At 44.9% G+C, this 205,560-nt stretch overlaps 5 protein-coding genes and 1 long non-coding RNA gene across 21 annotated transcripts; 2 read left to right on the top strand and 4 right to left on the bottom strand.

Annotated features, from left to right (window-relative positions):
* Positions 1 to 3,295: 3,295 nt before the first annotated feature.
* Positions 3,296 to 8,226, top strand: MRPL35 (mitochondrial ribosomal protein L35). Its single transcript, XM_083583651.1, has 4 exons — positions 3,296 to 3,428; positions 5,716 to 5,899; positions 7,520 to 7,664; positions 7,886 to 8,226. The coding sequence occupies exons 1-4, from the start codon at positions 3,395 to 3,397 to the stop codon at positions 8,072 to 8,074; spliced, it is 552 nt and encodes a 183-aa protein (XP_083439777.1). The 5' UTR covers positions 3,296 to 3,394; the 3' UTR covers positions 8,075 to 8,226.
* Positions 8,227 to 9,949: 1,723 nt separating this feature from the next.
* Positions 9,950 to 78,290, bottom strand: REEP1 (receptor accessory protein 1). Of its 7 annotated transcripts, XR_014541057.1 has the most exons (11): positions 78,052 to 78,270; positions 45,513 to 45,585; positions 43,185 to 43,261; positions 38,414 to 38,534; positions 36,215 to 36,328; positions 33,126 to 33,176; positions 30,771 to 30,963; positions 26,970 to 27,005; positions 20,759 to 20,910; positions 10,942 to 13,686; positions 9,950 to 10,904 (listed from the first exon to the last, which is right to left on the bottom strand). XR_014541057.1 is itself a non-coding variant. In XM_083583493.1 (10 exons), the coding sequence occupies exons 1-10, from the start codon at positions 78,081 to 78,083 to the stop codon at positions 13,615 to 13,617; spliced, it is 921 nt and encodes a 306-aa protein (XP_083439619.1). In that variant the 5' UTR covers positions 78,084 to 78,290; the 3' UTR covers positions 9,950 to 13,614. The 7 variants fall into 7 exon arrangements, 6 of the variants coding, with proteins under 6 accessions (XP_083439619.1, XP_083439620.1, XP_083439621.1 ...); XM_083583493.1 differs by having other exon boundaries at positions 9,950 to 13,686; positions 78,052 to 78,290; XM_083583494.1 differs by lacking the exon at positions 26,970 to 27,005 and having other exon boundaries at positions 9,950 to 13,686.
* A 7,105-nt stretch (positions 78,291 to 85,395) lies between these two features.
* Positions 85,396 to 124,487, bottom strand: LOC310747779 (charged multivesicular body protein 3). 5 transcript variants are annotated; one of them, XM_083582894.1, is made up of 8 exons: positions 119,756 to 119,921; positions 118,751 to 119,029; positions 113,356 to 113,495; positions 94,815 to 94,875; positions 92,459 to 92,638; positions 89,440 to 89,561; positions 88,596 to 88,710; positions 85,396 to 85,793 (listed from the first exon to the last, which is right to left on the bottom strand). In XM_083582894.1, the coding sequence occupies exons 2-8, from the start codon at positions 118,974 to 118,976 to the stop codon at positions 85,651 to 85,653; spliced, it is 987 nt and encodes a 328-aa protein (XP_083439020.1). In that variant the 5' UTR covers positions 118,977 to 119,029; positions 119,756 to 119,921; the 3' UTR covers positions 85,396 to 85,650. The 5 variants fall into 5 exon arrangements, with proteins under 5 accessions (XP_083439020.1, XP_083439019.1, XP_083439018.1 ...); XM_083582893.1 differs by lacking the exons at positions 113,356 to 113,495; positions 118,751 to 119,029; positions 119,756 to 119,921 and adding an exon at positions 98,205 to 98,362; XM_083582892.1 differs by lacking the exons at positions 85,396 to 85,793; positions 88,596 to 88,710; positions 89,440 to 89,561; ... (1 more) ...; positions 94,815 to 94,875; positions 119,756 to 119,921 and adding exons at positions 101,279 to 103,310; positions 104,116 to 104,231; positions 124,297 to 124,487.
* A 66-nt stretch (positions 124,488 to 124,553) lies between these two features.
* On the top strand, positions 124,554 to 160,662 carry RMND5A (required for meiotic nuclear division 5 homolog A). The gene is made up of 9 exons (XM_083583376.1): positions 124,554 to 124,940; positions 136,019 to 136,161; positions 142,938 to 143,072; positions 143,258 to 143,358; positions 147,481 to 147,647; positions 149,046 to 149,211; positions 153,081 to 153,183; positions 154,752 to 154,906; positions 156,725 to 160,662. Exons 1-9 carry the CDS (start codon positions 124,799 to 124,801, stop codon positions 156,786 to 156,788), a joined length of 1,176 nt encoding a protein of 391 aa, XP_083439502.1. The 5' UTR covers positions 124,554 to 124,798; the 3' UTR covers positions 156,789 to 160,662.
* On the bottom strand, positions 124,989 to 142,927 carry LOC310748233. The gene is made up of 3 exons (XR_014541230.1): positions 141,992 to 142,927; positions 138,608 to 138,646; positions 124,989 to 125,045 (listed from the first exon to the last, which is right to left on the bottom strand). It is a non-coding gene; the product is annotated as an uncharacterized lncRNA (long non-coding RNA).
* A 1,557-nt stretch (positions 160,663 to 162,219) lies between the features above and the next one.
* Positions 162,220 to 179,251, bottom strand: CD8A (CD8 subunit alpha). 6 transcript variants are annotated; one of them, XR_014541075.1, is made up of 7 exons: positions 179,067 to 179,227; positions 178,704 to 178,866; positions 176,350 to 176,697; positions 173,512 to 173,595; positions 166,915 to 167,025; positions 164,082 to 164,505; positions 162,220 to 163,853 (listed from the first exon to the last, which is right to left on the bottom strand). XR_014541075.1 is itself a non-coding variant. In XM_083583595.1 (7 exons), the coding sequence occupies exons 2-7, from the start codon at positions 178,747 to 178,749 to the stop codon at positions 163,574 to 163,576; spliced, it is 678 nt and encodes a 225-aa protein (XP_083439721.1). In that variant the 5' UTR covers positions 178,750 to 178,811; positions 179,067 to 179,251; the 3' UTR covers positions 162,220 to 163,573. The 6 variants fall into 6 exon arrangements, 4 of the variants coding, with proteins under 4 accessions (XP_083439721.1, XP_083439722.1, XP_083439720.1 ...); XM_083583595.1 differs by having other exon boundaries at positions 162,220 to 163,625; positions 164,469 to 164,505; positions 178,704 to 178,811; positions 179,067 to 179,251; XM_083583596.1 differs by having other exon boundaries at positions 162,220 to 163,625; positions 164,469 to 164,505; positions 178,704 to 178,808; positions 179,067 to 179,226.
* Between the last annotated feature and the right edge of the window lie 26,309 nt (positions 179,252 to 205,560).

The raw sequence follows: 205,560 nt of genomic DNA, 5'->3' as shown, positions 1-205,560 counted from the left end.
AGCAAATGTTTTCTCTGCATGGTCAAAGTGGAAAAGCCTCCCCATTGTCTTTTCCTTCACAAATCCTGTCTTAAGGGTATGTCTGTGTTTGAATAAGGTGTGAGCCTGTGACCTGGCCCAGGAACTAAGTATTTATCACTACAAAAGAATGGCCAGGCTCCCCAGGCAATCCAATCAAGTAACCTGCCAGACAGGAGATAAACAACAAACAACATTCAAATGTTATGTTTTAGACCGCCTTTTCTGTGATGTAGGTGTGATGTATCTGAGGGGTGGTCTTAGGTTACACCCCTTCTGTGATATATGTATGATGTTTCTGGGGGTGGTCTTGATCTACAGGGTGGCAGTTTCAAAAGTCTTTATAAGGCCTTGCGCGCCATTTTTCTGGGGTCCTCCTCCTTTGCTGCGTGTGAGGGGAGCACCCTGTTGCAACAGATAAATAAAGATCAAGCTTACTAGCTGCTTTGCTTCTCAATATTCTCTGGTTGGCCTCTGTTATTTTCTCCTACCAATAGGGAACCTATGTAAGGACTCTATATGGGCTCTTGGATACCCCATAAGGGAAAAGGGCAATTTTTGTTTACAACAATACATAAACTGTTTTAACATCAAATCGCCAGCCCAGACACAGTGTGGGGAAAACTTGCCCATCTCACAACAAATTTGTATTTCTTGTATTTCATAAAATGTATACATAATTGTAAAAAGCCAACAATAGCAGCAACCTCAAAGCGGTTTACAAAAAGATAAAGCTACGAAATCGGGGGGGGGGGGGAATCCAGTACTTTAAAACATTCAAAGTGTTAAAATACGTAAAACAGATTCAAATTCAGACCAGCACTTCTTTTTGAGTGTGTGTGAAGAATAATATCTAGGTACAGAATAGCAGTCAGGAGTGACACCTCAACACCTTCCACATGTTAGGAAGGCTTTGGGCATTCCAACATGACATAACAGAGTCTCAAATAAAGATATGCTCTCCCAAGGCCACATTACCAGCATGTTCACACTATATCAGGGGTATCTATGCTGGCTTGGTCATGTTCACAAAACAGAAGATGGCAGGATCCCCAAGGATGTGCTCTATAGGGTACCGGGCCCGTTGGCAGACAAACTCTGCGTTACAAATATTTCTGCAAATTCTGGCAACACCAACCCTGCCAGGTGGGAATAGCTTACTGACGACCACAGCACCTGGAGACAGGCAGTCAGGTTGAGTATCCACAGTACAGTGGTACCTCGGGTTAAGTACTTAATTCATTCCGGAAGTCCGTTCTTAACCTGAAACTGTTCTTAACCTGAAGCACAACTTTAGCTAATGGGACCTCCCGCTGCTGCCATGCCGCCGGAGCACGATTTCTGTTCTCATCCTGAAGCAAAGTTCTTAACCTGAGGTAATATTTCTGTGTTAGCGGAGTCTGTAACCTGAAGCGTATGTAACCTGAGGTACCACTGTAGTGAGGAGGTGACAAATGTCCGCTGGGAGAAATGCAGAGAGAAGAACTGCCATGGTACACCTGTATCAGTACAACCGGACGCCTTCCTCTGCCACAAAAGATAAAGGTAAACGTACCCCTGACCGTTAGGTCCAGTCGTGGACAACTCTGAGGTTGCATCGCTCATCTCGCTCTATAGGTCGAGGGAGCCAGTGTTTGTCTGCAGACAGCTTCCGGGTCATGTGGCCAGCATGACTAAGCCGCTTCTGGCGAACCAGAGCAGCACACGGAAACGCCGTTTACCTTCCCGCCAGAGCAGTACCTATGTATCTACTTGCACTTGACATGCTTTAGAACTGCTAGGTGGGCAGGAGCAGGGACCGAGGAACGGGAGCTCACCCCATCACGGGGATTCGAACTGCCGCCCTTCCGATCAGCAACCCCTAGGCTCTGTGGTTTAGACCACTGCGCCACCCACATCTCTGCAACAAAACATATATCTCCCCTATCGGTTGCTACAGCCACAACAGGCACTGTAACTCTCCAAAGGATTGATTTCCCACCCCCACCCCCACCAGGTGCACTTTTCCTTGACTCCCAAGACAGATGACAACCTTCAGCTGTACAGATACCGTGGTACCTCGGGTTACATACGCTTCAGGTTACAGACTCTGCTAACCCAGAAATAGTGCTTCAGGTTAAGAACTTTGCTTCAGGATAAGAACAGAAATCATGCTCCGGTGGCATGGCGGCAGCAGGAGGCCCCATTAGCTAAAGTGGTGCTTCAGGTTAAGAACAGTTTCAGGTTAAGAATGGGCCTCTGGAACGAATTAAGTACTTAACCTGAGGTACCACTGTATTTGTCACTTTTGAGTCTAGCAGGTATCGGAAATATTGATGGACACAACACATCATGTAACAATAGAGCAAATAATTATTTATCACTACCACCCCGACCCCTGCCCCCATTAAAAAAAAAAATTGTTAGCAATCCACACACATCGCATATTCCAGAATAAAAATTCAACAAAACTCTATTACAGGCGGGAGATAAAGAAGATAAATAAGGCCAGGAAAACTGTTCACGTGACAACCTATAAAAGGATGAGGTCCTCGCCCATAAATGCAATGAACAACGTGGGAAGAACGCAGTGCTGAAACATCAGCACAGATTTAGTTAAGGGTGCCAGATTCATGAGGGGAGGCTGCTGTGAGAATGGCCTATTATTATTATTATTATTATTGCATTTTCAAGAACAGGAACAGAGAGCATATTTAGGGAAGGGGTGGTGGTTAAATAATTTCCTAAATCTTAACGAAAAATAGCTCCGAGCTGAAGCAAATTTGCCATGTTAAGTTAAATTAATTGAAAACAGCTTGCAGATACTTAATTAGCTAAGGGTTTTATTTATGTTAAGGGATGGATTAATATGTTTAATTTCATAATGTGAAGATCTAAGGATGTTAATGTTTAAGTTATATTTTATAAGAACTGTGATTTGGAAAACCGGTAAAGGGATATGCAATGAAATTCAACCAAGGGGAAGCGAGGATGTCACCTAACAATGTTAATAAGTGTAATTTTCAATAAGGCTATGATTTATGTTTGTTTGTCTTACGTGTTTGTTTGTTTGTTTATAATGTTGTGAAAACCAATTGGAAAAAATTGGAAAAAAAGAAGCAAATTTGCCACGCGCAAAACTCGATTTGTTTCCCAAACTAAAACCGCAAAAAGTCAGCATTTCTGAGCTAAGCCGGGAACGCTTTCCTTTGGCGGGCGACGACCAGGCACGCCGCTGCGCGCTTGCGCGGAGGCGTCGCTGCAGATCCAGCTGATCCTCCCTCGATAAGGCAGCGAAGGGGGCGGGGCCAGGGGCGGGGCGCTCCGCGCGCGCTTTTGCTTTCTGCTTCGCATTGACCCTCCGTGGATGCCGTAGCGGGCGGGCGGAGGAGACAACATGGCGGCGCTCGCTGCGGCGCGGAGGCTGCCAGGTCAGTGATGGGGGTCGGGGGAAGCAACGTTGACTGAGGGTCGCACGGGGGGCGGGTGTCGTCGTGTGAGTGACAGGCGGGGAGAGAGTCAACGCTTCTGGCCTTTGGCTTAGAATCAGTTTGATTCCCTACCCCTCTTTTTCCTTTCTCCTGCTATGAAGAGATTGCCCCCTAATGTTTTAATGTTGTATCTTAATCTTTTAAATTGTATTTTAATCAACTTGGTTTTATTATTGGCTGTTAGCCGCCCTGAGCGCGGTCTTGGCTGGGGAGGGCGGGGTATAAATATATTATTATTATTATTATTATTATTATTATTATTATTATTATTATTATTATTATTTCTGTAGCCCCGCTTGGCCTGCACCGCAGGCACCGCTTTAACGGTTGCCTCGCTTTAGCACCGAGCGAGGAACACGCAGGAAGAGAGAGCGAGCCTATAATAAATCGTTGGCCCTATTTGATTATTCGGATTATTTTGTTGCAGATGATGCTTGGCAGTGGGACTTGGAGCTCCTGGTTAGGAAATAATAATAATAATAATAATAATAATAATAATAATAATTTATTTATACCCCGCCCATCTGGCTGGGTTTCCCCAGCCACTCTGGGCGGCTTCCAACAGAATATTAAAATACAATAGTCTATTAAACATCAAAAGCTTCGCTAAACAGGGCTGCCTTCAGATGTCTTCTAAAAGTCAGATACAGTGGTACCTCGGGTTACATACGCTTCAGGTTACATACGCTTCAGGTTACAGACTCCGCTAACCCAGAAATAGTACCTCAGGTTAAGTACTTTGCTTCAGGATGTGAACAGAAATCGTGCTCCAGCGGCACGGCAGCAGCAGGAGGCCCCATTAGCTAAACTGGTGCTTCAGGTTAAGAACGACCTCCGGAACGAATTAAGTACTTAACCTGAGGTACCACTGTAGTTGTTTTTCTCTTTGACATCTGGTGGGAGGGCGTTCCACAGGGTGGGTGCCACCACCGAGAAGGCCCTCTGCCTGGTTCCCTGTAACTTGGCTTCTCACAGTGAGGGAACCGCCAGAAGGCCCTCGGAGCTGGACCTCGGTGTCCAGGCAGAATGATGCGGGTGGAGACGCTCCTTCAGGTATACTGGACCGAGGCCATTTAGGGCTTTAAAGGGTGGTAAGGGGGACTTGCTGGTTTGACCCTGCTCGGACCACACAGTTGCCAACCGATTTTGGAGCTACCTCCACGGGTCCAAATTTGGAAGAAAGGCTGGCTGTCACTAGATCCACCCTAAACTAGCTATTGCAAAAAGAAAGAAAGAAAAAGAAATGGAGGCCATAGGTATAATAGCATTGGCTCCCAGTAGAGGCTGAAGCAGGTTAAAATGATGAGCAGCAATAAAAGTAGGACCTGAAGACTTTCATCTTAAGGTTGCTGCTGTTTCAAGCAGGAATGAGGGTTGTGATGAAATCTTGCAGGATAATTGCGATACAATGCTGCTTTTGGAAATTTCCTTGTGTCTGAGTGATAGTCCTTTGACTAATCATAGCAGTTCGCTTAATGTGAAATGCTGTAAGCAAGAAATCTCATCAACTTTAAGTCATATTATTAACGATTACAAAAGAAAACGGGCATTGATCTGATGAAGTCTTGTAGTGGGTTTATTATTTAAATAATAAAGTCCTATTAGCACACACTCATTTGGTTGATTGCCCTTCCACATTGACTCTTCACCCCCAGTATATTTTTTATTATTATTTTCATCAATTTATTTATAGTCTGCCTTCCATGATTCTAATCCTTCCAAGGCAATTTATAAGAAACATTAAACGACATTAAAGAAAAACCCCACAATGAGCAATTAAAAGCCATTGGGATCCTTTCCACAGGACAGTTGACAGCCCCAGACCATCCTTTCTCAATCTTGGGTCCCCAGATGTTATTGAACTCCCCAGATGTTATTGAACTGCCACTTCCATCATCCCTGACCATGCTGTCTAGGAATGATGGGAGTTGTAGCCCAACATCTGGGGACCCAAGATTGCCCTAGACAATCTTCTAGGGCGGCAGGGTAGGAGAAGCAGGCTGTGAGGTCTGACTTCTGAGGTAATCTTTGCCTGCCTCCTGCTCTCTCTCTTGGTGAGAGGAAAATTAAGCTGGTAAGCTCTGACATGGCTCCATCAGTCTCATAATAATCAACACTCACTGTGAGAAGTCCAGAACAGGGAGAAGCCAGATGAAGGCAGTTCCTGGTTCCATTTCTTGATACATCGTCTGCTTGCTTTTCATAATGTTTTCTCTTATTTCTCTAGGGGTTTTAAGATCGTTCTGCCCTTTGGTCCCTTTGGCCAGTAATAGTTCTTACAGCATCCGCCCAATTTCTTGGTTGTCTTCACTTCACATCAGCCACAGGACGATATCAACAATCTCCACCAGAAAACCTCTTCTCTCCATTGGAAGTGGGTCTTATGGGCATTCAGTCTCAATTTTGAACAGGTAGACACAATTTAATAAAATTTAATCCTTCATACAGATTTTGTTTTAAACCCTTCTACCTGGTCCCCAACCATAAAAAAGTCGAAGTATGTGTAACTCTATCCTGCATGTTCTCCCCTCTTCACTGTTGAAATTTAGATTTTTACAGATTTTGAGCTGGAGCTAATATTTGCTTGATTGTTCATAAAAGCACCATGTGTTCCATTATATAGGCATGATAATAGTGTAAAATGTTGGGAAAGGTCCCTATTGCCCCAGTTTCCTTACTAATACATTGGTACCTCGGGTTACATACACTTCAGGTTACAGACTCCACTAACCCAGAAAAAGTACCTCGGGTTAAGAACTTTGCTTCAGGATGAGAACAGAAATCGCGCGGCGGCAGCGCAGCAGCCGCGGGAGCCCCCATTAGCTAAAGTGGTGCTTCAGGTTAAGAACAGCCTCAGGTTAAGAACGGACCTCCGGAACGAATTAAGTATGTAACCAGAGGTACCACTGTAGTAGTAAGAGGATTCCTAGTGTATTGCTGGTGTGTTTAACAACGTATTAGGTTATATGTGTACTTTGGCTAAGATGTCAAAACATCAGCAGCAGTTAGAGGTGATTCCTCTGGGCTTGCTTGATTCAGTTTGGGACTAGTAATTTGCGGGAAACTACAACACACTGAAGAAAAAATATTTTTCCCTTACAAGTTATAAGTGTACTTCTACTTGCCAGTCTTCAAACCTCCTACCTAAGAGGCCCTGGAGGTTGCTAAGCTGTGACTGCAGTTCATCAGTCGTTTGGGGTAGGGCTAATGCTGTTTCCCCAGGATGCCTCTCTCCCCCCTCCCCCCACCTTCATCTCTGCTTTCTGGAGCTTGGGAAAAGTACATTTTCCAATATTGTTTATACTGCAGCTGCCAAAGCCACATAAACAAGGAAGGACGCATTAGTCCATTTTCTTTCTTCTTTTCCCTCCTATTTGCTCATTGGATTGTTATTTGTGCCAGAAGCCAATTATGGGGGTAGCACTGGCCCGTTGGTAGACATGTATTAGTGCACCAAATTTGCATTCTGAAGCAGGTATCGATGAGGCTTAGTGTTAGTATTAACAAAGTAAGATCCCAGTTCCTTCTCCCCTATGTGCATGCTAGAGCCGTTATGGGGGTGCATGCTCCCACCTCCCGTATCTCATGCAGTGTCCCCCATTTCTACTGTTCAAGGAACTGAGAGAAACAACATGGGATAGAATTGGGTTTGATCACAGAGAAGTGGGCAAATTTTGGCTTTGCACAGGGTACCAAAGTCTGCCACTTTGGTAAGGTAAGGGTGGGAATTAATGGGAGCAACAATATTGTGGTGTGATCATACAAACATACTTCGGAGGTGAGCGTGTGTTACATCCTCTTCATCCATGGTGCACTAGTTTGAATTCTTATATAACAGAAATAATTTTAAGGAGATATTTGAACATTTTTGTGACTTCTGCTATTCATGTAACATTGCTGAGATGTTTTTAGTTTTTGTCTTTTCAAGGATCTTGGGATAAGGTTTCTGTGCTATTGAGACACTGCTAAATTAAACAGGTCACAGCTATTAGATCTAACTTCATATTTTCTTGATTTCCTACAAATTTCAGTGTAACACCACTGCTCCCAAGTATCCTTCACCAGCAAGTAAGGACCCTCATCAAATTCGGCTTGCGAAAAGGAAAAAGGAAAACTGTAAAACCTGTGATTCACAGATTTCTCAGATTGCACTGTGGCCTTTGGCTAAGGAGAAGGGTAATGTTTTCTTCGTTGAATGTTATTGTCTTGACAGCATGATATGCCGGCGTGTGGGAGAAATGCTGCTTTTGTAATTGTAGCATGGAAATTTGCAAGAATTAAAAAATGAAGGACAGAGCAGGCTATATGAAAATCTACTTGCGTGATGATTATATATTTATTTTGTGGATAGCCGTTCATACGTTTGAAGAATTAAATCTTTTACTCTTTGATGACAGGCTGGTTACAAGAAACGGCTGTGGAAAAAAAATTATAGGCGGAGGAAGCGCTTGAGGGAACATGTGTTCTGCAATAAAACACAGTCTAAGCTCCTTGATAAAATGACATCTTCCTTCTGGAAAAGAAGAAACTGGTACATTGATGACCCCTACCAGAAATACCATGATCGTACAAACTTGAAGTTATAAATTGTCAAATGCACACCTGCAGATCTTTGTATGCCAGTCCAAATGTTAATGGTTCAGGTTGATTGCTTTTCCATACATCTGTCTAACAAGCAAATGAACAGTTTATGTTAAATTACTGGTGCAAAATAAACCATTGATCTGATTACTCTAAAGATTGATTGCATAATTCTTTTGTTTTATTAGCAAAAGGTGATAGCTGCAGAATGTATAAATATAATTTCCTTGATTATGAAATATAAATTATATGCCTCAAAACTGTTTTAAATAGTTATAGATACGGTTTTAAATCTTGGGACTGTATAAAATAAGCATTTAGCCTTGCTCAGCCATGGTACATTTATTCTTTCTGCTGAATAGAAGTGCAAAATTTAAGCACATGGATTGTCTTAAAGAAGGCAAGCTGATAAAATTCTTTGATGAGTAATTAATGGCTGGCTTATAAAAAAATTCAGCTTTGCAGTAATTATTACTTTTAAATGACAAGATGCTGTAAGTCCTTGGGCAGTCGTGGAAATAATGAAACTTCCACTACTGATGGTTGTCTCGTATTATAATTTTCTGTTTACCGTATTTTTCGCTCTATAAGACGCACCAGACCACAAGACGCACCTAGTTTTTGGAGGAGGAAAACAAGAAAAAAATTACTCTGAATCTCAGAAGCCAGAACAGCAAGAGGGATCGCTGCGCAGTGAAAGCAGCAATCCCTCTTGCTGTTCTGGCTTCTGGGATAGCTGTGCAGCCTGCATTCGCTCCATAAGACCCACACACATTTCCCCTTACTTTTTAGCAGGGAAAAAGTGAGTCTTATAGAGCAAAAAATACGGTAATTGTTGATTTATTTATATGTGAGAACACAAATAGACACACACACAAAAATGTGTGAATGTATGTACTTGTTACCAGTTTAAAATGATATATCAGAACCATTCAAGATACAGTCATACCTCGGGTTGAAGTTGCTTCGGGTTGTGCTCCATGGCGACCCAGAAGTAACGGAACTCGTTACTTCTGGGTTTTGCCGCTCGCACATGCGCAGACGGTCAAAATGATGTCACGCGCATGCTCAGAAGCGGCGAATTGCGACACGCGGACGCGCAGACGGATCCCGTTCGTATCCAGAGGTACCACTGTTCTAGGTTTATCTACCACAGTAGAAATCTTCAGTCATCTTACCAACTTGAGGCTCTTACTGATAAATGAAGTCTTCCCTCTTTCCATCAAGACAAACAAATCCCAGCCATTTCCTCAAGTAGCCTTGCAATTATTCACAAGGCACAAGGAGTTCCATTTAACATACATGATTTTCCTCTCCCCACAACAACAAATGGAATAGGCTAGGTGGAGAGAGAATGACTGGTGCAGAATCACTCAGTGAACCTGGTTGGCTTGAGGTGGGGGTTATCGGAACCAAAATCTCACCACTGTAGAACACTGTTGCAGTAGTAAACCATCAGTTTGCTAATCTATTAAGATTCCCCTTACAACAGGGTTCAGCAAACTTTTTCAGCAGGGGGCCGTTCCACTGTCCCTCAGACCTTGGGGGCGGCAGACTATATTGGGGTGGGGGGGTGAACGAATTCCTATGCCCCACAAATAACCCAGAGATGCATTTTAAATAAAAGGACACATTCTGCTCATGTAAAAACACGCTGATTCCCAGACCGTCCACAGGCCGGATTTAGAAGGCGATTGGGCCGGCCCCAGCCCCTGGGCCTTAGTTTGCCTACCCATGCATATAGTGGAGATAAACTACAAGAATTAGGACACTACAAACAGCTACTGAAATTAGAACACTACAATAATATTATTATAATATTACAATATTAGAAGTGTGATTATAACCGTTTCGCCTCCTTTGAACAGAAGACCCATTCCTTTTTTTAAAAGAAAAATTTAAGACTTTATTTTCAAGATGTATATCAAGCATTATAACAAAACATTGACCTTTGGAATACTGTTGTAGTATGTGATCTTACAATGCATTTTTCAACGTTCTAGCCTAGCATGTCTTTGCTATGGATCAGTGGAAACAAACAAATATTAAGTGCCCCGTTACCAGCCTCAGATATTGGCCACTTGCATTACTTTCTAAAATACAGTGCTCTTGACAATTTCAAATAGTGTGCCAAGTGCAAAGCAGGTACTCGCAAAAAAAACTGCAAAAGAGACTAATTAACAAGCATTTAGGCACAAGTACATGTATCAGCTACTTAAAGAGTACAATTAGCTTGCAGAGTACAGCTTGAAGGTAGCAGGTTGTTTACAACTGGCTAGAGAGCATCCCAACTTTATGTTCAGTGTTTTAGTTTTAAAACTGACTGGTGAAGTTCTTTGATTTACATTGAAATAAAATATTTTTCCTGCTGCCACCAGCCATTGGCTAGATAGGCCAATGGTCAGACTTCACAAAACTGTAGAGTTGAAAGGGACCCTGAGCATCATCTAGTCAGATCCTGTAACTCATACCAGGGTAGACTCAGTACTGTCTACACTGGCAGGCAGAGTCTGTGGCAGAGGTATGTCACATGAACATAAACTGGAGGGGCCAGGGATTGAAACGGGAACCTCCTGCAGGTAGAAGGTGGAACCGAAGCATGTGCTCAACCGTTGAGCTATGGTCTATCCCCATGAATAGTGAAGGGTGAGAAACTTTGGTAATTAGATCAGTACTGATACGTGGGCATACGCAACTAAGCCTGTTCTCTTGTGATGTTGGCTATTTTCCTACAATAAAGAACATTTTACAGATACATGTTTGGGAACCCTACCCATAGTTTTACAATACTATAATGGTAGCAACAGAAACAGTATTCTGGTGGAGAAGCACAGTCTTACATTGCTCCCTTGTGTGGCTCACTGTTCTTGACCCACCTGATCACTACAGTTCTCTCCCTGGGGTCCCTTCTAACTCTCTGTTTCTATGTAGCACTGGATTTGGGGTGATGCAGGCAGTTCCCCAACACAGGGCAATGAGCTGAGTGGGTACAAAATTGAGAAGAACCACTTGGGGGCACCAAATCTGGGGCTCTCGCAGGACGCCCTGTTACCAAAGAGTACCAAAGTCCGCCTCTGTTCCGTGGTTCTACATCTGTAACGCAAAAACAAAAATCGGCAGAAACTGAGCATTGTGGAAGCTAAAGTTGGCTATGCAAAGCTGACCCCCAGTACTGGTCCAAGGAGGTAAGACTAGAGAACCAAAGCAAGACTGTAGAGCATATTAATCCCCAATGTGTACATGAAATTAAATTATATAGGAGCCTTCTACTGAAAATAAAATGGATAGCCCTAGTAAATTGGTAGAGAGTACAAGTCTTGAGTGTTCAAAATGCTAGAAGCTGATATGTTTTGATGTACATGTATCGGCCAAGGCTGTGAACAACCTGCTTCCATTGTATTGCAGATTAAAAAAATGTATGGAACATAAGTGCTACACTTATTTAGCCATTGATGTTTCTCACTGATCTATACACAGATAACACAGTTCAACTGATTGATTAGCACAACTACCAGTGATTTTTTTTTTCTTACAGTGAATTTAATTTGAGAGGTAAGGCAATTCAGAGAGTTTCACCTTAGCACTAAACAACAGGAACTCCAGAACAGTCATACTTGTCAGTAAAACAGCAGGTCAGATAGACATCGGTTCGCTTTAGGTAGAATGAGCATACGAGGAGAAATTTACAAATGTGTCTTTTTGGCATAATTAAATACAAAATTGCCACTTTCTCATTTTATTCTGTCACACATATATATTGGCAAAAGTTACCTGCTTGCAAGATCATGTCATTTTGCTGATGTCACAGATAACTTTGAATTCTGTGCGTGAATGTATACAGACTTCAAAAAACTGCTCAACAAATATGCTAGCTGAACTCCCCCAAAATTGAGCTTTTGTGCTACAACTGAATATTTTCTAGCTGCCATCTAAATTATTCATTTGTTGACTGAAATGGCAACGGATCCAAATATGGTAACTGTTGGAGGCATCTGTTTTTTGTTTTCTTGCACAGCAGTAACCATGCTGATACATGCTTATGCAATGGTTGGATTTTTTAAGGCTTTTCAAAAAAATTAAGAAGTTCCAAATTAACATTTAAGAAGCATGAAGGGAGGCTAGGATATGGATTCTTAAACCCCAAACAAAAATATTTAACAGACATTTCATAGTGCTAATCTTGGAACCTGAAACACAGCCACCTAAATCCCTGCTACACATTTAGGAGGTCAGTAGTATCATTTGCAATCTACCCATCTGATCTCAGTGGCAAGATCTTTTATATTCTACAATATTAAATATTCTAATTAACACATACAATTGTCTACAGAATTAGATTTTACATGCTCAACACTTACAAGAGACACCAATCTGAAGCACAAATACACAAATCCTAGTACGGTTTCCTCATTTTGTACCTCTCTAAAATTACAAACGCACCGTGGGATCTACAGACTATTGTGAACTCTACCAGAAGCTAACTACAGCCAAAATCTTTGCATTACGTGAGGGAGTTTGCTTACAGTCTTCCACTATCTTTCTCTGAAAGAAATGCCTACATACCTGGTGGGAAAATGTTAGGATTAAAATCCCATGTGCAGACATGGCTGACTTTCACATAGGCCAACCCACACTTTGCTAATGTGATTCTGGTTTACCTCCTAGCATTTATTATGACTGCATGCTGCAGGCATGTTCATTAAGTTGGCCAAGGGTTATAACGTTAGTTTCTTTTATGCATAATATACTTAACAATGCAATCCTAATTCTGTTTACAAAGTCTGACTGATTTCAGCATGACTTTCACCCGGGTAAATATGATTAGGATGTCAGCCTCAGCCAATCACTGTCGGCAAAACCAAAGTGCCTATGCTCCCATATCTTGTGATAATACGTACATGTGTGTATGTGTGCGCACGCATCTGTGAGTTCCTCCTTCTCTAAAATCCTCTGCTCTATTTTTTCAGGAGTACACACAGTATCTGAGTTACAATAAATAAAATTTACAGGGGGCGGGGAGGGCGGCAATTAAGCTCATGTCTAACACCTGTACAGTGAAAAGAATTCATGATTTGTCATATCATTCACAGTCTTGTAATAAAGATATGATGGGGAACGCTTGGGTAGAAAAATCTGTGGCCCCTGCCACTCTATACATTATGAAGCCCAAAATAAATAGGATGGATCAAAGTATTTAGAACAGGTGAATAATTATTTTCCTGGTTGCACTCTCAGAGCTAAAAACTAAGCTGATGTAAGGAGTTATTACAAATGTACAGCCTCACTAGCATAGCTGAAAGAACTGCTATTCTGCAAAGAAATCCAGGGGGGTTGCTTTTGCCTTCTGGGTTTGAAATGCCACAGAAACAGTCAGGGAACCCACAGCAAATGGAAAGGGAAGCGAGAAAGGCCATGTTTATAACGTTGCAATATCAAAAGCACATCCATCTCACCACTGTTTTCCCCATAACATTATTAACGGAGTAGATCTTTTAAGGCAGAAGAGAGACATTCCGTGGATTTCGGTGCTAATGGCTCATCACGCTCACATGGTTTCAGTGGTCGAAGATGAGGTACTTTTTTTCCTGAAACGAGGTCTAAGGCTCCTAGGCGGTGCCTGTCGAAAACAAAATGCAGTGTTGGTTAGTCTTTCCGTTCATTTAGCCACCAGAGATGCGAGTCAATTTGTGCAGGAATTTAGCAAGTGAGGATCCAGAATAGAGGCAAGGCTGCCTCCACCTCCCAGAACGGTCGTGGTCCCTTCCAATACTACAGCTCTATGATTCTAATGTTTAGCACCAAAATAATGTCCTCTGCGCTGGTATAAATCCAAGGCATCCCAAAAGATGGAGGTGGAGTACTTTATTGAATCTTGTCAGGCTGATAAACATAGAGCTACATTATTAATTATTATTATTATTATTATTATTATTATTATTATTATTATTATTATTTTATTTATACCCCGCCCATCTGGCTGGGTTTCCCCAGCCACTCTGGGCAGCTTACAGCACATTAAAAATGGTAAAACATTAGACATTAAAAATTTCCTGATACAGGGTTGCCTTCAGATGTCTTCTAAAAGTCAGATAGTTGTTTATTTCCTTGACATCTGATGGGAGGGCACCACTACTGAGAAGGCCCTCTGCTGGGTTCCCTGTCACCTCACCTCTCGCAGTGAGAGAACCACCAGAAGGCCCTGAGCTGGATCTCAGTGTCCGGGTTGAACGATGGGGGTGGAGATGCTCCTTCAGGTATACTGGGCCGAGGCTGTTTAGGGCTTTGCACCAACACTTTGAATTGTGCTCATAAACATACTGGGAGCCAATGTAGGTCTTTCAGGACCTGTGTTATATGGTCCCGGTGGCTGCTCCCAGTCACCAGTCTGGCTGTCGCATTATGGATTAGTTGTAGTTTCCGGGTCACCTTCAAAGGTAGCCCCACGTAGAGCACATTGCAGTAGTCCAAGCAGGAGATAACCAGAGCATGCACTACTTTGGCGAGACAGTCTGTGGACAGTTAGGGTCTCAGCCTGCATACCAGATGGAGCTCGTAGACAGCTGCCCTGGACACAGAATTTACCTGCACCTCCATGGACAGCTATGAGTCCAAAATGACTCCCAGACTGCACACCTGGTCCTTCAGGGGCACAGTTACCCCATTCAGGACCAGAGAGTCCCCCCCACCTGCCCGTCCACCAAAAACAGTACTTCTGTCTTGTCAGGATTCAACCTCAATCCGTTAGCCACCATCCATCCTCCAATTGCCTCCAGACACTAACACAGAACATTCACCGCCTTTACTAGTTCTGATTTAAAAGAGAGGTAGAGCTGGGTATCATCCATGTACCGATGAACACCCATTTCAACCCCCCTGATGATCTCTCCCAGCGGCAGAAGGAAGAAAGGATGAGAGTGGACTTAACAGCTTGTTGATTATCTAACAAATTTGCTCCTTTCAGCACCATATTGGCAGAGAATCCAACACAGTGAGCCTCAGCCTCATCACACAACATGACACAGAACTTTTCCCCTATTGCTATTTTGCTTTATTCTCTCCGGTACCTCAGTCCACGTATACAGAACATCTCCATGTACTTGATAAATAAGCAGGTGCCTTTGAAAGTGAAAGCCATAATAAACTAGTTGGGGTTATTGATTTCTCAGGCCAAAGAAATGAAGTCCCTGCCACTGACTGCCTTTGCTTCCTTCCAGAACTGCAATATGTATTGGTGGTGGTGAATCTTGTTCAGTTACTTGTTTTGAGAAAGGTAAGCAACTGGGAAGACAGCTCACACACACATTTTTTAAAGTGGTGTAGCGCGGGTGGTGCTGTGGGTTAAACCACAGAGCCTAGGACTTGCCGATCAGAAGGTCAGCGGTTCGAATCCCAGTGACAGGGTGAGCTCCCGTTGCTCGGTCCCTGCTCCTGCCAACCTAGCAGTTCAAAAGCACGTCAAAGTGCAAGTAGATCAATAGGTACCACTCCGGCGGGAAGGTAAACGGTGTTTCTGTGCGCAGCTCTGGTTCGCCAGAAGCGGCTTAGTCATGCTGGCCACATGACCCGGAAGCTGTACGCCAGCTCCCTCGGCCAATAAAGCGAGATGAGCGTCACAATCCCAGAGTCGGCCACGACTGGACCTAATGGTCAAGGGTCCCTTTACCTTGACCACTGTAAATGGTACAAATGTACAAAAAGAAGTACAGTTTCCTACAACCCCCCTGCTCCCATTTGCTTGCTTACTTCTTGTCTCTCCGCTCCAGTATACTTTCACATGGATATTTTCTCATATCTGATGAGGCCACGTCATAATACACTAATTCCATTTCAGGTTCCTGACTTTTTCATGAAACAATGCTAACATAGCAATGGTTCAGGAACTGCTTTCAGTGACAGCTACTCCCTCCTTAAGTGTAATTACAACAGAATACACATTACTGAAACTTAACCTTGCATTTGCTGACATCTCTGACTGTATACATATTCACTAACAGAAAACAGACTAATATCTGAGTAGCTGAAAAAAATATATTTATTTTGTTCCTTAGGCCTCAAAATACGACATTTGTTTGAACGCTGTCTTCAGCTACTTAATTAGAATTGGATGCAGACTGAATGGTTAGGTTAGGTGCTTCATTTATCAGAATTTTTTATTCTGATAAATATTCTATTATATTAATTCAGAAAGGCTCATCAGACTAACCTATTTGCCACACTAAGAGCAGAACCTGTCCATCAACATATTACCATTTTTAAACTCATATAACAAATTTTCTCCCATGCTATGAGCTTTTGGGAGGTATTTTAAATACTGGTGCCTGTGGGTTTTGTCCATGCTATGGATATTACATGGTTTTCTGGCAAGTTGTAAATTGCACAGCGAAGGCCTGTTATTAAACTAAAGATGCATTGAAAGCAAGCATTCAAACCAAGAATTAGACAGGGGTCAGCAAACTTTTTCAGCAGGGGGCCGGTCCACTGTTCCTCAGACCTTGTGGGGGTCCAGACTATATTTTGGAGAGGAAAGAAAGAGAGAACTAATTCCTATGCCCCACAAATAACCCAGAGATGCATTTTAAATAAAAGCACACATTCTACTCATGTAAAAACACGCTGATTCCCGGACCACCCGCAAGCCGGATTTAGAAGGTGATTGGGCCGGATCTGGCCCCCGGGCTTTAGTCTGCCTACCCATGAATGAGATGGCAGGAAAATTCTATGATCTAACCTCAACTAGCTGCTGCTGTGCTGGGGCTTATACCCGCATGATTAGAATTGTAGGCTTTCCCACAGGTACAATGCCAAAGCATAATAATAATAATACTAGAATGGAGAGCTAACACAGCCACTCCTACAAAGTCCATAGCAACAGTCTCACCATAATCACAATCACTTCTAATGCCCCCACAAATGGAAGGAACCAAGCAGCTATGCAGGTACACTTTTATGGTATCACACAACACATTCCGTTCCCTTTCCCACATGAGGCACAAATGCTGTGGCTCACAGATATTAGGTAGGAGATCAGATGAGACTAGCGAAGCACTGCACCATCATGGGTGCTTGCAAGGAGGGGCAGCTGTGTTCCCTGGATAAGCCGCAACCCCTTGATTCTCCGCTTTCTTTCATTTAAAATAAAGTTGCTAGCACTTGGGGGACCCAAGATGTGAGGCAAAATGTACGGGCAGTGTTCTCATTTATTTCATGAGAAACCAGGACGCTGCTCACACCTTTTCACTGTCTTTAACCAATGCTGATGTCTTAGATTGGTTGAGAAAAGCAGGCCTAGCCAATTAGACAAAAGAGAAGGCTACAGTGAAACACCTATTGCCCTAGTAGACTAGAGAATGAACATCTGGTTCATTTGATGACGACATTCAGAATTCAAGAATATTGTAGAGGCCATCCTATCAATGGTCTGCTGAAAATCTTATATACAGTCATACCTTGGGTTGCAGACGCTTCAGGTTGCGTGTTTTCGGGTTGCGCACCGCGCCGAACCCAGAAGTACCAGAACGGGTTACTTCCGGGTTTCGGCACTTTGAGCATGTGCAGAAGCACCGAATTGCGACCCACGCATGTGCAGATGCGGTGCTGTGGGCTGCGAATGTGCCTCCCGCACGGATTACATTCGCAACCCAAGCGTCTACTGTACAGTGGTACCTCGGGTTACATATGCTTCAGGTTACATACGCTTCAGGTTACAAACTCTGCTAACCCAAAAATAGTACCTTGCTTCAGGATGAGAACAGAAATCGTGCAGAGGCGGCGCAGCGGCAGCAGGAGGCCCCATTAGCTAAGGTGGTGCTTCAGGTTAAGAACAGTTTCAGGTTAAGAACAGACCTCCGGAACGAATTAAGTACTTAACCCGAGGTACCACTGTATTACAAAAAACATATGAGGAGCAGAGACCAAGATGGCTGCCGAGTGCTTGGAGCAGGGTTTAGAGCTCTAGGGTCAACTCTAAGGCAAATCTCTGCTATATAACCAATTCTTAGCACCTGTTTTTATTCCCTCTTCCGTTTTACTTTTTAATTCCTTTCAGTGCTCTTTTTTGTTGTTTTAATTTATTGTTTTATTGTTCTAACTCCCCTTAAACTGCGAGACTACATGAAGCTGGGCTGGGCTGAGTACTTTGCGTATGAGGTTTCTTCTTCTTCTTCTTCTATTATTATTATTATTATTATTATTATTATTATTATTATTATTTGCAAACTGATCCACTGTACGAGCAAGTAATGCAGCAGGTGTGATTGCCAAACGGAAGCTGCGTGGAGCCTGCTTCCTAAAATAAAACTATTTGTCCTGAAGAAACTGCAGCAGCGGAAGCCGGTAGGCCGGGACGGGGGCAGCATCCCGTATGAGCTGTAAGACAAAGGGAAGGAGGGGAGCTGCCAGGCCTGGCATCAGCTCCTGACACTCTTGGGCAGCTGCCAAGGCCACAAGCTCTCAGGCAGGGCCCGCCAACACCTGACACTTGCCCTGATGTCTGAGTCTGTGAGTCACCGTTTTAATTTATCGCAATGCCCTGCATATATAGTGTCACTCCAGAGGAATTTGAGGGAACTCAATGGCCACCTGCTGCTCTCACCCTCGCTGCCAGGTAAGCCCACCCATGTAGGGAGGGACGACTGCTGAGCACTTTGCTGGGGGCCTCCACAAACATAGAGCTGGGTATAAAGGAGAGTTGAGAGAATTCATACTGATCAATTCATCTCTGTGTTTATTCCCCACCTTTAAAATGTATATATCAGGGGTAGGCAACCTAAGGCCCGGGGGCCAGATACAGCCCAATCGCCTTCTCAATCTGGCCTGCAGACAGTCCAGGAATCAGCGTGTTTTTACACGAGTAGAATGTATCCTTTTATTTAAAATGCATCTCTGGGTTATTTGTGGGGCATAGGAATTCGTTCATCTTTTTCTCTCCAAAATATAGTCCGGCCCACCACATGGTCTAAGGGACGCTGGACCGGCCCACGGCTGAAAAAGGTTGCTGACCCCTGGTATATATGTTTCCTAAAGGTAAAGGTAAAGGGACCCCTGACCATTAGGTCCAGTCGTGGCCGACTCTGGGATTGCAACGCTCATCTCGCTTTATTGGCCCAAGGGAGCCAGCGTACAGCTTCTGGGTCATGTGGCCAGCATGACTAAGCCGCTTCTGGCGAACCAGAGCAGCGCACGGAAACGCCGTTTACCTTTCCGCTGCATTTATCTACTTGCACTTTGATGTCCTTTCGAACTGCTAGGTTGGCAGGAGCAGGGACCGAGCAACGGGAGCTCACCCTGTCGCAGGGATTCGAACCGCCAATCTTTTGATCGGCAAGCCCTAGACTCTGTGGTTTAACCCACAGCACCACCCGCGTCCCTATATGTTTCCTACAGCGTAGTTATTTGACTTTTATAATCCATAATGTGACTTCAGTGGCAGTCCATGGTTTGGTTCATTTCCTCAAAGGGCGGCGAACACATTCTGTTCTGAGATCCATCAGTAAGTTATGATAGGCTGCAAACCAAGAGAAGAACGGGTATTATGGGGAAAACAGTGGTCTACATTGTATGCACAGCACACCTCTTGAACGTTTTAGACAAACTTAATGTAATAATAAAAACATGGATGATGATGATGATGATGATGATGAAGAAGAAGAAGAAGAAGAAGACAGCCTAACCAACAGGGTTGATAGAATGTTTATTGTGATAATGTATGTGAACTTCTTTTAACACCTTCAGGATAAATGTGAAGAATTACAGAGCCAGAGTGAAGTTCACATTTGCTGTCACCTACCTCTCCTGCAGGTGGCGTTGTGGGTTAAACCACAGAGCCTAGGACTTGCCGATCAGAAGGTCGGCAGTTCAAATCTCCACGACAGGGTGAGCTCCCATTGCTCTGTCCCAGCTCCTGCCAACCTAGCAGTTCGAAAGCACGTCAAAGTGCAAGTAGATAAATAGGTACCTCTCCAGCGGGAAGGTAAACGGCGTTTCCGTGCGCTGCTCTGGTTCTCCAGAAGTGGCTTAGTCATGCTGGCCACATGACCCAGAAGCTGTACGCTGGCTCCCTCGGCCAATAAAGCGAGATGAGCGCCGCAACCCCAGAGTCAGTCACGACTGGACCTAATGGTCAGGGGTCCCTTTACCTTTATAATATGTGACACTGAACAGTTTCTTTGCTGCTTACATGGCACAGACGATAAGAAAAGGCAAGAGCCTTAACCGTTTTCCACACCTTTCAGGGCTGGGGAGAGTGGATTTGAAATAGGGTTCTCCCTTAAAATGAAGGTGTTCCAATCCTAGAACATTGGTAGATTGAGAAATAAATATGCACCTTTTAAAAATGTCTCTATACTATTTAAATGTGAGGACATTCCACTACCATAATTCAAAGGACACATTCCAGTTCTGGATAGATGTGTCTAGGACAGGGGTGGGGAATCTGTGGTCCTCCATATGTTACTGGACTCCAACTCGCATCAGCCTCAGTCAGCATGCTTGCTGGGGGTGATGGGAGTTGTAGTTCTTCATCATTCGGAGGGCCACAGGTTCCTCACTCTTGACCTAAGATGACCTACATGCAGTTTTATAATTCTATTGAATTCAGGGCCAGCCTCAACAACCGTTCCATCGCAAAAGAAAATAGCATTTGTGGAAGTCAGGCGCTTGCGTTCTTAATCCCATTTCCAATGTGAAAATACCTCAATGACAGGATCCTTCTTTTTAGGTGTTTTAGCCTTGGATGTGCCATCCAATGAGTCGTTCTCTTCATCATCTGAGAACACAACTCCTGTTGGTTCACAGTTTGCCTCAGGTGGCTTTTCACTCTCTGCCTCAACCTCTAGTTCAACCACTTAGAACAGCCATTTAAGATCTAAATGGTGAAGAGAAAGAGGAGATGGAAAGGTCAGAGATGGTTGTCAGCTAATGGACTAACGCCAACTGTTGCCCCACCCATGCATTTGCCGGGGTTAATTATATAAGCGGGGTTAAAAGGCACACACCAGGAACAATTTTTAGTTGTCAGCTTGAGTTGCTTAAGAAGATTTCAATGCAACACCCATGATTATTATGAATTTAGGCTGTCACCCTGTGCTAATTTGGGAGTAAGTTCCATTGGACTCAATGGGCTTACTTCTGAGCAGGTATGTTTAGGATTTAACTGTTAGATGCCTTCATTTATTTGTGGATTTAAAAGGGGGTCATAGGGATGGCTAGATCTGAATAATTTTAGTTCCTGTATAGCAAAACCAAATGGAGCATAGTTTACTGAACTGAGAAAGTTAATCAGGAATAATTGCCTAATATAGTGTAGTGGAACAAAAAGTGCCGCTGGGCATATTTACGCCATCACTACCTGCCAGATGAATTATCAGTGCTCAATTATAGTCCAGGCAAACACTGTTGACAAACACAGAGTGCTATAAAATGTTCCTGATGGCATGAACAAATTCGGAATAGTGTGTTCTGCGTACAGTGTAAAGATTAACCTCTCATAGCAATGGGTATTGAGATTAATGCTGTGAGTTTTGCTGTCTTGAAGACAGCCATAGGGTGGTCAGAGTCTTCAATAAAGAAACATTGATGTTCCTTGATTGGCTTTTCACTCCTAACTTTTCTGCTGATAGGAACCAAAGAAACACTTCATTGAAATTTGAGTCAGGGAATGCAGAGAAAGCTGAGCATTATTACATACTTAGGGTGGAGTTACGTTCACCAGGAACCTGGTATGAGTTTAGATACAAGCTGTTTTCCTATTTAGAAATCTGCTTGCTTCCGGTTGTGAAGACACCATAAATTTATGAAATCACCATAAATTTATGAAGACGCTTCCTCTTATACAAAAGAAACTAAACACTGAAGCACCATCCCTAGACTGATCAGGGAGGTGGGAAGCACTCAGGGTGGCCCTGAGCCATACTTTTCAGTCCTCTGTTTGAAGAGCTATCCAATCTACGTCCAGTTTAATTAGAAAGAGCTGTAACGAGAGCAGGGGCTTTGAATGTGCCCATCAACCAACAGCTGAACAGCAGACTGAGTGAACACACAGACCACCTAGCCACAAGTTGATCCAGTTATGGTGGAATGCATTGCATTCCTACTGAAATCAGAGTAATAATTGCTTAAATTTGCATATAAGCACACACATGCAAATGTCCTTTTTTGTGATGCTGTTCCTGTTTTTTGGCAATATGCAAGTAACCTTCTTGGCATCAGCCCATCCTTGTTATGTCTAGACCCACTGAACTGGCACGAACTTGGCCTATATAGCAACATAGACAACTAAATAATCCAATGAAAAACACAAACATTACAAAGATAAAATCTGATTTGCATATTATTTCTAAAAGGTGAGCAATATTAATGTCCACTCTCTTCCTATCCTTCAACACAGCAATGTTCTGTATGTTCTGCATTAATTTCAGTTTCCAGCAAGTCAAATTTCACAACCACAGCTGTACAAAACTGGTTTAGGACGACTTATAATAAACAAGTAAACCACAATGTACATGAACCGCAGTGTCTGTTTACAAAGCAGAATCCAAAATGTTGCTTGTGGACGTGAATCCACAAACTGCCTGAATGGGCATTTGCATTATCCTAAGTCTGATAAGCAGAATTTGGTTGCCAATATTCTCTGCCATGTAAAAGCTGTGAAAACAGAAGGAGCATAGCCCTGGGAGAACATTTGCCAGGAAACACCAAGACTGGAGCTGTGTATGTTGTATCAATTCAGGGGGAAACGTCATTTTATTCCACTTCAAACTTCAATAAATTGCAAATGAGATTCAGTGCAAGTATAAGAAACGCACATTGGGTGAATAAGGGCAACCAAAATTATACTGTTATTGGAAGAAAGGCTAAAGTGTTTGGGGCTTTTGCTTTAGAAAGCCAAAGGCAGTTAAAGTGGGGTCTTGATAGAGGTTTTTTAAATTATGCACTGGGTGGAGAAAGCAGACAGGTATATTTTTTTCCTCCTTTAAAACTAGATCTCAGAATCACCCATGAAACTGATATAAAGTTATTTTACCACACAAAGCAGAAACTAAGTTATGGAGATTGCCAGTGACTTTAAAAAGGGATCGGGCAAATTAACGGAGGACAGGTGTATGACCAGTTATTATCTATGATTTTTAATGAAAATAAACCCCATGTAAACAATATGCCTAGCCACTATTGAGAATAAGCTGCTGGAGCAACTTTGATTTGACAGCAAAGCTCTTCTTAGGGATTTACTGTAATATAAGATTGTCACTTGTGTGTGGCTGAAGGACTTACTTTGCTTCATATGTCATCAGTTTCTAATCTCTAATGAATGTAGGTAAATTCATATCAAGGAGCTAAAGGGCTGTATAAAAAACCAGGGATCAGGTACTAGAAACAGGTGTTACATTTGGATTTCTATGCGGCAATGTCACATTTGAAAGCCTCATGCTTTCTGTTCCTCAAGTCGCCAAGAAAAACAAAATCTAGGCAGATTTTCACACTTCAGTTAGGCTACAACAAGCATCAATTGCTACACAAACATTGCTGGTTCACATAGCGTAATATATACTTTGATCAGAAGAAAACTACATAAGCCATTTGCCTACAACCACTTTGCTGGTAAGCCAAAAAGCCAGCACAGAGCAGTCAGATGAAATGAGGCCCATCTATTAGAACAAAATAAAATCTACAAAGTCAGTGATTAGAGAAGGATTTCCGGGCACACTGCACACAGTTAGGAACAACCTATATACTACTAAAAAAATTTAAGGGTGAGAAAGAAGCAATTCTTAGTTGAGCAGTGCAAACTCTATGACGATTTACTTGGAAGTCTGTCCAAGCCATGCAAACCAGTAACACTTACATCCATATCCCAAAATATTTACATAAGGAAAGAAAGAAAAAACAGTAAATAGAAAGTACTTAGCAGGGGAAATAGCATCATCAACTGAACTCAATAGTCGTCTTTTTTTTTTTTTTTTTTTGGAGATGGCCACAAATAGCATTCATTTTTAAACTATTCAAGTCAACTCAATTTTACTATTTTAGCCACTGCCTTATCAATAAGATTTCTCATCAGCTCATTCTACAGTATAATAGCAAATATAGAGTTTACAGTATAATAGAAAATATAGAGGATTAATTAAACAGCTAAAACATTTAAGTTAGGAGTCACCAGTACAGTCAATAGCATTACTTTAAACAAAATAGCGTCTGTATTTTGTGTAAAGAAAGCAAATGGAACCACTCTTCATGCTTTGTAGAGATCAGCATCTTCTAACAAGTGGTGTTTACTTAACAAACAGAGATGGTACTGTTTTTGTTTTAAAAAGAATATGTTACCCTTTCCCGTAATTATCAACAATATCTTTTCTCTTTACTAGACAAAACAAACTAAGCAAACACTAAAGTATTTTAAGGCTAGAGAAGTTTGGAAATGATGTCATCACATTTCTATTTGCTTCCCCATAAATGAATCTTGTCTAAGTTTTGTCTCAAATATAAAGGCTTTTAACAACAATGGATGGGATCCAGATTTATAGCATATAGCTGCTCATTCTTATATTGTAATCTGGTGGTGTCAGTTTGGACATTGCTGGGCCATTTTCTTAATATCTGCCACAAGTGAACTCTGAAAAATGGATTCCTAAACTGAATATTCATTCAGATTATACCCAGAAGTAATCATCAGCTATAATGCACAATGGTTTCCAATACTTTCCCACTGGAACAGCTCTTCCTAAAATCACTACTGATGTAGGCTAAATCCCAGATTCATTTTCCAGCCCTTATTTAATCTAATCATTCCTCTTGAAGCCTTTGCAACGCTTCTCATTTATAATAATGGCCTTGCTGAATTAGACGAAGGTCCATCGCATTTGACATCCTGTTTCAAACAGCAAGAGCTAGGATGGCAAAATTCTAGTATCCAGGTGAGCTTCAGGGGCAAAGCCTAGGTATGTCAAAGTGTGCAGCTCAGCAGTAAACTCTTCAAATTACACATGTGGTTGCACAAGTCCCTTGATACCATTTTACAGGTGGGTCACACTGAGACCAAGAGCTTCTATTCCAAAGAACAGGTAGTGAATTCATGGCAAAGAACTCAAACTCATGCAAAGCAAGTCATGAAAGGCAGTGAACCAAGTCGCAGACCAAGAGGATACATGGAAGGGAACTCAACATCAATGCAAAGTAGAACACCAAGGGAAATTATGCATATTATGACAACTAATTTAGCTCATTTCAAGGAATAAAGTGCCTAGAATATTTACCACCTACCGTATTTTTTGCTCTATAAGACTCACTTTTTCCCTCCTAAAAAGTAAGGGGAAATGTGTGTGCGTCTTATGGAGTGAATGCAGGCTGCGCAGCTATCCCAGAAGCCAGAACAGCAAGAGGGATCGCTGCTTTCGCTGCGCAGCGATCCCTCTTGTTGTTCTGGCTTCTGAGATTCAGGATATTTTTTTCTTGCTTTCCTCCTCCAAAAACTAGGTGCGTCTTATGGTCTGGTCTTATAGAGCGAAAAATACGGTACTTGCAGACACAAAAACAAACACACACAAAAAACCCCACACTTTTATATCAGCACCAAGAAACACACGCTTACCCATTCCATTCAAACACACAGAGCTCTCACATAGCTTAGCCAAATGCCTTCAGTGAGGAGTCGCCCAATGTGCCCACCCAAATGGTAGTCAGACGAAAATAGGAATTCCAACAACAACAAAAAAGGAAGCAGAAATTTCTGTGGTCTGTGTATTCATCTGTGGTCAGGAACAGAAATCAGTCAGGCAAATGCAACTGGCATTCATTCACATCGTTGTTCTTTTTAAGTCTGCAAACAGTACATTACTAGAGACTGGGGTGGTTTTTTGTTTTGTTTTTAAACGGTTTCAGTGCTTCCTTTACATTGAAATGAACGTATGTTAAGCAAGCTACGTAAATAGTTACACAACATATCATGCAAGTCACACAACTTATATCAGTGGACAGCGAGATGAATAACACAGTGTTTGGCAGAAACTGAACTGAAGCGGAACAGAAGCAGTGCTGATTGCGATGGTTACTTTGGAACAGGAATCATCACTGCCTTCTTTCATCCTTACTTAGAAGCTACTGGCGCCGGTATCACTGCCAACAGTAGCCAGCAGAAACCCCTCAAACTGGAGATTGATTCCAATCCTTGATGCCAACAGGCCTAATCCAGGCCCCTTCACTGTGCCAGTAAACTATGGTGCCCAGAATTCTTTGAGCGGAAGACTGTGCTTTAAAAGGTATTGTGTGTACGCAGCTGCAGATGTATGACTTTAACAGCAAGACAGCCTCCCTCCTTACATACACCATTTGTTTAACATCCTGCCCGAGGAAGAGTTCTGGAGAAGATGAGAGCTTCCTCACTATTTTGTGACATCTTGTTTCATCCCAATAAAGGTTGTGCCCTACTGTGGATTTTGAACCACTGGAAACCTTTGCAAACAAGGGCCTTAATGCACATGTTGCACCATGCTATCAGGGGCCGTTTTTGTGCATGGATCAATTTGAAAGAGGCTGCAAAATCTAAAGCTAATATTGAACCGTCCAAATTCAAGCCAGCCATGACTTTGTGATGGCACCTGTTAATCTGAGTAATCCTTCCTTCAGCGGGAATTAAAGCAAAACACATACTAAACATCAGTGTTAAAATACCTTATGAAACAATCCCATTTTTCTGTACAATGCTCACACAAAAACAACACTCCAAAGTCTCGCCAAGGCACACAGCTCATTGCGAAGGGCACCTATTAAAACCACATGCATTAAGGTGCATACATTTGATATTTGCTTGTCAGTAATAAAACCCCCAGTTAGGGCACAGCAAATGCAAGGAATGGGAACTAAGGTTTCACAAAGGGCGCATGGATTTCAGAAGAGGAATCCAGTACTCACCTTGGACAATGCGGCAAACCGAACAACATGCACACGCTGGAAAAGGAGCCATATATTAAGAGTTTATCATGCCGAGATGGGAGGGGTGGTAAAGCACTTAAGTTCATTTTCCCCCAAGCCATTTTGGAGGCCGAATAACAGATAAGGTTAAGCTATGCTCCATTTATATACTCAACTACCTAAGAGACGGATACATAGCATTTGCCCCTTGTAATTAACAGTGGAAATAGTTAAGTGCACACACATAGGACGCTATTTGTCAGAAGGCAACGCAGTACTCATACAATTATTATCTCATTAATTATCAAAGTGGGGCAGGCCAATGGGTATTATTGCTACCAAATCACAAATAAAACAAACTGGAGAAGGAGCGACTTGCAGAAGGCTGATTGAAGAGTCCCTGGCAAATTCTATCATCCATTCGGCCACAAAAATAAAACACACCCAGAAATTCATTCTGCAAGCCTCTATAAAGCTCATTGACCCCCCCTGAGTAACGCACTGCACACCTAATTGATAAAACTATAATTGTGTTTTCACAAACTGCAAGGCTTGCTTGAGTATCTATTTTACCCAACATTATAACCATTTGATAATGCTGAAGGCATTTGTGTATGGTATCTCACACACAGGTATTATTTTTTTACATCACCGGATACTTCAGAGAAGTCTGCTCAGGATACCAGAAAAAATGCAGTTGGGTGTTAAAACCATCTTCTTTTTTTACATCAAATAACAAAACTGAGGCATTAAAGAATTAGATTTTGGGGGCCGGGGCGAGGGCGAAAAGAAACTGAAAGTCCCACTGTGCAAGCAAACTGACACCACCCATTCATATTCTTCAGTCAGCCAACTCTTTTGATACGGGCTTCTGGTTATTATCTATTTACTCTTATGGAGAATGTGAGATAATATGGAGAGATAACCGGTTTTGTATGTATGTGATGGGAACAATGCATGTGCCTCTAATATGAACTGCTTATAGTGCAATGTGCTGCGCACAGGCTGTGTGTGCTCATCTTTGCCTGCCCATACGGACAATAAAACGTGGCATGCGTTGATATGTGAAGATTGATATCATCGCGCAATATTTCACAGCCCACTGCATCTATTCCTTCTGAACGTTAACCTGGGCTCCATATAAAGAGTGCATTAGCTGAGCAGTCAGGCTGCTGTAGAACAGGCACAGGCAAACTCGGCCCTCCAGATGTTTTGGGACTACAACTCCCATCATCCCTAGCTAAGAGGACCAGTGGTCAGGGGTGATGGGAGTTGTAGTCCCAAAACACCTGGAGGGCCAAGTTTGCCTAGGCCTGCTGTAGAATAATATCCACCACAGGACCCAGAAGGACAAACCATTTCATCAGTAGGGATGAGCTGACTGGCTGGCCCCAGCAATGTCACAAACCCTCCACCTCTGCTCATTCCACATGTTGTTTGGGAATTCTTTTAAAAACGGATTTCCCCTTTCTATCTTTTCTTTAAGAAAACAAAACTGACAGCCGAACATTCAAATAAATAAATGTTCAGGGGATGCAGAGAGCATGGCAGGAGCAAAAAAGCAAAACAGAATGACTGAATCAGCATTCAAAGCCCTGATAAGTACACATGGCCAATGCACTGTTAAGGTGGGGTTCACTCCACAGAGTTCGGAAACACAGTATTCAACCAAGTATAGGGGAAGTTCTTTTATTGTTTAACATTTTCTCATGTTTTTATATATGCTGGAAGCCCCCCGAGTGGCTGAGGCAAGCCAGTCAGATGGGCAGGGTATAAATAATAAAATTCTTATTAATATTATAAGTTTACTCGGAGTAAATCCAATGCAATTAATGGACCTAACAGTCATGTCCATTAATTGCAGTGGGTTTGCTCTGAGTGAAACTTAGCAGTGTGTCTTGTTTACAGATGTACTTGAATGCACCCTGTATGCAGTTGCTTTGTACATTTAACACTCCCTTTAAAGGCAGAAAGACAGCTGCAATGAGCCTGGTCAGCAAATTATTGTGGCTTCAGATAGATTACTATACAGGGAAGGGAAGGGGAGTGACAGTGACTTTTTAAATATGGATTTCAGGGAGCTTGTCACTACTGCACAGTATTGAGTATATTCTACTTGTCTGTGTTTTGTCAGCATGTTTGTCACATTCTGAGTGCCTAAAATTACTAGGTGCTTCACCGTAAATTTGGTTTTGCAACTCAGGTCACCTTTAGACCTGCAGCTATACTGGATTTAGCAAATCAAGCGCCATTTACATGTAGTTTTGCCCAATGCAACTTGCATTACAAACACAAAACCATCTGCTCCTTTTCTTCCAAGGACAGAGAAAGCAACCCTTATCCCCAAGTTCTTCAGTCCACAGCAACTGGAGTTCTTCAACTGAGATGTCTCTGGGCAAAAAGTAACTTCTGAACCACACTAAGCACAATGTGGGCACTATATGAATCTTTATATTATTATTCTTTTTAAAATTTGTATACCGCCCTTCACCTGTAGATCTCAGGGCAGCAGAAGCCCTAACCGACCCAGAACAACAGCGATAACATTTTAGAAAGAGCAGGTAAGCATGTTGTTTATTGGACCAGATTAAATTTAGTACTTTGGTAGGTCTCCTGAATGTGATAAATATAGAAGAGGAGGCAGAAGCCCGACACAGCATCCTCCTAGCCCTTACAGACCTGCTAAATGCATATTGAGATAGATGGCTGCAAGCCCATAGAGTGAAATTTTGTGATAAGACAGGGTTAAGTCAATGTGCAACAGCAAACATGTAAATATCAAAGTCTAAAGTTACTTTTTATTAATTTTAATTGAATTAGATTTTAAGTGGCAGGTGCTCAAATGGTCGCCTCAGTCCTATAACCATGCCCTAGATTCTAGGGTGACGACTGACAGATTCCATTTGAAACACAGAGTTTCCTTATGTCTCTCCAATACAATATTATCCAACTAAACAATTTTTGCATTTTGCAAGCATAAAAATCCCAACATCGTTTGTGGCAGCAATAATACTGTACCCAACTACGCAGTAGGTAACATCGAGGCCCCCCTCCCACCCAAAAAAAAAGATTGCACTTTCTAGGTCCACTTTATTCCAGTCTGTAAAATTCTGCCAAAAACATCACAATTCCGCTAAAACATCCCAAGGCAGTATACAACCTAAAAACCAGGGGAAACCATTGAAAAATGGCAGGTGTATCGATGGAAAGCTGTTTGGCAAAGAATCTCAGGTATGAAGGGCCTGTCTGAAAAACAGAGGGTGTGTGTGTATAGGTATAGGTGTGTTGTGTATATGTGTGTGTGTGTGTGCGTGCGTGCGTGCGTATGGGGCATCTACCGTATTTTTCGCTCTATAAGACACACCAGACCACAAGACGCACCTAGTTTTTGGAGGAGGAAAACAAGAAAAAAAATATTCTGAATCTCAGAAGCCAGAACAGCAAGAAGGATCGCTGCGCAGTGAAAGCAGCAATCCCTCTTGCTGTTCTGGCTTCTGGGATAGCTGCGCAGCCTGCATTCGCTCCATAAGACGCACACACATTTCCCCTTCCTTTTTAGGAAGGAAAAAGTGAGTCTTATAGAGCAAAAAATACGGTAAATACGAACAGGGGTGACTCTTGTGGAACCTCTATTGGCAAGCAACTCCACGGGGAAGGGGCTGCCACGCAAAAATTCAACCCTTGGGAAAGACCAGAGGTATGTGTGGACTACCCCATAAGTCTTCTACAGTTCTCGTACTTAATTCTTGCTCCTTTTAGGTAACCGATGCAGAGAGGGGGGAAATTAACTCTTGCACTGACCTGAGCGTCCAATACTTTCTGATGCACTTTTGGACGTTTTGGGGTGACTCAGCTTGCTACTTGTTCGCGCTGAAACTGAGGGGGCAGAAGGAGGCGGACTCACAGTGCTGCTGCTGCTGCTGCTCTCTCCCCTAATTGTGGTGAGATCTTGCATGCTGAAGCTGCGGAGCCTCTCCGACAGAGCGCCCTGGCCCTATGAAAACGGACAAAGAGACACGGGGTACCTTAAGCGATTAATTTATTGCATTTCTGCACAACTTCAGAACATGAAGAGGACAATAAATCTAGTAGCAACATACAGACTTACACTGAGACAGACCATTTTTTCCTGGATTACCGTATTTTTCGCTCTATAAGACACACAAGACGCACCTAGTTTTTGGAGGAGGAAAACAAGAAAAAAAATATTCTGAATCTCAGAAGCCAGAACAGCAAGAGGGATCGCTGCGCAGTGAAAGCAGCAATCCCTCTTCCTGTTCTGGCTTCTGGGATATGCGCAGCCTGCACTCGCTCCATAAGACGCACACACATTTCCCCTTACTTTTTAGGAGGGAAAAAGTGAGTCTTCTAGAGCAAAAAAAAAACAAAACGGTAAAATTGAAAAGGTAACATAAAACATGTTCAATGAATTCCTCTTTATTATTCCAACAGGCAGAGACGCCTTCTGAATATTTTTCTTATCTTATCAGGCCGTTCCTGAAAAACAGCATGTTTTCAAGGTGTGCAAAACTCTTCGTCATCTGAAATAGGTGTCTGAAATTTCTTTAGTTTCAGTTCTGAGATGGTTGCTGTACAAAGCAACATCATCTTCCTCAGGACTTATTTTTCCTTATGCCTGGGATAGTACTTAACTCTTTGCCATATTAGTGCTGGGTTAAAGCATCCAGCCCAAATTTTGTGCAGCATTTGGAGGTGTGATTTTTTTTTGGGGGGGGTATCTCTCAAGATGGTTGTGTTCCAAGATATGATTACAACGGCGAGATCTTAATATGCACAAAGATTGAAAGGCTAATTGTCAACTATGGAGGAATGGCTATTAAAACTATTAGACTTAGCCGATATAGTGAAATTGGCATGTTTACTCAGAGAAAAGCCATTGTTAATATTTACTAAAGGTTGGAAACCTCTCATAGAATTTTGCGTGTAAAAGAAAATGAATTAATGACATTTGCGTTTGAAGGCTGAAAATAATGTTGGCTTACAGAAAGTAGTCTTGCTGGGTGTTATATTGGAGTGAATGAGTTGAATAATGTTTATATAGAGCTGCCAGATGAAGAATCGGAAGTTCTTTAGTTTCTTAAATTTATTTATTTTTTAAATCTCTTTCAATTCTTTTTCTATCTCTCTCTACCTCCCTCTTTCTCCTTCTTTTCTATCTCTCCTTTTCCTCTGGATCTGTGTTTTTATCTAGATTAACATTTTAGTTTGGATTAAAAAAGATATTTGATGTTAAACAAAGATCATTGAGGGTACCGTGATTAAAACCAGATACAAAACACAAAAGGCACAATATAGCATATATATATATTTCTATGCAAGCTCCTATAAAACAGGCACTGCACTGAACGGGGCTTCTGCAAAAGAACTTACTGGTGGATTGTGCTCAGAGGCTCCAACCAAAAATACAATGTGTAGCACAAGGTGAAGTAAGGGCTTCCTTTCTTGCTGAGTTTAATCCATGCTTGAATCTCCCAGTACTGAAGTCACTTCAGTAGGGAAACCTTCATGTAACTTGAATTTCTTCTTAAGCCACATGTGCTCCTGGGAAATCTAATACTGTGGCACCTTGGTTTAAGAACAGCTTAGTTTATGAACAACTTGGATTAAGAACGCTGCAAACCAGGAAGTAGGTGTTTTGGTTTGTGAACTTTGCCTTGGAAGCAGAACATGTTGAGTGTGTTCCATTTGTAAATTGAGTCCCCTGCTGCTACGGGAAAGCGCACCTTGGTTTAAGAACGCTTTGGTTTAAGAACAGACTTCCGGAACGGATTAAGTTTGTAAACCAAGGTACCACTGTATGTGGAATGCACCCTTGGCTGGGTTGAAGAACAATTAAATGTAAGCTAATATTTCTAATGGATCTTCTTGCCATACATTGAAAGCTGTCCCCAGCTCTGTATTTTGGATCAGAATAGAAGTAATGGTTTGCTTTTGCTAGTAAAACCTGAGTTAGACTTTAAAGCTGAATACACAAAAGCCACAGAAGGGAAACTAAGTCAAAATCAGTACTCTGTTAGTCCCAATAGTGACCACAACACTTTTTGTCGTTGTTGTTGTTATTTTGTAATAAATGCTACAACATTTTCCAATCATGGTGGTTAGTTTAGCAGTTAACAGAAACACTGACAGGGTTACCTGCCCTTCTTTCAGGTCCAAATACAAGAGAAACTGAAGGAGCTGGGAGATCTGGCAGGTGAAAAAGAGACCCCATTGTGGCAACACATGACGACACAGACAAATTTTGAGAATACTCCACAGCAAAGGTGAACGAAGTCACAGATGGACTTTGGTGCTAAGAGACACTGGGTGATCTTGCTGCTATCATTCCAGGTTCTGTTGCTCGTGTGGCAGTGGTGTAGCTCTGCACTCAGATTTTCTTGGCCTAATATTATCTGTAGTCCACTAGAATGTTTAGAGCAGCCATAGGCAAACTCGGCCCTCCAGATGTTTTGGGACTACAATTCGCATCATCCCTAATCACTGGTCCTGTTAGCTAGGGATGATGGGAGTTGTAGTCGCAAAACATCTGGAGAGCCAAGTTTGCCCACGCCTGGTTTAGAGTAATGCTGAACGTAATACAATGGAGACTCCAACTCTTTATATATACAAAGTACAGTCATACCTCGAGTTGAATGCGCTTCGGGTTGAGCGCGTTCGAGTTGCGCTCTGTGGCAACCCGGAAGTAACGGAGAACGTTACTTCCGGGTTTCACTTCTCGCGCATGTGCAGACGCTCAAAATGACGTCACGCGCAGACGCGCCGTCACGTCTTGCGTTCCGTTCAGGATGCGAACGGGGCTCCGGAACGGATCCCGTTCGCATCCCAAGGTACCACTATACTTAAGGACCTTCAGGCATTTTGCAAACACTAACCGACTCAGGTCACTTCCAGGTGACCTGTTTATTGAGATGCCACTCTGGTTTATTTACAGGCAAGGCCGGCACAGCCATTAGGTTGGGTGAAGCCACCGCCTCCAGTGGAGGAAGCCCTCAAGGCACTGCCCCCGTGGACATCCTGCCGCCTCCACATCTGGCAGAGAAGCGGCGCTGGCACCCCCCCCCCCAATTTCAGGCGAGATCTCACTGAAATCACCAGATTTCATGAGACCTCACCCAAAATCGGTGCCAATGTCTGCGCAGCTTCTCTGGCAGCGGCAGTGAGGTGGGTGACACAGGCAGCAAGGGAGGGAAGCACCTTGTTCGCAGCGATGTTGTAAGATGTCACATCAAACAAGTATCACCACAGAATTTTTGGTGCATTTTCCTCTCCCATTCTTTACTACAAGAAGTCACATTTTGAGGGAGGGAGAGGGCCAAATCCACTTCGACTATGCAACCTGAATTTGCCAGTATGTCACTGAATCCCACCTGCAAAATAGTGGCAACCTGGAAGTGGCCAGAATTTCAAACTGTTTCCCTGTGGGAAAGCATAATTCCGCTTTGTAACAATTCACAAAAAGCTTAAACACAGTGTCAAGGGGGGAATCTATTAACAGGGATGGGGGGGATCTCAAGCTCAGGTGCCAAAAGCAGCCCTCAAGACCTACTATATGTGACTCTCAAGACTCTCCCTATGCCACACTCTTCATTGGCTAGCCTACTAGTCAAAGTTTACATTCGTTGATCCTCTCACTGTCAACTATGGCTCCACCCACCACTGCCCATGTGGCCTCCAGAAGGTTGCCCAGAACGCAATGTGGGCCTCTGCCTGAAAAAATGCTCTCCACCCCAATATATATCAAACCCTTATGCCCTCTACCTCATATCCTAAATTCTTCAGTGTCTGCAAATAAAATGACAAAAGCAACCTTTCCTAGAATGCTTGTTCGGTGTGACAATGTCTCTCTGTTTTACATTGACAATACAATGGTACCTCAGGTTACATACGCTTCAGGTTACAGACTCCGCTAACCCAGAAATAGTATCTCGGGTTAAGAACTTTGCTTCAGGATGAGAACAGAAATCGTGCTGCGGCAGCGCGGCAGCAGCGGGAGGCCCCATTAGCTAAAGTGGTGCTTCAGGTTAAGAACAGTTTCAGGTTAAGAATGGACCTCCAGAACGAATTAAGTACTTAACCCGAGGTACCACTGTATTGACTAGTAATAGCACCACATCTCAGGCTAAAACTAATGTTTCCTGAGGTTTCTTAACTTGAAGCGTGAACACCCTTTGCCAAAGTTGTGCTTCAGGTTAAGAACAGTTTCAGGTTAAGCACGGACCTCCGGAACGAATTAAGTACTTAACCCGAGGTACCACTGTATTGACTAGTAATAGCACCACATCTCAGGCTAAAACCAATGTTTCCTGAGGTTTCTTAACTTGAAGCGTGAACACCCTTTGCCAAAGGGACAAAGTGGCCATATTAAGAGGAGACTCCCCTTTATGCCAGCAGGTGACCATTTTAATGGACCACAGTTGTATCATATTTAATTGCAATTATTGTAAGAAGTCCTTACTAACAAATACATGCAATAAGTGCAGTTTAATAAAATAATTCAGTTGTATCAATTAACTAATACTCCAGTATTGTTAGACAAGAGTTCATATGATCGATTCCAGTTTCTGAAAGAAACAAGTGTTTCTTGGCTGGATTTGTGTACCATTTGGGCTACATTCTGTAAAATATCTCTTTATAATTTCTGAGCCCAGTAAACTCATTGTACGTGTTTTTAACCCTAAATCCATTTTTTTTCTGCCAGTTATCCAAAAGGACAAGTCAGTAGAAGTCTGAATGAGACTCTGGGATGTTTGTAACTAGCCATGGCTTCCCTCAAAGAATCTTGTGAAGTATAGTTTCTGAAGGGTACTGATAATTGTTAGAGGACTTCTGTTCACCTCACAGAGCTACAATTCCCAGTGTGGTTGAACAATAAAACCCTCTTCCCAGGTAATTTTTGGAGTTGTAGCACTGTGAGGGGAAAGGGGGTCTCCTCTCAACTCCCTTAACAAACTGAATTTCCCAGGATTCCTTTGGGGGAAGCCATGACTGATTATAAAGTGGTTAATCCTGCTTGAAATAGTGCAGGTGGTGCCAAGATTGTGCAATGCCAGATTTCTAGAGTCTTGCTCTGATTATAAATCACAAGAGGTCTGTACATAAAAAGTTAAAGAATTAAGAGCATTCTGCCCTGAGCGTTATGTCTCAGGCACTGATTGCCACTGGCTAGGAACATAGACTTGTGATGTTAACACAACCACTGTATCCTTCGTTATCCCACTGGTTACCTTGGAAGCTGCCATCACAGCAGCTGTGGCTGCAACATTTAGCCCCCGCTTCCCAAAATGCACCAGGGCATCATAGCTTCGATCTTTTGCTTGGACTAGGCAGTCATCTATTTCCTATCATGGAAGACAAAAAAATAGATAAATAAAATAAAAACACAGTCGAAAGGGATTTCGCCACCAGGCTCCTCCAAAGTACTTTTGCATTCATTCTCTGTCCTCAGACACCTTCAGAGACAATTCTAGGTCGAACCACTTGCAAGAAGGGCAGCCATGCTTGTTTATTCATGTGTCTCCCCAGTTACTATGTAAAGTGTTGAGGGATTTTTATATTCAAAAGGGTGTGCAGGTGAGGGGAGCCGAATCTGCCTTCTTTTCTCCCTCTCTGCTGTTGAAGCAACAGAGTGTGGGAAAGGGAAGATGAGAAGAATTCAGCTCTCCTCGTTCATGTTTTCCATATATTGTAAGCATTAGAACCAACACGCTTTAAATGCGGCTTTAAAAAAATAAGAATCAAAAGTTTGCCAATAATCTGACCATGAGGGAGAGCCTGGGGCCTGTATAGGTAAAGGTAAAGGGACCCCTGACCATTAGGTCCAGTCGTGGCCGACTCTGGGGTTGCGGCGCTCATCTCGCTTTATTGGCCGAGGGAGCCGGCGTACAGCTTCCAGGTCATGTGGCCAGCATGACTAAGCCTCTTCTGGCCAACCAGGGCAGCGCACGGAAACGGCATCTACCTGCCCGCCAGAGCAGTACTTATTTATCTACTTGCACTGGCGTGCTTTCGAACTGCTAGGTTGGCAGGAGCAGGGACCGAGCAACGGGAGCTCACCCCATCGTGGGGATTCGAACCGCCGACCTTCTGATCGGCAAGTCCTAGGCTCGGTGGTTTAACCCACAGCACCACCCGTGTCCCTAGGGCCTGTATAGATACAGGTAAATCAGAAGGCTACCTCTGGGGCTTTGCATTCTCCCAAGCCTGGCTGAGGCCCAGTCTGAGAAGGGGCAATCTTATAGCCTATCTTGAGGAAGAGGTTTTGGCACCTGCCCTGGAGGCGAAGCTGATACTCACATCTACCAAGCTGTTTGCTTATTTATAAATAAATAAAAAATTAAGGGCCCAGAGCGGTTTACATAAAAGAATAAAGCCAAACCAAACACCTTCAGGTGACAAAAGCTATGACTAAACCATCAAAATAAACAAAAGCAGAATTGAAAATCTCCAATCATATTGAAAGCCACAAGGAATAATGATGTTTTTACCGCCTGCCTTGCATGTCACAAAAGATGGAGCTAGCTGCATCTCCTTTGGGAGGGAAGTCCATAGCCAAGACAAAGCCAGTCAGATTCCCACCAAATGAACCTCTTTTGGTGGTGGAACATATAACAAGACTTTGGTTTGGTTCATAGGAAATGAGCTGGTCTTTGAGCTATCCTAGCCTTAAGCTCTTTACAGCTTTACCGGTTGGCTGTGATATATCGAAACTAATTAATGATATACAAGGATCTGAAATATGTTATTACTGTTATTATGATTATAATTATGTTATTTTATGTGGTTTTTAATTCTATTAAATGGCTGCCATGGAGAAATTCTGAATGGTGGCCTGTACATTTATTAAACTAATAAAACGATCTGTGGATACTTTATTTTTATTAGAAACCAAGCTACCAGACCACCCGAAAGTGTTTAAGTCCAATAGCTCCAGGTACATTTGACCATCATTTCCTCATCTCAGTAGGGACAATTTGTTCAGTAATGATGTTTATAGTAATTTGTGAGAAATGAGTAGATTTGGATTCAGCAGCTCTGAGCTTCGCAAAGCAACACAAAACAGATAAAAAAAACTGGCTGAGGTGAAAGAACCACCTTATCAAGAGAGAATAGCAGAAAATTGAAATATTACATGAAAATGACATATGCCCTAGACCAGTGTTTCCGAACCTTGTGCCTCCAGCTGTTTTTGAACTACAACTCCCATCATCCCTGACTAGCAAGACTAGTGGCAAGGGATGATGGGAATTGTAGTCCAAAAACAGCTGGAGGCACAAGGTTGGGAAACACTGCCCTAGACATATCTACTCAGAAACAAGCCCAACTGAGCTTACTCCAAGATTAGTATGGATGGAATTGCAGCCTAAATTGTTCTTCTGCAATAATCACTACCCCCAACTACAGTAGTGAGAAACAGTTGCAATTACCTTTTCTTTCGAGGACAGTGTAGGGTGCACAAATTTCCTATACAGGAGGCTGGAGCCCTTTGTGTAAGGAGACAACAGCCAAGCTACAAAAGCTATTTTGAGTTCGTAATAAAATGGAAACCTGCAGGAAAAGAAAAGAGCAGAAATTTGTACATTTAGGCCTCCTCCAACATTTAAGAATCAACATTCTTGACAATCAGAGTATAATCCAGGATGAAAATCTAGCACATCAGATATAGAGATATAGATATACAAAATAAGAATAATAAATTTTATTTATACCCCACCCGCCCCAGCCAAGACCGGGCTCAGGGCAGCTAACAACCAATAATAAAACAAGTTGATTGAAATACAACTTAAAAACAAGATTAAAATACAACATGAAGATGTTAAAATGCAGCCTCATCACAGGAGGAGAAAGGAAAAAAGAGTGGGAGGGAGTCAAATTGGCTCCAAGCCAAAGGCCAGGTGGAACAACTCTGTCTTATAGGCCCTGCGAAAAGAAATCAGATCCTGCAGGGCCCTGGTCTCATGAGGCAGAGCGTTCCACCAGGCCGGAGCCAGTGTTGAAAAGGCCCTGGCTCTGGTTGAGGCTAATCTAACTTCCTTAGGGCCCGGGACCTCTAGGGTGTTGCTATTTATGGACCTTAAGGTCCTCTGTGGGGCATACCGGGAGAGGCGGTCCCGTAGGTACGAGGGTCCTAGGCCGTGAAGGTCTCTAAAGGTCAAAAATAGGAGTATATTACATTGGTTTTGAAATATGGTAGCGTTACTTTAAAAACAATAATCTTGGAGTGCCAAGTTACATTTTGGTGCAACCATCCTTCCACTTAAGAGAGAGAGAGAGAGAGAGCCAGGAACTAGAGGAGGATATACTGCCAGTGAGTTTCTTGGATAGCTGCATTGACACTTGTTGAAAAAGTGCTGACCTGTTCCTTTTCAAAGGCAGCTTTATGGTTGTTGTTTTATGTGGCCAATTGCTGATGGGACCAAATGCATTTATAGCAGGGGTGGGACTAACCCACAAACTGTGCTCCACCAAGGCACCCCCCCCATCTGTCTTTTTAAATCTGAATTTAGTGACGGATACCCAAAAAGGATTTAAAATAGTGTAAAACAGCTTATAAGAAAGCCTTTCAGAAGGCAGCTTTGAGAACTATGGTTTCCACGTTGCCTATTATTATGTTTCGGCTGCTCCCATTTTCACACTTCAGCCATGCCCATGTGGTTGATGGAGGGTTGTCCATTGGTCAATGTGGCCTCTGCCTGAAGAAAGGTTGATCATCCCTGTTTTAGAAGTTTATCGCCTTCCCCCTCCCCTTTGCTGTTATATTTAACTCTGATTTTAACAAATCAAGAATCCCTTAAAGGTAAAGGGTAAAGGGACCCCTGACCATTAGGTCCAGTCGTGGCCGACTCTGGGGTTGCGGCCAGAGTTGCTTTATTGGCCGAGGGAGCTGGCGTACAGCTTCCGGGCCATGTGGCCAGCATGACTAAGCCGCTTCTGGCGAACCAGAGCAGCGCACAGAAACACTGTTTACCTTCCCGCTGGAGCGGTACCTATTTATCTACTTGCACTTTGACGTGCTTTCGAACTGCTAGGTTGGCAGGAGCAGGGACCGAGCAACGGGAGCTCACCCCATCATGGGGATTCGAACCGCCGACCTTCTGATCAGCAAGTCCTAGGCTCTGTGGTTTAACCTACAGCGCCACCCACTTCCCGACAAGAATCCCTTAATTGATCTCAAAAGTTCAGTCATCTCTTCATATTGTTCTCCATCCCCACTCAAATAACAACGAAACGAGGTTCCTCACAGCACCATTTCTCTCTTTCTTCTTCTAAGCAATTCAGGCCTTCTTGGCTGATGATGCAACTGCAGAGTCTCATAACACATCTAAATTATAGCTCTCTCCTCTGCGAGTGCAAGACTGACTTTGCAGACCTGCCATACATTTTTTATTTTATTTCTAAAAGGTCTAGGAAGCCAACAAGCCAACAAATCATTTCCATACATCCTAATGTAGAGCCAAAGCACCTCAGCACAAAAACAAATATACCAGATTCTGCAGGGCGGTTATACTCTTCCTCTAGGCCAGGGGTGGGTAACATGTGGCCCTGCAGTTGATGTTGGACTCCCACCAACCCCAGCCAGCATGGCCAATGGTTACAGTCGGGTTGATGGATATTATAATCCAGCAGCATCTGGGAGGCCTTCAGCTCATGCTTGAAAGAGCAGGCAAACAGGAAGCTCCAGTTTGTTCAGCTGGCAGTGGTTTGATGGACTGTTTCCACCACCACACCAATAAACTCAAACGTCTATCGCAACAGGGAAAGGGGTGGGAGAACAAACTAACTCAATAGGTACAGGCAAACAAGGAATGGAAAACAGGGCATGCAGACAAAAAGCACAATATATTTATCCTTGTTTGTGCCTTTTCTCCCTCCTCTCTGCTTCCTTCCTTCAAGAGCCCTATCCTAATAATAATAATAATAATAATAATTTATTACAGTGGTACCTCAGGTTACATATGCTTCAGGTTACATACGCTTCATGTTACAGACTCCGCTAACCCAGAAATAGTGCTTCAGGTTAAGAACTTTGCTTCAGGATAAGAACAGAAATCGGGCTCTGGTGGCACGGCAGCAGCAGGAGGCCCCATTAGCTAAAGTGGTGCTTCAGGTTAAGAACAGTTTCAGGTTAAGAACGGACCTCCGGAACGAATTAAGTACTTAACCTGAGGTACCAATGTATTTGTACCCCACCCATCTGGCTGGGTTTCCCCAGCTACTCTGGGCGGCTTCCAACAAAGATTAAAAATACATTAAAATGTCACACATTAAAAACTTCCCTGAATCTTTCCTTCTACCAGCTCAACCTGGGAAGGTAGCCCATCTAGGAGAAGGAAAGCTCTGGCCCTAAACCTCGGCTGCCTTGCAGGATATCTTTGGCAGAAGAAAAGTCTAGGGAGTAAACCCTTCAGAAATCCAGAGTGGAGTCCCTAAGATGGCGCCTTGTATTCCTCCCTCCGCCAATATCTGCAGCCAAACTAGTGCCAGCAACCTGCTTGCTCTCCACTTCAGATTCTTCATGTTCTCTTCCCACTTTCCTCCCCACAAGCACCTCCTCTTCCATCACACCCTGCCATGACTTTCCCAAGGCCAATTAATACTATAAGCTTGGGGCAGGAAAAGTCAAGGGTCGCTCTCCATGGCCTGTTTCCTTGACACTTTTAGCACGTACAGTGGTACCTCTGGTTAAGTACTTAATTCGTTCCAGAGGTCCGTTCTTAACCTGAAACTGTTCTTAACCTGAAGCACCACTTTAGCTAATGGGGCCTCCCGCTGCTGCACAATTTCTGTTCTCATCCTGAAGCAAAGTTCTTAACCCAGGGTACTATTTCTGGGTTAGCGGAGTCTGTAACCTGAAGTGTATGTAACCTGAAGCGTATGTAACCCGAGGTACCACTATATTCATGCAAGCAAGCACACACAAGTTAAGTGTACTGCAGCTATGTCAGACGGGGAACTCTGATCACCACATCGGCCTGGTTTGAATAGTTTCTAAGGCCCAGCCGACTTCTTCCTCCTTCTGGCTCTGTTCCAGCTTCCCTTGTCACTGCCAGCCCACCCACCTGGGACGTCAACGGATTGAAAAGAACAAAGGGTGGCTGTGAAGAGAGCACCCTGTCTGGTTACTGATTCTGGCCACAAGTGGGATGCGATAAGGTGGTGGGCATCTCCTTCCCAGTAGCTGGGCTTGGGCTGGTTCGGCTATTTCTCCCCACAATTTGATTTGAGTTCTTTGTTCTACTACAATCATCACTGAAGGATGGTAAGATGCAACAGTGGACCATTCTTGGGCGGTAGTGAGTTTGCAGATGGCAGAGAGGAGGTTCTATCTTCTGTGTGTACTCTGCATCCTCTCTGTTCCATTCTCATTTATTCTTATCATAGATCTTATCTCCTTGAAACTAGATTCAGCCTCAGACAAATGTTATGCTCTCCCACATATGACTACACTCAGAGTGGGGCATTTTTACTTTGCCTGCTATGCCCTTTTTAAAAACTAATCCTCCACAATCCACTTTGCTGGGTGCTCTCCAGTACCAGTAAAGGTAAAGGTAAAGAGACCCCTGACCATTAGGTCCAGTTGTGACCGACTCCGGGGTTGCAGCACTCATCTCGCTTTATTGGCCGAGGGAGCCGGAGTACAGCTTCCGGGTCATGTGGCCAGCATGACTAAGCCGCTTCTGGCAAACCAGAGCAGCGCACAGAAACGCCCTTTACCTTCCCGCCACAGTGGTATCTATTTATCTACTTGCACTGGCGTGCTTTCGAACTGCTAGGTTGGCTGGAGCAGGGACCGAGCAACAGGAGCTCACCCCGTTGTGGGGATTCGAACCGCCAACCTTCTGATCGGCAAGTCCTAGGCTCTGTGGTTTAACCCACTCAGAGCCAAATGTGGCAGCAGGATTCACAGCTTCCCATTCACTGCAGCAGACCCATCACATTAAACTCTTTGCAACCATTTCCCTGCACAGCATTTCCCATCCAATTTATTACACACACCCAAAACCCCTCATGTACCACACTAATATGGCGTTTCTTACAGGAAGTGTCCAGCTTCTAAGATAAGCACCTGATGCGCCTGGTGCTATTGAGCAACTTCTAGTATTATCTTGCACTTTTGCTCCTTTCAAAAACATTTGTTTTTCCCTGCTTTTGTTTTTTTGGGAGGGAGGGAAGGAAGCATCTCAGCGGGATACTAACCAGCAAAGAAAAATGTCCGTGAATGTCTCTGCTGTTGTGAAGAGTGCAAATATGATCCAATACATCATCCATTTTACCTAGGAATAAAGCACAAGAGTGGTTATAAGCAAATGTTCATTTGGCACGATTGTGGGTATTGCTTCTTTCCCCCAGGCCTCATTCCCTCAGGGCCAGGGCCAGTCCTACCATTGGGCCAAGTCATGTTGGTTTACCTCATGCGGCAGAATTTGAGGCACCCGTATTATTGCTTTTATTACTATATACTCTGTAAGCACAAGGCACAGGTTCCTTCAGATTTATTTTTTGCCCTGGCCACCAAAATGTCTAATCTTTGGAATAAATGAAAAAGAGTGATTTGAACAAGGGTCATTTGGCACAAGAAACTATGGTCACATCCACAGCACACGTTTAGAGCATTCTCATACCCCTAACAGACATGAAGAATCTTGAGAATCCAGCTAAGTATTACGTAAGGACGACCCACTGAAATTTATGGAACTTGGTCATGTTCATTAATTTCAGTGCGTCTATTTGTGAGCAACACTTAGGTGAATACCACACTGTAGTTTAAGGGTGTTGGGAATTGTACCTCCACGAGGGCCCTTAACTTTAGCTCCCAGAATACTTTGGGGGAAGAAGCTATGACTGTTACAGTGGTATAACAGCGCTTTAATTATATGATATGAATTTGTCCTAAGACCCAAGAAAGTGACAGGAAATGAAATAGATGAAATGGAGACTCTGAACTTTTTTTTCAAATTGCACTGAATTACATTTAGATTTATAAATCATATTTCAACGTTCTTGTGGAGGAGAGGTCAAGCTCACACCATTCACCAAATTTCAATCTAGGTTACTTATACAAACCAATGCTTCATTTTGTAATGCATTATTAAGCTTAATAGTTAGTTCACACTGTTTAAAAATTAAGAACTTGAGTTTTCATTATTAGCCTAGAACTGTTTTTAGAAAGTATCTAAAAACTGTACGCAGTGCCTATATAACAAATACATCAGTTCAAGTGAGTCACTAAGTCCAGGCATTCCTGGCCATTCTTGTAATTCAAGAGTTGTACAAGAGTCTTGAATTATCTTTAGATTTATTCCTAAGTGACGGAATGGGAAGAGGGCACTAGGAGCTATCTCCAGTTACAAATGTGGGCCTAACAGAACACAGTTTATGCCTCCAAGAAGGAGTAAACTATAGGCAACTCATCTCCAAAAGAAGTGTTCACAGAGTAAGCCTCCTGGCCACAGCATTTGTTGGTGCCACAAGCGATCACGTCTGCGATTCTGAATATTCTCTGTGCACTCTTATGCTGAAATGGATATGATAATCCTAATTAACCCCAAACCTCTCCAATGACAGCTATGCAAAAGTTACAAGGATAAGTCCTTATATTACATAACACCTGCTATTTATATACCTCCATATTGCACGATATTTCTATGATCCCCTCTCTTGTAAACTACTGAGAATATTTAGCTGTTCATTCATTTCAGCTTAGCTACTTAGCCTCAGTCTAGCCTTGCCTTGTAAATACGACGATCACAATTTCAATGAATTCCCATATCTGTTTTGTATCACTGCACCCAGTATTCACAAACCTTTTTTACTGTACCCCAGAACCTGGTTACTACAAAATTAGCTACTGAATGCCTAATTTCTGCTATCTGAAGGTTAGAGTTGGGTATACCAGCCTAAATGTATGCTAAGAGGTGCAGTTAAGTTCACTGTAGTTGGGAAGGGCCATGGTAATAATATTTTATTAACATTAACAGGCAATAACTGTTCATGAACTCCGTATCAACGGTTCTTGTTTTTTAACTAATGACAAAATGGCTGCCCATATTGTGTTCAGCACTGGTGTTAACATCCAATGCACCTCTATAAATTACCTAAACCACCATGATGACCCTATTTAAATTGAATTTGGGAATACAGAATTTAACCATTTAAGTAGGGAGTTGAAGGCATACAAGAAAGATGTAATCCCACTACTTTTTTTTTTAATGGGATTTTATGCAAGAGCTACACAAAAGCATCATTCAATGGGACTTTATACCTAGCATATGTGTTTTTAAATAGTCTCCAGGTTAGCTAATATAGAATTTGCTTTTACAAAAAATTCTTCTTTTCTCAGGTGAGGCAAAATGGTGGAAGATGTGCGCTGATTATTTAGTACCAAATAAATAGGGAAATAAAATCTGAAACTCTGAAGCATGTTAAGTTCTTCATTCTGCCTAAAGAGCCAGGTAAAATCCACTGGGAGGCATTTTGTGAACAGAAACCTAGGTTTACCTTGATAATCCCAGAAGTGATACTTACATATTCTTTAATATCCTTTGATTTTACAGCTTTGTATGAGTAATATGCAGGATAAAGAGTGCCAAACACAAGCCTGGAAGAGGGGGAAAAGAGCAAAGATCATTTTCTGCCACCGGGAAATGTATCTTTTTGAGAAGTAATGACCACTTCAGGGACATTTTCTCTGAAATATTTTACTCTTAATTCCTGCCTCAGTTTAACTCCTTTCAGTGAGAACAAAACTACATACATGTAGAATCCAGATTAAATTAAATTAAATTAAATTAAATTCTCTCCTCAGAGTACTGCAGAAGAACAATGTCAATCAACATTTGATGATCTTCTACTGGTCAACAATAGAAAGTGTCCTTTCATACTGCATCACGGTGTGGTACGCTGGTTTGACATCAACTGATAGGAAGTGCCTACAGAGGGTGGTGAATACAGCACAAGATATTATGGGCTGTCCCGTGAATCTGCTGGATGAAATAGCGAAAGAACGTTGCCTGAGGAGAGTGAGGAAAATTCCCAGGGATGATTCATACCCTGGCCGGCACTTTCTTGATCTCCTGCCCTCAGGCAGAAGATATAGAAGCATGATTAGTCGCACCAACAGGGTAAAGAACAGCTTCTATCCATGGGCTGTTAGGCTGCTGAATGAAAAGATAACAACAGGGCAACTGACTTTTGGGTTTGGTGGGTGTGCATCAGTAAACGAAGGGAATTAAGACTAAGAGAGCTGGGGGTGTGTGTGCTCGTGTAATCTCACTGTATACAAGTTGTACAAGTGACAATAAAGTATTTCCTTTCCTTTCATTTCATTCATCTTTTAAAAGTACACCCCACTCTTCCTCCCAAGTGTCCAGTGCAGCAAATGAGTGTGAAAAGGATAAAATCATCTTAAAAACAATTCAAATGCAGATGCAAACTGGGAAAGATCTTGGCTGAAATGGCTTGTTGAAAGATCCAGCAGGTGCCAACCCCCCCCCCCCCAGAGATGGCTCCTGTCCAATTTTTCAAGGACAGGGAATTCCAAAGACCAGGTGCTACTATACTAAAAGCTTGGTTCCTACATTGTGCAGAATGGACCTCCAGATAAAGATGGCGTCTGCAGGAGGCCCTCACGATATATATGGGGTGAGATGATCTATTTGGGTATCTTGGTCCCAAATTGTACAGGGCATCATACACCAAAATCAACACAAAATCAACTTAGCATGGTAGCTAATTGATAGCCAGTTCAATTATTTCAACTGTGGGGTAATGTGTTGGCAATATCCTGCCGCAGGGAGCAGTCACACCACTGCATTTCACACCAGCTACAGCTTTCAGACCCTCCACAAGGGCAGCCCCTTATAGAGTACATTGCAGTAATCCAGACTTTAGGCTTCCAGTGAATGGACAACAGTGGTAAGGCTACCCTGGTCCAGAAAATGCTGCAGTCGTCTTACTAGCTGAAGTGGATAGAAGATATTCCTGGCCACTGAGGTCACCTGGGCCTTCAGGAGCATCCTCAGATTATGAACCTGCTCTTTCTGGAGCAGTACAACCCCATGCAAATAAGTAATTGGCTCAGTAACCAACCAACCACAGTGCTTCTGTCTTGCTGGGATACCGGTCCTCATCCAGTTCTCTGTTGAGTCCAAGCACTGGCTCAGGCTTTGCATAGCCTCACCTGATTCAGATGTTGGAGAGAAGTAGAGCTGGGGATCATCAGCATACTGGTGACACCTTGCTTGACATCTCTCCCAATGACCACTCCCAATGGCTTCATATACAGTAGATGTTAAATAGCACTAGAGAGAAAACTACCGTACAGCACAAGTACCAGGAGGCTGAAAGACCATCACCCAATGCTATTCTCTGAAGCTGGATATAGCATCAGAACCACTGTAGAACAGTGTGTCTAATACCCATCCAACTATGTTGGCTCAGAAGGATACCATGGTATCAAAAGCCACTGAGAGATCAAGTAAGGATAACACACAAAGCTGCACTTATCAGGGGAAGAACACTACTATACCAAGCTGTCCTGGCAAGCTGCCAACACTCCTTTTCTACAGATATATATTAGATGTACAGATGTTCTGCTTGACCCTCTTCATCTTGGTTTTTGAAGGCTTACCAAGGCAATCAGTCAAATTCTAACTTGACTTTCACTAATGCATTGCACCAGGAAGACCAGCTGTTCTTCAAGGAGGAGTCATAATCCCATTAAAGAAGGCATTCTCACATCCCCATGGTATTAGGGAATTATAGGCCAGCTTTTAAGTAATCATTCCCGGCCAAGTTGCTGAAGCCTGACGTGGCAAATCAGCTCCAAGTGCTTTCAGCTGAAAGTGATTGTCTAGATTCATTTCCGTCTGGCTTCCGGCCAGGATTCACAACTGAATCTGCCTTGATCAATCTGGTAGACTACCTGTAATGGCAGGGATGGTGTGACTCGGTTGAGTCTCCTGGATCTCTATCTAGGTGGCTTTCAGTATTGGGTCAGCATACTGATGACACACAGTTATATTTCTTCTTTCTCTTTGTGTCAGGTAAGGCAGCGTCACTCTGAATGACTGCTTGAGGTCACCAACAGACTGTGTAAATTTAAGCTTAGTCCAGGAAAATGGAGACACTAATAGTGGCTGAGTAGACACAGCTCTGGCTATAATGGACATGCCTTTTCTTAATGGGGTCAAACTCCACACCAAGACACTGGCTCCGTGCCAACTAATGAGTGCTCTAGAGCAGTGTTTCCCAACCTTGTGCCTCCAGCTGTTTTTGAACTACAACTCCCATCATCCCTGACTAGCAAGACCAGTGGCAAGGGATGATGGGAATTGTAGTCCAAAAACAGCTGGAGGCACAAGGTTGGGAAACACTGCTCTAGAATCTGACTGCTTTCAGCAATCCAGCTGATGGCCATAATCAAGAGTATTTGTTTTTCTGTATCTGCTGTTCTACTGATAGAAGAACACTTAAGAACAGAACATATAACAAAGTAAGTGAACTAAAACTGGACAGTAAGTGCAATAAAGCAGCATCCCAATGCCCAAATATGACCAAACTCCGGTAAATAAAGCAGAAAGCCATATATTATCCTGGAACTTACCATTCCAGGATGTTTAAAATGTTCTTGTTGATGCATCCCTCAGAGGTTTATATTAATGAAGTTCTTTTCAACGTGAGGCAAGCAAAAAAAAACCTGCAGAAATTTAATTCATGAAATCTATGAAAAAATCTAAAATTTTGACTTTAGAAAAATTATGGCCATGGGTTGCCCAATCCTACAGTTCAGTAATGCTGGCTCAAGTCCTTTAGGATTTGATGTAAGTACCCTTACTAGTGTCTTAGCAGAAGCATATCATCAGGGATACATTAATGCAATGCTATCCCAGATTATTCCCATTTCCAGTCCACACTGTGATCAGTTCCCGCCCGGGAACCAATGTCCCCACTGTGGAAGGATGTGTGGGTCCAGAATTGGCCTCCACAGTCACTTACGGGCTCATTGTTAAAACTGTGTTTGCGTGGCAAGTTCCCCTCCCCCCCCTTGGTAAATAAAGACACAGGACACGGTATTTAAGGTTAATGGGCAGAAAAGGCCACAACTTTATTGATTGCAGAAATTGAGTGGTATTGGCTTAGGCATTGGTCCTATCAACTAACTGGCTTCAGCCTGATTGCATGAAGGCCAGTAAGGGTTAACCACCAGTGGGGGGAGTCCTGTTGATGTACATCAGGGGTGTCAAACTCAAATTCATCGGGGGCCGCATCAGCAGTTTGGTCACCCTCAAAGGGCCGGTTGTATCTGTAGGACTTACAGTACAGGAGAGAAGGGTTCAGGCAGCCGTTGGATCTGTCACATCACAGGATGGCATGCGCTCAATATAAAAACAAGTGGAGGTTTCCTGTGTAGAATGGCCGGCGCCGCTAGAGGGCAGACGTCCTCTGGCTTGTAGGCTGCCGCGCATGCGCTGAAGAGGCGGCTTTCTTGTGTCAAAAAAAAAAAGCGAGAATAAAAGGTGAAGGCTGGCGGCCGGCGGCGGCTACATGGGCCACATGACGAGGTCTGGCGGGCCGGATTCGGCCCGCGGGCCTTGTGTTTGACACCCGTGATGTACATCAACTAGGAGCTCCCCCGGGGTCACGCCTTAGGCCCACACCTCCATAGGCTTCGGACAGGGCAACACCCGCCGGAATCCTTTACCGGACTACCCTTTGCTTTGGGGGAAGGTGATGGCGCTTCCTTCCCCCCTCATTTGCATAACAATACCCCTACCAGTGCCTAACCGCCAATGCCGAGAAGTTGTGACGATTGGCTACGAGGTAGGCGAAAAACCACATGGCTGGTGCCAATTTGCCAAGTGGAAGAAATTCCTACCAGGCCCCTTGACGGCGACCAACCAGAGCCCACAGCAAGGTCAGAGCAGTGACTAAGGGTGGGCGGGCTGGCAAGCCGGGTCAGCTGGAACGGCAAAGAGAGGGCGGTCCTCAGGCGCGCTAGCCCTAAATAGCCCGGGCCACGCCTCCCTGGCCAGCCGATTGGCTGGACAAGGAGATGACGCGCCCGAGGATTCCCTCATTCTCGCGGGGGCTGTGAGTCTGCCCCCGCGTGCGTGGCCCCGCAACCCCACCTCCTCTCCAGTTCAGAAGTGGCTTTATGGAAGACAATCTTACCCGGCTACGAGTGATCGCCAAAGGAGAAGAAGAAGAAGCTACCGAAGAGCCATGCTGGATGTGTTACAGGGGAGGAGCAAGCTTATGCTATATTCTAAACTCCTTCAGATCTTGCTCTTGACACCATGTCAGTGTAATGTTCATCAGTATAAGGGCTAAATATGTGAAAATGAAAATGATCCCACTGAATTTGACCGCAAGCTAAAAACAACAAGGTAAAAGGTAAAGGACCCTGGGCGGTTAAGTCCAGTCAAAGGCGACTATGGGGTTGCGGCGCTCATCTCGCTTTCAGGCCAAGGGAGCCGGCATTTGTCCACAGACAGCTTTCTGGGTCATGTGGCCAGCAGGACTAAACCGCTTCTGGCGCAACGGAACACCATGACAGAAACCAGAGCGCACGGAAACACTGTTTACCTTCCTGCTACAGCAGCACCTATTTATCTACTTGCACTGGTGTGCTTTCGAATGGCTAGTTTGGCAGGAGCTGGGACAGAGCAACGGGAGCTCACTCCGTTGCGGGGATTCGAACCGCCGACCTTCTGATCAGCAAGCCCAAGAGGCTCAGTAGTTTAGACCACAGCGCTGAATTCAACAGCAAGCTAAAAACAACAACACCCACTGCTCTGCCCCTTCATGCCATCATGATGGAACACAGGATTCAGACTAACTCTGCAGCCAATCACAACACAGCTATAGCATTGTGAAAACTCTTTCCAGGGAGCCCATTACGCAGATGACAAGATGGAGAGTGTGGGGCTATTTCTCTGTGGCCTCATAGTGCACACGCAAGGGGGGATTTTTATAATAGGAACCAGGAAGAAAAAGGAATTTTGCACAAATAACCCGTCCAAACACATATGTATAATGACAGCAGGTTGCTAATACTTGGAATGCGCCCTAAGCATTGTGGAGCAAGATGTAAATCACAGTACAGTGGTGCCTCGCAAGACGAAATTAATCCGTTCCGCAAGTCTCTTCGTCTTGCGGTTTTTTCGTCTTGCGAAGCAAGCCCATAGGGAAAATCGTCTAGCGAAGCGACGCAAAAACCGAAAAACCCTTTCGTCTTGCGCGTTTTTCGTTTTGCGAGGCATTCGTCTTGCGGGGCACCACTGTACAGACTTTACCAGAAGCAGTCACTCAATTAAAGTGCTCTGTGAGCCTTGTTTAGATGTTACAGCAAGTACAATGAATGTGCACTGGGGGTGGGAAGAAGGTAGAAAGGGGTGGAAGCGAAGCACTCTGTCAGCTGCTGCCGCCATCACTCCGCAGCGACAGAATAGGTAAAACCCACAGTCCCCGGCAGGACAGAGCCAGTCGGAAGAGTGGAAACATAGGATTTGCGTTACCAGGTCCTCCTTTCCTTAAAGAGCAGGCAGAAACTGATTATTATTATTATTATTTATTGAATTTATATACCATCCTATTCCCGGAGGTCTCAGGGTGGTTCACAGAAAATCAAAATATAAAACCACAAAATATATAATCAAAATAAAAACAACAACCCAATAACTGCTCCCCCATTAAAAACCCACATTTTAAAAGGGCATAGGATGTCAATCAGATCAGTCAAAGGCCTAGTTAAAAAAAGAATGTTTTTGCCTGGCGCCTAAAGGTGCATAATGAAGGCGTCAGGCGAATTTCCCTGGGGAGATCATTCCACAGATGGGGAGCCACTGCAGAGAAGGCCCTGTTCTCATGTTGCCACCCTCTGGACCTCTCGAGAAGGCACATGTAGAAGGGCCTCAGAGGATGATTTCAGGCTCCAGGAAGGTTCATATGGCAAGAGGAGGTCCTTGAGGTATTGCGGTCCTGCACTGTTAAGGCATTATAGGTCAAAACCAGCACTTTGAATTGGACCCGGAAACTACCGTAATCAGTAGCCAGTGCAGTCGGACCAGGATCGGTGTAATATACTCAAACCGTCTTGTTCCAGTGAGCAACCTGGCCGCTGAATTCTGCATTAGCTGAAGTTTCCAAACCGTCTTCAGAGGCAGCCCTACACATAACACATTGCAGTAATCTATCCTTGGGGTTCGTAAGAAATATCAACAACCTCAGATATGCAGATGACACAACCTGGATGGCAGAAAGTGAGGAGGAATTAAAGAACCTTTTAATGAGGGTGAAAGAGGAGAGCACAAAATATGGTCTGAAGCTCAACATCAAAAAACGAAGATCATGGCCACTGGTCCCATCACCTCCTGGCAAATAGAAGGGGAAGAAATGGAGGCAGTGAGGGATTTTACCTTCTTGGGCTCCATGGTCACTGCAGATGGTGACAGCAGGCACGAAATTAAAAGACGCCTGCTTCTTGGGAGAAAAGCAATGACAAACCTAGACAGCATCTTAAAAAGTAGAGACATCACCTTGCCAACAAAGGTCCGTATAGTAAAAGCTATGGTTTTCCCAGTAGTGATGTATGGAAGTGAAAGCTGGACCATAAAGAAGGCTGATCGCCGAAGAATGGATGCTTTTGAATTATGGTGCTGGAGGAGACTCTTGAGAGTCCCATGGACTGCAAGAAGATCAAACCTCTCCATTCTGAAGGAAATCAGCCCTGAGTGCATCCTGGAAGGGCAGATCCTGAAGCTGAGGCTCCAAGACTTTGGCCACCTCATGAGAAGAGAAGACTCCCTGGAAAAGACCCTGATGTTGGGAAAGATGGAGGGCACAAGGAGAAGGGGATGACAGAGGACGAGATGGTTGGATAGTGCTCTCAAAGCTACCAGCATGAGTTTGACCAAACTGCGGGAGGCAGTGGAAGACAGAAGTGCCTGGCGTGCTCTGGTCCACGGGGTCACGAAGAGTCGGACACGACTAAATGACTAAACAACAACAATCCTTGGGGTTACCATATTCCCACAATTGGTGTGGCTGATGTTGCAATTTGGCAGCCACACCAATTGTAGGCACTAGGTGTGGGCACTCTGGCCCACACCAAGAAAGCTGGGATTATATTCATTTGCTCCCTTACTTTCTCTTCTCCATTCCCCCCCCCCATTACCTTTATTTTTATATATGGGTTAGCACTGACAAGACTGTGAAGGTATTGACTTGACCTCCCCACACTCCATCATTTCAGGCACTTTCCCGCCAGCCTGGCTCCAATACCGAAATTGATCCGGGAAGGGAGGCAGGAGAAAAGTTATTAAACAGAATGCACCGAGGTAAAGGGATCAGCCCCTCCTTACTTCCTGAACACTCCTCTCCTCACTTGGTATGTGAAGAAGCACATCTGACCAAACAAATGTGGCAGTTCTGTCACATCCAGTTTGCCCTAAGGGTGCATGTTCAAAACGGCTTAACACGGATTAGCTATCCTTGCTGTACGATCAATCTGGTACAAGTTCAGCAAAAAGATATCTTTCTCTCCCACCCTGGTTGTCAGTAAAGTTCAGAATTCAATCAGAGTCAGTTACTGTCAGTAGACGCATGGCGGTGATAAAATATTTATACTGCATTAATTTATATAAAATAAAAGAATGTTTTATCAAAGTTATTTTCTTATTCAAAGTTACACAAGAGGTTTTGTGGCATAGCAGAGATATTGCTCAGAACGGTTAGCCTCACTGTGGTCTAAACCACTAAGCCTAGGGCTTGCCGATCGGAAGGTCGGTGGTTCAAATCCCTGTGACGGGGTGAGCTCCTGTTGCTCGGTCACAGCTCCTGCCAACCTAGCAGTTTGAAAGCATGCCAGTGCAAGTACATAAATAGGTACTGCTTCAGCGGGAAGGTAAACGGGGTTTCCGTGTGTTGCTCTGGTTTTACCAGAAGCGGCTTAGTCATGCTGGCCACATGACCCGGAAAAACTGTCTGTGGACAAACATCGGCTCCCTCGGCCAATAAACGAGATGAGCCCAACTTAACTGTCAGGGGTCCTTTACCTTTTTTTTTAATAGTGAAATATCTATCCCAAACATTTGTTTAAATAAAATCTTACACCCCAAAGAAGCATAAAGGGCCTCTAAAAAGCCTGACCAGATTTCTCTCTCTCTCTCCCTCTCTCTCCTTATTTATAACTGTACCACACTTTTTTCCAGTTCATTTTTCTCCTTCATGAGCTTGGCTTGTTGCTATCTCATGTTCATGTTTCCTGCAAAATAAGACTCCAGCGTTTGACAACTAACATTTGCTTCTATCGTTTATCCTAACAACAGAAACTAACTTGGCCTTACAGAGACAGCTGATTTATAGGCCCTGTGGAAAATGGTTATATATGGCAAAGCCCTGGACTGTTTCCCATTGAAGAAGTGTGAGGAGTGCTCCCTGCTGTGTTTACATATGTCTCTAAGAGTCAGACTACATGTTACATTGGAATTCTGTGACTGGAACTCCGATGCGATTTTCTTTTGCTTTCCCAACAGTAACAATGGCTCAAAAGCGACTTCTCTCACATACAGCACCCTCAGGAGGGAGTTATTTGTACTGGTCTTTCAGAGGAAAAATGTTCCCCACTCCTCTATCAGTGTATGCGGTTTGTGCATACTGTTTGTGACCGGGAGAAAATATAGCATGAGAGGGAAAGTGCAAAGGAGTGTAGCTGGTAAAAGGGGACAGCACCCAAGCAAGGGGGACTTGAGGTAAGTCGCCATGCAAAGGAGTTAAATCAGGGGACATTTTGCTTTGTGGGCATTTCCATACACCCCCGGCAATCTGTTTCAGGGTACCGTGAAAGGAGGTGAAAGGATTTGGCTACTTAATTGTTGTAAGTTTTGTGGGGTTAAAAAATACAGTGGAACCTCGGTTGTCGAACGCCTCAGAAGCCGAACAGTTCGGAACCCAAACGCCGACAACCTGGAAGTGAATGCTTCCGTTTTTGAACGCGCCTCAGAAGTCAAACAGCTTCCAAGATGCGTTTCTCCATTTTTTTAAAAGGAATTGCGCTATTGTTGTCAAACGGTCTTCCGGAACAGATTGCGTTTGACAACCGAGGTTCCACTGTATGTGGCATGCAAGTGTTTTAAGTAAACAAAGGGTACACTTTTTGCACTAGGCCATGCCCAATGCCGGTGTGGCTGAGCACATGGAAAGATTTGGAGAAAGCAGCACCAAAAAGCGGTTGAGGCATTGATGCCAAAGGCTGTTAATAATGCACAGGCTAGGTCAGGAAACATGAACTAGAGTCAGGAGTCAGCAAACGTTTTCAGCAGGGGGCCGGTCCACTGTCCCTCACTCCTTGTGGGGGGCCAGACTATATTTCTTTTGGGGGAAATGAATGAATTCCTATACCCCACAAATATTCTACTCATGTAAAAACACCAGGCAGGCCCCACAAATAATCCAGAGATGCATTTTAAATAAAAGCACACATTCCACTCATGTAAAAACATGCTGATTCCCGGACCGTCCGTGGGCCGGCTTTAGAAGGCGATTGGGCCGCATCCGGCCCCCGGGCCTTAGTTTGCCTACCCATGAACTACAGTCATACCTCGGGTTAAATATGCTTCAGGTTGAGCGTTTTCGGGTTGCGCTCCACGGCGAACCGGAAGTAACGGGACGTGTTACTTCTGGGTTTCACCACTCGCACATGCGCAGACGCTCAAAATGACGTCACACGCATGCGCAGAAGCGTCAAATCACGACCCGCAGACACAGGTTGCGTTCGCTTCAGGATGCGAACGGGGCTCCGGAACGGATCCCGTTCGCATCCAGAGGTACCACTGTACTAGGCAAACAATGTCAACCAGAGACAGGTTCTTCAGTACCGTGGACAGTTCACAGCAAGCAGACAACTTGTTCCATGGAGACCCACTCAACTGAGAGCTTATATTATCCCTCCTATGTTCCTCTCCTTCCTGAGGATGGAAAGGGGTAGTCTTGTCACCTGGAGCCTACCACTCCATCTCCTATTTCCCGCAAAGGGCATTGCCTGCTTTGGTGAGCAGGGCCTGGGGTGAACTCTTTGGCGGTGAAGGTGTTGGCCTCTCAGGGGAATCTGACTGGAAGGTTCAAGCCTGGCATCGGGGCCTGGGTGCAGCACCTCTGCAATCCGCATCAATGGCTTTCACAACCTAGCTTGGCCCACTCGCTATGTGTCAGTGTCCAAGTCACTTTTGGCGGGGTCACAACAGACTGTGTGATCTGGGAGAGGATGAACATGGCCCCACTGTTAAAGCAACTAGGCCAATGCTCCCTCTTGTTCTGTTGGATGCTAAACCGCAAATACAGTACGGCAAGACCCAAAAGTGTCACAGCAACTGGCATTCATTCCCTCTTCCATTCTGAGGGATGGCAAGGTGAAGGTTTTGTACTCTGTGATGTTGTCTCATAGACGTATCTGAATGGTTATGCGGCCCCATTATGTCAACACATTTACACTATCCCCGATTGCCTGGGATCACATTGTAAGGGAAACAATTAAAAATAGGCCAAAGGAGAATAAAGAGAAGCTGTAAACATAATTTTTCAGTTTTGTGCCTCCTCAAAGAGCTTTATCAAATGTGAAAGAGCTACACCACAGCTCTAGCTGCAAGCTTAATGCTGAGATTGTCTCCTTCTTGAACAGGGATGTCGATTACTACTATGGCTCACAACACCAATGTAGAGTGCCTGCTAATATGCATTGGTCATCTAATTAAACATTCTTCAATTATTAAATTATTCCCTATTTAATTACATTTTGCTTTAAACAAATTACTGGAACATTTCTGAAACACACTGAATAGGCATTCATACAAGTCCACTCCCTGTTTGTGGAAGAATCTGCGATGCTGTGCTAAGAGGAACACCAGTCCCTTTTCCCTTAGCACTTTCACGCAGAAAGTATCCAAAGGGGTCTTAACCAAAATACAGAAGCACAATGTATGCAAAAGGATTTGTTGAGGAGAAACCCAATAATCTGAAACGATAAGCTTTAGCAGAACAATTCCTGTTGCAGATGGCACCAAACTGGGAGGGGTGGCTAACACCCCAGAGGACAGGATCACACTTCAAAACGACCTTGACAGATTAGAGAACTGGGCCAAAACAAACAAGATGAATTTTAACAGGGAGAAATGTAAAGTATTGCACTTGGGCAAAAAAAATGAGAGGCACAAATACAAGACGGGTGACACCTGGCTTGAGAGCAGTACATGTGAAAAGGATCTAGGAGTCTTGGTTGACCACAAACTTGACATGAGCCAACAGTGTGACGCGGCAGCTAAAAAAGCCAATGCAATTCTGGGCTGCATCAATAGGAGTATAGCATCTAGATCAAGGGAAGTAATAGTGCCACTGTATTCTGCTCTGGTCAGACCTCACCTGGAGTACTGTGTCCAGTTCTGGGCACCACAGTTCAAGAAGGACACTGACAAACTGGAACGTGTCCAGAGGAGGGCAACCAAAATGGTCAAAGGCCTGGAAACGATGCCTTATGAGCAACGGCTAAGGGAGCTGGGCATGTTTAGCCTGGAGAAGAGGAGGTTAAGGGGTGATATGATAGCCATGTTCAAATATATAAAAGGATGTCACATAGAGGAGGGAGAAAGGTTGTTTTCTGCTGCTCCAGAGAAGCGGACACGGAGCAATGGATCCAAACTACAAGAAAGAAGATTCCACCTAAACATTAGGAAGAACTTCCTGACAGTAAGAGCTGTTCGACAGTGGAATTTGCTGCCAAGGAGTGTTGTGGAGTCTCCTTCTTTGGAGGTCTTTAAGCAGAGGCTTGACAACCATATGTCAGGAGTGCTCTGATGGTGTTTCCTGCTTGGCAGGGGGTTGGACTCGATGGCCCTTGTGGACTCTTCCAACTCTATGATTCTATGATTCTATGTTCTTAAAAACCACCATTCTCACAAACTCTCCAGCAATAATACACAATGTTATTTTACCTGTGCCAACCTAAGAACAAGCAAGGCTACTGCCCTGCAATCTCATGAGGAAAGTTCAACCAAAATATAGTTAGCAAAAATATAGTTAACAAAAAGAAAAGAAAAAAGCCATGGTCAATGCCAGCACTCTTTCCACATTGAGAAATTCTAAATAATTGTGTCATAACATGGTTTTGAATGTGACTGGGACTCTACACTTTAGCTTAATTCGCTTATACAGTGGTACCTCGGGTTAAGTACTTAATTCGTTCCGGAGGTCCGTTCTTAACCTGAAACTGTTCTTAACCTGAAGCACCACTTTAGCTAATGGGGCCTCCTGCTGCTACTGCGCCGCCAAAGCACTTTTTCTGTTCTCATCCTGAAGCAAAGTTCTTAACCTGAGGTAAAATTTCTGGGTTAGCGGAGTCTGTAACCTGAAGTGTATGTAACCTGAAGCATGTGTAACCCGAGGTACCACTGTAGTTAATTCTGGACTGCATAGCCATTGTGGTGGAAACCGGCCTACTAAACCGAGTAAATTCTATAAAAGAAATGTTTCATGGCTTTCCTAATGACACCGCAACACATCTGAGCTTTGCTTCCCTGGTTGCCATGATGGTAGAACCTCCTGGTAGTTGAGCTTCTGAGAGCCTCCTAAGTTTACAGCACTGCTGGGATAACAAATTCTTCATAGGTTCCTGGCAAAACAAAATTGTGCTTCCCCAAAACCAGTACAGAGAAGCTGTAAACTTCTCATCTAAACAAATGCTGCTGCAATATTTCAGTTTGTGTTCTGGGGGGCATGTGCTAGCTGCAGCCAAGCTATGAGTCCCTGTTTCCTATTACCAGTACCATTTAAATTTGTTTGTTTGTATCTCACCTCTCCCCTAAAACTGGGATTCAATACGGCACACAAAAATTGAAACAAATACAGATAAGACGCACACAGCTAACCATGTATACAAGATTATTGTTAAGAAGTAATTAATCCATCTATGGTATCAAAACAGTGTAGAAAGCCGTATCTGCTAAAATGCAGATAATAATAATAATTTTAGAAATGGTACGGTGAAATCTTGGCTCCTGAACGCCTTGGGAGCCAAACGTTCCGGCTCCCGAACGAACGAAAACCGGAAGTAATTGTTCCAGTATTGACTGCAAGAAGCTGCTGCTCTTGGTTCTCGGACTGTTTCGGGAATTGAACAGACTCCGGAATGGACTCCCGGAATGGATTCAGTTCGGGAACCAAGTTTCCACTGTACCGCACACTGTTAAAGAGTTATTTTCTTAAAAGCAGTCAGTTCCCAGAATCCTGCCGGAACGAAAGGACAACAAGAAGGGAGTTAGTCTAGCTCGGAGTTCAGCAACCTAAGGCCCATGAGCTTCCTGGAACGGGCCCACAGCCGTTCCGTGGATCGGCGTGGTAATTCTGTGATTTTCTTTTCGGGGCGCCATTTTTTTTCTTGCTGAGGGGACCGACTACCGGGTTGGAAGAGTGCTGGAAATAGCATGTGTGCATGCGCACGGGCACTCCTGCATCGCAGAAGTGCGCCTGAAATAGCGTGTGCGCACGCACCTGTACATATGTGTATATGCTATTTCCGGTGCACTTCTGGGATGGAGGATCACCCGTGCGCATGCGCACACGCTATTTCCAGCGCTCTTCCGACCCAGAAAAGTGCTGGAAATAGCTTGAGCGCATGCATGGGCGCGCATGGGCACGCATGCTCCTGCCCACTGAGATGTCTGCCGGGGAGTGAATTGGCCCGGCCTCAAAAAACGTTGCCGAGCCTTGGTCTAGCTCCTCTAGGAAAGGAGTTTCAAAATATACTCGGAGTCCTGTAGTGATTTCATGCTCTTTATTGCAGATTGTAAAACAATGATTTAATTGCTCCCCCAAACTCAGGCTTTTATATACATTATTTACACAATGAGTCCCGTCTGATTGGCTGATTCTGCTTCCCTCCTGGAGCCTGATTGGTCTTTTCCTGCAAGCCAATCAGTTGTTGCATTCTAGGATCCTACTTGCCTATTGTTCTAGGATCCAAGCTTAGTACATAACAAGTTTCAAAGCCAGGGAGCAGCCACTGAGAAGGCCCTCTCCCACATTTTCACCAGACGTGCCTGTGAAGGCGACAGAACTGAGAGAAGGTCTCCCCTGGATATCTCAGAACTTGGGCGAGTTTGTATAGGGCAGGGGAAGATATGGTTTCTTTGATACCATTCTTAAGTTCGTAGCAGAAGTAGTTGCTTTTGGAATGTATGTGCAGTGGAGACTCCTCCAATAAACATACAGCACACTAAATGAGAATGTCAAAAATAAAATAAAATAAAATAATCTCCTCCCCACAAATCTCAAAGCCACACACTCTTTCCTGTCCCACTCACATTTTAAATGAAATCAAAACAAGATCAGAATAAAATCAGCAACAGAGAACAGTAGTGTTCAAAAAGCACTGAAACAGGATGCTAACCTTACAAAAACCGAGTTTTTGTCCTTTGATCTTTTGCTTTAGCTTTGGAATGTGAATATTCAGATTAAGTTTTTGCTTTAAAATATGAGTGTGTGTATATGTCTGTGTGAGTGAACGATGTTCCAAGATATGCACATGTGAGCTATTTAAAGAGGGGAGAGATTACCTGTTTAGTGAATGTGTGAATATTTGCAAATATAAATAGATCAATCATTTGACTAACATTATGGTGACTAATATTTCATAAATCAGCTTGCAACCCTAACAGAATGTAAAAGAAAACTAACATGAAATGGTTTGTAAAGCAATGTGGACATGGGAGAAAGCTGTGTCACGTAATTAATTACAGCATTAAAAAAAATGCAATAAGTCCTCATGGCAGTCACAATAAAAATCTCTGGAAGAAGTTCAGAGAAGATGTGATGATAAATAAGGGGTGGGATGTATATTTATTGCAAATAAAACCAATACTCTAAAGCAGTTGTTCTACATGAAAAGTTACCCCTATTGAATTTTATTTCTTTTTTCTAAAAATAATTAAGAAATCTGCCTTTACTTTTCACAATCTTTAGCTGCTTTAGACACCTAGCCCCTAGAAGCTCAGACATCTAGAGCTGAAAGGGAAACCTGTTTCTAATTTAAGTAGCCACGGCTGTCTTGAAGCAAGACCTGTCTTTTAGAAGGAGTCTCTGCATCATTCTGACTTGAGTGACTGGACATCAGTTGCTGGACACTGGCGAACAGGTGAGATTGTCCATTCAGAGGTTATAGACACTGAAATGACCTTAGCCCACCCCGTTCTTCCCAGTCCAGCTGAGAGCTAAGCTTCTCGTCTTAGCTTCCACCCATCCCAACGCCTTTTATGAGGCGCAGAGAATTGAATTACCCTTCCCCAGAATTCACATATGGTTAAAAGTAAGCTGATGAAGAGCCTCTTTGCTGGAAAGGGCTGCCTCTAGCAAATCTGAAACAAGACTCATCTTCTTCGTCACCCAAGCTTTTTTAAATGTCCCAGGGAAGCAATAGTCACACATAAATTAACGATGTTTAGCTTTCTCTGAAGGAAACAGCAACTCTCTTTCACTACTACTATTATTATGATCAATTAATTAAAATTGTATGCCACCTTTCATCCAAAGATCACAGGGTGGTTCACAACATAAAAATACAAAATGAGAACGTGTCGTAAAAATTATAATAGGAATATAAATCCAAATATAAGATCAAAAAAGGTAGGAGAGAATCCTGACAACAAGATTTGCATTTCAGTCATTCAGAAAACCTGAAAGTTCCTTCCTAGGAGATAGGAGATGAAATAAGAAAAGCAGATCAGAGACTATTTATGTATGCTACGACTGCCGCCAGAATCTTAGTAACCCCAAAATGGACAACTCAGGAAATACCAACACTAATGGAGTGGCAGACAAAAATGGTTGAATATGTAGAATTAGCAAAACTGACCCACAGGATCCGTAACCAAGAGGAAACAAAGTTCAAAAATGGAGTAAATTTGTTGAGTATATAGGTAATAACCATAGAAGCTTAAAGACTGTAGTAGGATTAAAATTATTGTTTTTTATGTGTATAGGATGCTACTAAAAACCTGCGAAAAAAGAGGAAATTCAATATGAAAGCCTGTTGAAGGGAGGGAGGGAAGTCTGTGCACAACAGAGTGTTTAGAAAATAAGTAGACATATGATTGTTGAATTTTAGAGTATTTGTTTTGTTTGTGTATGTTAAAGAAAACTCAATAAAAAGCATTAAAAAAAAAAAAGAAAACCTGAAAGTTAAATAAGATGAAGGGTTAAAAAAAAAAGCATTTTGTGAACAGAATTTCCAAAGGATGTTGAGTTTGTATCTTCAGTCTTCAGGAGACTAGTAAACATTCTTTGTTTTTAACCAGGCAACTCCTTTCCTTTTTTGGCCATGCCCCACCTAAGCATCTCTAAATCCTGATCCCACCCCCCCATGAAATACAATTCTTATTACAGTGGTACCTCAGGTTACATATGCTTCAGGTTACAGACTCCGCTAACCCAGAAATAGTGCTTCAGGTTAAGAACTTTGCTTCAGGATAAGAACAGAAATCGTGCTCCGGTGGCGCGGCGGCAGCAGGAGGCCCCATTAGCTAAAGTGGTACCTCAGGTTAAGAACAGTTTCAGGTTAAGAACGGACCTTCGGAACGAATTAAGTACTTATCCTGAGGTACCGCTGTATTCAAAAAGTGAACTCCTATTCATGTGGAGGAAGCCTAAAAGGCCATTAACTGTTAATAACTCATTCTCGAATTGCCCCCCTTAAAAATCAAATTGCCCCACACTGGAAACCACGGGGTTCGAGGGTCCTCGTCAGTTTCTGCTTTTTGTTCCAAGGACCCTAGGCATAACTTTCAAGAGAGTCAACATTTAAGCAAAATGAATCTCACTTATAATCAAAATGTCTCAGGGTGCATTATCATTGCTACTATATTTATCACTGTTGTTGTGTTCACATTAGCAACAGAGACCACAACTGGAAGCAAACTGGGAAATACATTCAAAGTCGCCTTATTCGGGTCAGACAATTCCACTGATCCACTTAACCCGACAGTCCAGCAGCTCTCCCTTCTGGCGGTACCCTCACTGCGAGAAGTGAGGTTACAGGGAACCAGGCAGAGGGCCTTCTCGGTGGTGGCGCCCGCCCTGTGGAACACCCTCCCATCAGATACTAAGGCATGGGTTGGCAACCTAAGGCCCAGGGGCCGAATCCAGCCCAATCGCCTTCTAAATCCGGCCCACAGACGGTCTGGGAATCAGCGTGTTTTTACAAGAGTAGAATGTGTCATTTTACTTAAAATGCATCTCTGGGTTATTTGTGGGGCCTGCTTGGTGTTTTTACATGAGTAGAATATGTGCTTTTATTTAAAACGCATCTCTGGGTTATTTGTGGGGCATAGGAATTCGTTCATTCCCCCCCCCCCAAAATAGTCTGGCCCCCCACAAGGTCTGAGGAACAGTGGACCGGCCCCCTGCTTAAAAAGGTTGCTGACCCCTGTGATAAGGAAATAAACAACTACCTGACTTTTAGAAGACATCTGAAGGCAGCCCTGTTTAGGGAAGTTTTTAATATTTGATGTTTTATTCTGTTTTTAATCTGTTGGGAGCCGCCCAGAGTGGCTGGGCAGGGTTTAAATAATAATAATAATAATTATTATTATTAAACCAGCATTTTCCACACTTCCAGCAGCAAATATTACTATTTCCATAGAGCTTAGCTTGTGCTAAAGAAGCCATATGCCACCGCATTCATTTTTGTGTGTGGCATCCTTCAGAGTACGTTTAATCAATAGCAGGCCTGCACAACTTGTTATTCAGTCAATGCAGCCCTACAGCAGCAATGTGTCCTACCAGGTGCATAACAACTGCTGTCTTTTCCTTATCCAAGGTTGGCAGCAAAATCAAGAGGTTTTAACAGCTCAGTAGGTCAAAACAGTGCAGGCGTGATATACACAGACAGCTTTGGCTTGGCTGCCTGTCTGCTCTCTTCTTTTTCTTTTTTTATATTTCTTTTTATTTATTCAATCAAAACCATACAGTTCAACAACATACCGAAACAAAAAACAAAGAGAAGGCAATACAATTGCATGAAAATTGAAATGAAACACACACAAGATACAAAATTAAGTTGTTGCATTCACAACCCCTGGGAATATTAAGAATACTGTTGACATTGGAGGGTGGTAACATGTCCTTAAAAAAAAAAAAGAATTTGCTTTGTTTACCCCTGCATCCATAATGCATTTCTGAGTGTCTGGGTGTTATCCACTAACGATAACTGTGAAAAACTGAAGTCTAGAAACTATGTACTCAGGACTGACAATGCACTTTTGAAAAGCCTTTTTGCACTGATAATTTGTGATTTGTATCAGATATATCTTTACTCCCCATATATTCTATTGCAAAACTTCTTTTAAAATTGCTTCCATATTTCCTCAACAGATTTATTTACATCACTTGTAGCTTTCATAACATAGCTATCCTGTTCGTGTGCAGAGCTTCCCAAGACTTACTGAACAAACGGTTAATTGTGAAAACATCAACTGGTTTCTGCATCCTTTCGATATTAAATTTCACAGTTGTTATTAAATTTGCTACCAATTCTGTATAAAATGCTTTCAGCAGAGTCATAAGATGTGGAAAGAAGAGTCTACACAGAACACACAAGTTCTCTTCGAGAACACTAGTAATCTGCAATACTTAAAGTATCTAGTTTAAATTACTCCATGTAGGAGTAACCTCAGGATTCCAGTCTTAGATCTTCTTCATAGATGGGAACCTGGCCTTACGGTTTGACTTTGAACTTACAGTGGTACTTTGGGTCTCAAACGTAATCCATTCTAGAAGTCTGTTCCAAAACCAAAGCATTCCAAAACCAAGGTGCACTTTCCCATAGAAAGTAATGCAAAATGGATTAATCCGTTCCAGACTTTTAAAAACAACCCCTAAAACAGCCATTTAACATGAATTTTACTATCTAATAAGACCATTGATCCATAAAATGAGAGCAATAAACAATGTACTGTAGTCACACAATCAATCAATCAGTAGCTGAACTGGGTTCCACAAAGTCACAAAAACAAAACAAAAAAGCCGCAAAAACAAAAATGCAAAATAAATAGCAAAAACAGACAGACCTCAGCGTAACACTCAAATCGGAAGTGTAACACTCAAAACGGAGCATGTTCAGCTTCTGAAAAAAGTTTGCAAACCGGAACACTTGCTTTCGGGTTTGCAGTGTTTGGGTTCCAAGTTGTTTGAGTACCAAGCCGTTTGAGAACCAAGGTACCACTGTATCTCCTTGTACTGTATTGGACCATTGGACTGTTCGACTCCTCTCTAGTGTTGCCCTTGGGACTGTGTGCAATATTGGAATTTATCTTAGAGTAGTCCGGGAAACAGGACAGACATACACCCTGGGCCCACGTTCCCCTACTCACAACAGAGCTATGGGGAACACGCCAGTGGTGGGTGGGCCCCCAAGGAAAAAGTGGGGACAGCAAGGACCGCCAGCTTTACTGCTTCATCCAGACAACCAAGAGTCATTGTCAGAGTTCAGGGACATATTCCAGTCAGGCCAACTTTCTCAGGGAGGGTGTGGTGTGGAGTGAGTCCCCAGAGAGGCTTGGAGGGCCAAATTTGGCCCTGAGGTTCCCCAGTCCTGACCCGGGGCAAGAGGGCTCACTTCCTTAGCTCTTACGTGAAGAACATTCACACACACCCATTCTTAGGAAAACACTGGTCACAGTTACCTACTGATTTAGTGTTCCTGACCCTCTCTGCTGGTCCCAAAACACCCTCTTCCCTGCCGTGCTCATACCATTTTGAGAACTTTCTACAAAGGCTATAATTTATCATTTCATTTCGTGATATGAACGCTCCCCACTATACCTTTCCAGTAAGGGAAGTCATCACGCATTACTAGTTTGAAGGAAAAACAATGGCGAACACCAGAAAAGCTACCCCCAGGACAAATGTTTGTGAACTTACACAAAAAGACACCATTGTAGATCTCCCCCGCTGGTGCTAAAATGTACATCTACCTGGTGTTTCTACGGCTTTTCTGGGTAGCAGAAAATTACAGACAATTTCTTCCTTCCTTGCAGTTTCCAGTAACGCTTTTAACAAAAGCAGCATCACTAAGATGAGATCATAAGCAATCAATTAAGCTCCTTCCCCTTTACATAAATATTCACTCTCTTTCCTAAGCTATCTCTGCAGCACTGAAATTAGAGTAATGTAATCACTCTGGAGGGGAAGAGAGGTTAAAGCTGCAATCCTGTGCGCATTTACTTTGGAGTAAGCCTTAATTAGCATAGGACTTCGGAGCAAGGTTGCATGGGCCTTGCACAGCGAAAAGGTAAAGTAACAGACAGTTCTTCTGCTTCACTGGCAAAAGGGAATGTTTTAGTGAATAAAATCTAGCATGCACGATCTTGCACATGGACTAGGATCTGCTTCTTAGGGAGATGGGTGCAGAGCCCCAAAGCAACCCCGAGGCAACAGATATTGTTTTGTGCATGGCACAGAGAGACATCTGCCACCTGGGAAGAAGACCGCTCATACAAACATTGGAAGGCAGTATTGTTTGTTATGTTATGATCCCCAATTGTTATGATGATCCCTCTAATGCTCCACTAAAAAAAACTTGTGGAGCTGCCAAGAATACATTTCTCAGTCATTCTGGTTACCGTATTTTACGCTCTATAAGACGCACCAGACCACAAGACACACCTAGTTTTTGGAGGAGGAAAACAAGAAAAAAAATATTCTGAATCCCAGAAGCCAGAACAGCAAGAGGGAGCGCTGCGCAGTGAAAGCAGCAATCCCTCTTGCTGTTCTGGCTTCTGGGATAGCTGCGCAGCCTGCATTCGCTCCATAAGACGCACGCACATTTCCCCTTACTTTTTAGGAGGGCAAAAGTGAGTCTTATAGAGCAAAAAATACGGTATTTCACTTGCAGCAGTTAGCGACTCAAGCCTGCTGGCTTATTCTGATGGAAAGCAACCTCTCCCCTCCCCACATTCCTTATTTTTCTGAATGAAAACTTTTTTTTAATTTTAGATGCTTTATTATTCATTTCCCATATATAATTATACAACACATAATCATCTTCATTTCAGTCAGTCCAATAAAGATATCACAAAAAATATATACAGCTTCAACTATGTGCTTTCTACACAAACCTATGACTTCCCATCCTCTCCGTATTTTCCTTTATATTAAACATCTTGCTTTAATTTATCATGACTATTTTGTAAAAATGTTCTTTTCTATTTCGATATCATATTCCATCATATGTATTATTGACAGAAATCATTCAAAGGCAACTACCGTATTTAGATTACAACTGCTTTTCAAATAATTTTTGAACATCTAGAATGAACTCCTGTCTGGGCTTGTCTCCGATTCTTTCCGAAAGAGAGGCTAATTCCTAATATTCTGTCAATTTGGATAACCATTCAACTCTGGTAGGGAGTTTGTCATTTTTCCAATTTGTCGCAATAAGCACGTTCAGTGGCCACTGTTGTGTACAAAAAAATTTTCCTTGGGGATGAATGAAAACTTAGGAAACGTAGCTGTGTTTTTAAAACAACCCTGCTTCTTCCTCGCCTACACAATAGCCACTTATATATATATATATATAAAATCTAACCCATGGCTCTCTCAGAACACAGAGATCATTGCTGAGCATGATGTTCTCCCTACAGATGGTACTTTGGGTGAGATTTCTTAGGGTGACACACACACACAAAATAAAGCTTCTCAGTCAGCATATAAATGTCAATTGCACAGCTGAAATTCTATTCAAAGGTAAAGAGAAGACAAAAACGGATGCTCTTATTATCCACAGCATGGAAGGGTAATATTTCTTTCTGTCAGGTGAGATGCAGCATTGTAACTACAGCTGGGAGGGTCACAATAATATCAAAATCACCACAGAGCGGAGCAACCCTATCCTTAAAATGGTGGACCAGGCAATGACAGCAGGCCTCAACTCACCTCCTATCAGCCGGTGAGACCAATTTCTGGACAAACTACAAAAGTTATGTTGGACCAATACTTGGCCTCAGTGGTTGGCAAAGGAGGACTTATTCACTGCCCTTATTACCATATGTTAGGCACAATTATGGCCTCTAACCAGCCTTGGAGTGAGATCTATACCACCGACACTCTTGGCAGTCACACAACCTGATTCAACACCCACAGTTCCCATGGACACAATTTGGATTGCAGGCCCCCTTGGCATCAGAGAGGGCACTCAGGAGTGATCAAGAACCCTCTGCATCTCACCATTTTGTAACGAGACAAGATCCTCAACATCATTTGCTCTTCCCAAGGGGAGATGCCCCACAACATTCAGGAATCCGTCAAGATCTGTAAGTCCCAACAGAAGGCGCAAAAAAAAAAAAAAAATTTAAAGGCTTGCAACAAGAGGTCAGAAGAACCCCTTTTGGGAACTGACTTCCTCAGGCGTGGGGCTACCACTGAAAAGGTACCCAAACCGTATTTTTCGCTCTATAAGACGCACCTTTCCCCCTTCAAAAATTAAGGGGAAATGTGTGTGCGTCTTATGGAGCGAATGCAGGCTCCTTGGCTTCAGCGATAGCAACGCGAAGCCTCCAAAACGCAGAGGGAGAGCTCCCCCCATGCTCCGGAGGCTTCGCGTTGCTTTCGCTGAAGCCGCCTGAAGCCTGGAGAGCGAGAGGGGTCGGTGCACACCGATCCCTCTTGCTCTCCAGGCTTCGCTTCGCTGGAAAGGTGCTGCACAGTTTTCCCTCTCTGCGCAGCGCCCCTTCAGCAAAGCGGGAGGAGAAATGCAAGGGGCTCCGTTTCTCCTGCTGCTTCACTGAAGGGGCGCTGAGCAGAGAGGGGGAGAATTCCCCCCCCCTGTTCTCCCCCTCCTATGATCTGGTGCGTCCTATAGAGCGGAAAATACAGTAATTAGGTCTCATGGGCAAGTACAGGCGCAGGTTTTCTGAAAATAATCTCCAAGTGAGGAAAAGTTGATAATGGGTGAAGGTATTCCACCTTTCCAGGGAACAGTGACACGAAAAGAAAAGGTTGGCCCAAAATAAATTTTAAGAAATCTACATTAGGGAGCTGCCATCACTTGGCCAACCAAAACACTTTGCCCTGACGTGGATTTGCAGGACATTTGGTGTTCCAAAGGGGGGGGGGGAGAGACCTTCTTTTCCTTCCTCCCCTCCTGAACCAACACCACCCACTCCAGTTGTGCTACATAACACTGAAGGATTCTTGCTTGCAGCTGACGGTCGGATCCAAATGTGAGGACTTTATTACCAGGGGGAAGGGAAGGGGAGCAAAAGGATTTCAGGAGGGCATGAAGAGGCACACTCTCCTGAAACCTTCCTCAGAAAGCTATATTAGTGCTACAGAGCTCAGGCTATGCAATATTTATAAAGCTAATTCCCAGCATTCCCTTGCCCCAGCCACAGCGATGACTTCAGTGATGGATGGCAGCAAGGACAGGAGCGATGGCAGGGGATACAGATTGTCCGTGCAGAGCAGATGGGTACGGAGCTGCATAAATGATGGGCGGTCCCATCCCTTCTTCCCCTCTCCCCTGTCCCTCAGATTAACTAGATTATAAATAAATAATACATAGACACACAAACCACCCCCATCAACATTTTTGCTCTGTCACCCTCGGGGCTTTTGAAGTCAGTGCAAGAAACCGAAACCTACAAAGAGATGGAAAGCAGGCTTATACCATCGGCCTACCTGGCTCAGTACTGTCAACTGACTGGCAGTGGCCATCCCATAGTTTCAGGCAGGGAATATTCCTTTTCCTAGCTGGAGAAGCCAGGGGTTTAACCTAGGAGCTTCTGCATGCAAGTCATGGGCTCTACCACGAAGCTACGGCCTGTTCCCAATTTAATATACTTTCGTTCCATGATCTTCGTTGGCAAGGAAGACATTTATGTGAGACGCATTAGTCCCGACCCACGGGATGCGGGTGGCGCTGTGGGTTAAACCACAGAGCCTAGGACTTGCCGATCAGAAGGTTGGCGGTTTGAATCCCCGTGACGGGGTGAGCTCCCGTTGCTCAGTCCCTGCTCCTGCCAACCTAGCAGTTCGAAAGCACGTCAAAGTGCAAGTAGATAAATAGGTACCGCTCCGGCGGGAAGGTAAACGGCGTTTCCGTGCACTGTTCTGGTTCACCAGAAGTGGCTTAGTCACGCTGGCCACATGACCCGGAAGCTGTACGCCGGCTCCCTCGGCCAATAAAGCGAGATGAGCGCCGCAACCCCAGAGTCGGCCACGACTGGACCTAATGGTCAGGGGTCCCTTTACCTTTAGTCCCAACCCTATCCTGGGTTTGGGAGAATAAGGAACCACAGCATTTCCAATAGTTCAACTGGAAGGTCAGACAGTCAGTCCTTCCTGAACGCAATGCCAACGTTGTGAGGGCAAATGTTTCAGGTATTTCACTTCGCCCAAACAAGGAGATGTCTTTGCCCCAACCCATTCCCATCATTGATGCAGCTGTTGAGTTGGGGAGGGAAGCAGACAGGAGAAGTTTGTTGAGCGTGCGGCAAAGCTGAGAATACAGAACAAAGCGCCACCCCTTTCTCCTTCCACCTTCTGGTCCTCCCATCCATCACTGAGCAATTAAATTGACAAAAGACTAGGATTTTGACAAGCGTGTATGAAGAATGAGGAAATTCCCAAAAGGGACAAAAGATGATACCCCTACCCTTCCCAGTTCCTATCATCTGGTTCTCGAATGATATGGAAACTCAGATCCAAGATCAATCAAAGCCTTTGGTTGAAATGGAAGAAATTTGTATCCTTTTAACATCTATATTAGGGTAGTAATGTAATGAACATAATCTGTTAGAATTAAAAGCAATGCCACTGCTGCGAGTGAAATTATCTACAGCAGCTTGACATAAGAGGGTAGGTTTGATTAAATTTACTATTACGTGGTGCTGGAATGTGCTGTGTCAACATAATATGGCATGATGGGGACTGCCTTGTCTTATCAACTTCCAATCTAAAAATGCTTCAGGGAAACCTAACGTAATCCATCGCTCAGTGAAAAGGATAGCAATTGCCATAAGCTCCACAAGCAATCTGCAGTCCTCAGAAAGCTAGAACAAAGACTTCTAACAAAGCAAACACAAATTTTTAGCCATAGTTCCGAAATCAGTTTCCCGTTCATCAGTCAGCTGATCTGTTTTATTAAGGGTGCAGCTACAGGATGGAAGAGACCAGAAATCCGTGTAGGTTAAGACCAGACCTCAGAGCACATGGAACACATTAAAAATTAAATCACACAAAGAAAGACAGAGGCAGTTTAACTGAACGGGGCTCAGATTGCCCTACATTTCCTTACGGCGTCTCCACAATATTTGAATAGACCAACGATGCAGCGGAACCCAGACAAGGATAGAGATTTGAAAAGCTAGCTTTCATTTGCAGAAAGCAGATATAGAGGAACGTGATTAAGTGCAAAAATGATTGTGCTGGAACTAATGGAAAATCGGAGTGGGGAGGGGCTCACTGTGGTGCACATTACACAGTCTATGTGATTGCCTTTCATCGCCTTAAAGGAGGCTCCTGTTAGGAGACCATCATTCTTCCCAGTGAACACAGAGCAGAGGTTGCCAGTATGGTGTCTGAGGGCCCCAGTACGCTCACCAGTACCTCCTATGTACCTCCACGAAATTAAAAGACGCCTGCTTCTTGGGAGAAAAGCAATGACAAACCTAGACAGCATCTTAAAAAGCAGAGACATCACCTTGCCAACAAAGGTCCATATAGTTAAAGCTATGGTTTTCCCAGTAGTGATGTATGGAAGTGAGAGCTGGACCATAAAGAAGGCTGATCGCCAAAGAATTGATGCTTTTGAATTATGGTGCTGGAGGAGACTCTTGAGAGTCCCATGGACTGCAAGAAGATCAAACCTATCCATTCTTAAGGAAATCAGGCCTGAGTGCTCACTGGAAGGACAGATCCTGAAGCTGAGACTCCAAGACTTTGGCCACCTCATGAGAAGAGAAGACTCCTTGGAAAAGTACTTGATGTTGGGAAAGATGGATGGCACAAGGAGAAGGGGATGACAGAGGACGAGATGGTTGGATAGTGTTCTCAAAGCTACCAGCATGAGTTTGACCAAATTGCGGGAGGCAGTGGAAGACAGGAGTGCCTGGAGTGCTCTGGTCCATGGGGTCACGAAGAGTCGGACACGACTAAACAACAACAACCTCCTATGACACCTGCAAGTAGTCTCAATGAACTTCCCCTCAAAAAGCCACCATGTGCAATGGTTGACACTGCCTCGCATTGACACATTCCCTTAAACAGGTTCACATGACATTGGATTCCAGGACTGGACCCCCCCTCCCTTTCTGAAAAAAGAGTATATCTCTCCGAGTAAGGGCACCAATAGGTGCCTTTTTGCTCCTTTTCTGAGAATATGCCTACACTGTCTTGCGGCTCTCTCTTGTCCGCTTTTAGATGAGGCAGCCATTTTGTGTGATGCCACACTTCCATAGCAGCCATTTTGTGACCGGCGCCCACGCCACTTAATAAAATAATAATAATAAAATTTTATTTATATCCCACCCTCCCCAGCCAAAGCCGGGCTCAGAGTGGCTAACAACAGTAAAATAATACAGCATTCTAAAATCAATTCATTATAAAATCAGTTCAAATCAAATTAATGGCAACCATAATGAAAATTCCAAGTGTGTCCACTAACTCGGAAAGGTTGGCTACGTATAGCCTCACTCCTAAAACCTGTAAAGCTCCCCCCCCCCCAAGGGTCTGGATAGTTTTAGGTAGGTTGAATGGGGCTACATCAGCCTTCCCTCGCCGGCTGCCCTTTTGGACTACAACTCCGACCAAACCATCTGGAGGCCGCCAGGTTGGGGGAGGCTGGAACAGACGCTCCCAAAATCAACTGGTGGGTGGCATACATGGTCTTTCCTCCCTTCAGAACTTCCTACTTTGGCCCAGGGCTGCTGATAGATATTTAAAGGATCTATATGGCCCACGATTCAAATTTGTACAAAATTTGCTTATTCTATTCATTGATACAGAATGAGGCCTCTTCACAAATTCAGATGATGACTGGAGGGCTCCCTGGCAATACACGTTGCAGCAAGTCCAGCTGTTTTGTTAGGTTTAAAAAAAAAAGAAAAAAGAAAAAGGAGCGAAGACAGGAAATATGGTAAAGGGACCTGACCATTAGGTCCAGTCGTGACCGACTCTGGGGTTGTGCACTCATCTCGCTCTAGAGGCCGAGGGAGCCGGCATTTGTCCGCAAACAGTTTCCGGGTCATGTGGCCAGCATGACTAAGCCACTTCTGGCGAACCAGAGCAACACACGGAAACGCCGTTTACCTACCCGCCGGAGCGGTACCTATTTATCTACTTGCACTTTGATGTGCTTTCGAACTGCTAGGTTGGCAGGAGCAGGGACTGAACAACGGGAGCTCACCCCGTCACGGGGATTCGAACCGCCGACCTTCTGATCGGCAAGCCCTAGGCTCTGTGGTTTAACCCACAGCGCCACCCGCGTCCCTTATGGTGCCCATAGCCAAAGATCAGGACTCATAACAACACTCCTACCGTGGGTGGGGATGTAATATTGTTTTTGTTTGTTACTATGCTATGCATTTTTGTGTTTTTATATTGTAAACTGCCCTGTGATCCTCAAATGAAGGGTGGCCGGGGAGGGCAGAATATAAATATTATTATTATGATGATTATTATTATTACATAAATAATAACAACACTTCCAATTTATCTGATTTTGGCCATTGTTGCTCCTAGCTCCCAATGTAGTTGTTCAGCTTTGTGTCCATCCTGCGTTGCCAAATTCCTGTTCCTTCCAGTTACAGTACCTTGCTTGTCTCCTAATTTTCTGTACAGAGCAAGGATGGGGATTCTGTGGTCATTGTGAATGTCCATGGGGGGGTGGGGGGGACACAGTTGCTCTGCTCCATCAGATGAACTGTGATTCCCCAGATTCCCATTTTTTTATTTAAAAAAATAGTTAAGCTTTTAGCATTTGCATAACCTGAGATCTGAGGCAAAATGTCCAGGTACTTTCCCCCCTTGTTCGTTTTGCAAGAAACCAGCCTGCGTCCACCTTTCCGTGTTTTTAGCCAATGAATGAAGCCATAGCAATGACTAAGATTTAGGAAAGCAGATCTAGCCAATTAGGGAAGGCTGAAGAGGAAAGCCCGATATAGACCCTTGCTTTGCTTTTAAGCATACATTGGTACCTCAGTTTAAGAACAGTCCTGTTTACGAACGATTTGGTTTACAAACTCCGCAAAACCGGAAATAGTGTCTTGGTTTGAGAACTTTACCTCGGTCTAAGAACGGAATCCGAACGGTTGAAGGGCACCCGCAGCGGGAGGCCTCATTAGGGAAACCACACCTCAGTTTAAGAACGGTTTTGGTTTAAGAACTGACATCCAGAATGGATTAAGTTTGTAAACCAAGGTACCACTGTATTCTGCTGGTCTTCCCTACTAGAGAAGTGATAGCTGCTCCGTAGAAAACAAGTCAATGTTTTATTGTAGCTATGACAGGGAGCAGTGTGTCGACTCCAAACAAAAAAGTAGCAGCAAAGTCAAGAACTCGTGTTCTTTCCAGCTAAGGCCTTATTTCCTACCCCCCAAAAATGTGATTTCCTTTTGACTTGATAAATATTTTATAAATTGCTCTGTTAATGCCAATGCAGATAAAAGTCCACTGCTACTATACCCATGTCGCAGAGAGCAAGACTGTGGCTGAGAGAAGGAGTGTTACGCCAGCCCAGAAAAGTAACCCAGTGTTGTTTTTGCTGAAGATGGGTAGGAGACAGTGTATGCCAATCCTGAAGCGTAGTCTGGCATTGTTAACCTGGCACTTTGGGGTTTCGTTTTTATGGGAACTGCAGTGGAGACAGAGCTGTGAAGCTGACTATAGCAGCAGTGCAATGAATTAAGGGATGGAGAAGGCGAAGGGAGCCTGGGAAATAGCTGAAGGTTTCAGCAGTGAGTGGGAAGATGTTGTCCTGATGCCAGGTCTGCCAACATATGGACCACAGGTTTAGCCATTGAGAAGCAGCAGAGGGATAGACCTGAAATACAAGTTTCTCAAAGGCCAGGACTACCCAGGTCCCACCATGGCTACGTCACCAGGTCAATCAGTGTCAGGAATGAGCCAGCTCCTAGCAAAGGTTTGCAGCCAACTGCAGAAGGCAGCCAAGAACAGAGAGGCTTAGGTGTTAGACAGGCAGGGGAGAGCCGGCAGCTGCAGACTTCGGCTCTTCCTGACCTTGAAGGGCAGGCTAATAAGGCAGTAGCTGAGAGCAGAGTAGAATACGGTCAAAGCTTGCCGGAAGCTCAAACAGGCGCAAACAAACACACAGATAGCATGTTCAGAACAGGAAGAGGTTGGAGCTAAACCAATAAGTCCAAAGAGTTGGCAAATGGGAGGGCTACTAGACAGGAAGCAAAACAAGAGACGTAAGAGTCATAAGTTCAGTATCTTCTGTCAACACCAGAAGAAATCTTCAGAAGGGTCATCTTGAGTGATGATGCCGGAGGCTTTGTTAGAGCTGTCCGGAGCTATCTGTTTGTTTTTGCAATAAATCCTCCTTTTTAATTACCTACACTTACTGTGTTATCAAGCTGGGAACCTGGACTCCTGACAACCAGAAATGGTAGATGCCTGTTCTCTGATGCTAGTTATGCTGATTGTCTGTTTAAGAGTTTGGTTTTTTCTTGTGGGGCAACTCAGATATGCTTTAGCTGAGATTCCTGCATTACAGGGGGATTGGACGAGATGACCCTCAGGTCTACAATTCTATAATTCTACAGTTTCCTTTGATTTTTGCATTTCTTCCAACTGACGCTTTAAGAATATTCCCAACTTCAGAGCCAACAGACCCTGGCTGGGACTCAACCAGCACTTTAAACTTTTAGCATTCTTGTGCATTCCTCCCTTGCAACTTTCCACATTTGCTTCAAATGGCCATGCTCTGAATTAGCCATATGTTCATTGCAATGGGGTAATGGGGAGCAGGCTTTGGAGGCTACTTCGAGCAAATGCTTATATTTTGGAACAATTCCATTTAAACCCTAACCCAAATTTGTATGACCTGAAGACTGCCTTCACACCCCATTAACATACAACCTAGCCCATTCAGAAAGGGAATCTAGGGGTGGTCTGTACTGTAAGAAATCGTTTCCTCAGTCTTTGTAGTATTTAATGAGGGCTATTATGCACCATCAAGCAACTTTGTGTTTTATTCCTCCAAATCCTGATGTCGCATCATACTTTTGCTGCTTGGGACCATGTGCAACAAAGAACTGTAGGTGCACTTATGCTGTTCTCTTCCTCACCCCACCCCACGCCTTTCAAACTGTGTGATGTATGACCTCACTCATAATACGACCGTTCCTTGGGCTGCCTTTGTTTCCCAGAACTACACACCAATCGGCACTATTTCAACAAAGCTTCACAAAATGGGAGGAGGCAAATACTGTAAACAGATTAATACTAGACGTTTAAAAATGAGCCTGAGTTTAAAAGTCAAATGGGAGACTATATTCGAAATTATGCCAAAAACACAGAAGAGTGGAACAGCATCTTTAAACATGAGTTTAGAAATACTATGCCAATCACACACTTGGAAATACTATGTAAATTATGTGGAGAAAACACAGCTTTTCAGAACAAAACCTTAAAGTGCCATCTTATTTTTAAAAAAGATCAGCAAAAGACTTATCTTGTTTGCAAAATACCCATCTGATATTTAACATGGTTCACCCTAGCAAAGTGCAAGCTCAACCACAGAAAATGACAGCTGCAGATTGATCAGGGTCATATAACTTGCCGGCTTCTGCTCTTACAACCCTTGCCATTATCCGCCATCAAAAGGCTCTTGACAGAGAGGAAACTCAAAAATCAATCCCACCCTCTTCCCATCTTTCAGACTGGTGGGCAGAGACAGAAGCCAGGTGGATGAACCGGGCGTTATCCTAGCACATCTCTCCAGACAAAGGTGGCACTGGGTCTCCAACAACAAACTGCGTTCAGCATCCTAGAAGAGGAAGCCCAAGGAAAATCCACATTCGGGTTCATTCTGTTGCTCTCCTAACTTTGGCAAGCTTTCACAAAAGCAGCATCTATGAGAATAACCAGCTTCATGTTGCGGGCACATGTTGTAGGCTGATTCCCTTCCCTTTCTGGATGCAAATGGTCATGGAAACAGACTCCATTGTTTGCTTCCTGGGGAGAATTTCTAAGGGATTCCTGTACGGCATGCCTGGACACCCCATGACATGTGAAGATCACCATTGACGCCTATGTTGAAGCAGGAGAATCCTCCACTTTTCCAGAAAGGCTTTTCCAGAAAGGCTATGGGTTTTTCTTTTGTTTTGGTTTCAAAGAGAGGGGAACCCCACAGATGCTTCCCCCCACCCATTTTAATCATGTAAGGTAAACAGCGCTTAACCAAAAAATAAATTAGGACCCCTCTCTCTCTCTGCTCCCACCTCCCATGGGATGGCTCCAGACAGCGCCCTCTAGCGAGCCCCCACCCCACAGAAATAGGCATTGCCAGCAACAAAGCGTCAATTTCCCTGCCGCCCTTCCCAATATTCGATTTTTGTCCCTATTTGCAGAGGGGAAACGCTGCAAAAAGCAACCCCGCTTTCGCGTGCATCCGTCCTGGCTTTACCCCCACCGGGCAGCGCCAATCCAATATAGGATTTTGTGGGGTGTGTTTTTTTTAAATAACCCAAAAAGCACATCTTCCCTTTGCTGTATTAAAAAAAACAACAACCCCAAACCCACGCCGATCTCCTGCTGCTGAGCGCAAGAAAGAAAAGGGAAAAAAAACCCAGGCACCGGCGGCAGCCTGTGAAGGAAAGGCTATAATTAGATGGGCAGATATTCTTAGCCCGGGGCGCGTTGGGTGGAAAGCTGCGTTGCGCACGAGAGACGGAGACCCACAACCCCATGCAATCCTATGGCCCACCACGCTTGCAAAAAGGCTGGGGGGTTCCCCAAAAGCGCAGGGCGCGCGGCGGGAGACACCCCCGCGCGGGCTACTCACACCACTAGCCTGGAGATGATCCAGGAGACCATGGCGCTGAGTGGCTCCGGGGACAGCAGCGGCGGCAGCAGCAGGGAGTGGGTCCGCTTTCCCCCGCCCGGCTCGGAGCTGCCCGTCTGCCGTCGCGGGAAGGAGCAGCAGCAGCAGCAGCAGCAGCGCCAGGCGCCTCAGCCATTCGGCATGCCAGCGCCAGCGCGCAGCCTCACTGGGGAGCGGCCGGAAGCGGCCGAGGGCCGCACGAGCGCGGCTGGGAGGGCCGGGCGCGCGAGGGACCTCGCACCTGCCCTAATGCTGTGCGGAGCCTCTTTCATCATCAACCAGGCCTTTGGTTGACCTGATCAACATCCCATACACTTTTAAAATGCGGCTCTTTTGTAGGGGATATTACTGAGCTTTTGCTTTTAATTTTTTTTATAATATATTTATTAAGGTTTTAGGAATTTATATAAAATAGAAAAAACAGAACAAAAAAACAAGAACAATAAAAATACATACAAACCAAACAGAACACATACAAAACAAGTATAATTTCAATCCCTTATATTCATAAAACTTACTTTCCCGACCTCCTCATACCTCCCCTTTCTGTATTCCATTCTCTAATTAAGTCAATTCAGCAAATCCTTCCCCTAATTTCTATATAATTTTTAACCTTTCTTTTCTTAATCACATAATCATTACAGCTTTTAACCACTTAATTTCTGAATCAACATCGTTCTAGCCTTCAATAATTTTACAGTATTTCTTAAGATAGTCCTTAAATTTCTTCCAATCTTCTTCCGCCGTCTCTTTTCCCTGGTCTCGGATTCTGCCGGTCATTTCTGCCAGTCCCATATAGTCTATAACTTTCATCTGCCATTCTTCCACGGTGGGTAGATCTTGTGTCTTCCAATACTTTGCGATGAGTATTCTTGCTGCTGTTGTATGCTTTTATTTTTATTTTAGATACTGTGATCTTTTTATGTGAACCGTTCCGAGACCTCCGGGTATAGGGCGGTATATAAATTCAATAAATAATAATTAATAATAATATGCATCATAAGCCATATAGAGTAATTAACAAATCCTCAGTGAAACAATTACAACCTTTAAGCAAAAAATAAGCTAAACATCACAATTATATAATCTATTCAACGATATTAACGGCATTAAAACATCAGCCAGAAAAATAAGCTAAGCACTTTTTTGTTTGCAAACTCTCTATCCATCCCATGACCAGTGTTTTTTCTTTCTCTCTGGGGTACTCAATGGTACACAGTACCGACATATTTTTTTTCCCCTAAAAGAAAAGCACTGGTTAAAAATGTGGCACTTACTGTAACAACTTAATGGTGAGAACCGGCATCTCTTTTTTTCTAGAATAAAAACACTGCCCATGACTCATAACCTTTCACACTACAGTGGTACCTCGGTTTACAGATGCTTCAGGTTACGGACTCCACTAACCCAGAAATAGTACCTCAGGTTAAGAATTTTGCTTCAGGATGAGGACAGAAATCGTGCTCCGGCGGCGCGGCAGCAGCGGGAGGCCCCATTAGCTAAAGTGGTGCTTCAGGTTAAGAACAGTTTCAGGTTAAGAACAGACCTCCGGAACAAATTAAGTACTTAACCTGAGGTACCACTGTATTCATCTCATTAAAATATGTGTATGAATGATACCCCCAGGCAGCAACTTCCTCTGGCTGGAGGTGGGGCAGCACAGGTAAACCAACCGTCCCTTGATGGCAAACAGTCTCTCTGCCCTCACAGTGCTTCCTCTGAAAACAGTCCCTTGAAGAAGGATGTTGACAAGCTGGGACATGTGCAGAGGAGGACCACCAAAGATGATCAAGGGTCTGGAAACCAAACCTTATGAGGAACGGTTGAAGGAGCTGGGTATGTTTAGCTGGGGGAGGGGAGGAGACCGAGAGGAGATATTATTGTTGTTGTTGTTGTTGTTTAGTTGTTTAGTCGTGTCCGACTCTTCGTGACCCCATGGACCAGAGCACGCCAGGCACTCCTGTCTTCCACTGCCTCCCGCAGTTTCGTCAAACTCATGCTGGTAGCTTCGAGAACAGTGTCCAACCATCTTGTCCTCTGTCGTCCTCTTCTCCTTGTGCCCTCCATCTTTCCCAACATCAGGGTCTTTTCCAGGGCTGATTTCCTTCAGAATGGATAGGTTTGATCTTCTTGCACTCCATGGGACTGTCAAGAGTCTCCTCCATGGAGGAGCAGGAGATATGATAGCTAAATATTGTGATATACCAATATATCACGATGTTTGAAATAATGATGAAACTACATAAAGGGGAACAGTAGGGCTGGGTGATGGCTGGTTTTCAACTTCACAATATAAGGTAAAGGTAAAGGGACCCCTGACCATTAGGTCCAGTCGTGACCGACTCTGGGGTTGCAGTGCTCATCTTGCTTTATTGGCCGACGGAGCCGGCGTACAGCTTCCAGGTCATGTGGCCAGCATGACTAAGCCGCTTCTGGCGAACCAGAGCAGCGCACAGAAACGCCGTTTACCTTCCCGCCAGAGCGGTACCTGTTTATCTACTTGCACTCTGACGTGCTTTCAAACTGCTAGGTTGGCAGGAGCAGGGACCGAGCAATGGGAGCTCACCCCATCATTGGGATTTGAACCACTGACCTTCTGATCGGCAAGCCCTAGGTTCTGTGGTTTAACCCACAGCGCCACCTGCGCCCCTATCGTCAGCTAAATATTGTGATATACCGCTATATCACGATGTTTGAAATAACGATGGAACTACATCAGTACAGTGGTACCTCAGGTTACATACACTTCAGGTTACAGACTCCGCTAACCCAGAAATAGTACCTCGGGTTAAGAACTTTGCTTCAGGATGAGAACAGAAATCGTGCGGCGGCAGCGGGAGGCCCCATTAGCTAAAGTGGTACCTCAGGTTAAGAACAGTTTCAGGTTAAGAACAGACCTCTGGAACGAATTAAGTACTTAACCTGAGGTACCACTGTAGAGCCATAAGCTGACTTCACGGTTTCCCCCACATCGTGATTTTTGCCGGTGCCTGCTCTTGTGATGATGAGGCAGGGGAGAGCTGCGCTGGCAGAGTTAACAGGGGCTTGCAGGAATCGAGAGAGGTGTTGGCTGGCTTCACGATTTCCCCCACATTGTGATTTTTGCACAGCACCTCCCCCATCACGATTCGCGATATATTGCCACGTCAAAAACCACGATACTGAAAAACCGTGAAGCCAGCCAATGACGCTACATAGCTCCATCCTTATGTCAGACATTGCGATTACATCGGTATATTTCAGGCAGCTAGAGGACTCAGCTCCCACGGCAGGCTGCCAGAAGCAGAAACAAGGGGACAGTCCTTACCGTTGTCTTTTATTCAATATTCAAAGGCATGGAAGAAAGAGGGAACAACCTTGTTTTCTCCTGCTCTGGAGGGTAGCACCCAAACCAATGGCTTCAAGTTACAAGGAAGGATATTCTGACTAAAATTCAGGAAGAACTTTGTGACAGTCAGAGCTGTTCCACAGTGGGGCGGTCTCCCTTGGGAGGTTGTGGACTCTCCTTCCTTGGAGGTTTTTCACCAGAGGTTGGATAGCCACCTGTCATGGATGCTTTAGCTGAGATTCCTGGGGTCCCTTCCATCTCTACTACTCTGTGATTCTATAAAGCTTTGATGGCAGAACTAGGAGCAAAGATCTAGAGGCAAGTAGAGTAGACTGTGCTTTCTTCCCTGGCAGCAGACTGACACACACAAAAACGATGTTTCTTAGGATGCAATTCATGAAGCAGAGTCCCTTTTATGTTTGTATGAATGAATGTTTGCATAACAGACCGGGGATATTTGTGGAAACAGAAAATAAGTGACATTCACACAATGACGACGTTCTTTGTTCCCCAGGACTCAGATCTGATGTATTTTGTATCTGACTTGCGTTGTCCGAGCAGATATGAGCCCAAATATGGAAATGCCCACATTCTACCTATATATATATATATGCTGAAATTAACGAATGCATTGCTTGATTATAGCAGTCAGCTGACCTCTTTATCAACCAGGAGCACATTTGAGAGATAAGCTTGTAGCACTTTCAGCAGAAAGTGCAAGGCTTTGCAGAAGACCAAAGTTGATCTCGTTTTTTCCACTAGGGGGAAACTTTGTCACATACCTTTTGTATGGGAACAAATAGCACTAGACAGGAAAGCGGGGGAATCTCCCAACTACAGTACTTAGATGACATGGACAGCAAAAAATGCATTTGATGATACGTATTATTAGCATGGTGAATGCTGGTAATACCATACCAATACTGTACAACCCTGCAGCCGAATAAAATTACAACTCACTGCAGAAACTGGATTATGTTGGCTGCCCGCAGGTTTTTCTCCCTGCATTCATAAGATGTTTTTGTCTTTGCAACAGAAACAAACGTAAAGGCATGCATAAAAATATCCTTTATTAATGTACACATAATAGTGCATACATTGGTATGCACACATTAAAACAAGCTACTGATTTACAAAGAGGATAAACTTGAGAAACTTAACTCATTTTTGTTAGGTTGATATATAATAATAATAATAATAATAATAATAATAATTTATTATTTATACCCCGCCCATCTGCCTGGGTTTCCCCAGCCACTCTGGGTGGCTTCCAACTGAATATTAAAAACAATAAAGCATTAGACATTAAAAACTTCCCTAGAGAGGGCTGCCTTCAGTTGTCTTTTAAAAGTAAAATAGTTGCTTATTGCCTTGACATCTGCTGGGAGGGCGTTCCACAGGGCAGGTGCCACTACCGAGAAGGCCCTCTGCCTGGTTCCCTGTAACCTTACTTCTCGCAATGAGGGAACCGCCAGAAGGCCCTCGGCACTGGATCTCAGATATAGAGGGAGGAGAGCAGTATCGTGGCAGTCATTACAACGGGGTGAATGTCCTGCAGGCCTGTGGGAATCTACCGTATTTTTCGCTCTATTAGATGCACCAGACCATAAGACGCACCTAGTTTTTAGGGGAGGAAAACAAGAAATAAAAAAGCAATGCTAAGCGTCCTGAGCTAAGAGGGAGCGCGCCTCCATCTTCGCTCAGGAGGCCTTGCAGGGCTCTCCCTGAAGCCAGGAGAGCAAGCGGGATTGGTGTGCACCGATCCCTCTTGCCCTCCTGGCTTTAGTGAAAGCAAGCCTACTGGCTTTCCCCCCACCTCCCGCAAGAGCCGTGTGCTCTTTAAAGGGAGCGCAGCTCTTGGGGGGCTTTTATGGGAGGTGGGGAAAGGGACAGAGCCGCACACGGCTAAGCCAGAACAGCTAGAGGGAGCGCTAGCTGTTCTGGCTTTTGGATAGCCCCACGAAGCCTCCTCAGGGCACGGGGATGAAGGCTCCACGTGCCTTGCGGAGGATTTGCGCAGCTAGGCCAGAAGCCAGGACGAGCGGGACCGCAACGCAGCGATCCAGCTCACTGCCCTGGCTTCATCCCCTGCCCGCGAGAGGCTGCGTGCGGCTAAGGCTCCCCCAAAAGCCGCGCTCCCTTTAAAGAGTGCGCGGAGTGTATGTACAGCTCTTGGGGGCTTTTCCCCTGGGAGCGCCATAATGCGCACACACATTTCCCTACTTTTTAGGAAGGGAAAGCTGCGTCTTATAGAGCGAAAAATATACCGTATTTTTCGCCCTATAGGACTCACTTTTTCCCCTCCAAAAATGAAGGGGAAATCTGTGTGCGTCCTATGGGGCGAATGCAGGCTTTCGCTGAAGCGTGGAGAGCGAGAGGGGTCGGTGCGCACCGACCCCTCTCGCTCTCCAGGCTTCAGAAAGCTATCAGCAAGCCTGGGGAGCCCGCGGGAGTTCCTGCAGGGCTCCCTAGGCTGCGGATAGCAGCCTGCTGCCCGGAGCGCGGGGCGTGCCAAAGCAGAGCGCCCCGAGCTTCGGGCAGATATCCGCAGCTGGGAGGGGAGAAAAATGTCCCCCCTTATTTCCCCCCCAAAAAACTAGGTGCGTCCAATGGGCCGGTGCATCCTATGGGCTGGTGCGTCCTATAGGGCGAAAAATACGGTACTTTGTTTTTTAATAGATCCCCAAGGCTCACCACCAGAAACCAAGTGCAAAATAGTGATCCGAGGGAGGAACCACTTAAAATCCGGCATATCTGAGCCACATGCTTAAGCCCAGGAGTGATTTCAGTATTAGGAATCACTGCATACCTTTGACACATAAATCCATTTCCGTTTCCCTCAAGCTTCCTTCATGTTGGCAGCCTGGCCTGGGTAGAGACCTTTTCATTATTGCTAATGTTAAAACAATTGTGAGTCGGAAACCATTATGGATCTACTGGAATCTACTGGAAATCATCTGGAAATCTTCCGGGAGATTCAGATCTACCTTCTGTTCACCTGTGGCCTACGCCCCTCAAATTTGTTCCTTTTGTGAATTCCAGTCCTTCTGTTGATTACTTTTCCATGCAATGTAAATCTTGATGTATTTATGACTTTTTGCTGTACCTGCATATTGATTTCCTGTCATCTGCGCTACTCGAGCATGATTTGGAAAACTGGATGGTGGATCATGACAGTGGTACCTCAGGTTACAAACAATTCGGGTTACAAACACTTCAGGTTACAGACTCCGCTAACCCGGAAGTAGTGCCTCAGGTTAAGAACTTTACCTCAGGATGAAAACAGAAATCGCGTGCTGGCAGTGCGGCGGCAACGGGAGGCCCCATTAGCTAAAGTGGTACCTCAGGTTAAAAACAGTTTCAGGTTAAGAAGGGACCTCTGGAACGAATTAAGTTCTTAACCAGAGGTACCACTGTAATTTAATTGCGATATAAAGGCTTTCTGGAAATGCATCCTTTGTTATTTAAAACTGCACTGTGCCTATGGCTTATTGTAATGTGACATCTCCATTTTGATGAGCTTTTGACTGGATTACCCGGCAAGCTTCTTTACAAAATCTTTAAGAATATAAATAAAAAAAAAGGTTTTATGTACCTAAAACTGCTTAGTGACACAGAGTTTTATTTTACTTGTACCATTTTGGATCCCCCCCCCCTGCACTTTGCTGCCAGGCCTTTTTTACTATTTCAGTATAGACTTCTTCTTCTTCTTTTACATATAACTTTTACTTGCAGGAGATCAACTGTATTAAGCTAATCAGAACTGCACTTTGTGGCTGAAGAGTTTACTTGGTTTTTAATAACTGGCAAGAGGTTTGTGTGTTCAGTCCACATACTTGAAAGAAACTACCAGCTCACCAGGGACTGCAGGAAAGTGTTAAAAACTGTTTATTAAAATCTAGTCATACTGTTTCAGAAACGTACATAATGCTGTTGTTGCAGGTACAGCTCGCAGAAGACAGTACGTAAAGCACAAGCTCGTTCAAATAGGTTTTTATTTTATTTTTTGTTTGAGAATACATATGCCATCCCTTCTTCATTCCCCAAGAGCGGTTTAGTGTTGGGCATAGGTTGACAGAAAAGTTAAAAATAATATCTCTGAAGGCAAACCCACAAAAAAATAGATATAGGAATATATACAGGAAAGACTTTTTCATGAAGTTTTGCACTGTTAAAAGGCATGACAGGGCAGCCTGTGGAAAAATGCACCAAACTGCAAAGCCAGTCTACATTTAGCTACGGAGAGTCGCTAACCGCGACTGCATTGCTTCAATATCTTCTTCTTCATCTTCATCAACAACAGCTGCTGTAGCCCCTTCGGGCTCATGTTCTGGCAGGGCGTCGGTGACCTTACTGGGTGCTTTACCCAAGGCTCCTGCAAGAAAAGGCAAAGCACACTTGCAGTTGAAAAAGCAGCGCCAAAATATAAAGGCTCAACCCGGAACAATCCCAGAATTCTAAGCAGGGTGGGATTACCGTATTTTTCGCCCTATAGGACGCACTTTTTCCCCTCCAAAAATGAAGGGGAAATGTGTGTGCGTCCTATGGGGCGAATGCAGGCTTTCGGTGAAGCCTGGAGAGCGAGAGGGGTCGGTGCGCACCCAGACTTCAAGAAGCTCTCCGCAAGCCTTGGGAGCTCCGCGGGAGTTCCCGTCGGGCTCCCAAGGCTTGCGGATAGCAGCCTGCATCCCGAAGCAACCCTGCGCCCCGGGCTTCGTGCAGATATCGGGCAGCCCCACAAGCTCGGGGGACAGCGGGGAGGCGCAGCGCGCCTTCCCCCTGTTCCCCGACCTGGTTTGGAGGCTGTTCCCCGACCTGGTTTGGAGGAACAGCCTTCTCCCCAGCGCCAGCCCCACAAGCTCGCGGGACAGTGGGGAGGCGGAGCGCCGCCATCCCACTGTTCCCCGACCTGGTTTGGATTCCCCGACCTGGTTTTGGGGGGGAGATAAAGGGGGGGGATTTCCTTTATTCCCCCCCCAAAAAACTAGGTGCGTCCTATGGGCCAGTGCGCCCTATGGGACGAAAAATACGGTAGGTGTGAGTGATTGCAATCACAAACTGCAAATAACTCACAGAAACCACTGACAGGGCCTCATCCCCTCCCTGAGGACCAAAATATTAACAGTCTTGCTCCGCTTAGAAGAGCTCTGCTTGCTTGACAGTTCTGAATGACGCAATGACAGGGAGAAAATGAAGTTTCTGTTAGAATTCCTGCTCCATGATTGCAGTCATGGGATTTTTGTCTATCATATGACAGTATATGTTTTGACTCCATGGAGTGGGAGGTGACGGAGACAAGATGTTTGTGTTACTGTGTTCCGTGAAGTGGGACTATTGTCATTGTCATTTGTTCTTTCTCTCTTTGCTGTCTGATGCTAGAGAGAGAGAGAGCCATGTTGCAGTGCTCCGTGTGTGTTTATACGTAAATAAAGTAGATTAGCCAAAATGCTGATTTGCTGAGGTCTGTCACGCTAGCTGCGAAGACTCTGCAGATCCCTAAGTGTACCAATGTCTGTTGGCATCGGCCGCTGTGATGTTTGAGCAGACGAAAGCTTTTGAAGCCCCTGAATGAAAGACCAGGAGGGAGAGAACATGCCAGTTGGGCATGTGTCTCTGCCATGGTCCTACTCGAGTGTAGGATGAGCTCCTGAAAGTTTCTGTGCCGCCATGACGGAGTCCCTAAAATGGGCTCTGCTTTCTCATTGCTCTGAGCTCTCTGGAGAACCAGGGAGAATTCAGGCATGATAGCTATCAACCACTCAGGCCATGCCCTCAGTCTAGAGGCTGAGCAAGGCATCTAATAGAACTGGCCCGACATAGCAGATTTTCTCTCAGCCAACGGATTCCTTCTCAGTAAACCATGTGGATCTGCCAGTCTTCAGAGGTAGGTTGTTTCAATAGGCTCCACCACTGTTAAGGGAAGGACTGAAGAAGACCCAACCCTAGCCGACAAGGATCGGCCATGGCAGCAGAACCCGATTAAGCTTCTTCATCATCCTGTCTACCACAAAACTTTGCCAAGGGTCCAACTTTTCATACCAAAAGGGCCGCAAGAGCACTTCAACCCGGAACCCACAGGCAGCACACTGTCTTGTCGTGTGGGAGGTGGAGGGGAGAGCAAGGCCAACATCTGACACCCATCACTCAGCCCCCCCCAAAGTTGGGTAAGCAAGGCGCTGGGCTTTGGGAAGGAGGTGCAAGGCTCTGGTAGGGTCCTAAAGGTAAAGGGACCCCTGACCATTAGGTCCAGTCGTTACCGACTCTGGGGTTGCGGCGCTCATCTCGCTTTATTGGCCGAGGGAGCCGAAGTACAGCTTCCGGGTCATGTGGCCAGCATGACTACGGCGCTTCTGGCCAACCAGAGCAGCGCACGGAAACACTGTTTACCTTCCCGCAGGAGTGGTACCTATTTATCTACTTGCACTTTGACGTACTTTTGAACTGCTAGGTTGGCAGGAGCAGGGACCCAGCAACGGGAGCTCACCCCGTTGCGGGGATTTGAACTGCCGACCTTCTGATCAGCAAGTCCTAGGCTCTGTGGTTTAACCCACAGCGCCACCCGCGTCCCCTCTGGTAGGGTCCTAGGGCCCTCCCATCTCCTTCCAAAAGCTGGGAAAGTGCTAACTAGGGTTTGGGAAGGAGACAGGAGGACTCTAGGACCCTGTCATAGCGCCCATATCTCCTTCCCGGCTTTGGGAAGGCAGTACAAATACAAGCAAATACAATACATGCTGGCCAAGGAACCATTGGGAGTGCACTTCAAGACTCCCAATTGTTTATTTGCTGCCAGGTCTTTATCTACCCTACATACACATATATGATGTCTGGAAAACAGCCTTGTGAGCTAAATTTGGACAGCTGTCTAGCCCAGTTAGGCCCATGGTTTGGAGGTTCCCCACCACTGGACTAGGTGGGAGAACCAGAAGATGAAACAGCCATTTAACTTCACTTCCTGAAACATAACAAAGACTCAAGAGAATGCTTAAAAGCTGTGGCATATAACCCTTATAGACTCCAGGGTCTCATTTGCTCAGCAACACCTGTTCAGAGTCAAGCTTCCATTTAATATTACGGGAGAGCTGGCGCTGCAAATGAAGATGGCCAGTTTTGCCAACAATAAAAAGTAGGATATGGCACATATGTTTATCTATAGACACTCGTGCACACTTCCACTCACCAGCTGTAAGGTCAAACAAAATTTTGTCAATCTCCATTTCTGCTTCCTCTTCCATCTCTTCTTGGTCTTCCATACCTTCAAAAGTATCCTCCAGCATGTCTTCGATAATACCTGCCTAAAGAAAATGTAGAGGCTGGAAGATTAAGTTATTTGTATATACAGACCAGGATCATACACTTGTAGACCTGGAAATTGGGCCCTAGTTTTCAGCCACAGCTTGGACTGTCCCAACAAACAATTACAAGCAGCTAAAAAAATTAATGGGACGTGGGTAGCGCTGTGGGTTAAAGCCTCAGCGCCTAGGACTTGCCGATCAAAAGGTCGGTGGTTCGAATCCCCGCGGCGGGTGTGCTCCCGTCGCTCAGTCCCAGCGCCTGCCAACCTAGCAGTTCGAAAGCACCCTCGGGTGCAAGTAGATAAATAGGGACCGCTTAATAGCGGGAAGGTAAATGGCGTTCCGTGTGCTGCGCTGGCTCGCCAGATGCAGCTTGTCACGCTGGCCACGGACCCAGAAGTGTCTGTGGACAGCGCTGGCTCCCGGCCTCTAGAGTGAAATGAGTGCACAACCCTAGAGTCTGTCAAGACTGGCCCGTACGGGCAGGGGTACCTTTAAAAAAAAATTAATAAATCCAGAGAGACAAGGAAAGTTTGACAGCTGATCTCCTTTGGACTGATGTTCAAGTGGCCTCATCTGGCAAAGGGAAGGCAGAAGGAGCCAGGATATCAACAAACAAGGCAACAATGATCTGAAGCAGGTACTATCTCTTGCATGCTAGACTGCTTTCCTTGCTACCATTTTACACAGCCAGATCATACAAAAAAAGAATTAAGAGAGTACTCTTACCGTCATCATTTCTTTGGACAACTCCCGCATTGTAGCCTGGATTTCAGGGATCTTTACTAAGTTTTGCATGGCTTTCATTACTTCTGAGCTCTTCTGTAATGATCCAGCCACTCTCAGGACAGCTGCCAAGGGAAGGCATGGAAGACTTTAGATCAAATTCAGACCAGCAGAACATCAGCTTGGGCTGTTCCCTGCCACCAGTTCAAGGTTCCTATTCAATTCAGAGGGGAGTTGAGGGTACCTAAGATTACAAGATGCCCATCTTTTCTCTCAACCTGATAACTTATAAAAACCCAGCAATAAGAGTGTTCATAAAAAACAGGGTATTATTTTCTTTTCCGTTTCTGAAAAAGACCCCCAAAGATTTTCTAGGATAAGGATGTGATCAGAGGCCTGCAATGTTACATCAAGGGTTATCTAGCTCAGGATCTTGCTTGTGACGGTTTCAAGTACAGTGGTACCTCGGGTTAAGTACCGTATTTTTTGCTCTATAAGACTCACCTTTTCCCTCCTAAAAAGGTGTGCGTGCATCTTATGGAGCGAATGCAGGCTGCGCAGCTGTCACAGAAGCCAGAACAGCAAGAGGGTTCCCTCTTGCTGCTCTGGCTTCTGAGATTCAGAATTTCCCCCCCTTGTTTTCCTCCTCCAAAAACTAGGTGCGTCTTGTGCATCTTATAGAGAGAAAAATACGGTACTTAATTCGTTCCGGAGGTCCGTTCTTAACCTGAAACTGTTCTTAACCTGAAGAACCACTTTAGCTAGTGGGGCCTTCTGCTGCTGCCGCGCCGCCGGACCACGATTTCTGTTCTCATCCTGAAGCAAAGTTCTTAACCTGAAGCACTATTTCTGGGTTAGCGGAGTCTGTAACCTGAAGCGTATGTAACCTGAGGTACCACTGTATACAAATCCTTCCAAGGCCGCTTGATTTTTGTTAAAAAAACAAACCAACCTGTGATGATTAAACCACAAGAAGGCAATATCACATGACACTGTATACAATGGTGGCTTTATTTGTACATAACACTGCAAGAATGAGGAAGCAGGTGTGTACCTGGAGCAAAAGATTGCAGCCACGTTGCTCCATCCTGGTCCTGCTGCCGCCAGAGCCAAGCTATGTATGGCCCAGCCTTGCATGTAAACCTGACCTTGTGGTTTGCCTCCCCAGCTCTTCGTTTATTTGGAGTGACATAAGCTACAAGTTGAGGTTCATGGAGAAGGGAAAGTGCTCATCTTCTACAAAACCTTAGTTACCTTCCAAAGCTCCGCAGACCTCAAATGTGTAGCAAGGTGGAAGGAAACCAAGCCTTTTAGAAGAGCACTTTTCTAAAGGGGAAGTCCTGGGCTGCATACTGCTATCATGTGGAAAGAAGAGGTGTACTTTCCTACAACTTGCTTCTTTATTCAAACATTACTGACCTTTGCTACCTTTGTGGGGCTACCTTTGAAGGTGACCCGGAAACTACAACCAATCCAGAATGCGGCAGCTAGACTGGTGACTGGGAATGGCCACCAAGACCACATAACACTGGTCTTGAAAGACCTACATTGGCTCCCAGTACGTTTCCGAGCACAATTCAAAGGGTTGGTGCTGACCTTTAAAGCCCTAAACGGCCTTGGTCCAGTATACCTGAAGGAGCATCTCCATCCCCATCGTTCTGCCTGGACACTGAGGTCCAGCGCCAAGGGCCTTCTGGCAGTTCCCTCACTGTGAGAAGTGAGGTTACAGGGAACCAGGCACTCGCCCTGTGGAACGCCCTCCCACCAGATGTCAAAGAGAACAACAACTACCAGACTTTTAGAAGACATCTGAAGGCAGCCCTCTTTAGGGAAGATTTTAATGTTTGATGCATTACTGTATTTTAATATTTTGTTGAAAGCCGCCCAGATTGGCTGGGGAAGCCCAGCCAGATGGGCAGGGTATAAATAATAATACAGTGGTACCTCGGGTTACATACGCTTCAGGTTACATACAGTTCAGGTTACAGACTCCGCTAACCCAGAAATAGTGCTTCAGGTGAAGAACTTTGCTTCAGGTTGAGAACAGAAATCGTGCTCCGGCGGCGTGGCAGCAGCAGGAGGCCCCATTAGCTAAAGTGGTGCTTCAGGTTAAGAACAGTTTCAGGTTAAATACAGACCTCTGGAACGAATTAAGTACTTAACCCGAGGTACTATTACTATTGCTACAGCCCAGTATAAACATAAATCTATGGTGTGATCTGTTTAGTCCTACAGTCTTCACAACAGTCTTCTATTTCTTTCTGTATTTTTGACCCTTGATCATTTTATGCTCATTTGGTCTAATGAGGTTCAAAGCCTCTATTACCAAGCGTCATTTTATTCTAGAGTTTTCTACGGGAGAGAAAGACTGTTGCAGCATTGCACCCAGCTCAGCTTCAGCACGGATTGCTTGAGGTGGGAGAATTCTGGATAAATGTTTGTCCAAGGCCCCCTTTGCACATGCACCTGGCACTGTGAGAAGAGCTTCTGCAAGGTGTGAGCCTATGCTGCAGGGGAATATAGCTGAATAACACAGCTTGGTGGACAAAGCCTATTGCATGGGTATTTCCTAACCCACCGCTACCCTTTCATGTGGTTAGAGCAGTACTAAAAGAATAAGATGATAGATAGATAGATGATAGATAGATAGATGATAGCTTTCTTTTGTATTCAGTTGCCTGTGTGATTTGGTGGAAGAGAAATTTAAGTACCGTATTTTTTGCTCTATAAGACTCACCTTTTCCCTCCTAAAAAGTAAAGGAAAATGTGTATGCGTCTTATGGAGTGAATGCAGGCTGCACAGCTATCACAGAAGCCAGAACAGCAAGAGGGATTGCTGCTTTCACCGCGCAGCGATCCCTCTTGCTGTTCTGGCTTCTGAGATACAGAATACTTTTTTTCTTGTTTTCCTCCTCCAAAAACTAGGTGCGTCTTGTGGTCTTGTGCGTCTTATAGAGTGAAAAATACGGCAACCATTTTGTTCCATCATGACAGGTGCTGCCATGGAAGCCCAGCTCCTTACCCAGCTGATTCTTCATCCCCATCAGCACTGAATTCATGTGGGCTTTGGAGGCGTAGAGTTTGCTCACAGCTTTCCGTGAACGAATCATCTCCTTTGCCAGGACCACGCAAACGTCTTTCTGACCCTTTTTGGCAGCATCTTTGATGGATCTTTTTACCTTTTCCTCTTCTCGCTGAATATCTACAATGCAAACAACAGTAAATGTGATGGCGGAAGCTCGGGGCTTTAAAAATGAGCCGTGATTTTCCTTGGCGTGTGAATACTACATAGGAGAGAAGGAGTGGGACTCACCTGTCACCTCAGTCTCCCTATACTAGCGGCCACGGACTTAAGAAGACCTCTCTGAATGAAAGACAATGTTTGGGGGGCTCTGAGAACATGCATATATTGGCTGCTGTCATCTGGGGCAGATTATAGAAGCCAACCCAAATTTGGTAGCTGCTAAGGTTCTACCTTACTTCCCAAGAAGTGAGGTCTTGTCCTTGACCTCAAATGACAGCTCCAAACCTCTGAGTGAACTGTGTCTTGGATCAGGCATAGGCAAACTCGGCCCTCCAGGTGTTTTGGGACTACAATTCCCATCGTCCCTGACCACTGGTCCTGTTAGCTAGGGATGATGGGAGTTGTAGTCCCAAAACAACTGGTGGGCCGAGTTTGCCTATGCCTGTCTTGGATTGCAAGTCAATCAGTATTTCCTACTTGCCAGATGTAAGTTCCAATCTTAGTATAATATACTCAGCAACAGTTGCTGACAAATATTCCTGCCAATGAACGGCTTGGGGTAGAAAATGACATTTTTATATTTTATTTTATTAGAAATGTCAAACAATAAATAACCCACATTACACTTGCTTGCACTGTGTGATGGGAGGAATTCAACTGAAGAGGAAGGGCTCTTAGAGAGGTGATTTGTGGGTAGAGCATCATTCAAGTAACTAGTCGTACCTTGGCTCTTGGATGAAATCCATTCTGGAAGTCTGTTCGACTTCCAAAACGTTCTAAAACCAAGGCGCAGCTTCCGATTGGCTGCAGGAGCTTCCCGCACTCAAGCGGAAGCTGCGTCGGACGAAAAACGTTCGGAAACCGGAACACTTACTCCCAGATTTTCGGCGTTCAGGAGCCAAAGCGTACGAGTACCAAGGCGTTCGAGAACCAAGGGACAACTGTACTAGTAAACCATGCTAATGATACGTTTGCAACCATTGGGGGAGAGTTACGACAACTTCGTATACATTTCCTTATTGAAAGGCTTGGATAACTTGTTATACATGTAGCTTTGTGTAAAGGTTCCTTCTGGCAGCTGCTTCCATTTTAAATATTTCAAGCCCAGTTAACTAAAAACCTTCCATACAAAGGGCCACCAGGAAATTCCCCTGCAAAAGTGCCACTCCAATGAATGGGAGCTGAGTGCTGGCACAGCCTGCATTCATTTCAAAGGGGCTTGCAGAGGAGAACTTTCTAGAGGATGGTGCCCCGAGTATTTCTGGCAGGGGGTGCCTGGACTGAAATCTCAAAGCTTGCTTCCTCTGTGCCTTCATTTCCAGTTCCAAGGAAATGTAATGGAATCACCAAGAAAGCAATTAGGGTCCACGTGAGGTCAAAACAACAGCCGCATAAGGCCTATCCCACATGAACTTTAAACTGATATTCAGATCCCGCATACAAACACTGCTTTGACTGATATTTTCTCTTGATATAAGCCCCGCCTCCTTCATATTTCCCAAGCAAAGAACAAGCATCTTCTAATCCCTTGCAGATGAATTTAGTGGTCACTGCAGAAGCCGACATGGGCTGCCTGACAAATTGCCAGCACAGTTTGGGTGCTGATTTTTGCATTATTGGGTCCAGGAGTGCCAACTTGAATAAAATAGGGGGGAGCAGGTAAGCCCCACTCCACATAATCAATCGCATGACGCCACACATGTATACCATTTGAATGGCAATGCCTACCAATTTTGGGGGGCCCAGCCCCTCAAATATTTTGGGGGGGCAAGGGACCTCAATCCCTAGGAGTTGGCTCCTTTAACTGGGTCACAGGTTGCACTGGGAACATTCGAATCAGGGAGCCCTCCGTCAAAGGAAGTGTGCTGGTGTGTGGAATAATAAATAGCTATATAGCATAGTTCCCCACTGATATGTTAACCATTTGCTGTGGGATACAACCATACAAAAGCAGAACCCACACCATGCAAGCAGCTCCCAGATGTCATCAGAGCTGTGTCTGGGCATAAAGCTATACACCATCTAATTGTGTTCTATATGCTGAAGTTTATTAAAAACATTTAAAATCTTACTGGTGTTTATTTGGGGTATCTGAAAGAAGAGCAATTCAGAGAAAACCCAAGAGAATACAGACCTCTAATCTGTCTATCAATCACCCTCATTTCTTTTCGTATCTTCAATGACCACTCATTGACCTGAAAAAGAAAGAAAGGAGATTTGAAACTGTGCCCTGCCCAGAGGTTGCAGATGTGGCTCAGCTAGTTGGGTAGCACCAACCGAATGATCAGTGCTGTTTGGATAGGGGTCATTGAACCCAGGGCAACTGATAGTATTGATCATGCCCATAGATCCTGATATAAAGCTGTGAACATGTAGCTGGGAACAAGTATCTGTGGGTCAGGGCTTTCGATTATTAGTCCATCAGTCAAACTAACTGACACATACACATTACTGACAGACAACCTGAGAGAGGATTTTAATAAAGGCAAATGAGCAACTCTGAATATGGTGAGCCTAATGTAGACAAATGTGAAACATTACTTGAAGAAATTTGGAATTATCAACACATTTGTGGCTGTAATCAACTAATGTTTACTCAGAGTAAGGTAAAGGTAAAGGGACCCCTGACCATTAGGTCCAGTCATGGCCAACTCTGGGGTTGCGGCGCTCATCTCGCTTTACTCGCCGAGGGAGCCGGCGTACAGCTTCCAGGTCATGTGGCCAGCATGACTAAGCCGCTTCTGGCGAACCAGAGCAGCGCACGGAAACGCCGTTTACCTTCCCACCGGAGCGGCACCTATTTATCTACTTGCACTTTGATGTGCTTTCGAACTGCTAGGTTGGCAGGAGCAGGGACCGAGAAACAGGTGCTCACCCCCTCGCGGGGATTCAAACCACCAACCTTCTGATCGGCAAGTCCTAGGCTCTGTGGTTTAACCCACAGCGCCACCCGCGTCCCTTTACTCAGGGTAGACCCACTGTAATTAATGGACCCCTGTTAGTCATGCCCATTAATTTCAATAGTTCACTTATCATGTTAGAAGACAACCAGGGATACGTATGCTTTCCGATCTCTCGAGTTAACCTGGCAATGTGGGGTGGGGTGATTGTGGATCCTTCAAGCTTCTCCAGTGTTGCATGGATTTTGGCATTCATCCTGCACACCTTATTATTATATATTTATTTGCACCCTGCCTTTTTCCTTGACACGGACTCAAGGCGGTTTATAGATAAAAAAGAACAATATAAAACACAGGTGAAGAAACAATTAAACACACACACACACGTTTGTACCGACTGCTGAGAAGCATCAATGGAAGAGAGCTATTGCCTTCAAACAGGATGCTGCACTAAATGGACCTTTGTTCTGTCCCAGCAGGGCTCTTATATTTTAATCTGGGATGCCCAAACTTCCACATTCTATAAGTAGCCAACCTACTGCAGTGCCAAGTGATGAGAAGCTGAATCTGCTGCTTTTAGCATCAGGGAACAGCAGCCAGCCATTCTCAGAGAAGACCCGTTGAAATCAATGGGACTTCAGTTGATAATGACTTAATAGTGTCATCCTAACCACATCTAAAGGTAAAGGAAAAGAGGCCCCTGACCATTAGGTCCAGTCGTGACCGACTCTGGGGTTGCGGCGCTCATCTCGCTTTATTGGCCGAGGGAGCCGGCATACAGCTTCCGGGTCATGCGGCCAGCATGACTAAGCTGCTTCTGGAGAACCAGAGCAGCACACGGAAATGCCGTTTACCTTCCTGCCGGAGCGGTACCTATTTATCTACTTGCACTTTGACGTGCTTTCGAACTGCTAGGTTGGCGGGAGCAGGGACCGAGCAACGGGAGCTCACCCCGTTGCGGGGATTCGAACCGCTGACCTTCTAATCAGCAAGTCCTAGGCTCTGTGGTTTAACCCACAGCACCACCCACGTCCCAACCATATCTACTTAAGACTAAATGAAGCCCCTTTGATTTCAGTGGGGCTCGCCCTGTGTTTTCTGTCATATGGGACTGGAAATTGGCTGAGATTCCTGCACTGCAAGGGGGTTAGGCTGGATGACACTCTTCCCCCCACCAGGATCCCTTCCAATTCTGCAGTTCTGTGAATCATACAAGCCCTTCCTCAACATGGGGCTTGATGCAGAGCCCTGCAGGAGGTGTGTCAGTTACTCAACCGACCCATCAGGCAGGTGCAAACCCCTATGCCCATCCTCATCCCAGCTTCCCCCCAGTGTGGTGTAATGGTTAAGAGCGTCGTCGGGCAAGGACCTGGGAGAGGAGGGTTCAAATCCCCACCCGACCCATGAAGCTCCTTGGAAGCCAGTCACCACCTCTTAGCCCAGGGGTCAGCAAACTTTTTCAGCAGGAGGCTGGTCCACTGTCCCTCAGACCTTGTGGGGAGCTGGACTATATTTTCAAAAAGAAAGAATGAATTCCTATGCCCCACAAATAACCCAGAGATGCATTTTAAATAAAAGGACACATTCTACTCATGTAAAAACACGCTGATTCCCGGACCGTCCGTGGGCTGGATTGAGAAGGCGATTGGGCCGGATCCAGCCCCCGGGCCTTCGTTTGCCTACCCATGTCTTAGCCTGACCTACTTCACAGTGTTGTTGTGGGGGTGAAATGGGGAGGAGAACCACGTACACCACACCTTCAGCTCGTTCGAAGATAAAGGTGGCATGTGAACGTAATAAATGAATACAGTGGTACCTCTGGTTACGTACTTAATTCGTTCTGGAGGTCTGTTCTTAACCTGAACATGTACTTAACCTGAAACACCACTTTAGCTAATGGGGCCTCCTGCTGCTGCCGCGCAATTTCTGTTCTCATCCTGAAGCAAAGTTCTTAACCCGAGGTACTATTTCTGGGTTAGTGGAGTCTGTAACCTGAAGCGTATGTAACCTGAAGCGTCTGTAACCCGAGGGATCACTGTAATGGCTGAGGAAACCCAGCCAGATGGGCAGGGTCTAAATAATAAATTATTATTATAAATTATTATTTAAAAAAATTAAACTCCTGCCTTGGCTCATCCCAGCAGCGCCGGATTTCGGGAGTGTGCGGCGGGTGGCTCCCTCACAAGGCGCTGAGAGGCCAAATAATAATAATAATAGTAATAGTAATAATGCCCATACAGTGGTATCTCGGTTAAGTACTTAATTCGTTCCGGAGGTCCGTTCTTAACCTGAAACTGTTCTTAACCTGAAGCACCACTTTAGCTAATGGGGCCTCCTGCTGCTGCTGCACCGCCGGAGCACGATTTCTGTTCTCATCCTGAAGCAAAGTTCTTAACCTGAAGCACTATTTCTGGGTTAGCGGAGTCTGTAACCTGAAGCGTATGTAACCTGAAGCGTATGTAACCCGAGGTACCACTGTATTTATAAACTGTGCCCAAAGGAATTATTGTGGAAATAAGAAATATTTAGTAGGACAGAGGCCAAACTTTGTCCTCGCTCAGGGCGCCCTATTCCCAAAGTCTGCCCCTTCGCCCAGCCTCTCCCTCCCTCCAAGCGGCCTTTACCAGCTCCTTGGGCGGCTTCTCCTGGGTCTTCCCGAACAGCCCCATCTCCGGCCAGCGGCACCTAGTCCTCCCATCCACGCGCTACTTCCTGCTTCCGGCCCTCTCCCAGGGAAACAAGGAAGTGGCGTGCACCATAGAGACGACGTGGGTAGAAGGTGTGATAGCCGCCACTCTGATTAGTCCAAGGCGGCTTTTCCTCAGCCGACGCGGCTGGCCTACAACTCCCATCATCCCTTGCTAGCGGGACTGGCCGTTGGGGGATGATGGGAGTTGTAGGCCAACGACATCCGGGGACCCACAGTCAGGAAAGGCTGGCTCAGGGAGGGAGGAGCTTAGTGACGTGAAAGCCCCGATCTGCTTCCTGGTTGGTTGCCCGCAAGTGACAGACAGGTGATGGAAGCCGCTCCCCGCAGCCGGAGGCAGCCAATGCCATAGAACAGAATCAGACTCGTGGAGTCGGAAGAGACCCCTAAGGGTCATCTAGTCCAACCCCGAGCGATGCAGGACTCTGAGTTCGATCATCTCTGACAGGTGGCCATCCAGCCTCTGCTTAAAAAGCTCCAAAGGAGGAGAGCGCATCACCCGCAGTTCAGACCTCATTAAGCACCTATGTGACACTTACACGTGTACTCAGATAAGCCCCAGTGAGTTCCGTGGGACTTGGTCCCGGATGAATGGAGGCAGTATTGTAGTTTCAGGTTCGCAAGCCGGTGCAAGACACATAAGGAATCAGAGAAAATAAAGTATCACTCGTTATTAAAATAGGGACAGGCAATTGATTATTTCAGAATTTTGCTTTTGAGGATAATATTGGCACTTGGATAATTTTGAATTATATTCACAAGATTCGACTTGGGTTTTTTTGTTGTTGTTTTGTTCTTGGTCAACTGTGATCCCCCCCCATTCAACTATTTAACCAATAGTCTATTTGAAATTTGCATACAATGAACTCCCATTGAAATGAATTGTTGTTGTTTAGTCGTTTAGTAGTGTCCGACTCTTCGTGACCCCATGGACCAGAGCACGCCAGGCACTCCTGTCTTCCACTGCCTCCGCAGTTTGGTCAAACTCATGCTGGTGGCTTTGAGAACACTGTCCAACCATCTCGTCCTCTGTCGTCTCCTTCTCCTTGTGCCCTCCATCTTTCCCAACATCAGGGTCTTTTCCAGGGAGTCTTCTCTTCTCATGAGGTGGCCAAAGTACTGGAGCCTCAGCTTCAGGATCTGTCCTTCCAGTGAGCACTCAGGGCTGATTTATTTCAGAATGGATAGGCTTGATCTTCTTGCAGTCCATGGAACTCTCAAGAGTCTCCTCCAGCACCATAATTCAAAAGCATCAATTCTTCGGCGATCAGCCTTCTTGATGGTCCAGCTCTCCCTTCCATACATCACTACTGGGAAAACCATAGCTTTAACTATACAGACCTTTGTTGGCAAGGTGATGTCTCTGCTTTTTAAGATACTGTCTAGGTTTGTCATTGCTTTCCTCCCAAGAAGCAGACATCTTTTGATTTTGTGACTGCTGTCACCATCTGCAGTGATCATGGAGCCCAAGAAAGTAAAATCTCTCACTGCCTCCATTTCTTCCCCTTCTATTTGCCAGGAGGTGATGGGACCAGTGGCCATGATCTTCGTTTTTTTTATTTTGAGCTTCAGACCATATATTACGCTCTCCTCTTTCACCCTCATTAAAAGGTTCTTTAATTCCTCCTCACTTTCTGCCACCAAGGTTGTGTCATCTGCATATCTGAGGTTGTTGATATTTCTTATTAAAATAGGGACAGGCAATTGATTATTTTAGAATTTGGCTTTTGAGGATAATATTGGCACTTGGATAATTTTGAATTGTATTCACCAGATTTGACTTGGGTTTTTTTTGTTTTGTTCTTGGTCAACTGTGATCCCCCCCCCCCATTCAACTATTTAAGCAATAGTCCATTTGAAATTTGCATACAATGAACACCCATTGAAATGAATAGACATCCATATACATTAGCCTTTGAATTCTTCTAGCCCCGTGCTAGGCAAAGGGCATTCACATGACAGATTGGAGTCTTTCGTAAGGACAGTAACTGAAAAGAGAGGTCTAACCTATTCTGATTTGTTTTACATGGCATAATATGACATGACTCAAACACTGACCACTGATCAATATCCTGTATAAAGAGAAAATGGTGGATTGTTCAGAGACATTTTTGCCTTGAACCTGCACAGTGGAGATAGAACAAGCATGCCTTAAGAAATATAAATAAATTGTGTAGGCAACAACCTTCTTGCCCGGGGTGTAAGTGCCCAGGCTTGCACCCTAGGAAGATCACTTCGGTGCTGCTAATACAGTGGTTTGACTTCACCCATAAAGATGAACTTCATTGTCTCTCAAGACAGATGGATGTCAATAAGAACCAAGAGCCCAATTGACTAATTAGGTAGGACAGAAATGTATAAATAGTGGCTGATGAAGTTTTATACAGTGGTACCTCGGGTTAAGTACTTAATTTGTTCTGGAGGTCTGTTCTTAACCTGAAACAGTTATTAACCTGAAGCACCACTTTAGCTAATGGGGCCTCCTGCTGCCGCCGCGCTGCTGGAGCACGATTTCTGTTCTCATCCTGAAGCAAAGTTCTTAACCTGAGTACTATTTCTGGGTTAGTGGAGTTTGTAACCTGAAACATATGTAACCTGAAGCGTATGTAACCCGAGGTACCACTGTATTTCATATTTGAAATTAATAAAGCACTATTAATGTACATGAAAGTCAAATCGAGAGATAGGACTGGAAGCATTTAGGAAATGGATATATTCTGCCTGAGAAACCTCAATAAGTTAAGGTTCCCAGATTTTTTTCAATGAATCCAGGGACCCTTTTCAGCTTCAATGGATTTTGTATGGGGACTGCTGTGTAAATCCGGGGACTGTCCCCGGAAAACGGGGACGTCTGGTAACCTTACAATAAGTTCCAAATTTCTTATACAAAGGGTAGGATGAAAGCATAAGAAGTAAAATTATATTTTGAGTGGAAGACAAAGTGAAGCACAGCTACAAAAATGCCATTAGAACGACTGATAGGACAAATTATTAACCTTCTTTTAAAATAATTTATTTTCATGGATTTGTTTTTAAATGTATTCTCACAGACCATACATTATTCAACAAAGGTGTGCTGAACAAACTCTAAAAGAAGAAACATTTAAATAAAACAATTATTGTATGTTAAAATTTCCATGTTCACCCATCTCCTATCCTGTCATGTTAAAACATTTCCTGAAATATACTTTTGTTGACAAATATATATGATTTTTGTGCTTACAAAAAAAAAGCAAATGAAAAATGTTAACTTCCAAATGCTGTAAAAGGAAAGGTGTCATTGTACAATACGTATTCATTATTTCAACATACAAGGCAACCAAATGATTCTGTCATCGACATTAGCATCATGTTTATTTTTTACTTCACTGCACTAACATTTAAACTAAAACTTTTAAACCACAAGGTCTGTTTTGTGACTAACATTTAAATGGCAAGCAGTAAATATGTAGGAAGGTTACAGAGGACGTTATCAGCACACACCTAAGACGGGCTATGGTTTGACAACAGCTGCTGACGCGGATATGGCTTCTTTTTCTTGTAAGACGCCCATCGACAAACCGGGCAGCAGTGCTGACCTCCGGCCAGCCACACCACAATGCAATTCTGGTGAAAGACGTGGCCGCACGGTAAACCCATTAACAAGCATCCGTTTCTGAAATTCTCTAGACACACGACGCATTCCGTACAGTGCAACATACCAGCAGGCCAGACGGACCAGTCGGGCTCCGTATCTTCCGTGGAGATTTGTGAGCCATATGACCTGGCTTTGGCACACGAACAGGTCTCGCCGTTGCAAGAGGGCTCCCCCTCGCAAGGGCTCTGTAGGGCGCTTGGCTCGTCCTCGGCTACCGCCCGGCCGCTTCTCGAGGCGTCTTTGCATTCGCTATCCGACTCGCTTTCGCTTTGAGAGAGCTCCATCATCTCCTCTTCGGAATGCCCGCCGGCGCACTTAAATCGCCACATGGGCAAGTTTTTAATGTAATCGGTTGGTATCAGGGGGTGGAGCCACAAATCGGGGAAAGCTAAGCGCTCAAGGAACAGGTCTGGGTCTTCATCCCAATCAGATTCAAAGGGGAAGCGCTGAAACGAAGTGATAGGGTGGAACAGATAGCTAGTGTACCAGTCCCAAAGGCTAGATAACCACTCTAGGTTGTTGGCATTTACTTCGTCGCTGTTGTTATTGTGCCGTCTCTTTTTCTCAAAGTAATCTATTAATAACCCATGGCCTAGGTACGTGCTGAGGAACAAGGCAGGGTGAGATGAGTAAAATATCCAGTCAGCTCTCACCCATGAGGCTAGGGCTGTTGTATTTGAATACCGGAAGAGTTTTAAACTGTATTCATAGAAACTGTCTAAATAAGGTAACTGCAAAAACCCCAGGACTGGTAGCCAAGAAATAATTAGTAGAGAATTATAGGTCCCTAAAGTGCTTATGAGAACCACGAAGCGTTTGATAGTAGCACCCTGAGTGATAAATAGGTCCATCCAAGCCATTAAGTTAACTAATACCAGGCTTAAAACAAATAAATCATTAACTTCTGGCTGTAAGGAACGCAAGAAGGAGTCCATGGCACGGAGGGAAATAAATTCACCAGTATTATTCCCATACCTGTAAATTCCTTCGGGAGTTCTAAGTATGTAGGATGGTGTCTTATAGATGCCCATCTCTGCTATGTGACTCTTGTTGTCCCAGTTTTCTACATTCACAAAAATAAACTCAACTCTGCCAGTAAACTTTACACTTAGTGCAGAGAAGAAAGCTGGAGGCTGGTCTAACTTTGCAAACAGGTATATTTTCACCCTATACTGATAACTTTTGTTCCATTCTTCCTTCAAGTGTTCCGATTTGAAGATTGTTTTGATCCGGGAAGCTGCATGGGCTGTTATCCATTTGAAAATATGCTCCGTCTCGATTTTACGTCCACCGTATTCTTTAAGCATCACTTTCCCTTTGGAGGTACTAGTTTGTGGAACGGACATGATTAATGTGGATCTCACCCAGCCTCTTCTCCTGCAGTATCTACAATGAAAACATTGGGTAAAATCAAGGAATGTTTGAAAAAGAAACAGTTTTCACTCTCATTTGCCGCACTGAACTTAAGCACTCCAGAGTTAAAGAGGTCTTGCAAACATTTGCAGATGTGATGAACATCTACATAGAAGCATTTTGTCTGCAGTATCTGTAGAAGCAGCAAACATCCAGCAACTTGAACAGGGATCACAACCTTCTTTGTGTATTGTGAAATGGAGAAATTCGTATTCCGTAGCAGGCAATTAGGAATTTCAGCACGGTCTTTTAACCACTGCGAGCGAAACTGTCTGAAATTGAATACAGTAGCAGACCTGCTCATGAAATTGCTCGTGAAATTATAATTAGGGCTGCTCTTCTACCAATTCACGACATGAATTTAGACACAGAGAAAACATACAACCCCCATTCCACTGAGGTCTAGAAGCAAGGAAGAGGAGCATGTGAGTCATTCAGGAATTTTCTGGTGCCATTGCTGGCTAATGAGCAAAGCCAGTGAACAGAGAGATTATTTCTGTATTAACAATATTTTAATATTGCCTAATCTATAGGAATTGTCTTTGTAAGTTTACGGAAACTGTGAATATTTTATTTGTGGATATGTACCGATATATCATGACCTACTATGACATACTGTCGTTTCGTCAGTTTTCTTCTCCTTTTTCTGTATTGCTTATGTCAGAAAATAAATGATATTTCTATACTGCTTTTCAACAGGGTGTTCAGGAAGCAGTCAACATTACAGGTGGTACCTTGCTATAGAGGCAAAACCCACTACAACAACTTCAAGACATACCTGGGGTCACTGGAGCAGTTAAAAGTGCCTGTTCGTATACCAAACCGTGAGACTTTCTTCACCATTTTCTCCCAGTGGACTCTTCCCATTAGAGGGCTTCTATCATTTGCTATGACCTGTTTTTCAAATAATAATAATAATAAATTGTATGAGCCGCTACACATTTAAAGAGCACCATGTAGCAAACTGGCTTGTGCATGACTTTTCATTATTTATTTTTATTTTTATACTTCTATTCAAGTTTGATACTTTTAGACGTCACCACAGTGGCTTCTGATAACGCTCCCATTTGTGAAAAACCAAACCCGTATGTTCCCGCCGTAAAAATGCTTATCACCAATGTTACTAGAGTTTATCCAAGAAAGTTCTAAGTTTAACTCTGCTGGGGGTGGGGTGAATAATCAGGGAAATGCAATTACTGTGGAGCAAAAGCCAGAGTCCATGTGTAAGGTTACCAGATTATTTTCAATGAATCCGGGGACACTTTTCAACTTCCTACTAAATACAATGGTACCTCAGGTTACGAACTTAATTCATTCCGGAGGCCCGTTCTTAACCCGAAACTGTTCTTAACCTGAGGTGCGCTTTTGCTAATGGGGGCTCCCGCTGCGCAATTTCCGTTCTCATGCTGGGGCAAAGTTCGCAACCCGAGGTACTACTTCTGGGTTAGCAGAATTTGTAACCCAAAGTGTTTGTAACCCGAAGCGTTTGTAACCCGAGGTACCACTGTGGATGGATTTTGTCAGAGGACTGATTTGTAAATCAGTAAATTTGTAAATCAGGATTGGACATGTAACATCTAATTCCTTTAAAAAATCAGCACTGGCACACCACAGGGATGTGTGCTAAGTCCCTACCTGTATTCATTGTATACATACGATTGTGTATCATCTGACCTGTCTACTGCAATTATTAAGTTTGCAGATGACACCACCATAATGGGTTTAATAACAGGTGGAGACGAATCAGCGTATAGAGGGGAGGTCCAAAAAATATCTACATGGTGCCTAGGGAGCAACTTGCACCTTAATATCAGCAAGACAAAGGAGATGGTGTTGGACTTTCAGAGGAAGAGAGGAGAACTAGCCCTGCTATACATCGGGGAGGGCTGTGTGGAGAGAGTCTCTTCCTTTAAATTCCTAGGAGTTTATCTCAGGGAAGACCTTACTTGGAAAATCAATACAACCCAGGTGGTTAAGAAAGCCCAACAGAGACTCCATCTCCTCAGAGTATTGTGGAAGAACAATGTCAATCAACATTTGATGATCTCCTTCTACCGGTCAACAATAGAAAGTGTCCTTTCATACTGCATCACGGTGTGGTACGCTGGTTTGACATCGTCTGATAGGAAGTGCGTACAGAGGGTGGTGAATACAGCATAAGATATTATGGGCTGTCCTGTGAATTTGCTGGATGAAATAGCGGAAGAACGTTGCCTCAAGAGAGTGAGGGAAATTCTCAGGGATGATTCATACCCTGGCCGGCACTTTCTTGATCTCCTGCCCTCAGGCAGAAGATATAGAAGCATGATTAGTCGCACCAACAGGGTAAAGAACAGCTTCTATCCGTGGGCTGTTAGGCTGCTGAATGAAAAGATAACAACAGGGCAACTGACTTTCGGTTTTGGTGGGTGTGCGTCAGTAAACAAGGGGAATTAAGACTAAGAGAGCTGAGTGGGGGTGCTTGTGTAATCTCACTGTATACAAGTTGTACAAGTGACAATAGAGTATTTCAAATTTCAAATAAATCCGGGGACTGTCCCCGGGAAACAGGGACATCTGGGAACCTTATCTTTGTGCCCAATGGAGACATTGCCACACATGTTTCCAAACAACTGCTTCACATTTCTTGTTTTTTGAAGAAGCCAATCAGTCAGCAAGCACACTTTGTGATCCTAGCAATCAGCAATAAATCTCTATCATGTCAAAAACCCTGGGAAGCACTGAAAAGCAGAGTTCTGCAAATCTTTCACAAGGCACATTCAGAAAATCTTTAATGTTTTGTAGCCACAGAATAATTCCCAGCGCAATTCTTGCACACACACACATGCATTTGAACACGACTTGTACAAACAAGTTATCCATGCAGGTTTCCCTTGAATGGCCATGTGGCCATCTATTAAATCTAGCTACGTCTCACAGAATCCTCCATAAGCCCACTGCAGGAATGCTCCATGCATATGAGGAGTGTGAGAAACTGAGATATGAAAGCTAGGAGCTAAATGGCACCTTAAATCTAGGTTATGGGCGCTACAATGGACTGTCTAGGCATGCTTTTTTAATAACAAGAATACAAAGCTGAAAATGAATGAACTGCAGCTAAAATATGATGTTCATTTTCTACATGGGTCTAGTCCTTCCCCTGACCAGCCCCCTATATTCTTAAGAGGGTCTCTTCTCCAGTCTTCAAAGAGTAGCTGGAAGTGGGGAGGCAGAAAAAGGTCCTCCTTTCCTTCCGCTCTGAAGTTTTAATCTGAAATCTTAGGCGCCGTACTGCGCCCAGAGCTCAGAAACTGCTCGAGCTAATGAAATCACTGTTGCAAAATGTGCCTAGAACAATGGGAGTTTCGAACAGTGCATGTGAGCTGATTTCTAATGTATGCAAATGTGAAGGTCCGGAAAAACTGGGGAAACCTAGAATATCTGTGATAGGCCATGCATTAAACTGCCTGCTATAGCAAGTATAATCTGTTACATAAACTGTTTCAAACTAGGATATTAGAATTTCATTGTTCATTTGTTGGTAGGGTGTTCAAAATTTCAACGGAACTGTGAAATAATAACACCACATAGCCATAGCTGTCAACTTTTCCCTTTTCTTGCGAGGAGTCCTATTCAGAATAAGGGAATTTCCCTTTAAAAAAGGGAAAGGTTGACAGCTATGCACATAGCTAAAACATTGTAAAAAAAAATACTGCTGCAGCAAACAAACAGAAAAGCTGGGGAAATTGTTTTCCTAATTAATTTATAGACTGCTTAACATTACTAAACCACTAAACAGCTTACAAGGTAAATAAGTAAATAGCAGCAATAATATTTAATAACCCTGTGTGACCAATACAGGAATACCATCTAAGATGTCTTGATGGAACAATTTACTGCAGGATAAATAAGGGCCACTTCAGATGTTAATACTAAAACATACAGTGGTGCCCCGCAAGACGAACGCCTCGCAAGACGAAAAACCCGCTAGACGAAAGGGTTTTCCGTTTTGGAGGCGCTTCGCAAAACGAATTTCCCTATGGGCTTCCTTCGCAAGACGAAAGCCCATAGGGAAATCTCCAGGACAGCGGGGAAGCGCAGCGCGTCTTCCCCACTGTCCTCGGACCTCCTCCGAAGGCTGGTGGTGGGGCGGAGAGACCTCCTCCCGCCGCCAGCCTTCGGAAGGCTCCTCCGAAGGCTGGCGGTGGGGCGGAGAGACCTTCTCCCCGCGCCAGCCTTCAGATGGCTGTCCTGAAGACTTGCGGTGGGAGGAGGGTTTTCCTTCCCACCGCCAACATTCAGAATGCTGTTCTGAATGTTGGCGGTGGGGAGGAAAAACCCTCCTCCCATCGCAAGCCCCGGGAACAGAGGAGAAGCGCTGCGCACCTTCCCCTCTGTTCCCGTACCTGTCCTGAAGGCTTGCGGTGGGGAGAAAAGCCCTTCTCCGCACCGCCAGCCTGGCAAGCGGTCTCCATAGGAACGCATTAATTGATTTTCAATGCATTCCTATGGGAAACCGTGCTTCGCAAGACGAAAAACTCGCAAGAAGAAAAAACTTGCGGAACGAATTAATTTCGTCTTGCGAGGCACCACTGTAGCTTAGCATTATGTTCACAAACCAAAGTGAGCCTGAGCCTTGGTCTCACGTGCTCTTGCCATTTACATGTAAGGAGCAGATCAAAAGCTTCCAATGAAAATGACTTGACAAACTCAGGAAGTCTGGTTATTTTACACCAGCTGTCCTTAACCTGCTGCCCACCAGATGTTATGGACACTGACTCCCATTATCCTTGACCTTTGGATATGATCAAGCTGGGGCTGGTGGGAGTTGGAGTCCCTGGGTAGAGAAGTCTGGTTTTGAACTCTCAAACTCTCTTGAGCTCTGGTCTCGGTCCAGTATACCTGAAGGAGCGTTTCCACCCCCATCGTTCTGCCCGGACACTGAGGTCCAGTGCTGAGGGCCTTCTGGCGGTTCCCTCACTGCGAGAAGCAAAGCTACAGGGAACCAGGCAGAGGGCCTTCTCGGTAGTGGCGCCCGCCCTGTGGAACGCCCTCCCGTCAGATGTCTAAGAGATAAACAACTACCTGACATTCAGAAGACATCTTAAGGCAGCCCTGTTGAGGGAAGTTTTTAATGTGTGACATCTTAGTGTATTTTTGGTCTTTGTGGAAGCCGCCCAGAGTGGCTGGGGAAACCCAGCCAGATGGGCGGGGTACAACTATTTATTATTATTATTATTATTATTATTATTATTATTATTATTATTATATTGTTCCAAACAAACCAGGATCAAACACTGATTTATAATTCTGGCCTTCTTTGGTGCTTCGGGCATGAACCATATAAACCTCAATTTCCTGCTTTTCATTTTTTTTAATTAAGCACCTAATATTTTTAGAAATCAATAACGCCTTATCTCTGCAACCAGGGCCAGCAGGACATAGCTGACATCTCTTGGAAAGCCTGAGGTTGTTTGAGATGCGTGGGGAGCAGCGATGACGGTATTTTCTTTAATTTTGTGCAATGCCACACCCCATGGCAGCCGTGTTATGCCATGCTCCCCACGGAAGTCAATTTGCGACTGCTTTCTCAAAACTCAAAATGTGCTCGCCAGTCCGAATAGCCTGACGAGCCCTGGCTAAGGCACCAGCTAACCAACCGTAGCTTCCCAACTTTGGGCGTAATGGGGAATTCAGGCTGCTTTAAAACCAAAAGTGGATATTTCTGGCACGTGCCAGAGGAAACCAGGAGGAGTGTGCAAGCCCAAGGCTTGCTGTAATGGCTTGTTCACACAGTGATAAACTGCAGTTTCTGCCTAAATTGTCCCTTAGTATAATATTAATACATATTATCATTCACTTGGGAATGTGGATTGATAAAAGCAGAAGAGTAGAGAGGATGAAAGGCTGGCGTTTGCTCTGCCTTACAGGCAATTTAAATGACATGACTGATCATGCATGAGTCACTGTGCCCTGCAGTTTCCACATACTTTTTGATTATTTTAGGAATGTGTCACGTGATTGAAAGCTGATTGGCCGAGTAACGATTTTAAGACTTCCTTTTAGATCTCTCATTTGATGCAGAGCGAAATGTGTTCCGACCTCGCAAAGAGTTCTTCTGGATGAATTGCCGCCGCTGCTAAAATGGCCTAGCAGGAATGGAGAACGCAAACCAGAACACAGAGAAACCAACACTACATCCAGAAAGTTCAACATCCCGAAAAGCCATGATTACATCTCTCTCCAGGATAGAAAAAAACAGCAACACATGGCTGTTAAGAGGACAATGTGTTTTAACACATAAAAAGAATCAACAAATGTTTGCCTCTTCTGTCCACCATTCCAAAGGCTACATTAGGTGTCAGTCAACTGTCATTGTGTCAATTGAATACCACTGCAGTTTTATTCTTTGCACTGAATGAAGTTTCCCAACAGAAATGCATCATTTATAAATGGGAGGAAAACAGATCTACTGTTACAGCCAGTTGGTTATTTGCAGAACTTTTTCTTTTCAGCTTGCTACACAGTGTTCCAGTTGCACCCTATTGCGAAGTGAAGTTTTCAGAATGCTTATCGCTTCTCTGGTTTTTAAACCTGGGAAATTTCCATCCCGATCCCTCAGAAGCAAGTCCCACTGCTGTGTGAAGGGAAATGCTTCTAAGGTATTTAGAACTAAAAGCTAGCAGCTGCTGCTATCCCAGTTCTAAGCATCTCAAAAGTTATACTATCCTGATGGCAAAGAGCTGCCACATTAAAATATAGGGAGCATCAATGAGGTTTTGCTGTTCTGTACACAGTAGAAAGGGATGCGGGTTAAACCACAGAGCCTATGACTTGCCGGTCAGAATGTCGGCGGTTCGAATCTCTGCAACGGGATGAGCTCCCGTTGCTCGGTCCCTGCTCCTGCCAACCTAGCAGTTCAAAAGCACAGCAAAGTGCAAGTAGATAAATAGGTACCACTCCGGCAGGAAGGTAAACGGCATTTCTGTGTACTGCTCTGGTTCGCCAGAAGCGGCTTAGTCATGCTGGCCACATGACCCGGAAGCTCCCTCGGCCAGTAAAGCGAGATGAGTGCCGCAACCCCAGAGTCGGCCACTACTGGACCTAATGGTCAGGGGTCCCTTTACCTTTACCTTACACAGTAGAGATGATTTCAGGTATAGGCCCACAAAACACGACTATGCACACAGGTATCATTATTAAAAAAAAAAAAGGTGGGACCTGCAATAAAATGTTGCAGTGTATCCCCATCCCCTAAGAAGAGTGTTCTGGGCTTCAGTCCGCCTTGCTGTCTCCTGAGGGGCTGTTGGCATGCTGACAGCCTGGCAGCAAATGCATGGTGGCACCAATTTTATGAATGGAATGGTGGGGAACTCAATGCTATTTTCATTACTGTTTGAACACTGGGGACTGTGTTAACAGCGTTAAGAACACAAGGCAAACCCTGCTGGATTGGACGAAAGGCTTATCTAGCCCAGAATCTTGTTTCCTACAGTGGCCAACCAGATGGGAAGCGCACAAACAAGACATGCATTTTAGAGTCATGCCACCAGGTCTTTCAACCATCGCGACTCAGAGCCACAGATAACTTATCCTACACAAATTTGCCTAATCTCCTTCTAAAGCTGCCAGTGGTGGCCACTGCCGAATCTTGTGATAGTACATTCCATAATTTAACCATGAGCTTGTGCAAAGGTGTTTGTCCCATCCTGAATCTCCCAGATTTCCAAAACTTCCCAACTTTTTGCTAGCAACCTGCGTCTGAGGGGGCCTTTTGCGAAGGAATGCACTACGGAAGGAAATGGAGCAATAAAAAATGGGTTTATAAGACTATGAACAAAGATGTCCTCAAGTACGTTGCAAATTAAAGTTATCTGCAGAGGAGATACACTGAAAAGAAAAATTGAAATGTGTCTTAACAACACTACAGAGTCTCTCTAAGCATGAAAATTATGAAAGGACCGTAAGAACACGGGAAGCCCTCTTCTAATTTCAGCTGCTTCATCTTCATGAAAGACAAGATAGAAACAAAACTGGGAAAATCATGCCTTGCCAGCATTCCATCTTGAGCGTTTTGGGTGCCCTGCGTCTTCTGCTGCTGCACTTTTCTTACATTGAAAAGCAGGAAAAGGCAATGAGCCACAAACCTTTCCTACACTGTTATAGCCAGAATGACATCATGCAGCAGAATCTTAAAATAACACTGCTCAGGTGTTGGGAAGGCTGTGGTGGTTATTTTATAAGCTTCACCTGAAGTACAGAGAGGAGGCCAATGTCGATGGAAGAAGTCTGGTTTAGGGTTGAGGTACGCAGGTGGCGCTGTGGGTTAAACCACAGAGCCTAGGACTTGCTGATCAGAAGGTCGGTGGTTCGAATCCCCGCGACGGGGTGAGCTCCCCAGAGTCGGCCACGACTGGACCTAATGGTCAGGGGTCCCTTTACCTTTACCTTTAGGAAGCAGTAAAGTGTGCATTATACCCCACAGGGTGCTGGTGTTTGCATTATTACCATTAGAAACGTTTTGTAAAAGTTTGTGACAAAACATCTCTTCGTAGCGTCTTGTGTGAAATATGGCGCTTGGATGCTTTTAGGTAATACTGATTTTGTGTGACCCAGCTGCCACCCTAGAAAAAGGCAACTGGGAGCCAGCAGCTAAAAAAACCTTGCACTAATACACATTTGGGACGTGGGTGGCGCTGCGAATAGGACAGAGCCTAGGACTTGCTGATCAGAAGGTTGGCGGTTCGAATCCCCACGACGGGGTGAGCTCCCGTTGTTCAGTCCCTGCTCCTGCCAACCTAGCAGTTCGAAAGCACGTCAAAGTGCAAGTAGATAAATAGGTACCGCTCCAGTGGGAAGGTAAACGGCATTTCCGTGCACTGCTCTGGTTCGCAAGAAGAAGCTTAGTCATGCTGGCCACATGACACGGAAGCTGTACGCCGGCTCCCTCGGCCAGTAAAGCGAGATGAGCGCCGCAACCCCAGAGTCGGGCACTACTGGACCTAATGGTCAGGGGTCCCTTTACCTTTAATACCCATTTACAGGGACAGAACAGAATTCCAGAACGAGCATCTCTCCAACTCAGTGGATGTGGGACAAGGAGGAAAAGTTCACTGTAATGCGAATTCACACTGGCTCATTTGTGCTATATAAACCCTTGCACCTCATTAAAAAGGGGAAACTGATTGTGAAGAATAATCCAGAGGAGAAGCTGAGACTGAGGCAGGATGCACAGGGAAATGTGAAACAGCACAAGCAAACGGTGATATAAAAATGGAAGGCCTTGAATGATTGACTGGAGTCGACGCACACCATAGCACCGATTTTATGTACGTTTACCTGGGAGCAAAACTCACTGAATTCAGTGGGACTTACTCCCTAGTAAATGCACACAGGATCAAGCAGCTAGCCTCTTTTCATGTGCAACAACTTAGTGGAAAATAAAGAATGGCATCTCTTTGATCCTGGATGAGTAGTACAGATTCTACTTACTCAAAGCAAAGCCATGACATTTGCAGCCCAACTTTAAGTACAGTGGTACCTCAGGTTACACACGCTTCAGGTTACATACGCTTCGGGTTACAGACTCCACTAACCCAGAAATAGTACCTCGGGTTAAGAACTTTGCTTCAGGATGAGAACAGAAATCGCATGGCAGCAGTGGGATCGCATTAGCTAAAGTGGTGCTTCAGGTTAAGAACAGTTTCAGGTTAAGAACGGACCTCTGGAACGAATTAAGTTCTTAACCCAAGGTACCACTGTATGTGCATTTCGAAGCAAGTCTTGCTTCAAGGGGCCAGGCTTTCCAGAAAATGTGTTTTGGATTGCAGCTTTAGTTGTGTAATAATAATAATAATAATAATAATAATAATAATAATAATAATAATAATAATATTAATTTTACTGCCCATCTGACTGGGCAGCAATGTAGCATCATCTTCATGTATACCACACACTGCGCCTTTGGGCTAAGTACACTGCATGAAATATGAACCAACTCAGGGGCTTGTTTCACTGTTAAAAATAATGTATTTAATACCTGCACTAGCCAGATACCATCCTTCGTATCTTCTACCAGCTCATAGAAGTGCATTTCCCCACTGAAGTTTGTGCTGGAAACAGACTCAGAGGCTTCCTCTTCCTTGAGAGCAGAATAAAGTTCGCCTTCCATCAGGTCTCCTATGTAAACAAACAAAGGGACACTCATTACAGTAAATGCCAAAGGTCGCAATTGCCAAAAGGATTCCGGAACAGCAGCAGAATAGATATTGTTGGGAGACGGCTAACTACTTTTTAAGAGGAAAATCTACGCACACACAACATATGCTGCTTGTAAAGCAAACTCAAAAGTGATAAAGATTGCCAATACTTTCAATTTGAGCTAAAATGTCACTCAGTTGCATAGTGGGGGAAGGTCATGTAAAATACAATTAGTTGGAACACCTGCTCAGAAATATTTATTTTAACTTTAATTAAAGCAGACCAGGGATGCGGGTGGCACTGTGGGTTAAACCACAGAACCTAGGACTTGCCGATCAGAAGGTCGGCGGTTCGAATCCCCGCAACGGGGTGAGCTCCCGTTGCTCAGTCCCTGCTCCTGCCAACCTAGCAGTTCGAAAGCATGTCAAAGTGCAAGTAGATAAATAGGTACCGCTCTGGAGGGAAGGTAAACGGCGTTTCCGTGTGCTGCTCTGGTTCGCCAGAAGCGGCTTAGTCATGCTGGCCACATGACCCGGAAGCTGTACGCCGGCTCCCTTGGCCAATAAAGCGAGATGAGCGCCGCAACCCCAGAGTCGGTCACGACTGGACCTAATGGTCAGGGTCCCTTTACCTTTACCTAAAGCAGACCATTTATGTAAACCAGCCCAAAACTTTTTAGGCAGCCCTTCTGTTTATGAAGGACTGAAGAGTTTCTGCAAATGCTTGATAAAATAAGGCAAACAATACATTGCTGTACCTGAAGCAATCCAAAACCTTAAGGGCTGGGGCAGCATAATTGCCAACAGTGCATGTCCCCAACTCAAACCCCATCAGGTGGTCTCTGGCCACTGATCTCAGAGCCCCAGTCCCCATTCTGCTGCTGCCAAAATACAGGGTAGATAACCTTTAAGGGTTGTTAGCAATGATTAGATGAGACGCGGGTGGCACTGGGGGTTAAACCACAGAGCCTAGGGCTTGCTGATCAGAAGGTCGGTGGTTCGAATCCCTGCAACGGGGTGAGCTCCCGTTGCTCAGTCCCTGCTCCTGCCAACCTAGCAGTTCGAAAGCACGTCAAAGTGCAAGTAGATAAATAGGTACCGCTCTGGCAGCATTTCCACGCGCTGCTCTGGTTCACCAGAAGCGGCTTAGTCCTGCTGGCCACATGACCCGGAAGCTGTACGCTGGCTCCCTCGGCCAATAAAGCGAGATGAGCGCCGCAACCCCAGAGTCGGTCACAACTGGGCCTAATGGTCAGGGGTCCCTTTACTTTTACTTAGCAATGATTAGTGATATAATATACCCAAAGTACACTCAAACTTGAATGTTATTATGTGGAAGCCGCATTGTGGGTACTGGCCCATTAAAAAGCCTGTTGTCCCTAATTCTCCCACTTCTAGTAGCTACACCACCTCTCTTTTGAGCTGGTGTTGCTTGGATCTGCAAGGTCCATGACACAATTTACCCATTTGCAGCAAAGGCTGCCCAGAGTTGGAGAAGTCAACACAGGGTTTGGATTCCCCTAGCATGTAATGCGAAATTCCCTCTTTAGCCTGAAAGCTACAGAAACGCAGCGGGAAAAGAAAGAATCTGCATGCAGGTCCTTGGAAGGGGTTGAATATTATCGCCGAGCTGAAATAAGGGCAGTGTGAGCATTCTGCAAAAAAAAACCTTTCTCCCGGAAAAATATACCCCACCTAATTTTGGTGATTCTTTGCAGGAAGCCCTGCAAAATGGAGCAAACAGGTTCACTCATCGAGAGCGAGTGTAGGAAGCACTGAAACGTTTGACAACTGACCATTTTCTCAATATGAAGCCTCAGTGCTTCTTTTAAGCAAGGATTTATTTCCAAGGCAATCATGTAATCCAATCTGATAATCAAGGTGAGAGCATCATATCACTGGGACAATGTAACTGCTAGCTGGTTAGGAACACTTAAGCTCCCCCCCCCCTTTTAAAAATGGCAGCAAACTGTTCGGGAAAGAGTGTTTTTTTAAAAAATCCAAGAGAGGAGGTGTTCATTAAACTTCTCCCAAACCCTGCTTTCTGCCTTAAAAATGTATGGGGTGAAAATTCAGCATAGCTCCAGTTGGTTATTTGATTGCAGGGATAGATGCCTGAGCCAAAGCCGAATATGCTGTATAAAATTATTGCACACCTATCAATCCCAGCTATTCCATGACGCTTTTACAAACATTGGTGGATAAATTCCAGAAGAGAAACCAACCTGTAGGAGCAAAAACTAATATGGTGCTTAAGTGCTGAAATATCCTATTTTCATGATATGGGGCGATCTGCTTTTTTAAAATTTATTTTTTGACAATAGCATACCTTTTATAAGATGCAAACGCTTAAACTAAGTCAAAGGAGAAAAATGCACAACCAGAGCTTTGCTTGTTTTCACCAAAGCAATTCCTATTCAGTTTGGTTAAAAACTGGCTCTCTGTTCCATAGAAGGAACCGTGTCGCTCTTTTCTGTTCACACGGGCAACTTCTTCCAGCTCAATACTCTGTTTTACTTGGAAATAAGTCTCACTCAGTCCCGTGGGGGATAGCCACATGCAAGTATGGTGTTTCAAGAGCTCAACGTGCACTAAAAAGATTTCCTTCTAGTCTCATTTAACTTAAGTCTGCAAATATGAACATTAAATTTCTCTCTCTCTTTACTTTTCTAATCTACTTCATATCTTAGCCATTTCTACAAAGGATCCGTTTCTTTTAAATGACCAAATTAGTTTCGTTCCAGTAGTCTTCTGAGAGCTTCCTTGCAAATCAATACATTACTAACAGTGCAATTCCATACATGCCCACTCAGAACTATGCCCCATTGAGTTCAATGGGTTTTACTCTCAGCTGAGTATGGGATTGCAACCGAAATGCTTACTAACCTCAGGATGACTGTGTATGCATTGACATTTCGGCTCTTAAAGGAAGATGTGAGGTTGGGGTACAGAACGAAGGTGCTATTATACTGAGAATTATGGGGAGAAAGAGTATGGCCATAGTTGCAAGACAAGTCAAAACAGAAGACTGTCAGCTAGATAACTTTTCATTTTCTTCCCAAGCAAGGATGCATTTCAACTGGTTGAAGATGTTTTCTTAAAGCTCAGTGTGCTTTACCAGTTGAATGTATGGAGACAGAAGGGGAAGCACCACTGAAATCAACGGAGCTTACTCCCAGGAAAAGAAGCAATCGGGATTGCAGTCAATCTAATCCTAATTAACTGGGCATTATGCTACGTACCAGGGACGCGGGTGGCGCTGTGGGTTAAACCACAGAGCCTAGGACTTGCCGATCAGAAGGTCGGCGGTTCGAATCCCCGCGATGGGGTGAGATCCCGTTGCTCGGTCCCTGCTCCTGTCAACCTAGCAGTTCGAAAGCACGTCAAAGTGCAAGTAGATAAATAGGCACCGCTCCGGCGGGAAGGTAAGCTCTGGTTTGTCAGAAGTGGCTTAGTCATGCTGGCCACATGACCTGGAAGCTGTACACTGGCTCCCTCGGCCAATAAAGTGAGATGAGCGCCGCAACCCCAGAGTCAGCCACGACTGGACCTAATGGTCAGGGGTCCCTTTACCTTATGCTACGTACCACAGCTCGTGGGTGTATATTCATTTTATTATACATGGATCAACACAGCCTCCTGCACGTTTTGAGTCTCTGTGGAGGCACAGCTATGGATCCTCTTTGGGGGGTGTGGCTGTCATGCTGAGCTTCAGCACTTTGAATCTGGCAGAGTGGATTTATGAGAACCCCAAACGTCTACTATTCACTTTCAGCAGATTCAGATGAACCAAAACAGATTCAGATGAACCATCGCCTGGGATTAGTAATGGACTGGATGAGGGCCAATAAACTGAATTGTAGAGTTGGAAGAACCCCCAAGGATCATCTAGTCCAACCCCCTTGCAATAGGGCAGGGATAGTGTTAACCCAGGCATAGGCAAACTCGGCCTATGATGTTTTTGGACTACAATTTCCATCATCCCTAGCTAACAGGACCAGTGGTCAGGGATGATGGGAACTGTAGTCTCAAAACTTCTGGAGGGCCAAGTTTGCCTATGCCTGGTGCTAATCATAGATCAGATACAATTTCCTTGAGATGATCTCAAAAGGCTGAGGATTTCGATGGTTGCACACTGGTTAGCATAAAATAGAGTTGTACAAGCAGGTACACAAAGCAATTAGCCAGTCTTACTCATTTATTCTCACCTGGCTGCACTTATTACTGTTTGGCGGACCAAAGCATTTATTCAACCAAAGAGCACCACTGTTATTATCTTTATAGACATATGACTTTCTGAAGGTGTTAACAGTCAGGTCAGAAATATGCTTACAATAAGGTATTTTTTATAAGATGTTTGTTCTGAAGCAGCCAAACCTTCAACTTCTCACTCGGCAAACAAAAGCTAACACTGAGGCAAACCTTTGCCATGCATTTCTCTGACATTATTTTACTTCCTTGAATACATAACAAGGCCTTGCTACTTGTCTGAAGCATATAATAAATTAATCGACAAAACAGCAATCCTTTCTTTTCTGAACAATGTGTTGCACGAAGGATACAATCTTAATACACATCTACAAGAGAGTAAGCCTCATTAAGCTCAACGAGGCTTACTTCTGAACAAACATGCTTAGAATTGTGCTGTTTTAAATTACTTACGCACACCTGCTTGCATCAAGGCCAGTAAGATTTACAACCAAGGAAACATGCAGAGAATCTGATAGCCAGTATCTTAATAAACTTGTGACCTGACTTGTTACCCGGCCTAACAAAATGCCAGGCACTTTCTGATCAATGTAGAAGATCTTTCATGCTAGTTTTGGGTGCACGTCAAAACACCACATGCCACATTTCAAATTCTGATTCTTACCGGCATGTCTTAGATAAAGCCAGATATTACATCATGGTTCCTGATGATTTTCATCTGGACAATTCCCCCCGCCCCCCCCCCAATCTCTCTGTTCTGTTGTATATTCCATGCTAGCCTGCTGCTGCCCTGTGCTTCTTCAAACATTGCCACATTTTAGCAATTCTCCATAAAAAGTTGGAAGGCATTCAAAGCGTGAGGTCACATCTGAGATTATTAAGCACATTTATTTAGTAGTACTCCTTTTCCCTGCACACTCTGTATGGCTGTACACGATAGAAGTTATTGCAATATAGATGCTTAATAAAGGGGGGGGGCCTATTCCAAAAGTTAAAATGCCAGCGAACTGACATTTTTTTTCTTACCTGATTTCTCAACCAGTTCCCTGACATCCTTCTTTTCCAGAAGCCCCGAGTAGCCGAGCCCCCTGCACTCCAAAATGGTCTTCAGCTTCTTGAAGCTGAGCGCCACCGGGTCCACCAACTGGGTGGCGAAGAAGCCCGTCTCGTACCACACAATGGCCTCGAAAAACCTGGCCAGGATGAACAGGACCAGAAAATAAAGAAGCAAGAAAAACAGCTTCAGCCACATCTTTCCTCCGCGTGGGGGGCTCCTGACTCTCTGCGGAGAGAGTCAAGTCAGTCCTGCAAAAAGAAAAGAGAGAGAGAAATGTCTGGAGGGAAGGAAAGAAAGGGGAGCAGATATCCACAGACACAAACAACAACACAACCCCCAGTTTGGTTGCTACTGTCCAAGAGTCCCTTTCCCATTATCCCCACATTCTTATGAAAAGACACAATGGCGGTGGGGTGGGGGGGGGGGAGAGGATAACACCCACTCGCCTAGAGGGAACCCGGATATGGGGTGGGGTGGGGAAGAAGAAGCAGCACCCGCTTCCATCCAGGGCACCCCATCATTTTAGGGAGGCAGTGTGGAGGTGGGAGCTGGGTATTATTTGTGGGGTGCTGAGGAGAACCAAGTGAGAAAGGTCTCTTAGGAGGGCGAGGAGGCGGCTGGGGGGTGGAAATAATTTGGGGTGGGGTGGGGAAGAAGAAGAAGCACCCCCTTCCATCCAGGGCACCCCATCATTTTAGGGAGGCAGTGTGGAGGTGGGAGCTGGGTATTTGTGGGGTGCTGAGGAGAACCAAGTGAGAAAGGTCTCTTAGGAGGGCGAGGAGGCGGCTGGGGGGGGGGTGGAAATAATTTGGGGTGGGGTGGGCTCGCCCCCCCCAGCCAGGAAACCATCTCATTCGGGGGGCACCAGGCGGGGTGGCGCTGGTTTGGGGGGTGGGAGAAGCCTTCAGGGGGTCGGGCAAGGACGGGGCTTTCGGCCGGCCAAGGCGCCTCCTCCTCCTCCTCGCTTGTTTTACCCCGTCCCGGGCAGGCAGGCAGGCAGGCAAGCAGGCGGCGGCCCTACTCGTGTCGGGGCCGCCGCGGGCGGTGCTGCTCCTCCTGCTGCTGCTGCGCTCGGGCTTCTCGGCGCGCCGCCGTCGTCGTCGCCGCCTCTCCGCGGCGGAGCAGAGCCCGGGCCGGAGGAGACATAACAAGTGACGTCGCGCAGCCGCGGCCGGCAGCCGAGGGAGGAGGAGGAGGAGGAGGAGAGGGAGGCGCGACGGTTCCGCCAGGCCGGGGTGGGGTGCGAGAGGAACCCGGCCCAGGCTCCCCCCAAGGCGGGCTCAGCGCTCGTTTACCTTGGGAAGGTCCCTTACAGGCGCGCGCGCGCAAAGGCCCAGCCTGGGCTTTCCCCTCTCTCTCCCCCCAAAAAGGATGCTGCCTGCCTGGGTTGGCTTTCGCCCCCGCCTCTTTTCTTTTTCGGAGGCGTCCGCTCTCTCGCAGGTTTTGGCTCCTCGGGAGAGAAAGTCGCGCTGGGTTAGGTCTGGGTGGAACGGGGTCCCCCGGGGTAGACTCTGGAGCCGCTCTTGGGAAAGACACAGGCAAAGGAGGATTTGTGTTGGGGTTGTTTTTTCTTCTCCCACCCCACCCCACCCCACTTTGGGATACTTGGCCGAAATTTGCACCACCCGGCGGGAAGAAACGTGTGCCTTCTGTTTGTGAACCGGCCCTTATACTTACATATAAGCTAAACAAGCTATAGCTTGGGGCCCCACTCTCTTAGGGGCCCCCCCAAAAATTAAATGAAAATTTTAATATTAATATTTGTTGTTTAGTCGTTTATTCGTGTCCGACTATTCGTGACCCCATGGACCAGAGCACGCCAGGCACTCCTGTCTTCCACTGCCTCCCGCAGTTTGGTCAAACTCATGTTCATAGCTTCGAGAACACTGTCCAACCATCTCGTCCTCTGTCGTCCCCTTCTCCTTGTGCCCTCCATCTTCCCCAACATCAGGGTCTTTTCCAGGGAGTCTTCTCTTCTCATGAGGTGGCCAAAGTATTGGAGCCTCAGCTTCAGGATCTGTCCTTCCAGTGAGCACTCAGGGCTGATTTATTTCAGGCTTGATCTTCTTGCAGTCCATGGAACTCTCAAGAGTCTCCTCCAACACCATAATTCAAAAGCATCAATTCTTCGGCGATCAGTCTTCTTTCTGGTCCAGCTCTCCCTTCCATACATCACTACTGGGAAAACCATAGCTTTAACTATATGGACCTTTGTTGGCAAGGTGATGTCTCTGCTTTTTAAGATGCTGTCTAGGTTTGTCATTGCTTTTCTCTGGAGAAGCAGGCGTCTTTTGATTTTGTGACTGCTGTCACCATCTGCAGTGATCATGGAGCCCAAGAAAGTAAAATCTCTCACTGCCTCCATTTCTTCACCTTCTATTTGCCAGGAGGTGATGGGACCAGTGGCCATGATCTTCGTTTTTTTGATGTTGAGCTTCAGACCATATTTTGTGCTCTCCTCTTTCACCCTCATTAAAAGGTTCTTTAATTCCTCCTCACTTTCTGCCATCAAGATTGTGTCATCTGCATATCTGAGGTTTTTCTTAATTGTATTTCAGTTGAACAATTACTTTGATAAAATACATGTTTTGTTATGTGCAAATGGCTTTGGATGCTTCTTTGGTCCATAAATTACCATATAGCATATATTCAACACAAAAAATAGCGACAATTTGTTGTTGACACAGGACAGCTGGACCTTCAGTAGCTTAGGGCCTCATCAAACCTAAATCTGGCCCTGGGTGAAGGGTGGTATACAGATTGAGTAAGTAATCCTTCTTGTTCCTTTTTAACCAGGCCTTTGGTTGATCAGATTTACATCCTATGCCCTTTTAAAATGTGTGTTTGGGGGGCCGGGGGCGGCTATTGGGTTATTGTTTTTATTTTTATTACATATTTTGTGGTTTTACATCTTGCTTTTATTCTGTGAACCGCCCTGAGACACCCCCCCCAGCTCCTTCTGGTTGCAGAAGGTACTGTGCTTTTGTAGTGCAGCTTAGTGAATAAGACTATGCACATTAGTACACATAAACCTATGGTTTAGAAGTGGAGGTTGGTTTATGCAGCCCAGCTCCCCATAAAGATCTCTTGAGGTCCTCTATCGGTCAGAGAAATAAACAGAGCCAACAATCAAGCATAAGAACTATTACACTTGTCGTTTAAATTCTATTGAATCTAAACAGGGTGTACTGCAGAGCAGACACACCCCATGCTCATTTATTTTCAGTGTGACATCACAATTTATTTGATATACACACTTCTGAGTAGACTTAGTTAGCTATGAACCAAGAAGTCCAGAATTCAATTTCCTCTCCAAGTCGCCTTAGGCCAGAGTTGGGAAAACCTGTGATCCTTCAGATGTTGTATTTCAACTTGGCCGTGGCCTGTGAGAAAAGGTGATGGAAACTGAAGGACAACAATGTCAACAGGTTCCCAATCACTGCCTTAAATCACTGTAGCCTTATCTGCACCGTCTACAATATGGGGATAAGAATACAGATCTATCTTACAGGGTATGTGAAGCATTGAAAGTACTGTTAAAAGATGCATACATTTGCCACCAACATATAGAATGTCCAATATCCAGTATCTAAAATGTTAACAGTTTCCCAAACCATTGGGATATTGGCAATGCTATTTTTCAAGAAAAAGAGGTGCCGGAGCTCACCACAAACACCTCCCTCATTCCCTTAGAATGGCTATGGTACCCACCTGAGAGAAGCTGGAACTGAGTTCTGGCAAGTTCCAGTTTGGGGGGAAAAGCCCTGGATATTGGCATGTGACAGGGTCATGGACTGTTTTACCTTTAGATCATCTGGTGCTATCAACATTTTGCAAGAACAGGCTCTAGGCTCAGGCAGCCAGGAATCTGTATGATAGAACGTTGTAGGTAGGATTACTTGCCTGCAATGTTTTTCAGTTTTTGTTTTTCAGTTTGCTACTCGGGGGTTAGTATAAGAGTGTTCCACACAATCATATATATATGTGTATATATAGAGAGAGAGAGAGAGTGTGTGTCTAAAAGACACCTTCTTGTGGCTGCACCACACAGTTTAAATGAATCCATCCCTAAGTAGTCTCTCATTAATAAGAACTGCCTTCTAATTAAAGGGGGGTGGGGGAAAGATGCTGATAGTGCATTTTATTTTGTTTAAGCTGTTTGGAGGTCTACTGTCAGGCAGAAAAGCGGGATACAAATATTTTAGATTTTATTTAGAGTCCTGAGAACTTAAGCTACAGGTTTTGACTCAGATGACTGGGGCAGTCCAACAGCAATATCAAGTTCTGTGGATCAACCTGCCAGGTGCAGGTGTTATTGTAGCTGGTTTACCCATGCAAAGAGGTGCTCACACAAGTAGTCTTCAGACTGCAATCCATATACATGCATTACTACGGAGGAACACTAGGGAAAGTTATAAGTAAGTTGGTTTAGGATTTAATCAAACCTTGTGTGAGAATTTTCACAGAGGAGAATCAAAGGCGTTGGCTTTTGCAGTGCTAAAAAAGATGAAGTTTGCATCCCTTGCCAATCCTGCTTTTGCCTCCAGCCGATATTCCTCATCAGTTTAGACGCCAGACCAAAATGTTTCTCTGTTACCCAGGTCTTTAGCTGAATGAACATTTTGTGGGCTCTTGGATGTGTTTTTGGGAAGGATGCTAATAGTTTGTTAGTTATTTTATTATGTATTTTGTATTTTTATGCTGTGATGCGCGCTGTGATCTTCTGACGAAGGGCAATATACTAATTTAAGGAATAAAAAATAATAATAACAGTTCCCTTTTGCGTATTTTCTAAAGAGCCATGACAGTATGTAAAGAATAATAAGAAGATACAATCTTTGCAAGCATTTCTTAAGATTTATACATTTGTAAAAACGACAACAACGAAACTAGGAGCTCGTTGGGCAGCTAAGAGTCCCAGACGCAGAATCAGCAGGCTTAACACAACTCACAGAAAAACAAATAGGGGGGATCACGTGATGACCTATACGTAGCCGACGCGCGACGGAAATCGGAGCCATGACAGGAGGCCCCCCAAAACGCTACTTCCGCTTTCCCCATCTGTTTACCTATGACATCTCATGGTAAACAAACCCGCCCCCTCCTCTCCCCACCCTCAAAAAGGGGATAACCGTACTGCCTGATTCGCCTGTTCAAAGAGGCCGCTTTCATACAGGCCCTGCCCAACCTGTGTTTATGCAGAAATGACAAGATGCTTGTTTAGAAGTCTCAGGAAGGCTTCTGAGAGGAAACGATAGTCTGAGGTGTCTAAGTTGCTGCCTGAACGCACCGCGACTGCTTTCAAACGGTAAAAACAATAGACATAATAATAGCAGACTTACACAAAGCTTCTAATTCCGAGTTCCCTTTAGCGCCTTTTTTTGTCTCGCTGAGATGGAAGTGACAGTTGTCGATAAAAAAGGCGGAGAACGCTGCACATACACAGCGTTCCCCATATATTAACTCGCCAAACCGACATATCCCTTCCCCACCCCCAACTTGGAATAAGACCTACATTACAAAGCGCGAATTCCTGTAAGAGGCAGCGCTTTGAAGGAGCGAGGAATTGCCTGGCGGCTCATTTCCCTCCGCTTGAGCTCTTACTGAGCTGCCACTTCCTTCCTCGGGAAAACCAAGCAAAGGAACCCAGCAAGTTTCACCCTGGTCCGTGTCGGCGCACGCGAGCTCCTCTGCCCTATTTTCCTACATCTACGCGCGCACGAGCCTCACCCAATCACGCGCGCGCTCCTCGAGGACCCCTCCTTGACTGCCCCGAGCAGTCGCCTGCGCCGCAGTTCCAACCTTCCGCCGGGGAGGACCCCCCCCCGCCGCGCCTCCTCCTCCTCCCCCGGTCCGTCCGGCGCGCTGCCTGCAAAAACAACAAGCCTCCCTCCCTCACACGGCGCAGGTTCTCCTCGGCCCGGTCGGTGGGGCCGCCGCCGCCTCCGCCGTCGTCCGGTGGGGCCAAGGCCGGGCAGCAGGGGCCTGGGGTGGCCGGGCGTCGGGCGGAAGAGGCGATGGACCAGTGCGTGACGGTGGAGCGCGAGCTGGAGAAGGTGCTGCAGAAGTTCTCGGGCTACGGGCAGCTGTGCGAGCGGAGCCTGGAGGAGCTGATCCAGTACGTGGCGGGGCTGCGCCGGGAGATCCTCCAGAGCGAGAGTATGTCCGTAAGAACCAGGCGCTTGCCTTTTCTCTATAAGCAGCAGGCAGGCAGGAATCCGGCAGGTGAAGCTTTCCTTACCCCCCCCCCCCATCCCACTGAAACTGAATTTTTAAAATATAATTTTTTATTAGTTTTTTTTTAACATATCGTTTTCAGCAGTAATTAAACATACTTCTACATCTTATTCAAATTTTTGATTTCCATCAATCCTGTCTGAAAACTGAATTTCGACTCCCTTTGAGGAAAGTGCCTGCCACAGAGTTTTCCGACCCCGCTTTGGGCTCTTTGTTGTTGTTATTTGGGGGGAAATACAGTGGTACCTCGGTTTAAGTACTTAATTCGTTCCGGAGGTCCGTCCTTAACCTGAAACTGTTCTGAACCTGAAGCACCACTTTAGCTAATGGGGCCGCCCGCTGCTGCCGCGCCACCACCACGTGATTTCTGTTCTCATCCGGAAGCAAAGTTCTTAACCCAAGGTACTATTTCTGGGTTAGCAGAGTCTGTAACCTGAAGGTACCACTGTATTACATTACAGTGCCGAATTAAGTACGTATAAGTTAAAGAAGGTATAGTTTAGGGCCCCACTCTCTTGGCGCCCCCCCCATTAAAGGATAAACAACAACCTGGATTTGGGTGGCGCTGTGGGTTAAACCACAGAGCCTGGGACTTGCCGATCAGAAGGTCAGCGGTTTGAATCCCCACGACGGGGTGAGCTCCCGTTGCTCGGTCCCTGCTCCTGCCAACCTAGCAGTTCGAAAGCACGTCAAAGTGCAAGTAGATAAATAGGTACCATTCCGGTGGGAAGGTAAACAGCATTTCCATGCGCTGCTCTAGTTCGCCAGAAGCGGCTGAGTCATGCTGGCCACATGACCCGGAAGCTGTACGCCGGCTCCCTTGGCCAATAAAGCGAGATGAGCGCCGCAACCCCAGAGTCGGTCACGACTGGACCTAATGGTCAGGGGTCCCTTTACCTTTACCTTTATTACATTACAGTGCCGGATTTACGTATAAACTAAAGAAGCTATATCTTAGGGCCCCACTCTCTTGGAGGTCCCCCCAAAATTAAAGGATAAACAACAACCTGGATGTACGTTTCCTAAATATAAGATAAAAAGCAAATAAAATAAAACCCACACACAGCAACAGTGTTTTATGTTGTGTATGGACCTATTAGGTCCATAAATTACCATATAGCATATATTCAACACAAAACAACAGCAGCAATTTTGTTGTTGACTATGGACAGCTGGGTATATAAAGGGCCCCATTAGCTTCAGTAGCTTAGGGCCTCATCAAACCTAAATCGGGCCCAGCGCACATATCATGCAAGGTGAAAGAAACCCTGTAAGTCTACTTGAAGGAAAGCTTCCAACTGCCGGATTTCTGGGTGTATTTGTTTTTTTGGGAAAATATGTGTCAAATTTTTTTGGGGGGGGAAGAGGGGATACCCTACGACTCTACGTGAAGGAAAACTTCCAACTGCCAGGCTGTTGTTAAGAAAACTATGGTAACTCCGTGCTTGTCTCAGTTTCCCTTCCCACCGCCTCACAAGATCACTTTTATCCTTGTCTGGTCAGCTCTCGCGTAGTCTGCCTCTTGTTTTGAGACACCATTCAGTTCCCTATGATCCGGCTTGTTTCCTAGATGGGTATGTGGGGTGTTAGGGGAGGGGTAGTACATCTGGTGGGGCAGACGTTGTGCTTCCTCTGGGGTAGTTTGTTCACCTTTGGTCGCTACCCTGCACTCAGCTCTCACGTGTGGCTCCTAGAAAATGTCAGCGTTTGACGGCGATCAATCTCCGGGAACAGCTTCAACTGGTCAACTAAACCAGGTGAGGGTAGCTCATGGGTCTCGAACCCTTGGTGAGTCAGGGACTTCCCCAACATGCGAAGACAGGCACCTGCAGATTGAGCAGATGAGACCAATAGTGGGTTCATAGAATCATAGAATCATAGAGTTGGAAGAGACCACAAGGGCCATCGAGTCCAACCCCCTGCCAAGCAGGAAACACCATCAGAGCACTCCTGACATATGGTTGTCAAGCCTCTGCTTAAAGACCTCCAAAGAAGGAGACTCCACCACACTCCTTGGCAGCAAATTCCACTGTCGAACAGCTCTTACTGTCAGGAAGTTCTTCCTAATGTTTAGGTGGAATCTTATTTCTTGTAGTTTGGAACCATTGCTCTGTGTCCGCTTCTCTGGAGCAGCAGAAAACAACCTTTCTCCCTCCTCTATGTGACATCCTTTTATATATTTGAACATGGCTATCATATCACCCCTTAACCTCCTCTTCTCCAGGCTAAACATGCCCAGCTCCCTTAGCCGTTCCTCATAAGGCATCGTTTCCAGGCCTTTGACCATTTTGGTTGCCCTCCTCTGGACACGTTCCAGTTTGTCAGTGTCCTTCTTGAACTGTGGTGCCCAGAACTGGACACAGTACTCCAGGTGAGGTCTGACCAGAACAGAATACAGTGGCACTATTACTTCCCTTGATCTAGATGCTATACTTCTATTGATGCAGCCCAGAATTGCATTGGCTTTTTTAGCTGCCGCGTCACACTGTTGGCTTATTTCAAGTTTGTGGTCAACCAAGACTCCTAGATCCTTTTCACATGTAGTGCTCTCAAGCCAGGTGTCACCCATCTTGTATTTGTGCCTCTCATTTTTTTTGCCCAAGTGCAATACTTTACATTTCTCCCTGTTAAAATTCATCTTGTTTGTTTTGGCCCAGTTCTCTAATCTATCAAGGTCGTTTTGAAGTGTGATCCTGTCCTCTGGGGTGTTAGCCACCCCTCCCAGTTTGGTGTCATCTGCAAATTTGATCAGGATGCCCTTGAGTCCATCATCCAAGTCGTTGATAAAGATGTTGAATAAGACCGGGCCCAAGACAGAACCCTGTGGCACCCCACTAGTCACTCTTCTCCAGGATGAAGAGGAACCATTGATGAGCACCCTTTGGGTTCGGTCAGTCAGCCAGTTACAAATCCACTGAGTGGTAGCATAGTCAAGACCGCATTTTACCAGCTTCTTTACAAGAATATCATGGGGCACCTTGTCAAATGCCTTTCAACGGTTCAACGGTCAAGAAAGTGGTTTCTGCACGTGAGGGCAGATGGCTTGTCAACCTATGAAAGTAGCCCTTCTAGGAGAAGGAAAACTCTTACCCAGATGTCAGCAAACTTTTTCAGCAAGGGGCTGGTCCACTGTCCCTCAGACCTTGGGGGGGCTGGACTATATGGGGGGGGGGAATGAACGAATTCCTATGCCCCACAAATAACCCAGAGATGCATTTTAAATAAAAGGACGCATTCTACTCATGTAAAAACATGCTGATTCCTGGACTGTCCGTGGGCCGGATTGAGAAGGCAATGGGGCCAGATCCAGCCCCCGGGCCTTAATTTGCCTACCCATGCTCTTACCCTAAACCTCCACTCTTACCCAGATGTCAGCAAACTGTTTCAACAAGGGGCCGGTCCACTGTCCCTCAGACCTTGTGGGGGGCTGAAGAAAAGGCTAAAGAAAAGGCTAAAGAATAAACCCTACACAAATCTGGAGTGGAATCCCTAAGACAGTTGGATGGTGACTTGTATGCCTCCTTCCGTCAACTCCTGCAGCCAAGCTGGTGCCAAATGTATTGCTCTGCTTTTCTTTGGACTACATCAGCGAGGCCAAGAGAGGGGGTCTTGTCATCTGAGCAAAGCACTTCGGCTTCACCACTGGAGGCACACTCCATTGTCTCTTAAGAGAAATGAATACAGTGGTACCTTGGATTAAGTACTTAATTCGTTCCGGAGGTCCGTACTTAACCTGAAACTGTTCTTAACCTGAAGCACCACTTTAGCTAATGGGGCCTCCTGCTGCTGCCGCGTCGCCGGAGCACGATTTCTGTTCTCAACCTGAAGCAAAGTTCTTAACCTGAAGCACTATTTCTGGGTTAGCGGAGTATGTAACCTGAAGCGCATGTAACCTGAAACGTATGTAACCTGAGGTACCACTGTACCAGCAACAGCAATAACTAATAACTAATTGTAGACACATATTTTTTTTGTCCCCTGAGAACGGTATGTTCCACGTGGCCTTAGTTTCCCTGTGTCAAAGGGCTGGGGTCTGTTACAGAGGGTGTTTTTATGTTCTCTTCCCATACCTCTTGTCTTTCTGCTGGGCTGGCTTGCTTGCTTGCTTGGTTGTGTGGAACATACACTTTGTCACATTATTTAACTAGAGAGGAAGGATCTCTTTCTTCCTTCTCTGCGCCCCCTCCCCAAAGGTTGCAAGAGAGAGGGAGGTTCAAAAACAGACATGACAAACCCTGTAGTATTAATTTGCCAGGATGTGATTCATGGATCTGATGAGCATCGTCTGACAAATTCTGCACTCTTGGCATCAGCTACTTTACCTGAAGGGCCACTTTGAGAAGCGATTATGGGGTGGTGTACCTTCACCTCAACTTCCAGTTGCTTGTTTGCAGTTTGTAATTTTTCTCATATGCATCTCTTGTTGAGTCTTTCACCTTCAGTCTGTCTGCTGGAAGGCCTCTCAGCTACCAGCCCCTGTTCTGCCTAAAGATTTAGATGAATTTGAAAAAGGCAGTGGCAAGACTGACTTTCCTTCTTTGGTTAAAAAGGTAAAGGTACCCCTGCCCGTACGGGCCAGTCTTGACAGACTCTAGGGTTGTGCGCTCATCTCACTCTAGAGGCCGGGAGCCAGCGCTGTCCGGAGACACTTCCGGGTCACGTGGCCAGCGTGACAAGCTGCATCTGGCGAGCCAGCACAGCACACGGAACGCCGTTTACCTTCCCGCTAGTAAGCGGTCCCTATTTATCTACTTGCACCCAAGGGTGCTTTCGAACTGCTAGGTTGGCAGGCGCTGGGACCGAGCGACAGGAGTGCACCCCGCCGTGGGGATTCGAACCGCCGACCTTTCGATCGGCAAGTCCTAGGCGCTGAGGCTTTAACCCACAGCGCCACCCATTGGTTACTGTTGTTCATATTTATTTATTTATAAGAAATATTTATATACAACTAGTTCATAAAAATATACCACAGTTCAGAACAATATAAAAAACAAACAAACCAAACAATAACATGACAAGTTAAAAATAAGTTAAAAATAAAAAGAAATTAATATCAAGCACAAGTAGACCATTGTAGGGAATGTACTCTTATTTGCCTGGTGGAATAGTTTTCCTTAGGCATTTAAAAGTTGGCACCGAAGGAACCCACTGAATCCCTGTTCTCATTGTGTTCCACAAGTCTTGGGCCAGTGACACTGAAAACTTGATTTCGCATTGTTGTCAAACGAGCCTCACCAACTTGGGGAATTGAAAGAGATGATGTGGACAAAACTACTGCTGCTGTATTTTGGGAAATGATTTTCTAACAACTATAATTAAGTAACTAACTGTCAGCATGGCTTTCTTGTATTATATGGAGGAGGAGTTTTCCCTCTTCCCAGACGCAAGGGCTTGGCTTTGTTATTGACTGAGCAAAAAGAGCTAACTTAATTTGCTTACATAGTTTTAAAAGATAAAGGGCTTTAGTTTTGAGATGCAGGAGACGATGTTTTGTTTTGACATCTCGGGACTGGGCAGTGATTAATCTATCCTGCCCTCTTTGGCCTCTTGTAGTGAGTAAAAAAAAAGGAAGCCTTAATCTATTTCCACACCGGCAGGTAGGTTTACTCTTTCTCACTGAGTAATAATGGCATTAGTCATTGGTGGCTCCTAAATGAACATCCCATAGAGCAAATGTAAACAAAGTTTACAATAACAAGTTTGCTGACTTTCCTATAACTGCAGTCTAATGTGCAACTGATATGTGTGTGTGTGTGTGTGTGTGTGTACAGTCTAATGTGCAACTGATATGTGTGTGTGTGTGTGTGTACACACACACACAGAGTCTGTTGAAATGATGAGTCCATATGTGTAATTCTGTGCCAGACTTCAGTGAGGCTATTTAGGAGTAAGCATTTTATTTGGAAATACTGTTTTTATTGGCACTTCCTCCCAAGTAAATATGTTTAGACTGGGATTAAGCTGGGTGTTTATTTAAAAAGGAACGTCTAGAAGTTATTATTGAAGGCTGACAAAAGAGACCTCGCAACTTGGAACTGGGTCATAATGCGACTGTCTCAAATGTTGGAGCACGGGTAGGCAAACTAAGGCCCGGGGGCCGGATCCGGCTCAGTCGCATTCTAAATCCGGCCCGCGGAACGGTCCGGGAATCAGCTTGTTTTTGCATGAGTAGAATGCATGCTTTTATTTAAAATGCATCTCTGGGTTATTTGTGGGGCCTGCCTGGGGTTTTTTCACGAGTAGAATGTGTGCTTTTATTTAAAATGCATCTCTGGGTTATTTGTGGGGCATAGGAATTTGTTCATTACCCCCTTCCAAAAAATATAGTCTGGTCCCCCTACAAGGTCTGAGGGACAGTGAACCGGCCCCCTGCTGAAAAAGTTTGCTGACCTCTGTGTTAGAGAGTACATCTTGCATAGTGCACACATCTGAAAGCCCCCACACACCTGTGGGAGTGCTGATGACATTCTCACGGGGGCAGGAATTGCATGGTGGTACCAGTTTTATGAATGGCCAGTTCCATGTTGGGGCTGTTGACGTAACCCGTGCTATTTTCATTGTTGAAAGCTGAGAGCCGTGGGCATTTGACACAAAGAGACTAGTGAGTCACGGGGCATTTAGACATCTGAACAAAGGATAAATCTCCTTGAGACTTGTAGATTTTTGTAGCTAAATGAGAAGATAGAGGGAATTATTTATCCAGTATCCCAGTAAATTTAAAGGCAGATACACCGCTGTGTCTTGATTGGACAGTGAAACATAGTTCTGTGTTTATGTTGCAGAGAAAATAGTTAATGGGAATGGTTTGCTGCAGCATGGAAGTGACTCTTCTGAAGCGGTGCTTGAGGAACTGGACACTACAGATAAACATGGAGATAAATCAGATCTGGTGGACCAGTTTCTCCTTCCCTCTTTTCAAATACCAGACTGGATGCTAGCACTTGAGATTTTTCTAGCTTCTGTAGTACTCTGACTAGCTTAGCTCCATGTTGTTGTTTAGTCGTTTAGTCATGTCCAACTCTTCGTGACCCCCTGGACCAGAGCACGCCAGGCACTCCTGTCTTCCACTGCCTCCTGCGGTTTGGTCAAACTCATGCTGGTAGCTTCGAGAACACTGTCCAACCATCTCGTCCTCTGTCGTCCCCTTCTCCTTGTGCCCTCCATCTTTCCCAACATCAGGGTCTTTTCCAGGGAGTCTTCTCTTCTCATGAGGTGACCAAAGTCTTGGAGCCTCAGCTTCAGGATCTGTCCTTCCAGTGAACACTCAGGGCTGATTTCCTTCAGAATGGAGAGGTTTGATCTTCTTGCAGTCCATGGGACTCTCAAGAGTCTCCTCTAGCACCATAATTCAAAAGCATCAATTCTTCGGCGATCAGCCTTCTTTATGGTCCAGCTCTCACTTCTATACATCACTACTGGGAAAACTATAGCAGCTTAGCTCCATAGTCTTCCACAATTACATTTATTTTTTATTACTTGCAAGTTTCAGAAACTATTGTGCCTTGAGGTTTTAAAACGGGGGGTAGAGTTCAAGAAGTGAATGCTGTTCTTTATTTTAGAGAGGAGGTAAACAAAGTCTGCCTTCTCCTGGGATGCACTATAAGCCAATAAGCAATACTGCTCGGTCTGACACAGCTTCGGCAGATACTTGAGCTTGCAGTGCTTCTACTTGCCTCGCCAGAGAGAAGAGACCAGGGGATTAATAAAGGGGTGAAGTCTCCGATTCTTCCCTCCTATTCATCAATGCAAGTGGCAACTGTTCTTCTGAACTGAGCCTGCATGTTTCTCTGGAGAAGGACTTCCTGGACCTTGTTTGGGGAGTGAGTGTGTGCCTTGCTGTGCAGGCAAATGGAAGTTGGTAGCATAGTGCCACACTTGTTTTATATATACAGTGGCACCTTGGTTCTCAAACAGCCTAGTTCACGAACAACTTAGAACCTGAACGTCGTAAACCCTGAAGTGAGCGTTCCGGTTCTCGGGTTTTTTTTGGAAGTCGAACGTGTCCTGAGCTTCCGTTTTTAGTGTTGCGTTTCCGTTTTTAGAGAGATAGCGCGTTTTAGTGGTAGTTTTTCAACAGCCTGGAACGGATTAATCTATTTTGCATTACTTTCTATGGGAAAATGTGCCTTAGTTTGGAATGTTTAGGTTTTGGAACGGACTTCCGGAATGGATTAAGTTCGAGAGCCAAGGTACCACTGTATATATAAAAGCAGCAGTTGCCTCAAAAGACAATACATATGGGATAAATTTCATAGACCCATATCTCTGATTTTCAGAGGATGCCGCAGGTATTTCCACCACAAAACATTGTGTGGCTTCCCTCTCCCTCTGAGATAGGCCTTTTAAAATGTCATATTAGCCTAAGATTTCCAAATACAGTGTAACCTTGGTTTTCAAATGCCTTGGCTGCCGAACGATTCGGAAGCCGAACGCTGAAAACCTGGAAGTGAATGCTTCTGTTTTCGAACACGCCTTGGAAATTGAACAGCTTCCATGGTGCATTTTTTTCATTTTCACCATTCACTTTGCCGACAGCACGTTGATTTTCGGTTTTCGAACGGACTTCCGGAAGGGATTACGTTTGAAAACTGAGGTTCCACTATATTCACTCTTGTTTTAGCCCCCCGCCCCCGGTATGGTTCTGCTAAATGTAATTTTCCTAATTAAAGGCAGAATTGCCATTGAATTTTTGTGCTATATCTGGGTAAATCTGTCAGAATTACAGGTAACTGAATGCTGTGTGGAATACTTCCTTGCCAGGAGAAAAGACTGGTGTCTTGTTCTTTGTTAGACCTCAGCAGCTTGAACGTACCGCTAAGCTATCCCGAATTGCAGATAGTCCGTCATCACAAAAAATACCTCTGCTTTGTTTCCATGAAGAAACACAACTGATCTAGGGGTCTGCATGTGGTCTTCTGCACCCACCATCACAAGGCTCTGTTTTTTCTCGTCGTCAGATGTGATGGGTATTTGGGAACGAGTAACCCTGATGGAAGGGACGCGGGTGGCGCAGTGGGTTAAGCCACAGAGCCTAGGACTTGCCAATCAGAAGGTTTTATCAGACTTGCCAATCCCTTCGGATCTTGAAATATGGGTTCCCTCAACAAAATTTAAAATTCGGCTTTGTAATTTGGAATTTATGTGATGTGATTTGATTTGATTTGATTGGCCGGTTAATAAAAATTATTTTTTTAAAAAAAGCAGTTCGAAAGACCATCAAAGTGCAAGTAGATGAATAGGAACCGCTCCATCGGGAAGGTAAACGGCGTTTCCGTGCGCTGCTCTGGTTCTCCAGAAGTGGCTTAGTCATGCTGGCCACATAACCCGGAAGCTGAACGCTGGCTCCCTTGGCCAATAAAGCGAGATGAGCGCCGCAACCCCAGAGTCGGTCACGACTGGACCTAATGGTCAGGGGTCCCTTTACCTTTACCTTTTAACCCTGATGGATATTTCTCAGTTAGTGAAAACCGGGCAGGACCTCTCGGAGATGAAACAGAGGTTTCTTAACCGTCCACAAAGTCATTCCAGAGTGACCCAGCCCAGTTTGCATCTCTCTTTGGTCTTTTCAAGTCTTGAGAGTGTTGAAACGAATGGAGGGAATGTAAGAGAGGTCTGCAGAAGCAGGGCTTTTGCCTTTATAAAGATTCAGATGCTGGATAGAATCTCATGACATTGTGCGTATCTGCTGTGCCTTGTTACAGTGTAAACTTGACAAGGCCGCTTTGCAAGAACTGCTTTTCCAGGTAAGTAACCAACCATTTAGCGATAATCTGAAATAATACACTGAGTACAAGGCTGCGATGAAGCTGGGTTCGAGTTGTGATTGTATGTATTTCCCCCCTTTGAATATAACTTGCTGTGCATGCTATAAATTATGCTGGCCAATCCCACAGGAATAATAATAATAATAATAATAATAATAATAATAATTTATTTGTACCCCGCCCATCTGGCTGGGTTTCCCCAGCCACTCTGAGCGGCTTCCATAGAAAACCAAAAATACACGAAAATATCACAGATTAAAAACTTCCCTGAACAGGGCTGCCTTAAGATGTCTTCTGAATGTCAGGTAGTTATTTATCGCTTTGACATCCGATGGGAGGGCGTTCCACAGGGCAGGCGCCACTACCGAGAAGGCCCTCTGCCTGGTTCCCTGTAGCTTTGCTTCTCGCAATGAGGGAACCGCCAGAAGGCCCTCGGCGCTGGACCTCAGCATCCGGGCAGAACGATGGGGGTGGAGACGCTCCTTCAGGTATACTGGGCCGAGGCCGTTTAGGGCTTTAAAGGTCAACACCAGCACTTTGAATTGTGCTCGGAAACGTACTGGGAGCCAATGTAGGTCTTTCAAGACCGGTGTTATGTGGTCTCGGCGGCCGCCCCCAGTCACCAGTCTAGCTGCCGCATTCTGCATTACTTGTAGTTTCCGAGTCACCTTCAAAGGTAGCCCCACGTAGAGCGCATTGCAGTAGTCCAAGCGGGAGATAACCAGAGTATGCACCACTCTGGCGAGACAGTCCGCGGGCAGGTAGGGTCTCAGCCTGCGTACCAGGTGGAGCTGGTAGACAGTCGCCCTGGACACAGAATTGACCTGCGCCTCCATGGACAGCTGTGAGTCCAAAATGACTCCCAGGCTGCGCACCTGGTCCTTCAGGGGCACAGTTACCCTATTCAGGACCAGGGTAATAACATTTCCTGACACCAGAGGTGGGGGGTGTATGGCCTCTCAGGTGCTCTTGGACCCTCAACTCCCTTCAGCACCAGCCAATGTGGCTAATGTTCAGGGATGATTGGAGCTATAGTCCAACAACATCTGAAAGGTTACAGATTTTTCACCCCACCAGTGTTTCCTGTAATCCATTTTGAAACCACTTATGGCTTTTCAGAAGTGAAATTAAATGACAACGCTTGGGCTCTTTGATTGCAGAAATTTCATTTCTTGGGAATTAGTGTATCTTGCTCATAATGCAATTAATTATTTGTTTTTCTTCTCTTCTGTCTAGATCAAGATGGAGATCTATCGGGAACGATATCACTTGTTATGACCCAGTGCTGCAAGCGAATAAAGGACACCGTTCAGAAATTGGCCTCAGATCACAAAGACATCCACAGTAGTGTTTCCCGTGTTGGGAAAGCTATTGACAAGGTATTTAGAGCATTCATTTGGTTGTGTCTCAATGCTTGGTTGTTGTTTTTAAAAACTTTGTATGTTTAAAATTTAATGTGAGTCAGCACTGCAGACTCCCCAGACTTTTGCAACTGGCTTTTACAGAGATGAAGGATCTCTGGCCTTCCAGATGTTGTGAGACTCCCAACTCGTATCAGCCCCAGCTACGTAGCCCAGGGTCAGGGATGATGTAAGTTGTTATTTAACAGCGTCTGAAAGGCCACAGTTTCTCCATCCCTGCTGTAGGTTGTTTTCAAGAAAGCTCAGTGGATGTGTCTATATTTCTGTTAGCAAAACCATATCCCCCAGTTTGGACCCTGTCAGAAACCAAGTGAAATAAAGAACCCAGAGGTAAAATGTAGCCTTCACCTTGAAAACCGGCCTTCTGTGAAATAGATAGCCACTTTAGATAATTAGATTAAGACTAATGCAGCAAAATATTTAGTCCTGGGTACATCGAAACCAAGGGACGCGGGTGGCGCTGTGGGTTAAACCACAGAGCCTAGGACTTGCCGATCAGAAGGTTGGTGGTTCGAATCCCCGCGACGGGGTGAGCTCCCGTTGCTCGGTCCCTGCTCCTGCCAACCTAGCAGTTCAAAAGCACCTCGAAGTGCAACTAAATAAACAGGTACTGCTCCGGCGGGAAGGTAAACGGCATTTCCGTGCGCTGCTCTGGTTCGCCAGAAGCGGCTTAGTCATGCTGGCCACATGACCTGGAAGCTGTATGCCGGCTCCCTCGGCCAATAAAGCGAGATGAGCGCCGCAACCCCAGAGTTGGGCATGACTGGACCTAATGGTCAGGGGCCCTTTTACATTGAAACCAGAGTGTTTTAAATTTATCTAGAACCATATACTAACTTGGACCTCCTTCCAAAAGGTGCAGCTACTGGGCCTTTGCCAAAGAAGATGTGTTAGATCTGCTTGGGGCCCCATACTTCTCCAGCAAGTCACCCACAGGAAATATGCCTAGCACCTTTTTTGGAAGGTCCAAGTTAGAATTAATATGGTCCTAGATAAATTTCTGGTTACAGATGATGTGAATGTTTTAATAGGCCATGTTACCTGTAAAGGAGAAGCTAGAGGAAAAACAGGGGAGAGGGTACTACAGTGGTACCTCGGATTACATACGCTTCAGGTTACATACACTTCAGGTTACATACTCCACTAACCCAGAAATATTACCTCGGGTTAAGAACTTTGCTTCAGAATGAGAACAGAAATCGTGCTCCGGCGGCGCGGCAGCAGCAGGAGGCCGCACTAGCTAAAGTGGTGCTTCAGGTTAAGAACGGACGTCCGGAACGAATTAAGTACTTAACCCGAGGTACCACTGTATTGAGCTTTCTTGATTGCCAGTGCTGGAAGATTATTCGCTTTACTATCTTGGAACCCATCAAACACAGACAAATATGTGCAAAACCTACATTTGGCAACTCAGGAGCAGATTCTAATAAGCAGAGGAATTTCACAATTTTGAAGCTCTTTATAGAATAATGTATCGTGCCCAATGGAATTGGCATCGTGCATAATGGAATATTGCCCTTTGGTTTGTTATTAAGGGTTCAATTCAAAATGCTGGTTATGTCCTTTAAAGCCCTAAACTGGGTTGGGATCAGGCTACTTCTGGGAGCATCTTCTTCCATATGACCATGTCTGCTTACTAAGCTCTTCTGGAGAGCCTCTCTATCTTACCCTGCCAGCCTCTGAATTGCATTTGTTCAGGATGCAGGGCAGGGTCTTCTCTGTAGCTGCACCAAAGCTTCAGAACTTCTTTCCTAGAGAGGTCCATCATACTTCCTCATTTCTAGCCTTCTGATGGCAATCTAGCCAGCTGCCTAAGCTTTCAATCTGAAAATTCAGCCGTCTCCTAGTTTTTATCTTATCTTTGTTCCCTGCCATTTTACCGTCTTACTTTATTTTTACTGTGCGAGTTGAGCATTTTTATGGAAAAGCTGGATAGCATTGTTTTAAAAGTGATAAAAAAACCCTTCCTGTTTTTAATCTTTAGCACAGCGACTGGATTTTAGGGAGTTTCCTAAACCGATAAGCTCTTGAGAGGCAGTGGCTGGGTTACTGCCTTTAATTATGAGTTGTCAATGCAAGCAAATTTTGAATCAGAAGCTGCTACCTGAGTCAGGAGATTGGCCCATCTAGGTCAGGATTGCCTACACTGACTGGCAGTCCCTTTCTAAGGTTTCAGGCCAAGAGTCTTTACCTGGAAACACCAGGGATTGAATTTGGGACAGTGAGCTATCACCCTTCTCCAATTTTCCCTGATTTTCACATGATCAGGTGGGAACAACCCTGGGATAATCTTGCATCGCATATCTCTTGAGATGATGTGCACCCTTGCTTGCTTTCCCCCCCATTTGCACAAAGCACCAAGCAGGTTATGTCATGCACAGCATGAATGTTAATGCCACCTTACCTTTAGCCAGTGCTAAACAGGACAGTTCACAGGATCAAACTAGAAGAGATGGGAGTCTTTGTTATCATGTGAATGGGGATGATACCCAGATCTACCTCTCTTTCAACTCAGAACCAGTGAAGGCGGTGAAGGTCCTGTGTAAGTGTCTGGAGGCGGTTGGAGGATGGATGGCGGCTAACAGATAGAGGGTGAATCCTGACAGGACAGAAGTACTGTTTTTGGGGGACAGGAGGCGGGCAGGTATGGAGGACTCCCTGGTCCTGAATGGGGTAACTGTGCCCCTGAAGGACCAGGTGCGCAGCCTGGGAGTCATTCTGGACTCACAGCTGTCCATGGAGGCGCAGGTCAATTCTGTGTCCAGGGCAGCTGTTTATCCGCTGCATCTGGTACGCAGGCTGAGACCCTACCTGCCCGCGGACTGTGTCGCCAGAGTGGTGCATGCTCTGGTTATCTCTCGCTTGGACTACTGCAATGCGCTCTATATGGGGCTACCTTTGAAAGTGACCCAGAAACTACAACTAATCCAGAACGCGGAAGCCAGACTGGTGACTGGGAGTGGCCGCCGAGACCACATAACACCGGTCTTGAAAGACCTACATTGGCTCCCAGTACGTTTCCGAGCACAATTCAAAGTGTTGGTGCTGACCTTTAAAGCCCTAAACGGCCTCAGCCCAGTATACCTGAAGGAGCGTCTCCACCCCCATCGTTCTGCCCAGACATTGAGGTCCAGTGCTGAGGGCCTTCTGGCGGTTCCCTCGCTGCGAGAAGCCAAGCTACAGGGAACAAGGCAGAGGGCCTACTCGGTAGTGGCACGCGCCCTGTGGAACGTGTTCCCACCAGATGTCAAAGAGAAAAACAACTACAGTGGTACCTCAGGTTAGATACGCTTCAGGTTACACACGCTTCAGGTTACATACGCTTCAGGTTACAGACTCCACTAACCCAGAAATATTGCTTTGGGTTAAGAACTTTGCTTCAGGATGAGAACAGAAATTGTGCTTTGGCAGCGTGGCGGCAGCGGGAGGCCCCATTAGCTAAAGTGGTGTTTCAGGTTAAGAACAGTTTCACGTTAAGAACGGACCTCCCGAACAAATTAAGTACTTAACCTGAGGTACCACTGTACCAGACTTTTAGAAGACATCTGAAGGCAGCCCTGTTTATGGAAGCATTTAATGTTTAATATATTATTGTATTTTAATATTTTGTTGGAAGCTGCCCAGAGTGGCTGGGGAAAACCAGCCAGGTGGGCGGGGTATAAATATGAAATAATAATAATAATAATAATAATAATAATAATAATAATAATAATTATTATTATTATTATTAGAGAAGAAATTTCAGCCCATAAACCTGTTTTGGCAAGACATAGCCCCTCCCCCAACCTCCACTTCTGCCTTCATAAGAGTAGACCATTCCCAAGATGTTCAGAGAGGCAATTTAAGCCAGTTTTGATTCCTTGGGACCCCCCCCCCCCAGTTTTCAAAGAAATCGTTCTCTCTAAATAGAGGTTTTCCTTTGTAGTCCATTATTCAGGCTATAAATACACGTTGTGTAACTAAAATGTTTCTTGGCCTTACATGCAACTCGCCTGTCAAGCTGCACCTGTCTATTCTCCCAGTTCCTGCGTCCTACAGAGTGGTCTTCTGGGCCTACTGGGCCAGCAGCTGCTATATTGGTTATGCTAGCGTAACGTAATCAAGATCCTATGAACTTTCAGCAGCAAGGCAGGCAGTAAAACAAAACCACTTTCTGCAAGAAATAATGTAGTAACTCTGACACTGCCCCAGCCTTTGTGATAATCCCACCAGCCAGTGATTCTGACATTGCATGCATGCCAGTGGCATCCCATGTTATTTAATATTTATTATTATTATTATTATTATTATTATTATTATTATTATTATTATTAATAATAATAAATATTAATAAAATACAATAAATAAATAAATAAATAAAATAAAAATAATAATATTTATTATTATTATTATTATTATTATTATGCTCATTAAGTGAGTCATCTGGGTAGTTTGCAACATTGTTAAAAATACAAAATGCATCTTTTTTTTATAAAAGGAAGGAACCAGCCAATGCACACAACAGTTGAATGCGCCCCAAATGCAATAATAATAATAATAATAATAATAATAATAATAATAATAATAATAATTTGTTTGTATCCCGCCCATCTGGCTGGGTGGCTTCCAACAAAGACCAAAAATACACTAAGGTGTCACACATTAAAAACTTCCCTGAACAGGGCTGCCTTCAGATGTCTTCTGAGTTTCAGGTAGTTGTTTATCTCTTTGACATCTGGTGGGAGGGCGTTCCACAGGGCGGGTGCCACTACTGAGAAGGCCCTCTGCCTGGTTCCCTGTAGCTTTGCTTCTCGCAATGAGGGAACCAGAAGGCCCTTGGCGCTGGACCTCAGCGTCCGGGCAGAACGATGGGGGTGGAGACGCTCCTTCAGGTATACTGGGCCGAGGCCGTTTAGGGCTTTAAAGGTCAGCACCAACACTTTGAATTGTGCTCGGAAACGTACTGGGAGCCAATGTAGGTCTTTCAAGATCATATCCAAGCACATCTACGAAGCACAGTTTAGCAGTCAAGGGACACAGCACTCTCCCTAGTGCACGTGAGCCCAGCAACGGTCACCCAGAGCTCCCTCCAGACAAGAGTCTGGAGGCAAGCCTGAAAAGAACCGCTCTTTTTGCAGACAAATAGGTGGAGCCAAACAGCAAGGGGAGGACAGACATTCTTGTTGCAGCGTCCAGTTCATTCCAGCACTCATGGCTAGAGTAGAGCATGGACTCCCAGGGAGTATCAAAGTCCTGCGGGAAAGGTGCACTCGGTAGAATGCTCCTGTTGATGCCTATGTGAAGAAAAAAAGGGCTTTTTGCCAGGGAGACAGCCTCATGTACAGGCTGGAATCAGAACGGTTATTACCGTATTTTTTGCTCTATAAGACTCACTTTTTCCCTCCTAAAAAGTAAGGGGAAATGTATGTGCGTCTTATGGAGCGAATGCAGGCTGTGCAGCTATCACAGAAGCCAGAACAGCAAGAGGGATTGCTGCTTTCACTGCGCAGCGATCCCTCTTGCTGTTCTGGCTTCTGAGATTCAGAATATATTTTTTCTTGTTTTCCTCCTCCAAAAACTGGGTGCGTCTTGTGGTCTGGTGCGTCTTATAGAGTGAAAAATATGGTACGTAGGCTCCAGCACCAGGACTCGTATGGTAGCACAGTGAGGGGAAGACACTCTATGGGAGGCTGGTTCAAATGTTGACACAAATTGCCTTTTGGCTGGCAAGAATGATAGAATCCCCTCAATTCCTCAAATGTGCCAAATGTGTTTAAAAAATAAAAAGTAGAGCGAGCAGTGGCCATACCTCCTGCCACAAGGAGCAGATCCCGAGCCACAGTCACGGAGATGAGAATACGACTTGCCAGGCGTTTTGCAATCCCAGTTCAGAGCCCTGATTAGGTGTGTGTATGTGTGCAAATTGCCCTCTCTGACCTCATCCCATCAGTCACCTGATCAGCAAGTCATCTGATTGGAATCCCTGTCAGCTGATTGTCAATCTCCTACCATGCTAAAGCCTAAATACAAGGCCGCTTTTATCTGATTTGCTGGGTGTTTATGTCTGGTGGCTTATATGTGGTTTTATAGATTAGACTTGTGTTTTGGGGGGCTTACTGTACACCACTCTGAAGGACAGCCTAGAAAAACGTGTAAAGCAACCTTCTAAAAGCCGACAAGACTTCCAACCTTATGCACAATAACTTCATATTCTGATTGAATATGTATTGCATTACCTTCTGGTAATGAACTACACCCTTTCCTATCTTTAATTTCTTAAAATTTGTAAATATAGACTGTATTAATGGTTACCAGAAAGAAACAAAATGGTGTCTTCTTTTTCTATAAAGGACGTAATGAATCATGTGAAAGGAATACAGTGGTACCTCGGGTTAAGTACTTAATTCATTCCGGAGGTCCGTTCTTAACCTGAAACTGTTCTTAACCTGAAGCACCACTTTAGCTAATGGGGCCTCCTGCTGCCGCCGCGCCGCCAAAGAACGATTTCTGTTCTCATCCTGAAGCAAAGTTCTTAACCCGAGGTACTATTTCTGGGTTAGCGGAGTCTGTAACCTAAAGCGTATGTAGCCCGAGGTACCACTGTATCTTAAAAGACAAGAAGAAGCGAAGCAAGGCAGTTCAGAAATAGGCAAAAGCACTTCTGAGTAGAGATTTATATAATTTGCCTAATGCAAAAATAAAAACGTAAGAGCTTGTTTTTTTCCTGGGACTGATTGTCACTTTTTCCTTCACAGAATTTTGACTCTGACATCAGCAGCGTGGGAATAGATGGATGCTGGCAGGCTGATAGCCAGCGGATTCTGAATGAGGTGATGGTAGAACACTTTTTCCGGCAAGGAATGCTAGATGTAGCTGAGGAACTTTGCCAGGTAATTGCAGCTAGAATTCCTCATTCCTGGGAAGGAAAATAATTTTTTCACCTATTGTTTTAGTTGAATTTCCGGGCGACTGTGGAGTCTTCACCCCATGTTCTAGTGGTCTGCGGACACGAAAACACTATTTTGCCCATCTACAAAAATGTCTAAAGAATGTGTGATATGATCTTGTTTTTCAGGAGTCTGGACTTTCGATAGACCAAAGTCAAAAGCAGCCGTTTGTGGAGCTCAACCGAATATTGGAAGCACTTAAAGTTAGAGTTTTGAGACCTGCGTTAGAGTGAGTTACTCACCTGTTTTGGAAATATTAAGATAAAACGCCATCTAAAATCTCTCATTTTAACATATTCATTAATGCCGGGGATTCTCAAGTGAATAGATGTTCACTAAATGCGTTCCAGCTGGGCTGAAATCCCAAAACTCAAGTGGGGCTTGCCTGCAGCAGGAATTGTCCAATATCAGGGTGGGTCAGTGGCGTAGCGTGGGGGGTGCAGGGGGGGCCGGCCGCACCGGGCGCAACATCTGGGGGTTAGGGTTAGGGGGCGCAAATCCACGGGTTAGGGAGCGCAAATTACTTGCCTTGCCCCAGGTGCTGACAACCCACGCTACGCCACTGGGGTGGGTCCATGTTCCACAGGAAGTGGCAGCACTCAGGTGAGGCAGATGTTGTGCCCACAATGGCGACGTACCAACAGAGTTCCCAAATGGTGTGATCAGCTTGTTAGGTGCCTAAGCTGAGCCCATCATCTGAGAGCTAATGTAACGTTCCCAAAGCAAGGAAGGATTGGACTCTGATTAATAAAATACACATGAGGCTTGACCAGCAAGACTCTGGGAGGAGCTGCCAATAATAAGAATAATTCTGTCCACCCCTTGACCCAGGTCGTTTTATTTACAAAAGAACCTTTTACACAGTGTTCGTAAGCACCAATCAGATTTCCTCTGAGGATTTCAAAAAAACCCCACGTGCGACAAAGTCAGATCAGAAGAAATTCTCTTAACAACAAAGAAACTGTTTCCTACTTGAGCATGCATACATTCTGGGGTAAATAAAACAGGACTAGAGGAATGCATTCAGCAAACCCGGAGGTCATAAACAAGCGATAAACAGGAGAGGAAGGATGGCAATGAAAGATGAGGCATCTTTATCACCTCCGTGTGAAACTATTTCCTGGCCCTAAGATTAACAAAACCAAGGAAAGGTACATTAAAGCTAACTATCATCTTTATGACCCAGGATGCCTGATGAAACAAGTGGCCTGTGTATTTAGAATGCTTATACGTGCCTGTCAGGCATAGAGAAAGCAAATGGCAGAGGTGCAGAGGTTCGTGGGATTCGATAAGAAATTATTGTCAATGAACCAAACCCCATCAACGCAATGCTTTCTTTGCGGACACAATGGCTTGCTCCATATTTCATAATTCCTCATAGCAATCCCACCTGACCCCCACACTCTGCATATTTGCACCCTTACAAGCTAACACTAATTTAAAGTGACAGAGCCCGCTTTAGACTTGTGTCCTTGTATTTTTTTTTTATAGCATCTTGGGAACTGCAGTTTGTTAAGGGAAGTCGGGAGTTGTTTGGAAACCCCTATTCCTCTCACAGGGCTACAATTCAGAGTTGTAGTTGTAGTAGTAGTAGTAGTAGTAGTAGTTGTTGTTATTATTTATTGAACTTGTATACCGCCCTATACCCAGAGGTCTTGGGGCGGTTCACAGAGTTCCCTGGAAAGAGGGATTGATTGCAAATGTGCAGATTTACAGTGGTGCCCCGCAAGACGAATGCCTCGCAAGACGAAAAACCCGCTAGACGAAATGGTTTTCCGTTTTGGAGGCGCTTCGCAAAACGAATTTCCCTATGGGCTTCCTTCGCAAGACGAAAGCCCATAGGGAAATCTCCAGGACAGCGGGGAAGCGCAGCGCGTCTTCCCCACTGTCCTCGGACCTCCTCCGAAGGCTGGCGGTGGGGCGGAGAGACCTCCTCCCGCCGCCAGCCTTCGGAAGGCTGCTCCGAAGGCTGGCGGCGGGAGGAGGTCGCTCCGCCCCACCGGCAGCCTTCGGAAGGCTGCTCCGAAGGCTGGCGGTGGGGCGGAGAGACCTCCTCCCCGCGCCAGGCTTCGGATGGCTGTCCTGAAGACTTGCGGTGGGAGGAGGGTTTTCCTTCCCACCGCCAACATTCAGAATGCTGTTCTGAATGTTGGCGGTGGGGAGGAAAAACCCTCCTCCCACCGCAAGCCCCGGGAACAGAGGAGAAGCGCTGCGCGCCTTCCCCTCTGTTCCCGTACCTGTCCCGAAGGCTTGCGGTGGGGAGAAAAGCCCTTCTCCGCACCGCCAGCCTGGCAAGCGGTCTCCATAGGAACGCATTAATTGATTTTCAATGCATTCCTATGGGAAACCGTGCTTCGCAAGACGAAAAACCCGCAAGAAGAAAAAACTTGCAGAACGAATTAATTTCGTCTTGCGAGGCACCACTGTAATGGGTGATATGCCGCTAATTCATCGAGTAGTCCCATTGAAATCTATGAACCTAAGTTCTGTGGTTTCAGTAGGCCTGTTCTGAGAATGACTAACACCGAATATTGCCAATTAACTCTGTGCATTTGCCTTTTAAGCAAAATGCAGCTTGATTTGAACACCTATTTGCACCAAACTAAGTTACTGAAAAATTGATAAAATACAAGCAGAGTGATTTTAGGTTTTAACCTCTGATTAATCAGCTGATGAGTTGCCCTTCATAACTTTATGTGAGCTTTGTTATATTGTTTTGAACTGCCACGCTCATGTAAAGTTAAACTGCCCTGATATAAGAGACCCATCTATCTGTCTGTCTCTCCATCTTGCACACACACAAAAAGTTTGAAAATAGGATACATGGATTTATCAATCCTTATGCTTTTTCATTTGTGTGTGATACTGTTTCTCTCTGGCCAGAGTGGTTTTTCTTTGTAATTATCTAGGTCAGTGGTAGCCAAAATTGTGGATCTTGCTAGACAACAACTCCCATCATCCTTGAGCATAAGCCATGCTGGCTGGGGCTGATGGAAATTGGAGTCCAAGAAAATCTGGAGGGTACTATCTGATCTAGGTATTTGCCAGATTCTAGGGTTTTCATTTCTCCAAAGTTTCCAGGAGAATGAAATGTCTGAATAAATATACATTATTGGAGGAAGGTGGTGGCCTGCCCACATTCAGGGCTGTTAATACAGACAAGGAAAATTCTTGTGTTCATTTGTATATGTTTAATAAAAATGTAAACATCAGCAATAATGAAAATGGATACCAGGAAATCTCCTGTTTCTCAAGCATTAAACAAAAGAGTGAGGTACAAATATTTATTTGTGTGCAAGTGTTAACTATATCTGTCTTTTCCGTTATCAATCAGCATATATAGGGCGGTATATAAATTCAATAAATAATAATAATATTTCTTCACCTGTGACTTCATTTTTCAGAGTTGGTTGTGGTCCACAGCCCATGCTCCCACACGCATATATGGAAATAAGTTCCCTTGAAATTTGTATAACTTGCCTTCAAATCCCGAATGTAACACTAGGAAGTCACTACAATCCAATCTCTGCAATCCCTGGCCTTTAACCACTGCTCCAAAGAAACAGAGCACTGAAAACAGTCTTCAGGATGTGTGACAAACAGTATTAATGTTTACTCAATAAGCTGAATGGAACGTTTAGAACGGCTAATTGCAGGTTATTAGCCAGCGTAATTTTCCATTGGTTCACAAAATACAAGTGGGAAATATTTATTTGTAACCATTGCAAATAAATCTACACAAGTTACTAGTCCATAAAATGTTTTTCTGACTCCTTTTCCCACATGCAAGTCACTTTGGCACATCAGTAGCCGAGAGGTGGGGACCTCATATTCTTCCAGTTTATGGGAACCTCCCTGCCTGGTTTCCTAGAGATAATTCATACCTGGTATGGGAATGTAGGTGAGTGGCTGTTTACAAGCCAGAGGTGGTTATTTACAATTCTGATCCCAATTGCAAGTGATGACACTCAGCTGCCCTCAGGGTTACTTCCTTCCAGGACCTGTTAAGCCACAACTCCTCTGTAATGATTTGCCAATTTTTAAACCGCAAATTTCAGCGCAAGACAATGAATGACTTCTGTGACCAGAGACGAAAAAGTACTGCTGAAGCCAACCAAACTGAAAAGAAACTGGTGGTTATTAAAAGAACAGTCGTGGTATTCTGCCTCCAGGATGAATCCCCCCTGGCCCCCCCCCCCATTGGTAGTATGTTAAAAGTTCCTACAGGGAAAATGTTGTGAACGGACATTGAAACACCCAGAGGGGAAAGGTTGAATTGATAAACCAGTGTTCCTATTAAGGTAAATCTGCTTTTTTCCCCTTTTCCCCTTTTTGTTCCATTATATCTTAGGTGGGCTGTATCAAACAGAGAAATGCTTATGGCACAGAACAGCTCTTTAGAATTTAAGCTACACAGATTATATTTTATTAGTTTATTAATGGGCGGAACTACAAACCAGAGAGAAGCACTGCAATACGCTAAAAACTTTCAGCCATTTGCTCTAAACCATCAGAAAGGTAAGCTGCATTAAATTCACCCCAGAGTCCCGAGTTCGTATTTGTACGCTAAGAATGGTGATTGTACTGAATTTACGATGTGCATTTCTTATTTTCATATATTTTGATTATCCTTTTGGGGGGTTTTATCTACTAGCTATAGGCACATTTGGGACGCGGGTGGCGCTGTGGGTTAAACCACAGAGCCTAGGACTTGCCGATCAGAAGGTTGGCGGTTTGAATCCCCACGATGGGGTGAGCTCCCGTTCCTCGGTCCCTGCTCCTGCCAGCCTAGCAGTTCGAAAGCACGTCAAAGTGCAAGTAGATAAATAGGTGGGAAGGTAAATGGCGTTTCCGTGTGCTGCTCTGGTTTGTCAGAAGCGGCTTAGTCATGCTGGCCACATGACCCGGAAGCTATACGCAGGCTCCCTCGGCCAATAAAGCAAGATGAGCACCACAACCCCAGAGTCAGCCACGACTGGACCTAATGATCAGGGGTCCCTTTACCTTGTATAGGCACACTTGTCCATCCCTTCAAAAAGGCAAAAATGAGATACAAAAAGCCCTTCCTCAACAGTCTGTATTGTTTATAATATCCTCCCACTGAAATATTTCTGAGGGTCCGAAGAGCTGCTTTAAGCAAGCCAAGAACCACTGGGAATGTCCCCCTGCTCCCCACAAGCTTATTATTGGAACTCTCTTCTGTTTTGGAATCATTTTTCCATGCAACAAGACAGAAAGATGCTGATCAAGAAACACAAGTACAAACGACCCTTTGGCACACGGATGTTAAGTGGTTGTTTAGATCCCAACCCGGAGGCTCATGTTCTTGTGATGTTCTCTTGTATAAACTTGATCACCGCCACCAGGGTGTTCAGGCTTAAAAATATGAAAAGAATCTTGAAATCCATTTTACAAGCACACATGGGTAGGCAAACTAAGGCCCGGGGGCTGGATCCAGCCCAATCGCCTTCTCAATCCAGCCCAGGAATCTGTGTGTTTTTACATGAGTAGAATGTGTGCTTTTATTTAAAATGCATCTCTGGGTTATTTGTGGGGCATAGGAATTGTTCTTTCCCCCCCTCCAAAATATAGTCTGGCCCCCCACAAGGTCTGAGGGACAGTGGACCGGCACCCTGCTGAAAACGTTTGCTGACCCCTGTAAAGGCACAGAAACAGAACCCTTACAAATCAATGGCTTCATTCAAATTCCATGATAAACTACGGCTGGTTATTTACAGTTGCAAATAATGTGACTTCTTTTCTGAATTGCCAGTTATTATGTTTTTTATTCATATATTCTTTCCCTCTCTGTATCAGAGAGGTTGTGCATATATGCGCTAAGCATACGTTTATTTTTCCTCGACTTATATATAAATAATGGAATACATGAACTACAGCTCCTCTGACTTTCCACAGATATTCAAGTTTTGATGGGAAGCTTAGTGTACCTGAGGCAAGGAATTGAAAATTCTCCATACGTCCATTTGTTGGATGCAAATCAGTGGGCGGACATCTGCGACATCTTTACAAGGGATGCCTGCGCTCTGCTGGGACTCTCGGTTGAATCGCCTCTTAGCGTTAGGTATGGCTGCTTTCATGCTAGATACATTTTAAGGATTTGGCTATCTAAACCTCACCTGGTCATTGGCATCTTAGGAATAGAGATTTCCTTCCATGGAGTCCTTCCATGGAGATAGAACTGGAAATATACTTAAACATAATGTGGCACCAGGAAATGGTTTGTTTCAGCAGTGATTCACAGTATGGTGCACTTTTCTTTCAGACAGACTGCAGCATTGAATACAGAGATTTCTTCCACGTACCGTATTTTTCCGTGTATAAGACGCCCCCATGTATAAGACGCCGCCTGTTTTGGGGGACTCAAATTTAAGAAAATGGGGGGAGATGGCACAGAGTTATTGAGCTTTCTGTGGGGGGGATTACCCAGGGGTGCTGAGCTATTTTTAGGAGGGATTGCCAAAAATCGCTCACCTGCACGTGTCGCAAAACCCGTCTCTCGTCTGTCCCTTCATCGGCAGAAGCTGCCAGTCGCCCATCAAATTGCTGCAGCATCAGCCAATAACACACACAATAGCTGCTCACAGCCATGGGCGCAACCAATCAAACGTCCACCCTATGCACTACCCATGTCTAAGACGACCCCCACTTTTTAGCATATGTTTTCAAGAAAAACACCTTGTCTTATACACAGAAAAGTACAGTGTTTCCTTCAATGCTGCTTTCTTTCTCCTTGTATTAGGATAAGAATGCAAATCCTCTTCTACAAATTAACAACTGTAAATCTGTAGGTAGCCTTGGGGAAGCCAATATCCCCTCCCCCTTGGCCCTCTATCTCCAGTGTTGGGAAGGGAATGGTGATGGCTGGTCTACCTTACGGGGTTGTTGTAAGGTTTGCTGAAATTATAGAATCCTAGGATTGTGGAGTCGGAAGGGACCCCGAGGGTCATCCAGTCCAGCCCTATGCAATGCAGGGATAATGGCTAAAGCATCCACGACAGATGGCCATACAATCACTGCTTAAAAACCTCCAAGGTGAAGGTTAAAAACCTATAAGTAAATGCTATAGGTCAGGGGATGGTGACAGCAGTCACGAAATTAAAAGACGCCTGCTTCTTGGAAGAAAAGCAATGACAAACTTAGACAGCATCTTAAAAAGCAGAGACATCCCCTTGCCAACAAAGGTCCGTGTAGTTAAAGCTATGGTTTTCCCAGTAGTGATGTACGGAAGTGAGAGCTGAACCATAAAGAAGGCTGGTTGCCAAAGAATGGATGCTTTTGAATTATGGTGCTGGAGGAGACTCTTGAGAGTCCCATGGACTGCAAGAAGATCCAACCTATCCATTCTTAAGGAAATCGGCCCTGGGTGCTCACTGGAAGGACAGATCCTGAAGCTGAGGCTTCAATACTTTGGCCACCTCATGAGAAGAGAAGACTCCCTGGAAAAGACCCTGATGTTGGGAAAGATTGAGGGCACAAGGAGAAGGGGATGACGGAGGACGAGATGGTTGGACAGTGTTCTCAAGGCTGCCAACATGAGTTTGACCAAACTGCGGGAGGCAGGGGAAGACAGGAGTGCCTGGCGTGCTCTGGTCCAGGGGGTCACGAAGAATCGGACACGACTAAACAACATAGGTCAGGGGTGGCCAACTTCGAAGGGACTGCAATCTACTGACAGAATTAAAAACTGGCAGTTATCTACCTCCGTTTTATTGGGGTTCAGGTCAAAGTTATTGAGCTTTTTTAGGGAGGGGGAAAGTCCCGTTTTCTTGGAGTTCAGGTCAAAGTTGTTAAGCTTTTAAATTATTCTGGGGTTAAAGAGAAACAGCAACTACTCACTGAAGGTTGGGGGGAAAACAGCCTTGGTTTGTAAACTCTGTCTTCCGTTCTCCAACAACCAAAACCTCATCGACCAGTAGATTGCGATCGACCTGTTGAACATACCTGCTATAGGTAAAGCCACTTTGAGAGTTTAGAAGGGGAAACACTACATAATCGTTAATACAAAGAATTGTGGGAGTAAGCCCTGTTTAACTCTGCAGGACATGCTTCTGAGTAGACATGCCTGGGATTACTCTATAAACCTCTCTTGAGCTCAGAGAAGTACTTTTGTGGTTCTTTTGTTCCTGACTATAGTTAAGCTGCCCTGATAGCTTGACTGAATGGGAAGGCCATAAAATACACAAATACAGTGGTACCTCGGGTTACAGACGCTTCAGGTTACATGTGCTTCAGGTTACAGACTCCGCTAACCCAGAAATAGTGCTTCAGGTTAAGAAATTTGCTTCAGGATGAGAACAGAAATTGTGCTCTGGCGGTGCGGCAGCAGTAGGAGGCCCCATTAGCTAAAGTGGTGCTTCAGGTTAAGAACAGTTTCAGGTTAAGAACGGACCTCCAGAACGAATTAAGTACTTAACCTGAGGTACCACTGTAAACCAAATGAAGCAATACTGAAAGGTTGTTTGTAGAGTCTTCACTTTTTTCCTGAACAAAAGTTCTATTTTACTAAACAAGTATGAGATCAGTACAGCATACCCCAAAATAGCCAGCACCACCAGGGGGAGTTGTTGCATTTCGCATGGAAAAAAATCAGCACTTTTAGAAGTTCATTTTGCCAGTTCAAGAGGAAAACGGCAGCAAGATACGTGGGCCGGTGATGCCTTTTAATGTTAAGCATGTCAAATTAACAGAAATAGTATTGGGGTCCAGTGCTCCCCATCATGCTCTAGAGTTAATCGCTGGACTAAACGAGAACAAGTTGTAACGTGCTTTTCCAGTGGTTTCTAACCAATGCTATTCTCTGTCTTTCGTATACTTCTGGACTATTTCAAAGACCAGTTTATGGCTTGAGAGGGCTGCCGGCAATCTATATAGATCTGCCTTCACCAATACTCTTTGCCTAGAAGTGCGAGATTTTGTGATGCCCAGATAGTCAGCTTACGCAAAGGGAGCCGGAAACCATTGTCACAGAAGTGAATTCCATGACGTTTTCTGACCCCATCCTTGGCATCTGCATATACAGTACCGTGCGCTCTCTTTGAGGTTATTGGCACTAAAAAGTTGCCCATGTTTCTACATACATGAACTATTGTACAGTGGTGCCCCGCAAGACGAATGCCTCGCAAGACGGAAAACCCGCTAGACGAAAGGGTTTTCCGTTTTGGAGGTGCTTCGCAAAACAAATTTCCTATGGGCTTGCTTCGCAAGACGAAAATGTCTTGCGAGTTCCTGCGGGGTTTTTTTTCCTTTCCCCCCCTTTTCCCCAAGCCGCTAAGCCGCTTATCAGCTGATCCGCTAAGCCGCTGATCCGCTAAGCCGCTTAACAGCTGATCGCTAAGCCACTTATCAGCTGATCCGCTAAGCCGCTAAACCGCTTATCAGCTGATCCGCTAAGCCGCTAATAGCGCTAATCCGCTAAGCTGCTAATGGGCTTGCTTCGCAAGACGAAAAAACCGCAAGACGAAGAGACTCGCGGAACGGATTCTTTCCGTCTTGCGAGGCACCACTGTACATACATAGTTCATGTGTCTAGATTCAGGTAGGTAGCTGTGTTGGTGTGACGCAGTCGAAATAAATTTAAAAAATTAAAAAATTGTCCAGTAGCACCTTAGAGACCAGCGAAGTTTGTTCTGGGTATAAGCTTTCGTGTGCATGCATGAAATTTGTGTGCATGTGTATCTGAAGAAGTGTGGATGCACACAAAAGCTTATACCCAGAACAAACTTAGTTGGTCTCTAAGGTGCTACTGGACATTTTTTTAAAAAAAAATTATATATTTATGTGTGTAAATAAGGCACATGTGCTAGGCCCTGACACTTTATTCTTCAAAACATGAGCCTATTCCCACCCCCACCCCCTTACTGTTGAAACAGAAATGTGAAAGTATTCTTCTTTAAGGCAATGTTTGACATTAAAATATTGTTCTGTCCCCAGCTTTTCAGCAGGTTGTGTTGCGTTGCCAGCTCTAATTAATATAAAAGCTGTGATTGAACAGAGACAGTGCACTGGGGTTTGGAATCAGAAAGATGAACTACCGGTGAGTAGCTTTGTGTATCCAGAGTATCATCCAATTATTGCAACAACTTTGTTCACCGACAAAAGCAAGCTACGCATTTCTTTCATTATGCAGTGCGGTGATGTTAATTTACTTGTAATGAATGTTTTGAGCTCCTGGGAGTAACTTGCTGATTAATAAAAAAAAAAATTTCCTTCCAGTAGCACCTTAAAGACCAACTAAGTTAGTTCTTGGTATGAGCTTTCATGTGCATGCACACTTCTTCAGATACACTGAAACAGAAGTTGCCAGATCCTTCTATATAGTGAGAAGGTGGGGAGGGGTATTACTCAGAAGGGTGGTGGGAATGGGTGATTGGCAGATAGCTGTGATGAGCCTGTTGACGACGCTTAACGACTGCAATAGGTCTTACAGGAAAAAGCAAGGGGTGAGAAGGTGAAAAATGGCTTTGTCATGTATAATGAGATAAGAATCCAATGTCTTTGTTCAGACCAGGTCTCTCCATGGTTTGAAGTTTGGTAATGAGTTGCAATTCAGCAGCTTCTCTTTCCAGTCTATTTCTTAACGACCTATTGCAGTCGTTAAGAGTCGTCAATCACCCATTCCCACCAATCACCCATTCCCACGACCCTTCTGAGTAATACCCCTCCCCACCTTCTCACTATATAGAAGGATCTGGCAACTTCTGTTTCAGTGTATCTGAAGAAGTGTGCATGCACACGAAAGCTCATACCAAGAACTAACTTAGTTGGTCTTTAAGGTGCTACTGGAAGGAAAAATTTTTTTTTGTTTTGACTATGGCAGACCAACACGGCTACCTATCTGTTGCTCATTAATAAATAATAATAATAAAATATTCCTGTGATAAGAAGTTTTTCTAAGTTGTTTCTAACCATGTGATGGAGTCCTTGTAATTTATTTATATCATGAAATTTATATACTGCTTGATTGTTAAAAAAACACACCCCAAAAAAGCCCCCAGCCCTCAAAAGTGGAACTCTCTGCTACTGCCATGCATCTATGACAGTGATGGCCAAACTTGGCCCTCTAGCTGTTTTGGGACTACAGTTCCCATCATCCCTGACCACTGGTCCTATTAGCGAGGGATGATGGGAGTTGTAGTCCCAAAACAGCTGGAGGGCCAAGTTTGGCCATCACGGACTATGATGAAGAACTCTTTTTATACTATTACGAGACTTCCCTCCAATACTTTATTGGGATTTTAATTGTGGCAGGGCAACATAGAACAGCTATGGATATTTTCCAGTGAAGATGCTCATAGGTATTGAGTGTAAGCCATTGATATAAATGAAATTAGAAAAGCTGGTGTGGATTTTAATCTGTTTTAGTATTTTAACTTTTTGTAAGTAATAATAATAATAATAATAATAATAATAATAATAATTTATTATTTATACCCCGCCCATTTGGTTGAGTTTCCCCAGCCACTCTTTTAAAGTATTGTATTTTTTCCTTGATTTTCCTTGTTTTTATCCACTTTTGAGGTTTCTTTCTTTCTTTTTGAAGTCAAGCAGTGTATAAATTTTATTGAGTAAACTAGCCGGTGACAATGTTTTGCTTTCGTACAGATCGAAGTGGACCTTGGTAAAAAGTGCTGGTATCATTCAATATTTGCCTGCCCCATCCTTCGTCAGCAAACGACAGACAATAACCCACCTATGAAGTTGGTTTGCGGTCATATTATATCGAGAGATGCTCTAAATAAAATGTTTAACGGCAGCAAGTAAGTACTGTTCTTACTTATTTGAGACTGAATATGTAGTTTGGGAGATGAGGTATGGAATGGGCAATATCTGGTTTTCAACTTCACAATATATAACCAGCTAAACATTGCAATACAGTGGTCCCTCGGGTTACATAAGCTTCAGCTTACATACGCTTCAGGTTACAGACTCCGCTAACCCAGAAATAGTACTTCGGTTTAAGAACTTTGCTTCAGGATGAGAACAGAAATTGTGCTCTGGCGGTGTGGCGGCAGCAGGAGGCCCCATTAGCTAAAGTGGTGCTTCAGGTTAAGAACAGTTTCAGGTTAAGAACGGACCTCTGGAACGAATTACAGTGGTACCTCTGGTTACGTACTTAATTCGTTCCAGAGGTCCATTCTTAACCTGAAGCACCACTTTAGCTAATGGGGCCTCCTGCTGCCACCGCGCAGCCGTCGTGCGATTTCTGTTCTCATCCTGAAGCAAAGTTCTTAACCCGAGGTACTATTTCTGGGTTAGTGGAGTCTGTAACCTGAAGCGTATGTAACCCGAGGTACCACTGTAAGTACTTAACCCGAGGTACTACTGTATACTGACATATCATGATGTCTGAAATCAGAATGGAACTATGTAGAGGGGAACATGGAATATGACAAAAAATAAATTTGCTACTGAACTTTCATATTCATAATTGCAAGATGGTTGGAAGCAGGTTTTACCTCTGGCATCTTTATAAGGTTACGTTGCCTGCTTTTAGTAGACCATGGAGACCTTAGATATTGGATAGCTTGAGGAAGATGTTGACCCACATCTGTGTGGCAGTTGTGAGCAAAGCAAATTCCTCGCTAGGGACAAATACCACAACAGGGATATTCAAACCTGACATGCAACCGCGCTTGGGATGCTGTGTACATTTCTGGATGCCTCAGCCTCTGGATGTGTACATTTCTGGATGCCTCAGCCTCAAAAAGGATATTCTAGAGCTAGAGGTTCGGAAAAGGGCAACCAAAGTTATCAAAGGGCAACACCCCAACGAGGAAAGGTCACAACATTTGGAGGTTTTTAAAGTTCAGAATAAAGCGGGGCATTATAGAAATGTGTAAGACTATGCAGGGAAATTGACTCCCACAAGAAGTAACGATGTCCACCTGCTTGGACCCTCGTACCTACGGGACCGCCTCTCCCGGTACGCCCCACGGAGGACCTTAAGGTCCATAAATAGCAACACCCTAGAGGTCCTGGGCCCTAAGGAAGTTAGATAGCCTCAACCAGGGCCAGGGCCTTCTCAACACTGGCCCCGGCCTGGTAGAACGCTCTGTCTCATGAGACCAGGGCCCTGCGGGATCTGATCTCTTTCTGCAGGGCCTGTAAGACAGAGTTGTTCCGCCTGGCCTTTGGCTTGGAGTCAATTTGATTCCCCCCCCCCTTCTCCTCCCATGATGAGGCTGCATTTTAATGTTTTAATGTTGTATTTTAATCTCATTTTTAAAGTTGTATTTCAGTCAACTTGCTTTTATTATTGGTTGTTAGCCGCCCTGAGCCCGGCCTTGGCTGGGGAGGGCGGGGTATAAATAAAATTTATTATTATTAAAGAGAGGAATAGACAAATTCATGACAATCATGTTCTGTCTCCATTGTCGGCCACAGAATGCCTCCGAACACCAGGTGCTGGGAGTTACTGAATGTTGCATTTAGGTTCTTTTTGTGAATTTCCCGCGGGCAACCGGTTGGCTATTGTGACGACAGGATACTGAAGTTGGCGGGCATTTAGCCTGAACCAGCAGGACTCTTCTCTGCTCTTACGTTCTGCAACAAATTAACGTTTTCTTTGTTTTCAGATTAAAATGTCCCTATTGTCCCATGGAACAGAGTCCTGGAGATGCCAAACAGATATTCTTCTGAGGACACAATTCGCTATGTAGTTTTATCTGTGTGTTTTGGAAGACGGAAGCAGACAAAGGCTCCATTTTATGCTGTACAGGCCGAAGAGGACTCCTGTGTTTTGTATAAGCCTCATGCTCCAGAAATTTTTGCCACATTTAGTGCAGACATACAGATTGGGAAAAAATCTGCAGAAGTAATATCTGTTATAGGGCTTCTATTCTTAACCTTGGTCTCCATATCCGATCAAGATACGACACCAGCAGTTGTCATTCAATGCAGGTTTTTGTACTTAATTGTATGGTGACTTCTCTTTTTAAAAGCAGACACCAACCACAAGCATCATATAGGCCTAATATTTGCCCTGCTTTTATCACCCTGTTAGATGAACGTCGCCATAAAGAATGTGGGGGGGAAAGTTTTTATTTCCTTAGCGTGTAAATAATTCAAAGAGAACTTTGGAAAAAGGTTTGATAAATTGAATAGTGGTTATAGACATACCTGTATTTCTGTTCTTACTGGTTTATCCCAACCCAAAGCTGTGATATTTTTTTGTTGAGCGTTTTTTTTTTCCTTTCAGCTTTTAAACAGAACTCCAAATGAATGTGCTTATATATATATATATAAACTACATGAATATATAACAGAGTTCAAAACCATTTCTGATTTAGAAATCACTTCTGATTTCCTGACTGAGAGCTCTTTGTGTAGCTGCGAGTATTCAATAAATGTAACTCTGGACTGGAAAGAAGCCTTTGTCAATGGATACTTGCTCTCCAGCTTTTTTTAGTCTTATAACCTAAGCTTTGTACTTAACGTCCGTGTCATGTTGCTGTACAGTTTACTAGACATGATAAGCTGCATTATTTATAAAGTTATCAGAACCAAATAAACTGTTGACAGTGTTCATAGTTGAGACGAGGGAAAGAACATCTTCCAGTAATCTGTGGCCTGTTGATCACAGGATTGGGCCGCCATCCTGTTAGTAACTAATATGTCTTCTGCAGTAAAGAGCATTGTGCTTGTGACTGTGCCCTGACAGCTAATATTACTTTTCTTCTTAAATTCGTTACGACAAAGGGTAATACTAGGCGAGACACTTGACCTAGTTTGTCTTTCGTCCCTAGAGAATCCTGAGAATTGTAGTCTGGGAGGGGAGCCATCAGGAGGAATGTCTAATGTTTGGAATATTGTTGCCGGCTTACATTGCTTTGGATTCTCCTGGGAAAGCTACACTAGATTAACTAACACATGTTTCTACAGATACAGATTATATCCGAAGTGAATATGCACTTCTAAGCTAGATGCACACTGTGACAAATTTCTCGTGCGCATTTGTTACATTGTCCTGCGATAGGACAAAGGAGCTCCCTGACAGTAGATGAAATAATAGATTTATTTGCTGTGTGGCTTAAAAGCAGACCTGGCCCACCTGTTAGTCAAGGCGAGCCCTTTGCCTCAGGTCCTAGATTGGGAGAGGCAGGGGAACAGTGCTCTGCAACCCATCCATCACTGCTTCCACCCGCCTTCAGAGCTGTCTGGCAGGCCTACCACAGCTGCCACTACTACCATTGGCAAGCCAGCTGCCATCTCTGGCCCTGTGGCTGATGCCTAGGGCATCCAGGAGAGCTCTGCCACTTTGCCAATATTTAACAGTGGGGCTATTTGGGTTGCCTATGCTTTCATGCGAGGGTCCTGAAAGCGAGTGCTTTGTGGGTGAGGTAACCCCAGAGAACACCTGCTTCAAGTGTCAGAATTATTACGGTAAAATTTCAGGCAGAATCGCTGCTGCAAAAGCAGTAGCGTTTACAGGTGATCTCCAGGGCTCACTCCAAGGAAGGGTCTTCTGTTCCTCAGAAGAAGGCATAGGCAAGGTGACCCCAAAGGGAATTAGGAGTCCCCGTATCAAATACTAAGCAGTAGGTGGAGGCAGAGGAGGCCGGTATATGAAGAGGTGGCGGTGCTACATAATCTGCTTTGCTCCGGCAGCACAATTCTTTGTGCTGGGTCCGTTTCAAAGCACCAGCAAAGCACCAAACTTTGGTTGGCTACTAAGATACGAGAAATGCACTAGCGCAATGCACTACACAGAAGAATGTTGAAAAAGATTTTTTATGTGCTTTTGGCTTTGGGCCCCAGCGAAGGGTCAATACCATTGCAGATACATTAAGGGAAGCTGATTTTACTCACGCAGAAAAACCAGAGGAAGGAAAAGACGCCACCGCGTTAACCTTTTAATAAGCGGCTTCTATCCATATTGCACTTCTAAGGGAAACTGATGACAATAACGATAGCGGTAATATTTTCTGTGCAGGTTTATAGTCTCTGTGAAATTGCTTTTAACATGGAAGGGAATTGCGTATTTGTGAACCTCAGCATACTAAATGCATATGTGTACTCAAAGCGATGTAAGACAACTTTGAAAACGGCAGCGTACGGTCTATCCAAATTGAATTGTGTAATGCAAAAATATTTGCGGACCTACGCACATGTGTATGGTCCATCAATTTCAGTGGAATTTGGGTGTACCTAAGTTGTGCTTACAGCCAACAATTTCTACTTCCTCCCTCCCCTCCCCAAAGCCCATGTTGGTTGCCTGCCATATACCTAAGACTATAACGACTGACGTCTTCATACCAAAATGTAATGACTGACATAATTTTAGTGGATCCCAGGTGATGGTGAGGTTTGCTCTCCCTCAAATCAGCAAAGAGAATAGGTTGTGTGAGATGCTATTGATCTTTGTGATTGCAATAGCTCTTTGCCATTTCTTAAGCTGGTCCATCTTGCCCAGTATTGGGATTGACTGGAATAGAAAAAATAGTTTTGCCAGAACGCTCATTTTTATGACTGAGATTCTTCCTGTAAAGGATAGTTTAACTTTGGCCCAACTATCCAAATTTCTTTTCATCTCCTCCCAGGTTCTTACATAATTATCATGAAATAGGTTAATATTCTTTGAAGTTAGCTAGACGGCCAAGTATTTTGCTTTTGGGCAGATTTTCAAACCAAACATTTTCCCCCAGTTGTTCTTTTTCTTGGTTTGATATGTTCTTAACCAGTAGTTTTGTTTTTATTTTATTTTATTTGAATCCAGCTACTTCAATGTGATAGCTTCCATGTGCTTCTATGTTTCTGATAATTCATGGAGACTCATGAATGAGATGTTTTGGGTTTCCTGCTTAGCACACGCAAATAACCCATTGTCTGCTTGCTCTGTTGTATCCAGTGAGGAGGAGGACTTGAGCCTTTTTCTCCTTTCAAGATTAGCAAATGGCTTCACTTTCGACGTTTTTGGAAAGGAGACTGTACAATCGCATCTTGTTAACTGTAGGAGAAGCAGAAGTGGCTTTTCACAACCGCAACCCTGGCTGGTTTGTGAGAGCTGAATTTCAGGGCACCATAGTGTATTTCCTACACCTTTAATTTTGCCAGCCCAGCCCAGCCCACCCCCCAGATATTCCCAAGAATAGTAGCCATTACACATAAAGGTTTTATTTTGCAAACATTTCCTCCTTACTCTGAGGGAGAGCAAAGCCTGAGGGCGTTCATTAGAACTGACAGCATATAGAGCAACAAGGAGCTGGTATGCTCAAGAATGCGATCGTGAAAACGATGCAAATGGACACGTTAAATGTGTGCAACATGTTCCAGCGAATTGTTGCGTGCTTTTCTAGACACTGTATCACAGATAAAATTCTTTTCTGTGTTCAGCATGGATAACTGAGACTCTCTTACGGCAGCTCCCTGCTTATCGTGAGAAAGATGTAAATCGTACCCAAATGAATGCATGGGGGTGAGAAATGGGTAGAGCCTTCTAGGCTTAACTATATTTACAGATGATGTATATTGTTACACTGTTACTGGTAATGAGTAAAAAAAAATGTTTGCTAAATCGGGTTTGTTTGATTTCATTGTTTGCACCATATTCTGTATGAAACAAACGCGTTTCCAACCTTGCAGTGTATTTCCCCAACTGCTTTAAGGCCCTTTATGCGACCATGGTGGAGTCTACACACATATAAAAAATGTTATGAAAATGCTTTTTTTAAAAAAGCGTTCTTAAAAACACATTGAATTTTCCATTAGGCTCATCATCGCCATCCAGTGTCACATTGTATATTGCACTTAAAACACACTTAAAACGTTTTATTTGCAGCTGTATAGTTGAGTCTCGTGTGGTTGGGGGAACAGCCCCTAAAATCATGTCCCGTTGCCTAATTTATGTGTTAGGATTGCATGCCACATTCAACGACCTTAGTTTTAGCCCTAACTAAGAACTGAGATCCAGCATTGAGGGCCTTCTGGCAGTTCCTCATTGCGAGAAGTGAGGTTACAGGGAACCAGGCAGAGGGCCTTCTCGGTAGTGGCGCCCGCCCTGTGGAACACCCTCCCATCAGATGTCAAGGAAATAAGCAGCTATCCTATTTTTAAAAGACATCTGAAGGCAGCCCTGTTTAGGGAAGTTTTCAATATTTAATGCTGTATTGTTTTTAACACTCGATTGGGAGCCGCCCAGAGTGGCTGGGGAAACTCAGCTAGATGGGCAGGGTATAAATAATAAATTATTATTATTATTATTATTATTATTATTATTATTATTATTATTATTATTATTACTACCGGAAGATGAAACTAGCTTTGCTGGTGGGGGAGGGGCGCAAAGGAAGGTTGAGGCAATCTGATTTTGATAAGGCCTGCTCAAATCAATGACAGTTCCTGACTAGAAAGCTTAAAGCCTGCCGCTGCTACATGAGAGACGGATTAAAGAAAAGGAGCTGCTAGGAGCTAGGTGGAGTCCTAGATAAAAAAAAAAAAGTATAGACTTACGCACACTGGCCAGCATCCGTTTTGACATGAAATATTCGTTTTGGGCTTCTCAGAAGTACAGTATTTTTTGCTCTATAAGACTCGCTTTTTCCGACCTAAAAAGTGAGGGGAAATGTGTGTGCGTCTTATGGAGCGAATGCAGGATGCGCAGCTATCCCAGAAGCCGGAACAGCAAGAGGGATTGCTGCTTTCGCTGCGCAGCGATCCCTCTTGTTCTGGCTTCTGAGATTCAGAATATTTTTTTTCTTGTTTTCCTCCTCCAAAAACTAGGTGCGTCTTATGGTCTGGTGCATCTTATAGAGCGAAAAATACGGTATGTAAAGGCAAGAAACTGGCAGGGGAGGGGGAGTGCTGGCCTGCAATGGTGCTCACCTGAGTTGCCAGAACTGCTCTCTGGCTGCGGAAAAAAAACCCCACTGGATAGACCTAAAGAGCGCCTGCAGTCTCAGACCAATGACCCACCTAGTCCAGCCCCCTGCTCCCACAGCGACCAACTCTGTGTCCATGAGACGCCCACAAGCGGAATAAACACCACTTATTCTTTCTCCCCTCTGCCCAAAGTTTTGCTTTTTAGTTCATGGTTGTGGTTCTGAAGCAGTTACATTAAGTAGAGGCCACTTGATTTTATGACGAAAAGAAATTCTCAGGCTTTATTTTTAATGTTGTAGAACAAAGGGATGCGGGAAACGTCGCACACCTCAACCATAGCGATGCTCCTGCGGTTTGCTTGTGGATGGCAAAGCACAAAAGAGGAGGACAGGAAATGTCACGTGGTTTCGCTTGTACTGCATAGACTCCAGCTGTCCCTATTTGCCAGGTATAGTTCCTGTTTTCTGGTGCCCAGTGGTGCTAACACATGTAAATTTAATAGGCCGTATAGTAACAAACGCTGGGACGCAGGTGGTGCTGTGGGTTAAACCACAGAGCCTAGGACTTGCCAGTCAGAAGGTCGGTGGTTCGAATCTCCGTGAGGGGGTGAGCTCCTGTTGCTCGGTCCCTGCTCCTGCCAACCTAGCAGTTCAAAAGCATGTCAAAGTGCAAGTAGATAAATAGGTTCCGCTCCAGTGGGAAGGTAAACGGCGTTTCTGTGCGCTGCTCTGGTTCGCCAGAAGCGGCTTAGTCCTGCTGGCCACATGACCCCGAAGCTGTACGCCGGTTCCCTCGGCCAATAAAGCAAGATGAGCGCCGCAACCCCAGAGTCGGTCACGACTGGACTTAATGGTCAGGGGTCCCTTTACCTTTATAGTAACAAACACAAAGTTTTTTACTAGAACTACTTCTTAAAAATTACGTACAACTTGAGAAGTATCTAATTTTGAGAAGTAGTTCTAGAAAATAACTTTGCGTTTGTTACTATATGGCCTGTTACGTGTGTTTTCAATTGGATTTGCACAATATAGGCATTCTGGTGGTTTACAGCGGTGCTAACACACTGTCTGGACTTAGTCTTTCGGAGCGATGTTTGGGGAATGGGGGATTTCAACATTTTCTTAGTATACACAGGCATGCGTCAGAGTTCTTTGGGTTTCAACCCTCCCTCCCAAGTCGCTAAGCATCAAAAGATCTAAGGGGACAGCTGCAAAAAGTCTAGTATGAAAATGTATATAAATGCACCTGCACAGATCCTAAGCAGCAGTCTGTTGCTCCATTTTCCTTCCCTTAAACGCTGACTATTCAGGCAGTAAATTTGGCTGAACATCTTTGCAGCTTTTCTATAAGGAGGACAGCCAAAGTTTGTGAGATGAAGATCTATTTAAGAACTCCACCTTAAGCTGTTGCAGTTTCCTAGTGCAAGATAAGTCAAGGCAAAGTAAATTATCCCAACATACATACAGCAGGTGGATAAGATTTTCCTGCAAAGCCATTCCTCCTTGGGATGGGAGCACAGAGCCATTATGAGCATGCAAGAGTCTTTCTGGCAAGGTTGGAAGGTATGATGCAGTGAGAGTGCAATGGGAAAATCTGGCTGAAATATCCTATTTGATCAAGCGTGACGTAGCGACTGTCCCATTGGTTCCATTCAGAGGCCTAGAAAGAAGAGGGAGCAAAGGCTTCAGTAAGGCTATGACAAAGTCTTGACATGATTCGGCAAACGGGTTTGGTGAAAGGGCAGCATTAGTTTCCATACATTGGCCTAACAAGCCTCGTATTGTATCCGGGAGGCATGGGTCTTTATCTTGCCAGTGCCAAAAGTTAGCATCGAGTCACTGAAAATTTAGGAGCTGCAATTCCTGTCATTGTAGCGTGTGGGTGGCGCTGTGGGTTAAACCACAGAGCCTAGGACTTGCCCATCAGAAGGTCGGCAGTTCGAATCCCCGTGACGGGGTGAGCTCCCGTTGCTCGGTCCCTGCTCCTGCCAACCTAGCAGTTTGAAAGCACGTCAGAGTGCAAGTAGATAAATAGGTACCGCTCCAGCGGGAAGGTAAACGGCGTTTCCGTGTGCTGCTCTGGTTTCGCCAGAAGCGGCTTAGTCATGCTGGCCACATGACCCAGAAGCTGTATGCCGGCTCCCTTGGCCAATAAAGCGAGATGAACGCCGCAGCCCCAGAATCGGTCATGACTGGACCTAATGGTCAGAGGTCCCTTTACTTTAATTCCTGTCAAGGTATGCAATGATTTATCTACTTATTTGTAGTATATGCAATTTTTGTGCACAGTACTTAGCTGAAGAGCTGCATCGCAAAATTCAGGTAAGTATGAATTTCAAAGTGGAGCGGTGCTTCGCTTTGCATATCGCTTCAGAAAATGTGAATTTGGTAAGTTCCCCTTTAAGTGCGAAGTGAACCAAACGTCTCACCCATCCATCGCAAGTGTGCTTAGGATTGCATTGTAGATTTAATGTGACAGGATACCTGTTTGGAGAGGACTCACTTTTTACATCTGCAACGCCGTCGCCTCCTCCTTGGGTCTTCAATTCATTTGGGAGGGGGAGAGAAACGTGCAAGTTATTTTATTAATATAATAATAATAATACCCCACCCATCTGGCTGGGTTTCCCCAGCCACTCTGGGCGGCTTCCAATCAAATATTAAAAACAATACAGTGTCAGACATTAAAAACCTCCCTAAACAGGGCCGCCTTCAGTTGTCTTTTAAAAGTAAAATAGTTGTTTATTGCCTTGACATCTGCTGGGAGGGCGTTCCACAGGGCAGGTGCCACTACTGAGAAGGCCCTCTGCCTGGTTCCCTGTAACCTCACTTCTCGCAGAGAGGGAACCGCCAGAAGGCCCTTGGAGCTGGACCTCAGTGTCCAAGCAGAACGATGGGGGTGGAGATGCTCCTTCAGGTATACTGGGCTGAGGCCGTTTAGAGCTTCAAAGGTCAGCACCAACACTTTGAATTGTGCCCGGAAATGTACTGGGAGCCAATGTAGGTCTTTCAGAACCAGTGTTATGTGGTCTTGGCGGCCAATCCCAATCACCAGTCTAGCTGCCACATTCTGGATTAATTGCACTTTCCGAGTCGCCTTCAAAGGTAGCCCCACGTACAGCGCATTGCAGTAGTCCATATTTTAAATATTAGTATATTTAAAATGATGCAGTGCTTCGTGACCTCTTAATTTTGTATTTTTGAGCCATATGTATCTATAAAATCACTTTTTTCAGCTGTGAATGAGGGAGGCAGAAGGAAGAGGGCTTTCTGCTGCTGAATTTCCTCATGCAAGAGATTCTAGGTGCCTCAGCTCATATCACTATGACAGGGATTTCTATCAGTCTAAGGCAATGGCTTTCAACCAGTGTGCTGTGGCACCCTGGGGTGCCTTGAATGATGGTCAGGGGTGCTGCAGGAAACACTGGCCTCTGTCTTCCTTTCCTTCCCTCCCTCTCTGATGCCCTCTTGCATCTGCCTCCCAAAGTCTTGCCCAGCTGTTTGTTGTAGCAGCCCTAGCTACAAGCTCCTCAGGCAAATGGTGCCTCCGGGGCTGGTCAGGGGGTGCTGGTTGCCAGGAGCTGAGGTGGCCTTACAGTAAGCAAGCAAGCGGGCGAGGGAGCCCAGCCAGCTAGTCTGCCCGCCCTTGCTGTTGGGAATGGACAGCCAAGTCCCAGGCCCCTGTGGGGCAGTGTGAGGAGGCACCTCTCTTTGGGGTGGAGTGGGGTCAGAGACCAGGGGCGGCAGAAGCAGCTGCCCAGAGGACTCCCAAGGAGAGGGGAGAGGAGAGAAGGAGAAGGAGGAGGAGGAGGAGGAGGAGTAGTTTGGATTTGATATTTGGACAGCATGACCTAGTATGAGGCAGGTTTCCTATTAGGGCAGGCCGTACCGTTGGGCACAGTGTAGCAACTACTTCAGGTGGCAGAGACAGGGAAGAAGAGGAGTTTGGATTTGATATCCCGCTTTATCACTACCCGAAGGAGTCTCAAAGCGGCTAACATTCTCCTTTCCCTTCCTCCCCAACAACAAACACTCTGTGAGGTGAGTGGGGCTGAGAGACTTCAGAGAAGTGTGACTAGCCCAAGGTCACCCAGCAGCTGCATGTGGAGGAGTGGGGACATGAACCCGGTTCACCAGATTATGAGTCAACTGCTCTTAACCACTACACCACACTGTGAAGGCGGAGGAAACACTCCACAGGATGTTTGAAAAAGGGTGAGAGGTTGCGAACTCTGCAGGCAAGGGGTGACATAACTGGGCTCCCGAACTCCACAGGGGTGCCGCAGTAAGAATGTAGTTGGTCAAGGGAGCCGTGGACTCAAAAAAGTTGGAAACCTCTGGTCTAAGAGATTCACTGAAGGCTTGTAAACTTTGCCCAACTTTGCCCACTTAATATATGTAGTTAGTTAGATAGACAGAAAGATAGATATATGGTGTCCACTTCATGTGTTCCATCCAGCCTTTTTAAAGGCAAATTTGGGTGTTGTGAAAAACGGGTCTCAAAGTAGGTTTTTGTATCATTGCATCCCAAAATTTGTTCTATCTCTGCTGCTGCTTGACTCCTTTACCCAACTCTCGACCAGCGTTTTAAAAACGCTTATAATTAGTCTGTAACCCATTTGTGGACATGTCTGCTAATTCACCAGGATTCTGAAAAAGGTGTGTGTGGAGAAATGGAGAGAGATTTGTTTTCTAGGCTGCCTCCCTTTGCATAGCCCTACAAATCCACCAATGTATGAGAGAACTATAGTTATTAAGAGAGAAAGCAGGCATGTTCTGTAAAAAAAAAAAAAAAGGTACCCTGGTTATTATGAAACAAATTGCCTAGGAGATTATAAAGGGCTGCTATTGTAAACAAGGCCTTTGAATTAGTTAGTTCCCAGCTAGTTTTAAGTGAACCTACTACCCCAGTGCTGCCATCTGACAGAGTTTAAAGGAAATTATCTTACCACAGCACACCGACAGGGTGATCACCAACAATACCAGCAGAAGGAAACAACCGCCTGCTAAGGGGGCCCAAATGTACAGCTCACAGGGAAACATCACACCGTCATCTGGATCTGCAGGAACAAGAGCACACCAGAAATGAATCCTAAAGCAACAGCTAGTAACAAGCCTGTGATTTACAGCTGTCCAGTTTTTGACCGGGGCCTCTCATTCCCTGGTGCTATTCTGCGATCCATTTGCCAGCATGGTGCTCAACCTTCGCTTACCCCTTCTGCAATGGAGGAGGACCACTGTCCTTCTTGAATGCCACAGTAAGGGACATTCTAGCACTCCAGCTTTAAGTACATTTTTACATCTGTAGGTATAAAAAGGGTAAAGGGACCCCTGACCATTAGGTCCAGTCGTGGCCGACTCTGGGGTTGCAGCGCTCATCTTGTTTTACTGGCCGAGGGAGCAGGCGTACAGCTTCCAGGTCATGCGGCCAGCATGACTAAGCCGCTTCTGGCGAACCAGAGCAGTGCACAGAAACGCCGTTTACCTTCCCACCGGAGCGGTACCTATTTATCTACTTGCACTTTGATGTGCTTTTGAACTGCTAGGTTGGCAGGTGCAGGGACTGAGCAACAGGAGCTCACCCTGTCGCGGGGATTCGAACCGCCGACCTTCTGATCGGCAAGTCTTTCTGCAATGGAGGAGGACCACTGTCCTTCTTGAATGCCACAGTAAGGGACATTCTAGCCATCCAGCTTTAGGTACATTTTTACATTTGCAGGTATACTTCCAATCAATCTCCAGCTCCTTGAAAGATTCTATCAACACTGTCTCCAAAAATTATCACTTGGGAAGACAGGCGGACTAATGCCAGTGTACTGGAAGAAGCAAAGATCACCAGTATCGAAGCAATGATTCTTCAACTTCGTTGGACTAGTCATGTTGTTTGGATGCCTGATTATCGTCTTCCAAGGCAACTACTTTATTCCAAACTTAAAAATAGAAAGCGTAATGCTGGTGGTCAACAAAAGAGGTTTAAAGACTCTTTCAAGGCAAATCTAAAAAAATGTAGTCAAAACACCGACAACTGGGAAACACTGGCCTGTGAGTGCTCCATTTGGAGAACAGCCTTTGCCAAAGGTGTCATGGGCTTTGAAGACACTTAAACTCAGGGTGAAAAGGAGAAAGGTGCTAAGAGGGTTTGGCAAACTCTCACCATGATCAACTCCTGCCCGGAAACCTATGTCCCCACTGTGGAAGGATGTGTGGATCCAGAATTGGCCTCCACAGTCACTTACGGACTCACTATTAAGACCATGTTTATGGAAGACAGTCTTACTTGGCTACGAGTGATCACCAAAGAAGATACTTAATATTTGCAATTGAGTTCACAAGAAAGCGAGCATTTAAGTGGCTATTCTTGCTGGACTTGGATGTGAAAATATATAATGACCTGAGTTTGTTTATCAATGCTGTGCACACTTTTTCCTGCAAAGAAATTATACCTGCACGAGAAAATCACTGCAATAACATGCCTTGCTGGATCAAGCCAAGGTCCATCAACTCTCCCATTTCCAACCACTAAGTGACTAACCTTAAGTCTCTGATAGTGGCCAGTCTCATGCCTCATGCTCACTTACTTGGACAACTGGAAGCAGTAGCAGTGTGGAGCAGAGCAGCAGGGTTGCAATATTTGGCCATCATCCAGCCAGCCAGCCATGATTTATTTACGTGCTCTTTTCTACCAAATTGTGCTCAAAGCAGTGTGCAACGAAGAAAACAGGGAGGCATCTTGAAATCCAACAGTGCAAATGCAATTTCATAACAATGTAATACAACAACACGGCAGAAAATAAAGTAACATACCAAAACAAATAAACAAAACCAACCCATGGCTAAGCTGTGAGCCTTGAAGGCTGTGCCCATTGAGCTGACCCCTCGTGATGGTCCTTAAAAAATAGCTTTTGTGTTGCCAAATTAGAGGCATCACTGTGCTGAGGTCATTTCTAGCCAATACTGGAGAAAACAGCATTTTGTTTTTCTTTCCATTCACTTCATTGGTTGGACGCGGGGAGCGCTGACTTGCCCCAATGCTTTTACCGAAATTGTCGCAGCGAGGGAGAAGATTCAAAGCACTGCAGAACAGGGGGCCACTAGGTGGCGCATCGGAAGATGGCTGACAATAACATCTCTCTGACCCACATGAGGTAATTTGGAGGCTATGATGGGGGTAATTAGCCTCCTTAACCCCCCCAGGATTGGGGGGGCGGCCCTTGCCTGCTGTGCCCTATACCACCCCCGAATTTGTGGGGGTGGGGGCACTAGGCACAAAGCCCTCCTGTGGGATTCCGGCACTCCTGGACGCCGTCCCTGATTCGTGCCGCTAGTTGCAAGCATTTTCAAAAGAAACAATTTGGACGAGATAAATTGCACATGCTTCGAGGAAAAAGGGGAGTAAAGACTGCTGACAGAAGAGATCTCTGATAACAAGACAAGAATAAAATATGAGAAGATACGTCAAGATACGGTACGACAAATGACTGAGGGGGGGGGGGGGAAACCTGCCTTCCTTTTTCTTATGTGATTTAACAAGAATCCCCTCCCCTAATGAGTCAGAAATTAAGGACTTAAGCTGTGGATTTAAGGCTGTGTGGAGATAAACTTTCGAACCAAAGCAATGTTTCAAGATGAAGCTGGAAAGCTAAGAGTTTTGGAATGACACAGTTAAAAATGCCGTCGCCATTTTGGGAGGCATTGTTGGAGCTCTTGGGTCTGGGAGGAGAAAGAGAGAAATAGAGTTGTTTACATATCATGGATCAACTTCTCGGTAGGACTTAAGAGCGACAAATGCCAAATTCATGATGGAAAGAGCGATGCTATCTACGAAGGAGATATATGGAAACCATCTGGACTTAGTGGAGGAACGGGAAATCCACACAGGATTATTATTTTGCTTATCGGCTTAAGGAGACTAACAGAAGAGATCGTAAAGGAAAAATAGAAATTATATGAACAAGATATGATGTGGAAACACCAAGATAAGACTGGATAGAATTATGAATTTTGTTTGGACTGATTGGGACTGATTTGGACATTAACGCAGTAATAAGAAGATGATCTGAATCCCCCTTTGGATCTTGAAGTATGGGTTCCCCCAACAAAATTTAAAAATTTGGCTTTGTAATTTGGAATTTATGTGATGTGATTTAATTTGATGTGATTGGCCAGTTAATAAAAATTATTTAAAAAAAACACACAAATTGTGCTCAAAGCAGTGTGCAACGAAGAAAACAGGGAGGCATCTTGAAATCCAACAGTGCAAATGCAATTTCATAACAATGTAATACAACAACACGGCAGAAAATAAAGTAACGTACCAAAACAAATAAACAAAACCAACCCACGGCTAAGCTGTGAGCCTTGAAGGCTGTACCCATTGAGCTGACCCCTCGTGATGGTCCTTAAAAAATAGCTTTTGTGTTGCCAAATTAGAGGCATCACTGTGCTGAGGTCATTTCTAGCCAATACTGGAGAAAACAGCATTTTGTTTTTCTTTCCATTCACTTCATTGGTTGGATGCGGGGAGCGCTGACTTGCCCCAATGCTTTTACCAAAATTCTCGCAGCGAGGGAGAAGATTCAAAGCACTGCAGAACAATTTGTGTGTTTATTGCAGAGGTTGGCTATTTACTTTAGGTTGGATTTGGACTAAATTAGGTCCCACTGAAATATATGAAACCTGAGTTGTTTTTTTGTTGGGGATTGCTGTAAAACAAGGTCATTTGTTCTCAGAAAATGGTTATCTATCTTAATTATCTACATGAGGCGAGTTCTTGGGAATTGCCCGCCACCTGCAAGGTCAAAGAAATGATGTCATTTGACCTACACAGTTTATACCAAAATGGCTAAAATGACTGGAAGAATCAGAAATCAGGAAGACCAACGTTTTAATAAGGAATGGGGGGAATCTTAAAAACCATTGTAAACAGTTAAAATCGTTAGTAGAATTGGAATATCACTTGTAGCTTAAGGGTGAATTTTGGACACAACGGAGATGTAAAAGATTTGGATTATCATAAAAGATGCAGGAGGAAATGATTAACAATAGGTTCCACAAAGGGGAGGAGGGAAGTTCAGGAGATCTTTGGAATCTTGTTTTTATTTTGTATGTTCTATATGTGACTGTAAAATTGTAATCTGAAAAACCAAATAAATAAATTTATGTAGTTCCCACTGAAATATATGAAACCTGAGTTGTTTTTTTGTTCGGGATTGCTGTATAATTAGGTCACTGGTTCTCAGAAAACAGTTATCTATCTTAATTATCTACATGAGGTGAGTTCTTGGGAGTTGCCGGCCACCTGCAAGGTCAAAGAAATGATTTCATTTGACCTACACAGTTTCCATGGGAAACGGGAAGAAGTGAAACTGAATTTAAGAGGAGAGTCTGTGGACTGTGACTCTTATCACTCCCTCAGTCACACTTTCCATCTGGACTAATCTGAAAAACCAAATAAATAAATTTATGTATATTAAAAAAGGAGAGTGAAAGATTCACTCTAAGGATTGCCTTCACCAGGGCTCTGCTTGACGTTTATGGACTCAGTGCTCATTTGCAACAATTAAGCTTCAATATGCCAGTAGTAAACCATTCTACTTGATGTCTGGAATGCTGTGTGGATTTATTGCTCTTCTTTGTGCTTTGGTTTCCTACACGCTGAAAGCTGCGCTGTGCATGTTGACTCTGCTGAGAGGTCAGTTTGGAGAAACAATGCTGGGCCTAAGCTGTCAATGAATTATGAGCAAAATACCATAATTCCTCACAATTTTATCAGTACCTAAGATCTATTAAAGGGACACACGTGGCGCTGTGGGTTAAACTACAGAGCCTAGACTTGCCGATCGGAAGGTTGGCGGTTCGAATCCCTGCGACGGGGTGAGCTCCCGTTGCTCAGTCCCTGCTCCTGCCAACCTAGCAGTTCAAAAGCACGGAGTACAAGTAGATAATCAGGTACTGCTCCGGCGGGAAGGTAAACGGCGTTTCCGTGCACTGCTCTGCTTGGCCAGAAGTGGCTTAGTCATGCCAGCCACATAACCCGGAAGCTGTATGCCGGCTCCCTCGGCCAATAAAGCGAGATGAGCGCCGCAACCCCAGAGTCGGCCACGACTGGACCTAATGGTCAGGGGTCCCTTTACCTTTACCTTTAACGTGGTCTGGATCCAAGCCTACATTTGCATCCCACCCACCTTTATTCCTTTTTAAAAACAAAACTATTTAGTTTTTCAGATTAAAGTTTTACAGTCAATTATCCAACAACCAACATAACAACAATATTCCAAAGCACCTCCTGAACTTCCCTCCTCCCCTTTGTGGGTCCATTTCCTCCCGCATCTTTTATAATAATCCAAATCTTTTACATCTCCATTATATTCAAAATTCAACATTAAACTACTAGTGTCATTCCAATCCTACTAATGATTTTAGCTGTTTACAATGTTGTTGTTTTTAAAGATAAATTATAAATTTCCTCCATTACTTATTAAAATTTTTGGTCTTTCTGGTTTCCGATTCTTCCGGTCATTTTTGCCATTTCGGCATAATCCATCAACTTAATCTGCCATTCTTCTCTGTTAGGGACTTTGTCTTCTTTCTCTGGGACATTAACATCCAAGCAGCTGTGGTTGCATACATAAATATCCTTTTCTGATCCGTTGGAATTTTTGGCATCTCCACCCACCTTTCTCCCACAGGGGACCTCAAGGATCACTAGATGGTCTCTCGCATCCGGGGAATCTAACCAGACCTGCTTAGTTACCATATTTTTCGCTCTATAGGACACACTTTTCCCCCTCCAAAAATTAAGGGGAAATGTGTGTGTGTCCTATGGAGCGAATGCAGGCTCCTTGGCTTCAGCGATAGCAACGCGAAGCCTCCGAAGCTCAGAGGGAGCGCTCCCCCCGCGCTCCGGAGGCTTCGGGTTGCTTTCGCTGAAGCCTGGAGAGTGAGGGGGTTGGTGTGCACCGACCCCTCTTGCTCTTCAGGCTTCAGGGATAGCCGCCTGAAGCCTTCGGAGCGCAGCGGGAACTCGTGCTGCGCTCTGAAGGCTTTGGGTTCCTTTTGCTGATGCCGGGAGAGCAAGACTCTCCTGGCTTCAGAAGAGGGAGAGCTGCGCAGCGCCCCTTCAGCGAAGTGGGAGGAGAAATGGAAGGGGCTCCGTTTCTCCTGCCACTTCGCTGAAGGGGCGCTGAGCAGAGAGAGGGAGATTCCCCCCCCCTGTTCTCCCCCTCCTATGGTCCGGTGCGTCCTATAGAGCGAAAAATACAGTAGCTTCAGCAATCTCCCTGCTTCCTTCGCTTTTTGGACCATGCCCCGAGCAGTACGTGGCACTGGTTATAAAAGTGGCTTTATATCTTTTTACATACCAAGGTAGCCAAAATGGCGGTGCCCTGTTGGACTTCCCCTCCCATCAGCCCCTGCAAGTATGGCCAGTTCGGATTGATGATGGAAGTTGGTGGTCCAGCAACATCTCAGGGCCTCACTCTCACTCACTTCTTCTTGTTTTGGGGCCAGTTATGACCCAAATGAGTAGCAGGGAGAAGGAAACATACCTGAGGCTGTGGAATGTGGAAGTCCCATGATTGTTGTAGGTCCTTCACTGGGAGTTGAAACCTGGGGTGCGATGGTGGTAGCCTCTGTAAAGAAAACAAAGATGAAGACTTTCCCTACATGTTTACAATGGCTCAGGGCTTGGTTGGGAAGTGGACTCCACAATCCCTGCCTAATAAGGTTGCCACCTTTGTTCTGGCAAAATAGTGGGCGGTTGGGGGTGATTATTATTATTTTAATCTGGTGCTAAAGTGACTTCAGAGCAATCCATTACGGTCCATTGCAGCCTAACAGGACTGAAATCTGTCGCACGCAAACACACAAAATTTGTAAAAATGTACGTGGCTTCGCAGAGCTTAAATACATGACCTTTCATACTCCATTTAAAACACATGCATTTGGACCGGGGGTGGGGGAGGGGGACCTGAAATACAGGACAAAACTGCGTCAATACAGGATGTAGCATTTTACATTCAAATATGGGACAATCCTAAAGAGGACAGGTGGCAATCCTACTGCCTAATGACTATAGATGGACGAATCTGTCAATTTCAGTTTCTCCCAGTTTCTCATTCTTCCACTCTTAAGTTCTTTCCTCCTCGTTTCCATATCTGTTGGTGGTGTGTATTTTTAAAAGGTGCTCATGAAAATTCTCCATCATTTTTGTACAAACTTCTCCCAATATACACATTCATGTAAATCAGTTTCCCCTAGTCTAACACATGTACAGTGGTACCTCGGTTTAAGAACAGCCCTGTTTACGAACTATTCGGTTTCTGAACTCCGCAAAACCAGAAGTAGTGTCCCGGTTTGCGAACTTTACTCGGTCTAAGAACGGAAGCTGAACGTTGGAAGGGCACCGGCGGCAGGAGGCCTCTTTAGGGAAAGCGCGCCTCGGTTTAAGAACGGTTTCGGTTTAAGAACGGACTTCTGGAACGGATTAGGTTCGTAAACCGAGGTACCACTGTATGTTATTTTCACCAATATATGCATTTTTATGCACATTTTGTTGAACTGTCTCTTTAAATTTGAAGATTCATTATTGTTCCACAAGATGTGTATTTCTTTAAAGGCCAGAGCAAATAACATGACCTAGTTTTACAGCTGTGAGGCAGTATAGCAGGTGCTGTTAAGTTGTGGTAATTAAGCTGTTGGGTATGGTATATAAAGAGCAGCATTTAGCTCTCTCAGTACCCTGGGGATGGGTTATGCTTATTGATATATTGTAATTTAGTGTAAAAGGAGTTTTTGTTTTTGTTATTAAAACCTAGCAAAAGTTACTTTGCGTTTCTTGAATGTGTGGTCTCCCCAGCATGCCTTCTGCAGCGCAACTAATCTGCAAAATATTCAACACATTTCATCCTAGTACATGCATTTTCATTGGTCAGAGAATTGAATTGCAAAATTCAGAGAAGTGTGAATATTGATGGCCCAGAAATGGAAACAAGAGGAGCTACCTACGACAGAAGAATGGAGAATGAAAATGATGGACTATGCAGAGCTTGATAGACTGACTGGAAGGATCCGAAATCGACAAGATCAGAGATTTACAGAAGACTGGAAGAAATTTATAGAGTATATGCAAAAATTAAGTGATAATCAGATAACGTTTGTAAGTCTCAATGAAGCTCTGTGAGAAAAAACATTGGAATATTATTAAAATGTTAGAAATGTGGAAGAAGTAAAATTATGAAAGAGTTTCAGACAGGTTGAGGGAAGTCAAAAATGAGAAATGGGATGTAATTAAGATGTATGAATTGTATAATTTTGTATTGGAAAATGAATAAAAAACATAAAAAAGCCCCAAGATTATCCAGATGAAGAGCGATAAATAGCCAAGGGTGAGAAGATTAGAGAGGCAAGGCTTTCTAAAATAGGAGACACCAAGAGTGCTTCCAGACAACCTGGAATCTGATTTGTATGTAGGGAGATTAGATGACATTGGCTATTTAATGGGCCTTCAGTCTGATTTGTTTGCAGGAAGGCTAATTAGAAAGGCTCCTATAACCCCATTGCCATTTGTCAGAATATTTAGAGGATTTAGCCCTACCACAGGAGATCAGGGCCCTGCGGGATTTGACATCTTTCCGCAGGGCCTGCAAGACAGAGCTGTTCCGCCTGGCCTTTGGGCTGGACTCAGTCTAAACCCCCCCTCATTTATTTATTTTGATGGAACCCCTTATATGGGATTTGTATATAAATTTTCCCTCGGCTCTTTTTGCTGGCCCATGTAGGACCAGCATGGATAATTGGCCCCGGTGAATATTTGACATTTTCTCCCCTTATGGCTTTGATCTATAGGCTACCACTAAAACGAGGCTACATTTTAAGCTGCATTTTAAACTGTATTCTAACTTACATTTTAATTAATTGTTCTTTTGTTTGGTTTTTTTGGTTTGTTAAAATGTTTTTTAACCAAATATTTGGTTTGTTAAAATGTTTTAAGTACAGTTTAATACTGTACTTATATTCAGTGTTAGCTGCCCTGAGCCCAGTCTTAGTATAAATATATTATTATTATTATTATTATTATTATTATTATTATTATTATTATCATCATCACCATCATCATCATCATCATCATTTTCCTGACATTTTTCTTATCACATAAAGCACGATCTTTTGGCGAAGCGAGTTTGTTGCACAAAACCTCCCAGCCGATTATAACCTCACACCCTGAAATGTGATGTGATTGAATCCCACCCACCCCCTCCCCAAAATAGCAACGTTCTGGAAAACGCCTCTCAAAAGGGGGCAGGGGAAACAGCTGGTGTGGCGGGGAATGTGTGCCAAACTCACACCACTGACCATGGGCATTAAACACTTAGAATGAGACTTACTTGGCAGGTAAACTTTGAGTCCTGAACTGAAGTAGACCACCTGATTGTAGAACAATAAGCAAAAGTAGATGCCCTCATACTCCTTCCCGAAGCTGACAATTCTTAGCAGGTAATAGTCAGAAGATTTTGATGCTGTGTAGCCTCTGACCGTTTCTTGTGGGCTTCTAGACCTTGAAGCCATATATAGGATGAAGCGAGTGCTGAGGTCCGAGTTTTGACGGACCCAGTACACCCCAACATCCATATTGCTGGCCTCACATTTCAGTTCCACTGGAGTTTTGGAGGCATGGGGAACGTCACCGGTCAACTTCATTCGCACCATACTGTTGGCTTGGGGCCACCAGCAGCCTGGAGAGCAAAGAAACTGCTTTGTTATTTACTGTTTAAGGAATGACAGCAAAGACTGTGAAGCATAGACTTTTTTAAAAAAAATGTATCTTTATTAATTTAAAATAAATACATTTCTGAAAAACAGACGTACACACAAGTAAACAAACATACAATCAATCAAACAAATAACAGAAAAATCAAACAAACCACCACACTATAACATATAAGAAAATTAATATAATTATCATCATATACACTCCTGAAAAACAACAACACTGTCTTCTTAATATATTGTGCACATGGCAAAGGGGCTGATGGTAGTCATTAAGCCAGGGATTTGCTCCTGTTGGTTTTCTTTTATTAACTGTATTTGCTCTTTAACGCACCCAGTCTATTTGGTTCTCTTTTCTGGTTAATCAGTTCCCTTTTTTGCAAATTCCTGTGCTTGGGCTTCTGTTTTATTTCGGGTTGCACATTAGATTCGCATTGGTAAAATGAAATATTGTCATTTTGGGAAATGTTTGGGCAAGCCACGTGGCCCTTTCCGAACAATGTAGTTATGGATCCTTTTGCTTATCTTCTAAACTTTATACCAAAGTGCAGTAATATCAAGCACACTTTTGGTTATGTGTGTCACTGGAAACATAAGAAGATACCTTTGAAACAAGAATATTTGCAAAAATCATAGGATGCCCTTTCCTTGGTAAAATTAACAGAATTCCTTACATTTCGAAGTAGCTTTGATTGTGTTAATTCATGTACAGTGGTACCTCGGGTTACATATGCTTCAGGTTACTTACGCTTCAGGTTACAGACTCTGCTAACCCAGAAATAATACCTCGGGTTAAGAACTTTGTTTCAGGATGAGAACAGAAATTGCGCGGCAGCAGCGGGAGGCCCCATTAGCTAAAGTGGTGCTTCAGGTTAAGAACAGTTTCGGGTTAAGAACGGACCTCTGGAACGAATTAAGTATGTAACCAGAGGTACCACTGTACTGTATATAAATAACTCCCTGTAATCCTTGGTCATGATTGATTTTAATGGTTGAGCACCATATAAAGGATAACCTTCAGGCCTAAAATACATATATTTTATCTCACAAACATGTGCTAAATCCTCTAAATATTCTGACAAATGGCAATGGGATTACAGGAGCATGGAGACAGCCTTTCTAATTAAGCTCACATTATAAATGGAGTGTGGAAGGATGTGCACCAAATACATTTATGAGATATGGAGCCAATTTAATAAACCGTTGGAATACAACATTTCAAAATGTGTTATGCGCTATGCATTATTCTCATTTATATGGTCCTGTTGGCAAGCTGCAGCAATCCTCTTTCTGATTATTACCTTTTCTTATTATTCAAGGATTGTTCAAGGATTATTCCCCAGAGTGGCTGGGGAAACTCAGCCAGATGGGCGGGGTATAAATAAATTATTATTATTATTATTATTATTATTATTATTATTATTATTATTACTACTACTACTACTATTAGTCATATATTATGGTGCGTAATCATTTTATTTTCTGCTTTTTCTCTCATGTTTAGTTAAGAATGTATCATTTGATATCTGATTTGGTTTTTTTGTTTCATACTGCACTTTTTTGCAATGTTCTAAATAAGAAAAGTCTGTGTTTTCACATAGGTGTTTTGATACTTCTATCAAATAAAAGGTGTGGTTTTTTATTATTTTTTTATAAAAAAATTCTTTTTCCTAACTTCAAAAATTAAAAGAACCATGCAACAAACTCCACATGACTGTAGATTTATTTTTCTCAACAGCAGCCTCCTCCTTCACCATCCCATAACATACTGCATAGATATAGCAGGCTGCTTTGGAAAGTTACAGTAATTTTGGGCAATTTTTGCGATGCAGCATGGGAACCGTGTAGTCACAGAAAACAAATCCCAAAGTCTTGCTGGACAAACTGCAGCCCCGAATCACATCCAAAGTCTACCCCTCTCACCAATTGTGGCTTAAGTAAAAAAGACCCACAGCAGTGGTATCATACTCACATAGTATCAGGCCGACGGGCCACAGGAGAGAAGAAAATCTGGCCATTTTCTCTTTTCTTCAGTGAAAGCAGAAGTGAACAGAGGCGAGTTTGATGGCTGCAAGACCTGCTGAGTGGAAAGGATGTGATGTCAGTATCACCCCTGAAGAGAAGTTTCAAGCTGACTACAAGCAAACAAAAAAGACCCGCGAAGAATGCCCAGTATGGATGATGTTTCCCCCCGTCATCTGTCTTCCACTGTGTATTGAGCAAGCCTTACATATACATATATATGCCAGAATCCTGTCGCTTATAATCAAGGTTGGATGGGCAGGATGTGGTGGCAGAATAACACTTTGGCAAAGCAAAATAAAAATAAAAGTACCTGATTCTAGAGGAAAGGAACACACAAGCTGGCAGAGTAGAGCGGATCCGAAGAACAAGATGGAACAGAGAGCTAACCAAAGGAAGAACTGTAAGGTGATCTGGAGGTCATCTTCTAAGTTTCCAGGAGTGGTTCAGTGGAGCAGAGCTCAGCCTTTTCCTTCCAGTTTACCAAACCTCTCTGACATCTTCATGAGCAAAACATGTGCTGTTGCCTACAGGGATTACTCTAGGCCTGGCTGGTAGCGGAAATTTGCAGCTCAAAAACATCCTTTGACCATCCATGTTAAACATGAGGACTGGTACAGCAAACCTCTTGGTGTGAGGCTGCAGCCTTGCAAAGGGAGCAATCTGCGATGGTGTGCGCCTGGGACTGACACCATTTCAGACGCTATGTACACATTAAAGGTAAAGGTAAAGGGAGCCCTGACCATTAGGTCCAGTCGTGGCCGACTCTGGGGTTGCGGCGCTCATCTTGCTTTATTGGCCAAGGAAGCCGGCGTACAGTTTTCCGGGTCATGTGGCCAGCATGACTAAGCCACTTCTGGTGAACCAGAACAGCGCACGGAAACGCCGTTTACCTTACTGCCAGAGCGGTACCTATTTATCTACTTGCACTTTGACGTGCTTTCGAACTGCTAGGTTGGCAGGAGCAGGGACCGAGCAATGGGAGGTCACCCCGTCGCGGGGATTCGAACCGCCGACCTTCTGATTGGCAAGTCCTAGGCTCTGTGGTTTAACCCACAGCGCCACCCGCGTCCCGATGTACACATTAGTGGCTGTATTCCGCAAGGTTGTGTGTGTGTCGTCGCCCCCCCCAACTTGTCCCACTTTTCAAGTCACATTTGCAGGTTGCTGTACAAACCAGAGTGGGATGTCTTCACCTGATGTGCACGACCCATACCCTCCAACATTTCACCAATGAAAACAGGGACGTCCTATTCCATAATAATAATAAAATAATAATAATAATAATAATAATAATAATAATAATAATAATTTTATTATTTATACCTTGCCCATCTGACTGGATTGCCCCAGCCACTCTGGGCAGCTTCCAACATATAAAAAAACATCATAAAACATTAAACATTTTGAAAAACATTTCCTATACAGGGCTGCCTTCAGATGTCTTCTAAAGGTTGTCTAGTTACTTATCTCCTTGGCTCAGGGGTCGCATAACTCCATACCCTCCAACGTTTCTCTAATGAAAATATGGACGTCCTAAGGAAAAGAGGGACATTCCGGGATCAAATCAGAAACTGGGACAGCTTCTTTAAATCCAGCAATGCTCTCCAAAAATAGGGACACTTGGAGGGTCTGCAACAGTGTTGAACTGATTCCCTGGTTTTTTCTTAGTCACATCCGCATAACACATTTAAAGTATATGGTTCCCCCCAGCAAGGATCTTGGGAATTGTAGTTTGTAAAGGGTGCTAGGTCCGTATAGTAAAAGCTATGGTTTTCCCAGTAGTAATGTATGGAAGTGAGAGCTGGCCAAGGAATTGATGCTTTTGAATTATGGTGCTGGAGGAGACTCTTGAGAGTCCCATGGACTGCAAGAAGATCAAACCTATCCATTCTGAAGGAAATCAGCCCTGAGTGCTCACTGGAAGGACAGATCCTGAAGCTGAGGCTCCAATACTTTGGCCACCTCATGAGAAGAGAAGACTCCCTGAAAAGACCCTGATGTTGGGAAAGATGGAGGGCACAAGGAGAAGGGGACGACAGAGGACGAGATGGTTGGACAGTGTTCTCAAAGCTACAAGCATGAGTTTGGCCAAACTGCAGGAGGCAGTGGAAGACAGGAGTGCCTGACGTGCTCTGGTCCATGGGGTCACGAAGAGTCAGACACAACTAAACGACTAAACAACAACAAGGGTGCTAGGAATTGCATCTCTGTGTGTGCATTTACAAAGAACATAAGATTAGACCTAAGCCCCATCAAGTCCAGCTTTCTGCTCTCACAGTAGCCAGTCAGATGCCTACAGAAAGTCTATGGGCAGGACATGATGAGCGCATTTGAGAAGCTTAAAATAGATTATTTCCATTGCCAGTGGCAAACTAACTCAAGGATGAAATAAAAACAGGCTCTCGTTTCTAGCGAGCAAACCACCACATTTATTGTGAGGAAAAATACTAAGCACTTTATAGCACTGTGGTCAATCATTTCATAATGAAACTGATAACCGACGTACATGTTTAACACTCACTCTTTATATGTGTTTTATCTCCTGTTGCTGACATCCATCTATTTCGGGAGACTAAGGAAGAGTGCGCCTTTGGGGGTGAAGTCAAACTGCTGGAAGGTTACAGCGCCTGCTGTGGCTGTAGAGACCAATATGGGAGAGACATGTTTTGTTGCAGGTGGGGCAGATGAAGGCGACCGGTTGTGCTCATGCAGATGCACCATGGCATTTCTTCTTTCTGTGCTCCTCCCAGAGGTCTTTCTTCCTCTGGTCACTGCTGTGGATACAAAACCTTAGCTAAAGGTAAAGGTAAAGGGACCCCTGACCATTAGGTCCAGTCGTGGCTGACTCTGGGGTTGCGGCGCTCATCTTGTTTTATTGGCTGAGGGAGCCGGCGTACAGCTTCCGGGTCATGTGGCCAGCATGACTGAGCCGCTTCTGGCGAACCAGAGCAGCGCACGGAAACGCCATTTACCTTCCCGCTGCAGCGGTACCTATTTATCTACTTGCACTTTGACATGCTTTTGAACTGCTAGGTTGGCAGGAGCAGGGACCGAGCAACAGGAGCTCACCCCCTCGCGGAGATTTGAACCACCGACCTTCTGATTGGCAAGTCCTAGGCTCTGTGGTTTAACCCACAGTGCCACCCGCAGTGCTACAAAGCTGCCCATACAGGTAGCTGAATCTTCCTTCCTTTGGACAATAGGACAGTGTCCTTTCCCACATCTGGGGGCAGCAGGTTATCTCAGGGTCTGTAGGGCAGGTTACATGGGGCACCTAGCGCCAACTCCTCTTTGCTGTTGCTCTTGCCCTCCATCCCCCAGCCTCTTCCATTTAAGGAGGCTGCTTCCCTTTGCCTAATGGTAGGACCAATCCTGTAGCAGGTGCATTAGTTTAATCATAGGACACGGGTGGCGCTGTGGTCTAAACCACTGAGCCTCTTGGGCTTGCCGATCAGAAGGTTGGCGGTTCTAATCCCTGTGACGGTGTGAGCTCCCGTTGCTCTGACCCAGCTCCTGCCAACCTAGCAGTTCGAAAGCACACCAGTGCAAGTAGACAAATAGCTACCGCTGTGGCGGGAAGGCAAATGGCGTTTCCGTGTGCTCTGGTTTTCGTTACAGTGTCACATGCACCTGAAGCGGTTTAGTCATGCTGGCCACATGATCCGGAAAGCTGTCTGTGGACAAACACTGGCTTCCTTGGCTTGAAAGTGAGATGAGCGCTGCAGCCCCATAGTCACCTTTGACTGGACTTAACCGTCCAGGGGTCCTTTAACTTTACCTTTTACCTTAGTTTAATCATGCTAAAAATATTCCATATCCAATCTGTTATCCTTGGTTCCTTCATAACTTTCCATTTCTTGAGCACCTCCCTTCTTGCTGCCACCTGCAAATTCACTACAATTTCATGAGGTTTTCTTGGCACAATGTTTATCCTCAAACAAGGTTAACTGGTACTCAAAATATTGGAACTGATGATACAATGGAGTTTAATATAGAATTCAACAGCATTATGTGCGCTCTCTCTTAAAAAAAGGTTCATTTCCTCCTGCTCTTAATTGTTGACAGTGGCGTAGCGTGGGTTGTCAGCACCCGGGGCAAGGCAAGTAATTTGCGCCCCCTAACCCGTGGATTTGCGCCACCTAACCCGTGGATTTGCGCACCCTAACCCTAACCCCCAGATGTTGCGCCCGGTGCGGCCGGCCCCCCCTGCACCCCCCACACTACGCCACTGCTACTGGCTGCTGTTTAGCTCTGGTATTCCTGGCTGGTGTCCTTGTTTTTTGTCCAAGGGAGCCCTCAGACTTCTCCATTAACAGTGGTTCACAAATGCTAAAGCAGGCAGTTTTTTTACAGAAGCAAAATGGCATCAGTTAGGCTAACCAAAAGACAGCACTATTGCCTCATTACGTGAAGCATCTTTTGAACACCACAACACCCACGTAACTAGCTGTAAAGTAACATAACATGATATGTCATAAAACTGTAATTTCAATCGTCATATCAAAAAGCACAGTTCCTGATGGCAACATATCATATCTTCTATATGTATTCGTATCGTAACGTCCAAGGACTGTCAAGTCCAAAGATTACAATGCACAGTTCCTGTTGGCAATGCCATTCCATGCTGATCTCTTCCTTCTGCATCGTCCTACGTCTTAAACGTGTAACAAGCGAAACTACCTTCTGCATCGTCCTATGTCTGAAAGTGTGACAAAGCGGGTTCTCCTTCATGGAGAGCACGTGTTGCGGTGGGAGCAACCATGACATTCCCTGTTGCTGGGCAGGTTAGTTTGGATGGCCACGGATTTGATTGGGCGCCTCCAATGTTGCTGGGGAAAATTGATTGTTGCCATTTTTTTTGATTGATGGGAGTGCTATATGTGTTCCCTGTGCGCAGCGTTGAGCTTCTTTTCGCTGCGCACATCGGATTACCCACCCACCCTCCCTTTATTTAGGGTTTGTTTGCGCTGACCTTGCTATGCCTGTCATGGGGTTGTCTGCTTTGGAGCGGGGGCCTGGTAGGAATTTTACCATTTGGCTGATTGGCTGGTGCCATTTGGGTTTTGCCTACTGCGTAGCAAATCGTCACAACTTGTAAGGTTGCAGTTAGGCCTTGGTTAATTTTTTGGTTGGTGGAGGGGATGAGGTTGGCTGTGCCTGCCCCCTCAATGCTGCTGCTGCAAGGGTATTCCGTTAAAGGAATCCAGGGGCTCGCCATGCTTTTGTCCGTATCCCTGGCAAAGGGCTAGGGCCATGCAAGAGCCCCAGGGAGCATTTGGGGAGAGGTATGAGCCTGGCACCCAGCTTTATTCTCTCCCCAAAATTGTTTACCCTTACTGACTTCCGCACGGGTGTGGTTGTCAGTTCTGTTCCTACCTCCAAGTGGGAACTGATAGTCGCTAACCAATGCCTAAGCAACCACTCACTTACTGTAATTTAATAAAGTTGTGGCCAAAATTATGCCAAAAACCAAAACAAAAATGATGTGTGAACGTGCTTTTATTCAGGGGTGTCTTGGGGGTCCTTGACATGCAAACGGAACTAATTAGTAACAAAAGGCAGCTAATGGTAGAATAGTTCTCAGGATACACCATTGTTTCACCCACCAGGCTTCTTCAACAACAAGGTTTCCAGGAAATTCTTCTGTGGTTTTTTCCCAGCCGAAAGTAGAAAGTAGTCCTCAGAGACGCAGATATCAAAATAAAACATTACCTGTATGTTACGGTAAAATTCCGGGTGCGAGTCTGCTCAGCCTCCCGGCTCGTCGGACTAAGTCCGCGGGTCCTAGCGGAAAAATGAGCTCAGCCGGGCACAGGAGCAAGATGCGGAGATCCAAGGTTTATTGCGCAACAGGTTCAAGGCAAGATTGAACCGCGAGAAAGGGGTGACATGAACTTTTAAAAGTTCCCTCCAAGTCCCAGAATACAGTGCAAGAAAACGTCATGAATACATTATGGAAGGGTTGGGTTTGACAACTTACATCATGAATATATTACGGAGAGGTGGAGTTACACACATTAGCATTTCAGGGAAGGGAGGGGTAGTGTGTGGAGTAAGGGATATACATAGATAAGCATTTCCTGAGTACCGGTGATGACAAAACAATAGTCCAGATATGCATCGTCTGCCACCTGGCATTGCCCGGAGGAAGGGTTTGGCAGGGCGATCCGATGGGATTAGGGTCTTCCTGAGTACGTGACTTGCCGCTCAGGGGATTATGGAAGCAAGTGGGGTGTTCTAGAGTCCTGAAAAGACTGAGTCGATTGACACCAGAACGAAGGAAATCGGTGCTCCGGTTGATTTTATATGAATTTTGGAAGTTTCAGCTCATTTCAAGTCCATTCTGACATTATTAATCAAAGTCGGAAGTGAATAGATACATTGTTGCAGTTCTTGATACTGTCAGGGGTTCAGGAGTTTCAATTCCATTGTTGGATGGATACAATGTTGCAACTTAGGTTTCAGTTCCATTGTTCCCCCAGCGGGGAGCTGTCAATAACTTGTCAAGAGGTTAAATGAGGCGTGCAGAGCTGGCTGAGCTACCTCTGCACGGCAAATGCACGGTACTGATTGGCTAAAGCGCGGCCATTATAGTCAATGGGGATACAATCTGATACGGTCTACCCACGTTAGAAATGGAGCGAGAGGGAAGTTTAAGAGAGATGGTGGGCTTATTTCGCCCGTATAGAGAGAGGGAAAGGGTCCTTTATTTACAGGACTAGGGTGCAGTGTGGTGCTTGTGCAACAGTGTGGGGGACCTGAGGGGCCGGGGATCCGTCGAGGTCATCGCCTCGGGTCCACTGGTGCTGGTGGAGGGACCAAGAAAGGTACCCCCCCCTCCTCCCGTATCAGTCCCCCATTCGGAGATAGATTTGCATTAAAGTTCTGTAAGAACTTGCAAATCCTTTCTCCGCACCCTAGATCTCTGTGATCTCATATTCCCCTTCTCCCAGGTGTCTCATCTGCACATATTCAGGGAAGACAGGGGCACTGTGTGAACGGGAATAGGCTCGGAAGGAAAGAGGGGCAGATTGTCTAGGACAGCGAAAGAGAGAACAGCAAGGTGTCACACAGTGGATAGCGCAGCAGAGTACTGAGATAGAAAAGACAACGATAAAGACAGTAATAAGTACAACCTTAAGTAATTGTCGGAGCCATCCAAGCTTCGGTAGCCATCCCCATAGGTCTAGATCAGACAGTCCCTCATGCTGGATGTCGTTCAATCTTGTTGCTAGTTCATGGATATTGTTTAAGTGTCCGGTGATATTTAAAGACTGGTCAGTTACATATGTGCAGCATTCGGTACCTATTAAAGCACACGTCCCTCCCTGGCTGGATAACAGAAAATCTGTCGCAATCCTGGTCTGCAAACTTAGCTGTCTTACCTCAGACAGTTCTGTCACGAGGGAGTCTGTAATTTGGGTTGCCTCTTGCATAAACTTGAGAAGAATGTCGGTGAGTCGGAGAATGTCCACATGGTTAGATCCGGCTCCGTAAGCGGGAAAAAGGGCTCTGCCTACGGTCTCCCCATTTGCCGCGACATCGGACAGGTCAGACAGCCCCTTTTGTTCTCTCCTGTTCCGTTGTCTCCCGGGGGGTAGATGTGGTACCACTCTGATTCCAGGAACGATGTACCCAACAAAGCAAGATCCTGACATATGCGGGCTTACCCAAGTGTATGCGCGGTGTCCACATACCCAGAATAAGCCGCTGAGATATGATTCCATCCTCCCGGAGGCAAAAGCTTGCAGCAGCATAGAATCAGTCGACTGGGGTTTCCACAGGGGTGGGTGTCCGACTGCAATGGCCCAAGCACTAGTGAGGTTTGGGAAGGTGCGGGAGCCCGTGGTGTCGGCAATGGTGACCTCGCCGGTGGGTAGGATTTCCAAATTGGAAGTACATGTGCTGGACCCGATGAAGGTCCCGTCTCCGGTGAAGCAACGACAGAGGGGTCCCTTCGTGGGGCCGGTGAGATACAGGTATTGGTGAGTCAAGTTCAATGCGGTCAGGTTCCAGGACGTGACGTCTCCGGAGCGGAACTGCTCCAAGGTTACTGGCATTGGGACCAGGGGCAAGCTTTGTTGGAGGTGGCTGGGCGCATGGGCGCAGATCCAACAGTCAGGGTAGGGTGCTTCCTTTGCCACCTGACTGAGGAGCTTGATATAGGAGTTTTGTTCCCAGGATGAGAGGAGGTCTTCTCCGGGGATGGAGGGGTCTGTGCCGAGTCGCCGGGGTGCAGTACCTACTGGGTGAAGGGGGTCGGTAGTGTTGAGAAGTCGCCTGTCTTTGGCGATGCCCCCGCACCTCAGTGGACCGACATTGTCCCAGGTGGGGGAGCGTGAAGGATGCACGGGGTGGTGCCATCCTTCCAGATATTCTGCTCCCTTCCATTCATGAGTGATTCCGAGGTTCCACAGGCAACAGAACCGCCTCAAGCAAAGTCCCTGGAGTTGAGATTTCCGAGGTCCTGGGGTCATGAGGAGACATTGGAATCCGAAAATCAAATTCTCGGACGGATGGTTCGAATCCGTGTATGCCGGCGAAGCTTCCCGTACCTTGCTTTCGGTCCAATTAGGGCTCCGCGTGACCTCTCCATTTTCGTAAAGGAGGTAGGTCCCGTTATAACACTGCAGTCGGTAAAACGAGTGATCGAGCGTGAGGGCAGCTGACCCGATGCGGTGTAGGTCTTTGTCTCGGATGAAAAGTTCCCAATACTCATTGTCGGTGAGCCGGGGTACAAGCGAGTGGCGCAGAAGGGTCCGGGACTCCGGGAGACAAAAGTCGAAGTCCCCCATTCGGTCCGGGTTAGACTTTCCCCCGGCCTCGACCTTGTGATAGTCTAAGAAATGATAATCTGTTTGTAGTCCGGTGCAGTGGTCTGATGAGAGAAAAGACGCGCTGGTCAGGGTGGCGAGAAGAAGGAGGGAGGGGATCGGATTCATAGTTGGATCGCAGTCGCACGGGATTAGAGGAAGAAGGTGATCCACGGGATTGTCAAGGCACGCTGGAAGGCGAACTGTCAGAGCGAGCTGTCAAAGTGGCTGTCAGAATGGGCTGTCAAAGTGGTTGCCGAAGCGAGCTGTCAAAATCAACGGAAGTCTATGGAGCTGTCAAAGTGGCTGTCAAAGCGAGCTGTCAAAATCAACGGAAGTCTATGGAGCTGTCAAAGTGACTGTCAAAGCGAGCTGTCAAAATCAACGGAAGTCTATGGAGCTGTCAAAGTGACTGTCAAAGCGAGCTGTCAAACTCGTTTAAAGCGGAGCTTGACGGCGTGGGTGTCCGGGATGATCTCCGAAGTCCAGTTGGGTGTAGTGGCGTCCGGTCCGGTCTGTTGAGCCCAATCTTGGCCCCGATCTGGTCCGGTCTGTTGGGCCCGACCTTGGCCCCGATCTGGTCCGGTCTGTTGGGCCCGACCTTGGCCCCGATCTGGTCCGGTCTGTTGGGCCCGACCTTGGCCCCGATCTGGTCCGGTCTGTTGGGCCCGACCTTGGCCCCGATCTGGTCCGGTCTGTTGGTCCTCGTCGTCGATGTATGAAGTTGGTGAAGCGGGCGGAGTCGAGAAGGTGAAGTCGTCGCCACCGAAGTCCTCTTCCGACTCTGGAGGGGGGGGCGCCGACTTGCACCTCGTGTGATGTAGCCAGGAGTTTTTCTCACCTACTTTCACAGCGGTTGGTGATGTCAGCAGGATTTGGTAGGGACCTTCCCACGCGGGTTGAAGGGGTTCTTTTTGGTAGACTTTGACGAGGATCCAGTCACCTGGATGGAAGGAGTGGGCTTCGACGTCGATGGGCAGGTTCTGTCCCTCGAGGGCCGCGTACTGGTGGAGACGCTGCAGCTGTGTCTGAAGCTGAATGACATAATTAGTGAGTTCTGCCTCCCCTAGTTCGAGTTCAGAGAGGGGAAAGATAGTGTTATAGACGGGAGGAGGTCTTCCGAATAAGAGTTCATATGGAGATAGTTTCAGTGGTCCAGTAGGGGCACTCCTTATATTATGGAGAACTAGTGGGAGTGCATTCACCCATTTCAATCCAGTGAGCCTACAGAGTTTTCCCAGTTGTATCTTAATTTCCTGGTTCATGCGCTCTACTTGACCAGAGGACTGAGGGTGGTAGGGTGTGTGGAGATCCCATTTTATTTGTAGAGCTCTCGCCACTGATTGCACTATTTGAGCAGTGAAATGGGTTCCTCTGTCACTGTCTAGGCGGCGGGGAATGCCAAACCGAGGAATGATGTCTTGTAGGAGGGCTCTGGCTACTACAGAAGCGGTGGGTTTCCTACAGGGGAATCCCTCTACCCAGGAGGAGAGCTTATCCACTATGATCAAGGCGTGTTTGAAGCCCTGGCAATGTGGTAAGTCGATAAAGTCCAATTGTAGGCTTTCAAAGGGCACGAATGCCCACGGCCTAGCCCCCGGTGGCGTTCTGGGCTGTCGCTTAGGGTTAAAGGAGTTGCAAGTGTTACAATTCTTTGATGCGGCTGTGGCTGCCATTGCAATTCCTGGAGCGTACCAGGATCTCTTAACATGCTCTACCAGCCTTCCCTTTCCCCAGTGTGTTCGTTGGTGGAGGACCCTCACCAATTTTGGAACCCAGGATTTTGGAAGGACGGTCCTGCCATCCGGGAGGACCCACACACCATTTCGCTCGAATGCACCCAGAGAACGCCAGACACTCTTTTCTTCTTCAGGGGTTTCTTTGTAAATTTGTGTGGGATCTATGTTGGCTGGGATCTGTACGGCTTGAAATTCTGTCTCGTTGTTCGGGGGGCGGAGCGCTGCTGATTGAGCTGCCTTGTCAGCTCGCCTGTTACCCTTTGACACTGGGTCCCTACCCCGGGTGTGTGCTTTACAATGCACAACTGCGATCGCGGCCGGTAGGTGGATGGCATTCAGGAGTCTTTCTACTAATGCAGCATGTGAAATTTTAGAGCCGGCTGCCGTCAGGAAGCCCCTTTGTAGCCAGATTTGACCGGTAGTATGTACCAATCCAAAGCAATATTTACTGTCGGTATAGATGGTAGCCCGCTTGCCCTCGCTGATCTCACAGGCACGTATGAGTGCTATTAATTCTGCAGCTTGAGCACTATACTGAGGGTTAATTGGGTTGGATTCTAAGATTTCAAAATCATTGACCACGGCGTATCCTGTTTTTCTCTCCCCCTCCACAACCTTTGAACTACCGTCTGTGTAAAGTATTAGGTCTGGGTTCTCCAAAGGTAGATGATCTAAGTCTTCCCTGGGTCTTTCTGCTTGTCGAACTATGGTGGCACAGTCATGGTGTGGGGTTCCGTCATCAGGGAGAGGCAGAAGGGTAGCTGGGTTAAGGGAGTTGACTCGTTTAATAGTAACGTTTGATGGTGTTAACAGGAGGGCTTCATACTTGTTTAGTCGGGAGTTTGAAAAGTGATGGCAGCCTCTCAAAGTTAGGAGAGTGGAGACGGAGTGGGGAACATGAATGATGATTTCGTGTCCTAGGACTGTCTCTTGGGCTTTCTCAAGGAGGATTGCTGCGGCGGCTATGGCCCTTAGGCAACTCACTGCCCCTTTTGCGGTGGTGTCCAATTGCAGACTGTAGTATGCTACCGGTCTCTCTTGGTCTCGGAAAGACTGAGTCAGTACCCCCGAGGCTACCCCCATGTGTTCATGGATAAACAGGTTGAAGGGGATTCTGTAGTCGGGTAAACCTAGAGCGGGGGCAGACCTTAGTTCCCGCTTTAGCCGCTCGAAAGATTTATAGGCTGCTTCTTCCCATATCAAGGTGTCCGGGTGATCTTGGCGGGTCATGGCGGACAGGGGCTTAGTTATTTCACTGTAACCTGGGATCCAAGCCCTACAGAAGCCAGCCATGCCCAGAAATCCTCGCAATTGTCGTTTAGTTTTTGGAAGGGGAATTTTTGTTACTGCTTCTATCCTGTCAGTGGCTAAGCTTCGGGTGCCCACTCCTAGGATGTGCCCGAGGTACTTTACTTCTTGTCTGCAGTATTGTAGTTTTTTTGGTGAGACCTTATGTCCCTTCCGGGCTAGTTCAGCAAGAAGATGTTTGGTGTCGGTTTTACATGCTTCCTCACTAGTAGAACAGAGGAGCAGATCGTCTACATAAAGCAAGAGGGAGGAGCCAGCAGGGAGGTGTACATCCTGCAGATCTTGATGCAGTATGGCTGAGAAGATCGCGGGTGACTCCACATACCCCTGGGGTAACCTAGTCCAGGTTAACTGACTAGGGCCCCATGTGAAGGCGAAGAGGAATTGGCTGGCAGGGTCTAGGGGTATGCTAAAGAAGGCAGAGCATAGATCCGCAGCTGTATACCATTCAGTCTCTGCCGGTATGGCGTTCAAGAGGGAATTTGGGTTGCCCACCACTGGGTGGCGGGGTATCACAAATTGGTTCACCAGTCTGAGATCTTGGACAAAGCGGTATCGGACTGGGGCTCCTTCTACGGACGGTTTCTTAACTGGGAGCACTGGGGTATTGCATGGGGATGCACAAGGAACCAGGATCCCTTTTTCAAGGAAGTCCTCTATCATGGGTGTTAGTCCTTCGATGGCTTCCTTGGGCAAAGGATATTGTTTTGTGCACGGGAAAGGTAGGTCAGTTTTGTAGGTGATTTTTACGGGAGTTGCTGAGAGTAGGAGGCCCACTGATGTTGACTCGGTGCCCCATAGGGAGGAGGGTAAGTCCTTCAACTCTGGAGGGAGCTCTGGAGATTGCCTGTCTGCTTTCTCTTCTGCTATTATTCCCTGGAATGCGGGGATAGATTCCTCGGGCATGTGTAGGTAGATGCCCTCCTTGGAACATTTAATTGTCGCATTTAATTTACAAAGTAAGTCTCTTCCGAGGAGGTTTACAGGGCTGCTGGTTAAGAGGAAGGTATGTTCAGCGAGCAGGGGTCCGAGGGTAACTTTAGATGGGCGTGAAAGTGGACAAGTACGGGGTATCCCATCCAGTCCCATAACTTTTCTGGTCTCTGAGCCTGGTTCCAAATGGCTATTCGTTAGGGTAGAATATGTGGCTCCGGTATCTAAGAGGCATTGATAAGGATGGCCGTCAATCTCTATGGTGCAAAACGGGTCTTCTGGAGATAAGGTTAGGATCGGACAGATAGTTTGAGTTTGGTTGGGATCCCCTTTTAATTGTCAGTAGGTTTCTATATCGTCCGGGGGAGGTTGGTTAGGTGGGTGCAAGGGTGGTGCGGTGGCGTTTGTCCAAGGGTGAGTAGGTGGGATTATTGCGGGCATCTGAGTCCTCGGTCCTGGTAGGGGTCTTTGGGTTTGAGCAGGTACACTTGGAGGCGTCGGTTGGTTAAAGGGGGCCGAGGGGTTTGTATGAGGGGTATAGGTGGTGGGTGTGGGGTTTCCATACCCGTGGGCCATATTAGGCTGCGGTACGCCGTAGGCCATATTATTGAGGTAGGGGCAAAACCTTTTTATGTGCCCGTCTTCTTGACAGTAAAAGCATCCCCCAGTAGTGGGTCCCCACGGTCTATGAGGGTTCGGAGGTCCTCCTCCCCGGACCCCCCTTCCTCGACTGAAACCTCTGCCTCTGGTGGAGTGTGGTTCCATACTAAGGGCTAGAATCTGCTCAGTTTCAGGTTTGGGGTCTTTTCTTTTCCTCTCATCTCGAGAGTTAAAAACAGATTTTGCAATAGAGAGGATTTCACTGACGCTTTTTCCATCATACCCTATTTGTAGATTCAGAGCCTTTCTAATGTCAGGGCACGCTTGGTCTTTAAAGAAGCCCTTCACTATAACTTCGTGCTGGGGGTTATCTGGATCAATCCCCCCCCAGGTCTTGATGGCTGATACCAGCCTGGTATAATAGTCGGACGGATGTTCGTTGGTCCCTTGTAACACGGTCTGGACCTTCGTCCAGTTAACAGTACGTTGTCCAGCAGCCTTAATGCCGTCTAGGATCGCTTTCTTGAATAACTTTAAACACCAAATCCCATCTGTAGTATTATAATCCCAGGCCGGTTCGACGCGCAGGCATTGAGCCGTGAGTGCTTCTACCCCTTCTGGGCGTCCCGTTTGATAATCCGGGAGTTCAATTGCTTCTGCAGCCTTGGCTAAAATATCTGCCTTCTCGGCTTCGTTAAAAAGGGCGTTCAGGAGAACATGGACGTCCGGCCAAGTTGGGTTATGGGTTGAAAAAATGGCGCTGACCTGGCGGTGGCATTTGTCCGGGTCATCTCTTAAGGATGGCATTTGATTTGACCAGGTTACCAGGTCTGCCGTGTAGAATGGTTGGTGGGTGTATATCATCCGAGGGGGTCCGTCCGGCTGCAAGGGTGGGATCGGTAGGGCCCTTAAGGGCATCTGGGTGACTACCGGACCCGTGTCCCTAGACGTCCCCGGGGTCTCTTTGGATTTCTCTGCATGACTAGAGTCTCCTGTGGTAACATTCCTTTTATCTCTAGCTCGCAATCTCTGTTTTATGCCCCCTTGTGCCCCTGGTTCTCCTGTCCCTTCATCGCTGTCTGAATTCTCATCTAGAGCGGGTCGAGTAGTTCCCCTATAATAGAAGGGGATGAGTGTCTGTTCCGTATGGTCATCTGTAGGATATCCTTCATACGGGGGGGGGGGGGGTAGAGATTGCCTTGCAGGACTTAAGATTGGCAATTGATAGTTCGTAGCCTCCTTCGGAACTTGGAACATTCCTCTGACCGTCTCGAAGGCGGCTAGGTATTCTAACTGACGGGGCTTCTCCTCCATCAGATACTTTTTGAGGTATCGTAGGCGGTCTTCATTAAAAGAGCCTCCTTTTGGCCAGCGTAGCTCAGGTCTCGCGGAGGCTGTGCCTGTAGGCCAGGTTTCTTTGCAAAGGTCTTCTAGCTTCTGTCTCGATAGTACCTTATGCCCGGGAATAGCCTTCCAATAAGAGATGACAACCTCGAGAGGGGAGTCGGGGTCTCTCTGGGATTCGGATGGCTTTCTGGAAGCCTTCCTCCCGGAGTGAGTCCGCTCGTATTTGGAAGCTTGGGTACCCATTTTAAATTCACGCGTGTCTGGGGTAAAAGAAGAGAGGTTTATTGAAGGGGGGGCTGGGGTTTATCAGGGAATGCTATCCTCAGTTGCTTGGCAACTTCCTAACAGGGTTTCTTTTAGAGAGCTCTTCTACCTATTTCCTAAAATTCTTTCCTTTCTCACTTATTTCTTCTTCCTTACTTATCTATTTCCTGGGGTTTTCCTTTCCACTCTGCCAAATCCCGCCCAATTCCTTTGAGCTATCCCTCCTGGCAACTTCCTACCTATCGTTACAATCTCAGGAAAAGGGGGCCCTACTGGACGCCCGCGCCGTGCGGTGCCAGATCGGGTGGTCCCTTGATAGAATTTCGGACGGAAAATCCCCCTTGCTTTCGGAAGCGGGCTCACGCACGATACACGTGTTACGTGGCCCGACCGGTGCGGCTGGGATTGTTGATAGAAAGCAAGACCCCTTCCTGCCCCCTCCGTAAGGGCGCTCGGGAAGTTCGGAAGAAGAACTCCAGCCCCTTGCTTTCAACTGAGATGTCCGTTGCGGGGAGTCGGCTGTTTTTCAAGCCGGGTCTCTCCGTCTTACTTTCGGACTCCCAATTGGTGCGGCTGACTGGAGGGTTTGAGAGGCGAAAGAGATAGAGCTCAGAACCCCCCTTTCGGGTCGAGCGGCAGTCCAATGTCTCCTCAGCAATTGGACCAAGAGATAGGCGAGAAAGAGCGATAGAGAGGAGGGCAGAGAATTCAGTTGCCAGGAGAATCCACCCCCTTCCCACCAGTGCACTGGGTTTTCCTTTTCCCTATACTCACGTGTCTTCTATGATGATCCCGGGATCGAAGAAGCCGGCTGGATGTCCTTTGCTCCCCGGCTGAACCCTGGGACGTTTGATTACCGCCCGGAGGATGGCCGGGGGTCCAAAAGGTCTTCCCGGGCAAAGCGGCCCGGAGCCGGCTGAAGATTTCGGGGCCCCCGGTCAGCAGCACGGGAGAACCGCCCGCCCCACGTTGGGCGCCAAATGTTACGGTAAAATTCCGGGTGCGAGTCTGCTCAGCCTCCCGGCTCGTCGGACTAAGTCCGCGGGTCCTAGCGGAAAAATGAGCTCAGCCGGGCACAGGAGCAAGATGCGGAGATCCAAGGTTTATTGCGCAACAGGTTCAAGGCAAGATTGAACCGCGAGAAAGGGGTGACATGAACTTTTAAAAGTTCCCTCCAAGTCCCAGAATACAGTGCAAGAAAACGTCATGAATACATTATGGAAGGGTTGGGTTTGACAACTTACATCATGAATATATTACGGAGAGGTGGAGTTACACACATTAGCATTTCAGGGAAGGGAGGGGTAGTGTGTGGAGTAAGGGATATACATAGATAAGCATTTCCTGAGTACCGGTGATGACAAAACAATAGTCCAGATATGCATCGTCTGCCACCTGGCATTGCCCGGAGGAAGGGTTTGGCAGGGCGATCCGATGGGATTAGGGTCTTCCTGAGTACGTGACTTGCCGCTCAGGGGATTATGGAAGCAAGTGGGGTGTTCTAGAGTCCTGAAAAGACTGAGTCGATTGACACCAGAACGAAGGAAATCGGTGCTCCGGTTGATTTTATATGAATTTTGGAAGTTTCAGCTCATTTCAAGTCCATTCTGACATTATTAATCAAAGTCGGAAGTGAATAGATACATTGTTGCAGTTCTTGATACTGTCAGGGGTTCAGGAGTTTCAATTCCATTGTTGGATGGATACAATGTTGCAACTTAGGTTTCAGTTCCATTGTTCCCCCAGCGGGGAGCTGTCAATAACTTGTCAAGAGGTTAAATGAGGCGTGCAGAGCTGGCTGAGCTACCTCTGCACGGCAAATGCACGGTACTGATTGGCTAAAGCGCGGCCATTATAGTCAATGGGGATACAATCTGATACGGTCTACCCACGTTAGAAATGGAGCGAGAGGGAAGTTTAAGAGAGATGGTGGGCTTATTTCGCCCGTATAGAGAGAGGGAAAGGGTCCTTTATTTACAGGACTAGGGTGCAGTGTGGTGCTTGTGCAACAGTGTGGGGGACCTGAGGGGCCGGGGATCCGTCGAGGTCATCGCCTCGGGTCCACTGGTGCTGGTGGAGGGACCAAGAAAGGTACCCCCCCCCTCCTCCCGTATCATGTACAAAGGAGGTCAACTACAGAATACTATTTAACACAGTAGGGCTGGGTAAGTCTGGGCCTTGCCCAGTAGGCCAGGTGGAAAGGGCCTTGCGGGGAGCGGCCTTCACGCCTCACAGCCGTTTTTAAAATTTTTTTATTTTTTTATTTTTATAAGATATTTATTAGCATTTTCCATTTTATACAAACACAAAAAAATAATTTAAAAAGAAAAAATAATAAAAACACATAAAGTTCATAACTTATTTTTCAATAACATCTTTCCCTGACCTCCTCATACCTCCCCTTCTTGTATTCCAATTCGAATTGTTTATCCAGCAAATCCTTATCTCCCAACATTACAATTAAACCCCTTATTTTCTATCCATCTTCTTAAATTATTGTAGCTTAACCTCTTAGTTATATACAAAGAAAAAAGGGACCATTTTTTCATATTCTTGTGTACCATTACAGCTAGAAACCACTTAATTTCAATCCTACATCACTCAACATTCATTAATATTGCAATATTTTTGTAAATAGTCCTTGAATTTCTTCCATTCTTCTTCTGCCGACTCTTCTCCCTGGTCACGGATTCTGCCGGTCATTTCTGCCAATCCCATAAAGTCAATCAACTTCGTCTGCCATTCTTCCAGAGTGGGTAGATCTTGCGTCTTCCAATACTTTGCGATGAGTATTCTCGTTTTTAAAATGTTTTTAAAGTGTGCGGAGAGAGTTGTTTTTCCTAATCTCTTGGAGAGACATTTACTTTTAAGGGAGCTACAGAAAATAAAGAAGAAAGTGGTTAAAAATTCCTTAGCCACCTTTCATTACTGTAAGTTTACAAAGACTTCCCAGCACACATGTAGACTGCACAGGTGCAAGAAAACACAGATTAACTCATAATCAATCTGAGTCTGAATTATGACAACCGTAAGTTTGTTGGGTCAAAGTCAGGGTTTATATATGCTACATTCAAATTACGAACTGGCTTATTTTTCAGCGGCATCGCTACAAATAAAATAAAATAAAATAAAATAAAAACACCACCCATTGCATCTCCGCCGAAAGCCACAGCCTTTTGAAGTTGCTTTGGAACATTGCTACAAGAGTTGGTGTATAAGTTACAGTCGGCACACTTCCCACTTTCCAAAAAACAGTATTGCCACATGAAAGCATTAAACGACAGGTGTGTGCAAGAGCACACACTCCTGAAACTGCTGTGTATTGCCTTGTCTTGTAAGAACTCTGGAAATGGTCTATTTTGTTTTACTCAGATGTTCCTTTTTTCACAGCATGCATTTGTAGGAGAGTTGTGCATTTGTAAAAGAAAAGAAAATGGATCTAAAAACAATTCTGTCTTCTGCAGCTGATCTGTAGGTCCAGTCCCTGACAACACGGGAGAACCATCTGCTTTGCTGCCTCTGCAATCAACTGCCTGAAAACCCCAAACAAAAGAGGTGGGTGGTTGTGGTTGGGTTGCGGTTCCTTTGTGCTCCTGAGCGCAACAGATATGAGAAAGTGAAACAAATGGAGGACTAGAAAATCCTAGGCCTAATCCACGCAGTATGCCTGGGAGCTGAAAGCTGGAGGAAGACACAAATCCCATTTGGGAAAGGTATACCAGCATCCATTCTTAAGGAAATTAGCCCTGAGTGCTCACTGGAAGGACAGATCCTGAAGCTGAGGCTCCAATGCTTTGGCCACCTCATGAGAAGAGAAGACTCCCTGGAAAAGACCCTGATGTTGGGAAAGATGGAGGGCACAAGGAGAAGGGGACGACGGAGGACGAGATGCTTGGACAGTGTTCTCGAAGCTACCAGCATGAGTTTGACCAAACTGCGGGAGGCAGTGGAAGACAGAAGTGCCTGGCGTGCTCTGGTCCAGGGGGTCACGAAGAGTCGGACATGACTAAATGACTAAACAACAACAGCAATACCAGGATGAGTGCGTCCTTCACTGAGAATCTACACAGAGAGGGTTGGGTGAATCTGTCCATTTCAGTTTCACTCAGTTTTATCATTTCTCCAATTTTAAATTCATCTCTTTCAACTTTAGTTGCAATTTTTAAAAAAGAAGTCCTCATGAAAATCCACCAGCATTTTCTGCTAATTTCTTCTAATATACAAATTCCCGTATGCAATTACCAGGAGGATACAGTGGTACCTCAGGTTAAGTACTTCCGGAGGTCCGTACTTAACCTGGAACTGTTCTTAACATGAAGCACCACTTTAGCTAATGGGGCCTCCCGCTGCCGCCACGCCGCCGGAGCACAATTTCTGTTCTCATTCTGAAGCCAAGTTCTTAACCCGAGGTACTATTTCGGTCTGTAACCTGAAGCGTATGTAACCTGAGGTACCACTGTACTTAAGAACATGGAACAAATGTTCTAGCTTTACTGGATCAAACCAGGAACCATCTAGTTGAAGCATTCTGGGTAATATTCAATTTAAGTTTTACTCAGAGCAGACTTACTGAAATTAATGGACCTAACTTAGTCAGGTTTGTTAATTTTATAGTTTGACTATGAGCTGTGTGAAAAGGCACTTTCATTTGTCCGTCCCAAATCTTCCAACTTCAATGGATGGCCCTGAGTTCCAGTATTTTGTGAGGGAGAAAAACTTATTCCTATCTGCTTTCTCAATATTTTGTATAATTTATACACCTCTTTCATGCCTCCCTTTACTCTTCTCTATATTTAGGGACGCAGGTGGTCTAAACCACTGAGCCTCTTGGGCTTGCCGATCAGAAGGTCAGTGGTTCGAATCCCTGTGATGGAGTGAGCTTCCGTTGCTCTGTCCCAGCTCCTGGAAGCCTAGCAGTTCAAAAGCACACCAGTGCAAGTAGATAAATAGGTACCGCTGTGGTGGGAAGGTAAATGGCGTTTCCATGTGCTCTGGCTTCCGTCACGATGTCTCGTTGCACCAGAAGTGGTTTAGTCATGCTGGTCACATAACTTGGAAAGCTGTCTGTGGACAAAGGCCGGCTCCCTCCAGCCTGAAAGCGAGATGAGCACCGCAATCCCATAGTTGCCTTTGGCTGGACTTAACTGTCCAGGGGACCTTTACCTTACCTTTCCCCCCTCTCTATTAAAAAGCCCCAACTATTATATCATTGGTTGTACAGTGGTACCTCGGGTTAAGTACTTAATTCGTTCTGGAGGTCTGTTCTTAACCTGAAACTGTTCTTAACCTGAAGCACCACTTTAGCTAATGGGACCTTCTGCTGTTGCTGCGCTGCCGGAGCCCGATTTCTGTTCTCATCCTGAAGCAAAGTTCTTAACCTGAAGCACTATTTCTGGGTTAGCGGATTCTGTAACCTGAAGCATATGTAACCTGAGGTACCACTGTACAGTATATTCTATTTCAGCCTCCTGGAGGAGGACTGAAACTTCTATAGGGATGGGCAAAGGATTATGGTCTCTGCTCAGGCCACAACTGGAAGCTCTATGGCCTGTCTGACCCACACTTGGCTTCCGCACAGAGACATCCACCTACACCCCTCTAACAGGGTACCCTGAATGTGCCACTGGTTTGGCTCCGCTTGATGGCTAGGATTCCATCCAATGCCTTTTACCACCAATGTAAAGGTAAAGGGACCCCTGACCATTAGGTCCAGTTGCGGATGACTCCGGGGTTGCGACACTCATCTCGCTTTATTGGCCGAGGGAGCCGGTGTACAGCTTCCGGGTCATGTGGCCAGCATGACTAAGCCGCTTCTGGTGAACCAGAGCAGTGCACGGAAACGCCGTTTACTTTCCCTTACCTATTTATCTACTTGCACTCTGACGTGCTTTCGAACTGCTAGGTTGGCAGGAGCAGGGACCGAGCAATGGGAGCTCACCCCGTCGCGGGGATTCGAACCACCAACATTCTGATCGGCAAGTCCTAGGCTCTGTGGTTTAACCCACAGCACCACACACGTCCCTAAATATTATGTTACGTGTTACCAAATAAAGCTGTCTAATAGCAGTTGAATGTGTTTCTTAGATGCACAGTCATATTTTTATTAATTAATAGCAATCTATCCTGGACATAATTTAGTCTTGAGTGCAAAGAGTTTTAGTTCTTCACAGCGAGATGTTTAATAGTCCTCAGGGCGTTTGGTTTTTGTAATGTAGATTAGAAGAGGCAGTGAAAGAAAGACAGGAAGTTTTCAGAATAACAGGAAACCTCAGTCACATTTAGGGGGTCTAACGAACCCACCAGCATAGAGAAATGCAGCCAAGTTCTATCTCACGGTACCCAGGTGTTGCTATGTTGGATGTCAGGCCTCACCACAAGCTTTGCAAACCGAGCTGACACAAAAAATCAGCACTTACACATTGGTTATGAACAAGAATGTCTCAAACTAGAAAAAAGCAACAAGGGATCCTGTGTTAAAGCTAAAGGCTAAAGATGATGTATGGACCATGGACACTGAGGGCAATGGTTTATTATTTTATGATGCTTACTATACCATCTAAATATGTTTCAGCAACCATGAGCATATATATCACATCACCACCATGACAATATCCTGCTTCCCTCTCTCTGTTCCCTTTTGTATCATGTCTTTTTAGATTGCAAAACTGTGGACAGGGATCGTCTTGTTTTTATTGATAATTAAGACATGCCAAGAGTCTTTTTGACTGAAGAGAGAGTAGGGTACAAATGCCTTGATTTAACACTTAAATGAAGAAATATAGGAAAAACAGGGACGCGGGTGGTGCTGTGGGTTAAACCACAGAGCCTAGGACTTGCCAATCAGAAGGTCGGTGGTTCGAATCCCCGTGATGGGGTGAGCTCCCGTTGCTCAGTCCCTGCTCCTGCCAACCTAGCAGTTCGAAAGCACGTCAAAGTGCAAGTACATAAATAGGTACCGCTCCGGCGGGAAGGTAAACAGCGTCTCCGTGCGCTGCTCTGGTTCGCCAGAAGCGGCTTAGTCATGCTGGCCACATGACCCAGAAGCTGTACGCCGGCTCCCTCGGCCAATAAAGCGAGATGAGTGCCGCAACCCCAGAGTCGGCCACGACTGGACCTAATGGTCAGGGGTCCCTTTACCTTTACCTATAGGAAAAACAACAGCTCACATTTTCACAATAGGAGAAAGCAGGCAGCAGGATCATGCACGGCTTATTGGCTTATTTTTTTTTCTTATTCGAAGCAATAACTGTGTATATAGGCAGTGAATGTGACGTCAGTCACAGAAAAAGAGAGCACGAAAAGCTGGATGTGCTGTTAGTACAACATCTGAACTAGCAGGGTCTAGTTTAGCATGACTCTGCCTGTCTCCAGAGGGTCTCCCTAGCCGCTTTAGTCTGTGCCGCTCTTTGTAGCTAGCATATCTTCTATACAGTGGTACCTCGGGTTAAGTACTTAATTCATTCTGGAGGTCCGTTCTTAACCTGAAACTGTTCTTAACCGGAAGCACCACTTTAGCTAATGGGGCCTCCTGCTGCCGCCGTGCCGCCGGAGCACAATTTTTGTTCTCATCCTGAAGCAAAGTTCTTAACCCGAGGTACTATTTCTGGGTTAGTGGAGTCTGTAACCTGAAGCACCTGTAACCTGAAGCGTCTGTAATCCGAGGTACCACTGTATATGGAATCTTCCATTATATGCAGCATCCGCAAGTCGATGCAGCTGGTTTGATGAAAGATACACGGCATGACCCATCCCTTCCCATGTGCCTGGAGTTGGGCATGGAGAAGGGAATTCTCATGGAGCCTTTCAATGTGCCCAGTCTTACCTGGGTGCAGACAGGTGCTAGTAAAGCGTGATGTGCGTCTGATCGTTACTGATAGCAGGCGGTCTGTCAATATTCCTGGCAAAGAGGCCGCTCGTTTTCACAGCACAAGCTGCCTAGAGGGGAGGTGTGTTTATACACACAAAAAATAAATTGCTTCTCTTTAGTGAAACCATGACTCTTCTGATTCAGAATACCTGCCTCCCCCCCCCCCCTTTCTGGTGTTTAAAAGAAAACCCTTGCAGAAATTGATTCCGCAATCCTTTCCATCTTTGAGATTGTAATTATCTGTTTGGGAATAAATAAAATAAACAAAATAAAGGCCATAATGAACGTGACATGTGAGACCTGTGGTGGATATTTTGCTTTCTAAAAAGCCAAAAGCCAAAACCCTGAACATGTAAAGCAGGGAGAGGAGGGAAGGCCCTTGACTTTTGATGAAAACAGCAACTTGTGCAAGATTAATATGATACCTGCACTTTTTTCCCCTTTTTTCATTTTTGGAGCCCATCATTCCTTCAAGCTACTATGTACCCTGCAGCAGGAAAAAAAGAAATTGTTATTTAGGGGATTTGAATTTAATTCTAAATTATATACCAGAAACGTGGGAGATTACAAGGGGTCAAAAAAATGGATGTACCGTGCCATAAAAAAAAATGTACCGTGCCTTATTAGAAGCAAAAAAATTTCTTCTGATGAATTGGAAGAGCCGCAAAAAGATTCCATTGAGCACATGGATTGACAATATGGACAGACTAGCCACATATGAACGAATTGCATGTCAACGCAAATTAAGAATGGATAAATATGAAGAAATCTGGAAGGAATATTTAAGCGATAAGACGGACGGTGGTGGGAAGTAGGGGGATGAGAGGTGGGGAAATATTGTTTAAAAGGTGTAGTCATAGGTATATCAGTACTCAAATCTGTAATGTTAAATTGTATTATTAGTGTTACTGCGGTTTTTGTTGTATGTGTTTTTTGTGGTTGTTGTTGTTATGGAAAAAATGATTAATTAAATTTAAAAAAAGACCCCACACATCACACTCAGGTACCACAATGGGGCCTGTATCTTTCCACTACCCAATTCATAGCATTGGGTGGAGGTGGTGAATCTAGAAAATGGCATGGACCTGGCATGGGAAAGTTTATCCTTGCTCTCTGACAACAACGTGTGGGATCCTACCCCCACCCCCCGGCATGGCTGCTTTAACTCCCCTCCTCCAAAGTCAAAGATGGATCTCCTGCATTTCTCATGGACCCAAAGTCCCATTGAACTCTGCAAGATTCAATTTTGAGTAAACATGCACAGGATTGAGGGTAAAAAAAAAAAGTTTACTGCCATCTGTGGGCAGGAAGCAGTAGTGCGCAGGGACATAAATCACATGTAAGGGGTTCTCAATGTGCTGCCCATTTTGTAGAGGATTATCGTGGATCTTGAAGAGGACAGTGCCTCTCTCCCACCCCTGGTCATAATGTTATAAAGGGCAGTCCATAGCTTATTTTGCAGTGCAAGGTCATAGAAACTTCAGCTTCTTCTTTATTATTGTTGTTGTTGTTTAGTCGTTTAGTCGTGTCCGACTCTTCGTGACCCCATGGACCAGAGCACACCAGGCACTTCTGTCTTCCACTGCCTCCCGCAGTTTGGTCAAACTCATGCTGGTAGCTTCAAGAACACTGCCCAACCACCTCGTCCTCTGTTGTCCCCTCCTCCTTGTGCCCTCCATCTTTCCCAACATCAGGGTCTTTTCCAGGGAGTCTTCTCTTCTCATGAGGTGGCCAAAGTATTGGAGCCTCAGCTTCAGGATCTGTCCTTCCAGTGAGCACTCAGGGCCGATTTCCTTAAAAATGGAGAGGTTTGATCTTCTTGCAGTCCATGGGACTCTCAAGAGTCTCCTCCAGCATTATTATTATTATCGTGATCATCATCATCATCGTCTTATTTATGATTTTTAGTTTTATACATTTTAATAATTTTACAATCATTTTAACATTTCAAAACTTGACTTCCTTCCCCCTCTTTCTGCGGTTCCTTAAATTTATCTTTTATATTTACTGCATATTCCAAATTAACTTAATTTACTCATTTATTCGTCTACTTTAAATATATACTCTTATAAAACTGCAGGTTATCACAATAATCCTGCCAATGTCCTTATCTGTTTACAGTTTATTTGTAAATATTCAATAAACCATTTCCATTCTTTTATCTTGATTTCTTATTTTTCCGGTAAGTTTCACCATTTCTGCATATTCCATAAGTTTTTGTACCCATTCTTCCTTTGCTGGGACTTCTTCTTTCCATTTTTGGACAAGTAATGCCTAGAAATTTCAGTTTCTTGTTGAGGTTGCTCATTCTGCTGTTTTGAGCTTTCCGGGGAATGAGGAACTGGGAGCTAACCATCGCCTTCAGGTGCATCTGGGACATTGATATTGATGTAAAAATTGGGGTTTGGCTTTTGCAGCCCAACTCCCCATGGGACTCTGAGTCCCCTAAGTCCATGACAGGTCAGAGAAAAATGGATGGAGGAAGGTTCCAGTGGAAAGCAAGGCAGATCTTTATTTTTCTGTTGCAACAGAATTCCCTCCCCTCCTTACAAGGAGCGAGAGACCCTGAACCAAAGTGTGCAGGAACCTTTAAAGACTTCTGGCATTGCTCAACCCCCTTAGCCAAAGACCATCCCAAAACCATCATACATACATCATAGGAGGCAATCTACAGCAAAAATCCTGCCTGCCAGGATACCTGATCGCTGATTGCATTACCTGGGCAGCCTAGCCATTCTTTTTTTTTTTTTGCGTTTATTAATTTATTAATCATAGTCCTGCGTCTTATCATAGATGTTTTCATAATTCCATATCATGATTTTATCCTCCACGTTTGTCTCTGGCTCTGTGACCCTCAATCATGTCAGAAGGCGAATGCTTTTTTCCCATGGAGTGCAGATTTGCCAGTGTGTTGTACTCTTTCCACTGTTTTTGTTTTTCGATTGCGCCGCTTCATCTAATTGCCTCCATTCCAGGTTTCTGTCCAGCTCTTTAAAGATTATTATTTTGGCAACTCCCAAATTGTTAGTCTTTCCCATCCAGCTGTTATCAGAGAAACAGAAGAAAACCTTCTTCAAAGCTTGTTGATTTATACTTAAGCTAACTGCTTGTTATGTAGCCATATATCAGAGATGATGATCAATTAGTCTTTGGAATCCACCGAGTCCCCCCTCTGGGCCCTGGAGGGGAGCTGCCAGACATCCATTTAGCCTTTTCTCTCGCTCATAATGAAAAAATTCTTTTTGCAAGCAGTTGCATATTTAATATTGTCTCCAATCTTTATAACCAGCCATCGGTTAGCTCCTGTTTCTCTTAATCAGGGAGGTATTTCAGGTATTCCGTAACTGCGTGGTGGGTAGGTGTCATTTTGTTCTTTGTTTTCGTCTTTAACAGGCATTTCAAATCTTAAAAGAAAAGCGGCTGGGAATAAGTCCCAATTATATATAAAAGTCCATCTGGGCTCACTTTTTAAAAAGCATTTTGGGTTCTTAATGAGGCTTGGCATGCAAAACCAATTGTTAATGTTAGAAGAAGAAAAAAAAACATACAAAGCCCTTCCGGATTCCAAACATCATGATGAGGATCTCTTTGAAGTTCGATCTTTTACACCAAAGACTGTACATCATGTAGGTTTTTTTCCAGCTTCGTCAGTTCAGAGTGTGTCTGTTTGTTTTCCAAATCTTTATATTTTCCCAAACAGATGCATCCGGCTATGGGGTGGCATCGCAGGAGTGTCAGTCGTCCCTTGCTCCGTGACCCAGTGCCCCTGCCGTCTGCCACATCGGCAATCTGGGGCAAACTGCAGGTCGTCGAGACAGTCCTCCCCTGCCCTGGGGCCTTGCCGTGTTGCTCCAAAGAAACTTGAAGGCTGTATTAAAAAAGGTAAAGGCAAAGGACCCCTGGACGGTTAAGTCCAGTCAAAGGCGACTATGG

The sequence above is a fragment of the Podarcis filfolensis genome (assembly GCF_964270895.1).
Source record: "Podarcis filfolensis genome assembly, chromosome: 13".
In the NCBI taxonomy this organism is placed as follows: domain Eukaryota; kingdom Metazoa; phylum Chordata; class Lepidosauria; order Squamata; family Lacertidae; genus Podarcis; species Podarcis filfolensis.
The sequence above is the reverse complement of the archived record's forward strand: the minus strand, read 5'-3'. Positions and strand labels throughout refer to the sequence as shown.

Bases quoted from the DNA above. Each gene is read 5' to 3' on its own strand.
- MRPL35 (XM_083583651.1), top strand. From the start codon at position 3,395: ATGGCGGCGCTCGCTGCGGCGCGGAGGCTGCCAG. The intron at 3,429-5,715 runs GTCAGTGATGGG...TTATTTCTCTAG, and splicing joins TGCGGCGCGGAGGCTGCCAG to GGGTTTTAAGATCGTTCTGC. The intron at 5,900-7,519 runs GTAGACACAATT...TACAAATTTCAG, and splicing joins TCAGTCTCAATTTTGAACAG to TGTAACACCACTGCTCCCAA.
- REEP1 (XM_083583493.1), bottom strand. From the start codon at position 78,083: ATGGTCTCCTGGATCATCTCCAGGCTAGTGGT. The intron at 45,586-78,051 runs GTGAGTAGCCCG...CCCCTCTTCCAG, and splicing joins ATCATCTCCAGGCTAGTGGT to GCTTGTGTTTGGCACTCTTT. The intron at 27,006-30,770 runs GTCAGTGCAAGA...CTCCTTTTCCAG, and splicing joins AGAAAGTATTGGACGCTCAG to CGTGTGCATGTTGTTCGGTT.
- LOC310747779 (XM_083582892.1), bottom strand. From the start codon at position 118,976: ATGTGGCTGAAGCTGTTTTTCTTGCTTCTTTATTTTCTGGTCCTGTTC. The intron at 104,232-113,355 runs GTATTAAATACA...TTTGAAAAACAG, and splicing joins ATGGTATCTGGCTAGTGCAG to GTCATAGCAAATGATAGAAG. The intron at 103,311-104,115 runs GTATGTCTTGAA...TTTTCATTGTAG, and splicing joins AACTGCTCCAGTGACCCCAG to ATACTGCAGGAGAAGAGGCT.
- RMND5A (XM_083583376.1), top strand. From the start codon at position 124,799: ATGGACCAGTGCGTGACGGTGGAGCGCGAGCTGGAGAAGGTGCTGCAG. The intron at 124,941-136,018 runs GTATGTCCGTAA...TCTTCTGTCTAG, and splicing joins GGAGATCCTCCAGAGCGAGA to ATCAAGATGGAGATCTATCG. The intron at 143,359-147,480 runs GTGAGTTACTCA...ATTATATCTTAG, and splicing joins GTTTTGAGACCTGCGTTAGA to GTGGGCTGTATCAAACAGAG.
- CD8A (XM_083583595.1), bottom strand. From the start codon at position 178,749: ATGGCCAGATTTTCTTCTCTCCTGTGGCCCGTCGGCCTGATACTAT. The intron at 173,596-176,349 runs GTAAGTCTCATT...TTTTCTTTACAG, and splicing joins ACTCAAAGTTTACCTGCCAA to AGGCTACCACCATCGCACCC. The intron at 164,506-166,914 runs GTAAGATAATTT...AATGAATTGAAG, and splicing joins CACCCTGTCGGTGTGCTGTG to ACCCAAGGAGGAGGCGACGG.